Below are 288,358 nucleotides of genomic sequence, written 5' to 3'. Positions count from 1 at the left end.
CTACTTTATTGAGCATAGGATAAGCTCCCACAGCCTCATTCATAGCACGCTCCGGGAAGGATTCATCATATTTGGCAAACTGTTGACTTTGCAATAATGTGGCACTCACCAAATGTTTTGTGAAAGAAAAACGCTCTTTTGCCTGCACAATTACAATGTCACAGATCTCCTTTGCAATTCGGACCAGAGTGGTGATGTTTTTCCTGTGGTTTGAGAAAGTAGATTGCTCTGGCAGTTTGCTGTCTATATTGTCAACCCCATCTCTCACTTTGCTTATGCTTTGTACAAATATAGTAGTATATACTTGCACTTTGACAGTATCTATCTCTCGTGCTTGTAAATGATTGTATAACAGGTCGACAGCTACCATTATATCATGAAATAAAAACAGTAAGAACTGAAACTCTCTGTCTTGTAGTGTTCTAGCAAAGCCACGGGCTTCAATCTGACTTTTGTAATCAAACTCATCATTGTCTTCTATGGCTTCAAAACATTTCTGAAGGTCCTCTCTATGTTCATAGATTAGGTTGACTGTACGGATGTTAAAGTTCCAACGAGTTCAGGATCCCCTTGGAACGCTTTTGTCTACAATCTCATGAAGTGCTTCTGTTCTTTTGGGGGAACGTGAGAAGAATGCTGCCATGCCTCCTATATCCTGAAAGAAAATGCGTGTCACGGTGATCTTTGATACTGCCTGTTGCATAATAAGATTAAGTTGGTGAGCGTAACAGTGCACATAATGAGCATTAGGGTACACATCTCGAATTCTCTCCTGAACTCCACTAAGGCTTCCACTCATTACGGACGCACCATCATAGCTTTGTACAATAAGTTTTGTTTTTGAGGCAGCTCTGGAAAATAAAGCTCAGTTGACGCAGTATACCCGCAGTAATGGTTTCTGCACTAGAGTCTCTTAAATGTGTGAAACCATAGAACCTCTCCACAACTTGTCTGTCATTGTCAATGTATCGAAACACTAATACGGACTGTGTTTTAGTGGCCACATCAGTGGTGTCATCAGCCTGAATAGCCACAAAGTCTGTGTTTTGCAATTCTTGCACAATATGGCTTCTCATAATTTCGAGCATACACTCAAGAAGTTCATTTTGTATTGTTTTAGAGGTGCCCTTAAAGACTGTAGCACTTGCTAAATGTGCTTCCATATCCTTGTCTATGCTTGCTATTAAATCCACAAGGCCTTTGAATATTCCAGGATTTGGGGAACCTTCTGATTCATCATGGCCTCGCAATGCCAGTTCAAAAGCACCACAGAAACAAATGCAATCAATTATTTTGGATAGAATCTGTCTGTTCCTATCAACTGCTTCATTGTGTTTCTGTATTGCTTTGCGGTATGCATCACTTATCTCCTGCTCAATCGGTGCATCTTCCCCCAACATTCCCAGTCTAGTCAGGTTTTCCATATGCTTTCTTGTGCGTTCATGCTTCTTTATTTTTTCAGACAAATGCTTCAAGTCTGTTACTCCTTGATTTGTCCAAGAACACTCACCACCAAACAGCAAGCAGGGGAAGCAGAACAGAGAATGTCTTAAAGGGCACCCTGTAAGCCAATCAGCTTTTGTGTATCAGGCGTTTGAGAATGTACGTGTGGATATTTTTCCTCTGTCCTGGGAAGTTTGCTGTAGTTTTAGGTCAGGCCGATGAGGTCCCAATTGCTTTAAATGTATTTTCTCTTCAAGTGGCCGTGCCTGGAATGACCTTGTAATCAGCTCTTGTACTGTATTCATGATGCCGATGCTGGCCTTACCAATATATATTAAAGAAACCTGTCAATAATCAAAGTACAACATATAAGGTGCGGTGCAATAATATCAAATTTCAGTATAAATACATATATCTTGTGCAGTATCGCAATAAATCTCCAACAGCTCCCCTTTGCACAACATGACTGCTAAAAATACAGCCTTACTGCCTGCTGCCTCTGTGTGCCATAGTGGTTGCTGAAGGCACTGAAACAGACACTGCTTGAGGGCCTTGAACAAGGCAAGGGATAGATAGTGCTGTTAACAACCGTTATTGCCCAAATCACAGGGCTAAGGCTGTTAGTAAATTCCATCCACTGAGGGTACAATGTTCAGAATGTGTGCCTACCCCAACCACCATGTACAGTGACCACACACATAGCTCTAACTCCAATCTAAAAAATAAATAGCATCAGTTTCCTTACCTCTAACTCTGGTGTTTGCTGGGTCGTAGCCGGGGTGGAAGAACAGCAAAGGAGGTCTTGTTCTTCGCTGGAAATATGACCAAAAATTTGGTAATGGTTGTCAAGCTTTAGAAGGTGCTGAAAATAAAAATAGACACAATTTATTAAAATGTGTGATGGATGTGTTAAGCTTCTTCCTGGTACTTGACAATTTCTTTCTTTGAGTTACAGAGTACGTTGATGTGGGATTTAGAGCAGCGAACTGAACAGACTAAAGGAAGAAAAGCCAAGTGGCTTTAACGTGGTGGACGTGCATCTATATTTGAAACAGCAGCTACAAAAACATGAGCATTATTCCTTAAAAAATGTTTTTCAACCCACACAGTTCTTGAAATCAACAGGAATGTTAATGGAGAAAACTGCAGAAGCTTTCTGAGTTCCAACAGATAGGACAAACTCCCTCTAAATCTAAAAGACACAACTTAAAAAACCTGACAACTCCTTAAAAAACATCTATGGTACATTTGCTGTAATCACAGCCCAGCCTGTTGGCAAGTACTTGAAAATCTTGGAGTTATAAATGAATAAATGCATACGTTAATGCTAATATGAATAGATATCATCGTGGAATTTCTATTTTTTTTGGGTGTGCCATTATTTAGTAAAATAAAGTCGTTATTATGAAAGCAAACAGTCGTGGGCTTTGCTTGGGGTGTTATGGAGTTTGGCGGGGGCAGGGTGTATCGCCCCAGCTTCGTCTTATTTTGGGTGCCTTCTTTAATCTGGAAGATGATGGTTGCCTCCACTCTACGTAATAGTTTTCCAATTGAAAAAAAAAAGAGTATAATAATTTCCGGATGCCTGGCGTATGATTCAGCTTTTTTTGCTGCCTACCTTTGTTAAATAATAATTTGCTTTCATTTCGGGGCTAAAAACTGTGCAGTCAGTAGTAAGTTCTGTCAGGGATTTGTAAACTTTTCACCAAGCAGTAAAAGGTTCAAAAAGTGCCCTCCGATGGCAGTTTTTCACACCGGTACCCAATGCCGCTTATACTGCCCACTGGTGCCACTGACAGCTTCTCATCCTACCAGTGTCAGTTCCTTAGACTGCCCACTGGTGCCACTGCCAGCATCTCCCAGTGTCAGTTTTACATGGCCCACTGGTGCTATTGTCAGCCTCTCATACTGCCCTCTGGTGCTATGACAGCATCTCATACTGCCTGCCGGTGCTGTTGACAGCATCTGATACTGCCCACTGGTGCTACTTGACGGCATCTCCTACTGCCTTCTGGTGTCAGCCTCTCTTAGTGCCCTCTGGGACCATTTACAGCATCTCGTAGTGTCCACCAGTGTCCGCTTCGTGACCTGCTCGCTGGCACCAGCATTTCTTCCTTCCCACTGGCTTCAAATACTGCCTGCCACGGTCTTGCAACGCTCACAGTGCTAGCTCCTTGCACTGCCCAAAAGTGTGATGGACGTGGATGATCGCTCACCACTGTGTCCTCTGCTGCTGCCCCGTTCCATTTTCTCATGCTGTGCACAAGTGCAAGCGTATCGTGCGGCTCACATCTCCACACGTGTGTGATGCTGCATCTCACGCAAACACCTTAGATCGCCCAACCGTAGCAGCTTCACGAGTCACCTGCTTCTCACGTGGCCCACAGATTGCTATCTGTGCCGTTCATTGCCGTGAGTGTGCCCGACGTTTATCACCAGTGTCCTCATGCTGCCCATGAAGCGCTAACGTACTATGCTCACTCTGTTTAGCATCACACTTTATCAGGAAGGGGACTACAGACCCCATGCCCAGTTAATGCATGACCTCTTCGCTGCGACTGCAACAGCACTGGCAGGTAGCACATTGTGACGATAGTGGCCATAGTGAATTAACACTGTGCAGGATTACCACATATCAATATATTGAGCAAAATGTGTGGTGGGCCCACTGGTGAGATAGCTGCCACTGATGTAGTGGGTGGAATTAACAAAGGCGGGGGGCTGTGTTCCCCTTGGTGTGTGTAACTGCGGGTCTCCATACCGGCTAAGATCCCTAGCCTTAGCGGCCTTAGGGGGTAGGGAGGCCCCCGTTTGCAGGGTCCAGGCCCCTTCCGGCAGATTTGATCGAGTGCTGCAGCTGGACCACGGCACCTTCCACAGCAGCGTATAGCTGGGTGCAGTGAAGGCCAGGCAGTGTGCAGACAGGGTTGGGGTCGGGTGGTGATGTGCCTATCTATTCTGTATTTGTGTGCTGCCCGTTATGTTCTTACGGAGCCTGGTGTTGCAGAGGGCATGCAACGAGTGCGCAGGGCACCAGACGAGGATAAAAGGATGCGGAACCTTCTATGTGACATGGACAGGGAGGGGTGGGGGCGGCTAGAGGAGCGTGCGCTACTACACCCCAGTGGGGAAAGGGGCTTAAGTGGGAGCTAGGGGACAATACGAGTATGCTTATTGAGAAGGGTCAACAAAACTTGTAAACATACTTGACACCCGATTGCAAGGCGGTTCCTAAAGATCACATTGGGGAGAGTTGGGGGATGGGAGGAAAGTCTGTCTGTGGTGCAGAGACAGGTGGGTTGGACCACATGCTTGCTGTCCGTGGGGTAAGCTGGGGGAGTCTTTTAAAGGTATGAGTTAAAAAAAAATAATAAAAATAATTAAGTCGCTGACCAGTCTTGGGCGCTTTGAGCATTACATTTGTGTTATTGGAGGCACAGTGAGATGTTCGCCGGATGCTTTTTCACATCTCCCCAGATGTTCCCCTTTGGAACCTTGAACTCTTCAGTGACAAGATAGCAGTCTGTTTTACAGCGGAGCGAAGGGCAGGGGAAGCAGCTGCCTTCCTCGCTGCGTTTTACTCCAAAGATGTTCATGTACTACAGTACTCACCAATGGACAACCGTAGACCGACGTAGTCACGGGAGTCAGGGACAACACAAGAATTGCTGTGGACAACAAACACGATGGCACTGGCAGTCACGTCAGTCACCACCACACGAGTTGACGACACGAGTCACACGACGGGTCCGGGAGAGCTGACACACACCGTATGTACACCGCCGCCACGAGGTGTGTATGCAGACAGTGGCACCGTGCGTGATGACGCGACGGACTGCAGAGAGTGCGCTGCGCACCTCATGGCCAATCACTGTCACTGTGTTCAGACATAAGCTACAGTGATTGGCCATAGTTGCGCGGCACCCAATTCAGTTTCTTCGTAGGCTGCCGCACGGGGTCTGAGACTGTCTCAGGCTCTCAGCCAATCCAGAGATGCTGCATTAGCAGCGCCTGCCCTGGATTGGCTAAAGAGCACGGATAGGGCTCGCCCATACCGAGAGACGGGGCTGCTGCATGAGGCAACCCTCGGCCTCTCGGCCCCCTCCCTCTCAGTACATAGTAGTGCCTAGCTGGCTGGCAGACAGTGCGGCGAATGCGCATGCTCGTGCTTGTCGTGAGCCAAAATCGAGCATGCGCAAATAAATTGCGAGCCGCTGTCAGTCAGTGTCAGTGCATGGCAGGGTGAAACTGAAACAACTGAACAGACTGTCACTCAACCTTCATGTCCCAACTCCCGGCCGGCGGCCACTACACAGTAAGACCTACCAATAAATAAATATTCATTGCTGGATTTGCTGCAAGCACACCGCGTGCGTTAAGTGGGGCTCCGCCCCTGCGCCCCAATGGACGCACCGCCGCTGTTTATCACACAAAGGGGAGAGGTTTGGGGCATTATTGGACTCATGCCTGCCCTAGTTCACACAATATGCCACAAGACGGGTCCTTGCGGCTGGAGGAATGTGGCATCTCATATAGGAATCATGCCCCGCACTTTGAGCATACTCTGTGCTTGTCCTGCTGCACAATTAAAGGAGCCGAGAAGAAGCTGAAAGTGTGATTACAATTTGTTTAACAGGCATGGTAAAGAACACTAATAATCCATAGCCCGAACATGGATAACAAGAGAGCGTTCATTTTCAAGCATGAGACCTTCGCAACCAAACAAAGCTGGGGGTTTGTGAGGTATGTGTAAAGGACTGGTAATATAAGCCTACGATCAAGAGCAGATAAGATGCTCTCTTTTCTCAAATTGTTTTTTTTTTAACTAAACTCCGCCGTAGATGCCTTATAAGGAAACACAAATATTTAGAAACAATGCTCTTATTTGACTTTGAAAAGAACTATAGCACTGTGATCTATGGTTATTCTGCTAAACTTCAAGCAAAACATAAAGTTGTCTTTGCTGTTGTTAAGCTCCCTGGAAAAAACACATTATTTTGATGAGCAGCGCCAGACTGGCCGTAGAGGGCACCGGGCGTTTACCCAGGAGGCTGGAAGGGTGGGGGCGGTTTTGGAACAGCATGGGCCAGTTTTGGAGCAGTGGGGGCCAGTTTTGCAGCGATGCTGCAATATCGCCCCCAGTCACAAAAGCAGCAGTGCTGGAGGCAGTTTTGTTAAGCGGCAGTGCTTCACGTCTACCCTCCCACTTCCCCGCCAGGGGGTGGGGGCTGCCCGACAAAATTTCCAGGGCTGCTTTGGGTTCCCAGGCTGGTCCTGTTTATGATTAAGGCTCCCTCTTTTCCGTTTTTACTGATTTTTACAAATAAATACAGACAGAAAAACATTTATTTCCTGTCTGTATTTATTTTTAAATGTGGATAAAAACAGAATTGGGTGCTTTTTGAGTGATTCTAAATACACTTTGCCTTGACTGACAGGCCAATAACTGTATGGATTAATATGTAAGGGGTTTAAAAAAGAAATGAATTTTAGTAAAGAGGCTTAAACAGCAGTAGATATGCACAATGTTGATACTGAAATGTGCATAGTTTCATATAGGGGCATTGATTTATCTTCTGCGGGTGTTCATATCACTGAAACCTGGCAGGCATTTAAGCATGACTGCATATTTATTAGTTAAATAAATGGGGAAATATACCAGTATCAGCTTTATTATTTACACAAACCCATAATAAATATGGATAAATACAGACGGAGAGGTCAAAAAAATAAGTACCATAAAACCGGGAGCCCTATTTATGATCTAGTACCAGACAATAAGCAAAGTTGAAGAACTGTGTTCCAATATTTGCCCATTTTAAAAACAGTAAACATGTATTTTGCTCTAGGCAACCCCAAAGGTTCCTTCAACTAAGAGCAGTCCTCTACTGTGCTACGCTATTCAAAAGCATCCCTCACAGCAGTGGCGTAACTAAACCTGAGGGGGGCCGCTGCAATGTACATGGAGGGGCCCCTATCTGGACCCAGGAGCGCTCAGGGCAGGGTACTGTGCTGAGGGTGCCCCCTGGAGCTCGGGGACCCCGCACCACAGGGGCTGTGAGGGCCTTTGTTACACCACTGCCTCACAGCAGAAAATAAAGGAAAGGACGAAAGACTTTCCGAAACACTGACTAACAATATTCAGACGAAGAAGGACACGAAGACACCTTCGTTACGCTGGGATTACCTTTTAAAAGGTGCACCCAGTGTAATGAAGGAAAATGTGCAATATTATGACGAATGCGCTGCCCTAGAGGCAGCGCATTCAAGTGAAAAACAGACTGGTTGCTTTGAAGCCGCTCTGTGTTTTTACAGTACAAAAGAAGAAAGCGGTCCCAGTAGAACAACTTCTAAAAGCACAAATATGTATGTACCAACATGCATTAAATTACTTGCACTATAAACTTCTGCTCAATAATATTTATTCATATTGAACATCATTGAATGTTCAAAAACCAGCAAACACCTGGAAATTATGTACAACAGAAGTGCCCCAAATCGGAAAAAAGGGAAAAAGGGGATTGTGTGAATAAAGTGAGGGTTGAATGGGAGAGGAGAGGTGGTGACAATACATACATCAACAGTATTATTTACAAAAGAAAGGCTTTTCCAGCCTGACAGTTTAGTTCCAACAAATTATCTGCCATTGTGTGTACTAAGTAGGCACAGTGAAAAAACACTGTTGACCACACTGGCATTAAAGCATTGCAAAGTCGACGTTTCAACCTCAACAATACGTAGGTACCCTTAATCCTTACAAAGGGGTCTTCCTCAGGACTGTGTATGGGGCACCTGAAAACGAATAAAGGAAAAAACCTTAGAATCTATTGAGATATCCATTTTGACACTAAGTGTAATGAACAGACAGCTGAATTACCGTGAGCCACCATCCGCTGGGTGGTCGAAATGATAAGGGAGGGCCTGTGGGCTCCTAAGGCAGAGAACGGGCAAATGGCAACCTGAAAAACAGGGTGGACGCCATTAGTCAAAATACTAAAAGTATATTGCTAACTACTAGTCATGCCCGCGTAACATAGCGCTGTCAGTTAGACTTACTTCACAGAAAATATTTCTCCACTCAATTTCTTTTAGTATTTCTTTAAAACGAAAGGGCTGAGATATATCCCATGGTTACAAATTAATGTAAATATAAATAAGAAAAGGGGACCAATAGTATACCACCACTCAAAACATCGGAGGTTTCACTGTTAAAAAAAGCGTAACAGATAGAACTGAGACTATTTACTTTATGTGTCCCCATACACAGTCCTGTGGAAGACCCCTTTGTAAGGAATAAGGTTACCTACGTATTGTTAGGGTCGAAATGTCGACTTTGCAATGCTTTAATGCCAGTGTGGTCAACAGTGTTTTTTACTGTGCCTACTTAGTACACACAATGGCAGATCATTTGTTGGTACTCAACTGTCAGGCTGGACAAGCCTTTCCTATGTAAATAATACTGTTGATGTATGTATTGTCACTACCTCTCCTCTCCCATTCAACCCTCACTTTACGTACACAATCCCCTTTTTCCCTTTTTTGCGATTTAGGGCACTTCTGTTGTACATAATTTCCAGATGTTTGCTGGTTTTTGAACATTCAATGATGTTCACAAGAAATAAATAATATTGAGCTGAAGTTTATAGTGCAAGTAATTTAATGTATGTTGGTACATAAATATTTGTGCTTTTAGAAGTTGGTCTACTGGGACCGCTTTCTTCTTTTGTACTGTCAATCCCCCAGGTCCCAGTGGCTTATCTGGGTCATACCCTTTGCTTGTAACTACCTGAGCTTTCACACAGCAGGCAGCAACCCGCCTGCACTTTTAGAGGGGATTAGAGATTCTTGCAAGGGGATGTAAGGTGAGTCCATAGGACCCCTTTTCCCCTCCAGAGGGTCAGTACGCCTCCTGAGAGCTTTTTTGCCTCTGCTCATGCATCTGTAATACGGCGTGGGCACAGAGGCAAAGGGATCCCCTCATTTGCATGGGGGTGCCCCTATGCAAATGATGGAACATCCCCCAAAGATAGCGCTTTTATGTGCGCCTGCACTATCAGTATTACAGAAAGGGCTGCACAAGTGTCTGCGGCCCCTTCTGTAATACCAAAGTCCCCGGGGCGCCCGAAGCGGGTGTAAATGCCCGTTGCGCTCCGGGGCACTCTGTGTAATACGGCCGCAAATAGACAATCTTCTGTTGCTACATTACACAGAACAATGCTTTGCAACAGGAATCTAGATGCTAACTAGAGATAAACTAGTTCCCGAATTCTCCAAGAAAACAAGCACTTGCAAAGCCAATAGGTCTCGCCTATGCAAGATTTACTGAGTTTGTCAATGTTTTTTTAGCAATGTTGCAAAGCAGCACAGCTGCTGAGCAGCATGGATAAAAGTAAAAAAAAAACTGCTGTGACATGGACAACACGAGCCTCATTATGGTGCTTTGCTTTACTTTCAACCATGCTGCACAGCAGCCACGCGGTTGTACAACATGGCAAAGAAAACATTGATAAAGCCAAATAGATCTACTATTGGATTTTGAATTCTTTTTAAGCCATGTTTTATAGCTTTGTGGCTGCTGTGCAGCATGGTTAAAAGTTAAAAAAAACTTATGAAACGAACACCGTTGGCTGCGTTATAGCACTTTTTTTTAACACTTTTGGCTGTACTGCTAGACTCCTATAAATCATGGCAAAAAAAAGCAATTACAAAGCTCATAGATCTCACATAGGTGAGACCTATTGTCTTTCCCAATGCTTTTTAAATGTATTTTGGAAGCAGGAGGCTTCAATTTCCATATTTGGTGCTGCCCTACCGCGCTGCTAAATTCCAATCTGCTTTTTTCAGGAATTGTATATTTGTATTTGACATGTATCGAGATCGCTTGGTGATTGCTTTCTGAACTGAATTAGAAATAACTGCTGTGGTGAAGTGCTTGCTCAGTGAGCTGAGTGCCACCACCTGAATGGCTGCATGGTGCAGCTTGAACTAAGATTACAAAGTGAAAAGTATTGTAAGCAGTTTGAATGTACCATACTTTTAACGTGCTCGTGCATCTGTAATACGGCGTGGGCACAGAGGCAAAGGGATCCCCTCATTTGCATGGGGGTGCCCCCATGCAAATGATGGAACATCCCCCAAAGATAGCGCTTTTATGTGTGCCAGCACTATCAGTATTACAGAAAGGGCTGCACAAGTGTCTGCGGCCCCTTATGTAATACCAAAGTCCCCGGGGCGCCCAAAGCGGGTGTAAATGCCCGTTGCGCTCCGGGGCACTCTGTGTAATACGGCCGCAAATAGACAATCTTCTGTTGCTACATTACACAGAACAATGCTTTGCAACAGGAATCTAGATGCTAACTAGAGATAAACTAGTTCCCGAATTCTCCAAGAAAACAAGCACTTGCAAAACCAATAGGTCTCGCCTATGCGAGATTTACTGAGTTTGTCAATGTTTTTTTAGCAATGTTGCAAAGCAGCACAGCTGCTGAACATGCATGGATAAAAGTTAAAAAAAAAACTGCTGTGACATGGTCAACACGAGCCGCATTATGGGGCTTTGCTTTACTTTCAACCATGCTGCACAGCAGCCACGCGGTTGTACAACATGGCAAAGAAAACATTGATAAAGCCAAATAGATCTACTATTGGATTTTGAATTCTTTTTAAGCCATGTTTTACAGCTTTGTGGCTGCTGTGCAGCATGGTTAAAAGTAAAAAAAAACTTATGAAACGAACACCATTGGCTGCGTTATAGCACTTTTTTTTAACACTTTCGGCTGTACTGCTAGACTCCTATAAATCATGGCAAATAAAAGCAATTACAAAGCCCATAGATCTCACATAGGTGAGACCTATTGTCTTTCCCAAGGCTTGTTAAATGTATTATGGAAGCAGGAGGCTTCAATTTCCATATTTGGTGCTGCCCTACCGCGCTGCTAAATTCCAATCTGCTTTTTTCAGGAATTGTATATTTGTATTTGACATGTATCGAGATCGCTTGGTGATTGCTTTCTCTGACCTGAATTAGAAATAACTGCTGCGGTGAAGTGCTTGCTCAGTGAGCTGAGTGCCACCACCTGAATGGCTGCATGGTGCAGCTTGAACTAAGATTACAAAGTGAAAAGTATTGTAAGCAGTTTGAATGTACCATACTTTTAACGTGCTCGTGCATCTGTAATACGGCGTGGGCACAGAGGCAAAGGGATCCCCTCATTTGCATGGGGGTGTCCCCATGCAAATGAAGGAACATCCCCCAAAGATAGCGCTTTTATGTGCGCCAGCACTATCAGTATTACAGAAAGGGCTGCACAAGTGTCTGCGGCCCCTTCTGTAATACCAAAGACCCGGGGCGCCCAAAGCGGGTGTAAATGCCCGTTGCGCTCCTTTCTGACCTGAATTAGAAATAACTGCTGCGGTGAAGTGCTTGCTCAGTGAGCTGAGTGCCACCACCTGAATGGCTGCATGGTGCAGCTTGAACTAAGATTAAAAAAAGAAAAGTATTGTAAGCAGTTTGAATGTACCATACTTTTAACGCAGCCTGATTCATTTGGCAGTAAACCTACAGCTGCAGACTGGTAATCTAAACACCCCTGCCACTCTCTTCTCTAAATGGCTATTTCCAAACCAAGGTGTTACATTTGCTTCCTCATATAGCAGTCAGTCAGAGCTTTGCCAAATGCTCATTTTAACTGTCAGCACCAAGATATGAGACATTTATTAATAGAAAAAGCAAAGCTTTCTACAGCTGGGTCATTTGGTGTTTTGACAGAAATATCCGAAGTTTTATGAAATGTAATCTCTGGGAATGATTTGCTGAATCTGAAATCTATTTGCTGTGTCTCCTTCAAAGAGGGACAACATACACAGAGAGAGAAGGAGTGGGTGGGAGAGGGAAGAAGGATGTTGTGCTACACTTTGGAACTGGAGTTCGGGTGTCTGCTCAGCATAGCATCCTATGATTCTGGGCAAGTCATTTAATACCCCATGTTTAGAAAACAACAAGCATTGGCATAGCCAATAGGTCCCGCCATTGGGACCTTATAAGTGTTTAGCCATGCAACAGTTGATGTTGTTGCACCAATGATATTGTGCTGGATAGCAAAACACTTATAAGGTCCCAAAGGCCTCATAGGCAACCGTCTAACACTACAATACACCAATATTTTTTTTTTGGGGGGGGGGGGCTGCAACTGATGCTGCAGATGATGGACTGTGTCATGTGGCATATGTTGCAAATCCATAAATCTGCAAAAAACTCTGCAGCAGCAGAGTCACACAATGGCAGTGGCCCTGCCTATAGGGCTAAGCTGTCAATCACGTTTGGATGTTGAAGGGGACATCCAGTTGATGCGGACAGAAACAGTTATTTGTATCCATGTGTAAACCGCAAACATTGACCAACAGGCGCTCCCGCGTGCTTATTACTTGATGACGTCAGCGTCTGCGTTGTATTACGTAACAATATGCTACTTAAAACTGTACTCATTGAGCCCAGCTTTTATATCATTGCCCCGCTGCACGTCTCTGTATTTGACTACTTTAAGGCAGATAGAATTCACGGCTAGTCTTCTCAGCCTTTCATCCTTCTAAGGCTGATGAAAATGATTGTGCTTTAGTGAGTTTCAAACGTTCATTATTAAACAATGATTCAGGAAGGAACGAAGTGAATGTTCCCTTTATAAATACGTCCGGTATTGTACGGCTGAGACATCAGAGCAGGGTGGATGAATGAAGACAAAAACACATAAAAGGGAACAGGTGGGGGAACAAAGAAAGAATTAACAGAGGTCTTGCTTTTTAGTTACGTTTCTCATCATAAGCGTCTTAAGATATTATTCAGCTGATAGATAAAACTAAAAGGGTCAGTTTATTGGATAAAATAGAAGAAATTAACAATAAAAAGAAAAGAACAACTGAATTTGAGGAATAGGACGCCAACGCCTGCCGCAGACCGCAACGTTGTGTGAAGGTTGCTTCCTGACAGCCTCTGGCAGGCCCTGCTGGGATCCTGCAGACATGCCCTTCGCCTGCTAAATTTTTGCATAATGCTTCCCTACACGAGCAGCAATAATCCAGAAAATGAAGCACCTTTGTGGTCCTGTCACACTGGTGGAGCAATGTTGACTTCGGCCGGCATTTAACGCAGCGGAACAAATACTCCTCGCTGCATAAAAGTTGTTGTCAGGCTCTAGACGTCAGGGCAGTCAGTTGGAGAGCGAGCATGTGTGAGCGTCCATGTGCACGGGCGAGAACGCGGGCATTCTTAGGTGCGCGCGTGCCCGTTCACTTTTCAAGCACTGCACTGCACTCGTGCTTGTGGCACGCCGCTGCTCGCTCCCGCAAGGTGGATGCCGCCACAAGCACGAGTGCAGTGTTTGAAAAGTGAAGACCGATGGCTAAAGGCCCACCTAGAGCAGCGCATGCGCGCTGCCTAGACGAGACCTAAAAAGGTAATGTTAACATGTGTAATGTCGATTCGGCCATATGACACACTGCATTACGAGCCGTACAGTACTGGTCCGAGGGCTGTTATCTGGTTCATTTACTAGGGGGGCGGCGGTACGGGGAACCTGGATCCGGGACTGTGGGCTGATGGCCCCCATAACTGCCATTGGATGTTTGTATGCTTTAGAAGCGTTTGGATGGTAACTAGTTCTTCGGTACCTGTGCTGGGGAAGTGGAGTTGGGGGCTTTCTTTAAGTTGGGAGATGTTGAGGGGGACCAGGTGTGTCACAGGAGGAGCAGGGTTCCTTTGTAATGAGCGCAGGAAATCCCATAGGCAATGGGATCCTCACTAGGTTTAAAATGGATATAGTGGAACATGAGGGGGATGCACTCAATGGTACGACGTCATAAAATACACTCATACCTGGTTTGAAGAGGTGTTCAGAGCGCACTGTTTCAGGAAACCCACATTATAAGAAGGTTCGGCATTACAGCACTGTTGGAGAGGCCATGTATACTACACCACCTACTCCGCATTTGCAAGGGGGGTCCTAATCTGGGTAAGAGCGGGTGTCCCCTTCTACTGCACACAGCAGTTTATCGACCCAGAAGGCAGATATGTGATAGTCTTGGGAGGCTAGAGGGCAGGGACTTAGTGCTAGGTTGTATATACGTACCTAACTCGGACCAACCAGCCTTTTTCTCGCTTCTCTCTAGGAAACTGGTGACTGTCCTTACGGGGTCGGTATTATTGGGGGGGCTTTAACTGCACAGCGGATGTCACTCTTGATAGTTCTCATCCCCCACTCCCTGCTGCGCCTGCACACAAGCTGGCAGAAGCCGGTGCTAGCTGGCAACAGAAATGGGGCCTGATAGACTCCTGGTAGGCGCAACACCCTACGGCCCGGGATTACTCCTTTTTGGCAGCCCTACATGAGCTGCATGTTAGACTGGATGCCATATTGTGCTCCCCTGAGGTGCATGAGAGGGTTTGTAGCAGCAAATACCTCACTAGGACGCTATCCGACCACAATCCTGAACTAGTGAGCTTGCAATGGTCCCGCGCGCGCCCCAAGATCCCCACCTGGCACCTGTAACCCGAGGCTTTAGAGGATCAAGCATTTCACACGGCGATAGGAGCAGCCATTACTAACTATTTCTAAGACAATGCTCACACTGCAACATCCTCCTTGGTGGAGTGGGACGCATGCAAAGCAGTCATTAGGGGCGCTGCATATCAGAAATGATGGGTGTATGGAAGGTGCTCTTTCAGGACATAGAAAGGGATGACCAACGTTTGAGAGACCTGGAAAAAGATAGGCCTGAGAACCCGGACAAGCAGAAGGAGCTTACGGAGGCTGAGGAGGCAGTGCAAGTAGAGCACCTACGTTGCTTTGACTACAAAAGCTACATCACCCGCGATCATTCGGAGAGGGACAAGTCGGGAGCCCTTCTGGCTTGGTTAGCTAACCCGGCCAGGAGAGGCACAGGGATCTTGGAGCTTAGGGACCTGAGTGGGGAGTCGAGATACGACCAACAGGCATTAATGACTTGTTCCTGGCCTATTAAGCAGACCTCTACTGGAGTAAGCTAACTCCAGCGGAGGAAGATCTATGTGAGTTCACTTGTGACGTGGAATTACCAGCCCTAGATGCGGACAGTGCAGATACGCTGGGTCGGGAAATTGAGCTTGGAGAAGTGAGAGTGGCTATTAAGAACATAGTTCGAAATAAAACTACGGGCACGGATGGCTTGCCAATTGAATTCTATCTAGCATACATGGATCTGTTGGCACCCAGGCTAGTACACTATATAATGAAGCAAAGCAAATTGGCCATCTACCTGCAACCACTAGGGAGGCGAGTATCGTACCGTTACTCAAACCAGGGAAGCCGCGGGATAAAACTGCTTATCGCCCATTATCTATGCTTACCTTAGACTATAAAATACTAAGTAGAGTTTTGGCTACTCGCTTGCTCCCCCATATGCCTGCCCTAATACATAAGGATCAGTCCAGGTTTATCCCCACCAGAAACACGGCGCTTAATGTTTGGCGCCTTCTGCGAGTCCTAGAAGCTGACTCTTATAGCCTGGACGTGGCGACAATCTTTGCTATGGATATAGAAAAAGCGTTTGACAGCTTGGAATGGCCTTATTTGTTCCATGTGATGTGGAAATTGGGGCTGGGTGATGAATTTGTGGGCTGGATGGCTCTCCTGTATGCTGACTCCACTGCTAGAGTTAAAACTGGTGGGGTAATTTTGGACACTTGCGGCATGAGAAGGGGCACGCATCAAGGGTGCCACCTCTACTCCCTGCTGTTTGCCCTGGCGATGGAACTGCTGGCAGCCCGGGCCATAACAGGGCGGGCTTATCAGGGATTCAACGTACTTGGGCAGATTCATCACATTGCACTATACGCCGATGACCTTTTGCTGTTCCTGGCTGATTCTGGTGAGGCGCTTGTGGGAGCGAAACGCTTGCTATGGGCACTCAGCGAAGTCGCAGGGTTAAAAGTGAACTGGGCAAAATCATGCCTGTTTCCTGCAAAAGAGGGCAGAATAGGCCCACAAGAAACAGAGGGGGTGGGTTGGGAGGACAGGTGCCTGTCGTACCTGGGCACACAAATTTACCACGCCCAGGAAGATATTCTGGAGGGCAATATAGTGAAAACTATCAAGGGAGCCAAAAATAACTTCGATTTCTGGGGCTCATTACCGCTATCAGTAGCTGGCCGCGTAGCCCTGCTCAAAATGGTTACCCATCCGAGGTTATTATACTACTTCGGGACCCTACTGGTCTGGATCCCGACAAAGTACTTTGCCCAGCTCAAATTGATGATCACGGGATTTCTATGTGGTACTGGCAGACGTAGGGTGACACTTACTATTCTTATGCGACCAAGAGCAGAGGGAGGACTAGCGGTAGCTGACTTTGAGACCTACTATTTAGCGGCGCAATTTCAATGTCTCACACAATGGATAGAGAACAGTGTCAGGGGAGAAGAAGAGCAGAGGGAGGAATTTGGGTCCTTAAAACTGCTATCTCACATCATCTTAAGGCTTTCTGTCAGGGCCACAACCCTCACCACGGAGCTCGACACGGCACCAAGGTGCTGGAATAGATATCTGCAGAAGGCTAAAATCAAACACCCTTATGCACCTGAAATCCAGTTACTTATGTGCACGGCCTTGCCGCATGGGGGCAGCTGGTGGGGATTGGAGCACTGGGCGAAGCAGGGGTTGGCGAGCATAGGAGACCTATACGAGGAGCGGGCCATGATCCCGTTCAATGACTTACAAGCCTGCTATGGCTTGCCTGGGGGGGATTTCCTGCTGTATAAAGCCCTCACTGCAGCTATTCGGAAACAATGGGGAGGGGTACTTACTGAGCCAGAAACGTCATGGGGATACCAATACGTGGTTATGGCAGCAGGGACATTCAAAGCAGTGACTTGCTTGTATCTACGCCTGAGTCTGGAAATACTACTCCCCCTGGCTGCACTGAGACTCAAATGGTAAACAGATCTCGGGGAAGTTATCCCGGGGAAAACCTGGGGGGCTTTAGTAGAGAGAGCCTGGAAGAGCACCCGGAACTCCAGGTTCCAGTTGGTGCATTTTTATATAACACACAGGGCGTACCTTAAAACCGGAAAAGCTCAATAAGTATTTCCCAACCCAGATAGCGGCTTGCCCACGCTGCCATACAGAAGGTGCTAATTTTAAACATAAGTTCTGGGACTGCCCATTCCTGTGCAGCTTCTGGGGGGAGATAACGATAACGACCTTACTAACTGCTGTTACTGACAGGGAAGAAGAACAGACCCCGAAATATTCCATGTTACACTGGTTCCCTCACGCATCCAAGAATAAAGTCACTAGCAAGTTTTAAGACATGGGACTATTATTGGCCAAAAGCGATATCTCCATGCATTGGAAAGCAAAGTAGGGTCCAAACATAGCTAGATGGAAAGCAGAATTCCTTAAGTGGGCTGATTGCGAGGGTGTGATCAGGTTGCAGACAGCAAAAAGTACAGGGAGTGAGAGAGCACTGGAAGCGGCGAGAGCTTGGGAGGCGTTAGTAGTAGCGTTTAAATCCCCCTAGGAAGAAGACTCCATAGGTGATGCTCCGGCAGACAGTGACCAGGTCGCAGACAGCTGAGGGAATCTTGAAACCAGGAGACTCACTATCAGAACCAGCATTGTGATGCATAGCTGAAATATGTTCCACTATAGCGATACTTCAGTCAATACCGACACCTCAAGTGGGGTCCTGGGCTATTGCACACTGATGACCGAGATGTAAGTAACACGCCTGGAGGGAGGGGAGGGTGGGAGTAGTTGTGGGATGGGATTTCACTGTTGGGACTAAATGCAAGCAGATGTGTAGTACTGCAAGAGACTGCCGAGATAACTGAACATATTGATCTGACCCACAATCTGAAGGTTACTGGGTGTCGTACTTGTGTACCAAGTTGATTGATTATAGGGCTGCTGCATGATAGAGATATGTCATATCGACTTCATGAACCTTTTGTCAAACTCAATAAAATCTGTTAACAAAAAGAACATGTGTAATATCTATCCACGCTAGAGAGTTTTGGAGGATTCTGTAGTCACTAATGTTAAATTGCATTACGGACAGGGTCATCAAAAAATATTTAAGAGATCGTCTCAACCTTACCGTATCAAGGCATGCTTTATCATTGACATGCTCTCACACTGCGGTAGGAGCAATGCCACTCCACCAGATTCAACCAAGACAAAATGCACTGTGTGTTCCTAGAAATCTTGTTTCAGGACAAGTGTTTCAGGAGAAGTGAGTTAAAGAACGATTATGAATTCAACCCAGATCTGTGACCAGACGTGGGTCCCTTGCTCACTTTGCCACTGGATTCAAGATAACCTGGCTGATGAGGGCTGTTAGCCCGAAACCGGTCCCAGGATGCTTGTTTCCGGTCCAGGGAAGACATGGCTTGGCAGGTCGTACTGGACTGTTCCCATGAAGCACAGGGTCAAGACTGATTTGCATATAGCTATGTCTGAACTGGGGTGGCGAAGTGAGCTAAAGATCGATGATGGATTCAACCCAGATCTGTGACCAGACGTGGGTCCCTTGCTCACTTTGCCACTGGATTCAAGCTAGATTAGCTGATGAGGGCTATTATCCCGAAACCGGTCCCAGGATGCTTGCTTCTGGTCCAGGGAAGACATAGTTTGGCAGTTCGGGCTGGACTGATCCCATGAGGCACAGGTTCAAGACTGATTTGCATATAGCTATGTCTGACCTGGGGTGGTGAAGTGAGCTAAAGATCGACAATGGATTCAACCCAGATCTGTGACTGGGGTGAGGGTGTAAAGATGTTCAGCGCTACGTCCATCATCTCCTTATGTTTGCTTTGTTCGCCCTAAGTTGGCAGGGTATGCCCAGACATGGGTACCTTGCTCATTTTGCCACTGGATTCAAGCTAGCCTGGCCAATGAGGGCTGTTAGCACGAAACCGGTCTCAGGATGCTTGTTTCCGGTCCAGGGAAGACATTGCTTGGCAGTTCAGGCTGGACTGTTCCTATGAGGCACATGGTCAAGACTGATTTGCACTTAGCTATGTCTGAACTGGGGTGGCCAAGTGAGCTAAAGATCAATGATGGATTCAACCCAGATCTGTGACTGGGGTGAGTTTCTGAAAAGTTTCAGCGATCCATCCATCATTTCCTTGTGTTTGCTTTGTTCGCCCTAAGTTGGCAGGGTATGCCCAGACGTGGGTCCCTTCCTTACTTTGCCACTGGATTCAAGCTAGCCTGGCCAATGAGAGCTGTTAGCCTGAAACCGGTTTCAGGATGCTTGTTTGTGGTCCAGGGAAGACATGGCTCGGCAGTTCGGGCTGGACTGTTCCCATAAGGGACAGGGTCAAGTCTGGTTTGCATATAGCTATGTCTGAACTGGGGTGGCGAAGTGAGCTAAAGATCGATGATGGATTCAACCCAGATCTGTGACTATGGGTGAGTGTCTGAAAACTTTCTGCGATCCGTCCATCATCTTCCTGTGTTTGCTTTGTTCGCCCTAAGTTAGCAGGGTATGCCCAGACGTGTGTCTCTTGCTCACTGTGCCCCTAGATTCAAGCTAGCCTGGCTGATGAGGGCTGTTAGCCCGAAACCAGTCCCAGGATGCTTGCTTCTGGTCCAGGGAAGACATAGCTTGGCAGTTCGGGCTGGACTGTTCCCATGAGGCACAGGTTCAAGACTGATTTGCATAAAGCTATTTCTGAACTAGGGTTGCGAAGTGAACTAAAGATCGATGATGGATTCAACCCAGATCTGTGACTGGGGGTGAGTGTCTGAAAAGTTTCAGCGCTCCGTCCATCATCTTCTTGTGTTTGCTTTATTCGCCCTTAGTTGGCAGGGTATGACCAGACGTGGGTCCCTTGCTCACTTTGCCACTGGATTCAAGCTAGATTGGCTGATGAGGGCTGTTAGCCCGAAACCAGTCCCAGGATGCTTGTTTCCGGTCCAGGGAAGACATGGCTTGGCAGTTCGGTCTGGACTGTTCCCATGAGGCACAGGGTCAAGACTGATTTGCATATAGCTATGTCTGAACTGGGGTGGCGAAGTGAGCTAAAGATCGATGATGGATTCAACCCAGATCTGTGACTGGGGGTGAGTGTCTGAAAAGGTTCAGCGCTCCGTCCATCATCTCCAGGTGTTTACTTTATTTGCACTAAGTTGGCACGGTATGCCCAGACATGGGCCCCTTGCCCACTTTCCCATTGGATTCAAAATAACCTGGCTGCTGAGGGCTGTAAGCCCAAAACCGATCCCAGGATGCTTGTTTCCAATTCGGGGAAGACATGGCTTGGCAGGTCGTACTGGACTGTTCCCATGAGGCACAGGGGTCAAGACTGATTTGCATATAGCTATGTCTGAACTGGGGTGGCGAATTGAGCTAAAGATCGATGATGGATTCAACCCAGATCTGTGACTGGGGTGAGGGTGTAAAGATGTTCAGCGCTACGTCCATCATCTCCTTATGTTTGCTTTGTTCGCCCTAAGTTGGCAGGGTATGCCCAGACATGGGTACCTTGCTCATTTTGCCACTGGATTCAAGCTAGCCTGGCCGATTAGGGCTGTTAGCCCGAAACCGGTCTCAGGATGCTTGTTTCCGGTCCAGGGAAGACATTGCTTGGCAGTTCGGGCTGGACTGTTCCCATGCGGCACAGAGTCAAGACTGATTTGCACATAGCTATGTCTGAATTGGGGTGGCGAAGTAAGCTAAAGATCGATGATGGATTCAACCCAGATCTGTGACTGGGGGTGAGTTTCTGAAAAGTTTCAGCGATCCGTCCATCATCTCCTTGTGTTTGCCTTGTTTGCCCTAAGTTGGCAGGGTATGCCCAGACGTGAATGAATGAATGAATGAATGAAAGTAAATTTATAACAGCGTGAATTGCTGCCCTGAGGCTTCCAAGCGCTAAGGAACCAGATGGTAGGGTAAGTGAGGTTGTAGACCGGTAGGGAAGGCGAACTAGGTTTTATTGATTAGAGTTGAACAGGTGTGTTTTTAATTGTTTGCGGAAAGAGACGAGGTCAGGGTTGGATCTCAGGTGGGAGGGGAGGGAGTTCCAGATCCTGGTGGCGTTGAAGGCAAACGTCCTTCCACCCGATCTTGTCCTTTTAATTCTAGGGACTGTTGCCATAAAAGCCTGGCTAGATCGTAGATCTCTACCTGGACGATACTGGTTTACTAGACTACGAGTGATTGGGGGTCCCGAGTCCCAGAAGGCCTGGTGAGCAATACACATTGCCTTAAAGGTGACTCTCTTACGCACTGGGAGCCAATGCAGGCTAGTCAGTGCCGCTTTAACTGGCAGTCTGCGTGGGATCTGTAGCAGAGTACGAGCAGCACAGTTTTGTACCAGCTGTAGCCTCTTTAGGGTGTACTCTGGAGCACCCAAGTAGAGAACGTTGTTAGAGTCTAAGCGTGATTGTATCAGGCCCTGTACAGCCGTTTGCTTTGCCTCCATTGGGAGCAAAGGAAGGACTTTCTTCAGTGTCCTGAGCAAACCAAAGCAGGTGGCTGAGACGTTTGTGGCCTGGGTGTTTAATGACAGCCTTCTGTCCAGCCATACCCCTAGGCTTTTGATGTTATCCTTCGGGGCCGGGGGGGGGCCTAGACAGGTGGGCCATAGTGGGTCCCTTGCTCACTTTGCCAATGGATTCAAGCTAGCCTGGCCGATGAGAGCTGTTAGCCCGAAACCGGTCCCAGGATGCTTGTTTGTGGTCCAGGGAAGACATGGCTTGGCAGTTCGGGCTGGGCTGTTCCCATGAGGGTCAGGGTCAAGACCGATTTGCATATAGCTATGTTTGAACTGGGGTGGCTAAGTAAGCTAAAGATCGATGATGGATTCAACCCAGATCTGTGACTGGGGGTGAGTTTCTGAAAAATTTCAGCGATCCGTCCATCATCTCCTTGTGTTTGCCTTGTTTGCCCTAAGTTGGCAGGGTATGCCCAGACTTGGGCCCCTTGCTCACTTTGCCACTGGATTCAAGCTAGCCTGGCTGATGAAAGCTGCTAGCCAGAAACCGGTCCCAGGATGCTTGTTTCTGGTCCAGGGAAGACATGGCTTGGCAGTTCGGGCTGGACTGTTCCCATGAGGGACAAGGTCAAGTCTGGTTTGCATATAGCTATGTCTGAACTGGGGTGGCGAAGTGAGCTAAAGATCGATGATGGATTCCACCCAGATCTGTGACTGTGGGTGAGTGTCTGAAAACTTTCCGCGATCCATCCATCATCTTCCTGTGTTTGCTTTGTTCGCCCTAAGTTGGCAGGGTATGCCCAGACGTGGGTCTCTTGCTCACTTTGCCACTGGATTCAAGCTAGCCTGGCTGATGAGGTCTGTTAGCCCGAAACCGGTCCCAGGATGCTTGTTTCCGGCCCAGGGAAGACATGGCTTGGCAGTTTGGGCTGGACTGCTCCCATGAGGCACAGGGTCAAGACTGATTTGCATATAGCTCTGTCTGATCTGGGGTGGCGAAGTGAGGTAAAGATCGATGATGGACTCAACTCAGATCTGTGACTGGAGGTGAGTGTCTGAAAAGCTTCAGAGCTCCGTTTATCATCTCCTTGTGTTTGCCTTATTCGCCCTTCTGTGGCAGGGTATGCCAGGACGTGGGTCCCTTGCTCACTGTGCCACTGGATTCAAGCTAGCCTGGATGATGAGGTCTGTTAGCCCGAAACCGGTCCCATGATGCTTGTTTCTGGTCCAGGGAAGACATGGCTTGGCAGTTCAGGCTGGACTGTTCCCATGAGGCACAGGGTCAAGACTGATTTGCATATAGCTATGTCTGAACTGGGGTTGCGAAGTGAGCTAAAGATCGATGATGGACTCAACCCAGATCTGTAACGGGGGGTGAGTGTCTGAAAAGTTTCAGCGCTCCGTCCATCATCTCCTTGTGTTTGTTTTATTCACCCTAAGTTGGCAGGGTATACCAGGACGTGGGTCCCTTGCTCCCTTTGCCACTGGATTCAAGGTAGCCTGGCTAATGAGGGCTGTTATCCCGAAACCGGTCCCAGGATGCTTGCTTCTGGTCCAGGGAAGACATGGCTTGGCAGTTCGGGCTGGACTGTTCCCATGAGGCACAGGGTCAAGATTGATTTGCATATAGCTATGTCTGAACTAGGGTTGCGAAGTGAACTAAAGATCGATGATGGATTCAACCCAGATCTGTGACTGGGACTGAGTGCCTGAAAAGTTTCAGCGCTCCATCCATCATCTTCTTGTGTTTGCTTTATTCGCCCTAAGTTGGCAGGGTATGCCCAGACGTGGGTCCCTTGCTCACTTTGCCACTGGATTCAAACTAGCCTGGCCGATGAGAGCTGTTAGCCCGAAACCAGTCCCAGGATGCTTGTTTGTGGTCCAGGGAAGACATAGCTTGGCAGTTTGGGCTGGACTGTTTCCATGAGGGTCAGGGTCAAGACCGATTTGCAAATAGCTATGTCTGAACTGGGGTGGCTAAGTAAACTGAAGATCGATGATGGATTCAACCCAGATCTGTGACTGGGGTGAGTGTCTGAAAAGTTTCAGCGATCCGTCCATCATCTCCTTGTGTTTGCTTTGTTTGCCCTAAGTTAGCAGGGTATGCGCAGACATTGGCCCCTTGCTCACTTTGTCACTGGATTCAAGCAAGCCTGTCTGATGAGAGCTGTTAGCCAGAAATCGGTCCCAGGATGCTTGTTTCTGGGCCAGGGAAGACATGCCTTGGCAGTTCGGGCTGGACTGTTCCCATAAGGGACAGGGTCAAGTCTGGTTTGCATATACCTATGTCTGAACTGGGGTGGCGAAGTGAGCTAAAGATCGATGATGGATTCAACCCAGATCTGTGACTGGGGGTGAGTGTCTCAAAAGTTTCAGCGCTCCGTCCATCATCTCCCTGTGTTTGCTTTGTTCGCCCTAAGTTAGCAGGGTATGCCCAGACGTGGGTCTCTTGCTCACTGTGCCACTGGATTCAAGCTAGCCTGGCTGATGAGGGCTGTTAGCCCGAAACCGGTCCCAGGATGCTTGTTTCCGGTGCAGGGAAGACATGGCTTGGCAGTTCGGACTGGACTGCTTCCATGAGGCACAGGGTCAAGACTGATTTGCATATAGCTATGTCTGAACTGGGGTGGCGAAGTGAGGTAAAGATCGATGATGGACTCAACTCAGATCTGTGACTGGGGGTGAGTGTCTGAAACGTTTCAGAGCTCCATCCAATATCTCCTTGTGTTTGCTTTATTCGCCCTTAGGTGGCAGGGTATGCCCAGACGTGGGCCCCCTGCTCACTTTGCCACTGGATTCAAGCTAGTGTGGCTGATGAGAGCTGTCAGCCCGAAACTGGTCCCAGGATTCTTGTTTCCGGTCCAGGGGAACATTGCTTGACAGTTCGGGGTAGACTGTTCCCATGATGCACAGGGTCAAGACTGATTTGCATACAGCTATGTCTAAACTGGGGTGGCGAAGTGAGCAAAAGATCAATGATGGATTCAACCCAGATCTGTTCCGAAACAATTCGAGAATGCGTGGACAGGGGCGAGGAGGCCATGCTGGTCCTCCTCGACCTGTCCGCAGCTTTCGATACGGTCTCCCACCCTATCCTCCTTGACCGACTTAAGCAGATAGGCATTGGTGGCACTGCCTTCAGCTGGATCGAGTCCTTCCTCTCGACTAGAAGTCAGAGGGTATTGTTGCGTCCCTTCAAGTCTGAGAAAAAACCCCTGTCATGCGGGGTGCCACAAGGCTCTGCCCTCAGCCCCCTGTTCTTCAACGTCTATCTTGCCCCCTTGGCCGACGTTGTGGAGTCCTACGGAGTCAGGGTGGTCTCTTACGCTGACGACACACAGTTGGTGTTTTCTTTTAGGGACCACTCGGACTCCGCATTCGCCAACTTTCGCCAATGCCTCAACGACATCAGTATCTGGATGACCGCGAATCACCTCAGACTGAATGCAGACAAAACGGAGGTACTGTTTTTTAATCAGAGAGCCTCCATCCCCTCATTCTGGTGGTGGCCCACGGTGCTTGATCCCGCCCCGTCCCCTGTTCACTCGGCTCGGAACCTGGGTTTCCAGTTTGATGACTCCTTGTCTTGCAAAACTCAGGTTAATAAAGTCACCTCTGCCTGCTTCCTGAAGTTGCGCATGATCAGAAAAATTCTCCCCTATCTCCCCCTGGATTCCCGCCGTACAGTTACCCAAGCCCTCATCACGTCCCACTTGGACTATGCCAACAGCCTCTATGCTGGTGCCCCCCAGTACTTGGTAGGCCGGCTGCAGATTGTCCAGAATGCTGCAGCCAGACTGATTGGTAACATCCCGTACCGCCAATCTGTCTCTGCTTACCGGAGGGAACTCCACTGGCTTCCAGTGGCTAGCCGCATCCAGTTCAAGGTCCTCACTCTCACCTACCGAGCCGTAAACGACCGCGGACCTAACTATCTGAAAAAACGTGCCTCGATATCCCGCTCCACCAGATCCCTGAGATCCAATGACCTTCGCCTCCTGATCTCGCCCCGTTTTAGATTATCTAGAATGGGTGGCAGAGGGTTCAGTGTCATTGCTGCCAAACTATGGAACTCCCTACCAATCGAGCTGAGATTCTGTCCCTCTGAATCCATCTTCCGAGCCAAACTCAAAACCTGGCTCTTCTCCGGACTTTGAGTCACTCTACTGCTTCGCCTGCTCTTTACTCCCTACTTTCCCTTGGAGGCTCAGGATTTTAGCGCCGGGACACCCCTTCGGGGGTAGCTGCGCGCTCTATAAACTACATAAAATAAAAATAAATAAATCTGTGACTGGGGGTGAGTGTCTGAAAAGATTCAGCGCTCCGTCCATCATCTCCTTGTGTTTCCTTTGTTCGCCCTACGTTGGCAGAGTATAATCAGACGTAGGCCCTTGCTCGCTTTCCACTGGATTCAAGCTAGTCTGTCCGATGAGGGCTGTTAGCTCAAAACCGGTCCCAGGATGCTTGTTTCCGATCCAGGGGAGACATGGCTTGGCAGTTCGGGGTAGACTGTTCCCATGAGGTACAGGGTCAAGACTGATTTGCATATAGCTATGTCTAAACTGGGGTGGCGAAGTGAGCTAAAGATCAATGATGGATTCAACCCAGTCCTGTGACTGGGGGTGAGTGTCTGAAAAGATTCAGCGCTCCGTCCATCATCTCCTTGTGTTTCCTTTATGTGACCTAAGTTGGCAAACTATGCCCACACGTGGGTCCCTTGCTCATTTTGCCACTGGAATAAACCTAGCCGGGACGATGAGGTCTGTTAGCCCGAAACCCGTCCCAGGATGCTTGTTTCTGGTCCAGGAAAGACATGGCTTGGCAGTTCGGGCTGGACTGTTCCCATGAGGCACAGGGTCAAGACTGATTTGCATATAGCTAGGTCTGAACTAGTATGGCGAAGTGAGCTAAGGATCGATGATGGATTCAACCCAGATCTGTGAGTGTGTGAAAAGATTCAGCATTCCGTCCATCATCTCCTTGTGTTTGCTTTGTTCACCCCCAAATTGGCAGAGTATGCCCAGACGTGGGTTCCTTGCTCACTTTGCCACTGGATTCAAGCTAGCCTGTCCGATGAGGGCTGTTAGCCCAAAACCGGTCCCTGGATACCTGTTTCCAGTCCAGGGAAGACATGGCTTGGCAATTCGGGCTGGACTGTTCCCATGAGGCACAGGGTCAAGTCCGATTTGCATATAGCTATGTCTGAACTGGCGTGGCAAAGTGAGCTAAAGCTCGATGATGGATTAAACCACATCTGTGACTGGGTTTGAGTGTCTGAAAAGTTTCTGCGCTCCGTCCATCATCTCCCTGTGTTTGCTTTGTTCGCCCTAAGTTGGCAGTGTATGCCCAGACATGGGTCCCTTGCTCACTTTGCCACTGGATTCAAGCTAGCCTGACTGATGAGGGTTGTTAGCCAGAAACCGGTCCCATGATGCTTGTTTCCGGAACAGGGAAAACATGGCTTGGCAGTTCGGACTGGACTGTTCCCATGAAGCACAGGGTGAAGACTGATTTGCACATAGTTATGTCTGAACTTGGATGACGAAAAGAGCTAAAGATCGATGATGGATTCAACCCATATCTGTGACTGGGGGTGAGTGTATGAAAAGTTTCAGCGCTCCGTCCATCAGCTCCATTTGTCCTACGTTGTCAGGGTATGCCCAGACGTGGGCCCCTTGTTTACTTTCCACTGGATTCAAGCTAACCTGGCTGATGAGAGCTGTTGGCCAGAAACCGGTCCCAGGATGCTTGTTTCCGGTCCAGGGAAGACATGGCTTAGCAGTTTGGTATGAACTGTTCCCATGAGGGACAGGGTCAAGACTGATTTGCATATAGCTATGTCTGAACTGGAGTGGCAAAGTGACCTAAAGGTTGAAGATGGATTCAACCCAGATCTGTGACTAGGGGTGAGTGTCTGAAAATGTTCAACCCTCCGTCCATTATCTCCATGTGTTTGCTTTGTTCGCGTAAGTTGGTAGGGTATGCCCAGACGTGTGTCCCTTGCTCACTTTGCCACTGGATTCAAGGTAGGCTGGCTGATGAGGGCTGTTAGCCCGAAACTGGTTAGAGGATGCTTGTTTCCGGTACAGGGAAGACATGGCTTGGCAGTTCGGGCTGGACTGTTCCCATGAGGCACAGTGTCAAGACAGATTTGTATATAGCTATGTCTGAACTGGGGTGGCGAATTGAGCTAAAGGGTGAGGATGGATTCAACCCAGATCTGTGACTGGGGGGGTGAGTGTTTGAAAAGTTTCAGCGCTCTGTCCATCATCTCCTTGTGTTTGCTTTGTTTCCCTAAGTTGGCAGGGTATGCCCTGACGTGGATCACTTGCTCACTTTGCCACTGGATTCAAGCTAGCCTGGCCGATGAGGGCTGTTTGCCCGGAACCGGTCCTAAGATGCTTTTTCCAGTCCAGGGAAGACATGGCTTGGTAGGTCGGGCTGGAATGTTCCCATGAGGCAGGGTCAAGACCGATTTGCATATAGCTTTTTCTGAACTGGAGTGGCGAAGTGACCTAAAGGGTGAGGATGGATTCCACCCAGATCTGTGACTAGGGGTGAGTGTCTGAAAAGTTTCAGCGCTCCATCCATCATCCCCTTGTGTTTGCTCTATTCGTCCTACGTTGGCAGGGTATGCCCAGACGTGGGCCCCTTGTTTACTTTCCACTGGATTCAAGCTAACCTGGCTGATGAGAGCTGTTGGCCAGAAACCGGTCCCAGGATGCTTGTTTCCGGTCCAGGGAAGACATGGCTTGGCAGATCGGTATGGACTGTTCCCATGAGGGACAGGGTCAAGACTGATTTGCATATAGCTATGTCTGAACTGGAGTGGGAAAGTGACCTAAAGGTTGAAGATGGATTCAACCCAGATCTGTGACTAGGGGTGAGTGTCTGAAAATGTTCAGCGCTCCGTCAATCATCTCCATGTGTTTACTTTGTTCGCCGTAAGTTGGTAGGGTATGCCCAGACGTGTGTACCTTGCTCACTTTGCCACTGGATTCAAGGTAGCCTGGCTGATGAGGGCTGTTAGCCCGAAACTGGTTAGAGGATGCTTGTTTCCGGTCCAGGGAAGTCATGGCTTGGCAGTTTGGGCTGGACTGTTCCCTTGAGGCACAGGGTCAAGGCAGATTTGCATATACCTATGTCTGAAGTGGGGTGGCGAAGTGAGCTAATAATCGATGATGGATTCAACCCAGATCTGTGACTGGGGGGTGAGTGTGTGAAAAGTTTCAGCACTCCGTCCATCATCTCCTTGTGTTTGCTTTGGTTGCCCTAAATTGGCAGGGTATGCCCAGACGTGGATCACTTGCTCACTTTGCCACTGGATTCAAGCTAGCCTGGCCGATGAGGGCTGTTAGCCCGGAACCGGTCCTAAGATGCTTGTTTCTGGGCCAGGGAAGACATGGCTTGGAAGTTCGGGCTGGAATGATCCCATGAGGCACAGGGTCAAGACCGATTTGCATATAGCTTTTTCTAAACTGGAGTGGCAAAGTGACCAAAAGCTTGAGGATGGATTCAACCCAGATCTGTGACTAGGGGTGAGTGTCTGAAAAGTTTCAGCGCTCCATCCATCGTCTCCTTGTGTTTGCTTTGTTTGCCCTAAGTTTGCAGGGTATGCCCAGACGTGGGCCCCTTGTTTACTTTCCACTGGATTCAAGCTAGCCTGGCTGATGAGAGATGTTAGCCCGAAACCGGTTCCAGGATGGTTGTTTCCGTTCCAGGGAAGACATGGCTTGGCAGTTCGGGCTGGACTGTTCCCATGAGGAACAGCGTCAAGACTAATTTTCATATAGCTATGTCTGAACTGGGGTGGCGAAGTAAGCTAAAGATCGATGAGGGATCCAACCCAGATCTGTGACTGGGGGTGAGTGTCTGAGAAGTTTCAGTGCTCTGTCCATCATCTCCCTGTGTTTGCTTTGTTCGCCCTAAGTTGGCAGTGTATGCCCAGACGTGGGTCCCTTGCTCACTTTGCCACTGGATTCAAGCTAGCCTGGGTGATGAGGGCTGTTACCCCGAAACCGGTCCCAGGATGCTTGTTTCCGGTCCAGGGAAGACAGGGCTTGGCAGTTTGGGCTGGACTGTTCCCATGAGGCACAGGGTCAAGACTGATTTGCATATAGGTATCTTTGAACTGGGGTGTCGAAGTGAGCTAAAGATCGATGAAGGATTCAACCCAGATCTGTGCCAGAGGGTGAGGGTCTGAAAAGTTTCAGCGCGCCGTCCATCATCTCCCTGTGTTTGCTTTGTTCCCCTAAGTTGGCAGGGTATGTTCAGACGTGGGCCCCGTGCTCTCTTTGCCACTGGATTCAAGGTAGCCTGGCTGATGAGGACTTTTAGCTCGAAACTGGTCCCGGGATGCTTGTTTCCGGTCCAGGAAAGACATGGCATGGCAGTTCGGGCAGGACTGTTACCATGAGGCACAGGGTCAAGACTGATTTGCATATAGCTATGTCTGAACTGGGGTGGCGAAGTGAGCTAAAGATCAATGAAGGATTCAACCCAGATCTGTGACTGGGGGTGAGTGTCTGAAAAGTTTCAGTGCTCTGTCTATTATATCCTTGTGTTTGCTTTATTCACCGTAAGTTGGCAGGTTATGCCCAGACATGGGTCCCTTGCTCACTTTGCCACTGGATTCAAGCTAGCCTGACTGATGAGTGCTGTTGGCCAGAAACCCCGTCCCAGGATGCTTGTTTCCGATACAGGGAAAACATGACTTGGCAGTTCGGGCTGGACGGTTCCCATGAAGCACAGGGTGTAGACTGATTTGCACATAGTTATGTCTGAACTTGGATGGCGAAAAGAGCTAAAGATCGATGCTGGATTCAACCCATATCTGTGACTGGGGGTGAGTGTCTGAAAAGTTTCAGCGCTCCGTCCATCATCTCCTTGTGTTTGCTCTATTTGTCCTACGTTGGCAGGGTATGCCCAGATGTGAGCCCATTGTTTACTTTCCACTGGATTTAAGCTTTCCTGGCTGATGAGAGCTGTTAGCCAGAAACCGGCCCCAGGATGCTTGTTTCCGTTCCAGGGAAGACATGGCTTGGCAGATCGGTACGGACTGTTTCCATGAGGGAAAGGGTCAAGACTGATTTGCATATAGCTATGTCTGAACTGGAGTGGGAAAGTGACCTAAAGGTTGAAGATGGATTCAACCCAGATCTGTGACTAGGGTTGAGTGTCTGAAAATGTTCAGCGCTCCGTCCATCATCTCCATGTGTCTGCTTTGTTCGCCGTAAGTTGGTAGGGTATGCCCAGACGTGTGTCCCTTGCTCACTTTGCCACTGGATTCAAGGCAGCCTGGCTGATGAGGGCTGTTAGCCCGAAACTGGTTAGAGGATGCTTGTTTCCGGTCTAGGGAAGACATGGCTTGGCAGTTCTGACTGGACTGTTCCCATGAGGCACAGGGTCAAGACAGATTTGCATATAGCTATGTCTGCACTGGGGTGGCGAAGTGAGCTAAAAATCGATGATGGATTCAACCCAGATTTGTGACTGGGGGGGTGAGTGTGTGAAAAGTTTCAGTGCTCCGTCCATCATCTCCTTGTGTTTGCTTTGTTTGCCCCAAGTTGGCAGGGTATGCCCAGACGTGGATCACTTGCTCACTTTGCCACTGGATTCAAGCTAGCCTGGCCGATGAGGGCTGTTAGCCCGGAACCGGTCCTAAGATGCTTGTTTCTGGGCCAGGGAAGACATGGCTTGGAAGTTCGGGCTGGAATGATCCCATGAGGCACAGGGTCAAGACCGATTTGCATATAGCTTTTTCTGAACTGGAGTGGCAAAGTGACCTAAAGCTTGAGGATGGATTCAACCCAGATCTGTGACTAGGGGTGAGTGTCTGAAAAGTTTCAGCGCTCCATCCATCATCTCCTTGTGTTTGCTTTGTTTACCCTAAGTTTGCAGGGTATGCCCAGACGTGGGCCCCTTGTTTTCTTTCCACTGGATTCAAGCTAGCCTGGCTGACGAGAGCTGTTAGCCCGAAACCGGTTCCAGGATGGTTGTTTCCGTTCCAGGGAAGACATGGCTTGGCAGTTCGGGCTGGACTGTTCCCATGAGGAACAGCGTCAAGACTAATTTTCATATAGCTATGTCTGAACTGGGGTGGCGAAGTAAGCTAAAGATCGATGAGGGATCCAACCCAGATCTGTGACTGGGTGAGAGTGTCTGAGAAGTTTCAGTGCTCTGTCCATCATCTCCCTGTGTTTGCTTTGTTCGCCCTAAGTTGGCAGTGTATGCCCAGACGTGGGTCCCTTGCTCACTTTGCCACTGGATTCAAGCTAGCCTGGGTGATGAGGGCTGTTACCCCGAAACCGGTCCCAGGAGGCTTGTTTCCGGTCCAGGGAAGACAGGGCTTGGCAGTTTGGGCTGGACTGTTCCCATGAGGCACAGGGTCAAGACTGATTTGCATATAGGTATCTTTGAACTGAGGTGTCGAAGTGAGCTAAAGATCGATGAAGGATTCAACCCAGATCTGTGCCAGAGGGTGAGGGTCTGAAAAGTTTCAGCGCGCCGTCCATCATCTCCCTGTGTTTGCTTTGTTCCCCTAAGTTGGCAGGGTATGTTCAGACGTGGGCCCCGTGCTCTCTTTGCCACGGGATTCAAGGTAGCCTGGCTGATGAGGACTTTTAGCTCGAAACTGGTCCCGGGATGCTTGTTTCCGGTCCAGGAAAGACATGGCATGGCAGTTCGGGCTGGACTGTTACCATGAGGCACAGGGTCAAGACTGATTTGCATAGAGCTATGTCTGAACTGGGGTGGCGAAGTGAGCTAAAGATCAATGATGGATTCAACCCAGATCTGTGACTGGGGGTGAGTGTCTGAAAAGTTTCAGTGCTCTGTCTATCATCTCCTTGTGTTTGCTTTATTCACCGTAAGTTGGCAGGTTATGCCCCGACATGGGTCCCTTGCTCACTTTGCCACTGGATTCAAGCTAGCCTGACTGATGAGTGCTGTTGGCCAGAAACCCGGTCCCAGGATGCTTGTTTCCGATACAGGGAAAACATGGCTTGGCAGTTCGGGCTGGACGGTTCCCATGAAGCACAGGGTGAAGACTGATTTGCACATAGTTATGTCTGAACTTGGATGGCGAAAAGAGCTAAAGATCGATGCTGGATTCAACCCATATCTGTGACTGGGGGTGAGTGTCTGAAAAGTTTCAGCGCTCCGTCCATCATCTCCTTGTGTTTGCTCTATTTGTCCTACGTTGGCAGGGTATGCCCAGATGTGGGCCCATTGTTTACTTTCCACTGGATTCAAGCTATCCTGGCTGATGAGAGCTGTTAGCCAGAAACCGGCCCCAGGATGCTTGTTTCCGTTCCAGGGAAGACATGGCTTGGCAGATCGGTACGGACTGTTCCCATGAGGGAAAGGGTCAAGACTGATTTGCATATAGCTATGTCTGAACTGGGGTGGCAAAGTGAGCTAAAGATCAATGATGGATTCAACCCAGATCTGTGACTGGGGGTGAGTGTGTGAAAAGTTTCAGCGCTTCGTCCATCATCTCCTTTTGTTTGCTTTGTTTGCCCTAAGTTGGCAGGGTATCCCCAGAAGTGGGTCGCTTCCTCACTTTGCCACTGGATTCAAGCTCGCCTGGCTGATGAGGGCTGTTAGCCCGAAACCAGTTCCAGAAAGCTTACTTCCGGTCCAGGAAAGACATGACTTGGCAGTTCTGGCTGGACTGTTCCCATGAGGTACAGGGTCAAGACTGACTTGCATATAACTATGTCTGAACTGGGGTGACGAAGTGAGCTAAAGGTTCAACTTAGATCTGTGACTAGAGGTGAGTGTCTGAAAAGCTTCAGTGCTCTGTCCATCATCTCCTTGTGTTTGCTTTGTTTGCCCTAAGTTGGCAGGGTATGCCCAGACGTGGGCCCCGCGCTCACTTTGCCACTGGATTCAAGCTAGCCTGGCTGATGAGAGCTGTTAGCCCGAAACCGGTCCCAGGATGCTTGTTTCCGGTCCAGGGAGGAAATGGCTTGGCAGTTCGGGCTGGACTGTTCCCATGAGGGACAGGGTCAAGAATGATTTGCATATAGCTATGTCTTAACTGGGGTAGCAAAGTGAGCTAAAGATCGATGATGGATTCAGCCCAGATCTGTGACTGGGGGTGAGTGTCTGAAAAGTTTCAGCGCTCCATCGATCATCTCCTTGTGTTTGCTTTATTCGCCCTAAGTTGGCAGGGTTTGCCCAGACGTGGGTCCCTTGCTCACTTTACTACTGGATTCACGCTAGCCTGGCTGATGAGGGCTGTTAGCCTGAAACCGGTCCCAGGATGATTGTTTCCGGTCCAGGGAAGACATGGCTTGGCAGTTCGGGCTGGACTGTTCCCATGAGGCACTGGGTCAAGACTGATTTGCATATAGCTATGTCTGAACTGGGGTGGCGAAGTGAGCTAAAGATCGACGATGGATTCAACCCAGATCTGTGACTTGGGGTGAGTGTCTTAAAAATGTTGGTGCTCCGTCCATCATTTCCATGTGTTTGCCCTAAGTTGGCAGGGTATGCCCAGACATAGGTCCCTTGCTCACATTGCCACTGGATTCAAGCTAGCCTGGCTGATGAGGGCTGTTAGCCCGAAACCAGTCCCAGGATGCTTGTGTCCAGTTCAGGGAAGACATGGCTTGGCAGTTTGGGCTGGACTGTTCCCATGGGGCACAGGGTCAAGACTGGTTTACATATAGCTATGTTTGAACTGGGGTGGCGACGTGAGCTAAAGATGGGTGATAGATTCAACCCATATCTGTGAGAGGGGGTGAGTGTCTGAAAAGTTTCAGAGCGCCGCCATCATCTCCCTGTGTTTGCTTTGTTCGCCCTAAATTGGCAGTGTATGCCCAGACGTGGATCCCTTGCTCACTTTGCCACTGGATTCAAGCTAGCCTGGGTGATGAGGGCTGTTACCCCGAAACCGGTCCCAGGATGCTTGTTTCCGGTCCAGGGAAGACAAGGCTTGGCAGTTCGGGCTGGACTGTTCCCATGAGGCACAGGGTCAAGACTGATTTGCATATAGGTATGTCTGAACTGGGGTGGCGAAGTGAGCTAAAGATCGATGATGGATTCAACCCAGATCTGTGAGAGGGGGTGAGTGTCTGAAAAGTTTCAGAGCGCCGCCATCATCTCCCTGTGTTTGCTTTGTTCCCCCTAAGTTGGCAGGATATGCCCAGACGTGGATCCCTTGCTCACTTATCCACTGGATTCAAGCTAGCCTGACTGATGAGGGTTGTTAGCCAGAAACCGGTCCCAGGATGCTTGTTTCCGGTACAGGGAAAACATGGCTTGGCAGTTCGGGCTGGACTGTTCCCATGAAGCACAGGGTGAAGACTTATTTGCACATAGTTATGTCTGAACTTTGATCGCGAAAAGACCTAAAGATCGATGATGGATTCAACCCATATCTGTGACTTGGGGTGAGTGTCTGAAAAATGTCAGCGCTCCGTCCATCATCTCCTTGTGTTTGCTCTATTTGTCCAACGTTGGCAGGGTATATCCAGACGTGGGCACCTTGTTTACTTTCCACTGGATTCAAGCTAACCTGGCTGATGAGAGCAGTTAGCCCGAAACTGGTTAGAGGAGGCTTGTTTCCGGTCCAGGGAAGACAGGGCTTGGCAGTTTGGGCTGGACTGTTCCCATGAGGCACAGGGTCAAGACTGATTTGCATATAGGTATCTTTGAACTGGGGTGTCGAAGTGAGCTAAAGATCGATGAAGGATTCAACCCAGATCTGTGCCAGAGGGTGAGGGTCTGAAAAGTTTCAGCGCGCCGTCCATCATCTCCCTGTGTTTGCTTTGTTCCCCTAAGTTGGCAGGGTATGTTCAGACGTGGGCCCCGTGCTCTCTTTGCCACTGGATTCAAGGTAGCCTGGCTGATGAGGACTTTTAGCTCGAAACTGGTCCCGGGATGCTTGTTTCCGGTCCAGGAAAGACATGGCATGGCAGTTCGGGCTGGACTGTTACCATGAGGCACAGGGTCAAGACTGATTTGCATATAGCTATGTCTGAACTGGGGTGGCGAAGTGAGCTAAAGATCAATGAAGGATTCAACCCAGATCTGTGACTGGGGGTGAGTGTCTGAAAAGTTTCAGTGCTCTGTCTATTATATCCTTGTGTTTGCTTTATTCACCGTAAGTTGGCAGGTTATGCCCAGACATGGGTCCCTTGCTCACTTTGCCACTGGATTCAAGCTAGCCTGACTGATGAGTGCTGTTGGCCAGAAACCCCGTCCCAGGATGCTTGTTTCCGATACAGGGAAAACATGACTTGGCAGTTCGGGCTGGACGGTTCCCATGAAGCACAGGGTGTAGACTGATTTGCACATAGTTATGTCTGAACTTGGATGGCGAAAAGAGCTAAAGATCGATGCTGGATTCAACCCATATCTGTGACTGGGGGTGAGTGTCTGAAAAGTTTCAGCGCTCCGTCCATCATCTCCTTGTGTTTGCTCTATTTGTCCTACGTTGGCAGGGTATGCCCAGATGTGAGCCCATTGTTTACTTTCCACTGGATTCAAGCTTTCCTGGCTGATGAGAGCTGTTAGCCAGAAACCGGCCCCAGGATGCTTGTTTCCGTTCCAGGGAAGACATGGCTTGGCAGATCGGTACGGACTGTTCCCATGAGGGAAAGGGTCAAGACTGATTTGCATATAGCTATGTCTGAACTGGAGTGGGAAAGTGACCTAAAGGTTGAAGATGGATTCAACCCAGATCTGTGACTAGGGTTGAGTGTCTGAAAATGTTCAGCGCTCCGTCCATCATCTCCATGTGTCTGCTTTGTTCGCCGTAAGTTGGTAGGGTATGCCCAGACGTGTGTCCCTTGCTCACTTTGCCACTGGATTCAAGGCAGCCTGGCTGATGAGGGCTGTTAGCCCGAAACTGGTTAGAGGATGCTTGTTTCCGGTCTAGGGAAGACATGGCTTGGCAGTTCTGACTGGACTGTTCCCATGAGGCACAGGGTCAAGACAGATTTGCATATAGCTATGTCTGCACTGGGGTGGCGAAGTGAGCTAAAAATCGATGATGGATTCAACCCAGATTTGTGACTGGGGGGGTGAGTGTGTGAAAAGTTTCAGTGCTCCGTCCATCATCTCCTTGTGTTTGCTTTGTTTGCCCCAAGTTGGCAGGGTATGCCCAGACGTGGATCACTTGCTCACTTTGCCACTGGATTCAAGCTAGCCTGGCCGATGAGGGCTGTTAGCCCGGAACCGGTCCTAAGATGCTTGTTTCTGGGCCAGGGAAGACATGGCTTGGAAGTTCGGGCTGGAATGATCCCATGAGGCACAGGGTCAAGACCGATTTGCATATAGCTTTTTCTGAACTGGAGTGGCAAAGTGACCTAAAGCTTGAGGATGGATTCAACCCAGATCTGTGACTAGGGGTGAGTGTCTGAAAAGTTTCAGCGCTCCATCCATCATCTCCTTGTGTTTGCTTTGTTTACCCTAAGTTTGCAGGGTATGCCCAGACGTGGGCCCCTTGTTTTCTTTCCACTGGATTCAAGCTAGCCTGGCTGACGAGAGCTGTTAGCCCGAAACCGGTTCCAGGATGGTTGTTTCCGTTCCAGGGAAGACATGGCTTGGCAGTTCGGGCTGGACTGTTCCCATGAGGAACAGCGTCAAGACTAATTTTCATATAGCTATGTCTGAACTGGGGTGGCGAAGTAAGCTAAAGATCGATGAGGGATCCAACCCAGATCTGTGACTGGGTGAGAGTGTCTGAGAAGTTTCAGTGCTCTGTCCATCATCTCCCTGTGTTTGCTTTGTTCGCCCTAAGTTGGCAGTGTATGCCCAGACGTGGGTCCCTTGCTCACTTTGCCACTGGATTCAAGCTAGCCTGGGTGATGAGGGCTGTTACCCCGAAACCGGTCCCAGGAGGCTTGTTTCCGGTCCAGGGAAGACAGGGCTTGGCAGTTTGGGCTGGACTGTTCCCATGAGGCACAGGGTCAAGACTGATTTGCATATAGGTATCTTTGAACTGGGGTGTCGAAGTGAGCTAAAGATCGATGAAGGATTCAACCCAGATCTGTGCCAGAGGGTGAGGGTCTGAAAAGTTTCAGCGCGCCGTCCATCATCTCCCTGTGTTTGCTTTGTTCCCCTAAGTTGGCAGGGTATGTTCAGACGTGGGCCCCGTGCTCTCTTTGCCACGGGATTCAAGGTAGCCTGGCTGATGAGGACTTTTAGCTCGAAACTGGTCCCGGGATGCTTGTTTCCGGTCCAGGAAAGACATGGCATGGCAGTTCGGGCTGGACTGTTACCATGAGGCACAGGGTCAAGACTGATTTGCATAGAGCTATGTCTGAACTGGGGTGGCGAAGTGAGCTAAAGATCAATGATGGATTCAACCCAGATCTGTGACTGGGGGTGAGTGTCTGAAAAGTTTCAGTGCTCTGTCTATCATCTCCTTGTGTTTGCTTTATTCACCGTAAGTTGGCAGGTTATGCCCAGACATGGGTCCCTTGCTCACTTTGCCACTGGATTCAAGCTAGCCTGACTGATGAGTGCTGTTGGCCAGAAACCCGGTCCCAGGATGCTTGTTTCCGATACAGGGAAAACATGGCTTGGCAGTTCGGGCTGGACGGTTCCCATGAAGCACAGGGTGAAGACTGATTTGCACATAGTTATGTCTGAACTTGGATGGCGAAAAGAGCTAAAGATCGATGCTGGATTCAACCCATATCTGTGACTGGGGGTGAGTGTCTGAAAAGTTTCAGCGCTCCGTCCATCATCTCCTTGTGTTTGCTCTATTTGTCCTACGTTGGCAGGGTATGCCCAGATGTGGGCCCATTGTTTACTTTCCACTGGATTCAAGCTATCCTGGCTGATGAGAGCTGTTAGCCAGAAACCGGCCCCAGGATGCTTGTTTCCGTTCCAGGGAAGACATGGCTTGGCAGATCGGTACGGACTGTTCCCATGAGGGAAAGGGTCAAGACTGATTTGCATATAGCTATGTCTGAACTGGGGTGGCAAAGTGAGCTAAAGATCAATGATGGATTCAACCCAGATCTGTGACTGGGGGTGAGTGTGTGAAAAGTTTCAGCGCTTCGTCCATCATCTCCTTTTGTTTGCTTTGTTTGCCCTAAGTTGGCAGGGTATCCCCAGAAGTGGGTCGCTTCCTCACTTTGCCACTGGATTCAAGCTCGCCTGGCTGATGAGGGCTGTTAGCCCGAAACCAGTTCCAGAAAGCTTGCTTCCGGTCCAGGAAAGACATGACTTGGCAGTTCTGGCTGGACTGTTCCCATGAGGTACAGGGTCAAGACTGACTTGCATATAACTATGTCTGAACTGGGGTGACGAAGTGAGCTAAAGGTTCAACTTAGATCTGTGACTAGAGGTGAGTGTCTGAAAAGCTTCAGTGCTCTGTCCATCATCTCCTTGTGTTTGCTTTGTTTGCCCTAAGTTGGCAGGGTATGCCCAGACGTGGGCCCCGCGCTCACTTTGCCACTGGATTCAAGCTAGCCTGGCTGATGAGAGCTGTTAGCCCGAAACCGGTCCCAGGATGCTTGTTTCCGGTCCAGGGAGGAAATGGCTTGGCAGTTCGGGCTGGACTGTTCCCATGAGGGACAGGGTCAAGAATGATTTGCATATAGCTATGTCTTAACTGGGGTAGCAAAGTGAGCTAAAGATCGATGATGGATTCAGCCCAGATCTGTGACTGGGGGTGAGTGTCTGAAAAGTTTCAGCGCTCCATCGATCATCTCCTTGTGTTTGCTTTATTCGCCCTAAGTTGGCAGGGTTTGCCCAGACGTGGGTCCCTTGCTCACTTTACTACTGGATTCACGCTAGCCTGGCTGATGAGGGCTGTTAGCCTGAAACCGGTCCCAGGATGATTGTTTCCGGTCCAGGGAAGACATGGCTTGGCAGTTCGGGCTGGACTGTTCCCATGAGGCACTGGGTCAAGACTGATTTGCATATAGCTATGTCTGAACTGGGGTGGCGAAGTGAGCTAAAGATCGACGATGGATTCAACCCAGATCTGTGACTTGGGGTGAGTGTCTTAAAAATGTTGGTGCTCCGTCCATCATTTCCATGTGTTTGCCCTAAGTTGGCAGGGTATGCCCAGACATAGGTCCCTTGCTCACATTGCCACTGGATTCAAGCTAGCCTGGCTGATGAGGGCTGTTAGCCCGAAACCAGTCCCAGGATGCTTGTGTCCAGTTCAGGGAAGACATGGCTTGGCAGTTTGGGCTGGACTGTTCCCATGGGGCACAGGGTCAAGACTGGTTTACATATAGCTATGTTTGAACTGGGGTGGCGACGTGAGCTAAAGATGGGTGATAGATTCAACCCATATCTGTGAGAGGGGGTGAGTGTCTGAAAAGTTTCAGAGCGCCACCATCATCTCCCTGTGTTTGCTTTGTTCGCCCTAAATTGGCAGTGTATGCCCAGACGTGGATCCCTTGCTCACTTTGCCACTGGATTCAAGCTAGCCTGGGTGATGAGGGCTGTTACCCCGAAACCGGTCCCAGGATGCTTGTTTCCGGTCCAGGGAAGACAAGGCTTGGCAGTTCGGGCTGGACTGTTCCCATGAGGCACAGGGTCAAGACTGATTTGCATATAGGTATGTCTGAACTGGGGTGGCGAAGTGAGCTAAAGATCGATGATGGATTCAACCCAGATCTGTGAGAGGGGGTGAGTGTCTGAAAAGTTTCAGAGCGCCGCCATCATCTCCCTGTGTTTGCTTTGTTCCCCCTAAGTTGGCAGGATATGCCCAGACGTGGATCCCTTGCTCACTTATCCACTGGATTCAAGCTAGCCTGACTGATGAGGGTTGTTAGCCAGAAACCGGTCCCAGGATGCTTGTTTCCGGTACAGGGAAAACATGGCTTGGCAGTTCGGGCTGGACTGTTCCCATGAAGCACAGGGTGAAGACTTATTTGCACATAGTTATGTCTGAACTTTGATCGCGAAAAGACCTAAAGATCGATGATGGATTCAACCCATATCTGTGACTTGGGGTGAGTGTCTGAAAAATGTCAGCGCTCCGTCCATCATCTCCTTGTGTTTGCTCTATTTGTCCAACGTTGGCAGGGTATATCCAGACGTGGGCACCTTGTTTACTTTCCACTGGATTCAAGCTAACCTGGCTGATGAGAGCAGTTAGCCCGAAACTGGTTAGAGGATGCATGTTTCCGGTCCAGGGAACACATGGCTTGGCAGTTCGGGCTGGACTGTTCCCATGAGGCACAGGGTCAAGACAGATTTGCATATAGCTATGTCTGAACTGGGGTGGCGCAGTGAGCTAAAAATCGATGATGGATTCAACCCAGATCTGTGACTGGGGGGGGTGAGTGTGTGAAAAGTTTCAGCGCTCCGTCCATCTTCTCCTTGTGTTTGCTTTGTTTGCCCTAAGTTGGCAGGGTATGCCCAGACGTGGATCACTTGCTCACTTTGCCACTGGATTCAAGCTAGCCTGGCCGATGAGGGCTGTTAGCCCGGAACCGGTCCTAAGATGCTTGTTTCCGGTCCAGGGAAGACATGGCTTGGTAGTTCGGGCAGGAATGTTCCCATGAGGCACAGGGTCAAGACCGATTTGCATATAGCTTTTTCTGAACTGGAGTGGCGAAGTGACCTAAAGTTTCAGCGCTCCATCCATCATCTCCTTGTGTTTGCTTTGTTTGCCCTAAGTTGGCAGGGTATGCCCAGACGTGAGCCCCTTGTTTACTTTCCACTCGATTCAAGCTAGCCTAGCTCATGAAAGCTGTTAGCCCGAAGCCGGTTCCAGGATGGTTGTTTCCGTTCCAGGGAAGACATGGCTTGGCAGTTCGGGCTCGACTGTTCCCATGAGGAACAACGTCAAGACTAATTTTCATATAGCTATGTCTGAACTGTGGTGGCGAAGTGAGCTAAAGATAGATGATGGATCCAACCTAGATCTGTGACTGGGGGTGAGTGTCTTAGAAGTTTCAGTGCTCCGTCCATCATCTCCCTGTGTTTGCTTTGTTCGCCCTAAGTTGGCAGTGTATGCCCAGACGGGGGTCCCTTGCTCACTTTGCCACTGGATTCAAGCTAGCCTGGGTGATGAGGGCTGTTACCCCGAAACCGGTCCCAGGATGCTTGTTTCCAGTCCATGGAAGACAGGGCTTGGCAGTTCGGGCTAGACTGCTCCAATGAGGCACAGGGTCAAGACTGATTTGTATATAGGTATGTCTGATCTGGGGTGGCGAAGTGAGCTAAAGATCGATGATGGATTCACCTCAGATCTGTGACTGGGGTGAGTGTCTGAAAGTTGTCAGTGCTCCGTCCATCATCTCCATGTGTTTGCTTTGTTCGCCCTACGTTGGCATGGTATGCCCGACGTGGGTCCCTTCCTCACTTTGCCACTGGATTCAAGCTCCCTTGGCTGATGAGGGCTGTTAGTCCGAAACCAGTCCCAGAATGCTTGCTTCCGGTCCAGGAAAGACATGACTTGGCAGTTCTGGCTGGACTGTTCCCATAAGGTACATGGTCAAGACTGATTTGCATACAAGTATGTCTGAACTGGGGTGGCGAAGTGAGCTAAAGATCGATGATGGATTCACCCCAGATCTGTGACTGGGGGTGAATGTCTGAAAAGTTTCAATGCTCCATTCATCATCTCCTTGTTTGCTTTGTTCGCCCTAAGTTGGCAAGGTATGCCAAGACGTGGGTCCCTTGATCACTTTGCCACTGGATTTAAGCTAGCCTGGCCGATGAGGACTGTTAGCCCAAAACCAGTCCCAGGATGCTTGTTTCCGGTCCAGGGAAGACATGGCTTGGCAGTTTGGGCTGGACTGTACCCATGAGGCACAGGGTCAAGACTTATTTGCATATAGCTATGTCTGAACTGGGGTGGAGAAGCGAGCTAAAGATCAATGATGGATTCAACCCAGATCTGTGACTGGGGTTGAGTGTCTGAAAATTTTCAGCGCACTGTCCATCATCTCCTTGTGTTTGCTTTATTCACCCTAAGTTGGCAGGGTATGCCCAAACGTGGGTGTAATGAAAGAGCCACTCTTGTGGTTTGGCACCCTATGATGACCTTCGACTACCACCATTTTTATTGACTTTAGTGTTTTTTTTTACCCTAGCCTTATTGTAGGACGGTCCTCCATATGCCTGCTTCTCTTCTGTCTTGTATTCTTGCTGTCTTTTAGTGGGAGCTGTCACGGAGTAGAACAGTACTATTGGCTTTGACATGGCCTCATGTCATCTTGTTTTCTGACTTTGCCTTGCTTCTGCGTGCACAGCAGTGCTTGCAAGTTGTTTGGGTTATGAGAATTATAAGTGCTTACTGTTGGCTTTGACATGGCCTCATGTCATCCTTTTTCCATGGCTTTGTCTTGCTGCAGGTTTTCTGCATGCACAGCAGTGCTTGCAAGTTGTTTAGGTTATTCACATTTAAGGTCTTTCTGTTTTTCTAAGCGATTGCTTTTGTTTAATGTACAACTCTGCCTCGAAGTCAAAATACGGGAGCTTGGCCAGCCCCCGTCTTGGCCTTGACGCAGACTGGTACAGCCAGCTCAGTTCTTTCTCATGAGAAGGGGACAAAGTTTTCTAGAAGCTTCGTCTTACGTTTAGTAATGGTATTAAAGATGGGAGCCTTTGAGGGCCAGATGGAAGTTCACCACTGAATAGATGTATTGCTGTGGAGGTGATTGAACTTGAGTCCTGATTGAACTCCTTCCTGGGCTGTTGAAGGGCTTCCCCAGCTTGAGTTAGCAAGGATGATGCAACTTCAATCAGTGAGGTGTTCCAAACCATTTTGTATATATTTTCTACATTTTACAACTTGTAAATACTGCATTTTATTTGAATTGTTAATTTTAGTCATTTGAGATTTGGGAATCTGCATTTACTGATATATTTAGCCTACCGTTCATTAATACACTTGTGTGTGTTATTTTAAATGCACCTGAATTTGTTTTCTTGCCTCGCCTAAAGGCAGTGCTGCGTCCTTTCCTCGTCTTTAGGGGGTGCTGCTCAGAGGGGGTTTTATTTAAAGGTGACGTGGTATATTTGCCTCCAAAGTGGGAGTGCAGGGTTTGGGTGTGTCCTTTTAGTGAAAAGCACATTCATTACAAAGGGTCCCTTGCTCACTTTGCCACTGGAATCAAGGTAGCCTGGCCGATGAGGGCTGTTAACCCGAAACCGGTCCCAGGATGCTTGTTTCCAGTCCAGGGAAGACATGGCTTGGCAGTTCGGGCTGGACTGTTTCCATGAGGCACAGGGTCAAGACTGATTTGCATATAGCTATGTCTGAACTGGGGTGGCAAAGTTAGCTAAAGATCAATGATGGATTCAACCCAGATCTGTGACTGGGGGTGAGTGTGTGAAAAGTTTCAGCGCTCCGTCCATCATCTCCTTGTGTTTGCTTTGTTCGCCCTAAGTTGGCAGGGTATCCCCAGATGTGGGTCGCTTCCTCACTTTGCCACTGGATTCAAGCTCGCCTGGCTGATGAGGGCTGTTAGCCCGAAACCAGTTCCAGAAAGATTGCTTCCGGTCCAGGAAAGACATGACTTGGCAGTTCTGGCTGGACTGTTCCCATGAGGTACAGGGTCAAGACTGACTTGCATATAACTATGTCTGAACTGGGGTGGCGAAGTTAGATAAAGATTGATGACGGATTCAACCCAGATCTGTGACTGGGTGTCTGAAAATTGTCAGTGCTCCGGCCATCATCTCCTTGTGTTGGCACTGTATACATAATTCCTGTGGTGCTTCTCACGCACGTGATTGCCGCTGGTGTTTGTATGACGCACTCACTCTAGTACACCTTCTAGTACATCCTAGGGAGTAACACGTAATCATGCAACAAGCACAAATTGCGCGACACTGCAGAATGCCGTCTTGGATTTGGAAAATCTCATTGGTTGCATGAAATGCATGAAAACGAGTTGTTATACCCGCATAACTTTGTTGTACTGTCACTTTTTTTTTAATCTGTTTATGAAATAAGCAAACAAAATGCCTGGCAGTGTATCCATTGACAAATCTTTTCCATACATATTCCTCAAAGGTATTCATAATAACTTCTGTGCCACAATACAAAATGCATCAGTGAAATCACCCCTTAGTACATTCCTATGTAATACAGGGTCTTATATCCCCCTTCTCCCACCCACACATTTTCTCATGAAGTTACCTTAGAGACTCTATATCGCAGAAATATTGTCGCTTCCATCCATATACTTATAGTTATTTGTGTGTGCGGAGGTAGCACATTCCCTCTTTGTCGACGGTAAAACCCAGCTAGATAACTCCTGTGCCCCATCGAGTGGTGGTCGACTTGTAGGATATGCAAAAATCTTGGCAATGTTATCATTTTAAAAAAAGCACCCTGCCCATTTAAAGACAGTGGAAATTTCCTCCAATGCAGTACACCCCTACGCAATCTATCCAGCTGAGGGAAGTTGTCCTCTAAGAAATGACTGTCTTTGAAATTACTATGCCCAAGTACTTAAATGCATCTTTTGTCACCAAAGTTCGTGCACTGGTTGGTAAACTCGGCACCTCCCCGCCAACACATAGAGGAGGAATTTGTTCCAGGTTATCCGGTATCCAGAATAACTACCTAACAATTGGAATATGTGTAGTATTTGACCATTCCAGGATTTTGGATTAGTGGCATACAACAGGATATCGTCGGCGTGCAACGATATTTTTTCCTCCCACTCGTCTCCTCCCATAATCCCCCAGATTAGCAGGTCCATTCTGACCCATGCCGCCAATGGCTCCAGTGCCAGAACAAGGAACATGGGAAAGAGTCGGCATCCCTGTCTCGTACCCTTGTGTAGCATGACGTGCCTCCTTACCACCCAATTCACACATATCCTAGCTAGCAGATTTGTGTACAGGAGCTGAAGCCAAGCACAAAATTTAGGAACAAATCCAAATCTTTCTAGTACCGCGAACAAGTACGGCCACTCAATATTGTCAAATGACATATAGGCGTCTAGCTATAATACCACTGCGTCCTCTGCCGGTTTCGTCTCTGTAATATGCACCACTTCATATAATCGCCTCAAATTAAGTCTAGTGCTCATATGGGACATGAAGCCCGATTGGTCAGGGTGGACTATGGATGCAATAATACTACTGAGTTTGGTCGCCTAAACTTTTGCTAGAACCTTTGTTTCCATGTTTAATAAATATACGGGGCTGTATGTTTCACAGTCAGTAGGTGGTTTGCCCTGTTTCGGGAAAACCACAATATTGGCTAGTCACTGGTCTTCTGGCAAACTACCTAGGTCTTGCACTTCCCGATACATATTTAACATATGTGGGGCCACTTTTGAGGCCTCTTCTTTATATAATTCAGCCAGTATACAGTTAGGAATGTCTGCATTGCCTGATTATAAGTATCTAATGGCTTTTCCTGTGTCTTCTATTGGGAGGTCTTTGTCTAACTCCTCTCTCTCCGCTTGGGATAGTCTGGGGAGGTGTAACTCTTGGAGAAATTCAGTGCAGTCCTTCTCCGTTCTAGTGGAGGTAGACGTGTTCAGGGTTTCATAATGGTCAATGAAATCAGCTGCTATTTCATCTCCGGTCTTTCTAATCTCCCCTTGTGGGGTATGTATCTCTAGCACCCAGTTTCTCTCTTTTTAAACCAGGTCAATAATTTATTGGCCTTGTCCCCTACTTCATAAAGACTTCTCTGAGTTGCCCTGGCTTCTGCCTTGGCCGCTTCCTCTCCGATATTTTTCATCTCCCTCTGCCTAATGTGGATCTGTTGTCTAGTGTCTGCATCCGGCTCACTGGTCTCCGCAGCCCTCCTTTCAAGTCTCACAATATCTTTCTCCAGGGTGTCATACTGGATTTGTTGTTCTTTCCTCCCCCCCCCAGCTGTTTCCTGTACATATCCCAGCATGACTGTCTTATAGGCTTCCCACAGCACGCATGCTGAGTTCACAGAGCCCCAGTTATCTTGATAATATTGTTCCGTCCGTTCCCTCAGTTTATCCCTGACCTGCTTATCTCTGAAGAGGCAGGGGTCTAGTCGGGATGGCATGGTGCTCTCTCTCATGGGTCCCTGCAAATGTATTTCCACAGGAGAATGATCTGATATTCCCCTAGCCTTGTGTATTGCCCCTTTAAACCAGTGCACATTAGTTGAGTATGTCATTAAGTAGTCCAGGAGGGAGTATCCCTCATGTGACGCTGAGTAGAATGTATATTGCCGGACTCCTGGGTTATGCTCCCTTCATAGGTTAAATAGACCGAGTGTCTCCACGAAGGCTCGCAGTGGTGCTGCCCCCAGTCTCCTTTCTGAGGTTGTCATCCGATCACCAGCAGGGTCCATTACAGCATTCGCGTCTCCCCCCCATAACCAATATACCCATCGGGAGGTCCAGCAATAGCGCACTTGATGCTGGCAAGGTGTCAGCATGTACTCTTGGCGGCACATACACGGAGCATATGTTCAAGACCCTACTATCCCATCTCCCCGACATGGCCACATATCTGCCCATCTGATCATACCAGATCTTACCTGGTATAAAGGGACGTGCTTCCCAGACCAGAATCCCTACTCCTCTAGACACTGACATGAACCCTGCATGTGCTAGAAGCTTATAGCCGTATCTATCTAGCGCCTTACACGTGTTGCCCTTAAGTTGCATTTCCTGTAGCAATACTTTATCAGGGGTGTGTCTATGATGTACTTGAAGTACCACTGTGTTTTTTATTTTGTGTCCCAGGCCATTAACATTCCAAGTCATGATTTGCATATCAGCGTCTGTGTGAAGGAAGCCTTGCAGTGTATCATGCCAATCCTCTTATCGAACGTGGTTTATTGGTTGCGTGTCGGGTCTGAGCTCATTTTGTCTTGCATTGTTGGGGACTCCCAACCCCACCCATACCCCTATAGAGTGTACCATTTTCTTTCCCCCTGCCAAGCTAACAACTGGTATAAACTTAGAACCATGCCCCCCGATGGTGGCCGTTCCAACTCCAAAAACAATACTCTCCCCTCCCTGCTACCTTGCATTTTGGGCTTAGAACCACCCACCACCCCAGTTTGCAGAGAACCTGTCGCCCTATAATATCAACACCAGCCTTGGGTGGGCTTAGTCGCTGAAAAGTCCGCCGGCTGCCCCAAACACCCTTTCTGTACAAAGTGTAGGTGCTATGTCAACATGTACCAAGGCAAATGTCAATCACATGTATGTTTACCTGAACAAAAGAAAGGTAAATCTTAGCTGATTATTGATCCCAGTCCATAAGGCCATTGAATCGCCCCACTCCTGCTTCTCGGTTCCATACTGCTAGGCGACCAGCCCAGCATCTGCCCTTCCAGTAGTGCCCAGCCCAGGATAGTTATTCCCTCCAGGATGTAGATTGTTTAGTTTTGCATAAGAGTCCATCCTCACACTATGGGACTGTGCCTACTTCTGTGTCATCCAATGATATTTTGTTCTTGTTCTGGTGTCGGGATTTACATAGGTTTAGGTAGACAAAGGAAAATAGGTGGCTGAGAGAAATCATGGAAACAGTGAGGCGAAATACAACAGGGGCAAGCAGAGATTGGGGCGGGCAAAGGAAACAAGAAGGGTGAGAGCGACAAGTAGGGCAATATACATCAAGAGCAAACCAGACAAAAAAACAATCACTTAGAGGCAATAGGAGCACAGCATCAAGATCAGCGCATTGTTCATTAGAAGAGTTTGTTCAATAGTAGAGTTTTGACTTCCCTTTTGAAGGCAAGTGTAGAGGCAATCAGTCTTGTTTCCACTGGAAGGGAGTTCCAGAATCTCGGGGCAATGCCAGAGAATGTACGATTGTAAGTTTTAAGCTTATTACATTTCTTGGGCTTGAGCAGCAGTGCGCCGGTGCTCCTTGTGGACCTGGAGCCACCCGAAAGTTCCAGCTTGTTTGTCTGGTAGAGTGGGGTGTTGAAGTGTAGCGCTCTATGGGTCATACAAGCGATCTTAAGTTGTATCCTAGCTTCAAAAGGAAGCCAATTGAGCGATTTCAGGTCCGTTGAAATGTGATTGGTCTTCTTAGAGCCCGTGATGAGTCTAGTGGCAGCATTTAGAGATGCTCTGATAGGTGCTAAACTGAGATTAGGCAGACCGTAAAGAGTCGCACTGCCATATTCTAGTCTGGAAATGACAAGTGCTTGCACCGCCGATTTAAAGTCATCTTGGGGAAGGTAGGGTTTGAGTTTTCTTAGGGTGCACAGTTGGAAATTCGCTCCTTTTGTTCATGATCTGATGTGATCTTGCATGTTTAAGTTTTTGTCTAGCACAACTCCCAGTGATTTAGTGGAGTCAACGATGTGAGGTGTGCAGTTGAGGGCAGTGATGTTACAAAGAAATTCCAACACAGTGGGAGTTTGCCTAGCAGGTGCAATGAGGAGAAATTCCGTCTTGAGGGCGTTTAATTTGAGATGGCTGGAGGTTAGCCAGTTGAGGGATTTGAGAAGGGTTCCGTTGAGAGATTACCAGGCACATGCATCATCATAGGGTTTTGCGATTCCTTAATAGCGATTATTAAGGAATCGCAATTAAGGAATAGCAAAACCCTATGCATGTAGGAATCGCTAAAGAAATAGCGATTCCCACAAATTCCTTAATTGCGACTAGCAAATTGCGAGTCGCAATTAAGGAATGTCTTCCCATTCATTCCTATGGGCCTCCAGGCCCATAGGAATGAATTAGAGATTGCGGGAGCAATTTGAGAGTACCAGTAGGTACTCGCAAATTGCTCCCGCAATTTCGATGGTGCAAGGGTGTCAAAATGACACCCTATTGCACCCATGTATGTTCACTCTGCACAAATGTTGCATACACACATGCTCTAAGGGCATGTGTGTGGGCAACATGAAACTTAGAAAAATGCAAATAAGTGCATTTTTCTAAGTTTTCGCAAATTACCATGAGGTCCAGCCTTATGGTAATTTGCTCACGCTAATAGCGAAATCGCTATTTTTTAAACTGTAATGCGTTGCATTTAAGGAATCTCAATTAGGGATTCCTTAAATGCAATCGCTATTTAAGGAATCCCAATTTTGAGATTCCTTAAATAGCGATTTTTGCATTTGGGATGATGCATCCCAAATGCAAAAATACCGGTCGCAAAGGGGCAGATTCTGAGAATCTGCCCGTTTGCGACCGGTTTTATTCTTGATGCATGTGCCTGTTGATGTCTTCGGGGGAGGAGATTTTCATGTAGAGTTGGATGTCGTCCGCATACATGTGATATTGGATGTTGGAATCTTTAAGAATTACAGTCAGTGGTTCCAGGAAAAGGTTGAAAAGAGTGGGGGAGAGTGAGGAGCCTTGGGGAACACCCAGTGTGCAGGGACTCAGGTTGGAGAGAGACTGGTTGGATTTGACCCTTTGTGTTTGGTTGTTGAGGAAAGAGGCAAACCATTTAAGGACTGTGCCTGAGAGCCCCATTCTGCGTTCCAAGGGGAGGAGTAGATTGTCATGTTTGACAGTGTCAAATGCCAATGAGAGATCGAGTAGAATTAAAAGGCAGGTTTCATTTTGGTCAAGTAAAGTGAGAGCGTCGTCCACAATGTGAGTGAAGGCCGTTTCCGTGCTGTGGCCAGTGCGGAAACCCAATTGGAATAGGTCGAGAAGCTGGAATTGCTCAATGTTTTTGAGAAGTTGTTCGTGAACACATTTTTCCAGAAGTTTCGCTAGGGTCAGTATGTTTGTGATTAGGCGTTAGTTGTTCAGGTCAACAGGGTCAGCCGAGTGTTTTTTTAGAATAGGGAGCACTAGGCCTTCCTTCAAGCAGTCCAGAATCTCACCTTGAAGAAGTGAGGCGTTGATGATTTTCGACCAGAGTGGTGTTAGTGAACCTATCATTTCTTTAAAGAAGTTAGGGGGAGAGGGTCATTGAAGTGATTTGAGGGTTTAAGGGTAGAGAGAATGTTGAGCATGGTAATGTCATTGACGGGTGTGAAATGACTCCAAGAGGCATTGTTTTTGAGTGAGAGACCCTGAGGTGAGGGCAGGGGTGTGGAGACAGAGGAGTCAGGAGAGGGCAAGAGGGTTAGTGCAGCAGACCTTAGATCTGATTCGATTTTATTCGTCTTTTCGAGGAAGAATTCAGCCACCGCATCGCAGTTTGGTTGCGGGCGAGTAGTGTGCTGAGATTGGGTAGAGGTATTGTTGGATTGTGATTTAATGAGCTCAAAAAGTCGTTTCGGGTGATTTTTGGCTAAGTCAAGTTGGTGTTTGAAGAAATTGGCTTTCACCGTTTTAATGAGTTTGTTGTATCTGCTTCTTTGGGATCTTAGAGTGTTTAGAAGATCCTTGGAGGGAGATGATCTCCAGTTGCATTCAACTAGTCTAAGACTGCGTCTGTCCGCATTTCGTCTGTCATTGAACCGCGGTTTGGAGTCTTTTATGGGAATTCTTTTTAGGTGAAGAGGGGCCGTATCATTCAGGGCGGATAGCACGGTGTTGTTATAGTGGTCGGTGAGATCATGAACGTCAGTCATGTTAGAAGGCGGTGGAAGGGAGAGACTGCAGCGTTCTATGAGCTCGTTAATGCTAGTGTTATGGAGCGGTCTTTTCCAGTGTTTTAGTTTGAGTGGTTGCGCAGATTTGTGGTTCCAACTTTCAGGTATCAGGAAGTTGATAAATTGATGGTCAGAGCAGTCACAGGGGAGAATGGACTCTAAACGAATGGAGTTGGGGTTGGAGATGATGAGATCCAGTGTCGAACCTAAGTGGTGAGTGGGGCTGTCACAGAATTGAGTGAGAGATAGGTCGGTAGGGACGTTTTTGAGAGTTGTAGCAGCCTGATCGTGGGGGTCATTCCAGTTGAGATTGAAGTCACCAATCAAGATCTGGGGGGAGTGACGGCCCAGGTTGGAGGAGATGGTTTCCATAACTTGTTCGATTAGGTGGAGGTTATCACCTGGGGGTTGGTAGAAGATGTGAAAGCTGCATAAGGGTCTGTGTGTGCTGTTGATATCTATGCAAAGGTATTCACAGGAGGAGAGATTAGCTGAGGGGGACTGTTTTGCTGTGAGAGAGTTGTGGAAGATACAGGCAATGCCACCTCCTACTTTCTTAACTCGTCGAGTCTGATAATGTTGTGACTAGGACGGACTAATAAGTCAAGGATAGGGCCAGAGGAGTTATTGAGCCATGTTTCTGTGAGGATAAGGAGGTCCAGATCTTGGGCTAGGATGAGATCAGCAAGGTCTGTGGCATGTTTCACCACTGATCTACAGTTAAGTAGCATGCTTTTCAGGTGTGATTTGTGCATGGTGTCCGTGGGCGCAGGTTGAGAAGTGGGGATCTGCAGGAGGTTATTGAAGTTTATGGAATTGGTGTTGAGTCTGGGCACTCTATGGTGGTTGGGCGTGATGGTTCGGATGGGATCCGCATTATCATGGTTAGGGAGTGACAAGTTATGTGCAATTAGTGGGGCTGTTCGAGAGCATATAGCAGGGCTAGAGGTGGTCGAAGGAGGAGAGGAGTACTCAAGGAGGAGGGAGAGAATATCAGGTTCTGGATATGGATTTAAGGATCTGGCAGGTCTAGACGGGGCGTTAGGGTAGGGGGTGGTGTTCAAATTTTGGGTAGTGGGTTTCGGGGGGATCATATGTGGGATCTCAAGTGTTGGCCTGGTGGAAGAGAGATGTGGGTTCTCGAGTGTGGACATGTTGGGTTTCGGGGGGATCATATGTGAGATCTCAAGTGTTGGCCTGGTGGAAGAGAGATGGGGATCTCGAGTGTGGACATGTTGGGCGAGAGATCAAGGGCTAGCTCTTCAGTGGCCTTAATGAGTTTAAGTATGGCAGTTTTGAGAGTTAGCAGTTCATGGTTAATTTCCCTGAGTTTAGAGGCAGGATCAGAGTGTGGATTATGGGTCGCGTGGAGGGGAGGAGGAGGGTTGGTCAATGGGGAGGGCGGGGGGAGATCAGGGCAGTGAGCGGGAGGGGTGGGGGAAGACCCCTAATGGAGAGTTCCCTCTCTGAGGTACTGTCGCGCAAGGCGAGTGGGTGATGTAAGGGAGGTTAGGGGAAGGGAGTTTGATTGAGTTCCTGTTGGAAGGTGGCCAAGCCTACTGTCTAGTGAGGGAGTAATGTAGGCAAGGGCTAGTGGTAGAGGGGGTGGGGGAAGTATCGGAAAGGTGGTCGGGCAAGGAAGAACAAGTGCACCGTGATTATAGGTCAAAGTCTGATCAGGTCGTGGCACAATGGGTGCGTTAGGGGAGCCTGGTGTTGGAGGAGCTATTATCCACTGGGTATTGATCGGGGTAGGTGGAGCAGTCCTCAGACTGAGGTCCGTTAAAGAGGGATCAGGGACCTCCTGAGATGGGGTATGGGAAAGATCGTACCTGGATTGAGTAGGGGAGTCGCTAGGGACCAGGGATCTTTTAAAGAGTGCAAACCTGTCATCAAAGATGTCCAGGCTGTGATCGGTGGCCTGAAAAAGAATAGTCCCATTGTTGTAGATGGATATAGTGGCATTTGCTCTTAAAGTGGGGGACTTTGTGACCAAAAGTCGCAGACCGTGCAGAAATATTTTGGTAGAGGTGATGCTGAGTAGAGCGTGGAACGCAGATCTCCACTGAGTTCTTCTTTTAGTGTAGAAGATCAGGTCGCTAGTAATAATACCTTTTATTGGGCAGAGGTAGGGGTCAGAGATATGGGTTTCTGGATTGGCTTTGAGGAGTCTGTGTTTCAGAGTTGATTGGTGGATCAGCGGTGGGATACAAACTTGCATTTGTTTGACTACTTGGTTACCATCTGAACACACGACAGAACTCTTAAATTGCCTTTAGAATTCTGATTTTTACAAATTGGCATTTTTTCACAAACTACTAAAAGTCTTGTTAGGGCCTTGCTCAAGTCCCTTTAGAATTTTAGAAAATAAAAAGTCACTATAGTCAAGGGTAGAGGAGTTAGAACTTTTTGTTAGAATGTCTCAAAAACAGAACCTAGCTATTCGTGAAGATAACCAAGATAACATACAGGATATGGTTCAGGAGCTCGACCTCACCCCTTACCTTCACTTGTCTTTCAAGGAGTTACGGTCCTTATGTAAAATTTAAAATTACCAATGGGCCAGCATCCAACCAAACAAGGGCTCCCCGGAGCTCCTGGCTGAGTATGCACAGGCCCACCCATCTGAAAATGGTGATGACCAGTCAGATGAGGAAAGGGATGAGGAGGACAGGGCTGATAACCCACCCCTAATATTCTCTAGGGAGGAAAGGGTCTCCAGACCCTTAACTCCAAGAAACAACCCCTGGGGACCTAGAGGCCACACAGGTGGTACAGGTCCCAATGAGGACATTGAGGACAGCCTCAATGAGGAGGACAGCCTTTTAGTAAGGCTGGCCAAAAGATTGGATCTATATTCCAGACTCTTGGCTCTAGAAAAAGAAAGAAAGGAGATGGGTTTAGCACTCATCAATGGTGGCAGCAATACAAATAAAAAGGACAAAGAGCAATCTTATGATCCTAAAATCCCCAAAGGGATTGTCCCTAAATTTGAGGAAGGTGATGACGTCACCAAATGGTTCACAACTTTTGAGAGTGCTTGTGACATCAGAAAGGTGAAGAAACCTCTCTGGGGGGCACTCCTCTGGTAACTGTTCTCTGGTAACTGCAGAGACAGGCTTCTGACCCTCTCTGGGCCAGATGCTGGGTCTTATGACATCATGAAGAGAACTCTGATTGAGGGATTTGGACTCTGAGGAATATAGAATTAGATTCAGGGGGCTCACAAAACCCAGAACCAGTCCTGGATTGATTTTGTAGACTACTCAGTAAAGACACTGGGTGGTTGGTTAACTGGAAACAATGTGCATGACTTTAATGGAATTTACAACCTGTTTATGAAGGAACACATATTAAGTAACTGCATTGATGAAAAGTTGCATCAGTATCTGGTAGACCTAGGTCCACTTTCTCCCCAAGAGTTGGGAAAGAAGGCAGACCACTGAGTCAAAACAAGGGTAACTAGGATGTCCACTGGGGGTGACCAAAAGAAAGGGGTCACAAAGCCTCCCCAGAAGAAAGACAGTGAACCCCTTAAAGAAAAGAGTAAGGAGTTCCAGATAGCCCCCCAAAAACCTGTCCATGACGGTGGGCCCAAAGACACCTCACAACCTAAGGCAGGGTACCAAGGCAAAAATTTGGAACCCAACAGAGTCTGGTGTCACAACTGCCAAAAGGCAGGACACCACACTAAGGACCCTAGCTGTCCTAAAAACAAGGCCCCTAGTGCAGCCCCAGGGGTTACTACTGTGACTCCAGGGGTTGTCAGTGTAGCATTGGAGGAAGGTTCCTCAGATGAGGAGGTCCTCCTAGCCTTCAACTGGAGTATGGGCCCAAAAAGTAAGCTGGAAATTCCAGAGGGGGGTAGACTCTTCCACCACCTACTGGTGAATGGAATCCCAGCCACTGCCCTGAAAAACACCAGTGCCAGTCACACTGTGGTGCATGCCAGGTTAGTTCTCTCAAACCAGTATATCCCAGGGGAAACCAGGAGGGTAAGGACTGTCCCAGGGGGAGTCACTGTTAGGCCTGTGGCTGTAGTGCCCCTAGAAGTAGCTGGGTGCCTTAGATGGAAAAAGGTGGCAGTCAGAAGGGACCTCCCCCTTGATTGTCTCCTTGGGAATGACCACCCAGGGGTTGGTTTGAGCCAAAGAGAGGTTACTGCCCTAGTGCCAGACCTCACCCAAGAAACCTGGGGGGCTGAACCTGCAGTTAGTGCAGCCAAACCCCACAAGAAAAAGAGGAAGCAGTGTAGGAAAGGTGGGCAACTGTTAGCCACAGTTCAAGTGGGCCAAGGAGATTCTATCCCAGTAAGGGAGAACCCCAAAATTGGCACTGGTAAAGTACCCCCTAGCCAACAAAAAGACCTGACTACTCAGGCAACTGTCCTGTCTGAGTTGGTGGCTCCTCAGCTGGCAGAACACAGGGTGGAAGAAGGGTGTTCACTACCAAGTGTGGTGACCCCCCTCCCCAAAACTGCAAACAGGCACCCCCAACCCAAGAAACCTGGGGGGCTGAACCTGCAGTTAGTGCAGCCAAGCCCCACAAGAAAAATAGGAAGCAGTGTAGGAAAGGTGGGCAACTGTTAGCCACAGTTCAAGTGGGCCAAGGAGATTCTATCCCAGTAAGGGAGAACCCCAAAATTGGCACTGGTAAAGTACCCCCTAGCCAACAAAAAGACCTGACTACTCAGGCAACTGTCCTGTCTGAGTTGCTGGCTACTCAGCTGGCAGAACAAAGGGTGGAAGAAGGGTGTTCACTACCAAGTGTGGTGACCCCCCTCCCCAAAACCGCAGACAGGCCCCCCCAACCCAAGGAAGCCTGTAAGTTAGCTACTTCACCTATCAGGGAAGAGCTAAAAGGGTGCCCCCTGACCCTATTAGTCATGGTGGGGTTGCTCAAGTTGTGGGTAACCTCTGTGGGTAAGCTGGGCCTTGCTCCAGCTAAGTTAGAATTTGCAGAGGTGTGCCCCTCTGAACCCAAACTAAAAAGATGGGGTGAGGACACTAAAGAGCTAGGAGAGGAGCATTGGGGATTAGGCCATGAAACTGTTGAGGTAGGCCAGCTCCCAAAAGGTACTGACCTGGAGAAAAGGATGTAAGGCAGGGTAGGCCCTGCAACTTTCAAACCACTTCCCCTACTCTTCCTCACCTGAACGACTATGAAGACTCACCCAGCTTTGGCTGAGTCTCCTGGCCTTTGGGCTTGGGGGGGGGGCTTGTGTGAGAAAGTGGGTTACTGTTGCAGTAAACCCCCCCTTTTTTTGTTGCCAGACTACTGATGCTCTTTGACTTGATGTGCTCTGGGGCCCTGCCAATCAGGACCCCAGGGTCTGTGTTCTTTCCCCAAAACAAAACCCAATTGGCATCTCTGGCCACATGTCAGCCCCTGGTAAATGGTACCATAGGTACCCAAGGCACTGTGACCAGAGAAAGCCACTAAGGACTGCAGCACTTATTGTGCCACCCTTAGGGGCCCTGTACCCTGACACACACACTGCCTTTGCAGGCTGAGTGTCTGGATGCAGAACAAAACAAAAAGTCGACATGGCACACATCCCTGTGAGCCATGCCCACAAACCACTGCCCTGGCATACATCAGCACCCCTCTAGCTGGGTGCCCTATGCCAGTGGTGAGGGTACAGGTGCATGAGCCCTGTACCCCTACAGTGCCCAGATCCATTCCTGGGCCATGTAAGTGCACTGCTGCCATTAATAGTATATGGTGTTGGGAGGTTGTCATTACGAACTCCACAGCACCATAATGGCTACACTGAAGACTGGGAAGTTTGGTACCAAACTTCTTAGCACATTAAACCCACACTGATGCCAGTGTAGAATTTAATGCAAAATGCACCACAGAGGGCATCTTAGAGATGCCACCTGAAAAACGACCAACTACCAGTGACCTGACTGAGTGGCTGCGCAGGCTGCCACCACCAGACATGTTTCTGGACCCCTGGGTCGAGAGCCTGCTGCTCTCGGGGGCCTGAAACAATGCACATACTGGGACGAGGTGCCAAGCCTCCTCCCCCAGGATGGGCAGGGTTCACGAAGGAGAAGCTTCAAATGCCGCCTTTGTGAGCCTCTCCAAACCATTAGCTGCTTTCAGCAACTGGTCCCCACTGGTTCTACCCCCCACTTTGGGCAGGAGAAACGGTGGGAAAAACAAGTGAGGAAGAGAGGTGTGCCCACCTCTGCCAACTCCACCCCTAAGGTGGGGGAGGCGAGGTGAAGCACAACCTCTAGTCCCCGCCACCTTGAGGATGGGGGGACCCAGCCAACCAGGGACAGGCTCCTGCCCCCCACCCACTGGAGAGTAGCAGAATAGGGGGTGTACCCACCCCAGGGAAGGGACCCATTGGTCCCTGCCCTGTACCTATCTGTAACGCCCCTAAATGTAGTATTTAGTAAGGGTGGGTGACAATTTCCGTTTAGCTTGCGGAAATTGCAAAATTTCGACATTTTCGCGTTCCGCGTGGAACGCGAAAATGTCAAAACTTCCGCGATCCGCGAGGGAACGGAAATTGTCGCCCACCCTTGGCTAGGCAGGTGTGCTTTCTCCCCAAATCTACCGTCAGCAATTTGCTGTAAGGAGGTCTGTGCATCCATGAGTTTCTCGAGCGTAATCCCCGTGTAGTTCCTGAGGTTCTGTCTCCTCATCTGCTGCTCTGGTCGGTCTCTGACCCTTTATAACCAAGAGGCATGTAAACTGCATAGAAGCCCCGCCCCACACACTGACAGTGTGCAACGTCTTCCCGCCCTTTCCCCACTATGATGGACAGCTCACTCCAGGGACCCCGGCGCCCATCAGCGCGGTGGCAAAAGTTACAGACACACATGGTCGCTGGAGACAACTCTTCTGGCCCTTTACGCAGCTGCAGTGTAGGAAAAGCACTATACATTTACCCAACGAGGTAGCACTTACTGATTAGCCAGTAGAAAGTACTCCAGTTGAGTAGAGGTATTGCACAAAACGGTGGCATCTTCTTGGGTAAATATGCCGGGCAGGATTCATTCTGGCACGATGCTCCTGTCACAAAAATTAAACCGTCCTCAACAGGAAGCACTTACAGTTCAGTTCAGTAACGCCTTAATCAGCACAAAAACATTTGTGAGCACGGTCGAGGCTAGGCAGGTGTGCTGTCTCCCCATATCTATCATCAACAATTTGCTGTAATCCTTGATGGAGCTATGTGCATCCATGAGTTTCTCGAGCGCAATCCCTGTGTAGTTCCTGACACCAGGAGGTTCTGTCTCCTCATCTGCTGCTCTGATTGGTCTCTGCTCTCCGGCCCTTTATAAACAAGAGGCATGTGAAATGCATGGAAGCCCCGCCCGTTTGGCCCCGGCCCACACACCAGCGGTGTGCAACGTCTTCCCGCCCTTTCCCCCACTATGATGGACAGCTCACTCGATGGACCCAGGCACCCATCGGCGCGGTGGCAACGTTACAGACACACATGGTCGCTGTAGACAACGCTTCTGGCCATTTACGCAGCTGTAGTGTTGGAAAAGCAGTCACTATACATTTACCCAACGAGGTAGCACTTACTGATTAGCCAGTAGAAAGTACTCCAGTTGAGTAGAGGTATTGCACAAAACGGTGGCATCTTCGACCTCAACAGGAAGCACTTACTGAATTTGACCTTCAACTCGGGCACCTGCTTTATTTATATCTGTTACAGATATAATAAAGGAGGTGCCCGAGTTGAAGGTCAAATTCAGAAACGCATTAATCAGCACAAAATCTATGCGATCACGTGAAATTTCGTGTGATCGCGGAGATTTTTTGCCATTTCGCGATATTTTGCGAAAGGCACTTTAGCAAATTCCGCCCACCTTAAGTATTTAGGGGCACCCTGAATCTTCCTTCCTCAGATCCAGCAACCACAAGAAAAGAAGAAGGACGAGAAGCCATGCTGAGCTAACAAGAGGGTGACGCCCACTGACTTGGCCCCAGCCCTACAGGCCTGTCTCCCCTCGAATCTGCTCCTGCGAGAGCCCGGCATGTCCAGTGGCCAGCAACCTCAAAAACCACGTTGGACCTGCCTGCATTCCCTTTCCAAGCTGTTTCTCCCGTGAACACCGGACATGTTTAAACTGCAGCTTCTGGTGCCAGCCAGAAACCGCAAATCCAGCACACTCTGCAGCCGCCGAGCCTGGTCCGTGTTTGAGTGAACAAACACCACGAGGAGGTCCCCCCGGTGATCCTGACCCGAGATCCGGTGACCCCTGACCTGCCTCAAGCCTCCAGACGACACCTGCAGCCTCAATCCAGAGGACCCCCCCTACCGCGACCAGAGCTGGTAAGAAAATCTGACGTCCAAAGGCACCCCTGCATCCTGAAAGATCGTCGTCCCCGAGCCTGCAGTGCTTCTTTGTCCCGGAGAATCCCCATTGAAATCAACAGGGCACCCGACCTCAAAACAGCACCCTGCACCCTAGCGCTGCTGAGGGTGCCCCTTTTGTGTTAACTTGGTCCCTAACTTGCCCTGAGATTAACCCTAGGAGCTTTGCTCCCACAACCCTGTGGCCTGCTTGCCAGCCGCCACCAACCGGAGCCGCCCTATCCTCTATAGGATAACATTGGGTCTCAACACTCTGCACCCGGCCGCCCGAGTGCCGTTGAGGGTGCAACAACAGTGCATCACTGACCCTGGGAGACCCCTGAGTCTAACCCCAGAACCCTAACTCAAAAGACCGATTACTTAGCTTGAAACCAATAACTTATTTTTCCTCAAAGGATAACATTGACACTCTTTCTCCCAAAAAGTTTCTAAATGTCGACTTTTGAAAATTACAAATATTCCTTAAAAATCAGCCAAATAACCAAAACGCATTTTTTCAACTGTTTTCAGGAAATGTCCCAGTGCTGAATCTAGGATCCAGCACTGAGTAAGAAAAAGTATCGATAACATAACTTACCTGCTAAGTGAATTTCCTCCCATAGGATAACATTGGTGATTCTATGTGAAAAGTTTTGAAGTGTCAACTTTTGAAATGCAATAATATTCTTTAAAAATCGTACCTTTAACCAAAACGCATTTACTCACCTGTTTTCAGGAAATGTCACAGGGCTGAATCTAGGATCCAGTCCTGTGGTAGCAAAAGTAATCTGAAAAGTAATTAACTGCATTTTACTTAAAAAGCCCATTCAATTGAATGTACTATACCTGCAATGTGTTGCAAACTGCTTACTTAAAACTGTAACCAAAACCAGTACAAGTTACACTGCAATTTTGAACTATGTTCATACAAGTAATTTACTACTGAAAAGTATGTTTATGCTTACCTGTACCAGGCTTGCTTGGTTCTAGAAATAATCATACAAAACAATCGGCCTAGAGTTCAGTTCTTGAGTGTGTGGATTCATTTGCTGACTGAGTGTGTACATCAAATGCTTTACACTGTCTTCTGATACTGCCTTACTGCCCGACCAAGCTACCACTTTAGAGAGTAAGGTTCTATCTAACTTTAACTTTCATGTTGATTCTGTTTTCTCACCAGATACTTCTACAGTTATTACATTTTTGCAGAACATTTTGAGATTGAAGGACCGTCTAGAGAAATTGTCACTGACAATGGGACACATTTCAAATGTTGTCTCATGAAAAAATGTATTGGGTGTTCTACATTAAGCAAGTAGCCTTGCACTCACCCACTTGCAATGGTTTAATAGAGAGCATGAACAGGTGTTTGAAGGAAGGGTTTGAAACAGCCTTGTCTTCAGGTGGGGAAGAAAGTGTGGCATTATCTTGTGACCTCTCATAGTACCACTGGTGAGTAGTCATAAAGGATATTGTGCAATAGAATGCCTAGATGTGTGTTATGTCCTGATTGGGCTAAAGATCTGAACAGAAGTTCTGATACTTCAGTTTTTGGTTTTGATGTGATGGAAAAAGTTCAAAGTAAACAAGCTGCAATGAAGAAATATGTTACTAAAGATCTTGATTTAAGAGCTGGAGATTGGGTTATTATAAAAAAAAAATACAAAGTCAAAAAAGGGGAATCCAAGTTCATGTTCCCTGTCGAAGTATACAAAGTTTCCAGAGGGGCAGTACTGTTAGTAGAAAAAGGATGGTAGAGCAGACGTATTGCCAGAATTTCTCCAGAACAGGCTAAGAAAATTTGGTATGGAAAGAAAGTACAGCTCTGATGATTCTCATATTAATGGTTCTTGGTGGGTGAATGGTGATGTTGAAAGTTATATTATCTCTCCTATGGCATGTTCGTGTTGTTTGATATCTAGTCATTCTGATGCGGATACAGTCTTTACTAGCAATGATGATGATTCTGTTTCAGATGTTACATCTTATTCAGCCTCAATGGAAAATTTCTCAAGTACAAGTTCTGCTGTGCAACTGGATTCCGGTACTGATCCGATAGTGTCCGGCAGATCTAATCCCAATGTTTCTTTGCCTGCCTGGTTCAAAGACTATTATATGCAATAAGGAATATTCATTGTATGTTATGCATTTTTGATTTCTCTATTTCTTGTTTTATTTTTGATGTGTTCAAAAAATGATTACTTGTGTTTTTCTTTCATAAGGGGAAAATTATGTATGTGTAATAATCCATATCTCGTGGCAAAGTAGTTCCACAAGACACCTCTTTTTTATGTTCTATTTAGTCACTTGTTCCGCCTCTTGCGTCCTTGGTGTTCTGCGGGTACACATGGCACATGCAGTGCACCTTCCTAATAGGAAGGCCCCTTAGTGCCGCATTCTGGCATACTACCTCCCCGGTCCACTCGCCGGAACCCTCTGGGGGTGTCCTGCGTCCTTCACATCTTGTTCGCTCCCTGCATCACTTCCAGTGCCTGGAAGGCTGGAGCCAGGTCCTTATTAAAGGAAGTTGGGGCATTATCTAGTGCTGCTGGTTAGGATTCACTATGCAATACTCTCACAATACCCAAAGATGATCTTTGAATTTACCATAATAAATCCTTAGCTAAGTACTGGTAGAGGGGCAAAGAGCAGTCAGGCTTTATTAGAGGCACATGTGTTAAGCATTTCAGAGTACCAACATAGATAATAAGTAATTGGCACGACTCGAACGCAATTCAACACAATTTATAAAACTAAAGCAGATATTTATATAAATGTAGACACCAAAACAAAGTCAACTGGATAAGTGCAACCGGAGTTACGGATTTTAGAAGCAAAGTTAAATTAGTGCAAAACAATATTGCGAACCTTTAGCATTGCAGTCAATGGTAAAAAGCACTAGTGATGATAGGTTACTTTTAGGTCAAGTTGCGGGGAACCCAGAGAGATTTAAGGTGATGCGCATCCCAGGACGAAGCCACAACAGGCAGTTCGATGTTACCTGGCTCTAGAAGCCCGGGTGCAGAGCTGTCCTGAGTGTCTGTTGTGCTGAATCTGGAACCACGGTGTAGATGGATTTACCGCTTACACGGTGCTGGTGAAGAAACGGTTGCAAAACGTTGACAACAAGGCCACTGCTGGTTTCGGATGAAGGTGTTGCGCTGTTCCTGCAAGTTGCAGCGTCGAATAAGGGTGGTGGTTGCAGGATGGGGCATCAACAAGCATTGGCAGCAGTAAGGTCGGAAAGAAGGTATTTCAACATCTGGAGGTCCAGGGGAAAACTGTAGCCGCATGAAACTTGCTGGACATCTGGATTACGTTTCCCACAATACACTGGACCATCTACTTTTGGATGATCCCTCGGAGGGCCCAATGGCCAGCGATTCTTTGGTTCTGGTACTTTGTTTTTGCCTGAGGTGTGCAGGAGACTAGTGCCACTAGTCCAAAGGAGTCTGGAGTTGCCTTTGGCTCTCAAAGAGGTCCCTCTGTCTGGTGTAACTGATCTATGGTCTGGGATGAGTTGCAGTCGTGCAGTTCCAGGAAGGTTGTCACAGGTGCATAGCATCACGCATTTGGTTTGTGCAGCTCCTGTTGTCGCAGACTCAGGTCTCTCCTGTGCCCTTTGTTGCAAGTCAGATCAGAACTGAGGTTCTAGTGCCAGTGCTGCCCCTTAAATCCTAGAATAAGGGGTGTTAGGAGTGTTGGTGCAAGTGGCCAAGGGGCTACTAGCCCTAGCACCTACTCGGCCCCTGAGATGACGACATCCAGGGGGATGTGTCACCTTATCTGCCCAACATCTAAATTCTGCCACTTTTAAAAATGGCAGAAACCTTTCTTAGCTGCACAGACCAGGAAGCCCACTCTAAAGGAGTGGCGAGCCTTCTGGGGGTGTACACCTCTTGACAACATAATTTTCCTGACTGCCGGGGTAGAAATGTGCCAGGGGAGGGCTGTTTCCTCTTTGGAAGGTAGCCTGGTTGCATATCACAGGCGGAGTGATCTTTGAAGCTCACCGCCTTGATGTGCCATTTCACTAGCCATCCTGTTAGGGAGAGTGATTTCACCTCCCACCGTCCAGGCCATTGTTTCTGACTCCTGGCAGAGTTCACACCTCCTAGCAGGAGGTCATATTCCTGTCTTGGTAGTGGCAGCAGAGCCGGGCTGACAGCCAGAGCACAGGAAAGGCTGGGCCAACCAGGTGGGCTCCTCTAAGGTAGCCACCTGGGTGCATGCCATATCATCCTCGACACCGGAATTGTGTCAGGGCTGATGAGGCACGCTGTTTGATTCCAAATAAGAAATATTTCGGAAGTACCATAATGGAGCTGTCAACCTCGAGGTTCCCCGAATGCCAGTCCATGTTATCTTATGGACCACTGATCACTTATAGTACTACTTAATTGAAAAGGCTATGATGGGAACATATGAGCCTGCACTTATATGAACTCCCCTTTAATAAAATGCACCATGCCTCCTGGGCTCAGGAGGCCTTCCTTACAGGTGACGCGCATATATTAAAAATAGTGCATTCCCCTTGCCACACATGGTGAGGGCAAAGTTGTGTTCAAGCAGTTTCACTGCTCCTGCATACTGCAATGGCAGGACTGCTGTCATCTGTTTACTTGGGTCACTCAGGGTGGCACAAACAGTGTTTCAGGCCCTGGTGTCCCCTTTGACTCTCTTGCCCTGCATACCACTGAGACAATATACCAGGGAAATAGAAGGAGGTTAAAGTCCTTGCCAATTGGGGTTATCATTTCATGTGTATCAATTAAGTGATGAGCCACTAACCTATCCTTTGGTAGTTCTCATTGTCTAAGTGGAAAAACCTGGAAAGGCCATCTGCATTGGCATGGTCAGTCTCTGGTCTGTGTTCCACTGTAAAGTCCATACTCTGTAGATAAACGGGCCACCTCAACAATCTGAGGTTCTTGCCCCCCTTTCTGCATTAGCTATCTGAGAGGCCTGTTCTTGGTTTGAACCTTGAAGTGAGTAACAAACAGGTATGGTCTCAGCTTCTTCAGGGACAAAACCATAGCAAAGGCTTCCCTTTCAATGGCACTCCAACGGTGCTCTCTAGGGAGGAGTGGCCTGCTAATTTAGGCAACTGGTTGATCCTGGCTCTCATCATTTGTTTGTGACAATGCCCCAATCCCTTGTTCAAAATCATTTGTTAGGGCAATGAACTCCTTTCCCTAGTCTCTATGAGGGTGTCAAAGGCCTTTTGGCATTCTGTGGTACAGATGACCTTCTTAGGCTGCTGTTTTTTGGAGGTAAGTTCAGTGAGTGGGGTCACAATGGTCCCATGCACCTTCACAACCCTCCTATAGTACTGAGTCAAGCCAAGGAAAGCCCTCACATGGGTCTGTCTTGGGAGCCCCAGACTCCAGAGTGGTCTGGATCTTGGGTTGGAGAGGTTGCACTTGGCCTACAAGTGCACAACAGAACTGTGCCCTATCTTGCACTTACTGGCCTTTATATTTAAGCCTGCCTGCTACAGGGCCTGTAAAACTTCTCTTAGGTGAACCAGGTGATCTTCCCAGGAGGTACTAAAGACAGCTATATCATCTAAGTATGCTGCACTAAAGTTGTCCAGACCTGAAAGAACTCGATACACCAACCTTGAGAAAGTGGAATTTGCATTTTTAAGACCAAAAGGCATCACCTTAAACTGAAATGGCCTTCTGGGGTTGAAAATGTGAATCTCTCCTTTGCTCCCTGGGAGAGTCCAGTCTGCCAGTACCCTTATGTAAGATCTAGCATCTTTCTGACTGTTAGAACTGAGATTCCTGGTTGGCTGCGGTATGCACCAAGGCCAGGCAGGTACCACCACTCTAGCCATGGTAAGCTTAGAGCACACTTAAAATATAGCCTGTGCTCACCCTCTGGTAACTTAGCACAGAGGAGTCAGGCTTATCTATAGACTGGGTTTGAAAAATCCACTTGCCCACTCACATTGTGGAATAAGATTTATTCATGATGAGCTATTTTTAGAGACTACTTGCCCTTTCTGAGGAGTTGAAAATCCTCTAACATCAGGGAAGACAAACTGACTTTTGACCTCTGTCTCTGAAAGCAGAGCCAATGTGACAAGATAACAAGATTTAAAGGCATCTTTGTTGCTCACAAAGGGAAAGAGCAATAAAAATGCCATTAAATCTTGTTATTTTGTAGCATTTGCTGGATTTCAGAGACAGAGGTCAAAAGTCAGCTTATTTTATCATATTTATTTTGCTTTCTGTGACTTAAGTTAGAGGATTTTGTAAAGTGAACTGTGTGACAGCTGAACTGTTCAAAGCATGTTAAACAAAGGCAGTAAGAGGTCAGGTTTTTTTTAACACAACACTGAAATAGCTAAGTGAACTGTTCAAACCTTTCAAATATATTTCACTGTTTATGAAGACCCATTTTTAGGTCTCGCCTGACCCAGCGCATGCGCTGGTCTGGGGAGACTTTTTGTGAGGGCTTGCCTAGAGGGCAGGCCTAGAGCTACAGTGCATGTGCACGGGCGCGAGCCGCGCTTGATCGCGATCACTTTCACTTTCGCTTTGATGTTCTCCGTGTGCCAATGCTGGGGGAACTCAAACGCAGCCACATTATTTCACATCACTGCTTCCCTTCTCATTAATTAAGAGCTCCACGCCGCACGGCCGCTTTGATGTTCTCCGTGCGCCAATGCTGAGGGAACTCAAACGCAGCCACGTTATTTCAGATCACTGCTTCCCTTCTCATTAATTAAGAGCTCCACAATGAAAAATGATTTGCAATTTGTGCCCTGTATTATGAGGCATTGGCACTTTAAGGTGATTCTACATTTTTAGACCAGGAAGCAAAAACAGGGAAAGAATCCTAGAACTCAAAATTAGTAACTCTCAAATCATCACTCCTTCTATGCACGAGCCATGGTCAAACCTGCTGCTCTCTCACTTCATGGCTTTTACAGTATTTCGTTTTCTTGTCTAGGCTGCAGTCTTTTTTCTCTCTCTTCTGTAACCATTTGCCCTTTCAGCTTACAGCCCAAAATCCTCCCAGTGACTGCTCGCCAGCCTTACCCGCTCCTCTTTCACAATGTTACTAATCTTTGAAGCTCCATGAAATCAGAAATTGAGCATTTCTCTCAGAAGGTCATGTGCTACTGGATCTGTTGTACTAATGATGCCTAAGCCCCTGAGTTTTTCCAACTAAGCTCCTTAACTGTCAAAGAGCTCCGCCCACTTCCCTTCAGGTGGGGGATCACAGTGCGGCCCCCAGGTTGGGCGCAGGGCCCCGACCTGGAGTACTGTGCTTATTTGATCACTTTGCGGCTGCACTTTGCCTGGGGCGTAGGTTGGTACAATTAGCGGGGATGGGTGGGAGGTCGGGAATGTTTCTTACTGTTGTTTCATTGTTGAGAGCAGCTGTGCTCTGGGTATTCCTGTACACAAATGTGACGAGGGTCTATGCTACGTGGGCTCTAAGAGGTCCTCTGGCAAGGCGTGTAGAGCGCACAATTGTTGTAGGTGTATCCTATTGTGCCTGGTTGGCTGGCGAGTGCTATGGACATACGGTGCCTCTGAGCGAGATGAGTAGAGTGGATGTCGTGCATGGTTGGGTGGAGATGTGTGGGCGTGCGCCCTATGCCAATGCATCAGGTTTCTGTTTTGTACTTTCCCGTCTATGGGGGACACTGACCTGAACATCCTTACGTGGAACATCAGAGGCCTGGGCGACCCCCGAAAGCGTAGACAAATCCTTTCCTACTTAGATCGCCATACAATACATATCGCGTTCCTTCAAGAGACCCACTTCAAGGCGCAGTCTGCTCCTACCTTTGCTAGTCGGTGGGCGAAGTACACTGCCTTTTCTTCCTACTCTTCATACTCCCGTGGAGTGGCTATATTGGTCAAGAAAGGAACCCCCTTTATTCTTTCGGGTACAAAAGGTGACGCCCAAGGACGATACAGCCTGATGTGGGGGAGGCTAGGCCACAGGGCGGTTACCCTGGCGTGCTGTTATGGTCCCAATGTGGACGACCCTACCTTCTTTGCGGACCTGGGTGCGGACATAGTGGGTGTGGGCACGCAACACCTCATATGGGGGGGTGATTTTAATGTCGCGCTTAATCCGACGATGGACAGGTCCCACCCGGCCTCTCATCATTATACCCGATCCAGGGGGGCGCTATCGGAAATCGTAGAGGAGCATAGGCTTATAGACACATGGCGACACCTCCACGCGGAGGTCCGTGAGGGTACTCACTTCACGGCTCAGGCGCGCACCTGGGCTCGGCTCGACTATGTCTTTCTGGCCCCACAGCTACATGCGGCGCAACATCTTCCGCGCACCTTCTCGGATCACGCGCCGGTCCGCGTTAACTTGAGGGCTGCAGACCTCGGCCCCCCATTGGCGGCCTGGCGTCTGCAGCCCATGATGCTCCTCGATGCCCCCTTCCAGGAGGAGCTTCGGGAAGACTGCTTGGACTTCTTCCGGCGCAACAAAGACTCCGTGAAGGCTGTCGAGACTATCTGGGATGCGTTCAAGGTGACCCTGCGTGGTCTGTGTATTGCCAAAGGGTCGGGTGTACTGAAGAGTATTATGGCTCTCCTGCGCGCCTTGGAGACTGATCTCCGGGCGCTGGAGACGTCGTTGGCTGCAAATCCTGATGATGCCACGCTGGCAGGTATCCGGGACAAAGTCACAGAGTACACTGCTGAGGCTGCTAGGGAAACAAAATTTAGAGGCAAATACTGGGTCGCTGGGAGTTATGGTGAGGGTGAGAGGCCGGGGAAAGCCCTGGCAGCGACAATGAGGCTGGTGCGCCCGTCTAATACTATCATGGAGATCGCGGGGGCGGACGGCACGTTGTACAGAGATACTGCGCAAATTCTCAACGCATTTGTAACACACTATCAAGTGCTGTATGCGTCGACCAGAGTTGGGGAACTACAACTGCACGACTACCTGGCGGATGATTCCCTGGGATGGCTTAGTGATGCGCAGAGAGAGTTTCTAAGTTCCCCCTTTGAGCTGGACGAGGTGCGAGAGGCAATCATGCACATGAGATCAGGAAAAACCGCAGGACTGGATGGGATACCAATCGAATTCTACAAAACCTACATTGATTTTATGGCGCCGGTCTTGAGAGAGGTATATGAGGATGCGCTGGAGGTGGGCCACCTGCCCCCTTCGATGCGCATGGCCCTCATCACGTCGCTTCTTAAACCCGGGAAGGAGGCGAGTGAATGTGACTCCTACAGGCCTCTAACCTTGCTCAATTGCGATGTGAAAATCTTAGCCAAGATCATAGCCACTCGCATTAACCTGCTCCTCCCTAACCTGATACTCCCCGATCAGGCCGGGTTTGTGCCAGGGCGGGCTACATCCCATAATCTGCGCACTTTCTTCTCGATCCTTAACTCTGTGCATGATGACCTCCCCATGGTCGCCGTGTTCCTCGATGCCACGAAGGCTTTTGACTCCCTGGAATGGGACTATCTCTTCCAAGTGTTGGGGCGCATGGGGTTCCCTGGTATATTTATCTCGTGGATCAAGCTATTGTACACTGATCCCACGGCAAAAGTGCTGGGGAACGGCCAGCTCTCTACTGCATTCCCTATTACCAGAGGCACCAGACAGGGGTGCCCCCTCTCGCCCCTGCTGTTTGCCTTGGCCATGGAGCCTCTGGCGGCCAAATTGCGGCAGCACCATCGTGACAAGGCTCTGAGATGTTTCCAGCGGCAGATACTGATATCCATGTACGCTGATGACATAACCCTCTACGTCCGAGACCCTAAGGATAATCTCAACCCGATCCTTCGGGAATTCATTCGGTTTGGCATGATTTCTGGTATCCAGATCAACTGGAACAAGTCATGTCTGTTCCCCCTGAAGGCCTCCACTGAGCGATTCGGGCTGGACTTCCCCTTGGCCTGGTGCGAGGGGGATTTTAAATACCTGGGCATCCGTATAGAAAGAAACAGGGAAGAGCTTATGAGGGCTAACTATGGTACAGCGATGTCCCGCATTGCGGATTGCGTTACCCGTTGGATCGCTTTGCCCCTTTCCATGGCTGGCAGGTCTTCATTGATTAAAATGGTGATCTTACCGCAGCTTCTGTACCTCTTTCTGAATATTCCCTTTTTTCCCGGTGTTTTCTTCTTTAGACAACTTCGCTCGGAACTCATTAGGCTTGTGTGGGGCGGTAAGTCACCCCGGCTTAAGTGGGAGATACTTATTAAGCCCTACGACCAGGGTGGGTTTGGCATTCCCAACTTTGAGCTCTACTACCATGCAGCCCAGGCGCACTCCGCCTACTTCTGGATACAGCAACCTCGATATATGCCGCAGCTCGTGGCCGAACACTGGCTTGCGCACCCCATTCCTATAGAGGGCGCGGTGTACATCCCAGTGCAGGGAACAGACAAGACGCCCACGACATTGCTTAGCACGGTGACTGCGTGGAACAGGTTGGCTGCTACTCTCGGGCTTGACTTAGTCTACGCGCCGCTCTTGCCCCTTGCTTACCACCCGTATATGCCTTTGTTGCAGGAGGCGGGCTTCCGGAAATTACTGCGCGCTATCCATGTGGAGACGTGGGGAGACCTATACCATAATGGCACCTTCCGCTCTATGGAGCACCTGTACGCCGGCATACAGCCCACTCCCCTCGATGTTTTTCTATACCTTCGCCTCCGACAAGGGTTGAAGGCGATCACGCCCAGCTTCCCACAGGAACCCCCGCAAATGGCTCCACTGCAGCGCATTTTGAATGACGACACTCCAGCCAAGCTCGTTTCCAAAATATATCGATTGGTGCATTCCTCTACGCCAGCGCCGCAGCTGGCAGCCAGGGAGAGATGGGACCGAGAGTTGCCGGCACCGCTGACAGATAAGCAGTGGCAATTTTGCTTAATGCAGACGGATCGCGTTTCCTCTAGTAGCCGGCTCAGAATTATCCATTACAAATACATTCACAGACTCTATTACACGCCGGCCAGGCTGCACAGTTATCAACTCCGCGATGACGACCGATGCAAGCGGTGCCGGGCTTTCTTCACCTGGCATGGTCGTGTGCAGAAGTGCACCGCTATTGGTGCCAGGTGTTCGACGCGCTCTCAAAGATGATCGACACAGTGCTGTTGCCCTCCCCTCTCCTTGCCCTACTGGGCTATGTAGAGCCTATACAGGCGACGCACCGCAAATTCCTTGCGCTGGCTTTTTTGCTTGCTAAGAGGAGGGTGGCGTGTCGTTGGGGAAGAGTCACGTACTCTGAACTTATGCCGCCTGCATCTAAGCCCACGGATGTTTGGGCGCCGCTGCGATGCTTTCTCCTGGCTGGGGCGACTGCCACGGACGACGTGTTATCGGCTGAATGATCCCGGCCTGATGTCCTCGGACGCTGGCAGGAGTGGCTGCCCTGGGCTACTGACATGATATGCTAGCACTGTGCGCGCTGTGGATAAGGGCCGTACATCCGCCTAACATGCTGTGCTCTTGCTGTGGGGTGAGTTGTGTTGTGGTGCCCCCCCCCGGGAGTGTGTGAATCGTGCACTGATGTCTGGGGGTGATTAACTGGATGTTGTTCTGCACTGGACTATGCTGCTGGGCTAGCCAGCCGTGCCCGAAATGTTTTACCTTTTTCCTACTACACGCCGTCTATGTATCACCATTGTGGATTTTCTGTACCCTTTGTCACTCTTTTGAATACAGCTGTATGTTCTCTCAAAAGTTTCAAAAATTAAAAATTAAAAAAAAAAAAAAGGGAAAAAAAAAACAAAAAAAAAGAGCTCCGCCCACTTCACCCAAGCGCCCCTACCGTGGCAGGAGAACATGACCCTCCATATGTCATTTCTATAGCCCGCGCCACCTGTCTGGAGGATGACCCCTGAGGCTTGAGGCCCCCGAGGCCCTACCCAGCAGTAACATTGTCGCCCATTCATATCATTTGTGTAGCATAACTCACTATGTGTGCTGTGCGCAGCACTTTCAGATACTTAGTGCTACTCTGAAAGTTCTAGAATTCGGCCCAAAGATCTAATGCCGCCGAGACCGGATCAATGTCGGGCATCATTTGCCAGTCCATTAATCACACATGCTATTTGCTCATATGTAAATTGTCGACCCCGTGCTTCTTTCTCAAATGCTTCCAGCAGGTAAAATGTATTGTGAATCTTGTTGGTAAATTCTGACAGGTTTTACCTGATCTAAGGCCTGACCTGTTATCTTTCAGCTGCGCCAGAATGCTCAGTCCCCTCATATACAAGAATAATGTCACCTCCATTAAGGTAGATGGGCCATCATTTTACCTGACATTGAGGCATTGACTGACAACTCTGCACCAAAGCTCAGGCGCTTTTTCCGCCGCTACAAGCACGTTTCAATAATATAGTTGTACAGTGTAGTGTGCATGCCACAATTTCGCACGGAGCCTGAATAGCTGTGCATGGCTGGCTTAGTAACAAGCATTGGCATAGCCAATAGGTCTCGCCTGTGGGACCTTATAAGTGTTTAGTTATGTAGCACAATATCCTTGGTGCAACAACATAAACTGGTTGCATGGCTAAACACTTAGAAGGTCCCAAAGGCGAGACCTATTGGCTATGCCAATGCTTGTTGTAACTCTGTCGTGAAAAAATATTTTGATGAGATTAAAACAAATTAGAACCCTTTACTTGGTGATGTGCAACTTTTAAATATTTTTGCCGAAACCCAATTTCCCAAAATTGTTTATGCGCTATTATCAGTAAAACTAAATGTTAATGGGAAAAATGTGTGGCCAATTCAAAGGAAAATATGCTAACTGTAAATGACAATGACCTACCAAATCATGTTTTGGTAACATATTTATGAGAAGTGAGTTTTTAAAAATGAACTGGGAACTATTACTGCTCCTGCCCAGATGACAATGCTATTAGTGATCTAAGAGGCAATCCAGGAATCATGTGTACCCTATAGATGGGCTTGATTCTTGTTATACATGGAGCAAACATTTAGTCTAGCAAATAAAACTAGTTTTTTTGTACAGCAGAAAAAGTGAAATTGCATATTTGAAGCTGCTCTCTTATGTGATAATAAAGAAAAAGGCAACTCCATAACACAAAATATTTGCCTAGGATCACACAATTTCAGTCCAGTTCACGGGTCAAGTACATTTCAGTTAGGTTGAGTAGATTATTAAAGTTACTAGACCTGCAGGTCTAGTAACATTTTTGTGATTTTTTGAGCCCTGAAAGTGGCACTGCGTAAAGTATTTTTGAAACACACACACACACACAGTAACACAAAAAGATTCCTCACAGGTTTAGAATTAGATTATTATATTGTGAATAAACAAGCCAAAATTGACAAAATTCCAATGTATAGAAGTTGAGATATTGAATTTAAAAAGAATAAGCGAAAGATAGCACTTGGAAGCAAATAGCCCTTTAGGGGTTTTTTGAGCTCGCGCTGGCCTGGGGCAAAATCAAAGTTCTGGCCGACCGCGATGGAGCACCGGCCGACTACTGGACCCACGCAGACCCTGGTGAACAGAGTACCTTTCCTGGCCACAACAGCGAAATGCGCCATGAAATGCGTTGATATGGGTCCCGCAAGTCAAGAATGCATTGATTTTCTTCACGTGCTGATGGTGATGCATCAGTTCCATAGATGGGTGCCAGAGTCGAGAAGCGTTGAGCGATGCACCAAGTTTCTCCACGTAGTCTAGGGGATGAGTCGATCCCTCCAAACTGCAGCAGCGGCGGCGATATGCTGTCTGATGCGTCGATCTCAGGAGGCAAAGATCTGTTTCCAAAGCAATGAGCCAATTTTACTCCCGCAACCAGGTCGATGCGCCGGTTTCACTACATGCAGACAAGTAATGCGTTGAAGTCTTTGTTGCAATAGGGTACACTTCCAGTGAGCCAGGTACAGGAGCAGGGGTCGAGACTTTGATATCCCTGAGTTTCAAACAACAATGGCAAGCCAACACGCCCCTGGAGCACACTTGGAGTGGAGGCAACGTCCAGCTCTCTTTCAGCAAAGTCAGAGAGCAGCAGGTAGCAGGGCAACAAACAGAAAAGCAGCCTTCCAGATCAGCAGTCCTGCTGAGTCCTTTAAGCAGCTGAGCAGTTCTTCTGGCAGAGCTTCAGTTACCAGCCCAGGAGTGTTTGATTTTAGGGCATCAGAGATCCAGTACCTATACCCACAAGTGCTTTTGATGGGGATATGACTTCAAAGAAGCTCCTTGAAGTGCACAGGTCCTTCTTTCAATCCTGCCTTGTCTGCCAGGATATCTACGAGGGTTAAATGAGCCCTTTGTGTGGAGACAGGACACTACCTATTCAGTGAAGTGCTAGCCTCACCCTTCCATCCTGCCCAAGCAGTGCCATTAGGTAGATGGGTCTCAGACGCACCTATCCTTCTTCTGTTTGTGGCTGTCTAGAGGGAATGCACAAAGTGTAGCTGTCACTCACCCCAGAGCAGCAAGTGCAGAGAAATGTCCACTTTCTAAAAGTAGCATTTCTAAAACAGTTATTTTAAATCCAACTTTACCAGTAAGGAGGATTTATCCTTACCGTTCAAAAGATATAAAACATGAATTAGCGACTCCTTTATTATTAGGAATTACACTTAAAAGTGTATAAGGGAATTCCCAATTCTTACCTATGACAGGAGTAGGTCTGACAGTAGTGAAAAAGAAATGTAGCTGTTTGTCACTACCAGGACATACAAAACATAAAAGTACATGTCCTAACTTTTACTTATGTAGCCCCCTGCCCTTAGGGCTACCAAAGGTTTACCTTAAGGGTGGCTTATATGTAGTAAAAGGGGTGTTTAAGGTTTGGCATGTCGTTTTAAAATGCCAAGTCGAAGTAGGAGTAAACTGCACACCAGGCCTTGCTATGGAAAATTTGAGACAGGTTTGAAGGCGTGCTTGTGTGTGAGGAACAATCAGTGTTGCAGGCCCACTAGTAGCATTTAGCTTACAGGCCCTAGATATATGGTATACCACTTTACAAGGGATTTACAGGTAAATTTAATATGCAAATCAGGTATACACCAATTATACACATGATTAGGGAAGAAGCACAAGCACTTTAGCACTGGACAGCAGTGGTAAACTGCTCAGAGTTCTAAGGCAAACAAAATGATGTAGCAAAATGTGGAGGTCAAAAGCAAAACTGTTGGAGCAAAACCACCCTAAGGATGACAGGTCTAACACTGGCCTCAGCCTTAACGCAGACTGTAACTTGATCAGACAGTCTCTATATTTTTTGTGCCAGGGAGGCTGTCACCAGTGTCCACATCATGGGTATGCCATGTTATATGGCCAGAAGTCAAAGAACAGAGCTCAGCAAACTGGCAGAGGACTCGCCTGCAGTCAGATTGCAGTTGCACAGTAAGAGAGTCCGATAAAACAACACACTATATTGAACCATCTTGTGGGTTATTTCACAGTACATCAGGGAGGGGTTAACTTTCCTCCTCCTGGCCTCCATCAGTGGCCATGAGCATGGTCATGTCAGCTCTTTCTTGGTGTGGCTTCAAGCGATTTATATGGAGAACTCTGAGAGGACTTCTAGGGGTCCTGAGGGGCCATAGGAGCCACAGGATCCAACAACGACACCAACTGACCTGATTGGTACTCAGCCAGTTCTGACTTTTGGTCATGCCAGTGCTTGATAAGCTCCTGGCTGGCCTTCAGATGTTTGTTTGCCCTCAGCCTTGCGTGAATGCAGACGCAGCACATAGTCCGCTATGTCTTGTTTGGGCTCTTTGAGAGGTTTCTCCCAGCCTTCCCTCACCTAATTTAGAGGACCCCTTACAGTATGGCCAAACAGAAGTTCAAAAGAACTGAAGTAAACCACCTTCTGTGGTACCTCTGTGTAGGCAAACAAGAGGCACAATAATGGACATCCCATCTACTTATGAGTTTTTCAGGGAGGCCCATTGCGCATCTGAAGGTTATAGGGGGCGGTGAATTAGTTGATCATACCACATTCGTTTCATCTAGCCTTCAGGTATGCAGACATGAAATTTGTTTCTCTATCAGATATCACCTCTTTAGGAAACCTACTCCGGTAAAGATACCAGGAGGGCCTTTGCCACTTCAAGGGCAGTGACTGTCCTGAGGGGAATAGCCTCTGGGTATCTAGTGGCATGGTTCACTATCACTAAAATTATTCTGTTCCCAGATGGAGTTTGAGGGTCCTATCCTCTCAAAATGAGTCCCAACCACCAGAAGTAGAATTAAGAGAGACTTTGGTTGTTATGTCCCAGTCTTGCCACTAGCTTGACAGGTGACACAGGAGCAGCAAACCTCCTTCACTTTTTCAGACATCTGGGGCCAAATAAAAATGGGCAATCAACCATAGTTCCCTCTAAACTGCGCGGCCGAGCGGGCACTCACATTTGCATTTCTCTCCGCGCAGAGACCTACAAACACCGCGCACCACAAAGCATTCCTCTGCACTTGTAAAGTGATTCATTCGAGCCTTTGACCCCCGTAATGATTAAGCGGCGCTGCTAGATGCATTTTTAAAGACATGTTTTTGTCTTTAAAAGTGCTAATCGAGGAAGTTTAAACACCTTCAATGAAGGGCAGTCCAGAAGCAGCAGGAGTGCAATCACAGTGCATTCACTACAGCCCAAGAGTGCAATCTGAAGGATACATTGGGAAGTGTGGGAGTTCTCAAAATTAACATACTCTAGAAATTGGCACACACATTCGCTGTTCAGGTGTTAACCAGCAGTAACATTCCAGAGGCTGACGCTATTAGTTTTAAAACTCACTAGCTGAAAGAACTGAGTATTTTCATTGCTTAAACCTCCCTTGTTTTAAAGGGCGACATAGATATAAATTGTGCAGCAGGTGCAGTGGCGCCAGGTACCAAGTCTGCAATGTACCATCTGGTAGTTCCTAAGTTAATGTGTGTTTTAAACCTCCTCTGATTTTCACTGCTGCAGATTTTCATAGTTAAAAAAATAATCAGTAAAATTAATCTTCACACTCCTACTATTTAGGTAATTCTGTTTTCCGGGCCATCTATCCAATGTAATGGATAGGTTACAGAGAGGAGTACCACATTACTATTTCCTTATAGTTAGGGCCACTGGAACTGTGGTCAGGAAAGACCAAATTATGTGTTAGGGCTGACATGCGGCAATAAAAGGCAAATTATGCTGCACAACGCAGCACATTTTGTGATAGTATTCCTTCCTTATTTTGGCATTTTTGCACAGGTTAACACTGTCTTGTAAAAGGGATCTCTTTATCAGTACCAGTTCAACTCCCAAACACAGACACAGAAATAAACAACAGAAGAGGACCAGTCAACCTTTGCAAAGGGCTCTCTGCTGTGTGACAACGTGTGTCGCCGCATTTTTAGTAACTTATCTATTTGTGCTATAAACAATCTTTTTTTGCTAAACTCTGCAGATCATGCAGCAGGTGATAAAGTATGTGGCAAATGCGGAAAAATCTATAAATATGCAGAAAATGCTGCAACCGTTAAATCGCATAATTCCATTGGCCCTGCTTATAGTCTGCAAATGCTTAGGAAAACTCCAAGTACCAGAATCCTTTGCAGTGTTCTTTCTGATTTCTAATGAAATTGATTACTGTGAGAGAGAATCAAATGTTTTAATCACATTTCTAATTCTATAACTTTATGCACACTGGTTAGGAGCTTTTAAGCACTGTACAGGTTATGGTGTGAAGCCAAGGGAATTGACTATTGACCTGATTTTGTACATGTACTTTATTGTGGTTGTAAATGAGTGAATATAAGAGTTACTCAGTGATGAATGGATGCATGAGTGCAAGGACGAGTAAGAAAATGCATGTATGATAACTTATTCTGTACCTAAACTCATCAATGACTAAGAAAGCACTTTATATATAAGCCAGACCTATTGACATTGTCAGTGCTTTTCAACCTTCCAGTGGTAGCTAGTTGATTTTCCTAGTTGCCCATCTCATCACTCGGTTGCGCACGCAAGCTAGAAACGTGTGTACGCAAACATTCTGTTGCCGCACATGGGGAAGAATAATTAGAGGGAACATTGCAACCAACCTATCCCAGGTTTTGGCTTGTCCCAGATGTCCAGCTAGTTTTGGGTCCCTGACCTCAGTGTACAGATGCCCATCTTCCCAGTAGACCCTGTGGGTCCCTCTGACATCTCCCTCTTCCTGCCTAGCAGCTTGCTGTTTAAGGCCTTCCAGAGTTGAGCATGTCTTTTGCCCTTGGCATAGGTCCTCTCTGGAGGGTCCCCTGCACTTAGGAGCTCTGCCAGGTCAGGCCAGACTTCTTCAGTGCAGTTCCATTCACAGGCACTCGGGCATCTCCCTCAGAAGGACTTTCCCCCTTCCTGTGACCTCTTTAAAGCTACACGTACAGACTTCTTACCCTCTCTCTTGGGGTCTTGTAGACTGACTTCTGTCACTTCACACTGGTAAAGGGGGACTGCGAAAGGTTGGAGAGTTTTGGTATTCACTTTCTTCCCCATCTTCTTCATTCTGGGGTAGGGCATCATCCTCACCATATTCAAGGTCTTCATCTGAGGAATGGCCCTCCTCTCTAGTTTTTCTTTCTCGTAGGAGCTGGGGCCTTTTCAGGATCCTCCTTTCTAGCTGTTACTCCGTAGCTAACGCCCCTAGCTTTGCACAGCACCCTTAGATTACTGAACTTCAGGGCGGGGGTGACTGACAGGTGGAGACCCTCACCATCCTACATTGTGGCTAACCTTTTACATGAAAGTTGGAACCTTTTTAAAACTTTTAAAAAACTTTTTAATGTTCTCCTAACACAAGCTGAGGAGCCCAAAGTTGTAACACAAATGCAGGAAAGTTGAGTATTATATAGTGATGCTAGGTAGGCTTCTCTATGCAATACTCTCACAATACACCAAAGATGCTGCTTGGATTCACAATAATAAATCCATAGCTCAGTCCTGGCAGAGTGGGAAAAAACAGTCAGGCTTTACTAGAGGAACATGTGTTAAGCATTTCAGAGTACTAACATGGACAATAAGTAATTGACACGAGTCGAAAGAAATCTGACACCAATTTATAAACATAAAGCAGATTTTTATATAAATATCCACACCAAAACGAGGTCAATTGGATAAGTATAACCGGAGTTATGGATTTTAGAAGCAGAATTAAATCAGTGTAAATAATACTGTAAAACTTTAGCATTCATGTCAATGGTAAAAAGCATCACTGACCATCGATCACTTGCAGATTGAGTTGTAAGGAACCTAAGTAGGGTTAAGGTGATGCAGGTCCCAGGACCAAGCAACGACAGGCAGGATGATTTTACCTGGCTCCAGAAGCCTGGGTGCAGAGCTGTCCAGGCTGTCCGTGGTGCTGAAGCGGAAGCTGCAGAGGAGCTGGTTTAACTGCATACACAGGGTTGGTGAAGAAACAGATGCAAAAGGTCGACAACAAGGTCACTGCTGGCACCAGATGATGGTGTTGCAGTTTCACCTTGAGTTGTAGCATTGGGTAAAGGTGGTGATTGCTGGATTGGCCACCAACAAGCCTTGGCAGCAGTAAGGTCAGCAAGTAGTTTTCTTCACTTGTTAGGAGGTCCAGGGAAAAAGGTAGCAGCCTGAAACTTGCTGGTGGTCAGAACTACATTTCCCACAATGCACTAGACCATCTACATTTTGGTGATTCCCCGGAGGGCCAAATGGCCAGCGATTCTTTTGTTTAGGTACGTTGTTTGCACCTGAGGTATGTAGGAGGCTAATGCCACTAGTCCAAGGGAGTCTGGGGTTGTCTTTGGCTCTCAAAGAGGGTACCTCTGTCTGGGGGAACCGGTCTTTGGTCTGGGACAATTTGCAGTTGTGCAGTTCCAGGAAGGTTGCCACAGGTGCTGAGTATTATGCCTTTGATTTGTGCAACTCCTGTTGTCACAGACTCAGGTCTCCTCTGTGTCCTTTGCTGCAAGTCATACCAGAACTGGGTTTCTGGTACCAGGGTTGCCCTTCAAAGCCTAGATGAAGGGGCGTTAGGGGATTGGGTGAAAATGGCCAATGGGCTACTTGGCACATCGGCTAATCCGCTCATATGGGGTTACCATATCTGGGGTTGTGTGGCACCTTTTCTACCCAGATCCCTCTATTTTGCCACTTTTAAGAATGGCAGAAACCTTTCTTAGCTGTACAGACCAGATAGCCCACCATAGAGGTGTGGCTAGCCTTCTGGGGGTGTATACCTATTGACTACATAATTTTCTCACCTGCCCAGGTGTAAATGTGCCTAGGGGGATGGATGTTTCTTCTTTTGGGAGGCACCCTGGGTGCATATTACCGGTGGTGGAAGCTTTGAAGTCAATCTGTCAGGGAGGGAGATGTGACCTTCTCATCCAGGCCATTGTTTCTGACTCCTGGGAGAGATCACACCTCTTAGCAGGGGGTCAGTTTCCTGTCTTGCACAGTGAAGGCTGGGGCAACCAGGTTGACAGCCTCTAAGGTAGCTACCTGGGTGCATGCCACATTGTCCTCGACATGAGAATCATGTCAGGGGTGATTAGGCAGGTTGTTTGATACCAAACATGACATATTTTGGTAGTACCATAATAGAGCTGGGAACCTCGAGGTTGCCCAGGTGGTAGCCCATGTCATACTATGGACCGCTGATCAATTATAGTAGCCCTTAATGGAAAAGGCAACTATAGGGACATATAAGCTTGCACTTATGTGTCTTCACCTCTAATTTAATGCACCCTGGCTCCTGGGCTCAGGAGGCCTTTCGTAAGGGAGACTGTCATATACTAAAAATAGTGAATTGACCCTGCCACACACGGTGAGGCAAAGTTGAGTTCAAGCAGTTTTCAGCTCCTGTAGTCTGTAATGGCAGGACTGCTGTCATCTGCTTACTTGGGTCACTCAGGGTGGCACAAACAGTGCTTCATGCCCTGGTGACACCTTTATTTATTTATTTGAAAGATTTATAAAGAGCGCAGCTACCCAGTTTCCCGGTTTCCCGGCGCTAAGCAGGGCAAGCGATATTGCAGATAGTTGAAACAGAGGGATTAAACTTGGTTATAAAGAAAGGTTTTAAGCTTTTTACAGAAGGCTAAAAGCGACTGACAGGCCCTAAGTTCCAAAGGAATGAAATTCCACAGTTTAGGTCCAAGGTAGGAGAACGAGCAGCCTCTCATATGGGTCAACCGCACTCTAGGAACAGAAAAAAGAAAGAGGCTGGCCGATCTCAACTGGCGGGTAGGTAGGTAAGATTTGACCAGGCGTTGTATGTACGAGGGTGCCAAGTAGTGCTTAGCTCGAAACATTTAACATAGAGCCTTGAACTAAATGCGTTTGTTTACCTTAAGCCAATGAAGTTGATGGAGCAGAGGGGAGAAAGTGGCTTGTCGAGGCAACCGAAGAAGCAGGCGAGCGGCTGCGTTTTGAATGAGCTGTAAACGCCCAACGGAGGCCTTATCTCCGCCCAAGTACAATACATTGCGATAGTTAAGTCTGGAGATCACCAGTGCCTGCAATATGGTTCTTTGGGCTGCAGGTGGAATTAACCAAAGGATATTTTTTTAGCCACTTGAGAACCGCTAAGCAAGTCGCGGTGACTCCAGACACTTGGGCTCTGGGAGAGAGATTATTATCAATGGTAAAACCCAAGTTCTTAACCTTCGGCTTCGGGACCGGAGCAGGTAGAGAGAGTCAGGGCAATGGCTAGCTCCCCAGAGTTCAGGATTGTTTCCCAAAATGAGGACCTCAGTTTTAGAGCCATTCAGCATTAAAGCATTACTGGACATCCACAAAGAGATATTACACAGTCTGAGCTGGAGCAAGGACGGGTCCTGATGCTGAGCAGTTAAAAGAGAGAAAATGATCTGAGTATCTTCTGCGTAAGAGAAAATGGTCAACCCAGACTTTTCTGCAATGTCCGCCAAAGGGCGAACGTAAAGATTAAAAAGCAGAGGACCTGATGTTAGCTACTGAATTTGATTTTGTGGTATGTGAAAAGACTTGGAATGAGCGAACCTTTAAAAAAGAGATCAGCCACTGTCACTGCAAGGCCACTCCAACAATGCCTGAGGCTTCAAGACAATCCACCAGGATGGAGTGTTAGACCGTGTCCAAAGCCGCGCTCAAGTCCAATAAGATGAGCGCTGCTGTACCACCGCAGTCCAGCTGCTGCCCAAGATATTGCGTAACACCAAGCAGAGCCTATTCGGTACTATGCCCAGGAGGAAAACCCGACTGTGATGGATAAAATAACTTGTACAATGCCACATGTGAGGAGAGTTGGGAATTGATGTGTCTTTTCAAAACGTTTGAAAAGGTTGAAAGAAGAGTTAAAGGGAGGTAATTTGACCCACAGAGGGGGTCCAGGTTGGTCTTTTTCAGTAAAGGGAGTACCAGAGCGTGCTTCCAATTCTGGGGCACCTGACCTGAGGTTCAAGAGGAATTGAGGAGAGTAAGAATCAACCAAAGGCTGACTAGTCGAAAAGTTTGAACTTGCATGGGGGAAGCGGATCAAATGGAGAGCCAGACTTGATAGTTCCCAACAAACATTGAAGAGAGGTCAAGTCCAGTGGGAGCCAGGCCTTAATCTGACGAGACTCAACAGATGAGGAGGCCTGAGAGACAGTGTTGACCTAAGCAGAATAGGGAGTGTTTGGGAAGATAAAATTGTTTTGAAGGGAAGGGTCAGAGTCAAGCTGACAGTGGATAGACTCTACTTTATTGTGGAAGAACAACGCAAGTTCATTGCATTCATGTAGCAAGAGTGAAGGAGACTGCAGAAACGTGCTAGATGCAGAAAGTTCTTTCACAACTTTGAATTAAGTTTTTGACAGTTTTGGGCATTCATAATCTTGTCCGTTTAGAAGGAAGCATGAGCTGATCTGCATAGAACATGGTATTTTTTCAGTGCCGCCAAATAGGCAACATTGCCTCTGGTTCGTAGTGCTTTCTCCGCCGTCTTTCCAAGACTTTGCAGTGTTTTTTATTGATTTCAAGAGAGTCTGTAAACCAGGGGGCAGGGGGTGCACTCTAAGTTGGGGTGTGGCAGAGAGAGGAAGAGTAGAATCAATAGCCCCTGACAGTCAGTGATGCACCAAAATTTGATCCGGTTCAGGTTGAGATGTAATATTAGGGATTGTATTGAAGAGCTGCTTATTGAGCGCCTGCATATCAAGTTTATTCAGTTCCTCAATTTTGGAGTGACATGTGGTTAAAGAGGAGGGCTGGGGAGAACTGATGAAGAAAGGAACAGCAAAGTGATCAGACCAAACAAGTTAGTAGATCAGAAATAATAGGGTCCAGGAGATACCAACCTGAATGAGTAGGTAGGGCATTAATAAGCGAAAGGTTCAGGGTCTTCAGATCATCTATGAGGGTAAATGCTGATTTGTTATTAGGACCATCAAGATGAAAATTTAAATCACCTAGCACTGAAAAATGTGCCACCCGAAGAACATGGGGGGTTAGTGATTCGGCAAGGATAGATCCCCTGTTGTTGGATGGCCCAGGGGGGCTATAGATAGGAGCACCAGAAAAGGTGAATTTGGGAAAGAAAGGAAGAGAAAAAAGCAAGGCTTCGCAGTTTGGTATCATGAGTTCCTCAATTTTACAATTATGAAGTATTTTAAAAATGATGGCAATGTTGCTGCCAGTTTTCTGATTTCTGTTGATACCTAGCCGCGCAAGGTTTACAGGGAGCGGCGCAATCACATCCGGCAAGGACCCATCATGAGGCCAGGTTTCTGTTAAAAAAAAACACATCAGGATCAGTGTCAACGAGGAAGTGAAATAGATGCAGCTGATGTTTAGGGAGGGAGCGACAATTAAGGCTCAAACAGCAAAATTCCTAGGATGGACAAGCGGTGGTCCTAGTTTGTACCAGAGTTTAAGGAGCCTCCATACCAGACAGAAGGTGGGGACCAGTCCATAGGTGAGAGGTAACAATGCTATCAAACTGGCAGCTAGTACAATGCATAATGCATGTATCTGGTGCAAAGACCTGGCAGCAGGCCTTAAGTGTGGGTTTAAGTCTATGAAGGGCTTGAGAGGAATTGGTAATACGGGGTTGTAGAGAAAAATGGGCAGGGGTTCTGGCCCCTGGCCAGACGCAATCGGGCTCAGACGGGCTTGCCTTTGGCGCTCCAGCGTCCGCCATGGCATGGGTTTAAATAGTGTGGTGCCAGAAGGCGCTCAACCGTGCACCACCGGAAATGCCATAAGTGGGTAGGAGTGGCCTGACTGGTTTTTTGATGCCCTCTGCGCAAACACCACACAGCTGCGGCGGAACAGGGCAGAAACCAGGCGAAGATACCACCAACAGCATGAACAAGTGCGCGCAGCCAGCAGGCAAAAGTGAGTGACACAATCTGCAAAGTTCTATTTCACACAATAGTATTCCACAGAATGGTGCAAAAGTAGCAAGAACACAATTTTAAAAGGCACTGCGAAGCGTAAGGCTAAAAATTAATTGAGGCTGAAATAAATTAAAAACATCTAAAAGTAAGGTCAGAATTTAGGCAAGGATATCGGCAACGAACTTACTAACGCCTATACCCTGGGTACCACTGTTACTATATACCAGAGACTTATAAGGGGGTTAAAGTTCTTTCTAATTGGGGTTACCAATTCACATGTATCAGTTTTAGGGAGAGAACACTGGCACTGGGGCCTGGGAAGCATGCTCCAGTGCACTTTCAGAGTCATAACCATCAGCACTGGAGCAAAAAGTGGGGGATAGGGTGACCATACAATAAAGGGTACTTTCCTACAATGGCAAAGGTGGCACTCAAACACCCCTAATCAGGTTGAGCAAGGGATTGAAGGAGGACCTTAGGATGTGTGCGGAATTCTTGACGGATTTCAGTGGGCCATTAATATGGAGATCGCCTTGGGCAGGCAGCCCTGAATTGTTCCTTTTAACTGTTGCTTCTGGCAGGGAAGATTTTGGAGCCATGCTAGGGAGAGTGGTGCGCACAAAAATGGACCAATTCTTGGCGCTAGAGGAAGACCACTGCAAGTATCACTGTGCTGGAACTGTTTTCCATTGTTGATGCTTTTCATTTGTGGTCAGAGATATTGTCTGCTAAAAGGGTTTTGTTCTGGTTGGACAACATAGTGGTGGTGCAGGCCATAAATTCTCAATATGCTGTCTGCCCACTGGTACTCAGCCTGTTGAGGGAGTTTTTGAAGGCTTGCCTGCGCAACAATGTGGAATTTTGAGTGCAACACATTGAGGGTGTAAAGAACGTGGCTGCTGACTCTCTCTCTCGTTTTCAGTGGCTGCATTCCTGGGAGGCTTAGTCGCAAGCAAGAGCAGAGATGACACCATTCTCTCTACAACTTTGGCACCTATTCCAGTGGTTCAACGCCTCACGAGACTTGATAAGCTATCGCTCGCCCCCCCAAAAAAGAAGGCGGTACAAGAGCGGTGTTTCCACATTCTGCAAGGTGCAGGGCCTGGAGCTGCAGGGCAGCAACCCTTGAGAGTAAGTTACCACACTTTGTTTTATAGGTTAGGGATCAGAAAAAGAGCCATTCATGGGTCACGGGGCACCTAGCACCTGTCAGTCACCATGCAAAATTGGGAGGCCATTCCTTCTATATCTATCTTTGGTAAGATGGCTGCCGCGTTTTTCATCCTTAAGTAGAGATCCGTTTTCCCACTCGAGGGGTGCTGTTTGTGAGAAGGAATACGTCCTTTGCATATGGGGTGTTAGCCCGCTGGATTCGGGCTTGTTGTTAAGTCATACGGCACACACTCAATAACCGTTCTGTGGTTGGGAAACATTTTTCCAGCAAGTTCTGAATTACCTGAAACCAGGACCCAAGACTACTTTAAGATGGCCGCTGTTTTTTCCCCTGAGTATATTGATACGAGCCGGGAAACCGCGTAGTCTCGCGAGATGGGGCAAGAGCCGGTTTTGAAAACAGACACAGTCGCGCTGCAAGTTGTTCCAGTGTTGAGGTACCGCCTGGGTGTACAGTTACAGGGTAAGCTGGGTGTACATGAGCCACTGAGAAAAGGCTGTCTGCACCCTCGGATGTTGCGTGGATGTCGCGGTATGTGAAAACCAAGGTTATTTTTAAGCGTGGCACGAATAGGAGGGGTTTCGTTTTCGAAGCCAGCTCAGGTGTGTAGAAATATTTGAAAACGGGTTGTGCTGACGTGAGGCATCAGAAGTGAATGGGTGAATCGCTGAAAGGGTACATGGTTGAGCAGAACTCTCAACCTGTTAGGTGAAAGATCTATGAGAGATCAAGGAACAATAAATGTGCAGAGAAAGTGCCGTGTTAGACTAGGTCTATATGGTCTATATACTTTTTCTACAGGTGCAGGCACCAACTACGGTCGTGCTTTGCAGAGCAGGAAGGCGATAGTAAAGAGGTTAGAACGCCCCTGCGACTGATTGGTGGCTGGTATGTGGGCCCATAGCCCCAACTAGGTAATGGATTTAAGCTCATTACCATAACCATTTTTAGGATGGACAGTGAATACATCCCTCGCCGAACTGATTAAGCTGTATGTTTGTCTTCCTGTGTTTGTCAGTCCATTTTAAAGGTGTGTGTCCAGAGAAGGTGATCTTTGACCCCTTCTTGCCCTGATGAATTTGCCACAAATTTAATTGGCAATGAAACATGTTGGCCGTCATTACCAAGGTATGCAACATGCTGTGTTTTTAAGTAGTGGGATAGACTCCTAACCAGAATAAAACAATTATTTGAGAGTCTATATACCATCACTATTTGTTACTGTCTTTGTCTGCACAGTTTATGTGTTTCTCTGTTTTTTACACTACACCGTCTTGTGTTATGTGTTTTTTCACTGGACACTGCACACTTTTTTCTTGAGAGAGAGTTGCCGATGATGAAATAAACGTGGGCAAGCTGGTGAGAACCAACCAGTAGCTCCTCTGGTGGTGCGCACGTGAGGTACTCTCTCTCTCTCTACACATTTTTTCACCTCTTTATCATCGAGGGTTTCTGTAGAGTGTATCTTTTTGTGGACTGACTTCACATTCGCTTTCATTCTGACTTATTCTTACCTACTCAATTTTTAATTTTGTAGCATTCTGGATGGGTTGTCTCCATATAATATAATTTAAATGAGTGTTGGTGGTTTGTGATAAAGCACACTTCCTCCTCCTATTCCAGAACAAAAATAAATTTAAGCTACAGTGTGCCAGTACTTTTTGTGTTGAAACTATTGTTGATTGGAGGGCATTCTGGCACGTTTTCCCTCTCTAGCTCCTTTGTGATTGAAGGCCATAAAAGACACCAGTAGGGCATGTCCCATAAGTGTGATGCAATACAGCTTGGTAAGAGCGGAGGAGAAGGTACCAGATGACAGGTCACCCATGGAATTCCACGTTCTACAAGGGTTGATAGATTGTGTTCACAAGGCCACATACCCCAATCACAAGGCCACCCCGTTTGCAGCAACATTTCGCTTGGCATTCTTTGGGGCCTTCCAAGTTAGCGAGTTGGTAGCTAGCTCAAAGAAAGACGAAACCAAGGACACGCTATGCGTACAGTACCTTAGTATGGAAGGAGGCAACTTAAAAATAATGCTGCATAGGTCCAAAATCGGCCAGAAGGGGCTTCGGAAAACAATAGTGCTACATCCATTGCACATGAGAAACTACTGCCCTGTGGCATTGGTCACAGCTTACCTCGCGGTACTGCCTCCCAGGGGAGGGTTACCTGCTTGTGCTTGCTGACCACTGACCCCTCCTCATCAGAGTTTAGAGGTATCTGGGAACACAGGCAAATGTTAATCTATGCACTCCACCCGCATAGGGGCAGCTACATCAGTTTATAGGGTTGGTCTCCCCCGCCCCCCCCCCCCCCAACAGTATTAAGAAGCTGGGCCGGTGGGATTCATACTGTTACAGATGCTACATCCGACCATGACGAATCAGGTGGCACATAGGGAAGGTCATTGCAACAAAAAAAATCTATCATGTAAATATATATTATATGAAAAAATGCCTGGGGGCAAGTTTTTTCATGTGTTTCATTTCTTCTTAGTGTCAGCTGCATCAGGCGATTGTGTCTATTGTGTGATGCAAACAATTATATCTGTGTGAACAAAATGTGCATTCTTTATTTAGCTAGGGCTCAAGGTGTGGGTGATCAGCCAATCATTCATCGTTAGGGTGGCAAGATGGCCAAAGACCAGGACCTGGAAGCACGGCTTCACCATCACACGGATAGCATGGCTTGGTTTCTTTGGCATACACTGGCGCAGTTTGATCCACAAGCTGCAGCAGAGGCGAGCAGGGTGTGGTTCTCAACCTCACATTTTAGTAATTCACCTATAAGGCAATAACCACCTCTTCCTGTGGCGCTGCACGCTAATCAAGGCAATGAAGTCCATCATAGAGGAAATCAGCAATTGCGAGTTATGGTGGTCTGATATAATCCCATGCAAGGTCTGTCATGGAGCCAGGTCTGGGGATGCCATAGAACAGTCACAGAGAAGGGTAAACAGTATCATGCGTAAGTTCATTGAACAAAGGGGCTTTGGATTGCTAAGGCATGGCTTATTAAATGCAAGCACCCCGTGGTACTTCGATAAGAACAGGGTTCACCTGTCAGAGGTTGGGATGGACTTGTTCCTCTTAGACCTGCAGAAAGCACTGGCAGCCTACCATGGTGGGGGAAGCCCCGTGAGGCGTCCTCCTCAGCCAGGGAGCATGCAAAATGAGTATACCACACACAGAGCTCTGTATCACACATCTTTATTCATCAGCATACAATTACACACTGCACTCTCCCTGTGTAATAACCACACCTTAACATCTCCCAGCAACTTACGTGATTGCTCTGTTGAGTCTGCCCAGAACTGCAAGGGTCCTAGCGCACGGTCTCAATACACTACATCTCTCCCTTTGTTAAATAAAAAGTACAAACAACAGACACATTACATTTCCTCAATAAGTCGCTGAGGTGCTCGCACTAATCGGCCAGATCGAGTGGTATGAGACGACTGATGCACACTCTCATTGTGCAATGATGGCACAGAGTCTAGTGCTTGAAACTGACTTTCAGGCGGGGTCACCTCATTCATGATTGCAGGAACTGACGAATGTCGAGGTAGGTGCTTAAAGTGTGACGGGTCATGTGCTGTCACCATATTCCTGTGTATGTCACAACCCTCATAGGATTGACAGTAAACAGTTTCTGTTTTCTGCGTTCACTTCTGTTTGACCAGGATCCAGTCACCTTCATCAAAGATTGTTTTCTAAGCTCATCGAAGCCGATCAGCATATGTTTTCATCTTGCACTTCTGAGAAGTGTCTGTGATGCGAACCTTATCAGCACTGACAGATCGTTCTACTGTCCACTGTGGCAGTTTGGTTCTGATGGCTCTCTCAAATAGCAAGGTGGCAGGACTCTCACCAGTTGTGGAGTGAGGAGTTGAACAATACGCACGAAGGGCTAGACAAAGGGCTTGATTTAACTCAGTTCACTCCATCGACGCTCTTGGAATTACCCTTTTGAGGGTACCCATGAATCGTTCCACAACACCATTAGCTCGGGCAACAGATGTGTACTCTTTTGATGCTTGACATTTAGTTCGACTAGAAAGTCCTTGAATTCTTTGCTACTAAAATACGTACCATTGTCATAGTTGAGATTGGCGGGGATACCCCATGCAGCAAAGATGTCATCAAGCCACTCGATTACCTTGTCATGGGTTGTTCGGGTGAAAGGCAGTTGCAAAGATGTCACTCTTTCAGTTCCGGCTCCACTCGCTCATCTTGGTGTGGGAACCACACTCGGTCTCTTAGGGTTCTTTTGGTGGCTGCAATGACACAATATCTTTCATGGGCTAGTTAAATTACTTGCTGTCTTAGGTTCTCAGATATGACAATTCTCGAGCCTCTCAAAACAACACCTTCCTTGGTAATGGACAGTTCATCCTGTACTTGTAAAATTTTAATTCAACATCGTCTGCAAATGGTCGAGCGTTCGTCATCCATGCTTTTTCATTTTTTTTTTTTTTTTATCAATTTTTTGGCATTTTTTAGTATTACAGAACTAACAAAAACAATACTTGGTGGGCATTTCATTTACAGTACAAAAATACGATGATACAGTCCATAGAGAACAAAAAGGATGCTAGGTTTCAAGCGTGGGACACAGTACATTAGATCTGGCATCAACATGAGAGGAATACAGAATTACACAGCAGGTGATCTGGAGAGCCACCTCGCTAATCTGGGATCCAGCAGCCTCCATTTGGCAATTAGTTTGCCCGTTCGCTGCGTTGGCGTCAGTGCCACTGACTGTTTCTTTCAGCAGGTAGGATGTGAGGGGTTCCCAGATGTCCTGGGGCCGTGAGCGGGCAGGGAGTAGCTCAGCGTATATTGCGTTTTGCTCCTGGCAGTAAGTGAGGTTGGCTAACCAATCCTTGAATTTGGGCGCCCTGCCCCTACCCCCATCTGCATGCAATTTTACGCTTGGCAAGGAGGAGGCCCAGAGCCAGGAAATGATTAATGTTGCCTTTGTGCCCAGGGAGGTATCCCAGGAAGCCCATTTCGGGTGGAAGTTCAAACTGCCCCCAGTCATGTCCCCCGGAGCCGCCGCCACCCCAGTACAGAAGCATGCCACAGGTCTGCATTCACATGCAACGCGTAGGAACCCCGCCCCATCTCTCTCACAGCGGTCGCATTTATCACTATCACACAATTGAAGTTTGTGCATTTTCACAGGCGTATAATACATGCGGTAAAGGAATTTAAAATGTATGATCCTAAATCTGCTGGTAGCTGTAATGCGCTCAGTCTGCTGGCAACAGTATGCCCAGGCTTCGTCTCTAATAGCCGTTATGAAGGCTAAACTCGCAAACTGTTTATTCTATGGTCAGGAAATTATGCTGGGGAAAGATACCACCTGGTGAACAAGATTACAACAAGATTTTTTAAGCAAGGGCTGAGTCTTCCAAAAACCGCATCGCCCGCTCAGATATGACTCAAGTTTGGCCTTCAAGATCAATGAGAGGTTGGGGCCGGAGCATTTGTCAAGCTGTGTAATAAACTACGCTTGTCCAGAGAAGCAAGCCCAGAGGTGCATTTTCACAGGCGTATAATACATGCGGTAAAGGAATTTAAAATGTATGATCCTAAATCTGCTGGTAGCTATAATGCGCTCAGTCTGCTGGCAACAGTATGTCCAGGCTTCGTATGTAATTGGATGGCCTAAATCTATTTCCCATCCCTGTCGTGCTTTCACGGAACCATTCAATCCTGCCCCGATGGTTGCCCTGTAGATGCATGATACAGCGTGTGATGTCCCAGCCCGCACTGTCAGATGCAGTGGGAGCAGTGTGGGGGGCTCCTCCGGAAATGCAGGTGTAGCGGCTATGACATCCTGTCACAAGCGAATGTAGCGGAAGCGGTCCATGGTAGTGGGGGGAGTGTCGCCGAAGAATGCAGCTGCGCCTTTGAATTGCCCTTCGTGGTACATGTCTCCCCAGGTATTAATCCCAAACCTGAGGAACATGCGCTTGCAGATACCTTCTTGTGTGACGGGCAAGTTAGGCTGATCTCGGAGAGGAAGTAACGGGGAGTAAAGCATAGGTGCCTGGAACCGTTTGGCTATGGCGCACCATGCGTTGTTGGTGCATGCCACTGTGGACCGTGGTCCCCCAGCTGTTTTATTATCTACGCCTAGAAGTCCTGCGAGTGAAGCGGATGCCATAAGCCCTTGTTCAACCGCCAGGTGAGTCATGAAGGGTGGGGGTGCAAGCCAATATGCAACGTAGTGTGCCTGAGCGCTGAGATAGTAGAGTTCAGGATCGGGTGCTTCGAATCCGCCCTGTGCGAGTGGCAGCGTGAGGGTACTACATTTGATCCTAGGCTGTTTCTCTCCCCATGCCAGGCAAATAAGCTGACTCTTCAGTCTGGTAAAGAAAAGACGGGATGGGGGGGGGGATGTTTGTGAACAGGTATAGGAATTTGGGCATAATGACCATTTTCGTTAAGGCCACTCGACCCGCAAGGGAAAGTGGAAGAGCAATCCATCTGGTGATCAAGCTTTATATCTTATCGAGGACCACTCCATAGTTTGCGCTCATAAGTTCATCTTTCTCTTTGGTGACGGTGACACCGAGGTAACGGACCTCATCATCACACCACTGCAACGGGTAGGCCCCAAATTTTGGGCCAGATGTAGGTAATCCACAAATACCGAATTCTTAATACCGAAATTTACCGATTCGGTATTAAGAAATCGGTATTTCTTATGTAGGCAATGTATCTGTAAAAAATACCAATTCCTTATTACCGAATCGGTAATACCGATTCGGTAATAAGGAATACCTACCCATTAATTCCTATGGGCTTGGAGGCCCATAGGAATGAATCTAAAGCCATTCTGTATTAGCGACTCGGTATTACCGAATCGGTAATACCGGGAGGTATTTCCAGGGTGCGAGGGTGTCCAAAGGACACCCTGTTGCACCCCTGAAATGTGCCTGTGTGCACATGTGGCGCGCATACATGCTCTAAGGGCATGGTTGTGTGCCACATGGCACTAAAAAAAAATTCAAAAGTGAATTTTTAAAGGAATTCGTTAATTACCACCAACTTGAAGTTGGTGGTAATTAACGGATTCTTAAAGCACATAGAACTCTTTTATGTGCTTTCTATATTGCATTTACCGAATCGGTAAATACCGATTCGGTAAATACAGATTCAGTAAATACCGAATCATCACCTACATTAGGAATGGCTAAATACCGGTCGGTAACCCTGAAATTCACCAAATTTCGGGTTTACGACCGGTATTTAGCCACCTATATCTGGTCCTTTATTATTTCGCGGATCATGGCATTTAACCCGTTTACGGGGACACGCACATAGAGTGTTATATAATCCGCATAGAGCGAGATCAAGACGGGTCAAATAGGGTAGACTAGCGCATATTGTTTATGGTGCTGTTGCTGCATGGCAGCTAGCGGCTCCATCGCTATCGTGAACAGCAGGGGTGAAAGGGGACACCCCTGCTGCGTGCCTCTGGATATGGCAAAGGCTGGGGAGCGTTCCCCGTTCAGGAGTAGTGTGGCACTAGGAAGGCGGCAGAGCAGTTTAATCCACATGAGGAACCCGGGCGGGAATCCCATGTGTGTTAAGACGGCAAATATGTAGCTCCATTCCAGGGAGTCGAACGCTTTGGTGGCATCTAAAAAGACCGCCACCGCCTGTTCGTCCTGATCAATATCGTGCATGATAGAAAACCGGGTCCACAAATTGTGGGAGGTTGACCGGCCCAGTATAAAGCCTGCTTGGTCCGGCCTGATAAGATTATCCATCAATAGTGTGAGTCTGTTAGCCAGCACTTTGGTCAAAATCTTTGTGTCACAATTTATTAAGGACAGGGGTCGGTACGAGTCTGGGGATTCTGAGGGTTTCCAGGGTTTTAAAAGTGAGACCAGCATGGCATCCCGCATAGTGGATGGGAGCGATCCCGCTTCGGCCGCATCTTCATACTGGGCTTTTAGGAAGGGTGCCGGCGTGTCTATGTAGGTTTTATAAAATTCTACTCCGAGGCCATCAGAACCCGGTGCCTTCCCATTCCCTATGTGCATGATGGCCTCCCAAATTTCGTCCATGGTAAACTCAGACGCCAAACATTCCCTCTACCGGTCGCTGAGCCAGGCCAATTCTATCTGCTGTTGGTATTGAGGAGTCTCCTCTTGACGTGTTGTGCAGGACGTGAATAGTGTCTGATAGTGTGTGGCGGACACCCCGATGATGGCCGGTGTGTCGCGGTGGGGCATCCCCTCCCCATCACAAATCACTAACACATGGTTCGCTGTCTATATTTACGCATTGTGTGATATTTTCCACAGAAGCGACACTCCCTCTCTGCCTCGGCTTGGTACTCTGTGAGGAGTTCACGGAATTTGACTACGGCAGGGCCCTCGCATGCTTGTGGGTGCTGGATTCCAGCTGCCTGAGCTGGCGTTCCAGACTGGCTATGGTTGTGCGGATATCTTTGAGAATGCCCCCCGTTTTGGCTATGCAGTGTCCTCTAGTGGCGACCTTTAACGCTTTCCATACTGTGGTCAGGGAGGGGACCGTATCTACGTTTAGGCAAAGGAACTCCTCAAGAAGTTCCCCCAACTCCGATTGGAACACCTGATCAAGGAGCGCCATAGGTAGAAGTCTCCACAGCCTTGGCTGGGGCAGCAGGCCCGGAGGGTTCAGCAACATGAGCACAGGGGAGTGATCAGAATAGGAACGCGCAAGGTGAAGGGTGGAGAGAGCATGCACTGCCATACCCTGCGACACAACTCACATGTCCAGCCGAGACCAGTTATTGTGTACTGCCGAGTGAAATGTGCCTTACCGCTGTGTGGGGTGGTGGTGGCGCCAGACATCTACGAGCAGATTGTCTGCCAATATTTGCTGTAGTTGTCTTGGTGCTTTGGAGTAGTGATGCGGCAGTGGGTGAGAGCGATCCCATGGGGGATGCAGTGTTAGGTTAAAATTGCCCCCCCATATGAGATGAGTCGAGCCTATATTTACTATGGGCGCCCATAAGGTAATATTGTAGTCTTCATCATCTGTATTGGGCCCATAGCTGCAGACCAGTGTGACTGACTTAGATGCCAACCTGCCCCCTGTCATGCAATACCTCCCCTGTGGGTCGAGTGCAGATCCCTCTTCTGTGTAGGAAACCGTTCTTTTAATAAGGATTGCAGTGCCTCTCGTGTATGCTGAATACGAGAAGTGTCTATGAGAGGCCCATCTAGAGGCAAACTGGGGCTGCTGTGTAGGTAGCGTGCGTGTTTCCTGCAGCATGGCTATGCTGACGCAATGCCTATCCAGATAAACCAGTATATGTCGGTTTTTTCTAGGGTTGCCCAGACCCCTGACGTTCCATGTTAGGAATCCCATGTGTGCTTCTGTGCGGTCTTTTTGCCCCTCACCCACCATGACCTAAGGAACCTTGTGCTAGTGTGTAGAAAGCACGTATGCCTGTCTCAAAGTTTGTGCTGTTCATATGCATCCAGTTATCCACTGTAAACTTAAGTATGCCCAATCAAGTTCCCCCCGCTTCTCCCACATCGGCGGCCCCAACTTGCCGTGCATTATTCCCGCCCTCTGAAACCCTCTCAACACACTTGTCAACACCCCCATAGACTGTCTGTTGTCGAGTGGACGCTTGGAACTGCCCAACATAGTTCCCCAACTACCCTCCCACATCAGCAACCCTAACATGCAATGCACGGTTCCCTCCCTCTTAACCCCTCCCAAAGTATCTATAAAAAGTTAAAAACCCGCACAATCTGCGTCACCAGTGCCCCGAGTGGACAATGCGCCATTAATGCTGTAGATTTACATAGCAGCAACAACACTATAACATGCTTGTACAGTGACAAGTAGACGCTAACAATAAGAAGGGCAAATAGTGCTCGGATCCCAGGGTTGCTGGTGATGTTTTTCTGGAATTACCCTTCAACCAGACGAGATTTGTGCCAAAATCATGCACTATAACAAACCTGCTTGCTATATCTGTACTGATGGATAAAGTGGCAGCCTCAAGAACTCTAATTCATTGCTGCTTTGTTGACTTCAAGGCAGCCTTCAATCAAGTGCCCAGTGAGTAACTATAGATCAAACTGCAGAATTGGGGAATTCCACCCGCCCTCCCAAAGGCCATAATTCAGCTTCACAAAAACACAGGGATCTGTATAAAACTGGGAGATGGATCCTATATCTCAAGAAAAATACAAACGTTACACGGAGTAAAACAAGGGTACGTGTTGGCGCCCCTTCTTTTTAACCTTTTTACCTCGGATCTATCGTAGTCTCTCGAAGAGTTTAACTTCCACCTTCCAACACTTGGCGGAATCAGGGTCAGCAACTTACTGTATGCAGATAACCTTGTTCTGCTTAGCCATACAAGAGTTGGTTTGCAGAGGCTGCTTGATCAATTGCTTCTATACACAACTCAAACGACCTGGGATTAAATTGATCAAAGACAAGGACAATCATCTATGGGACAAGAAAAATCAAGGTGGTGGATGGCAGTTCAAAGGTAAAAGCATGGAAATGGCTGTCTTATACAAATACCAAGGGATCCACATGGATAGATGGTGTACCTTCTCAAAACACAGGGATGAGGTCAGAGCCACAACCCTGACCATCCAGGTAACACTTATGAAGCTCGCAAGGCAACTATCTGGACCAAGCTTGACCCCTCTAATAACCGTTATGAAGGCTAAACTTGCAAACTGTTTATCGTACGGTCAGGAAATTATGCTGGGGAAAGATACCACCTGGTGAACAAGATTACAACAAGAATTTTTAAGCAAGGGCTGAGTCTTCCAAAAACCGCATCCCCCACTCAGATACGACTCAAGTTTGGCCTTCAAGATCAATGAGCGGTTGGGGCCAAAGCATTTGTCAAGCTGTGTAATGAACTACACTTGTCACAGAAGCAAGCCTGGAGGCTATGCTGCAGCAGGAAATATCTTCCAGTCACCTAGGACGATCCCATCAACGTTACCTAGATGACTCCTTACAACTTTTGGAGTGGAAAGAAATTTGGAGTACTAATCCATCCCAGCCGGCTCTCAAAATGTACATCAAAAAGAGTGCTCGCTTTTCGTACTTCCATTCAGACAGAGCACAAATGGCACAGCGCAAGCGCGCCTGGACGATTATATCGGGGTTTAAGTCATGGATTGTTGCACCACAACTGTAGTGCACTTACGCAGTATTTTGGAAAAAAAGATTTCTAGCTCTTAGAATGGGGGAATGGCCTATCCTGCATCACCTGCCTGGCTGGCGCCGCATAAACGATAATACAACGTGCTGGGGATGAGGGAGCAGCAAGGAATCATTAGGGCATGTAATTTGCTTATGCCCTGCACTACTTGACGATTGAAGGACTTTGCTACGTGACGATTGGAACAAACTTGGTGTCTGCACCTGCCGGCAAGCTACCCTTGCATCCATGAACCCAGAGAATCTGATGCTTTATATTCGATTCACCAAGTTTGTCACAAGAGTGGTAAAAGGGTTTACACAGTGGGAGAGCCTGTGAGCTAACACACCTCAATCTGTAAAAGACTACCCCAGAAACTCCAGTGGAATTACAAGGTGTGAAACTGAACCAAATGCTCCAGCAATTTGGAGTTCTGCAATTATCCTAGGAGCAGGTCTATGAATGTCCAAGACAAAAGAGGTTTCATTTCCAGTCGTGCCAAGTAAATCACTCTACTCTTCCCACAGCTTGCAATGCCACCATTGTATGCCAAGGATTGGGTTTGCATGTTAAGTGGAATTTAACCGATAATACAAAACTATCCCAATATAGTATGCTCTTTCGACAAACTGTAGCAAGAACATCCCTGTTGCTGTCAGGGTTGCCACTTCCCCAAAGAATAACATTGGTCAACTGATTATTGTTTTTTATTAAACATGCACTGTCTGGACTGCATTAGGTCAGCTTCTAAGACTAGCTTGTGACATGTTCTTGTTTAGTGCCGTTTACAGCTCTGACGTCCTATAACTGGCCTGTGTTTTGCGTATTTTGCACATCGCTCTATAATCCATGTTAAAACAAAAAATATGTGATTGTTATTTGCACTACTCTTAAAAATACGGATCTGCTGAATCTTTCCTACCTGTACTCTGTAGATCTATTGTCTCGCAGCAGGTCTGTGTTCTGCGTATTTTGCACATTGTTATATTGGTCAGTTGGTTATTGGCTTGTTCTAAACACTCATTGTCTGGACTGTACTAAGTCAGTTTTTGAGCAAGACAAGTTTGCGACATGTTTCTGTTTAGTACTGTTATAGATCTGCCGTTTCACAACTGGCCTGCGTTTTGCATATTTTGCACACTGCTTAAAATCCATGTTAAAAACGATGCGATCTGTTACTTGCATTATCCCTTAAAATATGGATCAGCTGAATCACCCTTGCCTGTATACTGTAGATCTATCACTTTACAACAGGTTTGTGTTCTGCGTATATTTCATATCGATCAATTTATATGTGCAAATGTTTGCTCTGTTACGTGCCACGACTGCTTCCTAACCTGCTTTTTTTTAAATGGTTCAGTAGAACTCTTTCTGCCCGTATTCAGCGACGTTTGTTTTTATTATATGGTTTTATTATCGCACACTGCATATTTTTATCTTTTTTAGCCGTTTGTAAAGGTTAATTAACCCAACAATAAAAATTGAACACTATAATTAAAAGAATGCGTGACAGGTTGAATTATTCGACATATGACATCCTGAAATAATTTTGCAGCTAATGAAACTCCAAAACTCAACCTTTTGTATCTGAACAAACCAATATGAGCTGAAAAAGTAGTGATGTACCTGCAGTTTTCTTCCAACTTGAGTTGATGATATCCCTTGTTCAGATCAAGACTGGAGAAGACTTTGGAATTGTTCAGTTGCATGATCATGTCTGCTATGTGTGGACCGGGATGTCTTTCCCCCTCGATTACTTTGTTGGCTTTGCGCATTTCAACACAGTTGCGCACTGCACCTCCACTATCCTTTATCAGCACCACCACTATGGGCGAAACCCATGGCATTAGGCCAGTGGAGCGCTCAATGATGCCATGCTTCAATAGCATTTCTAGTTCTTTCTCAACGGCTTCTTGCATGTGAAAAGTGGCTCTGCAGTGTTGCTTGGCAGTAGGGTGAATGTCCTCTTTAGTGTGAAGTTTCACTTTCATTGTCTTGAGCTTTCAGGCCATGAAACAACAACAGGAATGGACTCACAATTTCAGATTGAATGTGGAGGTTGTAATTGAGAGATGTCAGTCCAATGCCAGCAGCCGTAGCAAAACTGAGTAGGCATGCGCTGGATGAAGTTCCTTGGAAAACGTGGATTGGTGTTTTCCACTGATACTGCTTTATGTTGCATTGTTGCTGTGAATGACCTTTGACTCTGCAACGGTTTAGAAGCAGCCCACTTGTATACCTTTGTGTTTGACGGGTTGCGGAGTGGCACGGCAGACAATCTATTGAACTTCTCACCTGGCATGATGTTAATTGAGTCACCACTGTCTATGATAAAGTTTATGGGGTAACCATTGATTTTATTGTAATATTGGGGCAGTGTCCAAATGAATTTAGTTGCCTGTCTTTCCTTGTTCAATATTATCATCACACATCCATTTTCTTCACTGGAGCTTGATACTAACGTTGAAGAGCCTGTGTAGAATGAACTTGACGACGATCGATCTTGTCTGGTTTCTACTTGTCGTAACTGATGTTGCATCCTGGCCTTGTGGGCCAGGCGAGAATGCTTCTAGCTCCTTCTGGCGCCCATTTTCTCTTCCCGCTGTTGTTGCTCGAATATGAATTGCAGGTCTTGGGATGGTGTTTGGAGGGGCCGTCTACAGCTTTCTGACATTTGCTTGGCACAGTGTAAAGAGTAAAAATCTGTAGAAAAAACCTGATGTACAGTTCATGGAGGATTTGAAGAGGAAGGTCTCAGCCGTACGTCAGTGAGGTGGAGCCAGGCCTTCCTTCCTTCCACCTTGAGGGCGGTAGGTGTCACAAATATTACTTGGTAGTAACCTTCAAACTTAGATTTCTTCCACTTCCTCACAAAGTTGCGGATGTAAACTTCCTGCCAGGCTGAGGTGTTTGGTAGGGTAGCTTGGTGGTAGTGTACTTGGAGCTACGGTGGTGGACCTGCTTATATAGGAACTTGGCATTTTCTGTTAATTCAGAAAGATACACATGCAGTTTATCCACTAATGCCTGAGACTCGCCTCAGCGCTCAATTTGGTCAGTTTGTTGGGGATGGGTGTTCTATTCAGCCTGCCTGTTAAAATCCGGTGTGGTGTAAGATAGTGATCGCTGCTAGGTGTGTTCTTTAGCGCAAACAAGGCTACTGGTAAATAGTGGAGCCACTTTTTGTTAAGGCTGGTGCAAATTGTGGTAATCTTATTTTTCAGCTGCCCGTTGAGTCTCTTAACGATCTGGTCGCTTTGGGGATGATAGACTGAGGCCAGTTCGTGCAAGATATATAGAAGGGCACAGATGTGGTCAAACATGGAGTTGACAAAGTGCCTGCCGTTGTCTGATCGGATGACGCCTGATACCCCCACCTTGCTATTACCTCCCCGATGAGGAATATGGTTGCTGCATTAGCGTCAAAGTGCATGCAAGGTCAGGCCTTGATCCACCTGAAGTATGAGCAGACCACTACTATCAGGTATCGTTAATTAGTGCATCAGTCTATCATATTTATGGAGTCGACATGTAGTGTTTTGAATGACCCTGTTGATCGGGGAATAGCTGAAGACACGACCATCAGTGTAGGCTTGGGTGAGTATAACTGGCAGACAGTACACTCATTCAGATACATGGTTACAGTTTCAGACAGGTTGGGGATAAACCAGTCACTTTGGAGCTCAGCTATTAGTTTATCTTTTGCCATGTGTGTGGGTAAGTACGGTTGGGGTAAAGCTAGGACTAGACTAGACTTTGAGGCATGCTGGGTTTTCCTGTGGGTACGTGACGGTATGTAAGGTCATGTGCGTTTTTTGGGCAACCCCGGGCCAGCCATAGCCCATTTTTGTCAGGCAATGCGCTCTCCTGTACTTCGCTCAAGTATAGTCCTGCTGTTTCAGTATACAGTCTATCATGTGATGGTTCGGTCACTGTAGTCTGCCGTGAACGGGAGTATGTGTGCTTCTCTGATCTTCCCGTAGGTTGCCTTGTTCACAATTTGATCGGTTAATGCGTTTGCCCGAGATACGAAGGCTCTGCCCCCTTGTTGAGTGGCATATTTTACCACGGCCACCACTTAGGTAAAGTTAGCACGTCTATCAATAATTCTAGGACGTCTCTGTGTCCGACAGGGGTGCCATCTGATTTTAGGAACCCATGTCTTCTCCATCTGCCTATGCTAGCGTGCACCCTGGTAGTGACATACGTGGAGTTGGAGTAGATGGTGACCGCCTTCCCTGAGCTTTGGGTAAGGGCTTCAATTAATTTTTTAGTTTAAGAGAAAGTTTATTGATGCAAGATAAAATGCAATACAGTATAGTGAGAAAATGTTAACATAAGAAAAATCGGTATGCAAACTGGCAAGGCAATAGAGGTGAGAAGGGAAAAAGGAACAAAAAGAGGCAAAAGTAGCCAATTGTCAGTATATCATAACTAATATATAATTTTAGTAAGATATAAAACAATAAAACGTAAAAGATATAGGGAAACTGAGCAAAATGGCTAAATAGAGGAAACAGCAGGAAATATATATACATTAAAAATTAAAAATACTACTCATGGAGGTTTAGGAACTTCTTCAATTCGAGGGTCAGGAGTTTGTGAGGCATGTGCAGATACATCAAGAAAATGGGTAATAGGTAACCATAGGAGGTCTTCTCTTAATAGCAAGGGAGATAGGGTGAACATATGCTCTGTCTAACCTATGGTTATAACACCAAGCACGATAAGAAAGGTTGGAGTTATCCTTCCATGACCTGGTAATCTGTTGGAAGGCAACTGCAAGGAGTAGATCAATTATATGGAAATTACGAGATTGTGAATTCCAGTCATCGGAAAGACTACCTAAAAGTATGTTAACAAAAGAAAAAGGGACTTGGATATGAAAAATGGTATTAATCTGTGCCCAGACTTGTTTCCAAAAGCTATGAACCTGAGGACATACGAAAAGCATATGTTTTAGGTCTGCTGGGTTTGCATTACAGGACCAACAAGAGGTGGAACGAGCAGGATTTATTTTGTGTAATGAGACGGGAGTAAATAAAATTCTGTTGTCGATGTAGAACAAAGTTTGGGTGGTATTAGCAGCTCGGGAAGATTTTCTAATTTTAATCCAAATCTTATTCCACGTAGACGTAGAAAAGGAGGATTGAAGATCAGTCTCCCAAAGCATTTCCACTTCAGTTTTATCTCTCATGGATGAAAAAGGTGATAGAGATGGGTAGAGTTGTGATGCTGATGGGGAGAGGGACAGGATGGATAAAGCATGCGGGGGTGAAGAGGAGGAATGAGTTGTGGATGTCATGTTGTGATAGGATGTTTGCATTAGAGAATGCAAGGAGGCATATTTGGAAAGATATGATGGAGGAAAGGAAAAGCGTGATTGAGCAGAAGAGAAGAACAGCCAAGTATCTTCATGACAGAGCTGATGAACCGAATGAAGACCCTTAAAATGCCAATCTTTCCAAAATAGAACTTAGTTATTTAATTTAATATCTTTATTATACCATATGGAAGATTGATGAAAGTTATCTGAAGGAGAAAGATGATTAGTAAATAAAGGTTTAAGAATTTTGCATGAATTATTGAGTATAGGGAGAGAAAAAGAAATAGGTTGTTGAGAAAAGGACACGGTTTCTTGAAAGGAAAAGGGCTGAAAAAAGGACTTTTCAACGTCAACCCATAATGGGAGAGAACGGGAATCATCATCCTCTAATAAGAATAATGAGGCCTGCTTGAGAGAGAATGCATTATGATAGATTTGGAAGTCGGGGAAGTTAACGCCTCCTAAGAATTTAGGGCGTTTAAGTTTATGCAAGGAGATGCAGGGTGTTTTGTTGTTCCATAAAAATTTAGATAATATGGAATATATGTTTTTAAAATGGGAGTTGGCAATAGTTATAGGAATATTGGAAAGATAAAAAAGAATAACAGGGACTAACATCATTTTGATTGTGTCAAGGCGTCCCCACCATGATAGAAACAAAGGATTCCATTTAGATGTAGCAGACTTCAAAAAGGACTGGAGTTCTTTAAGGGCTTCAATTAATGCTATCAGTTTTGCGATTTGTGCTGCGAGGTGGGGGAAGTAGAGTCTTCTGCGCTGTTACGTGTAGCGCCTCTGAGGCTGTGTGGCTACAAGCCGTCACTACCGCTGCCCCCATGTGTCTTACCTGTTTTTTGGACTATTTTGGAGAATCCATCAATGAATAGTGCTCCACTATCTGGGATAGGTGATCCCTTTGGGGTTTGGGTCGCACAGTTGTGGGTCTCCCCTCCATCCTTGACCTCATGCGCTAGAAAGGTGGCCTAATTTACAACATCAAAATAAAATATAAACAATGGTTCCATAGGGAAACAATTACTTTCAATCATAATAAATCAAGAATCACAGCATATATGAATCAATTGAATAATCAATATTAAACAAAATTATACAATTTTAGATATAACAATTTATTCCTTATATTTTGAGTTGAGGTAAGCAAAATCCGAAAATTGAAAAAGATAAAGCTAAGGCTGTATATACAATATTTTTAGAAAACGACGCAGTAAACAAGTGAATAAAGTGACTTAGTGCAATAAGTGACAGTGCAAATAATTACAGTATATGTACGTATTTACACAATGTAACAAAAATATATACAAGATTCCTTATTTTGAAAAAGTCCTTAGTTTCCTCATGGGTATGCGATAGACCTTGTAAAGCACGTGTCCTATCTATTTATTGTCAACAAGGAAATCAGATTAATAAGGGACTGGAGAACCGTCAACGTTTCGACCCTACATCAACCGCTAGTTGTAAGTAGTCATATCGGGTCTTCATCAGGACACAGGAATTGTATACCAGCCTAGGATATAGGTGATTGAACAGATGTGACCAATAGTGTTGCAGTTGCCACCTCTTGTAGTCAATCCAAGGGGAACAGGCTTGTAACGGATTTAATCTGCACAAAAGGCCTCTTATTCTGCCGGGTTGGCTTCTTCTGAATAACTCTCTCCTTATTCTTGCTGCTTTCGTTAACCACACTTGGGTATTTCAACTGACTTCAGGGTTGAAAAATTGCGTATACCACTTCGAAAAAGAATGCGGCCGTCAGGACACAAGTTCCACTGACGGTGCTTGATTGCTTCTATCTCTCACATAACGCTCAAATCGTGTGAATCAACCTTTTTTTTTTCTAATTTACAACATGGCACCGTACTATTTTTAGGGATGGCTTGGAGAGCATCAGCTAATAGCCTGACACCTGTTGCGTAGTCAGTGTGTTCTTGCTCTTTTGTACGACTGCAAACACTGAGTGTTCGGAATGCAGTGTTAGTGATGTCCCCATCACAATGGCGGTCCTATTATCAATGGCAAAGGTCTATGCTGCCAATGCCTGTTCGCACAGAAAATGACCCTGCATGACTGAGTCCAAGAGCCCACTGTAATATGCAAGGGGCTTGTGTCCCTGGGGGTACTGTTGCATGAGGACGGCTGTCATGAGTCGCCGATCACTATGGCTAAATAGGAAAAATTCCTTTGTGTAGTCAGGTGTCCCTTACACAGGGGAGTGCAACATCTCTGTTTTTAGTTCATTGACCTTTGATCATACATTTCAGGTGTCCATGTTAGTTCCTGATGGGCCGCTCTCGCCTCCTTCGTGGCCCTGAGTAAGTGGCAAATGAGTGTACTGTAGTCAAAGACCTACTGTCGAACATAACTGCACAGCCCTAAACACTTTTGCATACCCTTTTTCATCTTTGGTGGCGGCATAGCCCTGAGTGATCTGCCAACCGGTTGTTGAGATTAGTTGGCCCAGATAACTAACCTCCTGCTGTACATACTGCACTTTCCTCTTTTCCACTTTGTACCCTTTCGTGGCAAGTACAGTCAGGAGGGATATCGTCACTTGGCAGCTCAGGCCCTCAGAGGGACTGCATACCAAGATGTCGTCAGCATACTGTGTGAGGGTGCTGCTGGATTGAAAGTTGTTGAGGTCCTTCCTTAGTATCCTATTAAAGATACTAGTGGACTCACAGTACCCCTGAAGCAGACTCTTGTATAGCAGCTGAACCCCTTGGAAGGTGAATGCAGTCAGGTACTGACTGATGGGATGCAGCAGAATGCTAAAGTACACGTTTTTATGTCTATCACAGAAAAGTAGCGCGCGTCTGCGGGTATGCTAATTAGTATGACAGAAGGGTCTGGTACTACAGCGAACTCTGGGACCACGATGTCATTAAGGGGGCGCTGGTCCTGCACCAGGTTCCTCCCTTGCTCTTCTTGACCGCAAAGATCAGCATAATTCAGGGGGAGACCCCGACATGGAGGATCTCTTGGTCAACTAGGGCTTGGATCGTGGGTGCTATACCCTTGTCTGCCTTCTTGGAGAGCGGATATTGGGGCACCCGGGGCAGAATGGCCCTTTCTTGCAATGTGATTCTTACGGGTTCAGGGTGTTGATGAGTCCTACATCATAGGGTCCCTTGGCCCACAGCTGTGGAGGTATCGTTGAAAAATCTTGTTCCTGCCATGCTGTTAGTACTGCCATGGGCGAAGGGGCCTTATTCCGTGATTCCACCATAACTTAGATGGAATTGATGAAGACAATCTCTGAGGTCCCTGGGCACTCACCGAACAACTGGTCATCAGTTATCTCCAGTATACTGAGTCCGGGTTCGATGAAGATGACGCACGCCCACAGGTCGTGAACAGGACCCCATATCGGGTCCGTATCTCAAAGGCCACCAAGCAGAGCAGTATTTGCCCTTGGTGGCCCACCTCGTGGTAACCTTCATGAAGAAACATGAATTTATCGGGCAACTGCACCTTCCGACTTAGCAGCTCTTGCATGTTAGCATTGCTCTTGTTTGCCCAGTTGTTCAACATGGGTAGATTAATGACATGAGTCTTGTCGGGGCAATCCCGGGGGATGAGTAAGTCTTTGTCCTGTCCTCTGAGAAGTGGGTGGTCATATTTAGTTTGGCCATCAGGTCTCTACCTAGGAGATTAGTAGGAGATGAGGGGTGATATAATAGTTTGCCCTTCACATGGCTGCCACCCACATCTATCCCTAGGTGTTTCGTGAAGGGAACTCTCATGACCGCGCCTGATAAGCACTGCATGTCCATGGAATCTTTGGACAGGGGTACCATCCCTTCTTTTAGACAGGACTTCGTGGCCCCTGTGTCAATCAGGAAGCTGTATGGTGTTGTATGTGTATCAATATCGTCACAGTGGGCTCCTCATCGGATCGTCGGATCAATGATAGCACAGGACACGTGAGAACAGGGAGGTCGGTTTCACCCAATGAGCGTGGGGATGACCCGCATTGGCCATGCTGCTTGATGGGGTCTGTGATGGTAGGGAAGGATGGAACTTGGTCAAGGCTTTGAGGGTTCTCTGCACAACTTGCTACTTGCTAGATCATTCCTGAACCTCTGTGGCAGCATCTTCAGTGCTATCGCAATTACAGCTGTTCTGACCAGAATCGCCTGCCCCCTCTTCAGGGAGACCGCAGCTGCATTGTGGTCCCGATCCAACTTCTTTCTACTTACTCTTGTTTCCCTTCTCCTCTTGAGTTGCTTTCTCTCCCACCTTACGAGGCATTGCTGCATGTAGGAGAAATCTCACTTGGGATTTCCTTTCCCATATCTGATGCAATTCTCTGCCATAGCCATGTCCTCTGGCTCAAGTGATCCCCCCCCTTAGATCAGGACCAGTCGAAATTGTTTCCCCTCCTTACTCCAATCTGCTAGTAGCTCGCAGAATGGGCAAGCAAGGTCATCCTCATTGTCTCTTACTATTATCTCTCTCGGAATCAGTGAGTAATTGTCATATGCTCGAGACCGGCAGTGGCTTTCCTTGCCGCTAGGTCTTGGAGGGCTGGGATCCCTTTCTCTACTCCCACTAAGGGTGTTTCTATCCGGGGTTGCTGGTTTTTGGTGTTCTGAACATGGCAGATGGGGGTCGGGTTTGAGGGAACCTTAGAACCTAACCAGTGTGAGGCTGAAGTCTCTTGTGTTAGCCGGTCGAGCAACCTCCCAGCCCTAGATCTATTGGTTCGCTGCCCGTGGGGTGCCCTGCCACCCCCTCACCGGCAGGTTGGTTTAACCGAGTGCAGGGACGGCAAGGCCCACAAGTATTAGAGTGGGCACATCTATGCCAGTGTATGGTGGGGGAGGAGCGGATGCCTGTCTTGCAGATTCTGGGACGGAATTGTAGGTTGGAACTACCTTGAAGATGGCCCATAGTTCTAACGGTGCCTCTCTTTTAGTTTTTTTCTGCCCTACATATTTGGTCCGAATGTATGCCCTTCTGTGTTCTATTATGTTGGTGTCGAAGGTTTCTCCCTCTGGCCAGGGAACGCAGGCATCTTAGTGTGTGCATGCCGTCACGGCAGAATTTATCTAGTTTTTTAGCCTGAGCGGGAAACCTAGTTTGCATGTGGCTTAATGGCTACTCCATTATGGGTTGGGAATCTTTTAAGGGACTAGTACACTTTTAACTTATCATGGCTTTGTAGACAATCCTAAATTCTACTCTGATCATGGGGAAAATATGTTCAAGGGATTATGCCGGCAATAACTACTTTACTACGAGCTCCGCTTCAGGACAAAGATGCTTCAGACAAACTTTAACAATATATAAAACAAAGCATATGAAGGGTAACAACCTGTAAGAAAGTGCAGTGATTAGTTCAAAACATTACGAATTATACTTTTAGCAATTGATTTGCAAATATAAAAAGTGGCAATTTCTTCAAATGCATAGAAGCATTAAAGAGACATAACATTCAACATGAAACACAGTTGGCAATAATTTATCAGCACCACAACATCATAAAAAAATGCAAATGCTATTGAAAATCACAATGAAAGTAGAAGAGAAAAAAGTGATAGAGGAAAAAATTGATGACTTTGTCCAAAGTCCAAAAAGCCTTAGCCCACTCCTAGAGCATGCCGCTCTATGATGAAGGGAGGCTCTGTGCGGTACACCAAACTAAGTGAGAGCGATAGTCTGTCAAAATCGGCTTGGGGATAAAGATAGCAACAATTCACATGGAGAAGAAAGAGCAACTAGACAATTACAGGCCCTCCTTGGCCGAGCACAATCTGCGCCTTAATTTCCAAGGTCCAAATGTTTACCTAACATTCGAATCACAACCTATGTCACACCCAGGGGTCATGCGTACCGGCTGTGTCACACCCAGTGGTCCAAGCGAATAACACCTCTCACTTATTTCAGATACTACCAGTTTAAGAAACCGATAATACTAAGAAACTCCTTTAGACTAACAAAATTAAGAACAAACTCATACAGAAAAGGGCTGAAGCAATGACCTACTGCACCTACCACTATAGTGGAAAGAATTATCAAAACACTTTAAATGGTGCACAGAACCGGAAGATCAGCCCTTTACTCCTTCCGATAGAGAAAATTCTCCTTCAAAATAAATCAAAAAAAGGTTCAGCACCACAACTATTCAGTGTGTCTCACTTTTTGATCATAATAATTCAGTAGTCATAATGCAAATCAACCACATAGAGCATGTAATTTTCAAAACTCCATTAAAGTATTTTTGTGGAATGTTCTTTATTCATATTCTTCTTTTTTTAATCTCTGATTATTCTCCTTAAAACAGTAGCCAACACGTTATGTCCTCATGGACTTCTTCAGGGCTCTATTTCGTAATTCTTCTAACTAAGACGCTGTGCTGTTATTTATGTCATTCGTGGTATGTCCATTCTTTTTGCCGATGTCGTCATTTATCAATTCCTCTAAGGTTGGACACAACCATGTCAATCCGCGCAATAAACTGCAGTAAAGAAACTTCCTATTTTCTTTAATGGAAAGAGTGTTTCAGAATTTTTCAGGACTTGCTGATATAAGTGGCCTGTATCTGAGTTAGGTTCGCCAAAGTGCTGGAATTTGTCCACTGGGGTGTTCCCAAGATCTAATATCTTACATAAGCAAGTCCTGAAATATTATGAAACAATCTTTCCATTAAAGACAATTGGAAGTTACTTTACTGTAGTTTATTGCGCGGATTGACATGGTTGTGTCCAACCTTAGAGGAATTGATAAATAACAACATCGGCAAAGAGAATGGACATACCATGAATGACATAAATACCAGCAAAGCATCTTAATTATAAGAATTACGAAATAGAGCCCTGAAGAAGTCCATGAGGACATAACGTCCATGTGTCGTGTCTAGTAGTCCGAGCGACTTATACAACTCTCACCTTTCCTAGTGTGCTGACTATCAAAGAGAGGTGATCTCCTTCCCATTTTGCCATAGCCAAATGCTGGGACTAAGGATCAGATGTAGTCTATTATCCACTGACTGTGGCTTGAGGATGGACCTCTGCCCTGCGGATTCAGCATAACTTCCAATCAATTGCAGAGTCTGCTCTCCGTTCTTGCTGTGCAGGTGTGAATCCGTACGGCCGGGTTCTTTTCCTTTGGCTACAGTCTGCCTCGAAGAACCAATCTCTCCTATCTGGCTCGCCAAAATGTTGCTAGAATGGGAATTTACCTTGAAAAAATGAAAAGCAAGAGGCGCATGGCAAAACAGGAACAGTTGGTTTAATTAGATGCTGTGGCCGGGAGAGCAGGCAACAGAGTTGGGGTTTGAAGACTGTATTAAAGTACATTGGTTTTGGCCGTCATTTCATACATTTCACAAAGTGGAACAAAGCGATTTGTGTATTCTTTTTAGAACAGGAATTTGGGCCTAGTCACAGAGCCATAAATCTGGTCATTTGCTAAGAAGCGCTGGTGGGTCTTTACCCTGCATTGACACAATGCGGAGCTAGTGGGTACGTGTCCAGATGTTTGACATGGGGATCGTGTGATCACTGTGTGTAGTGTGCATGCTATGTTCTGATTGGCAGAGTGTTCCTAACTTAGTGTGGCATCTGACATTATAGTGTTTAGCGAACACGCGCCCCTCCAGGCAAAAGCGTTTTATTGTGGGCCAATCTCCTGAGACCACTGTGGTGTTGCTGCTTTTCTGTAGGTTCGATCTGGGTTTTGCTGTTTGCGCGTTTGTCTAAGGTGTTACGTGTCACCCCACCTGTGATCTGTCGATCAGTTGATTCGTGTCTAGGTACAGGGCCTGCCTGACCACGTACTTCTGACTCGAGGTTGAAGAGGAGGTCACATCCGGTGATTACAACAACGGTGATGAGAGTTCGCCATTATACATACATATATTGTGACATGCATTGGTATCGTATTTTTAATATTAACATTGAGACGCATTTGGTTTCTCTTTCACTTCACAGAGTGTTACAAAGTTATTTTCCACAGCCTTTGCATGTTTGTCCGATGGCTGGACATTTACCTTCATGGGGAAATGAAAACCCACATAAGAAACACCACTTTTTCTACTCTTTGGACGTCAACTTGCATGCATCTACTTTGTGCTTGTGCCAGCTTTTCATGATCAATGTTGATTCACCTTGTGCTAGTCCAGCTTCCAGATCACCGGCCTGTCGATCTGCACTTTCCCCTGTCCTCGCAGCTATTAGCACTTTCTCTAAACTGAGTGTTTCTCTCAACATGTGTCTTCTGAACGAGTCTGACAGACAATCGTCAACAGCTTTAAGGTGCATGGCTTTTCCATCATTAAATTCACTGAACTTGCAGCGTTTGATAAGTACGTCAAGTCCCTTGATAAGCTCATCCTTCGTTTCACCAATTTGCTGTCTCACTTGTTTGAAAATGTACTTTTAATAGTCGACATTCAGCATCGGATTGAACTTGGTTGCCAATTCTTTTTGATCCGACGGTATGATAGTGCATCAGTCTGCGAGGTTTTCTTCAGCACTTCTCTCACTCCATCACCAGCAAGGTTCTTTAAATACTTAATGATTTTCTTATCATCTACTTCTTCTGGGGCATCTACAAAGTCATTAAATGTCGCACTCCACCTGGTGCCAATATTCTGCTTCTGGCGGTGTTGAATGGTGGCGATAGATTTAGGAACACAGTGGTGTCGTATTTTGCATTTCTTATACTGCTGTCGAAAGCATATGCTGTTCAGACAACGGTTGCCATTCCGGCATACCTGGCACTTCGGCAAGCACAGGCCATGTGCTTGCCCTTGGGTCATCACACCCGATCGGAGGTTGTAAGGCATCATCTTCTTTCTTTACGATAAGTAACAATTTTGTTTCTGGCACCTGGTCGTCTCTGCCTTTAGCTTTTAGTATCAGACCTGGTTGTGGCTGCCTTTACCATTTTGCTTTGTATCGATGATTGATCAGTGTTATGGTGCAACATAACATTTCTTCTTTCAGCCTTACCAGCATATTCTGACTTGCATTTTGAATGCTTTCTTCGGTAGTGCCTTCAACTGCCGTATCTGGGCTGGAGCGGAACTTCAACACCAATTACACCAACTTCAGACTGGTTTGACAATACTTGTGGCACCCGTGGCATCTACGAGCAAATTGCTATATCGTTGAAAACTCTCAGGGAGAGCAGTCTTGTTTCTTCAGAGAACATATCCCCTACTCGTCGCCAGATGTAGCGTCCTCTCTAGCTCGGGAGCATGAAAAATTAATAAGCCACACGGAGCTCTCTACCAGACGTCTTTATTCCTCAGCATAAGATCACACACTGCACTCTCCTTACATCAGAACCATTAACAACCACACCTTAACACCTCCCAGCAAGTTACGTTATTCCTCTGTTGAGTCTGCTCAGAACCACAATGGTTCTAGCGCAGTCTCACAACACTATACCCCGGATGTGACAGCTGCCACATCCAAGAAGTTGGCGGAGTTACAGGGAGATCTGGAGTTAGTTTTGGTACATAAGAGTACCATCTCAGGGAGCACAGCACGGGGGCTTTATGCCAAAACCCAGGAGTCTTCACTGCAGGACCCTGGGATGTAAGCAATGGTGCAATGTTATAACCTAGAGCGGTTGCAAGCCTGAGCAACTGGGGGTTTGGCTGGTGATGCAGCGCCCTCAAGAGGTGTGTTTTTTTCTCCTGGACTGGTGGTCTACGGTAAGGAAAGAAAACTCCCCAAGTAACTAGAATTGAAGCATTAAGGGTTGGCCCACTGTGCTGTTTGGCTCATTAGGCGGTGGGACAGCTTAGGTTACTCATTGCTGCCTGCCCTTGGATTTCCCATTAGTTAACCCACAATTTTGGCATATTTCATTTCTGAAATAAACCTGCAGCACATTGTTTTACACTAAATATGTGCTGTCTCAATTAATGCATTCTTTGTGTGCGCTAAGTAGTCATTCTACAGTGGTTTTTTTGGGCAGATTTATATAGCGTGAACTCGACCCGAAGGTAATGGAGCGCTTTACATGAGCACCAGTTAAGTTACACAGGGTCACATTCCTTTTTTCAGTCTCGCCTACGCAGCACGCATGTGCTGCTTTGGAGACCTATAGCTGTCGTTCAGCTCTTTTTCGAAGCACATATTCGTGCTTGTGGAGGCATACACCTTGCAGGAGCGCGCAGGGGCACGCCAAAAGCACGAGTATGTGCTTCAAAAAAGAGCAGACTGCTCTCCCCAGCGCGCGCACCACTCACGGGTGCACCCCTCCGCCTCTCTCCCGCTGCAGCCTGCATGGCTTTTTTTTTTTTTTTAATTTAGCACGAGGCGCACGCACTTGTTTTTCTTACGTCCTCGCCTTGTCAACGTTTTGCCATACAGGCAGGTTTTGCCACAGAAGGGGAAGTCAGAAACGTGATGTTGAAGGAAACTCTCCTTGCGATCTCGCTGCAGAAGAACAGGAAGGATCAGAATCCCTTAAATCAGCAGATTTTTTCACAATACAAACGGGGTCAGAGGAGACTTCTTTTTCCGGTAAAGCCTGCTGTTCATCTCACTGTAGGATAACCGGGTCACTGCCTCCTTCTCGCGCAGCTTCCCGAAAACCACAGCATGTGACTGCACTGCTTAACTCACCGCAGTCAACTTTTAACCTTTACTCCACCGACCTATTTTCTGACATTAGATTGCAGTTACTTTACAAAACAGCAAAACCTGATTTTCCTCACGAAACTGTTAATATGAGCTCCACTCCTCCATTACTTTCCACCAAGGAGAGACTGACTGATCCTTCCTCGCATCAAGATTGCAAAAATGTAAGAGCAACTTATGTTATCAGTGGGACAACTTGGATGTTGAGAAGACCAGAGAACCAAGAGTGTTAAATCAGCTACTCCAAGTCCTAAATACAGAGACTGGAGGAGCGTACAATTTGCTTCAGTGTAAATGCGCAGAATTTCAGCAAAATGACTAGTAATTTGGTGAAAACTGCAATTTTTTACACGAATGGCTCATTTGCTGTAATTATTTAAAGAAAAATTGGTATACAATTACAAAATATGGAATAATAGAGTAATTACGAGAATTCTGCCTAACAGTAAGGCATAATTAGAGATTATGCTAATTACGCCAGTATAATGTATATTTCGCCCAGCTCATATCTAAATTAATAGATATTTCAACAGAGCAAGAGCATGGGGAATTCTTACTGCACATTATAAGTGCTCAGTGCTTGCTTAATGTGTGCTAGTGGTGGGCATCGACACTCATATTTGGGGTGGGGCTTATTTGTCATCCGTAGACAGTGGCCTACAGCAAGAGAGAAAGGGAAAAAGAATGCGAAAGAGAAAGGTTTAGAAAAGAAGACAGTATGTATGAACAAGCATTGGCATAGTCAATAGGTCTTGCCTTTGGGACCTTATAAGTGTTTAGCCATGCAACAGTTGATGTTGTTGCACCAAGGATTTTGTACTGCATAACTAAATACTTATAAGGTCCCAAAGGTGAGACCTATTGGCTATGCCAATGCTTCTTTTGGTAGGCACGGGGAGATAAAGTGATTTGCCCAGAATGACAGGATGAGGAGTCGACCCCGAGGCTCGAACCTTGTCTCCCAGTTCCAAGGTGGGCAGTGTAGCCGTGAGACCACATCCTCTCCCCGGTGTTGCTGGGAGGGCTGCCGATACCGCAACTATGTAACGGTTTCTTTGAGACACCGGCGAGGCAAGAGGTGCGGTCGTGGGCTCTTGCCTTTGTGACATAATAATGTCTCTTTAACTTACCTTGCTGTTCGCGCAATCTCCTCACTACAGAGAATTACAAATGCAACGCAGACTGGCGAGAGATGGTGGGCGGCTCCTAAGGAGCGAAGAGGGGCGTAGAGCCACGCCTCTTTTAACATTACTCCGACGCCCCTGTCACCGTCTTTTATCATGCAGGGAGTTGGGGCCCCGATTTCTGGCAGAGGCGTGAAGCTTCTATGGCTGCCGTGGGCGGCTTCCAGCATTCTTCAGAAACATACACACATTTACCACAGCTAATTCCATGAAAAGTGTAAAGAAATAACCGCTATTGGACATATTGTTCGTTTTGCATTATTTTTGTTCCATAAGTCACCTTAGTGCGCCAGGTAAATAGTAAGCATGTCAATAACTCAGCAAATTGTGTGTCTCCAGACCACTAGGTGTTCCAGTCCATCCCCGCGGTATCCATTCTTCCGTTATGAGGCGACCGCTATGCGTGCGGCAATCCACCCAGGCTAGACATCAGTCCTTCTTTTGTGTCTATGTAGGGGAGGGCGGGGAGTGGGCGTCGCGATAGCCCGCATGCACCTCCCTATTATCCGCCTCCGCTAAACAGCCCCGCCCTTCTGCTCCCTCCCCAGGACCTCAGTACTCCTGGAGATGTTGCTGGTCTTGTTCGCTGGCTGTTTGCTCTTCCCCGGCCTCTTCGCGGTGCTGATCCGGGTGACAAGGAGAGTGCTGCCAGGATGGAGCGAGGCCGAGTGCGCGCTCATCGGGGCCAGGTAAATGAGGCAGAATTGGGCTCAGTCACCAACCAAAATCCATCCCTACTTGCCGCTATGCTTTCACCCACGATCAGCTCCGTGACCACCAGACGGCTTAAACCCACTGTCCTATCCTTCCAAAATTCACCCATCACTGGCCACAAGCACCGTTATCCCACAGACGTCCACAAGCACCGTTATCCTACAGACGTCTACACTACCCAGTATCGATTCCCGACTGACATCCTTTCAGGCTTCATCACTACTTTCTCACCGCCGAACCTTATTTTTCCCCTCGGGTTGTGTTAACCCCATCCTAAACTCTGTCAGCAACTCCCTGTATCAACATGTATCATTTTTAGGGTTCATCACCCGGTTCTACAGGTGTCCGTCATTCTGCTTGTCCCCCCTCCCCCATTATCCTTATTCCACCAACCCGGCCCAGGTTCCATCATCCTCCGTCAGAATTCATAGCCCATTTATATTTTCTCATGGCCCCTTTAAATATCTTATCACCATAATTTTCGTGCTCCATCACTGCCACACCTACCCTTTTCAGTTTTTCTTTCCATCCCGACACTAGGCTTTGCAATTCCTCCCCCAGGCTCCCTCCCCCACACAGCAGGCCACCTCCAGGGCATTATGCTTTGGTATTGCCATTTGCGCAGTCCACGCTTTCTACTGGAGTGTGGAACTCGTTGTAGTTGGAGGGCCAATATGTTGCTTGAAATGGGCCCTTTATTTTCAGGTGGCCCACCCCTCCCCTATTTTTTAGCCCCTTAACCGCTGAGCCTCATCACCCTTCCTTGAACTCTGCCACTTTATCAGTCGCAAATACTCCCCTGATTCCACCAAAGCAATTTAAACCCTCATAATCACCTCCTTCATACCCTGTCACCCCTCTCCTGTCCCATCACAGTTATTTTCTCAGGCTACATCCCTGTTTCAGGCTCCATAATGATTCCAAACTCCTCCACCAATTGCATCATCATCCTATCCTCCCTGTCATAGGCTCCAAGTCTTCAAGTAGAACTACCTCACTCCCTTCCCTTCCCTAACTCGGAATGGCCATATGACCCTGCACCAGGTGGCTCTGTCCCCTAACACCACCCTGCTCTTTGTAACTACCCCCTACTCTCACTCCACCACTTCCTTGAGCTCCATAATCTCCAGACTACGTCACAGCGTTCATGTCCCTTGGGCTTCAAGATTTAATTTGTGTACTCTTACCTGGCACTTTACGGAATGTTGCTTTACATCTTGAATTTGAACTGTAACTGGCTCGTGTTCGGGGTAGTGGACAAGCTCCTCCTGGGGTGGTGAAAGTCTTCCTGTATTGATGACTAGAGACGCCATTTTTAGTTGGTGCTTGCTCTAGTCGTCGCGGGGGCGGATGCTTAGAAAGACACTCACTGCACGGACGCGACCTCCCATGGTGGGTTAAGCACACTGCACTTTATGTCCTGATACTGTTCTTAATTGTTTATTAATCTGCTGAAAATTGCGACCAATGTTTTAATTTATGCACTCTTACCTGGCACTTTACTGAATGTATCTTTGCATCTTGAATTTGAACTGTAACTGGCTCGTGTTTGGGGTTTTCGGGCTAGGGGCCAAGTTCCTCCTGGGGTGCTGAAAGTCTTCCTGTATTTACGACTAGAGACGTAATTTTTAGTTGGTGCGTGCTCTGGTTGTTGAGGATGCTTATAAAGACACTCACTGGGCTGGCGCGCCGAAGGGGCGCCTAAGGCAAGCCTGTCTGCACCCATTAGCGTCCCAGAAGTTGCCTGCAGCAACCATGCTGCACGTTTGGCTAAAAAAGCTGAGATGCCTAGGCTAAAATGTAGTGGAATGGAGCTCAATCAGCTCGCCCCGGCTATTAGTTGTGTAAAGGTTTGCTGGGACTTGGCTGAGGAACAATTCCCAAATTGCAGTGAATGTAATGCTCTCCATCACTGAAACTTTGCTGTCCGAGACCTCCAATCCAGTTATTGAGATGGTTATCCTTAAAGGCTTCAAAATTATCAGGGTAATCGAAAAGTGCGGCGATGTGCGGGTGTAGCAATTGTGTTAAGGGAGCAATGGGGCTATCAGTGGAATGAGCTGGCGGAACTAGCTGAAGTGTTAGGCTTCTGTATCAATATCTCTCCTCAGTATGCACTGGGGGAGTTCTGATTTATAGACCTCCTGGCCCAGCCGGCACATTCCTAAAAGCCCTGGACAATGCAATCCCTCACCTGGCCTTGAGATATTCAAATTTTATGATGCTGGGTGATTTTAATAAAGCAAAAACCAATATTTAATATTCACTTAGATAAACCCGGAAGAAAGGGAGGCTTTCGAGTTTCTGAACATCATGAATAAATTACACCTTAAACAATTTTTTTATGAAACCCACTCCCCGAGGAGGTCACATTTTAGAGATAGTATGCATAAATGAGGCATTACTAATGAATGATCCTCTTCTGGTGCTCTGGTCGAATCACTGTCTGATTAAGTTTGCTTGGCAGACAGGGAGTAAGCTGGCGCAGGCTACTAGGGATAATATGCAGAGGGGGAAAGCCCTTAATAAGATTGCCCCCTTAAATTGAAGAAGGACCTTGCTATGTTTACCCCTGAGATGTCGGGTGGAAATTGAGGAGGAGGGGTCCAGCTGTTTTAGGTGGATTAATAAAGTTGTGGAACAACTTGCCCCTGCCACTTAAGAGCTAGAAGAAATACCCCCTCTAAGCCCTGGTTTTCTGGCCCCTTGAAACTGGAAAAACAACACTGTAAGAAGTTAGAAGGCAAATGGAGGAAGAACTACAGTCTAGAGGACAAATAGGATTTTAAAAGAAAGCAAAAAAAATACTATGCTTCCGTTTTGAGAGCTAAAGGCCTCTGCTATGAGGAGCGTATTGTCTGCTTTGACTACCACTCTAAAGAGATCTTTTCGATTGTCAAGAGCCTCTTAACCCCAAAAGCCGGGTCTCATTCTAAAATGGCCTCTCAGGAGTGGTGTGAAGAATTGGCAGATTTCTTCGCTGTTACAGTCCAGACCATTCAGGCTAATCTTGGGGGTAGAGGTAAGCAGGAGCTTTAGGTTGACACTTCTCCTACAAGGAATTTGGCTTTCCTGCCCAAACTCGAGGCTTTTTAAGCCATTTCCCTTGAAGACTGTCTAGCCGCACTAAAATCACTCCAATCAGGCTCCTCTATCAATCCTTGCTCCCCCAAGCTGCTAGCGGCAGGAGCAGAGGTTATTAATCCAGTGGCCAATAGACTGTTTAATCTATCTTTAGCTTCAGCCAAGGAGCCCAGTGGCTGGAAACAGGCTATGATTATCTCCTTGCTTAAAAAAACCTCCATCAGATCCCTCTACACCTGCTAATTATAGACCCATTTCTCTATTCCCAGCCTTTGCTAAAATCCTAGAGAAGCAGGAGAACAAGCAACTGTCGAGGTTCGTTCAGCAAAATTGGCTTCTCCACCCAGCTCAATCGGGCTTTAGGTCCCTACACAGTACTGAAACTGCATTGGCTGAGGTATATGAAGCCATCAGGGGCACGCTGGATAATGGGGAAGGGCGGCACTGGTTTTACTGAATCTGTCATGCCCTGATATTAAACTGTCTGCGGGAGATTGGCGTGGACGGCTTAGCTGGGAATTTGTTTAAATCCTATCTGGAAGATAGAATCCAGCAAATTTGGATTCCTCCCTTCTCAACCGCCCCTCAAAATTTGGACTCTGGGGTTCCCCAGGGTTCAGTATTGAGCCTCTTGCTGTTTTATATTAATATGTCTCAGTTAATTCAGATATCATACAAATTCAGTGCCAAAGTCATCTCGTATGCAGATGACACACATCTGCTCTTTTTGTGGAATAATGAAGTTTTGCACTGGTTAGCTAAGGCCAAATTGAAATGCAATGAGGACAAGACAGAGATTCTTCTGATTGGGAATTCCCCTCCACAGTTCTGGCTCGCATTTTGGCCAGACAATTCTCCCCCGCTGGCGCCTCAGGGTGGACCGGTAAAAAATTTAGAGATATGGTTTGATGACAAGTTTTCCTTTGAGCCATAAATTAAAAGGCTCTCAGGAACATGCTGTGGGATTCTGAAAGCTCTTGAGAAAGTTCTAACCCTACTACCTTTACATGCTAGGAAAACAGTCATCCAAGCCTTGGTTACATCACGCATTGACTATGGCAATGCGTTATATGCCGGCTTGCCTGGATATCTCCTCAACAAACTCCAGGTGATCCAGAATGCGGCGGCCTGGTTGCTACTTAACCACCCCAAGAGGGCTAATATTAAGCTGCATCTCTGGGATCCCCACTAGTTGCTTGTGAAAGAGAGTGAAGTTGAAGACCCTGGTGCTGGTACATTTTGCCTTATACGGCAAAGAACCTGCCTACTTGAGATCTAGATTCAGCTTTTAAACTCCTTCTAGGCAACCGCAGTCCTCAAGCTGCAGGGTTCCTGGCGCCCAGTGCAGGGAACCCTGGTTCGGCTGGGTGAGACCTCACGAGGTATTCAGGTAGGGAACTTTTAGACCTTTCTCCTAAGACTTCTGGCTACGATTGCTGCCTTTTTAGTTTCGGTAGTAAATTTCCACAACAGCGTCAGGGCTGTGTTTGTGGGTTTCAACTCCCGGAAGAGCAGATGGTAAGGGCATGTCAAACCTCAAACATAAGGTTGAATGAAAACCTATTAGGAATTTCAGCTTTGGTAGACATTCATTGTTGTCTTATTACTGTCAGATCTCCGGCTAAACACAAATATGAAACAGCAGAGCTTATTTCTCATTATAATTTGGATGTGTTATTTTTAACCGAAACATGGGCTGACGCAGCGTCGGATCCGGATTTCGTGACAGCTGCACCTCCTGTCTTTTTATCATTTAGATTGGGCAGACCCCTTACAAGAGGAGGAGGGCTGGCCATCATCTGTTGAGAAAACCACAGAGCAACTTTCATCTCAGCCCCTAACCCTCACTGAGAAGCACTTCATTTCGCCCTAGAAATCAATTTGAAAAAAAACCTTCAGAGGCATTCTTCTGTACGCCCCCCAGGTTCTGGTGACCTTTCGACTCAGCTTGACATTTCTCTACCTATGTTGAGTGCAAATCTAGAGCTGGCAGCCAGAGAATACACAGAGTGGCTAAACGAGGCCTTTAATGCAACTGTTCCTATTTGTAAGGACTCATGTAATATTAAATTGTCCTCCACGCCGTGGTTCATGGAGGCATTGAGACTAGAAAAACAGAACTGCAGAAGACTAGAAAGAAGCTGGATAGCGCAATATGATGATTTAGAAAAAAGAAACTATAAATTGGCATTGTTGAAATATAAAACCATGCTAATTAGTGAAAAAGGGGCTTTCTTCTCCAAGCAGATAGAAAGAGCTAAGAACTTCTCTAAATAACTGTTTGAGGTAGCTAATAAATTAACTTCTTTGCCTCGTAAAACTGTCAAAGAAAAGTAGTCAACGCTTCTGTGACAATATTGCTAATACATTTAGGGGCAAAGTTAACAGCATCTATGATCAATTTGAGGTAATTTCTTGTCACTAGCTAATCGCGGAACCACTTAATACTAATCCAGGTCAAAACGTGTTTTCAGGTTTCTCCCAGGTATCATGCGAGCAAGTTGAAAAACTCATTAGGGATAGTAAATCTGGTTCCCCATCGGATCCCTGTCCCCCTTCAGTACTGAAAACAATAGCCAGCAAAGTATGTACTACTCTGGCTGAAATTTTTTAAGTTTTTCCTACCTATTCGAAGGACGCGTCTATTCTTCCGTTAATAAAAAAAAAAAAAAGTAAAAAATCTAGACGTATCCAATCCAAGTAATTATCGCCCTTTTGCTACGTTGCTTCTGCCGGCCAAAATAGTTGAGAAAATTACGAATCAACAGTTAGCTCAATATATACAAGAAAGTGATTCGCTTGATCCCTCTCAATTTGGTTTCCGCCCGGAACATAGCACGGAGACTGCACTAGTCAAGGCTACAGAAGAGATTAGGACAGAGGTAGAGCTAATTCTCCTAGACTTATCAGCAGCGTTCGATACAGTTGACCATAACCTGCTGCTATTATGCCTGCGAAAATTAGGTGTAAAAGATTCTGCGCTATCCCGCTATCTTTCTTTCTGACAGACAGAAGACAAACAGTTGCCTTAGACCATTTTAAATCGGCTCCTTATGTTTTGCCTTGTGGGGTCCCACGGGGCTTGTCTTTGAGTCCATCACTTTTTAACATCTATGTGTCAGAAAAAGCCCTTTTAATTCAGCAATTTGGCTTTAGTTTAACATCCTATGCTGACGACACACAGATTGTGGTGGCTTGCCCACAAAGATCAACCCTCCTCTGCATCCCGGTTTCAAAACTGCATGCTGGACATCAACAGTTGGATGAGTAAGCACTGTCTAAAGCTTAACTCTGACAAAACCGATGTAGTGATTTTTAGCAACCTCCAACCGACATGGGACGCCTCATTGTTGCCCTCGGAGTTGGGGGAATTGCCAAAACCGGTAGCAAAAGCCAAACACTTAGGAGTTGTCCTTGACAACAAGGTGTCCTATTCACATCAAACAAATGCTGTTGTTTCTGCTTCTTTTTATATAATCTAAAAACTAAAGTAAATCCTCCCTTACATTCCTACTGAACCTAGGAGGACTGTTGTGATGGCACTTGAATTATCGAAGTTGGATTACTGCAACGGTTTGTATCAGAACATGCAAAATCAACATCTAAAAAAAGTTGCAGATGATACAAAATGCAGCCGCAAAAATCCTACTGAATCTGCATAAAAATGAGTCAGTCTCTAGAGAAATTCTGAAGCTTCATTGGCTTCCGGTAGCGAGCTGCGTCAAGTCTAAGACCTTATGTCTGTCTTTTAAAGCCGTGAATAATGTAGGACCCACATTCCTAAAAAATATTTTCAGCCGGTACCATCCTTGCAGACAGTTGCGATCTAAAGATGCCAGGTTCATGTCGGTCCCTAGGATTCGTAATTCCAGTTGGGGCGGCCGAAGCCTTGGCTACGGAATGAATATGCTCCCAATGCACATTAGGTCAGCAAGTTCACTATCATTCTTTAGGAAGGGTCTGAAAACCTGGTTGTTTCAGAGTTGGGTCATGATCCATTTGGGCTTACATTTAACTTCAGCGCCAACACACCTCAGCATTTACGTGCTTAATAAGTTGAATAAACATAACATACAACTAGGATCCTCAGGCAAAGAGCTTGCGGCAGATCACTGACCCGGTTGGGTGCGGTGGCCTGGAATCAGCTCCCGATTTACTTTCAAGCTGTGAGTGAATCGGGCCTATTTAGAGAGAAGCTGAAAACATGGCTCTTTAAATAAACTGTGCCTGCTCCTGCTTAACCTTTCAGTAGGAAATGCGCCGGGACACTCCTTGGAGTAGCTCTGTGCACTATAAGTGTCGTTAATAATAATAATCAGACATTAATAAAAAAGTGATTATTTCACTCAGACCACGCCCGTAGCCTCCCTTACTTATCATTCAGTAATATCATCCCTAGGAGACTTGAGATTTAAAAAAAAGAGGAAACCGCCCTGGCTGCCTGTGCTAAATCTTGCTGAAATGTCACTTGTAACTCACTGCTTCTTGCAGAAGGGACTTGGCCCTACAATCACGTCACATGAAATATAAAAACACCTTTGAATACTTCAAAGTACATAATGTATGCTCAGCGGGTTCTCGCAAGAGTGTAGTTCACTAACCAATATATTGCAGTATACCCACGAAGTTTACGGCAGGCGGTGTGCAGTAGCTTTTTAGCAGCCCACCACAACACAGGGCACAAGTCCTAAAAAAAAAAGTGGGGGGGACTAACCAAGTTAGGCAGTATGCAAGTGACATCACAACGCGATAATACACTAGGCATGACAGGAAGTGGCATCACAACCCATGACCTCACAGGAAGTGACATCACAAGAAATTACATCAGAACTCATATGTTTAGTAGGTCTGTCATGAATACATTTGAGCGCATTACTATGTTTAACAAATGAGATTTTGCATCAGGGAAGTGCCAAAAAAGTGACACAACCCTGGCGCAAAATATGGGCCTCAACTTATATATTTATTTTTTAAATGTCTACCATAAAGAAATTGGCAACAAGGAGAAACTTGGTGTTTAATCTGTTCTGCTTAATTAGTTGCAAAGTCGGTATTCTAAATTATCATTGGGGTTAAGGCACCTGCTGCAGAGATCCTTATGTGCTCGGTAAATCTCAGGGAATAATAATAATGGTAAGATAATTATAATGGTTAATGGACTTGCTGGAGAGTTATGTGTTTTGTCTAATCCTAGTTTTGAATCAAAGTAGCATAGAAGGTTAATATGTCCCCTGCACAACACATCATGTGACACGCAGATGACAGATTAAAATTTAATGTAGATGGGTAAGTGCGTTAATGTTTTTAACACAGAGACCCTTTTGTCACTTTTAGTTTATAAATTGTAATCCTTCTAATATAGCACAGTGAGCTATGAAGGATGTAGAACTCCTTCACCTCGCACCCCTCTCTGTCTTATGTAACACATCCTGTACATTGATATACGGAATATGATTTATTGCCAATGTAAAATGTATACGTGTGAGGTAAAGCGCTCCGTCACCCTGGATTGGGATGAGTAGCTCTATAACAGAAATAAAACAAATTAGTGGTATTTAAATTGCTATGTGTTTAAATGCTGGGAGAGACCAACACATCTGACATTCTTAACAGTGCATGCACATCTCTTATATACAGGGACTGAAAAAAGTCTAAAGAAGGCTTCTCTTAAGAACCTGTGGAGTGATAACAAGCTGTGTGCCTTTGTTTCCCCTCCATTGCATTTGCATCTAGGTGTGAGGCTCTAAATAGCTCCCATATCAAAGGAGGAACAAGGGCACCCAAAGGAATTAGACAGGGACCTTGGGTAGATACGTATTGCAGGAAACAGTGGTCCCTGAAACCAAACGATAGAGCAAAAAATGAATATAGTCAAAATTGGAACTATATTATAGCCAATGTCCGGCCGGGCATGGCAACTTTAATAAGTAGAAATTCTTGACAGTAAACAAGGAAATGTAAGTAGAAATTCGGTGGGACACAAGCCTGTATCCTCTGACTTACATACCAAGTAGACAGAAAATGACAAAACACAATCAGGCAATTACAGTGATGTTTCTTTGAGAAATAATGAATAGCGAAACATCTGATATTCAGATTGCCACCTTCACACTATATTACATACAGCAATATTTAAGGTGTAGGGTGGGCAACAGAGTCGACGGCGTTTCGATCCTTATGAGAAAGATACAGGATCATCATCAGGACTAATTTAGTTAAATTGCCCTTATTTTGAATGCCTCATGTTGCCATGGAGGCAACGGAAAAGATGCCGATTCACGAAAAGGTAACGTTGAGTTAAGGTTTACGGTAGGACAATGCCTACGCACAATTCTTCCGGGAGGAAGGACACGGATAGGTCTCAATCAACTTGCAGAAATGGGTTCCGTGGCCATGCAGTGTGTACGGACGATGCCGGATCAACTGGATTGATCCGGCATCGTCCGTACACACTGCATGGCCACGGAACCCATTTCTGCAAGTTGATTGAGACCTATCCGTGTCCTTCCTCCCGGAAGAATTGTGCGTAGGCATTGTCCTACCGTAAACCTTAACTCAACGTTACCTTTTCGTGAATCGGCATCTTTTCCGTTGCCTCCATGGCAACATGAGGCATTCAAAATAAGGGCAATTTAACTAAATTAGTCCTGATGATGATCCTGTATCTTTCTCATAAGGATCGAAACGCCGTCGACTCTGTTGCCCACCCTACACCTTAAATATTGCTGTATGTAATATAGTGTGAAGGTGGCAATCTGAATATCAGATGTTTCGCTATTCATTATTTCTCAAAGAAACATCACTGTAATTGCCTGATTGTGTTTTGTCATTTTCTGTCTACTTGGTATGTAAGTCAGAGGATACAGGCTTGTGTCCCACCGAATTTCTACTTACATTTCCTTGTTTACTGTCAAGAATTTCTACTTATTAAAGTTGCCATGCCCGGCCGGACATTGGCTATAATATAGTTCCAATTTTGACTATATTCATTTTTTGCTCTATCGTTTGGTTTCAGGGACCACTGTTTCCTGCAATACCTAAATAGCTCCCAGGCAGGCTACTCCAACAAAAGAAGGCATAATGGCCCCTTAAATTCGGCCTTTGTTTTGGGCCCAGCAGAAATGTAAAATAATAAAGCCCCCTCGCATGCACTTTGCTGCTGGGAACAAAAGCCGACAACTTGCAGGCACTGCTGAGTGTGTCCAGGTGTCTGAAAATTACACCCGGACAAGTTCAGAATATTTTTGTGGGGCCCAATTTCTTGGCAGGGTCTCTGGCTGGCGTTCACCTGTTAAAGGAATGTGTAGATGCCGCCTACCCTGTGTACCCTCGACCTGTGCCCTGCCACAACGCGGTAAGAAGAATGCATCGTTAGGGCTGATGCAGATGCCAACTGCAGGTAGTTTAACTCGCTGAGCTACTTTACCAAATATCTGCAGTTCGCCACAATATTTAATGTTACAAGAGAGCATTAAAAGCCTGTATATGTTACCTTTGCAAGGCATTACCCGCCTCGCGGGGGAGGGGAGGAAGAAGAGTTCCAACTTGTTTTTGTGCAAGAATTCTTTTTGCTGGAATTTAAAGCAATAAATAGATTGACGTTGTTTCTTCCCTCCTTCTGCCCAGACTCGTGTCGTCCTTTCAAGCCGTGCTAGCCACTGCCTCCGGACTGGTCATCATAAGCTCGTGCAAAGATGTCAAGCATGACAGGTATTATATCTTTCCATATTTTCAAAGTGACCCCGCTATTCATTTTGCAGGTCTCGGAGTTAAACATTTATATTACCGTTGAATATAACTGACCCCTGGGGGAAAAGAGTACATTTCGATCAGTTTATTAGCATATTTCAATCGATCTTCTGTTCTTGCCCGCATACCGAACCTGAACAATAAATCAATTGATTAGGCCCAACTCGAAGTTAGATTTACCCCCGGTCATGTGCATGTGGGGATTTCCAGCTGCCTCCACTGTTTTTAGAGTGGCTTAAGGAAGACATGGAGTAAATAGAATGCCTTAGAGTTGTTTGATTCTCTAGCACAGTTGATCATTTTATCTATTAGAATCATGAATTCGCTTATTGAAAGATTAGACGTACTTTTAGTTTCTTTCAAATGTTTGCAATCTTAAAACTGTGACTACACTAACAGTAATGCCTTTAGTTCCAAACCTTGGTGTTACATTCCCTGTATTTCTCATCTTATATTTTAATTTCAGGGCCTTTATGTCATTTTTCTATTCAACCACTTCAGAGTGCTTTGAGACCCCAGTTGTAGTGAATGCGGAAAAAGGCAAAACCAAAGGGAATGATGGACAGTGTTGAACATTGCAAGCACTCACCCCCAGTCAACTGATCTGGGTTTAATCCATCGTCATTCTTTAGCTCGCTTCGCCACCGCAGTTCAGACATGGCCATATGCAAATCAGTCTGACCCTGTGCCTCATGGGAACAGTCCAGCCCGAACTGCCAAGCCATGTCTTCCCTCTGTCCCTCCAGTTCAGACATGGCCAGCAAAGATAGGGAGAAGAGTGAACGGAAAAGAAGGAAAGGGAGAAATATGGGGAGAACAGATACAAAAGGGATGAATGGAAGTAAAGATTAGCAAAACAGTGTCTGGAGAAAAAAATGCATGGTAGTAATGTATGGTGGAGAGGAATAAGAAGGAACACTGAAGAAAAGATGTCAGGAGAGGCACTAGTATGGTGACCTTTTGGAAATGGAAGGGAAAGAGTGTGCCAACGGTAGAGCAGGTCACATAGAGTTGTTTTCGGAGTAAATATGGGATAGTGGGAAGGAGCAGATAGCAAGAAGAAAGGCACAAGTGAAATGAAAGGTTTGTAGAGCAGGAGGAGTGCACAGGTAGAAGATATAAGTAAAGGTGATGAGATTGGACGGAGGGACTTGGGGAAGGCTAGAAGTAATGATGGCGAGAGCTGGCATATAGTTTATAAGGTGATATGTAGAAGTAAAATGCGGAGATGAGAGTGGAGTGGATAGAATGGTGGCAACAATGAGAATATGGGTAGTTGAAGCAAATTCCCTTTGAATTCTTAGATGAGGTACTTTTCATCGCATTTGATGCAGTGTTTTTCTTTTCTTGTTCAAGTTCCTTTTCAGATCCCAGATCAAAATATGTCTTTTGGCCAAGCAGTTAATACTTTCAGTCAGACTTGTTTCACTTTGCTCCTAGATCACATGAAGTTGTTTGCTGGCTCTAAGTTATAGAGACATTTGGTTGAAGAAACTCTTCCTTCATTGCCGTCTATACTATTTGTTTTGTTCTGTTTTATTATGGCAGTGGGGTTCTTGTACCTACACTACTCTTAGGACTTTGATCTTTATTCTTGGGGCAACGAAGACCTGGATCTGCTGAGGTGGCAGTTCTTTGTCCAGGAGAGGTGGCATATTGGAACTTATGGGCTGGCAGAAGGTAAGGGAGCATGTTGAGGCAGTTGATGTGTGCCAGAGATTACCAGAGTCCAGAGATGAGGTACCACTCAAATCCAAATGATTTTCTGTATATCTCAGGTGATGACATTTGTCATCACAGCTGGTGCATTAAGTAGTGCCATGGTGCAGTGAGAGCTAATTTATGGCAGCCAAGCAAAACCGCTTCTTCTGTTCCATGCAGTGACTGTGCAATCCTGAGCTGGTGAATTACTGTGGACATGGGTGGAAAGTGAAAAAGAAGCACCAACAGGTGTCCTCGGATCCCCCCTCCTTGCAGAATGACTGCAGCAGAATGTGGCACAGATCTATTGTTGGCTGTGCTCAACCAAAGAAAAATAAGAGATGGGAAAAGAGAGACTTTAGCACTGTGTGGTGATTCCAGGAGATCTGAAAGAAAGTGTCTGCCTGGATTTTGGAGATTGGGATGAGGATTTATTTTGCCAACATTACCAGCCTTACTCCCACTGTTCGTCATTCCATGCAGCTGTGACAAATTAAACCTGTGGCTTTAAGTATATGGAAGGAACATGCAAGTTGACTTCATTTTGCAAAAATAGGTAATCTTATTGGCGACCCACAGTGGGCTTAGGCAGATCATTGTGCCACCTTTGCCGTAGGTGTTTCGCTGTTGAATGTTATTACCTATTTTATAAACTAATAGAATGAAAAGTTTTTTATAGCTGCCTTATTTGGGTCTCTGTTTTTTTGACGTCAGCTATGACTATTTATCATGCACTGACATTCCTTTGTATGCCTTCGCTATCGCCGTTGTTTAGATTCCCTCAGCATAGACCTTTTTTGTCTCCAGATCTCCTCTGAGAAGTCACCAAAAACCGTGGTTGGGGTGTCCCTTCCAAGTCTCCAGTCACTCCTCAACCACAACAACATTATTTGCTGGGAGTCTAGAAGGGAGAAAAAACGTTTCTTCAACATCTGTGTGCAGTGTATTTCGGACCACTGGATGCTGTAAGCTAAGGCTAGCATATTGAATTACAGGAGATATCCCCAGCCATTGCACAAGTTATCAGTTAGATTAGGGGGTGTTTCAGGCGCAAGACTATAAAATAAATAAATAAATTGGAGGCAATTTTAGGGAGGAGACAGCAAAAAGAAAGCTTTATGTGGTTTAAAAAATCGTGAGTGACCCTGCTGAGACGGGTGTGATGGCACGGAGGGCATAGGAAGAAATAGAAGTGCATGCAAATATTGCTCAAGTGCAGAAACATTTTGGCAATGGGGCCTACATGCATATGTGTGCTATGTAGCACTGAAAGTGGGATAAAAAAGTTTGAGAGGGTACTCTAAAAAAGGCATAGACAAAGAAGTGTAACTAGGAATATTTTATTTGAGGTGCCGCCTTAGAAATACGAAACACCCTGCGTATATGATTATAATACCTTTATCAGCTTCATCCCAATTATTTACAGGGAGGTAAATGCAAGTACTCCCGAGGCCGGGCTTACATCTCCCCTGCCTTCCTAAAAAAATAACAGTGGGGAGCCACGTGCAATGGCAAATGGGTCCAGGGAGCCGCAGGTCGTAAAAGTTTGGGAAAAACTGAGTTAGGACCATTAAGAGACGTTTGTCCAGCCTTAAACTTTGCATTTCTGAACCAGTACACCGTTTTTAGGTCTCGCCTGGCGAACGCAGCGAGAAGCGCTGCCGCCAGCGAGATCTATTGTTGCTGACTTGCCTCGGAAGTGGGACAGGAGATGGGCACGCGCATGGTCTCGGCGGATTTGAGTTGGTGTACGCGCTTACAGCCACGCAGCGTGCACATCTCCTGTCCCCCTTCCCTCGCAAGCCAGCATGCAGTTTCACTTTCGTCCTCACCAGCCTCATGTAATTTTTTTTTTTTAAATGCGCACGCGCGCTCCAAGCGCGGCGCGCTTTAAATGTACAACATGCAATTTATTAATTTTTTTAAATGCACACGTGCGCGCCAAGCTCTTGTGGGGACTCCGGCTGGTCGCGTGTCTTCAGCAGCTCACTGCAGCACCACGCGGGGCTCCGTCTTGCTCACAGGAGCCCCGTCTGAAACCATGCGGCATTCACAAAGGCGGAGTGGGCTCCCGCCGGACTTCTGCTTTTGTTTTTTTGCCTTGGCTGCTTTGGCGGCCCCCTCCCTGGGCGGCACGATGCAGCACTCATTAAAGTACGGCGGCTTTTGAAGTCCAAACACGCCGCCGCCACTGGGCACGAGCCGCAGTCGCAGAACACGCAAACAATTCAGTTACAGCGCATGCGCGGGCAGCCCTTGACCTCCCACGTCTCCTCCCCAGCCCGGATATGGAGCTGCTTTCTGGCGGAAGAGGCTCTAGTAACTCCCGGGCTTGTTACTGTAGTGTCTTTAGGTGAGTGCGCGGGGGTGCCCGTGGTGGCTTTTCCCCTTCTGTTCTTGGGCCGTGCTCGCACGGCCAGTGAGTGTCCATCGGGCATCATCACACAAGAGTACAGTTTGACAACTTTGCAGACTACCACTAAATACATTTCAGGTTTACACCTAATGAGCGACGGGTTACTTGTTTACAGGGAGTTGTGGTTTCACTCCATCTGCCTTACTTTATTTGATTTGCATTTAAATGTTTGATCAACTTGTTCTTTATGGAACCGCGCAAATGTGGTGCCTGGCTATTTGGCAATGTGCAGATGGTTTGATTCACTGGGTTTAAAGCACTGGAACGCTGCCATTTAAACGAACACTGCTGAATATAAAGAAGAGTCAGAAATATGCAGATTCAAATCTGCATTCCTTTCATGCGCACATTGCACAGCTCCATGAGGCACGCGCCTTGCACTTCACCTGTCCTATTTCTAGACCACTGACGGGACTATTGGCTTTGAGCATAAATGTCAACATTGCAGTCTCCACCGCAGAGCTCGAAGACACTTAAAGTCGAACACAATGAAGGAAAAATGAACACCTTCATGTTTTCCACAACGCAGCATATCATCCAAAAGACATTTTAATTCCAGCACAACTCTCAACATGCCATTATCTGCTCCTCCACTACTGGCTGGCCCTTCTTGCTCCTTTCACAACATCAAACCTACGCCATCAAGAGAACAAAATGTCTGCCCAATTGATGCACTGCTTCTAGAACTTTCAGCCTTTCATTCTACACCATCCTCCCTCAATATACTTCATCCGTCTATCATCTACTTGTGATTAAAGCGCAGGCTGCTGCTCCCTTGGGGGAAGGATGTGGTGTTAGGGTAGCACTGCCTACTTAGGAACTGGGGGGAACGGGACTCACTTAAAGTCTTGGCGTCGGTTCAGTCAGCATCGTGTGATTCTGGGCAAGCCGCTTAATCTCTCCGTGACTCAAATAAAGACCATGGCCTTGTGTAATGTAACTGGCGTTCATGTAAAGTGCTCCAGCACCTTCACACATGTTCGCGCCATACAAAACTGCCAAAAGAAACGGTCTGCATTATTCCACTGTGACCTGTCTGCAGATGTCGGCGTAAGAGCAATATTTAGACGAATGCTACCTGTAGCCTCTTTAGCCAGACCTTTAAAGTACATTGTTTTCCATTTAGGCTTTTGACCTGAAAAGTGCATTAAATCTCATTCCAACTTTCATTTTCAATAAAAAAAAAAAAAGCATTTGCAATGCAATAGGTCTCGCTTTTGCGAGAGTTTGAGCTATTCGCATTCTAAATAACAATGCCTTTTATTTATGTTTTGAAAACTTGCAAGAGGGGCGTAAACATGCACTCTGTACTTATAGCCTTTGCTTACGAGAAGCATAGCTGGCAATAACTGCGCCAATTTTACTGCCAGCCTTGCTTCTCGTAAGCAAAGACTATCTGTACAAAGTGCGTGTTTACGCACCGCTTGCAGGTTTTCAAAACACATCAATAAAAGGCATAGGCATTTACAATGCCAATAGCTCAAACTCTTGCAAATGCGAGACCTATTGCATTGCAAATGCTTGTTGAATATAGGTGATAATAAAGGGAATGGTGGTAGCACTTCACATAGGGACTATATGTTGTCAAGAGGCCTCAGAGATGCCCAGCTTCACATTCATGATCATAAGTCACATTGACAACATTCACCTAAGGTTTCTACTTTTGAAGTCATTCAGCCTTCATCTCCGACGAGAACTCTGTATGCTCAGTAGATTTTTTGTAATTCCAAAACTCCCTGATTGACCTCAGCAGTGACCGGCGAGTGAGCTTTGATCTTAGCACTGTCAACGAACTTGTGCCATTTAATTTGGTCCTATGTTTGATTTTGAGCAGCACATTTTGCTCTTTCTGTACTTGGATAGTAGGATAGCAAATACGGTAAACTGGCAAAGGTGTAGTAAAGTGAATACTCACTGGCGATCTGTTCGCATTTCATCTTCCCTACCTCCACCCCAGTTCTTGCTTTGCTCCCATCTCTCCCTGTCAGTCTGCTTGTATCATTTTTGTGCTTTTTTTCGGCTCCAGAGTGTCCCAGGTGTAGAAAATAAAAGGCAAAACGGATAGCGTGAAGGAAGAAAAGATTAATAGTAATGGGGTTACCAGTAAGTATTAATTTCAGTAAATGCTGACATGACGGGGAGGAAATATGTTGTTTCCGAATTCCAGAAATTCAGGCAGAATGTTAATGTGCTGTTTAGTACCGAAGCTGTTAATTACAAATTGCTGCTTATTCAATAACATTGCGTTTGGTCTTTTAGTCCTGCACATCTGGAGATTTTTTTCCACACTCTGGCCATGCTGATGTAGAATAGCTGCCATTTCAGTTTTGTAAGAGATATCATCGTGTCCCTCCCTCCACAGCCTACTGTCGTGATTCGTTGTGTGTACACCGTGGAGGTGTAGGGTGCATCGCACCAACCATCCGTAATGTACATGTGCTGTTCTTGCAATTTTCTATCTGAATCGAAGTCCTGCCACTGGTGGTTTGTGTGTTGTATGTCTGGCCTGACACCCACTTGTCTGACATTGCAGTTTCCACAATACAATGCAGGATATTTGCTTTATTCCAGAACTCGCAATAGGCAATCAAGAGAGGATTAACTGTGCACTAATTTCGTTAAGGGAGTTTTCTTGTATACCACTTAGTGCCTGCTGGCAGTGTGTTCGACTATATAGGAAGCGCACTTGGTCCTGTTGAAATGTCTTGGTTTGAGACCACAGATGCCTGAAGTACAGTGCCACCTCTCACATCGCCTTATGGTGCCAGCTCCTGGCCGCCTTTGTCACGTTCTCCCAGTCCCAGAGCCCTTCGCTGCCAGCTACTCATGCTGTCCATGAGTGCTGGCTAGTACCTCTCTTCCACAGTGCACACTGGGCTCACCATTGTGCGTTTGTCATACTGCCAACAATGTGATACCACACTGCACTCTATTGTCTGCTCTTCACAACGCTGCTCAACATTGTCAGCTTCTCGCACTGCTGCTAGCATGTTTAGTACTCCTGCTCAGTGGCTAGAGGCACTGCCTTTTCAGTGGGTGTGGGGTGCGTGCACAACAGTGGTGTATGTGGAAACCTTCAAACCGGATCACCGTCCGATAGATGCTGCTTTCATTTGCAGACTGCCTACGATGGCGGCGTAGTGGGGAGACCGTCTGATAGTGAAAGCATGCGAATGACAAGACTTGAGTTCTGAATGACGGTGCATCTGAGGGTGCCTGACGTGATTTAACGTATAATGTATAATCAATATATGTGTGTGAGCATCCTTGGTTTATACGAGTGATGAAGTGGATGAGAGGGGAAGGATTCATTCATGTCCTTAGTGGACAGTTGAAGTGACATTTGCTCTGTGTAGCTGAGGGGTGAATCTGTAGACAGGGGGTGATGCTTAATTCTTAATGGTTCCAGTAAGTTCTGAGAATAGTTAATTTGCTAGCTTCATTATATTATCTTGTCTGGCTCTTCTTTGAGTCGGAGATTAACAGTTCTTTCCTGCGACTGGCTAACACCCATTTTAAGAGTTAGACTCTGAAAAGATAGGCTTCACGCTCAGTGATCTGCTGGTCAACTGGCCCTGCCTGAAAACAAGATGCTCTGACCTGGCATCCATGGTCCACAACTTCACTTGAACGAGAGTTTATTGGTCTCTCCTCACTAAGCGGCCTATAGGGATGGCGGGCGGACTTTCGTCCGCCCGCCCCCCTAGCGGTGCTGGGAACCGGCCGCCAGTGGTGCGGCGGTACCGCACCGGCAATTAGGATGCCACCGCCACGGTGGCGGTGGTATCCCCGATACACAACATTTCGGCGGGCGGTGCTCACAGCACCGCCCGCCACAATGCCGTGGATGCACCTTGTGCATTTGCATGCACAACGTGGCAGGCACCGCGCGATGCCTGCCACGTCGTGCATGCAAATGTAGGGGGGTACCTTAGGTACCCCCCCATGTGCCCCCCCAACATCCTTGGGGCCTGCAACAGGCCCCCCAACTGAGAAAACCGCATGCCTTTCCGTGAAGGCTGCTTCCCCCTGACATTGTAATATGGATGGCGGTGTCTAGCAGACACCGCCACCATATTCAACCCTTTTCCGCCCAGTTGACTCGTCGACCGGGCGGAAAAGCGGTGGACAGTCTTCCCGTCCGCCACGGTTCCCCCCGCCATCATAATATGGCAGAGGGGAAATGGGAGACGGTGGGGGATAATGTTAGGCGGATCGCCACCGCCATGCGGACGGTGGCGATCCGCCTGACAAACTAATAGACCCCTAAGTTTCGGTGAACGATTTAAGAGGGAGCGTCTAATATTGGAAAGAAAATCAAATGTGCTGTGTTTTGCTATCACGTTGTAACTTTAAACTGTCCGCACTGCTTACATTTATTTCACTGCTCTTGTATCTTGTGAAATGGGAATTTCAACACCATACTATCACGGGGACCCAGTATACCAGGGAAGTGTTACATAAAGGGTAGGAAACTCCTGCACATTGCTTCCAGAGATAATTTGATGTCTGGACAGGCAGCACATACTCCACTCCTCTTGGCCCCCTGAAAACCATACTCACAAAATGTAAAACGGAATCCTTTCTTATGAAGCCAGAAAGAAAAAGGTAACAAAATATTTCTCTGCTGAGGTCAACCAGTGATTCTTTAAAAAGACTAATAAATAAATACATTAAAACTGTAGTTATTTTCAGAAGAGCTCTTTGCTTAGTGCCAATAAAGCAGAAATGTTTTAGTGCATCTTTCAAGAAATGGAGTCCTTGGTAAGTTGCTGAATTCATTTCACGGCCTTACATTGCGGTACAAGTGTCTATTCACTGTTATGGAGGTGGATGGATACTGTGGACCCTTGAGAGGCATGTGGAGCTAGATTCCTTATTTATTGGATTATAGGCGTGTTGCTAAACCAGTTAAGCATTACATCGGAGTTCTGTGAAGTTCACCTTCTGTACTTTCTCCACTTTATTTAAACACATATTTTATAGTAGCTCCCATAAGCAGGTTCTTCTCTTGATATAGGGAAGTATGGTGGAGATGCCCAATGGCCACCAAAACCCTGTGGGAAGGATGAGGGCCTAATCAGCACACCTATCGGAAGCGCTGGCACATCTCTTTTCCTTCCCCAACCCTCCATATTCAACCCTTCTCCCGTGCACCTCTGCGCGTCTGAAGGCGAGATGAGGCTGTTTAAGCGTACGTCCCGGAAGTCCTGGCACTTGTAGTGGAGGATCTTTATTTTTCTCTTTTCCCTGAGAGGTTCCTCCCTCTCTCTGACTGGAAAGGGGGTCTAGGTGTCCGCCTTTCTCTCTTATAATATCCCTGTATTGGTTAGTCAAGAGATAGTGGACTGGACTTCAGGCCAACAAGCTCCATCCCCTTTTAAAAGCAGTCTTCTCCACTTTTCCCGGAAAACCCTGGGGGCCATGGCAGATGTTACCAGTACAGCCCAAATTCTTCCCGGCCTGTAGCGACCCCAAAATCAAAAGGACCTGAAAGTTAGTGCTTGACCAGAAGAGTCCTGTGGCTGGCCACCTACACCTTCCATTCTCGCCATTGCCCTTACTGCAGGAACCAGTAGATTTGGGTTGTGGTTCACGATATAACCACAGTACTTTTCCCAGCCTGTGTTCCTTACGGTGATGTTAGATTCTGTTCATGCAAATGAGTGTTTCTTCATTTTAGAACAGTAGTCTCTCCATTGCCTAAAACAGTGAGCTCTTTGTGCCTGGAAGTGACGTTCACTGGTGGTGTTGTTTGATAGAGCCTGCTACATAGTGCCTTAGCAATCAAGCCATGATCTGCAACGGGAGCTACTTGCAGGATCTTATTACCTGTTTGTGCCTATTTATGACACTTGCTTCTGTGTGCACCCTTCACCTGCTCCGACTCCCGGACCACCAGGACCAGACGATAATAATAATAATATCCACATTTGTAAAGCGCGAACAATCACCCGTAAGGGTCTCTAGGCGCTGGGGGCCGTCAGGAAGATTAAGCAAGCTATTGCCCAGAGTCACATGGTGCTGGGCTAATCTGCCGCCAGCGCCGGGGATTGAACCGTGATCCCCAGATTCCGGAGTCAGTCGCCCTGGCCGCGGCGCCACACCTCTTCAATGGGTATATACTCTCTCCCACTGAGCCCCGATGCATGGACAATGGTATCAGCCTGTCACTGGCCACCTCCACACTGTTCACCACCACGGCACCCTCCACTGCCCGCTGTTGCTCCTTTCCTGTTGGGTTGCTGCTAGTGCATATGTACACAAGGGCTAGGGGAGGTGGAACTAGACAGCCAGGGGAGAAATGGGAGCTATACACTGTTTTGTTTTAAGTATTGGCTGATTTGCGACCAAGGGACAGGCTGTCCATTCCTCAAAATGAATACTAAAAGCAATACATTAGGACATAGGATCACAAACAAACATATACATTATAACAATATTGAGAAATTTTAAACTAGGGTTGCAGGCAAATATTTTGTCACTAGGAAATATACAATGACTTCATCCGCGCTTGAAAATGAATGTAAAATTCAATAAAAGTTGGTCCTTATGTCCGAAGTGAAGTGGTCAATGAGTAGATGGCCATATTCCTCATTTGTCAACGTAAACCTTGTGGACATTTAACCCCTTCAGTGCCCATGACGAGCTGGACTCGTCATGGGCTGCGGTGGCGCTGTGCCCATGACGAGTCCAGCTCGTCATGAACTCCGCCCACTAATGGAAGGCGTGGCACTGGGCGGGGAAAGGGGCGGGCATGCAAGGGGTTAATCGAGAGCTATTTGGACTGGTATCTAGGTCGGAAATGTCCAAATGCCATGTATCCGTTTCAAGCACTGATGAAGTAATTTGATTTTTCTAAGTGACAAAACACATGTTGGCCAGCTAGAACATGCATTGCGAAAGAAACTAGAGAATAAAAGAAGAATTGATTTGATGGACTTTCATGATCCTCTGATATTTTTTGGGAGTGCTGCATCTGCAGTTTACATTCCGGAGATTCTTCTTTCCCTACTCCAGGAACATCAGAGTAGCTGATCCCTCACTTTGTTGAGTATCCGAAGGACTCTCATGACTTGTTGGACATTATGCTATTAATAGGATAGGAGTGCGCTGACAACACTGGCCACCATACTTTACAGTAGTGAGAAATTATTTGGAGACTCTTTTTGATTTTGCACAATGTAACCATAACTTTCAAAATGACTCTTGAATTTCCTTCCACTAGTCCCAGAAGCTGTCTTTGTTCCTGACTGGTTGATAGTTGGGGCATCTAGAATAACAGTGTTGGTGGGAGAGCACGTGGTAGTCGAGGCTCTGTAGTTTATTGACTTGGGGTGAAGTATCTTTTGAAGGAACTCCAGGTGGTTTGTGTTATTGAGTTATTTATTAAGATGGCTCTATTAGTCATAGCTGCCAAGTAGCACCATGTTTGTATGACACCTTCAGCCATTCATGGCGTTTTATATCTATAAATACTTTGCATTCTGTGACTTAAATTTTCACAAGTATTAATTTAAAAAACCCAGCTTGCAAAAACACACATTTTTCTAACATGGAGTGTTACTTGACTGCAAAGACATGTTGGCCTCACCTTGCTCAGGTTCTGCTTAAGTGGTATGTAGCCAGATCCCTTGATAGATTCTGTGTGCCCGGATGGCATATGTATGTGAATACATAGATGGCATTGTGTTTCAGTGGAATTAAACAATTCACATAATTACAAATTAATTATTATAATAATTATCAACTAATTAATAATTAATTAAAAATAAATTACTTCCTACCCCTTACCCCTATAAATCCCACCCCCACATCTAAAACAAATTGCACAATTAACATAATTATCAATGAATTACTTAATATTAATTAACAACTAATAATTAATTACAAATAAATTACTCCCCACCCTTTGCCCCTGTATCTCCACAACCCACACATAAATGTCTTTACACAATTAACATAATTATCAAATAATTAACTAATTATTAGTTAATTAAAAATAAATTACTTCTCACCCTTCACTCTGTAAACTCCACAACCTGCAAATAAAATGTACATAAAAAAATTATTAGCACTATTAACATAGTTAAATATTACATAAATAATATTAAATAATCAATAATTTATTATAATTAAATTACTTCCCACCCTATACCCCTATAAACCCACAGCTTGCTACAAAACTAAAAAACACATTTTATTACATTTAATTTAATAACTACTACAAATTTGAGAAATATTTTTAAAAACAAACAATTATTAAATGCATTTAAAATGTATACTAAAATACAAAATACTGAAATTATGTTTTAAAGAACTATATTTTTGCAAACCATATTAATAACTTAGATATTTTAAAAATCGATATTAGTTACCTTAAATGGATATTCTTTACATCATATTCTTGCTGATGATATTTCCATACCACATTTTAGCCTCGATATTTTTGTATGGCGATATTTTGTGCTCGATATTTTGTCTGAATTCCAACTCATTCCAAACCTCATTTTACTACTATTACCTCCCTAATAACCCTTTCTAAACTCTTTCCTCCTCTATCCAGCCTTTATCCTATTCAATCCAACTAAGAGACTCACAAGTCCACTGCTCAAATTAACAACTTAGATTTCCGTATACTAATCCACTTTGGGGTCCAGAATAGCATGCTAGTCGCCGAAAAGCTCTTCAGTGCCTCGACAGGGATAGTATGTGCTATATAAATACAAATACAATCATGTTTTGAGAAACCTTTCACTAGGTCTTCCCATGATGTTGTACAGCATAGTACCTTACTAAATCTAAAAGGTGTTTTTTCTTTGTCTGGGACAGAAATATCGTTTTACCCTAAGAGGTTGCAGTAAACCCCCTTTCCATCTTCCCCTTAGGCTCTCTTCGGTATGTTATATCGAATTAATAAAGAGAATGCTTAGACCAATGCGGGCAGTAGCAAACAAGAGTTTGATTGACATCTGCACATTAAACCCCACAATTTTTTTGTTTTGTTTAATTTTTTTATTAGATTTTAACATTTTAGATACAGTGAAGCATACCATTTTCCACACTTGAATTACATGTACAGATAGACTGAGACAGTTTTGGCGATTGAGTGTACAGTGGTAGGTATTGGCTTTGTTAGCTGCCCTGGACATCATTACAGTCCCGATATTACATACAAATTGAGGCTATCTACATTGATCATATGTGTCCTGTGTCCTGTAATATGTATGTAGGCCTATAGCTTGGCTGTGGAGCTACGTCTACCCATGGTACTCGTGGGAGTCATAGTATTCTGTCTAAGTCATTGGACAACATTCCCTGTCCCCTAATGACGTTATTGAAGTTGCTGACTTGTATCTCTAACTTGGAACCTGGGTGTTGAACTGGGGTACTGGAGTGTGGCAGCGGGGGGGGGGGGGGTGCGTGCAGAAGGGAGAGGGGGAGTAGGTCCTCTATGTAGATGCGTTGGCTACATAGCGCCTGACGACTTTTGATGCGGGGGGGCCCCCATTACTTCCCCTGTTTTATCCTGGGGTTGTGCTCAAAGGCAAGCACTGCTACGGGGCTTCTCCGGTATGTGTGTGCTCCGACTCGTTGCTCCTGTCATCTGGTCCTATTGGTGTGGTGGGTGCTGTCAGGGTATGGGGTGCCTCGGCCGGATTTGCTCGTGTGGTTTGCTGACCAAACTGGTATAGTAATTGTGCCCATTCCATTGATATGTGGTGTTTACGTGTTCCCTTCACTTTTTCATCTCGGATCAAGTCCTCCTCTGCTGCGCCCCACTTCCTAACTGCTCCCACCCAGGCCTCCACTGTTATGCTGTAATGTTGTATAGTTTGTTACTTGTCAGGTGATAAATAATATGTTCAAATTACACGCCAGGGCAAAACAATTCTCAAAGTAGCCCCACAGATCCATCGGGTTTCGTTTGGCTACTGTTGGTTGGCACAGCCACCGATGTATCACACTTCAGATCGTGACCATGGCTAGTTACGGTTACTGTGAGGGGCGTTCAAGGATCCTCTTCCCTCCCTCATGCAGACAGTAAAGAAAGAATGTTTCCTTTCTGACGACACTAAAAGTTGTACCTCACATTACAACATGATTATCTAACCACCTTTTCCGCTGTTTGGAGGTTGAAGGAAACTGCACGGTTGAGTCATAGCCTGCCTTGGATGCCTTCCAGTATTGGAAATATCTTCACAGTAAGAAAGACCCTGAGGCTAACTGAATCATCGGTTATGTCTACTGTAGCAGTTTACAATACGGGATGCAGTGTGTAGCACAGCCCAATCAGAACATTTTCCCGATACGCTGTAACAGCCTGAAAATTATGCAAAGAAGAACTTGCAAAAATAAAGAGCACCATGCTGATTACTGCTGCAGTCACACCGATGAAGGGCTGGGCTTGAAGCTAAAATGTGCCCCGGCATAAATGTTCAAACCAGCCCCAAACTGCAGGAGGCCATGACTAGGATTGGGTCTGGTGAGGATAGTGGTGTCATAGCAGCCAATCCAACTCTAAAAGCAGCCCCCTAGCCTTCAACCCACCAGGCAAATTCCAGAGTGGAAGCATGCACAGCCTGCTTCTTATGATGGACGTTATGAAATAATTGTGGTGATCAGTTCCAAAACCAAATTGGTGACTGTCTGCTGACTCGCTAGTTTAATGCATCCACTGCTGGAATCCATGATTGTTCTCATGGTCACAGATCCTGGTCATTCTTTCACCCTCAATAAAATGAGTACCATTGAGTTGGATAACCATAGCACCAAGAGATTCCTACAGGTGTGCCTCAGAAATACTTACTATTACACTGTTTATTCTTTCAGAGTTGCCTCTCCGTTGATCTGGTCTCCAAGCTTTGCATAGTTGCTTATACACAGGAGCATGTGTAATGTTGCAACTAGTATGTATGTTGGCATGCTGCGTGTCACAGATGTCGGTGTGCTAGGCGAGACACCAGCTAAAAGTTAATATGCGCATGAGTTGGGCTTTCCCTTACATGCTATGATGACATGTTACCTTCCAGGGTAAACATCTTTAACCACGAAAGCGAAACAACGCATGTCATTACAACACGGTCATTACAACGACCCCGATGTTAGATCGCATTACATTACAACGCAAGTCGTTACAATGACTTGCTGTAGGGGGCAGAAGGTGTTGCATTTTAAATCCAACACCTTCTCTACTGTTGCACAGACTGGAGTTGGAACAGTAAATTATACTATTCCAAACTCCAGCGCTCCCCCCCCCCTATAGCAAGTCGTAATGGTACGCATCGTAACCACGCGGTCGGTGTAATGACAACGTTGTAATGGCATGTGTTGTAAATGCCTGGGTTGTAACGTGTCATATTCCCTTCCAGTGATGTCGCAAGCAGCAGGGGTGGTCTGTGGCCAATACAGCATTGCATAAACGTTGTGATTCCTTGCTGTTAGTGCATTATTAGTCTCCATTTTACTCTTAGCCACTTCAGACCTCTTTGACACACTAAATATTCAGAAATTGTAATTGCATTTAGCACTTGCTGCCCCCTATGAAGTGTCAAAGCACTTTTCGGTGAGTAGCACGCTACTCCGGAACCCAAAAAGGATCATTGATGAATTAGTATAGGGAAATATGAAATTAATTTGAGCGGTGGACATGTGAGTTTGTTATTTGGATTGAAAAAGGATGCTGGAGGGATAGAAGAGGGAAGGGTCTCGAAAGTGTGTATTTGGAGATCATAAAGTTTGAGATGATGCGAGGAGTGGTAGAAGAGGGAAGAGTCTAGAAAGAGTCAGAGAGTGGAGATAGAAGTATTATTAAGAGAGTGATAGGGTGAGGATTAGAGTAATGCATTGGAGAGATTAGTAGAATGAGGTTTGGGATGAGTCCGAGAGCAGAGGTGAAGGAAATATTGAGAGAGGTAAAGGGTGAGATATAGGGTAGTGCAATGGAGATGCTTAATTAGGAGTAAAGCAGGGGCAGCTGGTGACATTTGAAAGTGGTGTGGCGTAAAATTATTGTCATACTGCACCGCAGCGAGCGAGAGCAGTGAGCGAGCCAGAACAACCTGTGGAGGACTCGGGGGGGGGGGGGGGGGGGCGGGGGGGAATGGTGCATTTTCAAGCAAATTTGAGAAAGCAGGAAGGTTAATAAAGCAATTGTGAAAGATCAGTCATTACATTAATAAAGAGATGTCACTAATTCCCCATATGGTAAAAAATACTAGTTCTACTATATGAGGGGGGCCTAAAGAAACCTTTATCAGCAGCAAATAGCCCACCAGAGACTCAAACAAGCAGCAGTCAGGGACACAGTGAATTCTGGTGATCTTTCATGACTTTTTTTTAGGGAAGACAGACTTAAAACTGTTTGTACTTTATCACTAGACAACACAATATTCATGTTTCATGCAGTTGTATACAAAAACCGTGCCAGGATTATCGGCACAGCAAGCCAAAATGCATTTTGTCATTGGCACCTCCCTACCAGCAAAATAGTCACATTTACAGCTCCCAGATGCAACGCAGTACCCTTTTGCTATCTGTTAGCACTGTAAGGCACCTGTCTTATCTCATCTTAAGGGACGGTCTTTAAGTAAGGCAGGGCCTGCCCTTAAGCTGCAATGGTGGCATCCCTCTCTAACACAATCTAATATATTGCTTTGCCTGCTCATTATATGACTTGAATGAATTTCAATGACTGTAAACAAATGTCAATTTCCAGATTACAACATATAAAAGGGCATTCATTGCAAAGAGTATTTTTTTGCATGCGTTTAACATGGCAGAAAATAATGCTTACTTGACAACTGCTTTTTATTCACTGCACAGTAAAAATAATTCTAGGCCTTATAGCATAAGTAGTTTCGCCTTTCTAAAAACATTCTTATCCATCAATGTTATTTATTGCTATCGACTGATTCCAAATACTTTCTCCTCTCTGGTAAGTATGGGAGGCCCAATTCTGACAGCAGGGTCATCTCTCTGCAGAGGTGACTAAAGATTGTACATTTGTAAATACAATACCTGGAACAGCTTTTTCCAACTCAGGGTCAGGAGCGCGAGGGCTGGAACTTGGTGATACTCCTTCAGAATGTGGCTTCCGAGTCTAAAATGCCTAAAGTGCAGCAGACTCCAAGTTTTAAGCAAAGGCCAGGCCCGCGAGAACCCAGGAGAGCTTTCACTACCTAGGTATTCAGCAGAGGAGCTCCGAAAGCCAAGCACCTTAAGGCAATCCGTTCTAACTAAGCAATCACTGTACAAGAGTAATATGCTGCCCAAAATAAAAATCCAACAAGCATTTACAATGCAACGGTCTCGGCATTGTTAAAGTTAGAGCTATTGGCATTGCTCATGACATTATTTTTGTTTATGTTCTTGTTTTTAAAACATGTAGAGAAACGGCATTGTTATTTACAATGTCAATAGCTTAATCAGTGTGTGTGTGTAGGTGGCTCTGGGTGTGGGTGCAAATGCAATAGGTCTCGCATTTGAGAGTGATTAAGCTATTGACATTGTAAATAACAGTGCAGTTTCTTTAAATGTTTTAAAAACAAAAACATAAACAAAAATGTCATGAGCAATGCCAATAGCTCTAACTTTACCAATGCCGAGACCATTGCATTGTAAATGCTTGTTTTTTATTGCTACCCTGCTCGCATTATAATTTATTTGTCAAATCTGTGCTTCAGCTCATGAATTTTGCCTTGGGAAGGGGACGCAGGCCCCCTCCCCACTTCTTAAAGGTGAAGGAGACTGTTATAGGACAGGGCCGCCCCGCCGGCCCTCCATTATCCTTGTAAAAGGCAACCGCTATGCAGTCAGCATAAAAAAAAAAAAAGCTGCGATAAAGACTGCCAATTAATAATTATTCTGTGGGGCTCATCAGGATTGGAAGCTTTTCAGGTCGCAGAGGACAAATGTGTGGCCCTTCTCCATCCTTCACCCTCAGGTGTGCTGCTGGCGTTTTATCCTCCTGCCAACTTTTTTTTTTTTTTATGAGGCGTCCTGAGTGTAAAAAATATGGTCTGCATTTATGGTGCTCTACCGCGAATGAAGCCATAAAATTATGAACAGTTTTTATGACGGCCATTCAAGGGATGCTGCGGTATTGATGGCGGCCTGGCTGTATCTGTCTCTGGCATTCATCCGCCCCCGCCTCCTCTGAAAATATCACGGCACACGGGAGGAAGGAGGGGGGGCACCTGTGAAACTATTTTTCATGCATTTAATATATTAATTATCCGGTAAATGCTCCCCAGGCTGTACTTGGTGCGGCGGAGACTGACAGCTCCCGAACACTACTCCAAAGGCGGCAGATCAGCCCTCGGTGTATTATGTAGTCGAGGTCAGGGTGGGGTTAATGTAATTTTTATTTGCTGATTTTTCATAGGCGGGAGCAAGGGCGGCGAAGGAATAAAAGGGACAGAGGCAGGGTAAAGAAAGAGTGAAAAGTGGGCAGGGAAACAGAGAGGGAGTGCCTTTTCTTGGCTTCGTCATTACACGGGTTGATGTATTAGGAAGAAGCAATCACTGCGGGAGAGGGGGCCTGGAAGGAGCGCGCGCATGCATCATTTCAGGAAACGCCAGATCACTCTTTTCGCCCCACCTTCTGGTGCTTTCAACCTGACAAGGAGACGCCGAAAGGGAAATACTTGTATGTCAGCGCACCGGCGCCAGAAAAGGAAGGCATTAGGAAGCCCCGACAAATGAAGCCATTGTGGTAGCTCGATGGGTTCAGCAGCAGCTGCACAGATTTTTGTATGACCCTGACAGCTTTGAATCACTGCAGGGTTTAACAAAAATAAGTACTATAACGGAACACCATCCCCGTAGCGCAAATAAAGGAACACCATCCCCGTTGCAGTGTCATAGCATTCCGCCGCTGCCTTTCTCTGAGGCGAAGCAGAAATGCCTCGGAGAAAGGCAGCGGCGGTTTCGGATTCGGGGGCGTGTTTTTCTTTTTCTCTCCTCTTGCCATTGGCTGGAGGAGATAATCAGAAAAGTAGCAAAAAACACGCTCCCGAATCCGAAAAGGACGGGGCCTGTTCGGAGAGACAAAGCCTCTTCTCCAATGGCTGGCCAGCATTTAAGAGGCCAGCCAATGGAGAAGAGGAGAGAAGAGGAGCTTCAAGCCCCTCTTCTCCAAAACATTAAATCTCCGGACTTCCGGTTCTGCCTTCGGCAGACCGGATGGTCCCGAGACCTAAAAACGCAAAATCCGGGGAACAGCTAAAACTCTAATGGAGTGAAAGATTCAGTAAAATAAGTGAAATAAAATCGGGAACTAAATCACTGCCATGGGTCACCGGGATACTTATTACATTTGTTGTTCACAAATTGTCAGTGTTTTTCACAGGGACCCGTTTCAATGTCCGTTCTAAAATGCTACCGGCCCACTCAATGCCCGGCAGTGTTACTCAGCAGAAAACTTTAAAATAGAATATGCTGAAACAAGGCACCGTGATGTGATATCGATACAGCAGTGATGGTCGGTTGTGCGAATTTTGCCATACACCGTTATTTGCATTGAAATATGAAGCATACCATGTAGTTTTATTACAATCAGCGCCACTAGAATTATGCAATTTTGTGCCCACTGCGATTTTCGCATAATAATTATCTATTTACCATAAGCACATAGAAATGTCATGTGTTACTAGTTCAAATGGTTCAAAAGTTACAAACAATACAGAAACAAACACGCGTTGCCCTCCGGGTAAGGCGCTTTGCCTGCGGCTCTGAAAGTGGCAGCATGTAAGAGAAGGGACGGTCGGCAAGCACTATGTGAGCTCACACTCACTGCCTTTAAGAGCAAGAAGCACTTCCGTGATGGAAGTGCCTCCGTAAAGGCAGCATGTGTCATCAGGGCCGAAATGTTCTGCGCCAGTTCGTAAAACACACAAATGTACATGAACTGAAAGGGTGTCCGGTTTGTTGCTGCATGTATTTAAAGTATGCACTTTAAATAAGTGCACAGTTCTTTGCTGTCTTGCCTATTTAAAGCAGGCACTTTAAATTACTGCAGCAGAAAGAAGACCCTTTGGGTTGATTTACATATGTGTTTACGAACCAGCGCAGCCGCAGACCCAGACAGAAGTGCATCCTGGAGGCCTGTGTCAGTGTGCAGTTACGGTGGCCTCAAGGTGGTCGCCACAATTCGCCCCACCACCAGTGTGGTAAACACATGCCCCGTTGCTCGGGAGAGGTCGAGCGTAGAAATACTCCGCATTCCTGCGGCAAGTCTGTTTACATGTCCGGGTCTGCGTTTACTGCCCCTGGACTGAACACAGGGGCGTGGCATCATGGTCAACGAGATTAAAGGGGGGGGGTCTGAAATATCCCAACAAGCAACAGAGCGTACCCCACAAACAGGCATAAAGGGAGGCCTTGATAATGGAGGCGGTGACACTGAGAACCACTTGTACAGATAGCAGATAAAGGGGTATTAGCGCCCGGGGCATGATACGGTGACAGAGAGTAGTGATAGGTGAGCAGGAAGAATGGCACACAGAAAGACCTTACACTTATTTCAGCTACTACTACTTCACGCCTTCTAAAGATTGCTAATCTGATAAAAGTAAACCAACCAACCTGCTGCGCGCTCGTTTGAAACCACGGCTGCAGGCGGTGCCGCCTTTCTTTTTCCAGCAACTGTGTCCCGGAAATAGGAGCTGCCAAAGTTACGTAGCCACTCCCCTAAGGTCGCCTCGGCCATACCCAATCAGGAAGCCTAATTCACGGAGGCGAAAGGAGTGCTGAAACTGTTACCACCCCCTGCACTGTGAGCCAGCTCTGCCCCTTCCCATTATCCTGAATGGCGCTCCACTGACCGCGCCCTGGGCCAATTCCTTAGCGCCCTATTTGAAATATATGCACTGCCGCTTTATGCAGCCACCAGCTGCATAAAGATGTCACCAGCCTCCTCGCTTGCCTCGAGGGCGAGGAATAGTCCTCGCCCTGCTTTGCATATGCGCACAGGAAGACTCTTCGAGATCGAGACAAGCACAAAAAAAAGATTTTACATATTAGCACTGAAACTATGTAAAATCTTTTTTTTGTTTCGGAGCACCAAGCAGTGAGCACTTCTTTTCCATGGTGTTCATTCTCTAATCTCTCCCTTTAGTTTTCCCCGATGCTGGTTGGTGTGTCAATGCCCCCTACGCCCCTTAATACCAGCCGCCACTGGAGTAAAGTATTAAATATAAAGATACACAAGTACATGGAAGCTATACATGTATAAGGAAGGTAATATATCCTGATTTAAGTTGTATTTAATAAACTCAGGCTTTCAAGTGTTGCTTTACTTTAAACTAATGTATTTGTTTTCACTATCTCTATATCTATATATATATCTATATATATATCTATATATCTATATATATATATATATATATATATATATATATACATACATATGAATACATATACATTGAGAAAGGGATTGTTAGTCCTGAAACGCGTCTGGCTGGGATTTTTCTGATGTTTGTTTCCCGCTTTGAATCCTGCCTGCAAGCAGTCAAATAAATGAATTATGAACTACTTGGTTGCCGGCGGCCTCTCTCCATTAGGTCTACCTTGTGAGATGTATGTTAGCCCGTGAGCCCAGCCGCGGAGGGAGGCCCACCGCGTGGATGCGGGCCCGTGTCAGCGCTGGAAGGTGTTGGCGCAAGGGAGGCAGTGTGTTGGAGCCAACGCGGCACTAACACGATGTTCTGTTGGCAGCTGTAAAGCGGTGCAGGTATTCTAGCAGGAACATGCACAGGCCCACAAGTGTAAAAGACTTGCTTTTATTTTTCATGTAAATAGCGGACTCACTGGAGATATTATATACCACGCACTACAAGATCCAGAAGGCCTGGAAGCAGGCCACGCCCACTGGGGGCTGGTCCTTGGAAGTGGTAAGTGCGTGGACATTGCTGCTGTTTCATTGTTGCACTACGAGCCATTGAGAAAGGGATTGTTAGTCCTGAAACGCGCCTGGCTCGGATTTTTCTGATGTTTGTTTCCCGCTTTGAATCCTGCGTGCAAGCAGTCAAATAAATGAATTATGAACTACTTGGTTGACGGCGGCCTCTCTCCATTAGGGCTACCTTGTGAGATGGATGTTCGCGGCTGAGCCCAGCCGCGGAGGGAGGCCCGCCGCGTGGAAGCAGGCCCGTGTCAGCGGTGGAAGGCGTTGGTGCAAGGGAGGCAGTGTGTTGGAGCCAATCCGGCACCAACACGATGTTCTGTTGGCCGCTGTAAAGCGGTGCAGGTATTCTAGCAGGAACATGCACAGGCCCACAAGGGTAAAAGACTTGCTTTTATTTTTCATGTAAATAGCGGATTCACTGGAGTTATTATATACCCCGAACTACAAGAGCCAGAAGGCCTGGAAGCGGGCCACACCCACTGGGGGCTGGTCCTTGGAAGTGATAAGTGCGTGGACATTGCTGCTGTTACATTGTTGCACTACGAGCCATTGAGAAAGGGATTGTTAGTCCTGAAACGCGTCTAGCTGGGATTTTTCTGATGTTTGTTTCCCTCTTTGAATCCTGCGTGCAAGCAGTCAAATAAATGAATTATGAACTACTTGGTTGCCAGCGGCCTCTCTCCATTAGGGCTACCTTGTGAGATGGATGTTAGCGGTTGAGCCCAGCCGCGAAGGGAGGCACACCGCGTGGATACGCGCCCGTGTCAGCGCTGGAAGTGTTGTGTGTCGATTTACATACCGTATATAGGTTTTCCGATTTATGTCCTTATATAGGCAGAATTCGCATTGCCCATATTTAGGCATAGAAATGCTACCCTTATTTAGGCATTATTCATGCTAACCAAATACAGGCATGGCCACCTTCATCCGTTCATCTACGTCACAACGAGTTCTTGGAAAACCAGACTCTTAAGCCTTTAGGACTTCCCCTTGCTTGGATATTGATTTCTCCATGACGTTCTTCTGCCAGACTTTTACGTCAATACTGGCATTCCTAAACACCTTCAAGATATAAATATACTTTCACTTACCATGGCAAACCACAGTTCGGCTACCTACTTGCTCGACGCGGCTCGCCTCGCCACGGCAAGTTCGGAAGGAAGTCAAGTCCCCGCCTGACGCACTGACCAGATGCTGTCATCCTCCTCGCAGAGAATCCAGCTCCAGTGTTTCTGATTCCCCTTGCGGGGTGTTAGAGTTCGAGACTCGGAAAGAGATTCCAACCTCACTCATTCTAAGGTATGGAGCGGACTAGAACCTAGAGGGACTTTTGGCAAATCTTGGCAACTATAGCTAAAGTAGACTATAGACAAACAGCACCTACTTCTTACCTCGTACAACACTTAGGTTTTTGAATGACCGTGTCCAACAAACGTCTTGCCTTGGGGTAGCCAAGATCAAAGACATGAACACACCAACCATACCTATACCTGCAAGTAATAGCACTACACGGGGGGAGGTCGACGTACATAATATTGTGCATCACAACAGATCAGATCCAGAATGGAAAAAATGGTTGCTCTGGCCCACAGACACAAACAACTGTCAAGATCGATTCCTGAACAAAACACAGGGTTTCACTATCAATAGGCCAGACCCACGCTATGTTCAAAGACAGCATCCAGGGGTAGTAGCAACATACAGTGTAGGGAAACTCTGCCTTGATTGGCTATAGAAAGCTACACTGCAGGATGTAAAACAAAACTTATCTTTACTTAAAGAAGGCGCAGACCTTAGGGAATTCTTGCTAGGACCAAGAAGACCGCGTCAAAAATGTTTCATATATGCCGGTATCTACGCTGCTTATAATGAAATATGGAAGATTACCCAAGCAGAGACTGCAGAACGAATACGAGAAATTGATCGTATTAATTTAGAGAAATCTCTCTCTGTAGTAGACAATGGGTTAACGACTCTGTCGTCCAGGATATATTCATTGGACAGCATTGTGTCTTCTGCCATAGACATCATGGAACAAGACTTGGTCATGTTGCAACATGGTCAGTCTCAATTACGTTCTATAATGCTATTAGGCTGGACGCTCCAAAACTTGTGTTCAGGCTATGTGCCTTGGCGTTTAATCAACACTACGTCACTGTTTTCAGAATTCAATCTCACTGATAAAAAGATCAGACTGGCACAAAGGGGAACAGACTATACGGTGCTGAGCATTGAAAAACTGGAGAAATTACCATTCACGGTGGCAGGATAACCAGCTACTGAGTGGATCATACATGGTAAAATTGCTCTGCCTGTTACAACTTTCCATTTTCAGTATTGCCTAAAACATATACCAGCAGGCAAATATGAAATGTTGGGTAAAGAATACATCAAGACCTCTTGGGATTTACCTTACACACATAGATGTTGGAGTGGGGGGCTTGAAGTGTTTCTTAGCGGTACAAACTGTGAAAACGCACTAAGCGGTTCTCTCCTTTGTCAGGGTATTAATTTACACGGGGCCTGCGATGGTTACACTACAAACTTATCCTGTCACCTGCAAGGCTCACCAGCTGCAGTGATTCGTTCAATTTTTGGACTACTTTCAAATGGAAGTTACCTCATGTTGAATGATCACAGCTGCTGTGGAATGTTGCCAGGTATCCCATATCTAGTAACGGTTACATCCAGGGTCACTTGCTATATGCAAGTCTTGTTTCCACAAATACAGACAGTCAGGGAGTCGCCTCAATGGCCTTCACTGAACATCTCTTCTATACGAATTGATACTCTAAGCAGAATAAAAGCCATTCTTTTACAACAAACTGTGCCACTGACCTCGGCCAAAGAAATCTATGATTTACAAGTCGCAAGGACTTCTGCCGAGATACATGCCCTTTTGAATACAAACTGCCCTATACATTGCTCAGAAATGTTGGAACGTATCTTAAACATGCCTGATACGAGCGGTATTGTACATGTATTTAAGACCGTGTGTTCAGGACTGTTAGCACCTTTTCAAGCAGTCCTTGGAATAATTCCCAACTTCGTGCACTCTGTGTTTGGCGGACTGCCACTACTTTTTGGACTCGTTGCAGGGATCTTTGCTCCTACTGCTCCGATATGGCAAGCCAAATCACCGACATCACTCCGAGCAGTATAAAGAGAGCTCTATTGGAGATAAGGTACCGTGAGCGCATCGTTCAAATTTTGGGTTTACCTCGTCTACGAGAATTAAATACCTCATGGTTTCTGTCATTCAGACCAATCTGGCAGGATTGCATCTTACCTGTTCTACGCTGCCTGCTTTGCGGTGAAGAATGCGTGCTAGACATCTGTCTAACACTCCCATCAGTCATGCCTACGGATATCGATACTCTGCTGGACCTGGTAACGGCCCATGCTGTGTGTTGTTCCCAGCGGCTACCAATCCTGATGACTGTATTCATTGAGATCTCACAGACGCAAATTGCTGCTGCTGAGGTACGAGAGGAAACAGGCACGCAGGTAACATCCGATATGAACATTGCTGATGCGACCAATGCTGAAGGCGATGCTTCTCATCTATGTGCGGTTAGTCTTCTAAACAAGGTAATCCAACTTTCGCCTACAACGGTAGACGACTTTTTGTCTACAGGATTAGACAATTTCATGTTTTCTCCACCCTCCTACACTGACTTTTAATTCGGCACACTGTGTACCGGGTTGACTCTGAAATTAGCCTTCATTTTTCAAAACAATGTCTAAACTTGGAACTTTTTCCTATAATAATTTTTTTTCACCAAATTTGAATTTTTCTTTTTTGCCACAGTAATCTGCTACTAGTAGAACTATTCATAGAGAACAGAATTCTTTGATACTCTTTCAGAGACAATGTCACCTTGTCAAACACAATTGCTTTATGTAACTTGACATGAACTGGTTTCGGTCTTTTTTCTTCTGTATTTACGAACCATTTCATAATTTGTGTGTGTGTGTGTGTGTATATATATAATATATGTTCATTCATTTAGCATTCAATGTAAATATATGCTTAGAATGAAACATTGCTTTGATATGTACAGCACCAGTGCATTTTATGCGTGGCAACTGTTTTTATGCATTTTAAAAATGTATTTTTAAACATGTTCTTAGTCATCCATATGTAGCTATGTTTTAGATATGTTTATGTTTAGCATATTTAGGATTTTGTAATGTCGTTCATACGAAAGTGGAGTGGGTGTTGTGTGTCGATTTAGATACCTTATGTAGGCACAATTCGCATTGCCCATATTTAGGCATAGAAATCCTACCCTTATTTAGGCATTATCCATGCTAACCAAATACAGGCATGGCCACCTACATCCGTTCATCTAAGTCACAACGAGTTCTTGGAAAAGCAGACTCTTAATCCTTTAGGACTTCCCCTTGCTTGAATATTGATTTCTCCAAGAACTCATTTATTATGCATGAACATCTATTCCTTAGGGTTCATTCATGATGTTCTTCTGCCCGACTTTTACGTCAATATTGGCATTCCTAAACACCTTCAAGGTATAAATATACCTTCACTTACCATGGCAAACCACGGTTCGACTACCTACTTGCACGACGCGGCGCGCCACGGCAAGTTCGGAAGGAAGTCAAGTCCCCGCCTGACGCACTGACCAGACGCTGTCATCCTCCTCGCAGAGAATCCAGCTCCAGTGTTTCTAATTCCCCTTGCGGGGTGTTAGAGATCGAGACTCGGAAAGAGATTCCAACCTCACTCATTCTAAGGTATGGAGTGGACTAGAACCTGGAGGGACTTCAGGCAAATCTTGGCAACTATAGCTAAACTAGACTATAGACAAACAGCACCTACTTCTTACCTCGTACAACACTTAGGTTAGGTACACTGGGGTAGAACTAGCTAGAAGCATCAGATGAGTATTAACATTTTAGCCTGTGTTATTTATGTATGTATTTTTATGAATATCTGTCATAGCTATAAACCATGCTATTGAAGTATTATTTTATCTTGCTGCTAACGCTGTACATATTTTACTTTGCATTCTGTCTTACGATTGTAGCAGTTCATATCTCTTGCACGGGAAATAAGACTGTTCAATAAACCCTTTTATTGAAACGCCCGTCTATCTATTTCTGTGTAACTCTATAGAAACTAAGCATGCACGATTGACTGAGTGAAACTGTTATCTATTGTTTCCACGATTCTGAGATTGTTCCGATTCTAATGGGAAACAAAGTTGTCATGTTTATGCGGTTGTCAGAAACTAATTCCGTCTTGTTTATTCGAGAAGTTTCTAGTGACCTCTGAGCTAGCTGGCACACACAAGTCATTAAGTTTAATGTACTCAATAGAGACATACTGACCTCAGTCCTATGTCAAAACTATATATTATTCCAATGCGCAGGGCCTATCAGGAATATAGGAACTACCCTACAGAAGGTGTTGGCGCAAGGGAGGCAATGTGTTGGAGCCAACGCGGCACCAACACGATGTTCTGTTGGCAGCTGTAAAGCGGTGCAGGTATTCTAGCAGGAACGTGCACAGGCCCACAAGGGTAAAAGACTTGATTTTATTTTTCATGTAAATAGCGGACTTACTGGAGATATTATATACCCAGCACAACAAGATTCAGAAGGCCTAGAAGCAGGCCACGCCCACTGGGGCCTGGTCCTTGGAAGTGATAAGTGCGTGGACATTGCTGCTGTTTCATTGTTGCACTACGAGCCATTTAGAAAGGGATTGTTAGTCCTGAAACGCGTCTGGCTGGGATTTTTCTGATGTTTGTTTCCCGTTTTGAATCCTGCATGCAAGCAGTCAAATACATGAATTATGAACTACTTGGTTGCTGGCGGCCTCTCTCCATTAGGGCTACCTTGTGAGATATTTTATATATATATATATATATATATATATATATATATATATATTTTTTTTTTTTTTTTTTATTCTATAGCGAAACAATTGTAGATAAATAGTAATGATAAAAATGTACTTATTTATGTGATGAGCTATATACATGTTAAACATAAAAAAAATAACCATAAGTAGTTTGTATATCTTTCAGCAGAACTAATGAATATCTTTATCTTTCTAGACATAGTAATTATACACATTTATACAAAGGAATACACATATCCAGGTAACATATATAATACAAATAAACGCTTGTATACACACAGGTATATGCTGTATATTTATGTTTCAATATGGCAGGTATATGTGGAAGAGACAACTCTTGAATAGTCTTCTAAAGATAAGGCAGTTATCCATGGATAATATGTTTGTGGGTAAACAGTTCCATAATTTGGCTGCTTGACCACAGACACAGAAGGATGAGCCACCTATGGTTTTCTTTTGTATGGTGGGATTTTGAGGCGAGGTGCCAATCTAGAGTGGAGGTTCCTTTGTTGAATGTAATGTCCTTCTGTCCACCCTATCTGAAAACTACTGGCCGTGGCCTGGGAGGAATTAAAGCGCTAGCGGGATTCAGGAAATATAGGCAAGGGTAGCATGTTGAGGGTGCATGTAATGTGATTTACTCCAGTTGTCTCAAGTCTCACCACTCTTTGAGTGTTGTAAGTTCTTAAAAATAGTTTCTTTCTCGTCCACCACAATTGTTGCCCATTCTTAAATCTATCATATAAAATTTGAACTTCACTGTATTGTAGTTACTTCACTGGCCTTAATACATGGAGTAACAAAGCACAAATGCATTTTATGGTGCTGTGCCACTGCAACAGATCCAGTGTATGGCATCCCGAAGAATATGTGTGCATTATATAAAGTAAGCAAAAATACCCAGCACGGAAAAAAATTGAGCACTTGAGGAATGAAAGATTGTAGTCTTAAATGATGAACAGGAGTCCGTCTCAGTACGAAAGAGTTCCCTCCACTTACTCTTGAAGTAAGTTACAAGTATTATAAGTCTTTAAATAAACTCCAGTTATACCCTACAAGGAAATGTGGTGCTAAGATGCTCAGCCCTCTTCTGTAATGACTCCAACTACTTCTTTCAGAGCACTCATACATACATACAGCAGCGACATCACCACTGAACCTTCATTAATATTCTTTGACTGTCTGAAAGTAAACACCGAATATGAGAGATTTGCAATAAAATGAGACCGCTCAGCATGCATCATCTGCGCAATACCAACACATGTACAACAACACCAAACAAAGTTCCCCACCACAGCGAGCCTCAGCAGTGTAGCCAGTGTATAATGCAAGGAAGGAATTTAGCACTCTAGCTGCTGTTTTTCATAAAAAAATATTTTTTATTTAATTCTGAGAGTACCACATGGGCGAGGGCCCGACAAAGTCCACATAAACGACATAATATTACAGGATTACCACATATGGAATTATCCGTGAGTACACTTTGTATGCGAAACAAAAAAAAACACACTAAGAGCTGTACGCGGACTACCCCACCCGCCTTGTCAACTCTAGCTGCTGTTTGAATTATAAAGTAGAGCAGTAATCCAGGTTCATTGGGCTCTCAGGCCTCGGTGCCACTGCACCTGCTGCAGCACTGGATGCTACACCCCTGGCTAGGAGACCACCGTACACAGGGGCATGACTGCACATGAGATCACTGATTAGATGAAAGCCCAACAAAAAGATTTTAACATATGCAAGCATGCTCTTTTGTTCTAGGAACTCCACAAACACTACATAACATGAAGAAAAGAAGTGAAAGACCACACAGTGTGACTCGCATATCAACAATCCCTCACGTAACCACCATAGTGGTTTGTGACAGGAGTAAGGCAGCACGTAACCAAAAACGTGACACTTGTATGTTAACATCAGAGTGGTAGATCAGCCTGAACATGAAATCTGTCTTGTTTCCTAAGAATAACCGGATCATCAGTACACACAGTCTGAAGCGGGGTGGACCATCGTTCCTGCAATAGCTGTAACGTAGCCCAGGATCATCGCAACACCTTACACTTCAAACATACCTAAGAAACACAACCAGCTATGCGAAGCAGGGTGCACTGTGCCATCCCCCTAAGTTGTGCTCTATAAGGAGGCTGTAAAAGTCCAGCGACAATAGTAAGTACACAAGCCTATGGCCATCAGGTCAGATCCTTGATGAGGTCTTTTATCAGAGCAGACACTGGTGTAACTTTAATCTGTACTTGCAAGAATCTTTTGCATAACATTCTTTAAAATATATAAATACTAATCGCTTACTTGTGATGAACGCTTCCAGATACAGTTCGTAGTTTGCAAAATAACAATAGACTAGGATGCGGTCCTGATTAATTACCAGCAGCTGGGATTCATTTAAGCATTCCAGCCATCCCTTTTTTGTATACTTTATTGTGTCACCCAGAATGAGCCGGGTATCTGGGTCCTGTGCACAATGTGTCAGTGGAACCAAAGTGTGCCTGGATTATGAACCCTAACCAGGGTGAAACCAGTTCTGGGTTGCGTGTGTTCAAGTTCAGGGAGGACCTGGCCCGGTAGTTCAGATTGGACTGTTCGCATTGGAGCAGGGTCTTTGCTGATTTTCATATGGTTGGGTCCAAACTGAAGGGGCATGGTGTGCAAAATATCGATGGATTGGGATGTGGGATGTGGTCCTGAGTAATAACCAGTGGCTGTGATCGAGTCAAGCAGTCTATCCATTAATTTTTTGTATACTTTAGTGGCTAATTCATGCGGCATCAAGGGTACTGCTACACCAACATACAGAGACGGTTCTGTCCCTATTGTAGAGACAAAGCTTCTTAATTAAGTGGGAGAAATCAAATCTGGTGCCATCTTAGGACCAATGTTACATTGGAGCATGGCCGGCTTTAGCGCTGTTCGCGCCCTGTGCGACTACCATTTTTGGTGCCCCCACTCCCCATGACCGCCCCTCGGATTCTCTCACTACCACCAGGCAAAAGTGCCCCTCATCTCTTCAATCATAATTTATTGCTAAAAACAGTGCCCCCACCTAAGATCAGCACACCCTCCATAGGTCAGCCCCCAGTGCAACAGCACTGGTCGCACCGCACTAAAGCCGGCCGGCTCTGCATTGGAGGAAGATTCCACACAGATTGCAGGTTAGTGACTCTCCCAGAAGAAATTATTGTATAGGTTCAGTCTTACATTCACAATCTTCTATCTCAATTAGCCCCAAAGGCAACTTACTGGTTACAGGGAAAACTAATAGCAACAATATTCCTAGTGCCATGGGCCAAGTCCCATCTCCAAAGGTTACTCAAGAAATGAAACATCATCCACCCTGGTGGTTGAAGTCTGAAAATCTACCGCAAGATATTTCTCTGTCTTCTCCCTCTCCTGTGGTCATCATGATGATTGCCAACCTAATAGGATGGGGTGTATGTTTAGGTCACTGCCAGGCTCAGGGGTGTTGTTCTCTCCCTAAAAGCCAGAGAACTTCCAGTTGGAGAGAAGTAGAAGCAGTCTATCAGGCTCTAAGAGCATTTTCTCTCCACAGAAAGGGGAAAGTGGTGTTAATCGGGCCGGACAATATAACATCAAAGACTTATACCAGCAAGCTGTGGGGAAACGGATGCCTTTCTCTTAAGAAGACAAGATTTTTCTGTGGGTGGAGAAAAGGATTGCCTCGATCTCTGCAACTCCCATTCAGGGGACAGCAAATACCCGCGAGGACAACTTAAGGTGGGAGATTTCTTATTCAGTGAAGTTTGGTCTCCATCCAACAACCTTTTCACAAATAATGCAGAGCTGAGGGCGTCCTGTGATAGACTTTGTATGCCTCCAAACTGAACACATTGAACAACAGGTTTTGTTCAAAGGGAGAGAGGAACACGCCTGGGCGTGGATGCTCTGTCGTGCAGGTGGCCACAGGGTTTTCTGTAGACATTTTCACCCTTTTCCCTAATTCTCAGATTTCTAGTCAGGAGAGAAAAGGATTTTGTGACCTTGATAGTGCCATCCTGGCCCCTCTCAGATTGGTTTCCTGTCCTGATAACAATGCGAATCCAACTCAAGGTGGGAGAAAGAGGTCAGGTTACACAGGACTCCGCCTCCTTTACTTAATCGAGTGGGACTCTTCTTGGTTGTTCCTCTCCTGATAGCCATGCAGGGAACAAAGGAGTGGATATTTCCTACAAACTCCTCTCCACTAGTTTTTCCAGCTTTAAGACTGGAGGTCCTAGGGACACTCAAATTAGTGAATTGGAAGTTGTGAGGTTAGGAATGAGAAATGGGGGACATGGGAAGATTTGGCCACTACCGTGCAGGCATCTAGAAGATCGTCAACTCCCAAGTCACTGCTGGCCACTGGGGCATCATTAGGACATGGTGCAGAGGTAGAAACTTAGATCCCAAATCACTGTTCTGATTCAGGTGTTCTCATTCCTTCATTACAGTTCGAATTGGGTTTTAGAGTGTCAATTTTCTTCAATTAATTAATCTTTATTCAAATATGCGTCATAGTCATAAAGATAGAGGCATTAAGATCCACATAAAAACCTTAAAAATATGAAGTCCACCTTGTTTCGTTCAAATCTCACATTCTAGACATTAGGTACAGTTTAAAAACCGCTAACCAACCTATCATTTACATCTTTATAAACTAGGCACACATGATTTTATTCCAGTATAAGTCTCCTTTTAGATAGTCGGTGACATCACCACATGATCAGGTAATAACTGTAAATGTAAAAAGACAGGTCGAAATTGGATGAAACCCTCCTCGCTTTTAAAAGTGGTAATAAATACCTCTTATGCAAAAAATCATAAAATGTACATAATAAAACCAAGTGTATTAAGGTTTGAGGCGAGCGATGATCACAGGGACAGATTAAAAGTGCATGGGTATCCTACTGACCCGGGGTAAACAGATCATTGTACGGATGGAACCCAGGCAAATTTTGTGAGCAATGATCTGTCCCTGTTAACTGCTGTCAGGTACAGTTAGATGCCAGTGACAGTTTTCAAGAGCAGGCAGGATCTGCTGGAGTGTTTTAGAGTGTCCACATTCAGTGTGCGGCAAGTACAGCCTTTATAAGTTCTTGGACGACCCTTGCTGATGATGAAGGTTTGATGTTACATCTCTACTAGGAGTTAAACTATATCGATCCAGACCCATCTTGTCAGTTTCCTAGTTGGGATCTGTTATTGGCCTTGAAGGGCTTGAATAACCCTCTATTTCATGGGTACTTTGAAACATTTTCACAGGGGCCTAAAAGTTTGGTCTGTGGTGTGATTGGGAGCCGCGTTGATGCCAGTAGGGTGGCAGTTTGGGGACGGTGGCTGGGGGAGGGGCAGGAAGGTGATGGGGAAGCGAAGCATGTACATCTAATCGCTGAATTGCACAATATGAAACCAGAAAACCTGTGATCAATCCTGGCTTCCCCACTTCACCACTTTGCGTGAGCCTAGACAATTGTTTTATTTCACTTTTCCCTTTTTTTTCTTCAATATTACATATAAGAGCACCTTCAAATACAGGAGTCCAGGATGTGCGCTGTTCATAACCTTCTCTTGTATTTGATTTAATAAACTATAATGTTGTTCATGTGTAATAACAATGTATGCCACCCAGAGGGTGCGCATGACACCCTTTTTGCCTCTTAATTCACTATTTGCATTGTTGTAAACGTGAGGGGAGGCATGAATGTTTCTAAATTCATGCTTGAATGCTATCCCATCTTTTAGAAAATACTTCTCAAGCCACTTGGGCTTCTCCCGCCACCTTGGTAAACCTCTACAGGATTGTTCAGGAGATTGAATTGAGGGACATTTTTGGGTCTGGAGTGTTATCTTCTGTTTAATAACAGGAGCAATATCTTTGAAATACCAATTATTGTTAATAAAGTGCTGTCTTTTCAGCATGTGACCTTAGTTGCCGTGGTACTGCTTTATACATCTCATTCTGTAAGTAATTCAAGCGAGCGAGAGAAGATGAGGTAACGCCTCAATTACTGACCGGTAATTGCATTACTCGGACCTACTCCCTCGCTTTCATTCGTTGCATCCCTCCCGCGCTCAGAGTCGTTCCAGGCCAACTAAGAATGGCTGTGTCTGTGCTTTTAAACCAAGAGGGGGAGGGGTTTTATTCAGTTAATTATTTGGTGATTGGTGTCTGGGGAGGCAGGGCGGCCTCATTCTGTAATTAATTAAAATGAGGGAGTGGGGCTCAGAGTAAATCAATTACTGGTAAACAATTGGGGCATGATGCCATGGTTCCAGATGAGCACGGTTTGTGGAGACCGCACGCCGGGCCGCATGACGGAGAAAAGTGGAATGTATGACAGAGGGGAGTGAATGCACTAAGCGTAGTTGTGGAGTATGCACAGAATACTGTAGGACAGGGATTAGTGCAGTGCTCTAAGGTGCACGGAATGTCTTAGTGTGGGGTCGAGGGTACTCCCTTGGGTTGAAAGATGTTGATGCAGACGGGCTGCGTTACCTATATGGCGTTGATAGTGGGAAGGGGATATCTGCAGAGTTTTTGTTGCTTTTGAAGAAGTATTTGTTTTTGGCTGGATTTTTCTTGATGTGTTGTTGGTGCTGCGTTTCCCCAGGGTGTGTTTTGAGGAGTCCGTCAATTGAATAGCAATAGGATAGATTAGCGCCTAATGGGCATTATTTGTACCAGAGGCGCAACTAGAGCCAAATTTCGGGGGGGGGCTGAGCAAAAATTTCGGGGGGGGGGGGCTGATTTGTACCATGCTGCCTGTAATAAGGAAGCTCCAGCCTACATAAGCACCGGAGTGTGCACTGCGTCACAGTCCTATTTGTATTTCATTCATATTTTTTTTTAAACACGGATTACCTAAAAGAGCAGAACAAGAGGCTTCGTGTCTTCTGTTCCAGCACGCTGCACTGCTATCTGGGCCGGAAGTAAACATGCTGCTTCCGCCGCAGTGTGCCAGGAATGGCACGGATCTTTATCTGCACAAAAGAGCCCTGGCCAAAAGTGACCGTATTTAAAATATATATATATTGCTCCGGGGGTCCGAGAGGAGGTGGACGGGGGCAGCAGGTATGAGAAAAAGACGTTCCTCTCCTCTGAGGATAAAGTGCGCTAAAGTTTGAGGTGTAGCCATGACATTTCCTTTCAGCTTTAGTACCAGATCTCCTGTGGGCATTCACATTGTTTGAGCCTTCCGGAACACATAAGCCACAGAGTCCGGCTGTTCCGGCTTGAAAGAAGGGCTTGTTAGGAGGTCACATGCAGATGAACGGTACTTTGTGTCCCTGCCCTGATGTCTTGATGCAGAAATATTTGAGAGCATAGCTGGTGGTGTGATTTACATTCAACGTGAGACACAGATAGCGTACGGTGGCGAGATCACCAGCATTACCACGTTCCTGGTCGCTTATTGTGTTTTTGTAGCTGCTGCCAATTATTGTAAAGATGCAACAATCATACTTAAGTACATACTCATCCAGGCCACATATTGTTTAATTATATGCTTGGAGCTACCTCCCTTTTAATTAACTGTATAAGTAGGAGTGACGTCCGTCCCTAAGGGTACAGTTGATCGTGCAAGACTGTAGTTTAGTATTTCTTGTAATGCTGTTTATCTAGGTTTCACTGCAGCATTGTTGATCGTGCCCATAGCAGTTTAGGAATTCTGTATGCGCTGTGTTTCTTTAACCCTAAAAGGTGATATAACTTTCTTTACCTACTTAAGTGTTTTTTGCATCCACATCCTAGCATTTATCTGCCAACACTGCAAAATTGTGTTTGTAGCCGAAAAGCCTTGATGATTCTAGTGACCAGACTATTGCCATCCAATTTGTGACACCTAGCCACTCACAATGTGACACACTCACCATGGCAGCTGCCATCTTGGAGAGATGTTTGTGATAAAGTAAAACTAAAACGATTGAAGACGGCAGCAGTGAGTTCACACTCATAGCCAACTTTCAATGAGATATGCTGTTTAGAATGCTATACGAACCTTGTATTGAATATTTCCAAATGTAAATAATAGAATTTCTGCAAGTAAGCATCTAAAATGCCTTCTTGCTCTTGTAGCTTTGCCATCGTTCAATAAATGTAGCAAAACAAACAGAAATTCAAACGCTCCTGCTTGTGCCCTCATTGGCAATGGCCACGGAGAAATTGTCTCTCCTACGGCAGAGACTCACTTGTGTAGTCTCATTGGGTATGCCAAAGATCCCTCCCATGGGCTGTGCTAATGTACAAGAAAGACTGACCTCATCCTTTGTGTAAACCTGTACAGAGTGTGCGTTCTCTTTGCTGTGCAGTATGGCATAATGCTCATTCCTTGGTTATATGCTGGCTCTCCAGTATAATTCTCAAGTGAAATCCAAATACTGGATGAAAAGGCGACAGGCTCGCAAATCTTCTTAGACGATCTGTTGCTGGGTGATGGGAAGTGTCTCGAAATGCTTGCCCCTGGCCCATACACATCCTAAAAGGACTATTTCAATCGCGGTGACGTGCAAGTTTCCCATTTCTAACATGTTTTTCCGGTTTGAAAAGGCTGAGTTTGGTATATAGGTGGCACGGGAAGTGGAGCGTGCAACAACATGCTGTATGTCCCCAAGAGACGCATACTACGGAATGTACCCAACCTCCTGGGCACACACTCAGCAGAGATGAGTGATGCAACGTCTTGTGCATCGTCCGAGCCCATGTTTATTAAATGGCAGAAAGTGCCCTGCGCTTCACTGAGCTGTGAGTAAGTGTGAAGGTGGGAGGCGCAGCTGTAGTCTGCTGGCTGCCTCACCTCGGCCTGTATGGGCACTGATACTTATCCAGTATTTGTGAACAACACGCTCTTTATTCCCGTTTCCGGTTTGTCAGTTTCTGAGTTAGCTGGAAGTGAGGACAAAACCGTAGACGAAAACCACCAGAATAGGTGTGGCACTGGCGCTGTAGACATTGGCTTGGCGCGCGAAGAGTATCCTAGGCGTGGCTCATACCAGACCTTGTTTTATTGCTGCTGATAATAGAACTGCTTGTTCAATTACTTGGTGACTATAAGTTAGGAACGATTTCAGAATGACAAAGTCGTGCATTCTTCTTTTCTTTTTTTTTCCTTTGTTGTGCTAATTTAGGCTTTCTCCTATGCCATATGTCCCGAGTAAATTAAGTTATATTAAGTTACTTAAAGGTGTTTATTAAGTAAAATTGTAATGTTGAGATTAAGTACCTCCCAACTATGTGAACTCCAAGTAATATTGGGAACGCCTACAAATGTATTTTTCTCAAGTTTCGGAGCCACTAGCTATGACTCGTAAGATCACATTTTTGTAGTCATTTATGCAGGTTAAAGTTTTAAAATTTGGCTCTTTCACCAGTTCAGCAAACTAGCAATATAGTATAACACGAAGACACCGGGCCGGCTCCAGAGCGGTGCGACCGGTGCTGCTGCACCTGGCGCTGACCTCTGGGAGCGCCGTGTATAGAAATAACACCGATTTTAAAAAGCACCTGCTAGAGAGTACTTTCTGTGTCTACAAGTTTTCAGGCAACAATAAAAATGTCAAGCTAACTGGTGATTAGTGTTCCTGCTGGAGAGAGATTGAAGTTTTATGTAGTGACAGTTTCCACTCATATGAAAGTAGCACAGAGGGTTAAGAGGCCTGCTACAAAGAACAAGTCACACTCACTCACTCACTCTCTCACTCTGCATTTTATGTGGATCGCTCCGCAGGTTACTGCTTTTGTCACAGATCCTTTTGTCACTTGCAGATTGTTAGTTAAATTCCTAATATAGCAAAGTGACCTATGAACTGTCATCAAAGAGTTTAATGCAAACTGCATGGTATAGGTTAGAAGGTTATGTTTCCCCCAGTCTTTCATTATTCTAATTGTGCTAAAAAGGGTTCATATGGGCAGAAATACATTCTTATCAGTAAAGCTATCCACTACAGTACGTTTTCAATTCCGAGTTCATGCTTTTCCAAACCAAACACACTTAAAAGATATTGCCTACCAGGGCCCAACTCGATTTAAATTTTGAGGAGGGCTAACATGGGAGACAGTGGGGCAGAGGCAGCATTATAACCATGTCCAAATTACTTCTAAGAAGCAGTCGTTAATCTTGGCCATTTGTGGAAAATTAGCTTTTAAAGCAGACTGGCCACAGAACATTATTTTTAGCATATTAAAATGTAATAACTTTTTTTAGAGGTTTTGGGGTTTGCAATCAAATACAGTTCAATTAATGGCAATTTTTTTCAATGGTTACTTGTTGGGTTGGTAGACACAACACGATTTAGAATGTTATTTTCTACTTTGTGTCAATTAATGATATGACATATTTCAAACACGCTGGACAGGTTGCATCAATTTAATAGAATTACAAACACACACTTTAAAAAAAAAAAAATATTTTATTGTTTTCTTTAACAAAGTATACAGAATCGTATAGCAGTGTGCGCAAGGTTATCTCAAACGAGTTTTTACATGGACATGTGTCCCGCGAGGGTGGTAAGCAGGTATTTGAGCATTCTTCACTAAAGGAAGATTTGGAAAATCAGTAGTAAAAAGTGCAGTTTAAGAACAGTTTTTTAGGTATATTGTCATATCTATGTGTTATTTACCACCACACATACTTTGATGTTATTTGGGGAATAAGATGTTTATATAATAAACAACTCCCTTGTTGTCTGGCAGGGGATTCCTCATGTCCGAGCTCTGAAACACATATCATTTTGACAAGGTTTTCATTGGTATTGATATAACGCCATTAAATATTCTTGGTTTTGAAATGCTTGGTAGTCATATAGCCTGACATGCAACCTATGCTGAAATAACATGCAAGAATGATTATCCATGCTAACCCCACAAGGGAGGGCGAAATAAATCTTCTATTGGCAGAATGTTCAGCAGTTGCATGAGAAAGTAACGAAGCGTGAATGCATGAGACTGGCGTCTAACAGGAGCATGAGGCTAACTCATAACAACTATGAAGAGGTTTTCAACGAACAGGAGTAATAGTAGTGTGGGTAAAAATACTGGGTTGTAGACAAAGTAGTATCTACTCTGTTGTGGTAGTCAGGAAATTGGGCACAGTAGCTAGGCCATTTAAATCTAATCCCATCCTCATTTTATTTCCAGAGGTATAGCACTGGCTTGTTTGAGCAGGAAACACTCCCTCTCCTGCTAACCTCGCCTTCTCTCCACCACCCGCTTAAAACATTGTTACAGACAACAGCCTCAGCTTCCACTTCCCACCCCATAATCACATCACCACACCCCTCAAAGAGCTCCACTGACTCTCAACCCAGAAACAAGCACTCTTCAAACTCCTCATGTACACATACACAGCCTTACACAACATTAGTCCGACATACTTGAACAACAGTATAAGCTTCCACAAACCTACCAGATGGCTCACCTCAACCAGACTCCTATTCTCACCCTCCCCCAACATATGCAGAACCAGACGGGGGGGGGGGGGTCATGCTTTCGCCTATCTCGCTCCTAAGCCATAGAATGACATGTACCTGCAAATCAGAGTCTACTCCTCAGTTATTGAAATCCAGAAGGAACTGAAGACCTAGCTCTTCATCTAACCTCCACCATGGCTCGGCCCTTACAGCTCTTGCTTCATCACTAGGATACCATCCCGGGCGAGTCCTGCGGTAAAGAAATGCACATAACGTAATAACATCTTCAACCCTGTTGGCCACTTCTCATATCAGCCAATTTCTCCCTCCCAACTTTCCCTTCTGGTCCCTCGTCAGCTAAATGTAACGATTACATGGATGCTCATGAAAGGTCTACCTTCAGATGCTCTTGGCCTGATTTAGAGTTTAGCAGTCAGGTTACTTTGTCACAGACATGATGGATATCCTGTCCGCCGTATTTCAAGTTCCAGCAGATATAATGGAATCGTAATACGGTGGGCGGGATATCTGCCATGTTTGAGACGAGGTAACCTCGTCCACAAAGCTCTAAATCAGGACCTATGTCCGTTCCTGCTTCCCAGATGCTCTTTGGCTTGACCGCTATCTCTGCCCTTATTTCTAATTCTCTCTACCATCCCCAATCTTCTCACTATCAGCCTTCACCCCAAAATCTATCTTTCCCTCTCCTGTCCTGTTCTACCCTCTTCATCTATAATTTTTCCTTTGTTCTGTACCTTTTGGCAAGATATCTGGGGCTGGATACAGGTTGCTGTGACTAGGGTAACGCCAATGTCTAGGATAAGACTTGCTTTATCCTTAAAGCTCATTTCTCCTCCCCTCCTAGATGGTACATATTAGCATATCTCACTCCTCTTGGCTTTGATTCAAGCTTAAGTGCATGTGCAAAATTGCTGCAAATTGATATGAGCACCTCTCTATTCATCACGCCCCACATCAAAATGTCTTCCCTTAGGTCACACTATAAACCCACACTCTAACAACCTAGCACAAGAGTGGTGCGTACAAGTGTTAGTAACTACATTTTTCAGATATCTTCACCTCACTCCACACTTAAGTGCACCTACTTATATGCTGTTTCATGACGAGAGCAGTCAAGGAGTGCTAACAACAATGCTGTTTTCATCCAGGTTACCCTATAAACCATAACTCTTCCAACCAAGAACAACCATGGGAGAACTAGCGAAGTACCCATCCACCGAAAAGTGCTTCAAGGCCACATCAGAAGTAGGACACCATATAATAAAGCAAACACAACACAATGCATTCTATTTGTTACATGTCAAACGGAGTCTAATCAGATGTGCATTTGCTCTAATTAGTGTTATTTCAGAACAAGAGATGCATTATAATAAATGAACATTTGTACAAAGTAGTTCTAAACCTATGAATGTACAATTGCACAAAATAATATACACATAGATCAGTGAATGTACATTCACAGAATAAAATGCATTCTTACAATACTCACACAACATCACATGTACATCCGCTAACTAAATGTGTTTGAAGTAAACAGACCATCAAAAAGCCATTGTGATTCAGGAAAAATAATATTGCAAATACATATCCTCTTCGAAACAAGCATGCAAAGGGACACATATTCAGACTACATAACTCTACTTAGGTTACGATTATGAATACCCAGAGGCGACTGTCTCCTCCCACCTGACACATCGGGGATCTAAATTTATCAGATGTGAAAAATAGCACCAATTGTGAGTTTTATCCAATAATAGTAGCATTAAATGCTGACTTTGGTGCTTTACACACCAAATCCGCATTTTTCCCAAATAAATTTCAACAATTTTTGCTGCTGAAATTTACCTTTGGAAAACTGAGGGATTGTGGTTATTGCCGCAAAAATTGTAATTTCGATATGTGGCATAACAAGATTTACAACACATATCTGAATTAACTGGGCCAATTGTAATCAGGGTCTTAGCCACTGAAAGTGACTTATTGCAGTTTTACCCCACTCTGATGTGACCTACAACACTTAATTTATTCATATTATAAAGATTTTGAAGTGCATCAATTATGGCGCTTTAAAAAAAAAAAAACCAGAACCTTTATCTAATTCTGAATGGCCGTCATTACTTTGCAGCACATGACATAACTATCCATTAGTTAGGAAGAGTTAAAGTACTTGTAAAGGACTTTGATTTTCAAAAGCCAGGAACTGATGCCTTTTAATACTTTTAATTTATAGATGTTGAAGTATACAGCCTTAACTTTTCTAGAAACCACTTTTTTATTTTACAAATTATACAGTTTTGCAGGACTGTAAACGTTCTGTAGTTTTACCCAGTGTATCAGTCCTTGAAGGATGAAGAGCAGTGATGGCTCTGCTGAAATGTAAGCTTGAGTTTTAGATTCCTGTAGAAGGCACAGATGCCATACAGGTGCATATTTTTATGTTTTACGACTACATTTATATAGAGCTTCAAATTCCTTAAGTAATGACGCAATATTTATTTTTCCACTTATGTAGTAAACAAACTGCTTCTGATATTGGTGTTTTAATGGCATGCACTGGTTCTGAGTTCAATCCTTTCTACTTTGAAATCCTAAATCCGCCAGGCATACCGCTGTGTTAGCCCTGTGATGGGACTTAATGTCTTGGTTTTGTTGCTTCAGGAGGTATAGTGTCCTCCCCAGCACGGGAGCATGTAACAGACCACACCGCACATGCACGTCATTCTTCAGCATGAACTGTTAACTGAACACACTGCTTCACAAACGTTATTAACCACACCCAGCCACACCCATCAGATTACGTAATGCTTGTAAGGAGTCTACCGAGGACCACCAGAGCATTATGCAGCAGGAGTGTTACAGAGGACTCCTGCTTTCCATTTGTGGGTGAGGTGAGAACTGAGGACCGCAGCTTTTTTTCACACCTGTATAATGGCCACATACTCCACAAAAGAGGTACCAATAGGTGGAGGCAATGGTAAAGAACACCTTGCGTGCAGAAAACAAAAAAGCAAGCTGTTCTGCTGCAAAGGTGCTTAGGAGGCGGGCAGAACCCTTTGCAGTGTCTGACTTGGCCCAGCCAAGCTGGCAGCTCCAGCCCGGATGCAACAGCCCAGCTACGGCAGCTGACAGGAGGGGTGAAAGCCAGCTGCAGCTGGCGACTTTGCAAAGTGTTGGGGCACGTAAAACTGTTTTTACGTGCTGACGCCGTGGGGCTGGTGGATGTTTGGAGGTGGTCGCATCCCCGAGAGACGTTCTATTCTTTCCAGTCCGGGGTTCATGGTAGTCAGTCACAGCTGGACTACCTATTCACCCAGGCACAACACATCCAACACTTTACTGAGTCAGGGTATTTAGCGCGGGGCATATCCGACCACTCCCCGGTAACGGCTACATATGGAGCCCAGGGGGCAAGGCAGCCGGGCCCCATTAGGATCCAACCATGGTTATTGAAGATCCCTCATATAAGGGATTCCTTGAGGCAGGATACTGACAATTATTTTGCAGAAAACACTGGGTCGGTGGCGTCGGCGATCACACTTTGGGGCGCTTACGGGGCAGTAATTAAGGGACGGGCGCTCTCCGCGATGGTGGGCCACAGGGCTGAACGCAGGCGTAGAGTTGGTGAGCTCGAGACTGACATACTTCGCCTTGAGCACGAAGTTTCGCAGAACATGTCCCCTGAGACTCGACACACGCTAAATGTCAAGCGGCTAGACTATAGGCAGCTGCTCCTCAAAGACGCTACTCAGCGCGCCCTTGCTACCAGACATAGAATTTATGAGTTAGGGGAACGTACTAGGAAACTGTTGGCATGGCTGGAGCGCAAGGAGGCGGCGGCGAGGTGGGTCGGTGCGATTAAGGGGCCGGACGGTGTACTGATCACTGCTCCTCGAAACATCGCCGAGACCTTTGCTGCGTATTATGAACAGATCTACGCTCCGCCGCAGCACTCGCAAGCAAGGTGGGCACCAGACCTCCTGGCTACTATTGAAGTCCAGGGTGTCTCGCAGCAAGATAGGGAGGTGTTGGAGGCGGAACTCTCGATTGAGGAGATCCAAAAAGCCATACGCGACACCCGGTCCGGAAAGGCAATGGGCCCTAATGGTCTTCCGATAGAACTCCTGAAATCTATGGCCGTGAGGGTGCCACCTCATTTATTGAACTTGTATAATGAGTGTTACGAGACTGGCACCCTCCCAACAGATATTCGTACCGCCACAATAGTGGTTATCCGTAAGCCGGGTAAACCAGCGGATGAGTGCGCGTCGTACCGGCCTATCTTCTTAATTACCGTGGAGGCCAAGGTATTGGCCAAAGTGCTGCCTAATCGTTTGCTTCCGTATCTGCCTGCCTTGATCCACCCAGATCAATCGGGATTCATGCCTGGCCGTAACACGGCACGAAATCTTCGTCGGGTGCATGGAGCACTGGGACGGGCCGCCACTCTTCAGGAAGAGGCGCTTCTACTAGCGCTCGACGCTAAGATGGCATTCGATGCTGTGGCTTGGGAGTATCCCTTCGTGGTCCTGGCCCGGATTGGATTGGGGCCCCGGTTGATCGGCTGGATCAGACTCTTATATCGGCTACCGTTGGCCCATGTCTCTGTTAACAATCACCGATCGGGCTCATTTTCCCTATACCGTGGCACGAGACAGGGTTGTCCGCTCTCGCTGCTTCTCTTTGCTTTGGCCTTGGAGCCCCTCGCGGTCTGGATCAGGGGTGATCCAGAAATTAGAGGCTTAAAGTGGACGCCGGAACACAAAGATCGTATATCCTTATACGCAGATGATATCTTGCTGTATTTGGCCTCCCCGGCCCGCTCTATTCGTCGGGTTCTCCACATCTTCCATATCTTTGGGGCCCACTCCGGTTACCAGATTAAGTGGTCCAAATCCCAGATGTACCTGCTATGGGGCGACCCTCCCAATAGTCCCAGAGGATACACCATACCGGTGGCGCCGCAGGGTTTCCTATACCTCGGTATCCATATAACATTAGACCCCACATTGTTCTATGATCGCAATCTACTGGGCCCGCTCCTGAGATTCAAAGCGGATGTGGTCCACTGGAAAACGCTGCCCCTCACGCTATTGGGCCGGGCATCGCTATTTAAGATGCTGGCCCTTCCACGCTTTCTCTATGCATTACAAAATGCGCCTCACCCGATTCCAGAGTCGTATTTTTTACAGATCGACGCTGCCATTAGAGACTTGTTGTGGGATGGGGGACAGCCTCGGATCGCCACGCAAAAATTGACTATGGGGTGGTATGATGGCGGAATAGGATTGCCGGACCTGCGACTCTACTACCAGGCATCGCAATTGGTAGCAATTAACCAGTGGGTGTTCGGGTCCCATGATGATCCCAATTTCCGCACCGATCGATGGCTCCTGGGGAGGGGGGGATACAATAGGCTTTGTATTCCAACTATAAAAAACTCAATCTCACTGGTCCAACTGCCCGGACGGTGGAGATATGGCACAGACTGCAGCGACGCATGGGGTGGTATGGGCGGTTGACTAAGGCTACCCCCCTCTGGGAACCTGATTGTCTGGGAAGGTTGAGTACCTGCGCAGGGTTTGACAAGTGGGACTTAATCGGTATCGCGACTGTGGGAGATATGTGGATCAAGGGTAGGAAGGCGACATTTACGGAGCTCCAACTCAAGTACCAACTTGCCCCGTCGGAGTACTTTCGCTACCTTCAAATAAGTCACGCTATTGACGGCGCCCTTCCTGATGACGCCCCTCTCCCGGCTTATTCTCCTTTAGAGGACCGACTGATGTTGGACCCAATGGACCGCAAGGCTATCTCCCTGACATACAAAAAGTTGATCAATAATAGGACCGACCCGTTGCAGAAAGTCAAGGCTCGCTGGGAGACGGACCTGGGGGACTTTGCGGACGAGGACTGGACGGAGGCGTTGGCTTCCCCTAGGGAGGTGGCTATGCCAATGCGACTCCGCCTGGTGCAGATTAAAATCTTACACCGTGTATATTTTGACGCTGAATTGCTTTGTAAACTAGGAAAGAGAGAGGATGCGCTCTGCTTGCGGCAATGTCACCAGATAGGGATATTTCTACATGTTCTATGGGCATGCCCCCACGTCCAGCACTATTGGGCTGACGTCACCCGTCAGATGGCGCAGGCCATTGACAAGCCCCTGACCCCCTCTCCCCAGCTCTGCCTCCTCAACATCTGGGACACCACAGACCTGACTCAGGCAGAGCAGGAATGGTCGGCCATGGGGTGGGCCATCGCAAAGAGGAACATTGCCCAGAAGTGGGGGGTGGACACGGTGCCGCAGCTGCGAACCTGGGCCACGGATATGGATCAGGCCATGGTGGCGGAGAAAACAGTATATAAGAGTCGAGGGTGCCCCAGGAAATGGGATCATAAGTGGGGACGCTGGAACAAATATCGGGGGGACATTTGTATTTCTCCCACTGTTGAACTGAGGAGGGAAAGACTGGCGGCATTGAACGCAGCTGGGGCAACCGAGGTGACCTGAGGCCCCTGAGTCACACGGTATATGCTGTAGAGTAGGGGTTCCCCGATCCCTGTGTATGCATGAGTCCATCTATGGGTTGCTGTGCTAGTGGATTTGACAGGAGGTGGACGGCCCTGCATGCGGGGTCTGTACTCCCCAGTGTCCGTTTGTATACTCTGCCGGGGATAGGATTACCTAATGTGACATTATTATTGCTCTGCTGTGAGTTTGGTTTTCTTTCAATAAAAATTGTTTTCAAAACAAATGCAAAACAGGTCACCTCGGGGGAAAAAAAAAAAGAACTGTTTTACGAACGACGGTATGCTTACATTTGTATTGCAGAGGTAATCGGGGCACATTCTATTTAAAGTTACATTCAATTCAAATAAAATGTGCCCTAATCACCTCTGCAATACAAATGTAATATTGCAGCATATTGAAAACACTGCTGTAAAGTAAATAAACATAATAATAAACGTATCCTTACCTTCACTATACGTGATCCTCCTGCCTTGCGCTGCCTGTCAAAAATGTCCATGCTGGGAAATGGCATTTCAGTCAATCCAAGCACTGCTGTCATGCTGCTTTTAATACCAAACAGCATAAAAGAAATGCCAGGATTGGCTGGGTCAGGGAAGCACAACGCTCCATCGGAGACTGAAGGGGCTGTGTCTCTGCCCTTCCAGCTTCCACGTAGTGTTCATTAAGGAAGCCTAAACTGCGAATATCAGGCCGGTCATATGAAAAACGCCGGCCAATCTGACATGCACCGTTCAGTTAACACAGCCTCCCGTTCAATTAGCGCCTGGAGAGAGAGAGAGCTCCTAAATCCCGTTCCCACCCTAAAGGAACTAACAAATGGATGCAAGAAGTCTGTCTGGGGTGTAGTGGCTCGCAGTAGGGGGGTCAACGCCTCCATGCTCTAATGGATAAGTCACCCCTGGCTAAAGCCCTTTCAGCCCAATGGGCGTTTTGCGCACCTGCTGTCTACCAGGATCAGTGGCATTGACTCCTACACCTTGTAATCCTCATTATCTTATGTAACATGTATTTGCTATAGACTGATTTACATACGCATGAAACATTGGCTCTGTATACTGTGTGTGATGTAAAGTGCTCTGACACCCCACATTGGTATGAGAAGCGCTATCAAACAATTGAAATGCAATTGAGAGAGGGCCTGTGGAGAGATGAGGGGCACTTGTGGAGCGTGGTAGTGAGTGAATTTCATCGAGAAGGAGCTTTTTTGGGAGGGGGGGTGGGGTGATGGCGTCAACTATTGTCGCACTGGACGCCACAGGCGCTAAAGTCGGCCCTGCCATGAGACCTTCGGGTGCTAGACATTTTATACAGAACACCCCACAAATACAGCATTGAGGATGGAGCAATGCTCAGAGATACTGAATTCTCGATTTCTCAACTTAGCTGTTGGACTACCACAGAAAATACCAGTGCTGTTAAAAATTTTAAGTGCTAAAGATGATGCTGGAACCATATATCAGCCTGGGGAACAAGTCAACATGGAAGCGATTTTAGGTATTCTTCTGTTTAAGGCTTTATTTAGCTGCCCGCGTACAAGACTGGCATATTTTGTGTTTTTGCCGAAAAGTGCTCCGGCTTACACAGGTAGGGCACTTTTGGTGAAACCGTCAATGCCGGCTGAGCCATCTTATCATGGCAGCCTCGTCCACATTTGTTTATTTTGCAAAACAAACTTCAATAGCAGTGGTTTATTCATGCAAAATAATAATAAAAAAAAAAAAATCCATGACACCCCTAGAATTTTCTCCAAGTGCATTGGTGATATTATACCGGTTTGCGATCTACTCGTCTTTCATTGTAATTGCGAAGAGGAAAAACAAGCATTTTTGGCAAAGCCTGTAGGGCTCGCCCTATTAGATTTGCCAGTGCTTTTAAGCCATGTTGTGCAGGATTCCCCATACTCTGCCGCATGGCGAAAGAATAAAAAACAGAAGCCTTTGATGCTGCTGCCCACGTCATTTTGCAGGCGGGTGCCTACAAAATGACATGAGCGCTGTTTTCTGTTTCGTTACTGATCACAGTTGGATTGGTAAATAAAAATAAAAAAGCACGCCAAAAATTTTATTCTTAAGTGGGTGTGGTGGGAAGCAACATGAGGGACAGTAGCAACACTGAGGGTGGAACAACTGGGAAAAGTAACAATGGTCTAGTAGACAAGGGGGAGAGTATTAGGGTGGGAAGGTGAAGCAATGGGTGAGAAGTGTGGATGGGTGTGGTACGCGGCACAGGTCGTGGTGGGGAGGAGAAACAACGGGTGACACTAGCGTGATACTGGTGAGGAAGAAGCCCATGGGCAAGAAAGCAGTGGTAAGGGCATAAGAGCTATCGTAACATGGAGGCAGCGAGCCAAACCAGACTAATGAGAGAGAGAGAGCAACACGAAGTGCAAGGGAGGAGAAGTACACAACTGAGACTGCTGGAAATAAACATACACATTTATGGAGTGCTTAATGAAACAAACAAACAAACAAGTTGGCATAAAAGCCAGCCAATCAAAAGTGATGGTAAATAGACAATGCTCCGTGGGAGGGACAAACACAAGATTAACTAGTTGGGACAGGAATAAGAAGCAGGCACATGAGTGACAGAGAAGCCAACTAATGGTGAGCAATGAAATGGCTCCAAGCCCCTGTATGTTCCAGTAAGCCCACAATATGTCTCGCAACAAACAGTTCATGCACTGTCTTCAGCGGGGTGGTGAGGCGGGCGGGGGAGAGGCAGGATGGGGGTAGTGGACTCGGACATACGACGGAACGGAGTAAAGTAAGTAAATAAAACTATTTACCTTGCGCTGGATGCATCGCCAACTCAGCGATGCAGCGAGCACATGGTAAATAGTTTTATTTATCTATTTATTTACTTACTTTACTCCGTTCCGTCGTATGTCCGAGTCCACTACAATCCCACCCTGCCCCTCCCCCGACCCACCGCCTGCAGCACTCCCTCTGCGAGCTGCCACTGGCTGTCTTGTAGGTGAGGCCTAAACAGCTTTGGAAGGCCCTTTTTAAATGGAATGGGCTGTCTGATAATATTAAACCGGTGTGCATGTGGCAAATACCCCACCGAAGAACTGAGACCGAAGAACTGAAAGATGTGTAGAAGGCATGTTCATGTCTTGTGACGGAAAGTCCCTGTATCGCGATCCTTTAAGTCAGGCCCTAATCGTGATGCCCTTCTTGGAAGACTGTTTCACAAGCATTGGAACTACATGCACGAACACTATCAGCTCGGACAGATATTGCAATTTATTTGAAAAATGTAACAAATCCCGTTTGGTGCAATGGTCTGGTACAAGGTATAAAAAAACAGGTCACTGGCATACGTTTGTAATCTATAATCTAAGATTTTCAATCAAGACAAACCATTAGCAGTTCTGTCCATTTCCACATCATGTATCCCTTAAATCACAATTACCATGGGTTACAAAACTTCTGCCTTTCAAAAAGCCAACAAACATATGTTCCCCATTTACATATCGCATGATCCCTTTGCTACCCTACAGGAATAGTAGGTCTCTTGAGTATTTCAGCTTTTACTTATAAACAGAATACTGCCAACTTCATTAGGTCTGGCTTAAATGCATTTGTCAGCTTAACCTATTGTTACCGGTCCTTTAAAATATAAATAGAGTAAGTGGGTGTTGGCTCCACCTAGAAGAGTCTTTCTCTATCATCCTATGTGAATTGCTGTTTGGTGTATCATTCCTCCCTCTGAAATTATTTAATTGTAATACATGAGGACTATTTTTACATCTGAAAAGTGCCCTGAACCATCACACTGCATCTCACATTCAGTTCTTTATCTCCTATTTGCTTTCTATACAGACTTTTCCCCTGGCATTCTCAAAGCCACAAGGTCTGTATTTAATGTACTAAACAGCCTTTGTGCATGCAACATTTGCAAAAGCCATTTGTGGATGCCTGTGTTTGCATGTGTTGGCATTTAAAGCCAGACCTAGTGGCTTTGTCAGTGCTTGTTTATTTATGAGGTCTACCAGAGCCAGGACCCTGGTGGTAGCCTCCTTCAAAGTGTTCTTGGTTTTGACAGCCAGGATACCAGAGGTAGCTATGGATAAAGTAATTTAGCCCAACTCACACAGTTTAATCAATAGGGATAGATTACAGTCCTCCACAGTTAACAACCGGCATGTTTTGGAATACAGCACATCTCCCGGATGTTAAACATTCATTGAGAGTTTATAAGGTAGTTCCATTTGGTGTTTTTTTACTGGCACAGTAAAACACAGATGCTTTGTTAAAGACTACATTTGTGACTGCAGTCTCTTGCCTCGAGCGAAGAGGTTTTACCCTATATTAAATGATGAGCAGCCTGACTGCCAAAACCCTGAACTTGCTACTGCTTACATGACTAAAGCCAAGCTAGTTGAAAAATGATCCATGAAACCAGATCTGCCATGACATTCTGGCATGGTGGACCTGAAGTCTGTTATGTTATGACTAAAGATAGTCTAGCAAAATGGGTGTTCAGTGCGGGAAGCAGGTGCAGTCTGCACATGATCCTAAGGAGCGTGGAGAGGGTCAGTTCTCTATCGGAGCTACATCTTCAAACTCTGGTGGCCACAACACATCCAAATCAAGGTCCTCAGCCTGAAAACGGCATCATTCTCAGCCGACGTTGAAACGAGATACGGCACTGACCTGTTCGCCATCAGGAGCTGGTTCGGCGTCATCAAAGAACTTTCTCGAAGGTCATGGCAGTCGTAGCTGCCCATCTCAGGAAACACCGGGTCTTCGTCTATCCCTATCTAAACGATTGGCTCATAAAGGCGTCAACTTGCCACGAAGCGCAGCTCCATTTCAGCTGGTCATGCAACCTGCTATTACGCTTGGCACTTCAGATCAATCGCAGCAAATCTCAACCAATCCCTGTTCAGACCTTGCATTATCTGGGAGCCTCCATTACACCGTCCAAGCAAAAGTGGGTTCTTCAGAAGAGAGGCGCTTATTGATCCTTTAGAAATGTCGCTTTCTTATGACGGCATCTCATCCCAAGGTGAGGACGGTTTTATCTTGCTTCGGTTCGATGGCCTCCTGCATCTTTCTCAATCTGAATGCCCGTCTCCACATGCAACTTCTCCAAGAATGCTGAGAAGACCAGTGGGATCAGCTAACGAGCAGTTGGAACTACAGGATCCAGTTGTCCCCCCCCCATGCGAAACATCCCCTCAAATGGTGGAGCTTCCCGACCAATCTGCTTCAAGGAGTGCCTTTTCATCAACAGGTTCCTTCTCAGATCATAGTGACAGATGCATAACTTCAAGGCTGTGGAGCCCACATGGATCATATACAAATCCAAGGCATGTGGTCCCCAAAAGCGATGTCATATCATATCAACCTCCTCGAACTTTCAGAAGTCCATCTACCTCTCAGTGCCTTCCATCCATCATTCAAGTCACTGTCTCGCTTTTCTCTCCAAAGCACATGGGCAAGACTTCAAAAGACCAGGACACAATGTGAACATTCTTCAGAATAGGACTCTACACACTTTAGAATACCAAAATACAAAGTGAATAAAGCACAACACTCATTTGCCAAGAAAAGGGGGATATTCATTGCAGCAAGTACTCATATGTCAAATGGCAATAATACACAAGAATAAATGCATAGAAAAGTAACTGTATGTATACGGATATAAGTAATTAGGACTTTAAATACTTCACCCGCTGTCTGTTTAGCATCATCCTTGCCAGCCCAACTGGGGAACCTTTTGACAGTCTCAGGCAGGAGGTCTGAACCGGGCGCAAAAGTCCTGGGCAGTGCGTTCGCCCCCAGGAAAGTTTCTGTCAGTGCAAAAAGGTCTCTGTCTCTATACTTTTTACTAACAAGGAGAGAGATTTCTAGAAGCTCCCACTCCTTTCATCTGTGCTGTAGGTGCTAGCTACACTAGCTGCGTCGCGGTCCCTCAACAGAGCTGGCCAGGCTCCGATGATAGCTGAGGCAGAATTCTTAAGGTTATCATCCTTGGACACGGTACACATACCACACTGTCTGTTCTAGCAGCTTATCTCTCACGCTCGGTGAAGTGAGAAACATAAACGATCTTTGTGCAAGTCACCTGGGCCTGCCTGCGTTTGCAGCTGAAAGGCAGGGTCAAACAGACACGAGATGAAACCGCGCTCATAAAATGTAGTTAGAGTAAAATGGAGTCAATGGTCAATACACGATCTCACAAAGTATAACTGCCGGGAGCATTACAGTCACAGACCCTGCTTGTTCAAATGGACAATACCATCACAATGTACTACCTCAACAATCTGGAAGATGAGGCCCAGACCATTGTGGCTGGAAGCCCAGTCCATATAGAGTTGGTTGATCACTTGAAACCTGCGGATCACAGTGACTTACCTTCCAGGCGAGTGGAAAGCACAGGTGTATGCCTTCAGCAGACGTCTGCAAGAAAACCACGAAGGGGTCTTGTTCAACAATGTCGTTCACTACATGTTCGAGCTCTGGGCCACGCCCATCATAAATGTGTTCGCCGCCCCACAAAACTTTGCCTTGAGATTCTACCAACCAGGGACACTGGTAAAAATAAAGGGGAGGGTCCCAAAACGCTTTTCCCCCAATCAACTTATATAGGGAAAATTATGCAACAGTACAGAAAAAGAACGTCTGAACAGAACTATGCCAAATTTAGCAGAAAGCTGGATATTTCCCAGGAAAGCATGCGTTTTGTGATTTGGTGCTTAACTGTTCAGCCGCTTTGAGAAATTAAGGTTAGAAAATAGGGATATTTAATGACGCCAGACTCCTGTAGTAGTCCAGCTGGAAAATTAAGCATTCTGATTGACTGGTTCTGTGGGACTCCTGCTGGACTAAATGATGTAATTGGCTGGCTGCAACTTGAAGAAAAATGTTGCCGCCACCATTACAGGGCACGGGGACTCTGTCTCCGTGTCCTGCATTTTAATGTAAAATAACATGCAGGTGGGTAGGGTTGGGATACCCTGACCCCTTTCTATTATGAGGGAGGGTCTCATTAGGTGGCCAAGCCCCTACTATGCATATCCTTTGCATTGAACAGAAGTCTTCACAAAGAGCTAAATCCCTCCAGACACCCAAGCCCTATTAGATGACCAAGCCCCTACAACGCACATCATTTACATTGCACAAAATGCATCACAGTGAGCCCACTCCTTCCAGACAACCACACCGCATTGGGTAGCTAAGACCCTATGACGCAAACCCTTCACCTTGTACAGTAGTCTTCATAGAGAGCACACTCCCTTCAAACACCCAAGCCCTATTAGGTGTCCAAGCCCCTACTTCACATATTCTTCACCATGTACATACGTTTTCACAAAGAGTCCACTTCCTCCAGACACACAAGCACCATTAGGTGGCCTAGGCCCTACTACGTGCACCCTTTTGTCTCCAGATACCCAAGCACCAGCAAGAGGCCCAGCCCCTACTAGATACCCAAGCCCTCTGTGAGGCCATGCTGCTACTATGCACACCGTTCACTTTGTACAGGGGTCTTTACAGAGAGCTTAGGCCTTCCAGTCAGCCACACCCTATTGCCTAGCCATGTTCCTACTACACATATCCTTCGCCTTGCACAGAAGCCTTCACATTGAGCCCATTACCTCCAGACAACCAAGCCCCATTAGGTAGCCAAGCACCTACTATGCACACTCTTCACCTCCATACACCCTAGCCCCATTATGTGGTCCAGACCTTATTACGTACGCCTTTCGCCATGTACAGAAGTGTTTATGGAGAGCAACACTCCCAGCAGACACCCTAGCCCCATTAGGCCCTACTACACACATCCTTTGGTTTGTAGAGAAGTATTCCGGGAGACTCTCACTTCCTCCAGAACCCCAAACCCATTTAAGTGGCCCAATCCTAGTACACACACCTTTTGCCTTCTACAGAAGTCTTCTAGAGATCCAACTTCCTCTACTCAGCAAAGTCTCATTAGGTAGCCAAGCCTCTACTATTCACTCCTTTAATCTAGGCCAAACACCTTCTATGCATACCCTTTGCCTTGTATAGAAGTCTTCATTGAGAGCCCACTTCCTCCTAAGAACCTAGCCCCATTAGTTAACCAAGCCCCTATTGCACACACACTAACCTGAAGGAGGCGCAGGATTTTGGTTCGAATCTATGTCTACAGTTGATTGTAAGTGTAGAATTGCATCAAAATCCATGGGTGGATGCATGGCAAACAATACCCATAGAACATCCTCTTGAAAAGTAATGCAAGGCAGTGATTTGCGCAGCATTGCAAAACTATTGATTAAAAACCAACAGAAAAGGTATTTTCTGTTGATTATAGAGAGAAATTGGAATTATATATCGGGTTTGCATTATAGAAGTAATAACAACCTGATCGAAACATTTTCAAAATGTAAGATATATCTATTGTTGAAAGGGCTTGAGGTTTATTTCAACAATTAACAATAGAGTTGTGGAAAACGTGTAATATTTTACTTGTCATAAGCGACAGCCATTTTTGGCTGTGGTGTCCATTTAAGTTTCCTTCGTAATCCTTTCGTCTTTTCACTCTGCCTGTGCTATCTATTTTAGTTGACTTCCTGACTCAGCTAAAAGCAATATACGCGCTGAGGGTTTGTAGCTGCCAGAGCATCTGGTCTTAGATGTTAACTGTCAACTATTTACTGCTGCCATAAGCACTCCTGCTCCCCCTCCCACTTTGCTGACCAAGTGGTTATTCATCTGCCCTTGTTTGCTGAAAACTATTTCTAAAACTCGTTCTCCCTATTTCTGTTCACATGCTTACAGTGCAGAAAACCTATATAAAAGCCCTGTGTTCTGTGACTTCAGTGTACTACCTCAGGCAGCACTTGAGAGTGCTGTGTGGATGTGGTCCCACTCATGAGTGATTAATAAACTTGTTATTTATTCCCAACTCCAGTGCTGATCTCTATTTTGTTGGTCTTTGAACCCGTGGACAGAAGGGTGACCCTGCACCAGTGTACCGCTAAAAAGGTACATTTCCAGAGTTACCTTTTTATTTGTATTGTTTTATGTTGATTTTTCCAAATAAAAATGATTTATAAAAAAAAACAATAGTTACCTTTTATTAATAGTAAACTACTGTAGCAGACTATTAGGATATACAAACGTTAAGAAACATACATGAGAAAGAATATTGCATTGTTATGTTTTTAAACCAGTCAAGGTGAAAATAATCATTTGCTTTTTTTGTGTTTCTTAACAGTCTTACAATTTTTTTTTTTACCTTTTCAAATTATGGGGGGTTTAGCTTAAACAAAATAAAGGCATCTGAACTTGGGCATTGAACAAAATAAACTTCTTCTGCTGCTGGCACTTGTGTTCCTGCACCAGCTTTTACGTGCAGATACACTACCTTGATGCAACGGCTAAAGTATGTAATCATGTGCTGGTACTCTGGCAATGTATCCCTTTGTTGATGCAGGACTTGAGATGGGGCATTATCGCAGGGGCCACCTGATGGTCCAGCGCCGGATGTTAGTGCCTCTTCTTCCTCCTCCTGTTGTTGACGTCGGTGCTCTGCATTACGATGTGCCTGGTGATGCATCGCCCACGTATTCTTCCTCATCCCCAATGTATCAAACTAATATTGATTGGCATTCCCCCGTCTAAACTGCTTCTCCACAGGTGGAATTGAGAAGAATTCACAGTCCACTGACTCCCTTGGTGTCCTTCGAGTCTCCTCTTCTTTCCTCCAACTTTTCAGGTCTGTCTTGACCAGATGCCATAGTTTGGCCTAGTTAAAATTCCCCCAAAACTTTGAAAGAATCAAAAAAAGAAGCAGGGCTCAGCACATGAAGTGGTCACACTCAATTGCTACTCCCAAACGAGTATTAAATTGAACTTCCAGTAAATGGAGCAAGACACTGATTTCAACCAATTAGATATCTTTCATGCATGTGTTATTAGTTCTGTTGTACTCTCGTTGTACTCCTGCGGGACCGAGAATAGGATATAGAAGGCAATTTAAAACAAATAACAACTAAAACGACCCTCATAAATTGATTCAATTAGAAAACATTTTCATACCGAACACAACCTTTTTTTAGTTTTCACGGGGCACGCGTTACTCCAGCGTGATATGGAACAGGAAGTAAAACTCACATGCAACTCCCGTGGAGGCCTATTGTTGAATGCAGTGGTCTCGCTGGAGTACCGTAAGGCCTGTGGAAATTTTTGAACAAAGTAACAATTGCATTTTTACATTACTGTATTGGCCTAATTCCTTTAAAAGATAGATTTTTCTTAGGCAGCCCAAAGATCTAGATTAAAGCTGTTGATTTTGACCCGCTCATCTCCAGTCTTGGCTGTCCCTATTATGTACCTGCCCTTTGTTTCGATAAACTAGAGTTCGATTTCTGAAACCAATGTTTAATCGCCTAAACATTACATCTTGTCGCCACGCAATAATAACCTGCCTGAAAGGATCTTACATCCAGATTCGCTGCAGATACACAAAGACCTTAATTGCAGTAGACAAAAAAGCAACTCATATCACTAAGTCTTCTTAGATCCTTGACAGGGGTTGCTCCCTATTGTCACATAGTGACCCGATTAATTGGGACTTAATACTGACATACACCACCGTAAAATCATCATTAACAAAAAGTATTAAGGGAAATTAGGTACTAAAGCTTGGTATCTTTTAGTTATGGACATTTGGCTGCCAAATGGTTTTACCGCTTATAACTTTGTATGTATATATACTGAAATGTTAATGTATTGTAATAATTTTAAGTCATTTTACAATAAACTTTTTGTACCTTGTTTGTACCATGTGGAAATCTCCCTGGGGCCTACTGTTGGCTGCAGCGAGTTCCGCTGGAGTTCTGCAGGAGTACCACAGGACATGTGGACAGACAAAAAGAAAAATAGAATTAATAACTGGTATTAAGTTGAAAAATTAAATCGCAATACTTTAAATTCAAAGGAAAACAGAAGATAATATTCATGTTATACTTAACTGTCCTAATATATAATGAGTATGTATGTCATTAGTGATGTCATTTGAGATGTTATGAGTGATGTCATCAATTATGTCATTGAACATCTTGTGAGTGATGTAATATGTGAGGTCATAAGCAGTGCATGGCAGGTCGTAAGTTGTAGGTTGCTCAGTAAACTATAACTGGTGAATTTCAGTGGTTTTGTGAGAATAAAATGGTAGTTTTAATCTGACATTTTCACTTACCTATAAAATCACTTTAAACTTTGTTTTTTTTTCAGTGCAATTCCAAGTTTTTTTTAACATGAAGTAAGATCTTAATAGTAGACCGCTTTGTCAAGGAGTGACCACATCATTATACAAGACAAGCCTATTTTCTTTGTCAGAGGGTGACCAGATCAATGTACAAGGCAAACCTATTGGATCAGTCAAGGGGTGACAACATCATTATATGAAAACATAAAGTCAAGCCTATTGAGTTTGTCAAGGGCTGACCAGCTTAATATCCAAAACAAGCATATTGACTTTGTCAAGGCGTCAGCACATCATTTATTTGAAGATCTGCCTTTTGGCTTTGTCAAGTGGTGACCACATAATTATAGAAGATAAGTCTATTGGTTTTATCAAGGAGTTAATAAATCCATATATAAAAATGAGCCGATTGGTTTTGTCAACAATATGAAACACTGTTAAGAGTTTTTCTTTTATTCTCTGCAGATCATACAATGTAGCCATACGACCAACCACAAGGGAACCCTGCAATCTATAGCTGAAGAGCAAAAGCTCCAGCTCTGGAAATGCTTAAAAATACAATCAACTTTCCCTGGGGTAACGTTGTATGCATCACAGAAAACATAGTGTTACTTCGACAAATGATTTCTGGGAGACTGCTGTTCAACTTGGAACCCCCCCCCCCCCCCCAATACTTTTGGAACACGTGGTTGTATCTCTGCCCCAAATGGGGCACAACAAATCAGGAACAGATATGCAGATTAACCCATGAAGGCCATTATGAGTAATTCTTGGCTGAGAACAGTGAATAATAAATGAAAAGAAATTGGAAATAGGGTGTCCCTCTAGGACCCCCTCCCTACCGTCACATTGGCTATGAGATCAGGGTATCCTTACCCTGCCCCTGTATGTCATTTAAAAAACATTTTCAGGACAGAGGACCAAGTCCCTCAATTCTGCAGTAGCTGCCACAGCATTCCTATTCATGTTGAAGCCAGCCAATCAGATCACTCGATGTGAAAAAAATCCCCTTAGCCAATGAGACGGCTTGAATTTTTTTATTTCAGCCCAATGTTCCAGATATTTATTAGGTTTGAACCTTAATTTTGCTCTGTAATAATTGAACGGAATTATTCTACATCACAAAAATCATGCTTTCTTGATAAAAATCAAGATTTCTGACAAATTTGGTGAAATTCTGTTCAGCCATTTGGCCTGTAGTGCTATCCAAACTTCCCTATGGAAATTGCATAGGGAAATTGCATTTTGGGACACTCCTTTTGTTTCTTGCCTCCTGCTTGATGGATCACCCCAAACGTTTTTAGGAATGAGCTAAATTGTGATCGGAGGCATAATGCACTAAAACGATCAAATTTGATAATATCCGGTTAGCCCAACAGATAAATGTGTTCGCGTTGCGCACATAATTGTAAAACATGTTATTACAAATTTAAAACCTATTATTGCTGAGTTTACAAAACAGCGAGAACCATCTCAAAATAAACATAGCGTTATAGAGGTGCTGTGTCACCTGGAGCATTAGGAGGACTGAAAAGAATATATAGGGAGGGGGAAGACCTCTCCTTAAATACAGCAGTTCTACAAGGAGGAGCAGGCTTAAGCGGCATGAAATCAAAGTCTAAGATTTATCCGCAATTGGCATCGGGGAATAAAATAGACTTGTTTCAGGAAGCGGTCATTCAAGATTTATACAAACTAAAAGGCCCGGAGTTCAAAGATAACTTGGAAAAACAAGAGAGGGAACCATTGGTGAATTTAACAACTGATGACCAGATCGAAATCAAAATAGCAGACAAGGGGGGAAACATAGTGATTTTAGAAAAAGGAGCGTAGGTCTTGGAAGCACATCGACAGCTTTGGAACACCAAATACTATGAGAGATTGAAAAAGAACCCATCCTTGGAAATAAACGAAATTGTTGATGACAAGCTTCAGTAATGGGCAGGACATGAACTAATAAATGAGGATGAACGAAAGTATCTAACAGTAACTCAGCCCATAACAGCCACAATTTATTTCCTGCCTAAACTTCATAAGGATCAGACAAAAAACTACCAGGCAGATCAATTTTGTTAGCAAAAGGATCCTTGTTGGAACCCATGGAAAACTTCATTGACCATTTTCTGAATCCTTACGTGACTCAACTTAGCTCCTACATACAAGATACAACGGACTTACTAAGATTACTGCAGAATACACCCTGGCAAGAAACCTATCAATTGGTAACGATGGATATCATATCCCTTTATACAAACATAGGGAATGACATGGGCTTGGAAGCATGTCATTTCTTTTAACAAGAGCGTAACATCAAATACAGTGAGCACAACAAAATGCTCCTGGAAACGATATCAATATGCCTCAACAAAAGCATCTTTGTTTTCGGAGATGAAGTGCATCGCCAAAGGAATGGGACTGCAATGGGGTTTTCTTTCAGCGCCAGCTACGTCTGTTGAGCTATGCGGTACTGGGAAAAGGAAGTAGCATGGAGTCCAAGTAATGACAGAATATTGAATAAGATCGTCAGTTGGAGACGATTTATTGACGACTTATTCATTATATGGGACGGCACAACAGTGGAATTCCAAGAATACTTTGAAGTACTAAACGACAGTAAAACAAACTTAAAATTTACTTATGAAATAAGTAATGAAAAAGTAGTGTTCTTGGATACAGAAATCTATATAAAAGGCCAGATCCAGACAAGGTTGCATAGAAAAAGCACAGCAACAAATGCTACCCTGGAAGCCAGAAGCTTCCACCAAAAGCCCCTAATCTCAAGTATCCCTTATGGGGAGTTCTTGAGGATCCGGCGAATTTGCAGCAAAGAGGATGAATGGCGAAAACATGGGAAGAATACAGCTGAAAGATTCAAGAGAAGAAAATACAATACCAACATTGTTAAAAAATGCTGGGAGAGAACTAACAGTAAGGTATGAGAAGAGTGCCTATCTCGGAAACAAAAAGAGAAGATGTCAGAGCAGGAGACAATCCGGCTGATAACGGATTACTCACTGGAAAGCAAACAAATAATGGGTATCCTAAGAAAGAATTGGAAAATTCTACAGTTGGATGCCACTGTAAAAGAAATAGTGGGGAAATACCCAAAAGTGACTTACAGGAAAGCTAAAAACTTAAAAGTTCATCTAATTCACAGCCACTACAAAGGAAAAAGTAAAGAAGGTACATGGCTTAACACAAAGGGCTTTGTAAAATGTCATATGTGCAAAGCCTGTCAAATTGCCAAGCAAACCAAGGAAGTGAAAATGACCAACTACAAAATGTGGGAAATTCGTCCGTTGATTACATGCAAGAAAGACCCAGTACACAGTTTATATATTGGAATGCCCATGGCCACTGAGGTATGTAGGGAGCAAGTTCTTTGAATTGAAAAAAAGAATACTGGAACATATAAGAGTGACCGCACATAAGGACAGATCCAATACTGTAGCAAAACATATGGAGCAATACCACCAAGGGGATTGGAAACAATTGAAATTCTTTGGAATTGAAACAATCCCAAGGAAGGAAAGAGGTGGAGATCGTGAAAAACAATTGCGTCAGAAAGAGTCACGCTACATATTGAAATTACGAACACTTCAACCGCACGGCCTGAATCGATCAGAAGAACTTTACATTGATTTAGAACTAACAATGGCTTCTCAAAAAAAGAAAAAAATGTTGACTGAAATAAGGAACAAAAAGAAGGGAAGAAATCAGTAAATCCTACTGTAAAGTGGACGCACAAACAAAAAGGAGAATTTTTGGAGTATAAATAAGACAATAATTGAAAACGAAAAGTAAGAAATTTTTAAAAGGAAAGAAAGGAAGAGGAAATATAAGAACTGAAAAATCAAGGGTATATCATGATGATAATGTCACTCCCCACCAGAGGGGTAAAAACAATGGAATAATAAATAAGGAAAAGATCAATGAATGGAATGAAGAAAACAAACTTTCCTTTATTTAAATACATTTAATCTTTTCCCAGATCTCCATTACGAAAAAAAAACATTCGGTTTGTTTTGTGACTTCCGCGTATAATTGTTAATATATGGAACTCAAACTACATCCTCCATAATGCAAAGGGGCGCTTAGGTTGCCGCCAGGAAATGATGTAATAGCTAATGAAATATTTGTAGGGGCGGTGCTAAGCGAACAGTTCATCGTGAGCAAGGTATCTGGGTATACCGAAACGCATAGATCTGTTCGTGCCTGTATCCCGTTAATGAAGGATTTAAAAAATATATTAAAAGGTGCAAAAGGTTGCAGGGAGTGTGCCCCATTTGTCTTTCCAGCCGGAGGGATTGTGTGTGGATTTGAAGCGGCGTGGTTCTGCCGCAGGGACAAGCACCCACGAGGAGCGCTGTAGACACCCGGTAAAATAAATATATATATATATATATATATATATTATGAGGCTCGTGTGCGACGGCCGCCTAACACTGACGAAGGCGTACAGCTGAAACGCGTTTGTATTCCCAGTTTTTGTGCCATTAAATCCGGATCAGGATTAACCTCTCGTGAGTGCTGGTATTTATTTGCTGTAGCGTTGTTAATATACGCGATCTTGCCGTTGCGTTTCCAGCACCCGCTACAGAGTGCACGAGCAACCAGCAAGAACCTGGAGCGTTGAGATACATAAATAGATATATATATATATATATATATATATATATATATATATATATATATATCTATGTATAAACAACGAAGATTTCCCTGCACCTCCACAGAAATGGCGAACAGAGACAGCAGACCCAATCGAATGAGGTTAGATGGCGTTGATTGTTCTCTCAACCTCGAACCTTATATCTATGTATCTATATATCCAAAGACACTGCTCCTACCGACTGCAGGGGACCCAAGGGAAGTGGCGCACACACCAGCCACGGGGGTTCCACACCGAATTCTGTGCATTTAAGACACGTAGATTGTGTTTGACAGTGGGGGTTTCGATGCTCATAATATTTGTTCTAATTAGCTGCAAATCTGCTAATATGTTATGAAATATATGGAATTGTATGTATCAGGGACATACGAACCGTGTTACACCATACTTCGGACCATTATAAGATGTCCGCCACAGTCAAAGTATGTCCCACAACGATACGAGTTAGCACGTCAGTCCTGTGTCTATGTCTATTTTGATGCTTTATCAGTCGTTTTTGAATGCACATACTTTCACGTGAACAAGGCTTCGCAGTAAGCCGAAACACGTTGTGAATAAACACTCTTGGAACTTCCATTGCCGTTGAATCTGTACATGCTGAGAGCGCACTGTATTGGAACTTTTCATGGATATGTGTGTGTGTGTGTGTGTGTGTGTGTGTATATATATATATATATATATATATATATATATATATATATATATACACACACTCTGCGCCAAAGGTTGTCCACCTGGTGAGTAGCACTCGATTAGCAGCTTCATTTATGATGATCGGTAGGGACGAGGATCCACTTGTGGAAGCAGCACCATAATGGAATTGCCTGACGCGTTTCGAAGCTCCATATGCTTCTCTTCAGAGGCTTGAACGGAGACGGTGTGTGCAAACGCTGAACCCACTTCGTCATTTTCATATTGCACACCTACCAATGGGAAGCTCGAATGAGACTGTGCATTGTGGGAAATGTGGTCCAGATAGCACACAAATCTTGTCCTGTATGGACCCTGCAAGTGGGCTCGTCCTCAATCCTGTTTGCCGCTGCTGGCCAACATTGCTGACATGATAGTTACCATGTCGGGTGGCCCCCATAACACTACGGGGTGGTGCACACTCCGGGGCAGGACAGCAGCGTATTACATTCTGCGCCAAAGGTTGTCCACCTGGTGAATAGTACTCGATCAGCAGCTTTATTTATGATAGGCAGGGACGAGGATCCGCTTGTAGTAGCCGCTCCGTAAAGGAATTGCCTGACGCATTTCGAAGCACCATATGCTTCTCTTCAGAAGGTTGAACAGAGACGGTGTGTGCAAACGCTGAACCCACTTCACCATTTTCATATTGCACACCCACCAATGGGAAGCTCAAATGAGACTGTGCATTGTGGGAAATGTGGTCCGGATAGCACACAAATCTTGTCCTGTATGGACCCTGCAAGTGGACTCGTCCTCAATTCTGTTTGCCGCTGCTGGCCCACATTTAGCAATTCAGTGTGCGTTTTACTTCTGAATCTTGTCTCCCTCTTATACTTTGGTTTCTTGAGTCTTTGTACATTCTGAAGAATTCGAACCTCATAATTAGACTACACAATGCACGTCTCTCTTCACTGCTTCATTACCCCAAATCAAATTAACTTAAAGAACATCTAGCCACAGATTCCTGACCTTTGAACTTCCAGGTGTCAGGCTGGATCCGGAAGATTTTTGATAGCAGTACCCCTGTGCACCAATAGGTGGCATCGGTCGACTCTGCGAGACGTCGTAGGCTTCCGGTTTGTCATCGTTGTGATGTCAGCGTTGTCTATATATGTGCCAACCTGGCGTGCTGTCAGTTCTTTTCCTTCTGCACCAGCCAGCGCAGATCCATCGAAAAGAGCTACTCCCTGTCAGTTTTGATAGACTTTTTTTCCGACTCCTTATTTTGGGCTAGGTATGTCTGGGTTCAAGCCGTGCAGCACCTGTCACCTCACCATGTCGGTCACGTACCCCCATTTGGTGTGTCTCTGGTGCCTGGAGCGTGACCACGACACAGTCATGCTCCTATTACCGGGCGATGGCGCGAAGGCTTTGAGTGAGCGGTCCCTAAAGCTGATCGCGGCCCGACACCACGGAGGTCGCCTCATTGACCTTGCTCCCGGTTGAGAGAAAGGTCCAAGCACTGCTTTGGGGGCCGAAGTCTTCTTCCTCGAAGTCATCGCTGACAGGTAAGAAGCACCATAAAAAGCACAAGAAATTGAAGCGTGCTTCAACTTCGCCCCGTCTTTCGTGCGACGAAACAGAGGGGCATTGGTGTTCGAGGCCCTGCTCCGCGGAGCAGGTGCCTGGGTCGACTCTGCGTTTCCCTTCCTTTCCGTTTCCCTTCCTTTCCGGGACCGGTAGTGACACCCATCCAATTAAAAGAATTTTATGATACCATGTGTGCCATATTTGGGTGGCCTGATCCTGCCGGCATGGCTTTGGGTCCTGCAGGTTCAGCTGAAGGAGATCCTATGGGTTCCGCGCCGTCGTCTCCGGCCCCAGTGCCACGACTTTCTCTTGGATCCGAACCTGGATCCAAACTGGCACCAGTCGTACCGATGCGACCCTCCCTAGCGCTGTGCCCTACATCGAGGCCCTCGGCATCGGTGGCGCCTCCCCCATCGTCATTCCAGACAACACAGAGCCAGTCGAGCATCCGCCGACTCCAAGACCAGTGCCAAAGGAGTCGTACAGCTCCATGTCGTTCAACCTGCCCTATTCTCAAGGGTTAGGCATGGATGATGCCTTCCCTTAGAAATCCCACAACCCAATCAAGACCTGGACTGCTATGAGGACCTGGATGATGCCATTTGCCTGGACACCTCCCCAGATTCTGGCATGCTGTCTCCCCTAACTTGGCTACGTAGAAGGGAGCACCATTCGCAATGGTGGTGTGTAAGGCTGCGGAGGTCTTGGACCTGCAGCTTCCTACTGTGGCAGTCAAGACTAACGTCCTGACATAGGTCCTGCAGCCTGGTGTCTCATCTTCGGAACCCTTGCTGCCTTTCAACATGGCTTTGACAGATGTTCTACTGGGCACCTGGTCAAAGCCCAGCACAGGGGCTCCTGTGAATAGAACCATTGCCTGTGCCACCTCGCTGCACTGGGCGACCCAGCTTTCCTCTCTACTCACCCCACCCTACAGATCTTGGTGGTCCAAGCCTACAATTCCCATGGTGCGTTCCCTTCCACACCTCAGGATAGGGAATCCAAAAGGCTGGATCACTTCGGTCCACCAGCCTAGCATTTCGGTCAGTAAACACTGCATGCCTCTTGGGCCGTTACTCCCATTTACTATGGGATATAGTTGCACAAGTGCTGCCCAGATTCTCGGAGGAGGACCGGGCTCGCCACTCCCAAGCTATTACAGACAGGAGATATGCAGCAAAGTTTGCTATACGATGTGGCTTAGACACAATTGACTTGCTAGGCAGAGTGATTTCTTCAACGGTGGCCGTTAGGCACCACTCTTGGCTGAGGACGTCTGGCTTTTCGGGCGATGTCCATGCTAACCTCATGGACATCCTCTTTGATGGTTCCTGTCTCTTCAGGGACAGGGCTGATGCTGCGCTCGAGCGCTTCAAGAACTCGCAGGCTATGGCCAAGACCTTAGGCCTCTCCACCTCATCCCGGCCTCTGTCTACCTTTCGCCCCTTTCGTTGCTATGGGGCCTCCAACCGCGCCAACCCTATTCCAGCCAGAGGATCCCACAAGTCCAACAACCTCTGTGGGCCGTGAATGTGGTTCACCCGACCTGGTGAGTCAGGTCGCCAGAAGTCCGGTCAAGCCACAATCCAACTCCCCCACCTCAAAACCTTCCTAGTCCAATCCTTCTGGATCATAGACGCCCAGTTGGTGGCAGGATACACCATCACCTCCACCACTGGCGAGATATCACCTCGGACAGGTGGGTGCTGCAAATAGTGCGAAGGGGCTACACCCTCTACTTCAAGACTACCCCTACCTCCATGCCCCCAACTTATGATCGGCTGACTGAGGATCACCTTGCCTTACTCCATGAGGAAGTCAAGACTCTCTTGGACAAGGGAGCTATAGAGAGAGTTCCTTGGCCAGAAATAGGCTGTGGATGATATTCTCGCTATTTTCTGGTTCCAAAGAAGGACAGAGGCCTTTGTCCTTTCCTAGACCTCAGTGCCCTCAACTACTTCCCCGTAAAGGAGAAGTTCAAGATTCTCACCCTTCCTCACGTCTTGTCTGCCCTAGACCAAGGAGACTGGATGGTAGCATTGGATTTGCAGGACACCTATTCCCACATACCCTTTCTGCCAGCCCATCGTCGCTATCTGTGGTTTACAGTGGCCAACGAGCACTTTCAGTTTACCATGCTCCCCTTTGGCCTCACCAGTGCTCCTTGGGTGTTCACCAAAGTGATGGCGGTGGTCGCAGCCTATCTGTGGAGATCAGGGGTTCCAGTCTTCCCCTATCTTGATGACTGGTTGTTCAAGGCGGTCTCGTCCCAAGCCGTCGTCTCCCACCTCCAGACTACAGTGAACCTTCTGCATTCGCAAGGGTTCACTATCAACGTGCAGAAGTCACACCTGACTCCCTCTCAGACGCTCCCTTTCATTGGAGCAGTTCTGGACATGGTGCAGTTTCGGGTTATCCTCCAGAGTGGTGAGCCCAGGATATTCAGGCTATGATACCGATGTTTCAGCCTCTATCCTGGATTTTGGTGAGAATGACTGAGGCTGTTGGGCCTCATGGCCTCCTACATCCTGCTATTGGACCATGCCAGATGGCACATGCGAGTGCTGCAGTGGGACCTTAAGTTCCAATGAGCACTTCATCGGGGAAATCCCACCAAACTAGTTCAGATATCGGTGGGAATCGCAAATGACATGCAGTGGTGGCTGACAAACCGTGACTGGGTCAGAGGCAGGCCCCCCTCTCTTCCTCAACCAGATCTCACAGTAGTGACGGATGCGTCCCTTCTGGGGTGGGATGGGATGGGATGGGGCGGCCATCTGGGAGAGGTGGAGATCAGAGGACTCTGGTCTGTGGCGGAAGACAAGCTCCATATCAACCTGTTGGAGCTTCGTGCGATCCGGTTTATACTGAAAGCGTTTTTTACCACCCCTCAAAGGAAGGCTAGCTCAGGTGTTCATGGACAACACTACCGCCATGTAGTACTGCAACAAACAGGGCAGAGTGGGGTCACGGACCCTTTGTCAAGAGGCCCTGCATCTCTGGACATGGATGGAACAGAGCATTTTCCTGGTGGTTCAAAATCTGGCTGGTTCCCTGAACGCCGGAGCAGATTAACTCAGCTGTCAGTGCTTTGCAGATCACTAGTGACATCTCCATCCAGAGGTGGTGCAAGGTCTCTTTCAACAGCAGGGAGAGCCTTGATTATATCTATTCGCCTCCGAAGAGAACGCGCAATGTCAGCAGTTTTGCATACTGGAGTTTCCAAGGCAACTCTCGCTCGTCAACTCTTTTCGACGTGAGTGGAGCACAGGCCTCCTATACGCCTTTTTGCCCATACCACTCCTGCCCAGAGTGCTCAAGAACATCAGGAGCAACTGGGCCTAAGTCATCCTTGTGGCTCTGGCCTGGGCACGGAGAGTCTGGTATCCCGTGCTTCTGCAAATAAACATCGATCCTCCGGTCATGCTGCCTCTTCAGGAGGATCTTCTGTCGCAGCAGCAGGGGCGGGTCCTCCACCCGAACCTGTCCACTCTCCACCTCCCTGCGTGGATATTGAGCGACGACAGTTGGCAGCTTTTGATCTTCCTCCACGAAGTTGGAATACGCCTGCCGATGGCACACATTTTGTAAATACTGTACATTGACCCTTTGTCTGCTTCCCTGTCAGATGTTGTTCTTTTTTTTTTCTCTCCTTGGCCCAGCAAGGCTTTGCTCTGGGAACACTGAAGGGCTACCTTTTGGCCCTGTCTGCTTTTCTTCGGCTGCCGGATGAGCCACCTCTCTTCAAATCATTTCTTGTACAGAGATTTTTTTTAAGGGGCTTACCCATATGTTTCCCCCTTTGCCTTTTATTATGCTCCAATGGTACCTTAATTTAGTCCTTGCTTACCTCTGACTGCTCACTATCAAAACAGCCTTTTTAGTGGTAATAACCTCTGCTAGGAGGGTGAGTGAACTACAGGCACTGTCATCTCAGCCTCCTTAACTGACCGTCTTTCCGGACAAAGTAGTGCTCCGCACTAGGGCATCTTTTCTTCCTAAGGCAGTAACACCTTTGCATCTGGCTCAATCGGCTACTCTGTCCACTTTCTTTGCATCTCCACATTCTTCCAAAGAAGAAGAGCATCTCCACGATCTGGACCCAAAAAGAGCGCGATCGTTCACCCTTGATTGTATTAAAGAGTTCCGGGTGGACGACCAACTCTTTGTAGGGTACGTTGGAGCAAAGAAGGGGTGAGCAGTTCAGAAGAGGACTATTTCAAGCTGGGTCATCCTCTGCATAAAAATATGTTGCGCCTTGGCAAAGAAACAACCTCCTGAAGGCCTTAGGGCCCATTCTACCAGTGCGAAAGCAGCCACTACGGCTCTTCAGCATGGTGTTCCGGTTTCTGACATCTGCCAAGCGGCCACGTGGGCATCTCTGCACTCGTTTGCCAAATGCTACTGCCTGGATTCCCAGGTCCGCACAGAGGGCCTCTTTGGCCGCTCTTTCTTGGTCTAAAACTTTTCCTCAGTCCCTCCTCTGGAGATGGTATTGCTTGGGCATCTGTTCAAATGTGAGGAATCTGCGGCTAGATGTGTCTATCAGATGGACTAGTTACTTACCTGCAGTAATGCCTTCTTTAATAGAGACATGATCTAGCTGCAGATTCCTTACCAACCCATCCAACCTCCACACACTGCAGATTGGTGTCGGCGCTGTTTACCCTTTATGGCCCTGTATAGACAAAGCAGACTTCAGGTCGACAACGAACCAGACTCCTATGACATCACGCGGAGTCGACCAACGCCACCTATCGGCGCGCAGGAGTACTGCTATCAAACATCTTCGGGTTCCAGCCTGACGCCTGCAAGTTCAAAGGTAAGGAATCTGCGGCTAGATCATGTCTCTATCAGATCAATTGTTACCATGTATATCTACCTGTCAATCCTAATATGACCATTTCACTATTTGAATTCTCCAATATCTGTCCAAGTTGTCCGTTCTGCCATTCTCTGCTGTACCTATATATGTCAACACCATACAAAAATTCTTATCACTACACTCTATACACATCCATTGTCCCCACACTTCAAACTCCATACATATATCTCTCTTAAACGTCCTTCAAACCCCATTATATGGGCTTTGGTAATAAATACTCCCCAGATCCTGCTGTTGCTCTTGCACCCAATCATTCTAATAAAATAAAATTACTCCTCAATCCGCATGCACTTGCTTCCAGTGGGATCGAACCCTGCTTATCTCATACATGAATCTCACTCTCTCTAATCCACTAAACTGTTGCATTATTGACATTTCCAAGTCCACATCACTCTAACTATATCTCTTAAAGCATACCTCTGTATGACAAATAAATTCCTCCTGGGAACTCCACATCAAATCCAATACACCTCTTTTTAACCAAATTGCAAATCATACCCTCTTTGTAACCAAATTCCAAATCTTAGCCATTACATAAAATAATATTAAAATTCAACCATCTCTGCATCATGTTACAACATCAAGGATCAAACCCTGTATATCCATTGTCCATATATCTCACTTATTCCAGTCCATTACACTATTGTGTATTGAACCTAACCAACATCCTATATATTGGATTATATCTCTTAGATTGGAATGTCCCAAATCTTCCAGCATAGTACAAATCTTTCTCATGTCTCACACTGCTCTGTGGCCCAATTTCATAAAAAAATCACTGAACTTTGACTGCACACACTCCAATACTGACACTACCCAATTATGAATAACATATTTACATTTTCTAAATATTCCAATAAACAAGTCCAAATCTTCTACCTACTATTAACTCAGTACCTCACTACTTAACATTCACTTCCCTCCACCTCAACTTCCATCATATGGGATCGTACCCCACACGCTACATGTATGTTATTCTATCTCTTTACCACTTCACTAATGTATCTAGAGCACTTTGACTTCTACATCAATCCCATATTATACTTCACATACATCATACTAGTATCACAGTCCTCCTGATATACACATGTTCCATACCTCCTACTCATATACCCAAATAGTAGACTTCACAGACTTTCTAACCCTTACCAATTCTGGTCATTAAGGCCTCGGGTTCTTCTTATATATACAGTTGTGCCTTTGAAGTGGGGGAGAATCTTCTAGAGCAGGGGTCTTCAAACTGGGGGGCCTCATGTAATCCCAGGGAGTGCGCCAGGCTATAGCCAAAAAAGCATTATGCTGAAAACAGTGTTTTGTGTTCCATGGGGAAAGAATGAGCGGGAGTAATGTGCCATCACTAACATCTTTTGTTATTTATACCCTGGCTGGGAGGAGGTGTCAAAAGGGAAGTGACTTCAAATAGTTTCTAAACCCCCACCCCTATTTCTAATAATCACACTGTGGATACTTTTACAGGTGTGTAAGGCCTGCCTGACCAAAATAGTATGTTTGGCAATCATGTATTTGATTGCATTTTTCAATCGGTAACAGAATTCACCTGCAATGTTTAAATAAGTCTACACATATTTAAACATTGCTAGTTTAATAGAAAACATTTTGAAAAATTATGAGGGGGGCCCGATGAATCTTATTTTACCATGGGGGGTGTGGCATTAAAAAGTCTGAAGACCACTGTTCTCGAGGCATGCCTTTGAAGTGCACAGCCCTGGCTCCAGACCAACTGCAGGGGGTATACAGCCCTTTGTGTGGAGAAAGGACACATCCTATTCAAGTCTAAGTAGGACTGTGCCCAGCTCCTCTCACCCATCCTGCCAACGATGGCCCATCCATTCACACATAAGCTTCCGTTGTGTAGCTGTCCAGGAGGAATACACAAAGTCCAACTACACCCAGTCATGTGACCAGAGACAGGCTGCAGGCACCAAATGACTAAGGCAAGAAAATGCCAACTTTCTAAGAATGTATTATTTCTTTACTTGATAGTTTTATATAGCGCGAACTAGACCCGAAGGTATCAGAGCACATTACAGAGTAAGCACAAACAAAAATAACATACTGTACACATATAATAATGGTAAGAGTAAGCACAACAATAATAACTTAAGGTAAATAAAGGGTACATAAAAATAAATATAATAATGGTAAAAAATACAAATGGTATACAACGGCATAAGGAGTACAATAGCAGCACACACCGGGATTACATAAGGCACCACTCAAAATACACAGGAATAATTGTATAAAAGAGGAGCCCGAAGGACAGTATGATACTTGAGCGCAGAAAGTCCAGAGGTAGATATGAAAGGGAATTGCCCTGGTAGGGAGAGTTGATGTACAGATTCGCCCAAGGGAGTGAAAGTACAAGACATCTTAGGACTAATATTCCGGGCAACTTGGCACTATACAAAGTAGAAACTATATCAGTAACACAAGGTACATAGAGAGAAAAATAAAAAATATATAATATATATCACACCAGGAATAGTGAGATATATAAGCAGAATAGAAGCAGTGCCTGAGTTACATAAAAGTGTAAACAGTTGTGCAGATAGACCGTAAAACAAAGAGTTCGAACAACAGAGGACATATGAGTACTGAGGTAGTTAAGGAGGGAGGATGCCGTGTGGGGGGGACTAGTGGCATAGTTATCGCCAAGGTAGCGATTCTTAGAATAACAGGGGGTGAAGTGAAACATAAGTCCAAGACTCTGGTAAGTTACAGGGTGAGGGAAGGTAGTGGACCGAATGGAGGGCAAGGTCAAACAGGGAGCGGGGTGAGGCCAAGATTTCAGTGAGATAGGAATTTGTTGGATAGGAATTTATTTACTTTCTTGAAGAGAGATAAGGATGGGTTACATCTGATCTCAGTGGGGAGAGAGTTTCAGATGGGAAACATCATTTACCTCGCATGCGAAACAACGCGGTCATTACAATGACCGCTTTGTTACATCGCATGCCATTACAACAACTTGCTGTAGGGGCAGAAGGTGTTAGATTTTAAATCCAACACCTTCCCTACTGTTGCACAGACTGGAGTTGGAATAGCAAATTATACTATTCCAACATCCAGCGCCCCCTTACAGCAAGTCGTTGTAATGACTTGCGTTGTAATGTGTTGCGATGTAACAACGAGTTCGTTGTAATGACCACGTTGTAATGGCATGCATTCTAAATGCATGCGTTATAACGTGGCCTATTTGTTCCAGATATTTGGGGTCATTCCAGAGAAGGAATGATGGTGTGTTTCCCTCTTCTTTAATTTTTGTGGTTTGAGTAGTAAGGAGCTCGTACAACTGGAGGATTTGTTCCCGCCTGACAGGGTTAGTTTCTGGGTCAGGTAGGAAGGGGTGTTGTGGTGCAGCGCTTTATAGGTCATGAAGGCAATTTTTAGATGCATTCTGGCCTCAAATGGCAGCCAATTCAGAGCATGTAGGTCAGTGGTGATATGATCACCTTTTTTAGATCCCATGATGAGCCTTGCTGCTAAATTAAAAGTTTTCAGGAGGCCACAAGGGTAGCGCTACCTTAGTCAAGTTTCGGAAGCACCAGTGCCCGAGTCCCAGTTATGATGTCTGTTTCAGCGAGGAAAGGTTTTAGTTTTCCAAGGATATGCAACTGATGGTTGGCTCCTCTGGTGATGGCGCTGATGTGTTTATGCATGGAAAGTTCTTTGCCTAGTATGATACCAATGGAGTCAATGATGTGTGTGGAGCAATTGTAGGCAGAGAGAAGGGGTATCCATTCTTTGATGTTAGAGGTGGAGGTGGATGGAGTGATCAGTAAGAATTTAACTTTGAAGGCACTGAGTGTAAGGTGTTTGGGAGGCGGCCGTTGTTGTGTTATCTTAGAGTGTTATTGAGGGTGATGGAGGTTATTCTCATGAAGAGTTGGGTGTCGTCGTCATACATATAGTAGTAGATGTAGGAGTATTTATGGATATCGGTTAGAGGATCCTTGTAGAGGCTGAAAAGAGTCGGGGGAGAGGATAGAGCCCTGGGGGACACCCAGCAATAGTGGGCACTGCTTGGATAAGGTGTGATTAATTAAGAAGCGCTGCGACCTGTTGTGTAGAAAGGGGAACCAGTTTAGCACATTGCCAGAGAGGTCCACCCTCTGTTCTGGAATGTCGAGCAGGGTAGCATGATTAATGGTTTCAAAGGCTGCTGACAGATCCAAAAGGAGGCAGGATTCTGGTCAAGCGAGCATGGGGCATCATCGACAATATGGACCATGGTCGTTTAGGTGCTGTGAACTGATCAGAAGCCAGATTGTCACTGTAATTGTAATTTAAAATCCGACTTCACCATAGGTTAGGATTTTAAATTAGGATTCCAGTGACACCAAACATGAACTGGTTATCTCTTCCCATTTGGAAATTACACTTGTCCAGTTTCATCCTATAGGAGAGATAGACTTTGTAGTAATGAAAAACGAATGTAAGAGTTTTTCAATACCAGCACATGTAAAACCTAAAAGTACATGTGCTACTTTTTACATACATTGCACCCTTCCCTCTGGGCTTTCTAGGGCCTACCTAAGGAGTGACTTGTATGTATTTGAAAGGAAGGTTTCGTCCTGGCTAAAGGACATTTTAAAGTGCTACGTAAGTGGGTGTGCCAGGCAGTGCTGCAAGCCCACTGGTAGCATTTAATGTACAGGCCCTGGGCACCTGTAGTTCCACTTTACTACTCAATTACAAGTAAAGTGAATATGCCAGTTGGGTATGAGCCAATGTTACTATGTTTTAGGGAAAGAGCACAAGCACTTTAGCACTGGTTAAATTGTGCAGAGACCTAAGGCCAGCAAAAACGCAGAGTGCCCCCTACCAATCATAAATCAACTGTGCGGGTATTGAAGAGTGACCCGTGGAACATAAATGGTGCAGCCTTTGAAAATCTGCATCACTGCTTGTAGCAATTCCAGGTCAATTAGGCTCTTAAATCCTGGTAACAAAGAAACTGAGGCTGACCACAATGATTGGACATGGATAGCAGTGGGCTGGCAACTAAATGTGGAAATTATGCTAGAGGCAACGCTTATTGAGTATGGAAGAGCCTGTCCCCCGAGTCTGCAACTTTGTGTCCTACTGGGCAATCCAGGGCCAGTATTACCAACAAGTTTAGTAATGACTATTTGTACGTACTATCATGGAACAAAGCAGGCTTGGGTAGCAAAATAGAGGATGAGGACTACTTGGAGTTTGTTGCGCCATATGACATATGCTGCTTCCAAAAACATTAGTGCATTAGGAATTAGTGCCAATGGATTTTTAGATAGAAGCAGTCAGGCTATCCGCCCTCGGAGGGCTCACTGTTTGGGTGTTGTGTAAGCTGAAATGTAGGATAGAGAAACTTGGGGCAGTTAAACTGTCCTCTAATGTTCAACATTTGAGAATTTGGCTTACGGGCCCAGGTTTAGGTGATCTGGAGGAATTTTGTAACTTTCGTCATAATATTAGGGGGAATGATGTAATTCGCAAGTTAATTAGGGAGGGTAAAGGGGCAAAGTATGTGTTGTTGATTTGTGGGATTTTAACACACAGCCATTGGATGCTATCATCAACGATGAAGTCATGTTGGAAGACCGTAGTTTAGGTATTCCTGAGTCAGCTATGAGCAATTTTAAATCCAACAAGAAGGGAGGCATATTCCCTGAGCTTCTGATAAACTACCATCTGTTCTTTATGAATGGCCATACACCATCAGACAGCACTGCTAGGGCAGCTTTTAATAATGGGAGAAGTTACCCCGCCTCTGCCATTAGAGGTCGATATTGCTTCGTCCCCCTAGCCACGCATTCTGCGGGAGGGTGTGAGGTGTGTTCCATGCTTTGTTTTCCCGTTGCCCCCCTCTACCGCTTCCGGACAAGAACTGCTTTGGACACGGTATGTTATTCCCCGTCCTGGGAAGAGCACGCTGCTATCTCGGACTCTCATTGCCTTGAGTGTGTTTTATATTTAACAAAAAATGAAACTGTTTTATATTGCTCCTGGCCTACGGCCACGGCCTGTTATATGTGCTTACGAACTGCCGGGCGCTTTGCCTCTGGTTCATTTGAATGTGTGGCGTTACACTGCGGGCCCTCGGGCTCTATAGCGGCCGGCCCTGGTGGTTGTAGGCCCTTGTCTGTCTTTTATTGTGTGCTAACGGTTTCTAATAAAAAAATAAATAAATAATGGGAGAAGTTAATAAATAATTGACTATCGTAATTAATCTAGAGGGTTAAGAATGTGTGCGATATTTCACTTGACAGGAGAGTGGAGAGGGATGATGATCCTGTGATACTTTGCTTGGAATTATGCCTAAGGCAGAGAGCTGATGAAAATAGCTCGGTGGAGAGGAATTACAGACACTTGATTGTTGCATCTAGTAGTAGATAGAGGATAAGGTGGAGCAGGAAGAAATATTTACAAGAACTCCCATTGCTAGAGAGTATATTGATTAAGTATGGGTCTGCAATTTTGAACTCCCCCTACGGTGACAAAGGTGCAATCGTAGCAGCCTATAATGGGATGGCAAAGCAGCTGAAGGCCTTGTGGTCTAACCCATTGGCCCAGCAGCCACCTTGTTGGATGGTGGGAAGAGGAACATATGGGTTACTTGGTACAATGAGGAATGTCACAGAATGAAGGGAGTTGTTTCATCCGCCTTAGCGCAATGCAACCATAGCCCACAAAGAGAATTGTTATTCCGAAAGTATAGGGCTGATTACAAACGCCTTCTGAGAACCAAGAAACTGCTGGACCAATTGACTCTTTGGGAGGAATTGAAGGAGGCCACACAGAAAGAAAACTCCAAAATATTCTGGGAATTGGTATCACGAGTGGAGAAGGGGCCAGTAAAGACTATAGAAACTCATATCGGGCCACCTGTCTGGATTAGCCACTTTAGTCATTTATACAGTACTACAGTACTAACCCCACAGTCCCCCTGCCCAAGAGAACATCTGCTCTGGGCCCTGTGTAATTGATATCTTAGTATCAGAGGTGGTGAGAGTCTTGACAGATGCAAAGAAACATAAAGCCCCAGGCTCTGAAATGGTGCCTATTGACATATATCAGGAAGAGCTACATCTACGGGCCAGCATTCTCACTAGAGTGTTTAATTCGGTGCTTGCTGGTAATGCTGTAACCCCTTCATGTCACTCAGCTATTATTGTGCCGATCCATATGAAAGGTGATCGATCTAGCCCATTCAATTATCGTCCGATCTACCTCCTGGATGGCGCTGGGAAAGTCCTGCGGAAAGTCCTGCTTAAACCACTTCCAGGGGTGGATCAATGCTCACAATATTATAACGGAAGTGCAAGCTGGATTTAGGCCCTACATTGGGAACATTGACCAGGCTCTCCAGTTATATATGATCTCCTATAAGTTTGCGGTGGTGAGGATGTCATCGTTGTACCTAATATCTGTGGACCTGAAAGCAGCTTTTGATTTAGTTGACAGAGAGAAGCTGTGGAGATCCCTGGTAGACCTGGGAGCTGACCCCTCGTTAGTAATGGCCTTACATACTCGCAACATTGCCTAAGTACAGTATGGGCTGGGCAGGAGTGCACTGTACCCTTCCCGTTTGAAAAAGGTGTCCGGCACGGGTGTGTGCTGGCTCCCTTGCTATTTATTCAAAAACAATTTCTCTTGGATGACTTAGATCATTGATTATATCACACACTCATTCCCTCGTGATCTTCGAATATCCTTAATGCACTATTGAGACAAGACCCAAAAATCAATTATAAAAAATTTATGTAAATAGTAACATGCATTTATTAAAAAACAAGTATAATCATATAAAACGCAATTCATAAACACAATAGTATTCAAAAGTTAAAAACAATCCAAAAGTTGATATCAAATTCATGAAAAAGCGATCCAACAACCATTAAAACGAGAGACAATCAGTGACAAACATCTGTCATCATAAACATGTTAATTCGATTGAATAAATATTGTCCGAGTCTGTAAATTCTGGTGTATCTAGACTCCACCGTTCCTCGAATTTCACAGAAAAAGAGCAGCATTGACGCGTTCCGGTGGACAAAGTATTGGTAAACCACCTTCTTCAGGACTCACAATTTTTTATGTCCCTCTTTGGAACAAAACTTTTTCTCAGCACCCACAACATAACTGAAGGTATCTATTGGCCCGAACAGGAAGCATTGGAATCCCTGAAATGCATGTAAGCACAACATAGATGGGGAAGGTATTGGTGTAACGATTGGAGAGCTTATCAGTCCCCATCGCCATATTTCAAGAATAGAGGATGTAAAACCCTGTTGGGAACACTATATATTGGTCTCCTAATTGCATGGAGAAGAATTGGAGCAGATTGCCCAAATATTTGGAGTAAGATTGGAACACGGTGCCTAAGTGTTATGGTGGGAGAAAGAGTTATATACAACTGATATCCCATAACCAGCAGGAATATTTTTAAGGCATATATTACATATTGTTGTTCTCGAGAGGGACATAAAAAATTGCATATATTATATATTGTTGTTCTCGTGAGGGACATAAACAAATTTGAGTCCTGAAGAAGGTGGTTTACCAATATTTTGTCCACCGAAACGTGTTGATGCTTCTCTTTTTCTGTTCAATTCGAGGAACGGTGGAGTCTAGATACACCAGAATTTACAGACTGACAATATTGATTCAATCAAATTAACATGTTTATGATGACAGATGTTTGTCACTGATTGTCTCTCGTTTTAATGGTTGTTGGATCGCTTTTTCATGAATTTGATATCCACTTTTGGATTGTTTTTAACTTTTGAATACTATTGTGTTTTATATGATTATACTTGTTTTTTAATAAATGCATGTCGATATTTACATAAATTCTTTATAATTGATTTTTGGGTCCTGTCTCAATAGTGCAATAAGGATATTCGAAGAACGCATGAGGGAATGAGTGTGTGATCTAATAAGTGATCTAGTCATCCAAGAGAACTGGCTAAACGGGCCATAGCTATGAAATGGCGAGACCCCGAGGGGCCAACCGGAGAGGCATGGGCGGGGGCGGTGAGGAAATGGGCGGCGGCGGAGGAGGAAGCAATCAGCGAGGAGGAGGCGCGGGGACGGAGAAAGTACCCACTAGCAATGGAATGGACCCAACTCCTCTTTCAGTTCACCCAAGCCTAGCCCCCCACAGGAACGCACGTGGCGCCACGGTTGCCGCCCGGGGACACCACCCCCCCCCCCCCCCATCCACCCCCTCCAACCCGGTTTTGGAAGGTAATGGCTCCCACGAACTCTGATACTCTGACCACAACACCCAATGGATCACATTTATCCTTTCGCACTGGCCGGGTGCGCCCCCTAGCGCTGAGGCGGAGAGTAAACCCACCAGGTTAGACACAACATGATTGCACAAGCAACGACGTCCCCGCCCCGCCCCCAGTCTTCATCCCCACGACATATACTAACACGACCTATCTTGGCGCACGTACCCTGGCGCACACTTCAAGGTTTGTGGTTTCCCCTTCCCTAGTTCTGTCTCTGTTATATGTTTGTTTCAGAAGAAAACCTAATAAAACCGAGATCTGAGTCACCCCGTGTCGTTGCCGCTGCCCCCCCTGACGCGGCCGGCCCCATATGGGGTTGTAGGCGGCTTGCTGTGTATTTTGCCCCGCCCCCCCACATGCCACCTAGCACTGTTTCTTTGGCCCTGCCGGCCCGAAGGGATGTAGGCAGTGGTTGAGCTGTATGACCAACGATACCAATAAAGATCTTGTTTGTTCAAGTTAGTCATCCAAGAGAAATTGTTTTTAAATACATTTACTGTATATGGTACCCTGGCTCTTGGAGTGTGGGGCCACTCTCTCTTCTTTTGGAGCAGTCCCTTGCTATTTAGCCTTTTTCTAAATGATGCAGCAGATTATTTGATGGAAGAACCCATAGATATCCCCACTGTAGCCAGGAAGCGGGTGTCAATATTATTATACGCTGATGACGCAGTAATAGTGGCACAAACAGATTATGTATGTATGTATGTATGTATGTGTGTTCTTATATAGCGCTCGACTTACCCTTGGGCATCTCGGCGCTTGCACTGGGAACCCATCCTGGTTTTTCCCTGTGAGATAACCCGTACTGGGCATCCCCCAAGGTGAAAGCCAGGCATCCCGCCGCGGGGGGGGGGGGGCGTAGTGGAGATTAAGCAAGCTATTGCCCATCATAGTTGCAGAGTGTGAACCCATGATTCGAGTAGGCACCGAAGTGAGAATTATCTAGTCCGTGGACACTTGGGCTCAGACCCTGCCGCGTCGGGAATTGAACCCTGGTCCCGGGTCTGACCTCTACTTCAGGGTATGCCTGCTCTAACCAGTGAGCCACACTTCTCCACATGCTTCTCTAATGCTATTTATAGGCCACTAACACTCTTTGTGGAGTATTGCAATAAGAAGTCATTGACCATTAATGGTAGGAAAACAAAAAGTATGGTATTGAATCCCTCTCCCTGTTTTAAGTGAAAGCAGTCGGTTGGAGGAAATACCCCTGGAAATTGTTAAGTAGTTGGACTATTTGGGAATTTGCCTCTCGCAGAATTTGCGATGGGGCAGTCAAATTCAGAAGGCTACGCTAGTTTTGAGACAATTGGCTGGAGCAGTTCTAAAGTTTAGTATAAGGCTGGTGCCAGAGGTATCCGTGTTATTTTGCAAATATATAAGCAAAGGGCAGTGATGACTGCACTGTATGGCGCGGCCATTTATGGGGGAATGGGAACGTTCGCTCACTCCAAGTAGCTGAGAATAATTTCCTCTGAACTTTGTTGGGGCTTGGGCCAGGTACCTCTCTAGCGGTGTTGTATGTGGAGCTCAATTTTACCCTGATATCAGAAATCATCGCCCTCAGGCCAGTTTTCTACTGGGTCAGACTGGTAAGAAATCCTAAAGCCACAGTTTACTTAAAAACCCCAGAAGACGTTACAGCCAAGCGCACTTGCCAGCGCCATACATGGTCATCCCATGCCCAACATTTTTTAAAGGAGATACAGAGGGTATCCTTGTGGTAAGCTCCTGGTAGAATTAGACCGGATACTGCATATTTGATTAAAGAACAGTATCATAAATAGACGCAGATGAAAAAGCGCCGGGAGTTAAAGCCAGGGTCTATCATGAGCAATTATTTCTGTAACCTCTATTATATCTGGACATGCTATACCCTGAATTGGAGTGAACATTGTACTTAAAATTCCAGTTGGGTAACCTCCCGACCTGGTATTTTCTTATACATATACATTTACTCAATGGTAGATACGACCGCTGTGATTGTAGCTTTGGTGGTCTGGACAGTCTAACCCATTTTATTCTGTTTTGCACAAAATATGTAGCCACATGGCAGAGGTGGCTCCTCCCCCTATATTAATACTATGGGGTTAGATGTGTTAATACAGCAATGGAGTTGTGTATTAAACCAGATAATATGTACGTAGTCACCTCTGCAGCATCATATTTATGGGTTACGTGGCCTTGCCTTAGAGAGTTGCCTTATACTCAAGGTATATGTTTAAGTAGATAAGCTCCGTGAACCTGGTTGTCTCTCATAATGTAACATTTTGCATAAATTGCAATGATCTCTGCAGCTTATGCCATGGTAGACCATGGTCTGCTGATGAAACGCCTGCGAGAAATCGGTGTCACCGGTCGTGCCTGGGATCTATTGAAATCATTTTTGACGAACAGAGAACAGTACGTCAGGCTGGATGATTCCACCTCTCATACTTTCTCTTTTCCATACTTGGTGCCTCAGGGGTCTCCTCTCAGCCCAGGATGAGTGACATTGCCTCAAACTGAACGTAGGGAAAACGGAAGTGATGCTGTTTGGAGAACAAACTTCCTTCTGGTCTCCGTCAATGCTGGCCAGCAGAGATGGGACCTCTCCCAACCCCTGTCAACAAGACCCGGAACTTGGGAATCTTGATTGACAATAAACTATGCAATTCTAATTACGTCCGTGCCAATAAACTATGCTATTCTAATCACGTCAGTGCCCTAGCTTCCTCCACGTTTTTCACCTCGAAAATGCTAAAAAAAAAAAAAGATTCTTCCGTTCATTCCAGTCCATCTTCAAAGAACTCTTATAGCTACTCTTATAGTGACCATACTGGACTATTGTAGTAGTCTACTACTTACTGCACATCAATACATTCGCAACAGATTGCACATTTTACAAAACACTGCGGTAAGACTGCTTCTAAAAATTCCTAGACATCACTCTGTAGCCTCCAGCATTAGGAACCTTCATTGGCTCCCTATCAGACAGCGCATCACTTTCAAGGCACTCTGCATTGCTTACAAGGCATTGCACGGCTTGGGGCCGGACTTTTTCCATTAGAACTTCAAGTGGTACACCCCTAGACGAACCCTACATTCCACCTCGGCCAAACGTCATGTTGTCATTCCCAAACTTAAACGCTCCACCTGGAGAGGCAGGAGCTTCTTTTTGGGAACAATAACTACCTGGAACACCATGCCACTCCACATTAAAACCTGATCTTATTACCTTTAGGACGCTCTTGAAAACCAGTTTTTTTAATACATGCTAATGCCCGTAGTTCTTACCGTACGCCTCTTGTGCTGTATCAAAGCTAGCGCCAAGACACCCTAGGGTGTTCGATCGCTTTAGAAATATTTTAACATAACATAAATTGCACCAATCTGTACCATTTTTATGCACTGCACTTCTCCCCAGGTGGGTTGGCACATTGTTTACACCAGGATAGAAAATAACTCCCAAATGTTCTTGTGTGTTTTAACTGACAGTGAACGCATATGTTTTTCTCTCATTTAGATTGCTTCCTCTGATGGTAATGTGCACTTTTTGTTTCACTGCACTTGTACTTCATTGTACCCGAAGAATTTATATATGTTTTTTGAGGTTGTATGCCTTTGATGGAAATGCGTATTTTTAGCATCTCACTGTATTTGTATTTTAGTTTTTCCGATGAATTTGTTAATAGATTGCTATGCAAAGGCTTTTATTGAGTTTTTTTAATATCGCATGTTCTTAAAATATTGTACGGCTTTTAGCTGAAACAATAAATGAATGGAAAAAACAAAGCAGAAACAGACGTTCTGAAGGCAAAACGTTAGAGGGAAACGACGCCAAGGATGGCAGGTCTAACAATGACAAACTACTATAAACAAAGATTGGCAATGCCAATCGGTCTCATTTGTGGGTATAGCTAAGCAAGACTGATTGGCATGCTTGTCCTCTGTTATGTAACTGTTTTAAACTTTTTTTGCTTTATTCTTATTCCTAAAAACGTTTGCAGAAAACTGAAAGTAGAAATAAATTTCGCTTCTAATGTTTAAATGTAGGTGTTTCCGAGATTTATCTGGCTATGAGCTATTCTAAGGTCATGAATCTACCAGAGACTCCATGAATGGAGAGCTGGTGTTAGTAGTTAGTGACCTTAAGTTTAAACGTGTTACTGCTGTTGCAGGAAATAAGACACCACCACTTCGAGAGAAGTCTGGAGGGCTATTCTTTCCCTCTAAAAGTGACAAGCATATGGTTTTATTACACAAACACTTTAATTGCATGTCAAGACATAACAATATGTAATTGAATTTGGAAGATGGATTTATGGGTTGCCGTGTGATTGCTCGTGTACGGGCAGCCCTCGGTGACTCGGACACAACGCCTCAAAAGTAATAAAGTATGCCATCTCAGGGCTTCCATTCTTGTGACTTGGCATGCCTCACTAAGCTGTAACCTGGGCATAGTGGTAGAATTGTAATTTGTGTTTGCTTTCTTGCAGACATTGGCTGGCCACGGCGTACGTCTGGTTGTTGATCCCTTACATGGTCTACGATATCTATGCCATGTATCTCTGCCACTGGTACAAATGCAAAGTGAAAGGTGACTTGGATGCCAAGAGGCATTTTGTAATCGCAATGAACAGTTTCCTGCAAAAAGACTTTCTCATGTGCGTGCATCACGTCGCAATTCTAACAATCCTGGTCCCTATTTCTCTGGTGAGTATTTTGCATTGATTCGAGCTTTGCATTGGATGAGCAGTGTGCTCTGCACCAGGTAGGCCTTCTGAAGCGGCCATACAAGTGAAAACATCCATTCTACAGGAAAGTTTCCCGTGTTCAGTTTTAATCACGAATAGGTCACTGTTCATTGATCTGTCTCTCCTTAACGCTCTTGGCAAACGCAAACGAGATGTTGGTACTCTGGTGATTCTTAAGGGGGGCATACTGCTGGGCTGATTTCCTTGCATTGCCCATTTGTGGTTCAGCATCCCACAGTGCCATAAAGAAATGCTTCAAACCTGTAGCCTTTGAGAACGTGTTGTTTTCAAGTTGCTGTGTGTGGGCATTTTAATGCAGCACCTTCCAGAGAACTGCTTTCTGGAGACATCACCTTGGCAGTTACGTTCTGTAAATTCCTGTATAAGAATGTGCTTCCCTGAAAAAGACGGAGCACTTTGGAAATGTAACACTGTAAGCTTAGTGCTCGCACTGTTCCTGAAAAGGAATTTGCATTTCCAAAATGCTTCTCTTTACAGCAAATCATTTTTAGGTCTCGCTTAGCGATGCAGTGCGAACGCACTGCCTTCGCTTTGCGAGGCATGCAGTATACACTATAGTGTTGAAGCTTCTGGGAAGCTCCGCCCATTCTCCGGCCCATCTTCTTCATTGGCTTAGGTTATAAATGCTGCCTTCCGATTGGGTTTTAAGCTTGTTAGTCCCTCCCCATGACAGCCATGTCAGTCATTTGTATCCTTCCATGGCTATTGGCCTCTTTACTGCATACTACTTTATTCCCATCCCTTCCTAACCCCTCTCCTGCAGTCACTGACTTCTCAGCCCCCCTCAAGCCCCCCCACTCCCACTCGTGTCTTCCCACCTGCCCTCCTGTTTCAGTGCAATAGGTCTCGCGCATTGGAAATGCTTGTTTAAAAAGTTGAGTCTCCTGGAGTATTGCCCCCGGGAACGAGTGGCCACGCACATGCAATCCGATCCCTGCATTTTTATTCCCGGCGCAGCGCGTGTTTTCGGCATTGCTGTGTTGTACATTGCACTTTACAGTGCCCCGGGGGCACAAGCAGGGACCCACTACAGTGCTGCTGTAGAAGCACGTAGTCTACGGTCCCCCGGGGCACAAGCAGGAATCCACTCTGGTGTGCTTTTCTTGTTGAAATTGAATGCGAAAAAAGTGACGTTGGCAGACGTGGACACCAGTAAGCATACATGCCAACATTTCAGAAGGGCAAAGTGGGAGATTTTTTAGAAAAAATCGGGAGAGTGGACCCTTGAATCGGGTTACTGTCATGTATGGGCTTTGGAAGTGTGCTGCTGCAGGATCGGACATTTGAAACGCAAATGCACGTTTTTTTTCTTCATGGAGCGCAATGGCATAGAGAGGGTGATACAAGTGTTGTGCACTGGCCTGGTAGGTTGCTGGCAGTTCATACACCAACACTGCCCCCTCCCCCACCCTCCCCGCAGCCCGGGCTGAAACAGTTTCCCGGGCACACACACAGTGCCCCCGAGTACATCACCGGTCTTTTAAAGACCATTCTCTTGTTAACGAGTCTTTGTTGGTTTTTCACCCCTTCCAGAGCCCCTGCATCGCCACTCTGACAATTGCTGGAAGAATTAGCACGTTACACAATACCAAGCCCTGTCAGCTGAAACCCCGAGGAATCGGGTTGCTGGATGCTTGAATCGGGAAGCGGGAGACTAACCTTGAAATTGGTAGTCTCCCGCCGGAATCGGGAGGGTTGGCATGTCTGCCAGTAAGGTTTACTAGAACGGGATAAGCATTCCATTTGAGCGCTTGTGTTTACAGATATTTGCCTCATGAACTTCTCTCATCTCCGCTGTGTTTAGCTCTGCCGCCTTTGTGCTTCTTCTGTCCCCCTCCATGTTGCCCTCTGCCTCGTGTGTTCCCCTTGTTGCATTCTCCCGCCTGCTCCACATTACAGTTTTCTGGTTTGCTCTCCTCCATGTACTTCACTTTGTGCGTTCTCGCTCTGTTGTCTGCTTCCCCCACCTGCGAACCAGTGTTGCTGTTGCCTCTTGCTTCCCCCTCATCAGTTAAAAAAAATCCTTTGCGTTTCATTCCCGTTTATACATATTGGCATGGCATTACAAAAGTGTCTGTGCAGTTTTATGCTTATTGAAAGAAACATTCAGCAGTTGAGTTTTTGAAGATCCGCTTTCTTGTTTTTATTTCTTGAAGGTTCCATCACCTGTTTGAGTTTGTGGAAAGTCCCATCTGATCTCTTGTTTGTTGAAGGCATCATTGCCTGATTACTACTTTCTGTGTGTGCTTTGACTCCTTGAGCAGCTCAACCTGTCAGCAGCCTCTGGTCAGATTTCGGCTCCTCCTCGCGGTGGCTGTAATGTAATGAATGATTTAAGGAGCTTTCATAGGTTGTGTGATAGGTTATTGATTGTTTTGCATCAACATTTTTTATATAATGATAATGTATTTCTCCTGGAGAACTTGGAACTAACTGAAGTTGAGCTACGGAGGTTACTCATCTGTTGTTTATCTGTCTGATCATCTTCTTTCTGTATCTTTTCTGTTAGAGCATCCCTTGTGTGGCATACTCACACAGTTACCATTGATAAATCGGTGATGTTTACCTAGCTACATTATTAAGTGAAGCAGGCATAGTATGCTTCGCTCTGTTTGCATTATCCTTCCAAGCAGCTGCAATTTCTACAACCTCATACGTACGAGCCACTTACTGAACCATACTGCACATTTAACCTAAATGTATGTGACAGTAAAAATATCCATGCGAGCATATACAGATGTCTGTGCCATGGCGGCGAAAATAAGTGTGGCCCAATAGAATGTCATGCAGAAAAACTGTACTCCTAAATAAACACCCATTCACACATTTATTAATACAGTGCAAGGTCAGACTCGACATTATTACCAGAACAGATGTGACATAAAAAACACTGTATGTGACGCACAGATTGCATATTTCAGTTGTTTTACATGTGGAAACAACTTTCATTATGGCTAGGAGGCCTCATGTGTCTTCAATTTACTGCACAAATGTAACCTCTAGCACTTCTATCGTGGCAGCGTACCTTAGAGTGTGCCCGGTTCCAGCTGGCATTTAGAGTGTTTTGCAGCGTTTGTGTCAGGTGGCGCTAGGCACACTAGCTCAGTGGTACTTTTCTTCTTAAAGATGGACCATGAGAAGGCTGATTAGGACTTTCTGGGCTTCTAACCATTCCTCGCCAGTCTATTAGGCAGTGGATGCTCAACCCACTGAGCTGTTTTATTGGCCCTGGCAGTTGTACTCTGTTTTGTTAAACACCCATAGGCAAAATGTTAGACTCCTTGCCAGTGTCTGACCTGGTTGATTTTAGTTGTGTACACAAAATGAAACGCGCATTGACAAAGCCAATAGCCAAGTCTTGCATTTTGAGGCCTGCTGAAGTGAAAAAACAAGCATCTGCAATGCAATAGTTCTCGCGAGTTTGAGCTATTGACATTGCAGATGACAATGCCTTTTAATTTTTGTTTTTCATTTTTAAACATAAATAAAAGGCATTGTCATTTTTTTAATACGAAACGGCACAAGCGTGGCATGGTACTTCTTTTATGTCTGCAGCTTCATACTCCGTGCCCGATTCCCAGGGGCTCATTGTTCGTCGTGCCTGTAGCCATGCCTTCGAGTATCCTGGGATATAGCAGGGCTGCTGATGTCATGTGATTCGCTTTGGAAGTGGTGGTGTGCAGTAACGGGCAGCCAGTTATACATGTACTGCTTGTGGAACCGAACATGTTTTTTTCTCCATGATCTGGATTCATACAAACTACCCCGACCCTAAACCATCTATAGCTCAATAATTCAGAGCAGTTACTTTGCTTATCTGCTACTAGTTTTTGCTAACCCACTAGGCACCACGTGGGTTGTGGCAGACTGCCCCACATGCTGTTTTCCCCCTGGCTGTACCTGCTCTCATCTTCCCTTATTTTGTCGGACTCTGGCTGACCACGTTTCTTTGGATTTGATTTAAGTCATCAGTGGGATATGCTTTTGCCCCTTCTCTCTCTCTCTAAGACTACCTTGGAAATAACAGTGCCAGGGCTATGGCTTGGCTCTAATAACTAATGCACAAGCCAAGCCGTAAAAATATGTAAGCAAAGTAAGTCATGAAACAAATCTCATGAAAAACATTTCTTAGTGTCGTATTTTTTTTAAATATGTGAATACCCCCAAGGCTGATGTCATTGCCACTAGTTATCCAAAATGTGTCATGCTTTCTGTTTTAAAATAGCTTATATTGTCATTAAATGCGAAACACAAATATATTAACTGTGTAAAAATGGGAACTTGTACTGAATTACTTCGAGGTGCTCTCAGACTGTATTTTTAAAAAAAGGAAAATGCTACATAGTGAAGTAAAGCAATGACCACACATCACAGTTTGGTCAAGTGGGGAAGCTGTGATTTGAGCCCAGAATTCCTGGTTGCACATTGTGCATTTCAGGCAGAGACTGTGTTCTCACACCCCTCTCTTCTTTTGAACACAAAAGGTCAGAGGTATTCATGTATTTAATTAGTGATCGTATACGAAGTCCAATAAATACATTTATCACTCCTTAAATCAAACTTGCACTATACACATATATGCATGTGCATTCTCATGAGATGTGAAGCTGTGCGTTTGTTTTTAATGTTTACAGAGACTCTGGAAATCAAAGAGAACAACATGCCTGTTTGAAACCATGCAGCACTTCTCCAAGTGCTTCCTGGAAGAATAGACTCTGCAGGGCCTCTGAGCCCTCTCTGTTATTGCTGATTATTTAACTGCTGTCATTGGGGCTTAAGCCTTTCATAACATGGTTTCTTTTGCTCAGTCAGTTAACATAAACCAGCCTCGCCCGCCTTGCGTTACTCTGCTGGCTTGACTGGGGGATTTTAGGAGAGGTTCCACACTCCAGTGGCCACAATTAAATAATCAATAAAACAACAAGAACACAGACTGCCTCCCTGTTCCTCACAACAGAGTTTGCTCCACCAATCGCACTGCTTCAAGGAGGCATGTGATCTGTAGCAGGACTTCAGAGAAACCTGTTGCGACTGCCCCTGTTTAATCTGCAGTTTTCACTTTAAGATATTGGGGGGGGCAGAGAGGAGGGGTGATTTTATCCCTCCGATTTAAAAAAAAAAAAAAAATGTGGGGTGGTAATCCCCCGCCTTGAAGCTCGCTTCCTCTCCCCCAGTTCTTACCCCCATGCTAATGACGTTACACACATTTGTGGCAGTGAACCAGAGCGTTGTAGGAATGCTGAAGTCCCATTTTCATTAACTTTACATCGCCAGAGAAGCTGTTTTTGGTCGATCCTAGACAGCGCAGCTGTCATTTGATCCATTGTATGTACTTTGTGGGGTCTAACCCATTCCACCGCTTTGGATTGGCTTATGTCTGGGTCGTTCCAAAATCATAGCCTGCAAATGGCTAATAGTTTGTGCATGCCCCACATTTTTTTTACAAGTTAGCTCCCATTGAGAATTGCCTCAGAAATGAGCAGTGACATGCAAGCTGCTTGCATGTTTTTTTAACCACACCTTTTGACCCTGCCCCCTCACGCACTGACCCTGCCCCATTGCACACAATATCAAAGATCCCTTTACAACTTTTTTAATGCAATTCGACCACTGCCCTAAATCACCAAGTCGTCTTGTATAATCTCTGATTGACTATTATTTTTAGGCTTATTTGGAATTATTGTTGCTGTACCCACAATAATTTGCTTCATAGCTAAATACTTATAAGGTCCCAAAGGCGAGACCGATTGCATTGCAAATGCTTTTTCTGTGCAGCGAGCCCTGTTCTACCCAAGACACACATCTATTCTCCAGACCATTGCAGTATTGAAGTCTTTCTTACCTTCCCCAGAAAGTTAAAGACTGCTCTTCAGAAAAAGCATTGGCAAAGCCAATAGGTCTCGCCCATACCCCTTAACTGCAGGGTCTTCAATCCCCCCGCTTCTCCCCACAAAGCTGTGCCCTTTTTTGACTATTTGGGGTAGTTCACCGTCGATCGTTTGAGAAAATAAATAGGCAAAATATAGCAACAATTTGATCTTCCCAACTTTCCGGAACATACAGAGCTGAATAAAAAAAAAAATCACAGTTTTGGCATTCTTCAAAGAAATAGCCAATGTTTCCTATTATTTTTGCCCTCAACCTACTTTCAGTTTGTGGTGGAAAGATGTGAGACACCCGTGGGTAATCCAGGAAAGCTATAGATTTCCGAAAATTAGACTGCATTTCAAATTCAGCAAGGGGTGTCATATGTGTAGATCCCTCAAGGTTTTCCCAAAGAAACTAAGGGGCTTATTACAATGTCTGTCGTAGTTTCCTCCAACCTACACCGTCGCGGAAACTGGACCGTTAGACCTCTGGTCAGCGGTCCCGACTGCCTAATTATGATTCAACAGCATGTGTTAAAGCTGTAAACCGGCCGTAGAACAAGCTCTCATAGGGAAATGAGAGGTTGTGTTAATCCCTGCACCTCATGGCCAGGCACCTCAAGGTGCTTAACACAAGGTGAAGGGATTAACAGGGGGGCACCATAGGTGCCCCAACAGCCCCCAACTGGAGGCCGCAAGGAAAAGGGGGCCCTGCTAGGGGCCCCCAAACTCACTTTCCGACATGCTTTCCATGTCGGAAAGCCCATCATGGAAACCCTGTCGTAAACCGAGCATTGTAATCCCGAAGGTGTAAACGCCTTCCTATGGGATTACGGGACTGTCGGAAGCCAGCAGGAATGACCGGCCTGTTTAAATTCCAACTGGCTGTATTGTAATCAGCGGGTCGGAATTGAAACCGACAAACTCGGTCGTAAAGCCTCTGACCTAAGGTCGGAGGCTTTACGACCAAGATCGTAATAGGCCCCGAAGTGTTGAAATAAAGAAATATTGAAAATGAGTAAGAAAAACATCCATTTATGACAACGTTGTCATCTGTAACTTTTTGTCACAATGGCTGATTTACAAAAGCAATATAACATTACATCATCTTGACCCTTCTGTTTGCTGGGATATATATAGGGTTTGTAGATTCTACAAGAACCCAAGGTGGCCAGGGCCAACAACTGAGCTGCACGTACAGTGTTTTTTGTTAGTGTTCCGAATATAGACAAATTCATATAGCGAAATACGTAGAGTGAAAAATGAGTATCCAGGAAACCTATGTAATTCTGAAATGGGCACAAGATATGGAGTTTAAGCGCAGAGTATTTGTACATCTCTGAATTTGTTTGTACGCACAATAGCATATTATTTAGAGGGTATTTTTCAAAATATCTTCTTTCATACACACTGACTTAAATTTGAAATGCACAAATGAAGCGACATCCAATTGGTAATAATAAATGTTCTACTATTCTACGCTTCCAAATCTCTTCCAACAAAAATGGTTATTCACCTGTGTGGATAGGCATTGTGGCTGCAACAGGAAATGGCCCAAAACGCATATGGACACAGCACATTTTTACACTGAAAACTGACCCTTTTCTTAGGTTTCCTCTGCGCAGCGCTGTGCTCATGAAATCTCTTGTATTTAATATACCTTAAAATGAGACTCTTATCAGTTCCCACTGCCAAATTACTTTGTTCATTAGCTCTTGTGTGGAGCATTTTTTGTTAACTTTCACTGACTGAAGGCGTTTACTATACTTCTACTAAAGCTGTTCATACTGGGGGCGTGGCTTGCACGCCGCTGCGAGATGGCGGTTTGTGCTTGAGCTCTGCGCTGGAGCGAGAGCCGACGGAGGTTTGCTGTCGCCTCGGATTGCCCCGGTCATTTCTGAAGATGCTCTCCTGGATATGAAGCTGCCAAGCATGTAATGAGAGACGTTTCCTGATATTTGAGGCTGCCGGTGACCATATTTCGGGCGTTTTTAGGTGGCGCTCGGTATTTTCGCGAGCGGCCGCCATTTTGTCTCTCTCAAGAGTGGGATGTTTTCTCTCCTCAGCACGACGACGTCACTGTCACGGATTTGCCAGGAATAAGGACTGACAAGAACTGGTGAAGTTGCTCACTTTTCATACATTTATATTATTTTTTTATTATTTCCTCCTGCTGCTTTGCTGCCTGTTATGACCATACTGTTTGGTTTCCTACTGTCATATTTCTAGTCAGCGCACCGCCATCGCCCTCTTAGGAGGTCTCGTTGACTGATATTTCCATACTTCGTGGCTGTTTCTGGTTGTTGGAAGGTGCCGTTTTTGATATCTGTAGGGCATGATATTTTTGTGAGGTGGCTCCTTTCTCTGCCCTGATAGACGCCATTATTATCGCTCTCTTGATGTGAGCGCGCTCTCTATTTTTGCTTGGTACCTTTTTTGCTCCTGCTGAGCTGGTGTGCTCTATGGCTGCGAATATGGGCCCGTCACCAAATGCTAAGGACGCAAAAGACTCTAAAGCGTCTCTTAAAAGGTCCAAACAGTTATCCCCTACACCTGAATCTGCGCAAAAGGACCCTAGCGCCACTCTTGAGTCTATCCTGACGCGCCTCAATGAGGTCTATGAAATTGCGCAATCTACCAAGACTAACACAGATTTACTGCAAGTAGAGGTGCTAGCCATCAGGAATGACTTCAGGGCCCTCTCTCTTCGTGTTTCGGACACAGAAGCACGTATTAGTGGCGCAGAGGACTCCATGCAAAAGCAATCTAGATCTCTCTCACAGTTAGAGCGTTCAATGGCAGCATTGCGGAAAGACCTTACTGAGCAAGAAGATCGTAACCGCAGGTCTAATCTGCGCATTTTTGGTCTTCCGGAGGATGTTGAGAAAGATGCATCTTCTATGATTGATTTCCTTTATCAATGGATTCCTTCCACACTGCAAATTTCTTTCCAAAGGGATTTTGAACTGGAACGTGCACACCGTGTTCCTACATTTCGTCCTAAGTCTGCTACGCAACCTAGAGCAATAATTTTCAAGCCACTGCGCCATCAACACACTGAGCAAATTCTGGCTCATATGCGGAAGGTTAGAGTTGTCTCTTGGAATGGCCATCGCATTTCAATTTCTCAAGACTTTGCCAGAGACACGGTCATTAGGAGAAAGGGTTTTCTTAATCTCCGGAAGCGTTTAGCCGAGATGAATGTTCCCTTCTCTTTTGCTGGCCCCTCAAAATTCCGTATTACTTTCAAAGGGCGCTCCAGAATCTTTGATGAACCTGCTGATCTGGCCTCGTTTCTGGATAATCAGTTGGAATCGCAGATGGAACTTCAAATGGGGGCCTCGCTGGTTCCTGGCTCCTCTGGCACCTGATATGACTATACATAATGCAATGAGTTTTTTTTGTCTTTGCCAGGTCTATTAGGTTTACCCTCTTTTAGATCTGCGTGGTGGTCCTAATGTCCAATCTTCTGGACGTGCTGTTGTTGTCTTATGTTTTTCATTCCTATCGTTATAGTGTAGTGGCCTTTTATTGTCGTCAGTCCTACTGTATGATCTGTCCAATTTTTCGTGGTAGTGTTTCTTGATGGTTCTATTTTCACTTATGTTCACTTGTCGTCCTTAGCTGCTTTTAGATCTGCGCAGTGGTCTTTATGTCCATTGGTCTTGACGTATTTTTGTCGTCTCTTGGTGCTCCTTTAGTATCGTTATGGTGTATTGGTCTTTAGTGTTGTTAGTCTTATTGTATAAACCTTTTAATTTTTTGTGGTAACTTCTTTTGTTGGCGTGACTTCACTTTTGTCCGCGTAGCGTCCTGTCATTCATTGCCTCCCCAGTTTGTCTTTCGACGTATTAGGTCATGGTCCTTTTCCTTTTCAGTGGTATGTCTTCGGTATGTGCGTCGATTTTTGTGGTGAATCTGGTTTATCTTATTCTTTTGTGGTCGGTTCTTTTGCTTCATGTTTGTTTTTTGTTATTTCATATTTTTTGGAGTAGGTCATTGTTTGTCCCTTTGCTAGTTATACCTAGTTCACTGTTTTTTTTCCATTGAGTGATTTGTTTACATTGTGTTATTTGTTTTTTTCAAGTAGGCTAGTTTGTTATAGATGCTTTGTACTTGGCAGACTTATGCCTCTCTTACGTACATGTTCACTTTGTTAGGCATGCATATTTATCTTGCCAGTTTGTGTGTATATGGCTTTATTTATTCATGGCCAGCTATCTTTAAGTTTGTATATAGTTTTTACATATTTATATATAGTATTGGGTCTCTTATCTAGCTGCTATAAGGGATTCTCTGACTTTTATATTGACAAGATGCTACGTACCGTTTTTTATTATGTTTCACCTATTTTTCCCATATTGTATCATTTAGATACCTACTTTATTGATTTTTTCATTGCGTGATTTGATTACATTGTGTCATTAATTATCTTTTTCGAGTAGGTTAGTTTTTTTTAGAGATGCTTTGTTCTTGATACATTTATGCCCCTCTTTTTTTTTTTTTTTTTTTTGAAACCGTTTATTGCAGTTTATAGAAGTTACAGGTATGGGCCTACAACCACACGGCCGGCCGCTAGAGCATCAAAAGCATATTACATACATACAGCAAAAAAATTTTCTCAGCGGTAGGAAGACAGGAGTGATCAATGGTGCAGGCCTCACAGCTCCATGCCCACAGTACGGTTCCATTTTCTTGATGCAAAACAACATAAACAAACCACAACCGCAAGGCAACCCTCGATCCGAGTGACAACACGTGCTCCATAAGTGGGGGATCCAAACCAGCAGCAAAATTCTGAAGAGGGGGACGGGAGTAGATCAGGGACTGGGGGACCGCGCGCCCGCGGCCAAGGGAGGGGCGCCATCTAGGGAGACGGAGCCGGCGAGGCCGCCGGTAGCAGCGGCGGCTCACAAATACCCCCGCGGTAGGCGTTCCAGGGGCCCCAGAGTTTCATCCACGCCCCAGGCTTACCCCTCGCCACATACACCACCTTTTCACGAAACATACACCAATCCATATGCTCTTTCCAGGCCGACACCGCAGGGGGCCTCTGGGATCCCCACAATTGGGCAATATCACGCTTGGCTATCATGTATCCCAGAGTCACCCACCGCGCCTGCGGGACCGAGTAGTCATTTGGTTCCCAGACATTCAGCAAGCATCTCCTCGCTTCAGGCAGCAGCGCGACACGCGTAACCATTCGTAGAACCTCATGCACACCACGCCAGAATCGCTCCACCTTCGGGCACTCCCACAGTATATGCATGAAAGTCGCCAACGCACCACAGCCACGTTTACACATTCCATCACCGGCAAAACCCATACGTAAAAGCCTTGGCCCCGTCACATAGACCCGGTGAAGGATCTTGAGCTGGACGAAACGAAGGCGAGCCGGGATGGCCACCTCTTTCGGAGAGGCCACCGCGGAAATCCAATCCTCGTCGTCCAGCTCCAGCCCGTCGGCAACCCAAGCCTCGCGGAGACTAGTCAGCAGACACGATCTATCGTTAATCAATTTTTTGTATATGAGGGAGATCGTGCTGTCCGGGACATGGCCATCTAGCACTCTGTCCTCCAGGGGGGAAGACTCCGGAATGGATGCAACATCCGGGAAGACGGAGCCCAGCGCATGGCGGACCTGTAGGTACCGAAAGTACTCACTGCCCTGCAGCTGAAACTCCGCCTGCAGCGTCTCAAAAGTTTTGAATCCCCCCCTCGTCCAGAGATCTCCCACCGTGCTGATTCCGATCGTGTCCCACTTCTCGAAGCCCTTCGACGTCCACAGGGAGCCCAACCTCTCAGATGCATACAGCGGAGACGCTCGGGTCAAACGGTCCTTCCACCCCATAGCTGCATTAGCCGCGTGCCAGACACGCACCATGACACGCGTCGGTCCCGTCAAACGGGAGTCGGGCGCGCCAGAGTAGAGCGCTCGATTATAATCGCCACCGGGCAGAAGCGTCCTGTCCATCTCAAATGCCGGGTTCAAGGCGGGCCCGTAAAGGCCATGGTTAAGTGCAGCTAGTTGGGAGGCCCAGTAATACCGTTTGATGTCCGGGAGGGCGACCCCTCCATCGTACCACGGGAGCGTCAATTTAGCCAGAGCAATACGCGGCCTCCCGTCCCAGAACAGGCGCCGCTGGAGGCCCTCCACCTCGCGAAAGTAGCGTGCCGGGGCCAAGTCCATGGTATTCTGGAGGGCGTAGAGGAAGCGCGGCAGGGACATCATTTTAAATAAGGCCGCTCGGCCAAGCGGCGAGAGCGGCAGACGCCGCCAGCGCACCACGTCCTCCCTCAGACGCTGGAGGGGGGGCAACAAGTTCCGCTCATAGCGGGCCTCCGGGTCAAGAGTGATATATATACCCAGGTACCGGAAACCCTGGGAGGCAATCTGGATCGGACAGTCCCGTGGCAGGACCGGGGCCTCCCCGGAGAGCACATAGACACAGGATTTCGCCCAGTTGATGACCAGGCCTGAGTTGCGACCGAAGGAGCGCAAAACATCAACCAGGACGATCAGTGACTTGCGCGGGGAGGCGAGATACAAAAGGATATCGTCAGCATAGAGGGACACGCGGTCCTCATGCTCGGGGGTCCAGCGGAGACCACGGATAGAAGGGTGCCACCGCAGCCACTCCGCCAGGGGCTCCATGGCCAGGGCGAACAGGAGAGGCGACAGGGGACAACCCTGTCGCGTGCCCCGCCCCAGCGCAAATGGGGCAGATACTCGCCCATTCACCACCACCTGCGCCAACGGGCCCGAATATAGCAATTTGACCCAGCTGACGAAACCCGGGCCGAACCCAAACTTCGCCAGCATCGCCCAAATATATGGCCATTCGAGCGTATCAAACGCCATGGTGGCATCCAAGGACGCCAAGATGGCCGGCTCCCGCACAAACGGGACACGTGCGAGCACCCCGTGTAAGCGCCGCAGATTAAGCGCCGTGTTGCGATGTGGTATAAAGCCCGATTGGTCTTGGTGGACCAAATCGCCCACCACGCCAACCAACCGGTTGGCCAACACCTTGGCGAGGATTTTGGGCTCCGCGTTCAGAAGCGAAATCGGCCTATAGGATGTGACCCGCTCACGGGGCTTCCCCTCCTTATGGATCACCACAATTGTAGCCAGACGCTGGTCCGGCGGGAGGGAGCCCTGCGAGTGGGCCGCAAGGAACATCGCGCGCAGGTGGGGCGCCAACACATCCGGGCGTAGCTTGTATAGCTCAATGGGAATACCATTGGGGCCCATGGCCTTGCCGGATGCAACCGAGCGAATAGCCGAGGCAATTTCGTCCGAGGTGGGCGGGGCATCCAGCGAATCCCTGTCCTCCACCGTAAGGGAGGGCAGTGCGATGTCCCGAAGCAAGGCATGGGAATCTTCCTCCGAGCAGGGAGAAACCGGGGAGTAGACTTCGCGGAAATAATCCGCGAAGCAGGAGACAATGGCTTCCGGCTCAGTGACGCACACACCATCCACGCTCTCAATCAAAGGCACCACGCGGCTCGCTCTTTCCCTCTTGTCCAACCACGCAATCAATTTGCCAGCCTTGTCACCCACATCATACAATCGCCCCTGCTGCTCTCTACTGAGGCCCCTGGCCGCCTCCGTGACGAGGGCCCGATAGGCCGCCTGCTTTAAGTGCAAAACATGCAACTTAGCGTCTGTTACCCCGCTCCCCAGGTCACCCTCCAGTTCTGCAATCTCGGCCTCAACCCGGGTCACCTCCTCCCGCTCGCGCCGCCGGGCATTGGAAATAAAGGAGAGGGCCTCCCCTCATTTATGCCCCTCTTATCTACATGTTCACTTTTTAGGCAAGCATATTTATTCTGCCAGTTTGCGTGTATATGGCTTTATTTATTCATGCCAAGTTATCTATAAGTTTGTATATAGATTTTACATATTTATATATAGTATTAGGTCTCTTATTTAGCTGCCATAGGGATTCACTGACTGTTATATCAATAAGATGTTATATACCGTTTTTCATTATATTTCACGTATCTTTCCCATATTGTATCATATAGGATGCTTTAGATTGTATTTCTTTTTTTTTCTCTTCATTATGGTCCTTTTTCTCTTGATGGAGTCCGCTTTGGTCTGGTTCTACCTATTAGTAATGGTTTCTCTTAGTTCACTTTCCACCAGCTCTTAATGACTGATCGTGCTTTCTTTTTCTCTCTTTTCTGCTCTTACCGTTCTCTATGATTTATTTTAGTTGTTATCTATACATTAATTTGGTCAAACGTGTTGCCTTTACAGTTTCTCATTTCGCTTTGTCTTCTAATAAGTGATAATTATTTCCGGTTCTTGGCTTTTAGATAGTGTTCTCTTTTAAAATGTATAATCGGCTATGCACTGCTTTGGGGCTTTTTATGCTGTTGTTGTTATTTCTCCTGTTGGCCCCTCGCTCTTTTTTCCATGTCCCCCCTTGTATGAATTTGGTCTTTTTCAGACCTGCCGGATGGGCCCTTCTCTCTCTCTTTCTTTGTATTCTCCTGCTTTCTTTTTCCTCTTCTTTCCTTTCTTCTTTCCCTTCTTTCCTTTCTTCTTTTCGGATTTCCTCTTTGGTCTCACCCTGTTTTGTGTTGGCTGTTGATGTCTGCTGGTTAGCTCTCTTGGTTGTTGCGCTTAATTTGTCACATATGGAATATCTTTTTCTCCTGATATTGGTTCTATGTCTGGACTAAATATACTTTCCCTTAATGTTAAAGGGTTAAATCATCCAGTCAAAAGGTCGAAGATTTTGGACTACTGTAAATCTCTTTCTTCGGATCTCGTCCTTTTTCAGGAGACAAAGCTCTCTGCCAAGGAGGCGTTGTTTCTGAAGAAAGAGTGGGTCTTTGATGTTGCTTGTTCAGATGCTTGTGGTAAAAGGAATGGAGTAATTACCTTAGTTTCTAGACACTCTGGCTTATCTATCGTTTCCTCTGAACAGGATACGGAGGGGCGTTGGTTACTATCTAAGTTGTCCGATGGTAATGCTGACTTATTTGTCATGAATATTTATGCCCCCAACAAGGATGACCCGGCCTTTTGGAATGCGATTACCAAAAAGCTCGAGGATACTCCTCACTCTGGTAATCTTATTGTAGGTGGTGACTTTAACTTGCCAATGGACCCGATCTTGGATAGGAATTCTGCCTTTAACTTTCGTCCCCCTAAAGCACACAAACAAATGATTAATATGTGCTCTCTTACCCATCTTCAGGATGTGTGGCGTCTTCACAATCCCACTGGTAGTGACTTCTCCTTTTTTTCTTCCCCTCATTCGTCCTTTTCGCGCATTGATTATCTTTTGGTTCACTCTTCTCTGGTTCAATTTTCTTCTTCTCCGCTTATTCACCCTATTTTAGTTTCTGACCATGCCGCAGTCACATTTACTCTTACTTCCTTTGTCCCTAGGGCACGAGCTCGTTCGTGGAGACTAAACACAGAAATTTTACATGATGAGTCCTTGGTGCGAGAGTTTTCCAATGACATTGAGACTTTTTTTATTGAAAATGTTGGGTCAGTCAGTTCCCCGGTTGTTCTCTGGGACTCTTTTAAATGTACTTTCCGTGGTCAGATCATTAAATGTATGTCAAGGAGAAACGCAGCCATTAAAAAGGAACTCACGGACTTAGCAGACGAGATCAAACGTCAGGAATCCCTTTTTCGACATTCTCAGGATAAGACCTGCCTCCAGTCTATTAAAAATCTAAAGTATTCATACAATACTATAGTTACTAAGAGAGCTCATATTGGCCTGCAGGCTCAGAAATCTAAGAGACTGCTGTTAAAAAATCGTGCGGGCAAGATTCTTGCTGCCACTTTAAAGTTCCAGGAATCTTCTTGTAACACTTTTCAAATTCCTTCTATTACTGACCAGCTTGGTAGGAAAAAATTTCAAACTGCAGAAATCCTTGAGGTGTTCCGCGATTTTTATAACAATTTATATACCCCGTCAGCTCAAGCTTCTTTTGAACAATGTCAGGAGTTCTTGAATTCGGTTCCTTTGAAAGTTGTTTCGGAGGTAGACAATCAGCCATTAAATTGCCCGATTACTTCTGATGAAATCATTTCCGCGATTAAAGCTACTCGGTCTGGTAAAGCTCCTGGTCCTGATGGATATCCTATTGCGTTTTATAAGACCTTTATTCCCGTGATTGTCCCGAAACTCCAATCCGTTTTTGATGCTTTTATTAAGGATGGTTCGGTGTCTGGTTCTGCGGCGGATGCTACTATTGTAGTTATCCCCAAAGAAGGGAAGGATCACGCAGATCCCAAAAATTTTCGTCCCATATCCCTCCTTAACATGGAAGCCAAGATCTTTGCTAAAATTTTAGCTAAACGATTAGAGTCCTTTATTCCTCATTTGGTTCATCCCTCCCAAACAGGTTTTGTAAAGGGGCGTCTTGCACGGGATAATATTCGTACTTTTTGTCATATTCTCGGTGCCGCTAAACGATCTAATCTTCCGGCGGCAGCCTTGGCCCTTGACGCTGAAAAGGCCTTTGATAAGGTCTCTTGGCCTTTTCTACGAGCGGTTCTATGTGCACATAATCTTGGAGATTCCTTTATTCGTATGGTTATGTCTCTTTACTCCCGACCTAGAGCTAATATACGGGTGAACGGTGCTACGTCTTCCTTTTTTAACCTGTGTCAGGGCACTAGACAAGGTTGTCCTTTGTCCCCTCTCCTATTTTTGTTGTCCATTGATCCTCTCCTCAGAATGATTGACTCGCATCCAGATATTAAAGGGTTCTCTTTTGGGTCTCATCAGATAAAAACAGCGGCATATGCAGATGATGTTCTCATTTTCTCTGATGATATTGCATTGGCCATCCCTGCTATCTCGGATACGATTGCTCTTTTTTCAAAAGTTTCAGGATACACTCTGAACAAAGATAAGACAGAGATGTTTCCTTTAAATGCTTACTGCTTCTCCTCTCATATGGGTTCGGCGGGCTTTAAATGGCAATCCAAACACCTAAAGTATCTGGGTATCTATTTTTGTACCACCCTATATGCTACGGCTTCTTATAATGAATCCCAAACTATTCTTAAGGTGAGACGTCTTTTAGAAAATTGGTCTCCGAAGCATATTTCTTGGTGGGGCCGTATGCAGACTCTAAAAATGATGATCACTCCTATTATTAATTTTGTTTCCTCTATGCTTCCAGTAAGGCTTTCTGATTCCTTCTTCCATGAACTTGATCTGCTCACTTCTAAATTTTTATGGAATGATAGAAGGGCTAGGATTGCTTATAAATTTTTACGGAAATCTTATGATATGGGGGGCTGTAATTTTCCTGATTGGGGGAAATATCAAACTGCTTTTATGGCGTCCCAGGGTGCCCTTTGGTTTTCTTCCCCATCTATTCATGCTCCAGCTTGGTTGACAATAGAACAGGAACTGGCCTCCCCTCTACCGACTGCATCTTTTTTAACCACAAACACCCTTTCTATTCCATTCTCTCGCTCTATTATTTTAGACACTATTGCAGCGGTTCGTAAGGTTGATAAGATGGTAGCAGTTCCATTACATAAAACTAGATGGTCGTCTATTTGGCGCAATTCTAAAATCAAAATTAATATTGACCCTGAGTTGATGTCTTACTGGGCTGGGAAAGGTGTTTCACTTGTTAAACATCTCTATGATTCCAACAATGATCCTTCCCCTTTTTCATCCCTTGCTCAACATTTTTCTTTATCTAATTTAGATTTTTATACTTTTCTTAAGATTAAGGTTGCACTTGCTAAAGTACACCTTCATCCTTCTTCCCCGTTGATTACGCTTTTTCAGCTTTGGATCAGGACTGGCCATGTTGCGTCTCGGATTTATAAATTTTTATCGTCCTCTACACTCCCTTCCCATACTGTCACACAACAAAAATGGTTACATCATTTTGATCATAGTGTTACTGCTCATATCTCTTCTGATACCTGGCAAGATATTGGTAAATTTTCTCTTCGTAACAAAATTGCCCCCTCTCTAACGCAGTCTAAGTTTTTCTCTATTAATCTTCTTCATTGGACTCCCATTCGTCTGTATTCACTTAATCTCAAAGAAGACAATTTATGTTGGAGCTGTGGGCTTCTACCAGGAGATTTTCAACATATGTTCCTTGATTGTTCCCTTCTCCAACCCTTTTGGGATTCAGTTCACAAACAACTTATGCTCATCTTTAACATCAAATTTCAACTGTCTTTTCCATTAATTCTTTTGGGTCCGTTGGCGGCCCCAGTCCCTCTGCCTTTACATCCCATGGAGCTCCAGTTGTTGGACCTCTTGTTAACTATTGCAGTCAAAGTAATTCTCATGGAGTGGAAATCCTTTTCGTCTGTCTCTTACCATACTTGGTGGGCCTGGGTTTCCTTTCTACGAAGTGCTCATACGTCAGTGGACCATGCTCATCTTTCTCCTTCTATTTCCTCTGGTGTATGGGAAGCCCTAGATTCATACATGAAGTTGGCCGCTGAAGGGTTGGTGGAGCAATATCCCTTTGATTTGTCTGGTTAGTGTTGTCTTGTATGTTGGGTGATTCCTCTGGAAATCCTCTCCTCTTCCTTTCCTTCTCTCTGTCTCTCTTTTTCTTTCCTCTTCTCTTTCCTATTCTTTCCGTCTTTTCTTTCTTCCTTTCTTCTCTTTCCTCTTCTCCCTAATTTGCCATCTGTGGGTGATACTTTTGATATATATCTTTGCCAGACATCATTTTGGGTCTTCCCTCCTTAAGTATTTATTTATCTGATGTCTGCAGATTAATGAATGACAATGAATTGCTCTCCTACCAATTAATTTTATATTAATGTATTTATTATCTTATTGCCTGATATCAATTGTATCACTTTGGTTTATATCCTATGTGTCATATTTGCGCGTTTAAAACAATAAATTCTTTTGAAATAAAAAAGCTGTTCATACTGTTTAGGCCCCATTCACTGTCAAGATAAGATCTCTTCCCTCAGATAGGGCAGACAGCTTCTAACAGTATGCTGGAATGCTTGCATTTTATTACTTCGTTGTGTACAGCAGATGCTTTAGCCTTAAAGCCTTTGTAGCATTTCCTGTTCATGCCTCAATACCTTGCTTTGCACTTTGTAGGCATTATCAGATCGATTTTTTTTCAACGTAATCTATTTGGTCATTTTGATCAAATTCTGAATGTTGTAATAAACATTGCATGTTAAAAATTAAATTAATATACAAGAGCTATGCTATATTTTACTAAGAAACAGGCAGCCACAGTTGCCTTGTAGACAACAGAGTCCTGATTTGAATGGTGCAGCAGGTGCAGTAGCACTGGGCCAAAGGTTGTCAGAACTCCTCTTAACACATAATATTGCTATATTTGACTACTAAGCAGGCAGTCACATTTGCATGTATCTTGCAGTTTAAAGGGAGTTGATTTGAGTGGAGCAGTAGGTGCAGTGGCACCGGGGCCAAAAGCTCTAGAGACCCCTCTAAACCCAGATTATTGCAAATTTTTACTGCTAAACAAGACGCTCTTAAGTGCATTTATCTAGCTAGTAATAGGGTCATGATTTGTATGGTGCAGCGGTTGCAGAGGCATCAGGGCCAAAAGCTCTAGGGACCCAATAAACACCAAATATTGCTATATTTAACTACTAAATATGCTGTCGCAGGTACAGTTACCTTGCAGGCACAAGGGTAATGATTTCAATAGTGCAGCAGGTGCAGTGACCGGGGCCCAACGCTCTAGCAACTCCTCTGAACACCAAATATTCCTATATTTTACTACTAACAGGCAGTCACAAATGCAGTTATCTTGCAGGCACTAGGGGCATGATTTGAATGATGCAGCAGGTGCAGTGGCACTGGGCCCAAAAGTTGTCAGAACTCTTCCAAACACATAATATTGCTATTACATCAATTAATTCTATTATTTCCCTCTCATTACAATTTACAAAATGTTGCTATTACATACCTGCACTATACCACTAGGAACAGTACAATATATTGCCTTTTTTGTACATAAACAAGTCATAACACTTTAAGAGACTTTCTGTACGTTAATTTGTACAACTACTCAGCAAGCTACAACTTGCAACAAAAATCAGTTTATCATTAATCAGATAGGTGAAACCTAATGCATTTACCAATGCTTGTTCTATTGTGGGCAGTTGTGTATTTTGGGCCCTAGCTAATCCAGCAGTTGGGGAACCCGAGCAAACTTGCACATTTTTTTTAAAAACTAGTCAACAGGGTGTGTCCAGGGGTGTGTGACCTGCGTGGCTCTCACTAGGAAATTTTACCCAGAAGCCTTGCAAATGTCAAACTTTGGTCAAAGAGCACACATTCTTCTCACAGTTCTGTGACAAAGTTCTGTAATCAGTGGGAAGCCACACATTTTCTACAACCTTGAGTTCCCACATGCCCCCCTATAAGAATAGAACCCCACTTACACTTGGTTCGCTTCCAATTTCATAGAGTTAGACATGAATTGAGTGAGCTGCTCGGCTCAGAGATGCTGGAACCTCTGGAGTTAAAAACCCTTTCCCACCTTTTACGCTGTAAGACCCCTCATAAATTGGTCTCTATAATTTACTCTAACACAAGACAATAGACGGCACCATTACTCTAAAGCCAGAAGAGAATGGCAAACTGATTTGGGAGTCGCGCTAGATAAGATGTAGAGCTACTGTTGTGAGGTTACTAAACATGTGTCATTAAATGGTAGACATCGGCTAATTCATTTTAAATTCCTCCAAAGAGTCTACTATACTCCTGAGCGGCTATTCAGATATGGATTACGGGACTCTGCTGCTTGCGAGAGATGTGGGATGGACTCTGCTGGGTGTATGCATCATACCTGGGCGTGCCCATGTATAGCTAGTTATTGGGAACAAATCCTCAAATTACTGAGTGAAATCTGTGGCCTGGAACTCTCACTGAACCCCTTGATGGCTCTATTCGGGTACACATTGAAGTTTCCCATGGATGTTCGTAGATTAATTGACATGGGACTATTGCTCGCCAAACATAGAATCGCTATTAGGTGGGCACGAGGCCCGATCCCTACAATGTCTGATTGGTCCAGAGACATGATATATTGCAATACCGAATCTGAACTGTATAGCGAGCTGCTTCCACCACTGAATCGCCCGAAGAACATCTGGGGCTTGTTCAAGCAATACTTAATGGGAAAGGAAACAGGGGAAGCAGAGGAGACACGGGTCCAAGAAAAGGACTTGAACTTGCCTGTTTAAATGATGTGGTTACGTCAGATAAGATTTGCTCAGCTGGAAATGTGATTACAATCCCTCGGTCGTAGATGGAAAATATTGTTAAATTGAAAGAGGACCTAGTGCTCGTGATAGAAACAGGTCAACCCATGGTCAATGTGAGTCTCCTCACAAGGGCTCCCTTTGACCTTGGCTGGCCCCAGTTCACCCTCGAAGTGAGCACAAAGACTGTGCCGTTTTAAGGGTAGGGGCAAGGCCATGCCATGGTGGGAAGCCCCCACCCGTATATTAAAAAATAAAATAAAAAAAAGACATTCTCAGATGTTTAGTGGGCTTCGTGAACCCCCCCCCCCCCCCCCCCATGGGGGAGACAGATTGGCGGCAGCCATCTCCCCTGCCATTTGGATGGAGAGAGGGCAGAGAGACTGTCTGCCCTCTTGTTGGGGTTGGGGGCATGGTCATCCCCATAGTGAGCAGCTCCCCTTATATTTCAGTTTAAAAAAGGATATTCTCTGGTGTCTAAAGGGCTATCTGCTCCCCCAACACAGGGGAACAGTTTGGGAGCAATCACACCCATCTGCCTAGGGAGGGGGGAGCCAGAAAGACTGCTGCCTTATTTTTTTAGGTGTGGTGGCATGGCCATGCCCAAAGTGGTCAGCCCCCAACCCTATATTTATTTTTTAACTAACCCTGGTGTCTAGTCAGCTTTCCGCCCCCAGAGACCCAGATTGGGGTCATCACCCCATCTTCCCTCTAGGGGCCGGGGCAGAAAAACTTGCCTTCTTTTTTTTAGGGGTGGGGGCATGGCGATGGCCATAGTGGGAAGCTCTAAGCCCCATTTTAATTTTTTTAATTAACCTTGATGTCTAATGGGCTTTCTTCCTCCACGGGGAGCAGATTGTGGGTAACTACCTTCATCTGTTTCCCATTGGGGGCAGAAAGACTGACATTTTAAATTCTCTCCAGGGGCAGCACAAGCCCTTACCTAATAGACCGCTCCCCCACCCTTGGTGCCTAGTGGGTGGATCTCTGCTTGCGGATCACTCTCTTGTGGCGATCTCCAAGCAGGGATCCACTGGGCAGAGGTACCATTAAAAGGGGGAGATTCGCTTGTTTCAAACCATACCTCCCTCAAGAGAAGCAGTGCTCTGGGGCTGAGATATGCCCCTGAACACTGATTCAGTGAAAGTAATCATCAGCTTGTTTTACTTTCACTTTTACTGCAATGACATCAACGAGCCCTGCGCTCCAATCATCCTACAGTAAAAAAAAAACAAAAAAAAAAACTTGGTGTGCTCAGGACGTACTCCTAATGACGTACTCCTTCTGGTGCAGAGGAGCCTTTATATATTTCACTAGTGTCGACCAGTGGTTGACAGACGCACTGTCGAGGTAGTCCATGTGGCTATTGGCCGACACCCACACTCAAAGGGTTAATGCTTGTTGGCCATGTTGTACAACAGCGTGGCTGCTGTTCAAAATGTCTGAATGTAACGAAAATCAAGCTGTATGACGTGGCCAGCATATCGCTTTCATTTTCCTTACTTGCAACCATGTTGTACAGCAACCACACTGCTGTGCAACACGGCTAAAAATAATTGACAAAACCAAAAAGTTCTCCAAATGTTGGCAGATGGAGAAAGACAAGAAACCTGGTTCAAATGCGAATAAGTGGAAATAATGGACAAGCAACTCGGTTCAAATGCAATCTAGTGAAAAAATGGCATTGGGATTCTAAAATGGCTCGGAAATATTTGTGGGTATGTATAAATGAAATAGCTAAACACACACTTTTGTCATGCTGTATCTGTGCTTTTTGTTTACATCCCTCCCATTTGCTTACTCCTTGAAAGCTGCTGTAACTTGATACATACATTGTTTTTATTGCTTTCAAACTGCTTCTCCTGCTTTAGGCTGCTGCTGACTCAAACACTGTCCCTTAATACTTATGTATTAAAGGGTAGCAAAGGAGCAAGCTATTTTATTGGGTAGGAGGTTGTAGGGGGTCAAGGAAATGCTACATTAACTAGAATTCTTCACCCTAAAAGAGCCCTCCTAAGGGCAGGGCCTGTGTGAATGAGAAACTCCTGGCACCAAACAGAGGTTTGGTTTCTGACCTTTGTGTTTACAGCAGAATAAAACGCTTGTTTTTTTATGTGGGATGGGCAAGTAAGGACGGAGGAAGGTTTTTGGGGGACCGACAAGCAACGACAACAGGGTAGAGGGGTGTGGGATGCAAGCAACACAGTGAAGGGGTGAGTGGGGGGAAGAGGCACCATGGTTAAAAAATAAATAGTACCTCAATCACAGCGTGAGCAACAGACTAATCTCGAGGAATCGATCTGTGCTTGATCTATGCTCCAGAGAGCAATCAGGAAGTGATGTCAGGCACACGTTGGACAATTCCAAGACAGCAAAGAAGAGTGAAAATGACGAAAACAATGGTAACCAATAGGCAGGCTCTCTAGTGTAAACAATACCCCTGAGTGCATTTGCGCCATCACCAGGCGAGACCTAAAAATACCTCTGCCAGAATAAACACACTCTGAGCTGTGCCTCAGTGCTCCCCTTACCTGTCTCCACCTATCCTCTAGGCTAGCAGTACTCAAATTCTCCAAGAGAATTTTCACAGAATTTAGGAACACTGAACACCTCCACCTGTGAGTGGAATTGTGGTATTAGCAAGTTATTGTTTAACTTGTTTATGTTTTCATGTAAGTACTTTGCTTTTAACATATTCTGTGTATCTGACCTGTGTAAGGTTTACTTTCAGTTGTTTAATGTTCCATGCATTCCTTTTGTAACTGTGGACATTCGAGTGACGGTCTGGCTCTAGAGCGAACAAACAGGCAAGTCAGTTGCCTGCTGCCCTGGGGGTGGATGGGAGCTAGTTTGGTCATGGGTCCACATGAAACTAACTACAGGATCTTTCACTTACTACGCTTGCTCACCTTCTTTGTGAGTCTTATCCAAAGTGGAGCCCTTCTCTACATTTTGGTACCAGGAGTGAGGTAGTATTTCGTCTCCCGGACCCACCGACCGCCGCTAAATAAATGTTTTTTATCGGATTGAGCACTTTTTGGTTTCTTAAAGGCTTAAAAGAAGGATCCACCCTGAAGAGTACCTTTTTGGATCTGCCGGCGCGTGCTGTTGTGTGTGCCACAGCATAACCGCTGCCTGCACAGCTCAAGACCGAGGATCAAGTCAGCGCGTGTGCGTATCGAGCCGATACGTGTGCCCACAGACTGAAGTCTACACTATGAGGAATTGTACGTCACTGGGAGTTGTCGGCAGCGTCATAGCACAACTTCATTTCAGGCATTGTTGGCAGCCAACCAAGCCTCGCTGCTGATTCTATTGGGCACGCATGCTGGGTGATGTCATCTCGTCATGCGAGCTTGCGGCCATTTTGCATTGGCAAGATCGCTGCTTCATTGCATTTCACCGTCCAGTGAAGAAGCTTCTTGCTACATTTACATATGCCTCCTGGGCAGAAATCTAGGTAATTTACTTTATTTGGCATTACATCTCTGCTCATCTCCTAATTCCTGTCACTCTGTATGCTTATCTTTAGAGTAACTTTGACTGTGTTGCTGCATGTTATTAGAGTAACCATGTTGAAAAGTAACAACCTAGGCAATTCTCATGAATAGTAACATATGCTAATTATGTGTCTAGTAGTCAGAACAACTCAAACAATGAAACAAATATGGAAAATATTGTTGTTTTTTAATTATTATTGGTTTGTACATTCATAGATAAAACACAATTGTATTATGCATAAACATGTGATAAAATCATTGCAATCATTAAAATAAATTTTCATATAAAAAAAGATGAGAAGTAAACAATGCTGTGGCACGACTGTATACTTCTCGACACACGTTTCGGCGTAAATTAGGCCATCGTCAGGAAAAAAGCCACAATTCCTGTAATTTAAAAGAGAGGTCTAAACAACACTTCAAGGATATATATTTTTTTATATACAACATATTTGTCATTGTTGAGGCTGACATATCATAAATCTGACTAACATATATTATTAGACTGGTATAAGGTATGCCTTCATTATATTCCTAGAAATATTAGTATCCTTTTTTAAAAAAAACATTTTGCTGAATATGTAGGAAAAGAGGAAAAACAACAAATGCATATACATGTATAAACATTTAGTAGAAAAAACATATTTATTATTTTATCTATTCAAAATTTGGGTGAAAGAGTGGAAAAAAAGAAGTGAAATAGAAGATATCTAGTTTCCCAAGATGATTTTAAGTATTTCCTTAGTGATAGATGGTGGTCTAAAGTCTATTCTTTAAGTATATATATACCTGTATTCCAAGAAGCAATTGCCGGAGTTTCAGAAGATTAAAATGTTTCAAATTGATGAATACCTAACAATACAGAACACATGATTATATAATTGAAGATTTAAAACGATGATTCATAATTATATTATTTGGACAATTATGATTTGTACCTTATTATATATTGATCCAACTAATAATAATGGGTCAATCAAGGAGTAGATAGCATTTCCTATATGTGTTGCATGGAAGAAAGTCCATGGAGGTGATTAAATCTAAAATTAAAAACATTACTGTTATCTATTATTTAATAGTAGATCCAAGTGTGCTTTCCCTACTCAATTACTCATTAATGTGGGCTGGTATTACCTCAAATTGATAGTGGACATTGATATACGTGATCAATTTGTTTTCTTTTGCTTTTCTAAGAAAGTACAAGAACGGTTGCTTACTTTTCGTAATCCTTTACTAGCAGAATCTATTGATATAGAAAAGAGCATTGAGAGATCAATTGTTACTTCTAAAGTGCTGTCAAATCACACCTTGCAGCCTCAAACTATAGTTAACTCTATTGTTGGTGAGAAGGTTGTTTGTGCAGTCAGCAGCAAACAGCTGAATGAGAGAAAATCTCAGAGAAGTCAGAAGGAACGTGGGTAACATGTTTGTTAGCGGTGTGGTTCCAAGAATCACATAGGAAATGATCCATCTTGTCCTGCGATTGATAGAAAATGCAATTGCTGTTGCAAATTAGATCATTTTCAAGGTGTATGCAGAGGAGTGGCTAGAGTGGGCGGCAATCTTAACAGAGTTAAGATTAGCAATATAAGCATAGATGATTCCAAGAGTGACGTGTGTGAGTGTAGCAACAAGTTTTCTAATGCCAGAAGTTCCTTGCACTATTTAAAAAAATAAATCAAGGGGCCCATTGTTGATGCTGTTATCGGTGACAAAGAGATTCCAGTAATGGCAGACTATGGGGTTCCTGTCACCATTCTAGCAGATTGTACTTTTTGCAATATGTGGCTGGCAGGGACAATCCTGACCACTCCAGATATCAACCCCAAGGCGTTTGGGGAACTGGATATATATCTTCTCTGATTTTTCTGGTCTATAGTTGTTTGTTTAACTAGATCCATTACTATGAAGGTATATGTGGGAGAGATATAGGGAGTTGGAAAGGTCTCGCTAGTCTGGGCATCACTTTTGTGCCCAGGGCAAGATCTTCCCATTGTACTGGGAGTACCACAGAATGATTTGTTAGCATTGATGTTGAAAAATGACAATGTGGACAGGATGATAGCGTCATACCATGGTGTGTTTAGAGATACTATGGGACAGTACAGGGCTTTGAGCACAGCATAAAACTGGAAAAAATAGCTTGTAGGTTGTGCACAAAGTGAGACCCGTGCCTCTCGGCTTTAGGCAAGATCTTAAAGTGCTTTTAAAGAATTTAAAACCTGAAGGGATTATTGCACCCATTGAAGCTTCTGAATGGGTCTCTCTAGTTGTTCTAACTAAGAAGAGGACTGGAGATCTCAGGTTGTGTGTGGAGTTGAGGTCACTCAACCCATCTTGGATCTCTTCCACACATTCAGGAAATAATTGTCAACATTGGGAGTTCTAAGTATTTTTCAATCATTGACTAACATTCAGCTTACCACCAGATTCATCTTTTGGAAGAGTCAGTCACTCACCACGTTTGAGACTCCATTTGGTGCATTCAAATATTGGAGAGTACCTTTTGGTCTTGCATCCACGGCAAGGGGCTGTTTGAGGATATGCCACATGTGCAGGCTTTTCAAAACGATATCTTGCTTTTTTCAGAAAGTAAAGAAGAACATATACAGGTACTGCACAAAGCTTTGAGCATACTACAAACTAGAGGAATGCCTGTAAAGCCCAACAAGAGCAAGTTTCTTGTACAAGAAGTTGAATATTTAGGACACCTTATTTCAGATAAAGGAATTAAACCTAGGTTTTTTTTAATGTAGAGGCAGTTAAGAATGCCCCATCTCTTCTGACAAGCATGGGTTCCGCTCATTTCTAGGCCTCTGTGAGTATTATGCCAAGGTGTGTGCCAGGTTATGCACTTACTGTGCAGCCTCTGAGGTCGCTGCTCAAAAAAGGTGCAACATTTGATTGGACTGATTCAGTCAACACTGTTTTTGAAGAAATCAAACTATTGGTTGTGAATGCTCCCACTTTGCAACCATTTGTGTCTACTGGCAAATCATTCATCACGGTTGACACTAGTCTCTAGGGTCCTTGAGCAATCTTTGGTTAGTGAGTTGACGGACAAGAAAACTCTATTTTGTTTGCTTCTAAAGCCATGTCAGCTGCTGAAAGCAATTATAGTACTATAGAAAGAGAAACCTTGGCTACCTTGGCTATTGTATGGGCGGAGCAAAAATTCAAAACATATATTTAGGGAAATTCCGGTGAAATCTTCATTGACCACAAGCCTTTGGTGTTTCTATTATCTGGGAATGGCTTGGGTAAGGCATCTGCACGTTTGGTTCATTTGTTGTCCATGCTACAGGAGTATGATCTGGTTGTGAAGTACATTCAAGGGGAGAAGAGCATTCGTGCAGACTGTTAGTGATTGCCTTGATGATCCTGACAGGGAATGTGTTGTGAGTCTCATAGATGCTGTATCTGCTTGTCAAGGGATTGTAACTCAAGAAGAGTGGTGTGCAGCTATGGCTGAAGATGTTTTGAGTAAAGTGGAGTATTATGTCAAAAATAAGTAGCTATCTGGGAAAATTCTCACTGGAGAAATGAGGTGTTTTGCTCAGATTGCTGAGGAATTGTCATTTGAAAATGGAATTTGCCTCAGAAATGGCTTATTAGTTTCTCCAAAACAGCTTAGAGAGAGAATTATTTGCATGGACATGAGGGACATATTGGAATCTCAGCAACCTGCAAGAAGATGAAACACATTTACTGGTGGGCAGGCTTAGTAAAACAGTTGACTAGTTATGTTGATCTGTGTCCTCAGTGTGTCTTTTCAGACAAGCATTGGAAGTTGTCCAAGAAACCGTTATATCCAGTTCCCTTTCCAGAAAAGGCAAGGGAAAAGATTGCTTTAGATTTCTCTGGGCCTTTTAACCTGCTTTCCTCTGATAAGGGGTATCTGTCAGTGGCCATTGATTACTTCTCGAAGTGGTTGTATTACTCCTTCGTACAGGTAGCCAACTCATCGACAGGGATCACCTTTCTTGAAAACATATTTAAAGTGGAAGGCTCACCCTGCTGCATAGTTACTGACAATGGCATGCATTTTGTCTCTAGACAAATGGGGTATTCATGAAGAAGGTTGATGTCAAGCACTCTCAGGTAGTATTGTATAGTCCATGCTCTAATGGATTAGTTGAGAGAGCTAATCATTTTTTAAAAGAAGAGATACAAACAGCTCTTGCAGCTAACATTAATGTTGCAGAAAGTTTGCAGAAAAAGTTTTGGGCATATCTCAATTCTCCTCACGCTACTACTGGGATTACTCCTTTCAAAGCACTCAGAGGTGGGGAATCCAGATCAAAACTTATGCGAAAGTGGTTTCTTAGTTTCTCTGCTGGATTTGATCTAGTCAAGGGGAGGAGTGAGGGAGAGATGCCCAACTTATTAGAGACAGCGTGGCCGTTAAACAGCTTGTGCAGAAGATTCAATATGATGGCAGGTCTGGAGTCAAAGATGTGCAATTAGCTGTCAATGATTGGGTTCTTATCTAGAAACTTTATAGAGTCCGCAAAAGTCAATCCAAGTTTTCTCTACCAGTACAGGTCACTAGGGTCAGTAGAACTTCAGTCTTCCTTGATGGAAGGGGATGATGGAATAAGGACAGTGTAGTCCGCTTAACAGACTATGCTTAAGCGCATCTATGCTGACAGAGCTAGTGATGATAACTCCGTTCTTAGTCATGATGTAGACTATGGGGTCATGTCTGCTCCTGTCCACACCTTAGGTCATTGCAAGTAGTAGTGAGTTCAGGGTTAGGGCTGCAAAGTTTAGTAATGGGGCAACTGCCTCCAATCTTTCAGCGTCAGTTGTTCAGAGCAAATCATCTCGGGAGCTTTCATTCTCTCGCCGCCAGCGCACAATCAAATTGCCTTCCAAACTTCATGATTATATTCTCTATTGATTTTGTTTTTATATTTTATGAAAGTGGGGTGATATGGAATTAGTGAGTTATTGTTGAACTTGTTTTTGTCTTCATGTAATCATTACTTTGCTTTTAACACATTCTGTGTATCTTCCCTGTGTAAAGTTTACTTTCAATTGTTGTTTAATGTTCCATGCATTCCTTTTAGAACTGTGGTCTTTTGAGTAACGTCTGGTTCTAGAGCGGACAGGCGAATCAGTTCTCTGCTTCCATGGAGCTGGATGGGAGCTCGTTTGGTTGTGGGTCCACATGAAATAAACTACCGGATCTTTCACTTATTACGCCTGCTCTCCTGCTTTGTGAGTCTTATCCAAAGCGGAGCCAATCGCTACAGGAATCACAGAGGACTTTGCAGTAGATTTAAAAAAAATTCTATGCATACACTTGGGCAGTAGTCAAACACAGGAAGCTGTGATTATTAAATCCTTGTACCCTTGTCACTCTGAAAATTAGAGCTACTTGGGGATCAGTTCAAATCTTTGTCAGGCAAAAACACCTAGAGCCAGATGTAGGTGGCTAAATACCGGTTGGTAACCCCGAAATACGGTAAATTTTAGGGTTACCGACCGGTATTTAGCCATTCCTAATGTAGATGATGATTCGGTAAATACCGAATCTGTATTTACGGAACCGGTATTTACCGATTCGGTAAATGCAATGTAGAAAGCACATAAGAGTGCTTATGTGCTTAAAGAATTAGTTAATCACCACCAACTTTAAGTTGGTGGTAATTAACGAATTCCTTTAAAAATTCACTTTTCAATTTTCTTTTAAGTGCCATGTGGCACACATCCATGCCCTTAGGGCATGTATGTGCTCCACATGTGCACACAGGCACATTTCAGGGGTGCAACTCCTTGAAATACCTCCCGGTATTACCGATTCGGTAATACCGAATCGCTAATACAGAATGGCTTTAGATTCATTCCTATGGGCCTCCAACCCCATAGGATTGAATGGGTAGGTATTCCTTATTACCGAAATATTAAGGAATCGGTATTTTTTACCGATTCATTACCTACATAAGAAATACCGATTTCTTAATACCGAATCGGTAAAATTCGGTATTAAGAATTCGGTATTTGTGTATTACCTACATCTGGCCCCTAGACTCTTAACTCAGGAACAGATGCCCATTTAGGTCCAGCATCTCTGCATAAGATTTAAGGTTACTTTTAAGAATGTTTCTGTCCACGTCTACTTCTCTCTCTATTTATTCCTTTTCTCCCTTTAGAGGATGAAAGTGAGCTTGCAATTCAATTCAGTGTTCATGAATATCCCATGATTCCTTACTAGTTGCTAAATGGACTGTGTTATCTAGAACTTTGTAGCATGTCTAATCCTATGTATTATGCCTACTTCTTCTGTTTCCTCACACTTTAAAGAACTAGAAGAAGAAGAACAAGAAACAAGCCTTCCATCTTCAAGCCTTACGCACAGTGCTTAAAACTGTTTGAAACCAGGGCCTGATTTACTTGAGAATGAAATTTAGGCCCTACGTTCTGGCCCACTCATTACACTGCACCTCTGCCAAACTAGTAAAGATCTCTTGGATCAAAAAGACACATATCGGCAGTTGTACATTTTCTTTCTGTGCCTCCAAACCTCGGAACGTGCTTCCCATAACTCTATTTGTGTCCACTTACCTTTAGAAAAAACTGAAAACTCGTCTTTTAATCTGCCACGCTAGTCTGTTCTTGCCTACCACTGTGACATTCTTTTCGGTTGCGCCCCCCGCACCTAATTAGACCCCTTCAGCACCAAGACTCCCTTTATGTCACACTCAGCCAAACACATAACATAGACAACATTTTTTACTTTAAAATGGAAGAAAGGTTATGAAACCAGATGTACTCCATCAGATGTGAGCCCAAGCAGCATTTCTGTGCAAGTAACACCCTCCTCCAGTGTGATGGATCAAGGAACTCCAGGCCTAACAGTCGAGGAACCCAGGGATGCCCCTTTTCCGGACTCCGCATCATAAAATCCTTGTGCAAGAGCATTCCCTCCGTATGGCATACAACCACCGGGAGTGCCTGAACTAACACCCCAAGGTTCCTCCGCTCCCATCTTTAGAGACACCACCCATGTAGCAATGCAATTTGCCTTCATCGACCTCTTTCCAGACCCTGAGTGTCTAGCCCCACTAACCATGCGCATCTGTTGGAGGTGTTCTGGGCTATCCCTGCACTTTTCATGATATCATCACAGGATATAAAACTAGTAAATTCGGATAGCTGGAACCCCGCAATGTTCGAGGCGGTGGGAGAGGGTGCGTAGAGCAAAGTCGAGTTTTACGCACTAGTCACCCCTAATGTTGATCAGCGATAATATAGATGGCCTCCGTTAGATGGGCCTGGATATGTTCCTGAAAGAAGAAGACCAAAGCTAGCTTCTATAGTACACGATCATCAAAGGAAATCGTGAGTGATACCAAGTGGGCAGCAAGAGCTACAACCACAGAGTCCTCCAAAAAGGCCCGAAGGCCGTTATAGGCTCCTACTTGGCACGTTAGGTAATGCAAAAACCTTAACAGTGACCAAGTAGAAATCTACTGCCGTTAGCACAGTTGCCATTAGACAGGATAAAAGGCCCACTCTCTGAATAGAGGAAGTCAACTTGCAATGGTTGCCAACAGCTCTTATCGGCTCCGAGACAACCTGGTTGAGAGCCTGCACAACTTTGCCTACACACCTTTAACGGAAGCCCTGTCTCCTGGTTACATCGGCAAGCCCATGGCGGTGATAATGCCGAAGGTGGGACAAATGGGATTACTATCCTGTCATGGAATGTAGTGAAGAAAATGCACTCCCTATTTTGATATCTGTTAGGGTGTGCATCTGAGATGTGTCCTCATTAGGCCTGGGCGGTAAATTCCGTTCCGCTCGCGGAATTTGGGTAATTTCGCATTGCGCTGACAACGCGGAAATGCCCAAAAGTCTGCGTTCCGGGCTATGCGGAATTTCTTGCTTGTTCGCGTTCTCAAAATGCGTGTTCGCAAGATATTTCCCCCCGAGCACGCAAACAGCGTTCGCGAACAGGAAAAAAGCATAGCGAACAAGCAATTCCGCGTGTTTGCGGGATTTTGCGTGCTTGTGGATTTTTTACCGATTCGCGGAGCTTTGCGTAGCGCAACTACGCAAATCCCGCCCACCCCTAGTCCTCATCCCCTATTGCTCTCCTTGTTCTTAAACGAGTGCAAATATTTTTTTCTTAATGGGGACACACATGTGTCGAAGCTAAGCAACAAAATTGTTATCCTCCTGTTTGCAGATGAGGCAGTAATACTATCCTGCACCTAGAACGAGCTGCACTGTAGGTTGTGCAGTTTTGAAAGCTACTGCGGCCAAAAATACCTTATTAACACACAAAAGAAATGCTGCTGGGATTATCTACAACCACCAAGAATTGCTGGCAAGGTACCCGTAATTGTTAAGGTCTATGACTATTTGGAGAACTCCTTTAACAACAAGTTGTCCTGGCGTGCCCATGTTGACAAGGCAGCTGTTACTTTACAGCGGTCTGGCAATGCAATCCTGAGGCTGCCGCTCATTGAGCGTCGTTCTCCATGTATACAAGCAAAAAGCAGTGGCAGCAGCAAGTTATGGTGCAGAATTATGGGGGTATAGCAACAGCAAATGGCTTCAAAAGATGGAAAACTCTTTCTTGAGATCGCTGTTACATCTGAGCCCTGCCACACCGCTTCTTTCCCTGTATCTGGAATCGGGTTTGGTCCCTATTTCGGAACCCACAGCTCTGTTCCCATGAGGCACAGGGTCAAGACTGATTTGCATATGGCTGGGTTCAAACTGGAACGGCATGGTGAGCAAAAAAATGATGGATTTAGGGCCAGATCTCTGTACTGGGGTGAATGTATGACATTGTTCTGCATTCTGTCCATCAATTGTTGTTTTTGCATTTGGAACCCACAGCTCTAGCCACGGTCCTGTATTTGTAACGCTTAAACCGCAGTCTCTACGTAGAGTCCTATCTGAGAGCAATGCTTTAAGTGTCCCCTGTAGGGAAAATCCACCATAAACCTTGGCCTTGATCATCTTTTGCTGGATCCAGACCACATTACTAGACCCACTGCTGCCAAGGTCAAAAGAAGCATTTTTACATAAAAAAAGCCTCAAGGCTCGTATTGCTATACCATGCACGTTCATTAGGTCTCGCCTAGCGAACGCAGCGCATGCGCTGCTTTCGCCATGGCGAGACTATTGTTGTCGGTTTGGTTCGGAAGGGAGACAAACCATGTGCGCGCACGGACAGGCGATGTGCACGTGCATGGCGTCTCCTCTCTCACACGCTCCCACCGTGCGCTCACACGCTCCCACCCGCATGCTTGTTTTTACAGAGAGGCAGCAGGGAGCTTACTTTGCCTGACATGGGAAAGGCTTTGAAGGGGGGGTGCATACGGAAAACGATAGATCCAACAAAGGAACGACCACAGCTTTGTGTAGGCAGCAGGGCCCCCAGCCCTGCCAAGGACCACGGATCAGAGGTTAGTGTGACGCATTCGGGATAAATCGCCAAGTCATTGCAGGGCCCAACATTAGTCACACAAATGAGCTGAGTTCAGCTAATAGCGTGTTCTTGAAATCAAAAGCCTTAATTAAAGACTGTTTCCATAACGTGATAACTCTGCTCTGCCTCCTGGATTCCTAGGGGAAATATTGCAGCCAGCTCAGTCACGTGGCAGAATACACAACGCCAGTGGCGCGCGTGCAGTCTGTTGACTGCGGTGCTTGTTGTGGTACTGGCACAGAAGGGTGCACAGGGAGCAGAAGCAGTCTTGTGCTCTCTGTCCTCAATGCCAGGAGCATGGGCGGCAGTCAAGCCTTCAGTTGCCTCTGCGCTCTTCCTGAGTTTATAACTCAAAAGTCCTCAACACCCATCATTCTCCCTTTCACACATGCACACACCTCCCGGCTCTGAATGGGGAAGTAAGGGTGCGCTGAGGCCTCGCAACTAATTGTGCACAAGCTATGTAAGGACAGTGGCAAGTTCGGCTGAGACAGGCAGGGAAGAGTCCTGTTAGAGTTTCACTCCTGACAACGGGCTCCCGTGTCTGTGGAAGCAGACAGCGCATGCATGTGGGACGCTGCAGCAGGGTAGCAAAGCGCTAGCCTGTTGATATTCCCATGGGCTCATTACTTGTTTAAGTTACCATGCATTGATTAGTGATGCTATACTGCTTCTGAGCAGAGTTAATTTTACACCTCACGTGAGCATGACGGTAGTGTGGCAGCTGTGCTTTCTAGACCACTAAAGTTAATTTCGAAACACGGACATCATAAGTGCTTTCCTCCGCTCATGATAATGTGGCCACCAAAGTGTCACATTTGAGGTACTGAAATGCCACACATAAACACACTGTAGCCATGGAAATGCCACACATAAGCACACTGCAGCCATGGAAATGTCACACATAAGCACACTGCAGCCATGGAAATGTCACACATAAGCACACTGCAGCCATGGAAATGCCACACATGTTCAGACTGAAAACTCGGCAGCTACGGCCTCCCCACCACGAAAGAGTCAGATCTACAGAAACCAATGCTGCTGGATCTCCGTGCTATATTCTGTGCTGCTGAAAGGCTACTAAGTAGGAAAACCTGGGGAGGAGTTCATCATTCACAGGGCAGGGATCAGTGAAAAGGACGAGAAAGTGTAATTGGAAAAAGTGCTTTGTGGGGCGTCGGTTCAGTGGGTTTGGGTGGGGGCAGGGGTGCTTTTGACAAGTGTCTAAGAAACTAAGGGGGGCTTCAGGGGCGTCTTTGCTGTCTCCTGGTTGGAACTAACGGGTTTAAACTGTAATCCCGTCTCAGCCCCTGATTCACTGTGTGGGAATGTCACATGCTTGTTTTTTGGGAGGGCTGGGCCTTGAGTGGGACCTTTTTTTTACCAGTTTTTTTTTACTTCTGGTAAATGAATCAGTAAAAACAAACCTCCCACCCAGAGCTCCTCTTGTCCGCATTTCTTTTCCCACCTGTCAGCCCTTTTTCTGACTTTAGTGAGTTCTGGCACCAGCGGTTGTGAGGCAGAACGAGTGCAACGCACAACGCTTGTGCATGGTGGGTGGGTGGCCAATTCTTATCGAAATATCCACCCCAGCTGAGTGGCCACCAGTGGCTGAAACAGGAAAACGGAATCGTGTTTGGGTCGTCGTAAGGACATAGCAGCCGGGCCGGGGGTGGGAGAGGGAGGTAAAAAGATTTGGTGTCATTTTATACATTTCAGGGATCCGCGCAAAATGTTTTTTTTTTTAAAAACCACTTTGCTTAATACAATACCACAATGGCAAAGCCCATAGGCCTGGTATGGCACGCTGGATTGCTGGTCAACTTTTTTGTTTTTTTAACTTTAAGAATAAAAAATAAATAGAACATGCCACTGCCTAAACGTAGCACCATATGCTTGTTTTATTAGCTTTCGTCCAGGAGGGATGCTTTTGGGCACCTATCTTATGCAACAAAACTGGGCCTGGTAAGTTTTAACTTATGCTGCCAGCGTGAATCATGTCTATAACATCCCACATTTAGACCGAATTCCCTTTATAAGGAAACTTCGAAATGAAGAGTAATGGCCTCATCATTAACTAAAGACAAGTGAATGAATGACAGGCGTGGGAGCTCCTTGTAATACTGTGCAGTCTCGTTGGTAGATGTCGGCTTAAGGAAATAAACTGTTGGCGTACCCCGCATAAAAACATTGACAGGAGATATCCATTTATTAACGATGAACTTCAGCCAATTCTATCGAAAGCGTCACAAACCTAACCTGCCACATAAAATGCACATCTCACGCCCATGGGCACAGTCTTATTCCAGGACAGTCTCGGTGGTCTGTAGTGATTTCTGTGACTTTCAGATATAGACCTTCCTCTTCACACATTAGCTTTTGGGTCCACAGCTGACAAATGTCACACATGTGGCTCTTGGACCTCGAGATCTTCGTGACAGTGAATAGAAGCTTCTGCTCTAAGTCGGCCAGGACCTGCCTAATATGTGCAGTAGAAAAGAAACAGCTATTTGCAATGCAATAGCTGTAGCATTTGCGACAGTTTGGGCTGTTGGCATTGTACATGACAATGCTTTTTATTTATGTTTTAAAAACCTGCAAGCAGTGCATAAACACGAACTTTGTACTTGCAGTCATTGCTTATGAGAAGCAAGGCTGGCAGTAACTGCGCCTCTTTTACTGCCAGTCTTGCTTCTCATAAGCAAGGACTATAGGTACAAAGTGCGTGTATATGCACCGCTTGCCGGTTTTCAAAACACAAATAAAAGGCATTGTCATTTACAACGCCAATAGCTCAAGCTCTGGTAAATGCGAGACCTATTGCATTGCAAATGCTTGTTTTAACTTGCAGCTATTTGCACACAAAGCACACCCTGGACATGGAACAATAACTGAATGACATTAGCCCCGATACTCATTGCACTTTATACCTAAATAAATGTATGCTGTCAAATTCTCTAAAGTTTCATCAAGTCTGAACCTTGTGATTGTAAGGTGGGTGGCAAGGAGTCAATAATGCACTTTATACTATTTTGTACCAAAACTAAGCATGTGCGTACTTAATGGCTTACCCCACTATATAAAGAATTTTCAATCTCATCTTGCTTAGAAGCACTAGCACTTTGCGCCAAATCAGAATTACAAATCATCTACAAGCCTGTGTCCACTTATATTATGGGAGCTTAGCACACCACAAAAAGAGCACAGAGATCCCTTATTAAGGCTACTGATCAATTAAAGTCTTAATAAATTAGGACTGTTTTTCTTGGGTTTTAATCACTATGGGCCAGACGTACAAACCTAAATTGCATGTGCAAATGAGTTAGCGACCCGTTTGCGCATGCAAAAACGAATAGGGCCATGTACAATTCCTAATTAGCGAGTTGAAATTTATTTGCAAATCGCTAAATAGTAATTGCGACTCGCTATTAGGTAGGGGCGTTTCAAGGGCGTCCCTTCCTAATAGAGACTCTCTACCCCATGTTTGAATGTTTTCTGACCGCAATTGCAGTCGCAAAACACTCTCAAGAGGGTGGTAATGCACTCGCAAATGGAAAGGGGACCCTTTTTTAGGGGCAGGCAGTGGTTCCAGGGACCTCTACCTGCCCTTAAAAAAAAATAAACAAAAACATTTAATTTTCTTTTTTTTTTAATGCGGCCTGTTTTTCCACCATCCCTGGGAGGGCCAGCCATTCCCAATGGGGTTGTACATTGCAAGTGCCTCATGAATATTCATGAGGCATGCAATTTGCGACCCCATTCGGAATTGCAAACAGTGTCTCAGACACTGTTGTACATGGCATTTTGCGACTCGCAAATTGCGACTCGCAATCGAACGCAATTTGCTACTCGCAAATTGTCATAGTCGTACTTCTGGCCCTATATCTTGTGTAACTGGAAAGGTTAGTGTTATTTAAATGTTACTTTTCGTATCTTATGGCATAAATCTGCTAATAACCAGTCATGATGATGATGATAATGGTGTTTACTTGTAAGTGTAGGTCTCCATTGTCAGAATCTTTGCTTAATTCATAAACAACCCACTCCCCACCACTTGAAACTGGAAGGGCTGCTGGTGGAGAATCTGATATTAGACTTGAGATGTCTCCAGCAAGTTCCAAATTGAACTGTCAGTGCACTTCCAATGCTGTGTCCTCTGAGAAAACAGGGTCAGAGCAATTCTTCGGACTACATAACACAAAATTTCCCATTGCCATTTCCCTTTCATTTTTCTTTGTAAACAGATCTTATTGGTTTTCGCATATCGACATATGATGATCCACAAAAGATATAATGAGTATGATCAACATATTTCCATCCAACATTGTGAGATTATCTGCATCAACAAATAATTTCTCCCCCGAAATACCCACCCATCTCTCGTTTATCAACCAGCTGTGTGTCACTTAGAATCAGCCCTTTACAATTATAAAGGTGGTTTACAATCTAAGTTTGTAGTTTCATGTCAGTCCCGCATCAAATCAACAATGGTGATAAGATGCACATGTATCTTGTTCATTTCAGACTGGGACCGCCTAATGGGATTACCTGGGGACCGTGCTAATGACAAGGGATCTGAATCTTTCATACGGTCTACTAATATTTGCCAGGCACAAGCCATTTCTAATGAACCACGTCCCTGTTGAGCTTCCCAGAGCAGCACAGAACTCTCTTACCCTGCCCATCTCTCAAGCTCTCTACGCATGCTTCCACGCGGGGCCCTGCAGTGGCCTTCCATTTTACTGGTGATCTCCCTTTTTGTCAGGAATAAGGCCAAGTCTTAGAATCTGCTTATGTCCTTGGTCTTAGCGGTATGCGGGAACAAGCCTAACAGGCAGTACCCCAGTGTACAGGGGACCTCTATTGATGTAATGTCTGTAACAGTGTTCACGATTCTTCCCCAATACTCTGTGAGCAATGGACAACTTCACATCATTTGTAGGAACTCCTCCCCACTTCCCCACATCTTGGGCATGCTGCCCCCACTGTGTGAAAGTATCTATTGATTCTTCCTGGGGCGAGGTATGGCCTTTGTAATACATAGAAGTTAATTAATTTGATATGAGCATTGCGTGAAACTTTTGTGATCCTTTCCAGTATAGCCGTCCAGTCTCTTTTGGGTATAGGGACTCCCAGGTCTTCTTCCCAGTGGGTGCGTAAGATGCTAAGGGATAGAGTATGCCTCCCCTTATCGCTCTGTATAAGCAGGTAACCGCATAGTAAATTCCGAGGCTGTAGCTATATATTGACAAATCCTATGGTGATGTGGTTCAGTGAGGTCTGCCCCCCAGTGTCTACGTATCGCAGCCGTCACCTCACCATGTAGTAAGACGTGACCCCGAGGTAGATCAAAGGAGAGTTATTACTCCTCAAATGGAAGGAGCGCCCCCTCTTGAAACAGGTCTCTCACCCCGGAGGCTCCCGCTTCTGTCCAATCCGTGAGGCCTCACCTATACTTCCCATGTGGCAAGGCCTCCAACATATTCAAAGGTATGTCAGACGAGTATGGCCTTTTCACCCGAGTTCTTTGCAAACATCTAACCCAGTTGCACTGTAATACTTGAAATTCAGTGGTACCCTTCCCATGGAGATGCCTCCGTCTCAGCAGTACTTTCATAAGTTTGGGAGATCAGGTGCAGAATTTGTCATCTCTCGTCTTGGGGATTGTCAACCGGCCACCTATTGCATTAGCCATTGGAGCTGTGCAGCGAGGTAATAAGATTCAAAATTGGGGACAGCCAGTCCTCCCTCCTCTTCAGATCTCTGCAACGTGGTCAAGGCTAAACGTCTGCAGTCAGTCTGACCACCAGATAAAAGCAATAAGGAGCGAATCTTTGAGTAATGCTCGGGAAATCCACATTGGAAGTGATAGAAAGATATAGAGAAACCGGGGAAGTGCTACCATTTTAATCAATTCCATCTCCCACCCGCCACAGAAAGGCGAGTGTCTTCCAAAAGTGCTCTGATCGCTTTCCCTATATTCCTGACTAGCAAGTCAGCTGGTGCATGGTATATGCTTACTCCCAATTATGATAGGAATCTAGGTTCTTATTGTAGTAATTCCAGCCCCTCTGGGGTACCCCAATTTGCATTCATTGGGAACAGTCACAACTTCTGCTAATTGACCTTTAGCCCGGATAGGGAACCAAACCTCTCCACCAATCTCCGTGCACCTCCCTGATCCGTCAACGTATTCTTTAGGAATATAAGAGGTCGTCCGCGTATAGGGCAATGTGATGGATTTGCCCCAAGACCTCTATTCACTGGTAGCTGTCCCTCATCCTGGCCTTTCCGAGTCCCATGGCTCACCCTATAACTCTCTTGAGACATAACAGTCAGTTCGAACTCTGACTGAGTGGTCTGTGTATAGTAATCGAGTCCAGGCTATGAAACCATGTCTCAATCATAAGCGCTCCATTACGCCCTAGAGAAAGCTCCACTCCAAGCTGTCAAAAGCCTTCTATATGTCTACTGCAAACATCACTGCTTTAGCACGATCGGAAGTATCGGCCTCCAGGAGCATCGGGAGACAAATAATATTGATCAGAATGGATCAGTTTGGTCATATGATGGAGCAGTCTAGTGGAGAGAATGCGGCTAAGAATTTCATATTTGATGTTGACCATCAATAATGGCCAATAGGCTTTCATATCGTGTGCCTATCTTCCCAATTTCAACAGTGATACAGCTAGTGCCTCTCTATTGGAGTTCAGCAAAAGGCCTGCATCTTCAGCCACTTTTTACAACTCCACCAATCCAGGGACCAACTCAGCCATATTTGTGGCAATAAGCTCTGTAGAAACTGTAATATCATTATCTGCTTGCTCAGAGCAGGTCGTGTATAGGGTTGAGTAGTAAGCACAAAAGTGTTAGTTAATTTCCGCCAGCCTATACAAGCGTGTGCCCTGGGCAGTTTCGAGTTCCACTGTAACCGATTGCCGCTTTGCAGGATTAGCAAGCCAGGCCAATAGGGAACCAGTGCGGTCACACGCTGCATGTATGGCCTGTAGAAACAAAAGTCATAGGGAAATTAATTCAGAAGCTGTAATTACATTAGTGTAATTAGCTATCTTTTCATAAAAGAAAAAGATCTACATATATGAAAAAAAATTATTTTTTAAAATAGTCTGGTAGCCTATTGCAAGTAAAACTATTCAGGTTTCTTGAAATTACTGTACCTTCTCATGATGAAGAATTAGGATTACAAGCAAGTATTATTTCCATCAGGAACTCTGGTATTCCTATCAAGTGTGGTGCACTACAACAAACTATGTAATTGAAGTAAAACTTTTTGATTCATACAAGAGTATATATTGAAGATAGTTCAAGCATGGCGTTATGGTGCATTAGTCCATAGGACATTTAGTATAACCACTTAGTATAACCATTATCCTTCAAGTTACACTAGTGTGCCACAGAAATGTAAAAATATATCACATCGATCTCAGATCAGGTGAAGTTAGCTCAGGTTTGAGTTGATGATTATGTGTTTATCAAAACTATCGGTCATTGCCATGAAGCTTTCAACATTGATAAAGTTAAGATGACTTGTTGGCTGTGTGCTGTATACCACATATCAACTCTTCACCGTCCATGTTTCCCATTCCTCTTTCTGGCACTCCTGAGCAATCATTCTTGCTTCCACAGTAGTTGTTTTCTGATCATATTAGACCCAGACATTTATCTTATATTTCATAACCGATGGTGCAATAGCATTGCGCTCTCCAGCTCCTTATTTTAGCATTTCTGACTGACTCAGTAGATTTACCTGTTTTGCAAAATCCTGTCATGAGTACTCTGGCATATGCCAGCCTGATGAAGATGGAGTTCACCCTGCCCCATGGTGGCACCTGATTCATCGTCGTAGATTGATAGCCATCTGAACATTTTGTTTTACCACCACACTAGGTTGGAAACACTGCCTTCTGGCTCTCCCTGGTAAATCTGTGCAGTCTGTCATGACTGGGAGCCCTCGCCTACATACTGAACAGTATGGGATAGGTGTGTTTAGCATGTTGTAATGTACGTTAGGCTAGGAGTTTCCAGGAATATGTGTAGCCCGAAGAAGGTAGATACCATTCGTTAGCTGGTATAGCTCCTACTGGCTGCTGCCTCATTGGCCCCTAAATCTTCCTGTCCCAGGAAGGCTCCTTCCTTTCCCTTACCATGGGACCCTTCACATACCACAATATATGGATGAATGTAGCATGTTGTGGGCTCCGTAAAGCTCGATGCACCCCACAAACGGAGTTACCATAGTAGATAAAAAAGGCCTTCTTGACTGTTGTCTTCCCTGTCCTACTGCTGCTATGACTCCCCTCCCTGTAAACATGATTATAGCTAGGTTGCTGTTTATGCATTACGACAGGAAAGTTTTTAGTGAAGTAGAGAATAGGCTGTTTCCCTTCACCTACACTTGATTGACTAAGTTTGGGCAGTCCTGCCTGTAGCTTGAAAGTTGCATTTCCTAGACAAAGACTGTCACCAAGGACATGGCCACTGCTGTCACTTACACAAAAGGGATGTGCTGCACAACTCACACATTTTTTGCTTGGCAAAGAAGATCTGAAGCCCAGCTATAACCCTTGATTGGCTAAAGGATTATCTAGCAGAGATACACATTCTCTTAAGGCATTAACATGGAGTCAGAGACACTTTAAGCATTGTGGTATTAGGGACAAGACGGCAGCCACGCGAATGACCGCAGCACTCTTCGTTCCTCCTAATGTAGCTCATGGTGTCCGTGGACACCAGCTCCCGATAAGTAGCTTCATTATTGTGCCAAAGTAGACCGATTTGGCCCAAACCTCGCCCAGCCAGCAGTCAAGCGCAGCCAAGAGCATGGAGCTCACAGCTTTCCCCTCCACCGTTGGGAAACGTGGCACATCAATGCGTAGTAATCCTGGTGAAGCTGGTGATCACACATCAAAGGTTGCAAAGGTCCTAATTGCCAGATATTTTGCTGGATCTCCAGGTACAAAAAGAAGGGGGCTCGGCTGGGACAAAGAGTAATAAGCTCAACAATACTAGTTAAGGGGATGCAAGACTTATTTTAGAGGAGCTCCTCACTGTTATAATCGAACTGTGTCAGACAGAAGCATCTTACATTTTCGTAACTTTTATTTCTGTGAACCCAGATGGTGTTGGGACTACTTTAATCCCCAACCAAGAGGAAATCATTCTAATGATCCTACACAACATGGGGTCACATCTGTGATAGTTTTAAAACTGAACAGATGCAGCAGATTGCGGCCCCAGCCTGCAGAAAGGCAATACCGAGACAATAGCATAGGTTAGCAACTCAGTTCTGGAGGTAGCAGCTCGAATAGCAGTTTTCATGTTATGCAAAATCTCAGCAGTCTGCCTTCTAGGAACATAAACACAAACAATCAAGGGATTGCTACAGGGAACCACGAGAAATGAAAACCGCTTTAAGGCATGGTACTAAAGACGTTGACTGTGCAATTATGGTCTCGGAAGGGAGGACTACAGGATCTAATAAAGCCCTGAAACCGAAATCAATGCTTTATAAGGACTCATCTGAGCAGGGTGCTGGTGAGCAATCTTTTCCACTTTCTGAAGTTTCAACAGAGCTGTTGGATAGCAGCGAAGACTCCGACAGTAGCAACTCCACGAACTTTGATAAAGACTACGTGGCTTGGCATAATAGTGAGAAAGGGCTTCATGAGCAATCTGGGAATGCCTGCAACAGAGCTGCTTTATGTAGCGCATTGAAATGGGACTATTCCACTACATAGGTCTTGTTGTTTGCAAGGAGGGGTTGAGAGAGGCGATGGGCAACTCAGGAGTGTGTATGTATCAAGGGATTAGGAGCGACAGGGAGGAGACAATAGGAAGGCATAGACCGCAACATAAAAGATGCAATGGGCAGTCGAAAAATCTCAAAAACTTGTTCAGGAATTACGAAACGTATATCGCAAGTAGAAGAGCTAACTGCAGCTATCGAATTAGATGTTGCTGCCATGAAAGAGCAATCAAATAGCCATAATTCTAAGATAACTGATATCCAGTGGAAGAAAGAAGAATTTGAACATTGCCAGTCGCACAACAACTTGAATATACTGGCTTTATCAGTGAAGGCTCTGAGGGAGCTTAGGGCTTAGAGGCTTTGTCATTCAGCATTTTAAGTCTGCATTCCCAGAGCTTTCTGACAAGAATTGGAGTCTGAAATACAAGGAGCACACAGACTTGTGTTAATGCAAAAACAGTCTGCTCAATGAGATGGAAGAGATTTGGATCCAAATTTTAATTCTAGACCAAGAGCCTTTCATGTATTTGATGGAGGCTTCCTTTTAAGGCAGAAAAACTCTGAGAAGGTTCGGCTGGAATCAAAAAGAGAATCCAGAGGTCATGTCTTTTCATTAAACCCAACTTTTGTCATGCAACAGTAGAGAAAAGATGGGGACTGAAACAAATGATAACACCGTTTCAAGTTAAGGGGTGCTAAGGCCCGAGTGTTGATTAGCCTTGCTAGACTTAGATGTTTCTACTCTTTTGAACTCATTTTCTTCTCTTCTCTTTCCCTTTATTGCTATATTTTTTGGTATAACCTTTAGGTTTTGATGTTGAGGTGAGGGGGCATATGGCGCTATCATATATTGATTCTTCATTGGAGGTTCACTATGTAGGAATATGGAGTATTATGTGGTGATGCAGGTAATGCTTCACCATGCAATACTATCACAAACCCCAAAGATGGTCCTTGGATTCGCACTTGTAAATCATCAGCTCAGTCCTGGTAGTGTTGCAAAGAGCAATCAGGCTTCACTAGAGAAACATGTGTAAGCATTTCAGAGTACCAACAGGGACGATAAGTAATTGACACGACTCAAATAAAATCCGACTCCAATTTAAAATAACAAAGCAGATTTTTATCTTAATTTTGACATAAAAAAATGGAATAGCATACATATAAAGAGAACTATACATTTTTGAAGCATTATAAATCAGTGCAAATGAATACGGTAAAACGTTATCATTGTGGTCAATGGGAAAAACCACTAGTGACAATTGGTTACTTGCAGGTTGAGTTGAGTGGATCCTTTCAGGGTAAAGGAGATACTAGCTCTAAGACCAAGCCACAACAGTCAGTTCAGTTTTATCTGGCCTGTGGAGCCCTGGTGCAGAGTTGTCCTGGCTGTTCGTGGTGCTGAATGGGAGCCACGAGAGAGCTGCTTTTACCTGCTAAAATGGTGCTGCAGGGAAATTAATGCAAAAACACAACAATCCTGCCGCTGCTGATGGCAGATGAATGTCAGGTGGAGTTCCCTCTAGGTGCAGCATGGAATGCAGGCGTTGGTTGCCGGACTGGTGACCAAGAAGCCTTTGAAGCAGTAAGTGAAGCAGATAGTTACTTCGACCTCCAGTGGTCCCGGGAAACTCGGTAGATGCCTGTAAATTCATGGAAGGCAGGACTACAGTTCCCATAATGCACTGAACCATATGGAATTGGGCAATTCCTCGGATGGTCATATGGCTGGCGATTCTTTGGACTTTGAGCGTAGTTTTACCTGACATTTGCAGGGGACTAGCACCACTAGCTATGGGGAGCTTGAGGGTGCTTCAGGCTTTCACAGGGGTCCCACTGTCTATGGGAACTGAGAGATAATCTAGGACAAGTCTTGATCAGGCAGTTCCAGGAGTATTGCCATAGAGACAGAGTATCCCACTTTTGCTTTGGTGCAAGTCCTGTTGTCGCAGACACGGGTCTCTTTTTTGTCCTCTTCGATGCAGGATGTTTAGAATTGAGGTTCTGGTGTTTGGCGTACCTCTTAAATCTTAGATTAAGGGATATTGGGGGTGTGGATGCAAGTGGCAGCGACTAATCTGCCCCTGAAGTGACCATATCCGGGGGAGTAGGTCACCTTTTCTGCCCAGAACCCACTATTTCTACCTCTTTTAAAAATGTCATAAGTCTTCCTCGGCTGTTCAGACAAGGTAACCCTACCCTAGAGGTGTGGCTAGCCTTCTGGGGGGTACACCTCCCGACTATCTAATTTTCTCTCCTGCTGGGTGCAAATGTGCCTGGGGGAAGGGTGATGCCTGTTCCTTCCTTTCAGAGGCAGCCTGTATGCATATCGGAGACGGTGTAGCCTTTGAAGCTTACCGCCCTGATGTGCCACTTCACTAGCAAGCCGGAGGGTGGAGGTGTGTCATCCTTCCTGCTGAGGTTTTTGTTCCTGACTCCTGGGAGTGTTTACACTGCCTGCAGGAAGTCAGAATCCTGTGTTGGCGACAGCAAGCGGAGGCTATCAGCCAGAGCACAGAAAAGCTGGAGCAGCCAGGTGGAGAATCTCTAAGGTAACCACTTGGGTGCATGCCCCATCACTCTTGGCACAAGATGAGGGTCAGGGGAGAGGAGGCACGTTGTTTGATACCAAACATGACATATTTAGGTGGTACCATAATGGAGCTGCCAACCTCAGGTTTGTCCGGGTGCCAGCTCATGTTATCTTATCGATAGTCTATCACTTATACTGTCCTTTAATGGTAAAGGGCACTAGGCAGTCATATAAGTTTGCACTTACATGTCCACACCTTTAATATTATGCTCCCTGCCTCCTGGGCTTTAGGAGGCCTTCCTTAGGAGATACTGGCATATGTCAAAGATAGTGCATTGACTTCGCCACACATGGTGATGGCAAAGTCGAGTTCAAGCAGTTTGCACTATTTCTGAAGTCTGCAATAGCAGGCTGGCTGTCAGTAGTTTTTTTGGGTCACACAGAGTGGCACAATTTGTACTGCAAGCCCTGGGGACCCCTTTACCAACCATGCTGTGGGTACCACTGGTACCATATAATAGGGACTTATAAGGTGGAGGGCAAACTCCTTGGCCATTGGGATTACCAATTTACACAACTGTTTTAGGGAGAGAGCGATTTGTGGTTCTAAGGATGCAAATGTCGGGTATCGGGCTAGTTATTCAGACATGGGGAGCGGCCCTAAGGAAATAAGAAATGTGTTAGACAAAGAAGTTGGGGAAAATCACTTCTCTTTTCTTACTTCTCCTGAGTACATATGCATAGGATATGAATAGTGTCTATGAACATACACTGCTTAATAATAGGAGAAAAGATCCATTGTGGGTGAAGACTATAGATCATTTCAGCTGGATTTTAGTTGTCTTCAAGAAACGCATGTTCTATGTGATAAAAAACACAAGGGCTTGATAGTATGGGATATTATATGAAGGCCTGCACCACACAAGGGTTCTTAGGAAATGGAATTGCCATTGTATCAAAGGCAAATGTGTGTCAGATTAGGAGAAGAGCCTTTCATAAAATAGAGAGGGAGTGGTTATTGAATGGCATCTTTCAAATGTGAGGCTTATGATTTTCTCTATGTATGGCTCCAATGTAGATAATGCTATAGTCTTTGAGCTTTTGGCCGTGAAACTGGCACAATGTCTGACACCAGTGGTAGTATATAGAGATTTTAATTGTCATGGTGATATAGATGAATTGCTCCTTATTTGGGTTGAAGCCAAAGGTGCATAAAGCACTGTGTGAACTATTGAAGATACATGGCCTTGTAGTTGCTGGGGTGCTATTGAATAGCTCAGAACCTAGTTTTATGCAATTTTCACAGGCTTTCTACGTGGTGCCCGATTGGAAAGATATCGAGGGCATCATCAGACCAGGACCCCTTAGTGCTGGAATTTGATATTGAAAAACTGATTATTATTAAGCAGACCTAGGTCTAAGTGGATGTTTGCAGGAGCCATGCTTTTAATTCCTGAGTACACAAAACATGAACCGGTGGAGTGAAAGGTTTTTGGATTGGAACCTTGATCGTGCACCTAAAGTCATACAGGATACATTAAAGGCTGGCATTAGACGGTAGACATGGAGCTATACTCTGAAGGGAGAGAAACAACGAGTTTGCTTTGGATTTTATGAGGAAATAATTTAGAATGGGAACATATATCATTATAGTATCATAATTGTAAAAAGATTACATCACAATTCAACAACAGATCTCCGCAGTTAAGGCCAACATTGATAGTTTTTATGGGGACATGTCTGCTCGCAATTACTAGGCACAGAAGATGAATAATTATGAATATAGTGATAGCATTGGGAAATATATTGGCTTTAAAGAGGTCAGAAAAAAGGGAAAAATTCGATTGAAATAAACATGGCCACCTGGTGCATGGCCAAGAAGGCATTACACAGGTCTTTGAAGACGTTTACCAGGTCCTCTGTCCGAAAGATAATGACCTCTGCAGAATCTAGACAGGATATGTCTAGAGTCATTATTTGTTGAGAATAGACACTCGCCAAGAACAACTTCCACAACGGGGTGAAGACTTTCACCACCAGGATGAAGGACAGCTGCCTCAAGCTAAACTCCGAGAACACCAAAGTCCTCATCCTGGGCTCCACCTCTTCTGCCTGTGACGACTCCTGGTCGCCCGCAGATCTTGGACCCACCCCCCATACCCACAGACCACGCATTAACTCTCGGCATCATCTTGGACTCCTCGCTCACCATGAACCGCCAGATCAATGCCGTCTCGTCATCCTGCTTCCACACGCTACGCCAGTTCCAAAAGATGTTCAAGTGGATTCCCACCGAGTCCAGAAAGATGGTCACCCACGCACTCATCCGCAGCAGACTCAACTACAGCAACGCACTCTATACCGGCATCACCCAGAAACACCTCCGGAAACTGCAAAGCATCCAGAATGCCTCTGCCAGACTCATCCTTAATATCCCCCACCGCTACCACATCACCAGCCACCTCAGAGACCTCCACGGGCTCCCAGTCCACAAAAGATTCACCTTCAAGCTTCTCACACACTCCTACAAAGCCCCACACAACACGAGACCTGCATACCTAAATCACCACCTCGCATTCCACACACCCACCAGAAACCTCCACTCCACCCATCTGACCCTGGCTGCTATTCCACGTATCCACCAGACCACGGCCAAGGGAAGATCCTTCTCCTACCTCACAGAAAAGACCTGGAACACCCTGCCTTCCCATCACTGCCACTGCCCCAGTTAAGGAAGGACCTCAAGACCTGGCTCTTCACTGAACAGTAGTGCCTGTGACAGATCAGCTGTCCCCCCCCCACCTTCCAGGGCCAGACTGGGACCCCAAACCAGCCCTGGCACAGTGTTTGTCCAGCCCCCAAGGGGTTTGAGGGTGCAGCCGAGCTGTTTACCAGGGCCGGTTGTTGCCGATTTCGTTGCAGCAGCCGATATTGCAGCTATGCTGCAAAAATAGCCTGGTAACAAAATTGGCCCCCAGGGGCCCAAAACCGGCCCCCAACCATGGCGGCCCACCGGGGAAATGCCCAGTGCCCACTATGGCGAGTCCAGCAGTGCCAACTCCCCCCCGCACCCACCTCCAGCGCCTTGAGACCCTTACGGGTGAGTAGTCGCGCCATACAAGTCTCTTGATTAATTGAATGCTTGAGTTAGCACGATAAACTAATAAAATTCTCAGTTGAAAAAACAGTAGATTACGAAAAGATCCATTTGGCGTTTCTCTCATTTTAAAATAATCTCCTCAGTCTTGGTCAACCTCAAACATAACAATCTTCGTTAAAAACGCAAATGCCCAACAAATACAGGGTCATACAGGCCCATTTCCTTAATAAATAATGATGTCAAAATATGGTTACAAACCTGACCAAGATCATTGCCAAGCTGGTTAACCCATGACAACATGGATTTTACCTAGTAGATGAACTATATATCATATAAGCCGTGCAATTTTTAATACCGCAGATATTCGAGGTACCCCTTTGACAGTGGTCCTCCTAGATGTGGAAAAGCATTTGATAGTTTCTTGGACATATTTATGGGGGCCAAGTTCAGGATGGGAGTTGGCTCATTCTTTTTAAAAACCAATACAAATCTGGTTTAGAAACCCCATAGCTTGATTCCATCTAATGGGATTAGACTCTTACGTCATTGCAATATCCTGTGGCAAACAGCTGCCATGTCCCTGCTGTGTTCTATATATTGTAACATTTTTACAGAGAATATTACAGAATAACAAAATAAAGGTGCCCGTGTTTGCTGATTATGAAACTAAGCTGTTAGCATATGCAGGTGATGTGGCAATGAAGACTACTAACCCAGACACGGCTATAAACGAGCTTGAAAGTGAAGCGGCGCAGTTTAGCATAGTTTTGGGCTATCGACTCAATAGTAATAAAACAGAGATAATTAGCCATGGAATAACTTGAAATTAATTGATAATAAAAAGGGCAAATCAACTATGTGCCTTGGAAAAGAATCTCCGCATCAGTCGGGCACATTGTTCCGTTAAACTATGATCCATCATTAAGCAAGATCCTGACTGACTTGAGACGTAGGAATAATTGCATTTAACGATCACTGGCCATTGTAACACTATAAAAATGTCCATTCTGCCTGGACTATTATATTTGTTTTCGTGAAATGGTTTCCGAAGTTAAATTCTGCTTGTAGCTGTTTTGTGTGGGAACATCGAAGAGCAAGGAGAGCTGTCAAGGTTCTGAGTCTTCCACTTGAAAGAGCCGATTGGGCTCTCCCTAATTTTAGATATTTTTATGAAGCAATGATGCAACATTTTAGATATCTAATTAGAGGGGAGAAGGCAAAAATAATCTTGCCCCAAAAGTATCCCATTGATATATGAATATAGTCTAGGTTAAAGACGCCCCCGTTTTTTAATGAAAACTTACGGAGCAAATCTATTTTTAAAAAAAGTAAAATTTAAGAAAATAATAGCTGCCATAAGAGTATGAACAAAAGTAGCTACTTTGATGGGGATCACAAAATACAACTTCTATAACCTCTTATGGTACTCCGCAATATTTCCTGCAGTATTCCATGACATTTATTGTCTAGTGTGGGAACAAGCTGCAGTATGCAGAGTGAGTGATATTTTCATAGATTGCCAACTATGTGCTTTTCCGTTATTGCATGACATGTCAGGAAAAAATACCTTCAGATAGGACATTTCTTTCAGAAAATTGATTTGAGCCTGATTTTCTGCACTCAAATACCAATAATGCCGTCACTATTAATCAGGGGCCTGCGATTACAACTCTTTAACGTTATTTCTCCAACTTAGACTATAGTGCTATTAATGTTCAATGTATTGCTCTTTTGTTTGTTTTTTGTAAACCTCCTCGTAGAGAACACTAATTAAAATGAATTGGACATTGGCATCGCTCTGCACAATTCATGTGTGCCTTGTATGCAAGTTTCTAGACCTACAAAACTATCATCCCCCTCTAAAATAGTTATGCGATGCTACCCCTAAAAGTCAATCCAAAAAGTAGTTAGCTGATTTCCATGTGCTGGTAGTAGTATCTTGTTTGTTAGATTCCAGGGACAACAGGCAATACTTATTACAAGGATCAGCCAGTTGTTCTCAAGTTCCCTAGACCAGCGATTCTTAACGTTTTCACTTCTGTGGATCCCCATCGAATGACTATTGTAAGAAGCCGCCCCCACCTAAGCAATTTCTACAATTCGACCCTCAAAACACACTGAAATACATGTATGCATCAAATATACAAATTAGAAGATATTTAGTTTATTTCACCAGCCTAAGTATCAAAAATTGAAAGTTGAATTATATTGGGAAAGTTGGAGCTTTTCAAAATGTGGTTTCATTTCTAAAGGGTAAAGCAATATGGTAACATTCCTGTGAGAACAGTATTTTTTGTTGTCTGTCAAGTTGTTGCTCGGGAGTAATGTGTCCAACCAACCCCAGAGTTGTGTATCTCGTTGCCGATAGGCCCCCATGTGGGAACCTGATGCATCCTTATCAGAGTTTGGGGATGGGATTAAAGTCCCCACCAATTATGATTGTGCCATGGGAAAGCGATAGAGCTGTAGATTCTATCACCTTGATCTTGGAGGAGGCCATCTGTGGCAGAACGTAAACACTAAGGAAGTTAAACTATTTCCCATCTAGCAGTCCCTCTGTGCACACAAAACAGCCCTGGGCATCTGTAGTGCATGTGGTTACCTTCAGGAAAAAAGACTTGTCAAGGAGTATGGCTAACACCATGGAGCTCCCAGTGTGTCCAGAGTAGTAAATTCTGTCGTAGCCAAACCTGTGGAGAAAAGGACAGGTGGAGCCTGGCATGTGTGTTTCTTGCAGCATGAGGATCCAGGTTGGGTACATTTGGCGTATCTCAGTACTGCAATCCGTGTAATGCTGTCAAGGAATTAGTTGATGTTCAACACAACGGGGAGAAGGACATTCTAACCGGGATGATGTTGTTAGGAGGCCTGGAAAGCCCTGTGTGTGGCCCCTATGTGGGCGGGCAAAAAGTGTAGGGAGTTTGGTGGCAAGCTCCCAGAGGATGTGAGGTGTGTTTTGCAAGTCAGTGTTAAAAGGCTGGCTGAAAAAAAAAAGAAGAAAGAACAGTAGTTAACTGAAGGGAACACCTTCAACAAATCAACCCTCCCCAACAACTCCTCCACCCCAACCTTCCACACCTGAAGAATCTGTCACCCCAAATGTTTTATCAAACTTACCCTATCTATCTTGAAACAAGAAAGAGCAGCATAAGAAATGGACCTCCTCCTGTAGAACGATCAAATGACCAGTCAGCCACTAAAACCAAATCAGATTACTGTATGCAGTTCGTTCAGCGGTCAGCCTATGGGGTCAGTGTTAGTGACATCTCTGGGAAGTGGAGGTCCTGGGTAGGGCTGTCTCCACCGGGCAGGGTCGTCCATGGGAGCCCCTTTGCGGCTGGGATGTCCATTCTCATGGAATCTCGTAGACCGAACGTGGCCTTCTTCCCCAGCCTGTTCCTGCCTTTGGAGTTACGGGTCTTGGAAACATGGGGCCACAGGGCTGCCCAGTCAATGGTCTCTCAGACCTGGGTTCATGGGCCCCGGAAGTCTTTTGTTTGAGCCATCATTCTCCATCTATTTCAGGGTTGTCAAAGAAGTAGGAACATTCCTGAAAGAGTACCTTAAGGTGGGCTGGGAATATTAGCATGTAGCGAAGTTTAATGGCCTGGATCTTTTGCTTGACCTAAGATGACTTCCATTGGAATGGACAGCTTAGGGCTAGTCCCAGGATACCATGTTATGGGAGGACTCATATCAGACCTCCCCAGCCTCCCGCGCTGCCTGCAGAATTGCATCCCGGTGGTTAAGTATCATTTTATCAATGGACACGATATGGCCCCGGGCAGTGGCCGCTGCGCCAGGGAGCAGTGTGCTCATTCGATCACAAACCATTTTGAAAGCTGGTTTAGTGAGTTCCTACATAGGCCCATTGTAGTTCTCTTATTTTAGTCTACCTACACGTTTTCGGCCACATTTGCTTTGCACAGCCTAACGTAACACGTTTATTTTTGTGCCACAATATCATTGTAGAAAAAGGCTGCACAAATTATTATTGTTGTTCGGCGCTTTCTTTCTGGGATTCAGTCTGAGAATTTCGTACAAGGTCGAACAACATCATGCCCTATAATGCAGTATCTCCTAACATTTAGACACAACAGAAGCGGTGCTGCTAATTTTCAACATGGCACTTCTTATCATATAAAGCAAGACATGCTCTTTGAAAAACAGAGAGGAGGATTTATGTGTAGGAAGCTGGCTCTGTATATACTATACCAAAGTGAGGTATAGTGTGCACAGAGTCTAATGGAACCCCAAAGGTAAGCAGAGGTAAAGTTAGATAGCACCTCACTCTCTATTTGTGGTAGTGTGGTCGAGCAGTAAGGCAGTATCAGAGGACAGTGTTAAGCATTTGTTGTACACACTCAGTCAGCAAATGAATTCACACTCTCAAAGACTGAACTTCAGATCAATTGTTTTTGTATCAAAAATATTCTTTTAGGTATTTTATGTTTGAGGCATATGAGCTGCAGATTACACACTTTTGCATAGATCGCCATCTGGTGTTGGGCCCGGAAGTTTGCAGTTTGTTTTTCCTCTTGGAAAGTATTTGGAAGTCACGAGGTCGGTGACTTCTCCTTTGGATGGTATTGCGGGTATTGCGCATGGGCTTCGGCTCCATCCTCAGATTGTTTTTTTCCGACATCGGGCTCGGATGTAATCTTCGCGCTCCGGTTCCGAACAGCTTCCAGTTCGACGATCGACGCGCAATCCTCACCCCAAATCGCGGTATTGTTTCGATCGCGATCTCTTCAATCAACGCGCATTCTCATCGGCACAAACCTTCGGTTCCAGTCGTCGTCGACGGCGGCCTTCGGGCCTACCCAAGCTCCGGTCCCAGCTCATGGAAAGAACTCCATTTAAAAAGTGCCCTCGATGTGGGTCCAAATTTCCCCACAACGATCTTCATGAGGTATGCAACCTCTGCCTCTCTCCTGAACACGAGGCTCGAGACTGTCCGGCCTGTAAGTCTTTCCGATCCAAAAAGACTATTCGGGACCGAAGAGCCAGAAGGAACATGACACACTCCTCGACGTCCATTCCAGTCGACATCTTCGGAGACGACATCGACGATCTGGAACAGCATCGCACCAAAGAGGACCTCGTCAGCGCTTCCGAGGCCGACGAGTCAGATGTGTAAGACATCACTCCGGCGCAGAGGGTCGTGAGTACCAATCTACCCACCCCCACACCCACGCCGACACCCAAAAAGGCTTTGGTCACGCCTTCGCCTCCGGGCCTAAGCAAAACCAGAGACACTGCTTCACATACCCCACCTTCGGGCCCGGTGAAGAAGCCAAGTAAGCCTTCCGGCGGCTCGGGCTCGAGCCAGCCTACCAGCGGTGCCGAGAAACACACTTCGGCACCGAAAAAGAAACCGGCCTCCACCTCGACACCGAGCTCCGCACCGAAGCCCTTGGGGTCGAAACCCAGCTCTTCGGTACCGACGCCATCTTCGGTACTGACCAAACCACACAAGGCCACCGGCACCGACACTTCCAAGCCGAAGCCCATCTCGGCACCGACCAAGAGACCGGAGGTTCCCAAGCCGGGTTCTAAGCAACAAACCGGCACAGAAAAACCTAAAAAGACATCGGCCCCTACGCCTTCGGCGCCAACGGACCAAATAACCTCACCAGAACTATTTACACTGGATCCCTTGCAAAAAACTCTCACCAAGGATCCAAAAACTGGACATTTGACACTCTCTACCAAAAAGAGACATTTGGATAAGCCTGCTCCGCCTCCACCGCCAAAGAGGAAGGACTCTGCTACCTCTCCGTTCAGAATACCTTCCCCTCCCCCTCCACCTCCACCTCCACCTCCTCCTCCTCCCCCACCTCCACCCCCTCCGCCCCCACCTCATCGTTCTCCGACCCCGTCTCCAGACGATGATGATCAGGGGGACCCATATCATGATATAGGGGATGTGCCACAGGACCCCACCCCTACAGGATCCCGAGACCCATGGGACGATTACAATATTCCAGATATCCCCAACGTCCCACAAGACGATCTTTACCCTTCTAGGCCATCTCCACCAGAAGATTCAGTAGGGTTCAACCATCTTCTGCAAAGGGCGGCACATTATCACGGGGAGGACTTGCATACCGACCCCGTGGAGAAATATTTCCTCCTAGACACATTTGATACCGCACATAGGTCCACCTCCATACTGCCCATGACAGACACAACAAATCCACGAGTGGGAACTTCACCCACAGGTTCTTCATCCGTTCTTTCAAATGTGGGGGTATCCACAGATAGACCTCTTTGCCACCCACGAAAACACAAAATGCCCAAGCTTCGCCGCCAGATACCCACACCCATTGTCCAAAGGAAATGCGATATGGATGAACTGGTCAGGCAAATTTGTGTACGCTTGAAAGACGCATACTTCCACATTCCAGTGCACCATGCTCACAGAAAGTACCTCAGATTTGTAGTGGACGGACAACACTACCAATTCAACGTGCTCCCGTTCGGAGTCACAACAGCACCATGGGTATTCACCAAGTGCCTGGCAGTGGTGGTGGCACACTTGAGAAGACAGCACATTCACGTCTTCCCATACCTAGACGATTGGCTGATAAAAGCCACTTCATACAATCAGTGTGTACAACACACCTCCACCACAATCAAACTACTTCACCAACTAGGCTTCACGGTGAACCACCAAAAGTCTCAGCTTCAACCATCCCACATAAAACAATACCTAGGTGCCACCATAGACACCTCAAAAGCGATAGCCTACCCCAATCCGGCCAGGATTGCAAGCATTCAGGCTTTACGACAAAAATTCATACCTTAACACTCCCTTCCAGCACGAGTGTTCATGCAACTAATAGGGATGATGGCCTCTTGCATTTTCATAGTGCCCCACGCAAGACTCCAGATACGTCCCCTCCAAGAGTGCTTAGCGCACCAGTGGAACCAGGCCCAAGGTCAACTGACAGATCTGGTGTTGGTAGACGGTCGCACCCATCGCTCTCTGCAGTGGTGGAACACCACAAACCTTTCCAAAGGTTGACTGTTCCTGGACCCGGTTCCCCAGATAATACTAACAACGGACGCATCGCTCTCCGGCTGGGGAGCTCACCTATTACATCTCACCGTGCAGGGCACATGGACACCTCAACAAAAGTTACTCCATATCAACCATCTGGAGTTACTAGCAATCTTTTTAGCCCTAAAATCTTTTCAAACACAGATTTCAGGCAAGGCAGTCCTCATTCGCACAGACAACATGACGGCCATGTATTATATACAAAAACAAGGCGGCACACATTCTCCACAGCTCTCTCAATTAGCACAGAGCATATGGAGATGGGCAATTCCCCACAAAATCTTTCTCCTAGTTCAACATGTCCCAGGAGTCCAAAACACCGTGGCAGATCTGCTCAGCAGACAGACACAACAAATCCACGAGTGGGAACTTCACCCACAGGTTCTTCATCCGTTCTTTCAAATGTGGGGGTATCCACAGATAGACCTCTTTGCCACCCACGAAAACACAAAATGCCCAAGCTTCGCCGCCAGATACCCACACCCATTTTCCAAAGGAAATGCGATATGGATGAACTGGTCAGGCAAATTTGTGTACGCTTTTCCGCCTCTCCCACTCATTCCATTAGTGGTGCGCAAACTATAACAACACTCCCTCACACTAATCCTAGTAGCTCCAACGTGGGCCAGACAACCGTGGTACACCACGCTGCTGGAACTCTGTAGTACCACACTAAAAACTACACCTCTCACCATGCCTCCTAACCCAGAACCATGGAGAGATCAGACACCCGGACCCAGCTCAGCTCAACCATGCGATCTGGCTCCTGAAATCCTAAAATTTGGGTACCTAAATCTTCCCCCGACTGTATGAACGTCATCAGAGAAGCTAGACGACCTACCACTAGAGCGTGCTACGCTGCCAAGTGGAAACGATTTGTTGTTTATTGCCATAACAACACCATCAATCCCCTGGACGTGTCCATTCAACACATCATAGGCTACTTACTCCATCTACAAAGGTGTAATCTAGCCTATACGTCCATTCGACTACACCTCGCAGCAATTGCAGCTTACTTACAAAACAGGCAACATCTATCACTCTTTAGAGTTCCTGCCATTATAGCCTTCATGGAAGGCCTAAAAAGAATAATTCCCCCCAGAGTACCACCCTCACCTGTGTGGAACTTAAATATCGTTCTCACAAGGCTAATGGGGCCTCCCTTCGAACCTTTATACAAATGCGAACTACAATTCCTAACATGGAAAACAGCTTTCCTTGTAGCCATCACTTCCCTTAGAAGGGTCAGTGAGAAACAAGCACTTACCATACAAGAACCTTTTCTTCAAATGCACCATAACAAGGTTGTTCTCCGTACCAACCCAAAATTCCTACCTAAAGTCATTTCCCCTTTTCACCTAAACCAATCTGTAGAACTACCAGTATTTTTCTCGCAACCACAGACTGTTGCAGAAAGGGCTCTGCACACGCTAGATGTCAAACGAGCCTTACTCTACTACATCGAGAGAACACCACCTTTCCGCAAGACCAAACAACTGTTTGTCTCTTTCTCTCCACCACACAAGGGCAACCCCATCTCAAAATCAGGGATAGCTAGGTGGATTGCAAAATGCATTCAGATTTGCTACCACTAAGCAAAACGAACGCTATCCGTTCCCCCTAAAGCCCATTCTACACGAAAGATAGGGGCTTCCATGGCATTTTTAGGGAACATCCCATTAGATGATATCTGCAAAGCAGCTACATGGTCAACACCGCACACTTTCACTAAACACTATTGTGTAGATGTGCAAACTAAGCAACAAACTAGTGTGGGCCAGGCTGTACTCAAAACATTATTTCAAACCACTGCAACAGATACCGGTGGTCGCCGCTAAGGCTGGGAACTGCTATATAGTCTATGCAAAAGTGTGTAATCTGCAGCTCATATGCCTCAACGGAATATGCTACTTACCAGTATGCATCTGTTCTTGGCTTGTAGAGCTGCAGATCTACACACGCCCACCTGCCTCCCCGGCTACCGGTATCTGTTCCAGTTTATCTTATTTAGATACACACATGGGTTTCTTCACTGTTATTACTACGCTCCATCTTTCCGTGCTTGCGAAAAACAATCTGAGGATGGAGCCGAAGCCCATGCGCAATACCATCCAAAGGAGGAGTCACCGACCTCGTGACTTCCAAAGACTTTCCAAGAGGAAAAACAAACTGCAAACATCCGGGCCCAACACCAGCTGGCGATCTATGCAAAAGTGTGTAGATCTGCAGCTCTACATGCCAAGAACAGATGCATACTGGTAAGTAGCATATTCCTTCCTAGAACCAAGCAAGCTTGGCACAGGTAAGGGATAAGTACTTTGCAGTAAATATACAGATTGTAACACAGTTTGGATTGCAATTATCAATGTACTTTGATTTGATTACAGTAGTGTTACTGATAATGCAATGCTTTTCAGAATACAGTATATATACTTTGAATGGGATTTTCAGTAAGATTACAGGTAAGTTACTTTTGGATTACTTTTCTTACTCAGAGTAGTATATCTGGATACTACTCTGGGACATTTCCTGTAAACAGGTAAGTACAATTGTTTTTGTTAAACAGTACAATTTTAAAGAATTTCTTTAGGTTTGCAAACTCCACACTTAAAAACGTTTACCAGAAAAACAGTCAATGCTATCCTATGGAGGAAAATAGTGTTATCGGTTTTGAGGTAAGTATTTGGTAGTGGGAGTTGAGATTTTGGGGCTAGACTCAGGGGTCCCCCAGGGTCAAGGATGCACTCTATCCAGAAATATTCGGAGAGGGTCACATCGGCAATGTTCTCAACCTGTCACAAAACAATGGAGGTCTCGCCTGCTGGTGCCTCCTCAATATATGGGAGCCAGCCGACGTATCACAAGCTGAGAGAGTGTGGGTTTCCCTTGGTTGTATGGTGGCGAAACGCAACATAGCAAGAACATGGAAGGGGGTTACTAGGCCCAAACTCAGTGAGTGGAAGCCTGATATGGATTGGGGCATGCAAGCGGAGAGAATGATATGAGGGAAGAGGGTGCCCACAAAAATGGTCCAGGATCTGGGGTGTGTGGAATGTAAATAGAGGGATGATATGTACCCCAATCAACGACGCTTTCCCGTCGACAACAGACCACATTAAAGAGTAAAGTTTAGATCGGAAAGGATTTACTGAGATACGGGGTCTCGTTATGGGCCCTAGATATCGTACTGATCGATATTGTACCAATGCACTGTGACTGTCCGAAATTATTGATGACTGCACTGTATTTTGCTTTCTTTTCCGTTTTTGTTTTGGATTATTCAATAAAGAAATCTTTAATAAAAAAAAAAAAAGGATGCACTCTAGTTACATCCTCAACGGCAATAGGGCGGCTGGGTGCAGAGTGCTGAGTCCCAATGTTATTCAGTGGGGGATAGAGGGCCTCCGGTTGGTGGCTGCTGGCAAGCACGCCACTTGGTTGTGGGAGCAAAGCTCCTGGACTTTAGCTCAGGGCACATGGGGAAACAAAGTAGCACCAAAGGCAGCACTAGGGCGGCCGGGTGCTGTTTCGACATGTCGCCCTGTTGATTTCAATGGGGAACCTCCGGTTTGCAAAGGCACTGCAGGCTTGGGGACGAAGGTCTTCTGGGTGGGACCACCACTTCGAGAGGTAAGTTGGGAAGTTAGGGGTTGGTTAGGCACCATCGGTTTGGCCACCCAAGGCCGTGGGGCGTCGGGTGCAGGGGCGCCTTTTGGGGTCGGATCTTCAGTTCCTGGTCCTGGTCCTGGTCGTGGTCGTGGGGGACCATCCGGATTTAGGCTGCAGGCATCAGCTGGAGGCTTGAGGCAGGTCAGGAGTCGCCGGATCTCGGTTCAGGATCGCCAGGGGGACCTCATCTTGGTGTTTGCCCACTCGAGCTCGGGACGGCGGGTGCAGAGTGGGGCTTATTTGCGGTGTCCAGCCGGAGCCAGAGGTTGCAGATGAACAAATCCGGTGTTCACGGGAGACAGAGTCTTTGTAGTTGAAGGCAGGTAGGTCCTCCAGGGTTTTCAAGGCACCACACCGGGATTTCGCAGGAGGAGGTTCGAGGGGGGGACAGGCCGGTAGGGCTGGGGCCATGTCAGTGGGCGTCTTCCTCTTGTTAGCTGCTGCTGCACGGCTGTTCGGTCCTTCTTCTTGTAGTTTCTTCTTGTCTGAGGAAGCGAGGTTCAGTGGTGCCCCTAAATACTAGACTTAGGGGCGTTACAGGTAGGTAAAAGGTAGGGACCAATGGACCCCTTCCCTGGGGTGGGTACACCCTCTATTATGCCACCCTCCAGTGGGAGGGGGACATGAGCCTGTCTCTAGCTGGCTGAGTCCCCCATCTGCAAGATGGGGGGGACTGAGAGTTTTGCTTCACCTGGCCTCCCCCACCTGAGGGGTAGAGTTGGCAGAGGTGGGTACACCTCTCTTCCTCACTTGGTTTTCCCTCTGGTTCTCCCACCCAAAGTGGGGGTCAGAACCAGTGGGGACCTGTTGCTGAAAGCAGCAAGTGGCCTGGGGAAGCTTCCAAAGGCGGCAAGCCTTTGAAGCTTCCACTTCGTGAACCCTGCCCATCCTGAGGGAGGAGGTTTGGCATCTCGTCCCAGGTTGTGCATTGTTTTAGGCCCCAGAGAGCAGGCTCTTGACCCAGGGGTCCAGAAACATGTCTGGAGGTGGCAGCTGAAATACGCCACTCAGCCTGGACACTAGTGATGGGTTAGTTTTCAGGGGGCATCTATAAGATGCCCTCTGTGTGCATTTTTTAATAAATCCCACACTGGCATCAGTGTAGGTTTAATGTGCTGTGTCGTTTGATACAAAACTTCTCAGTTTTCAGTGTGGCCATTATGGTGCTGTGGAGTTCCTAATGACAAACTCCCAGCACCATATACTCTTAATAGCAGCACTGCACTTACAATGTCTAAGAATGAACTTAGACACTGTAGGGGTACAGGGCTCATGCACCTGTACCCTCACCACTGGTATAGTGCCCCCAGCTAGAGGGGTGACTGATCTATGCCAGGGCAGTGGGTTGTAGGCATGGCACACAGGGATGTGCCATGTTGACTCTTCACATTGTTCTGCACCAAAACACGCAGCCTGCAAAGGGGGGGGGGGGGGGGGGGGGGGGGGGGGGGGGGGGGGTGTGTGTGTGTGTGTGTGTGTGTGTGTGTGTGTGTGTGTGTGTGTGTGTGTGTGTGTGTGTGTGTGTGTGTGTGTGTGTGTGTGTGTGTGTGTGTGTGTGTGTGTGTGTGTGTGTGTGTGTGTGTGTGTGTAAGTGTGTAAGTGTGTAAGTGTGTAAGTGTGTAAGTGTGTGTGTGTGTGTGTAAAGGTAAAGGGCCTCTAAGGGTGGCACAATAAGTGCTGCAGCCCTTAGAGGTCTTCCCTAGTCACAGTGCCCTGGGTACCTGTGGTACCATTTACCATGGGCTGACCTGTGGCCAGAGATGGCAATTTCGTTAGTTTTGGGGAAAGAACACAGGCCCTGGGAACCTGATTGGCAGGGTCCCAGGGCACAGCAAGTAAAAAGTGCATCAGTAGTCTGGCAAAAAGTGGGGGGGTTACTGCAACAGAAACCCAACTTCTCACATCATGTAGAGGGAAAAGGTCTGGGAACGGGTGCACCAGCCTTGCATAAACTGAGCTTACACCTAACTACAAGATACCAGGTTTAAGGTCCGGGGCTAATCCCAGAGATCACCAATATTGTTCTGTGCTCACATAGTGAGGGTAGGCTTAGACAGACCTATCAGTTACCATGATAGGGCTTTTCTTGTATATAGTTTGCTCGTAATGCTGATTGCTTTGCTTAGTTGTATATGTTTTCTAATTGCAGAACACCTGCTTCCTAATAGACAACTGTACTTTCAATAACTATTGTAAACTTTTCACAGTGTCTTTCTCTTCCTTGTTATGGACATGTATGAGTGAGAGAACAAAAGGAGATGAACTGTTTCCATGGTTCCCCTGGGGACTAGAGTGTTGTGTTCTAAGTTGCCAATTCACTAGTTACTCTGGTAAGGTTAGGAGTGAGAGTATGGGGCTATAAGCTAGTCAAATTTGGTCCCATCCATCCATTCTGATCTGGGACAGAGACACAGTCCCTACATTCTGATGTCCTGGGTCCCAGGCACAGTTCTGTTTCCAAACAAAATCATTGCAACGCTGGTCCATCAGCAGCCAAGACTGCAACCATTCCACCAGAAAGGCCTCAGGGTTTTTGGATTCCATATCTTCTGGGAAGCTCATGAAGCGAAGATTATTCCAACGTGATCTTCTCTTGGCATCTTCTGCCCAGGCTTCGAGGATATTAGCATTAGAAAAGAGCTTAGTTACCATTGATTTCAACGATGCTACCTCATCCTTTAGAGTCTAAATGCTATATTCTGCTTCCATCAACTTTGCCGCCACAATGTGGAGGTCCTGGCGTAGAAGTGAAACGTCCACTTTCACCTCGAATATCTTGGAATCAATCGCAGTCTGGAAGGCCAGGTCTCTGGACTCCGTTGGGTGTTGCAAAGGTGAGGTGTCCTTGGGCAGACCCAATGAATTAGTGGCTGAGAACGTTTATTTATCAATTTTAACTTGCGTGGTGGCGCTTTCATCTTTCCTTATGATGGCGGGCTAGAATACCTCAGCACGGAGGTTCTGCCACCCCCTGGTGTCCACCTCCCAGTACAATCGTAAAATGCTTCAATTTGGTGGGCCCAGGCGCGTGGCCAAAAAGGCCACAATGCGAATCTCAGGGCTGCGGTCCAAGCGGAGAATCAAGGGGCAATCAGCCCCAGGGAGGCCCTCCACGCCCTAAAAGTAAAGTCCTGGGCAACCCGCCCTGCCTTGTCCCCCCGAATGTGTTGTTGCCAGCCAGCTTGTCACCCATTGGATGTTGCATGGAGGACAGCGCGTGTAGCCAGGTTTCCCTCGCCAGTGTGTCTGAGGCATGTCATGGGGAGTCTCCCCACCCAAGTTGTGGAACCAGAAACTGGAGCGCTGTAGGTCCAGCTGAGCAGGAAAAAGAGAAGGGAAGTGGCATTACCACACAGACATTGGTGTCGGCTCACTTGCCCTCGCAGTTTGTCGGAGGTGCGAGCACGATCAGCCAGATGTCTCCAACTGGTCGCTGAGAAGCATCGCCCACCCAGGCATAGAGCAGACAGCTGAAGCGTGGCAGGTCCCTCGATGCGGGTGGAAAAGAGGAATGGGCGTCGACCCATCTGGGCTGGGTCCCACAGCCCCCCTTGCAGGCCAAAACGAGGTCATGGCTTGGTTTACGTAGTGTCTGGCGCTTGGGTAAATTGTCAGACCAGCCCGCAAGAGACAGTCCCCACAATCACTACTCTCATTTCTGGCTTGTGCCCTCAGCTGCAGTTAGGCCTGGTGGTGTCTGGGAGGGTCTATTTTTGGTCAGCAGCCTGTAATGTTAGTAAACTGTCAGTAGTGTTAAATCCCACTGTTCACATAGGGTGTGAGCACAAAGATGTTGAGATATGATTTTCATTTCACAACTGTTGTTTTTTTAATAAAATTTTTAACCACAGTGTTATGTTAGCAATGTTTTGTCAGCACAAATATAAACCAAAAGTAATTGTAGTAACCATTGTTTTCCCATTTTTTTTATTTGCAGTATTTCCGACGAGATCTTGGAGATTTTTATGTAGGATGTCTCTTTGTAGCAGAATTAAGTACTCCATTTGTGTCACTTGGTAAAGTTCTTAACCAGGTAAGCTATGAAATACATAAAGTTGATTCCCAACCTCCTTGCTGTCCAAGGTTGTCAAACTTTGGTACACAATAACTTAAAATTCCTACTAGCTGAGCTGAATTTACTTATTTATTCTTTAGGTGAGTATTTCCCCAACTGTGGCGCCAACTTTTGGTGGGTTGAGAAAGTCCAAGCATTAAATAAAAATGCTTTTGAATTCTATATATATCTGGTCATGTGATCTGTGTTTTAAAGTCGGGGATCATATGTCAGAGTGTCGTCTGAGAAATTGTTGCTTATGTGTTTTAAACATGGGGTTTGGTGTTTGCAAACTATTCTCACTTTACAGTCATAGAAAGTAAAGTGAATTTTGTGACAATATTGCTGGGATACAGAGAGTGTGAAAGGAAAGACTATAGCATGGGTTTAGTATGGGCTTGGGTGGGGCAGGGGTCTCGGTACTCACGATCCGCTGAGCTGTGGTGACTCCGTCTTCGGAGTCATCTGTGGAAACTGAGACTGGTTCCTCCTGTTCTTGTTCTGGTAGGCTGTCGGGCCTGGATGGAAGATGTCCGGAATGGAGCCGCTTCCTTGGGACATCCTGTGGCGTCGAGCCTGACAATCACAAATGGTCTTTATAGACTTGAAAGATAGACAAGCCTCACAGGTATCCTCTCGATGTTCGGGAGAGAGGCAGAGATTACACACTGGGTGTACGTCCGAGTGTGGGAATTTAGCACCACACTGGGGACATTTCTTAAAGGGAGTCCGTTCCATCGACTTCCGCGGGATCGGCGCAGGTGGGTCCGACGGCCCGCGTCTAAGTTTTGTCGAAGTTTTTTCGAGTGTCGAAGATGCGTGTCGAGAAAGGAGAGCGCGATTGAGACAATACCGTTGAGTGGTAGGTGACTGTGCATCGAAGGGGGTTTCAGTAACGACACCGACCCGGAGCGCAGCAAGTCACATCCGAAACCAGATGGCGGAAAAAAACAATCTGGAGATGGAGTCGATGCCCATGCGCACTGTCACTACAAGGAGGAGTCACCTATCTCGTGACTAACAAAGACTTCTTCGACAAAAAGAAACTGCAAACATCCGGCTCCAACACCAGATGGCAATCTATGCTAAAGTGTACAATCTACAGCTCATAGGCCTCGAACATATAGTTCTCACTTTCCGCATGTGTTCGCCTTTTGAGCCCTTACATAGCTGCCCTCTGTGACTGCTTACCATAAAAACCATTGTCCTGCCAGAAGGGTTAGAGAATCACCGGCGCTTGCGGTTTACCCTTCCCATACACAACCTTTTCCCCAGGTAAGTTGGTTCTTAGGAACTATGTCTCCTTACTAAAGGTTATTAAACCCTTTAACGTCAGGCAGAGCATCACACTGCCTACTTTATACGCACCACCTCATCCTACCAAAGGAGAAGAGAGACTCCAGGACCTAGCCCCAAAAAGAATGTTATCTTTCTACATCGATCGTACTAAATACTTCCGGGTTGACTAACAGCTCTTTGTGGGTTTTCTGGGAGTGAAGAAACAACCCCGTGAAGGCTTGAGAGCTCATTCCACCAGAGCTAAAACTGCAGCCACAGCGTTATCCTTAGGTGTTCCAGTTCTGGATATCTGTCAGGCAGCTATGTGGGTATCACTGCAATTGTCTGCCAATCACTATTGCCTAGACACTCAAGTCTTGTGTGATGGGCATTACGCCCGTTTGGTAGTCCAGGACTTGTTAGTTCACAGATCCTCCTCCAGGAAAAGATTCCTTTGAGATGTATTCCAAGGTAATGAATCTGCCTCTAGGACTCCATCAGATTAACAAGTTATTTATCTTTGGCAACATTTTATTTGGTAGAGACTATCAAGCTGCAGATTCCTGACTAACCCTCCCTTCCTGTTCTGCAAACTATATGCATGCATACGGAGTTTTATATAGCGCAAACTTGACCCGAAGGTATCAGGTATCACAGCGCTTTGCATAGCACCAGTTGCGTTACACGAGGACACATTCATTGTTGTTAGGCACAGGGAGATTACGTGATTTGCCCAGAATCACAGGATGTTCAGCGTCATTGCCGAGACTCGAACCCGGTTCCCCATATTTGAGGTCGACCGCCCTAGCCGTTAGGCCAACTCCTCTCCCCTATATATATCCTGACACCATAGATTCTTCAGGAACTCACCTTGGCACACTGGTCATTTCACCTCAGTTTGGCTCCGTGCTTGTGGTGTGGAGAAACAGTCATGAACTGAGGTCAGGGCGCTGGAGTTGCACCTATAAAGGCACGCACACATCACTTCCAGCGTGGACAACGCCACGCAGAGCCAAATGAAGCCAACCTACCGGTGTACATGGTGACTGCTCAAACATTTCTGTATCCAGTCTGACGCCTGGGGAATATTCTAAGATAAGGTATCTGTAGCTAGATGAAGTCTCTACGAGATAAGGGTGTTACCGAAGGTAAGTAATCTGTTCTTCAGCACCACCTGTGGATGAGATCCATGGGTTTCGTGGGTGACTTTCAAGTGTTGCTAATGTATATGCCATTTGATGGCACCCATCTCTTTGAAGATACGGCAGACTTGGCACTGGAGTGCTTCAAAGAAAGCAGAGCCACAGCGCACTCCCTATGCCTCTTAGCACCCATACAGCAGTATCCCTAACAATGTCAACCCTTTGGAGGCTTCGGAAGGGGCTCAGTGCAAAGACAGCATTGAGGCCCTCCATCACAGCAACAGACCCCACGTCCTTTTGAGGCCAGGTTAGGGGATGTAACTGACAACATCCAGGCCAGCAGGGTTAGAGTTCTACCCAATACCCTGCCCACCTGCTTAAGCTGCCAAGCCACTTGAATTTGCTCTCAGTGGCACTTTGCACCCTGTAGGAGTTCAGATAAAGTTATTACCTTCGAGGGTGGCAGAGCATCAAATCTGACAAATGGTTACTTTAAATCTTTTAACAAGGATATGCTCTGCCATTCCTGTCAGTCCCATCCACATCAGAGCTACTTTCGGAAGACCATTTGTCCAGTTTGTGACAGGAAGTACAGGCTCTTTGGACAAAGGAGCCATAGAGAAGGTGCTGGCACCAAAAATAAGGACTGGATGTTACTCTTGCTATTTCCTGATGCTGAAGGACCGAGGTCTTCATCCTATTTTAGATCTTCCCCTTAATTTCTTCCTGAAAAATTACAAATTCAAAATGTTTATATTGGCCCAGGTTCTATCTGCCCTGGACCCACATGTCTAGATGGTAGTGCTGGACCTGCAGGACACTGATTTTTCATATCCTCATCCTGCAGTCCCATAGGCATTTCCTGCTATTCAAGTTGGGCCAAGAGCATTTTCAGTGCTCCCCTTTGGTCTCTCCAGTGCCCCTTGGGTGTTCATAAAACTGATGGCGGTGGTTGCAGCAAATCTTCAAGGGGGTGGGTATACCAGCGGTGTGCTACCTCGATGGCTTGCTCATAAAGGCTGGTTTCCACAGCCAGTCGTAAACCATCCCCAGACAATGGCAGACTATTTAAACTCTTTGGGGTACTCTATCAATGTGCTGAAATCGCACTGACTCCTTTGCAGAGTCTCCTATTCATTGGGGTCATTCTGGATACAGTGCAGTTTCGAACCTTACCTCTGGTTCAATAATCCTAATGTTTCAGCTTCTGTCCTGGGTCTCAGTAAAAGTGGCTCTGAGGCTTCTTGGTCTTAGTCAGCCTGCTCATGAACTATGCCAGATGGCACATGTGGGATCTGGAGTCTCAGTGGGCTCAGCACCAGGGGAACATGGTGGATTCCATCCAGCATTTAGAGGAGACGACAAATGACCTGCAATGGTGGCTACTTGACCGTCATTGGACTTGTGGCAGACCTCTCCCCCATGCCATCCAGAGCTGAGGGGGGTGACAGATGTGCTGCTGCTGGATTGGGGAGGCAACCTGGAAGGGTTGAAGATCAGAGGACTCTGGTCTCTGATGAAAACCTGCCTCCACATCAGTCAGAGTTGTGAGTTATTATGGTGCTGAAGGTCTTCCTGATGATTATCAAAGGAAGGCTGGTTCAAGTTCTCGCGGACAACACCACTGCTGTGCGGTACTGCAACAAACATGGCAGGGTGTGTCTTGGGTCCTGTGCCAGGAGGTTCTGAGCCTCTGGACCTGGCTAAGCGGTCTAGGCATTTCTCTGGTCGTGAGCCACTTTGTGCGATCTTTAAACGCCAAGGTTGACAAACTTAGTTGCCGACTCTTTTAACAGCTCACGAATGACAGTTACAGACAGAGGTGGTGCAGGCCATTTCCCAGCAACGGGAAGAACCCTGGCTCAATCTCATTGCGACCACAGAGAAACTGCAATGTTAACACCTTTGATTGTAGGAGTTCCGAAGAAGGCTCTCATTCGGAGAGACATTCCACCCAGAGTGAACCACAGAACTCTTGTATGCCTTCCTACCTTTACCTCTCCTACCCAGAGTTCTGAAGATCAGGAACAAGTGTTCCTAGTGGCTGCTGATGGGGCCAAGAGAGTGTTGTACATGGAACTTCAGCGCATGAGCATCTGTACTCCAATCAGGCTGGCTGGCACATTGGAAGAAACTTCTGTTGCAGCAGTAGGGCAGGTGTTAACACCCGGGCTTGTGCAATCTACATCTCCATGCATGGAGATTGAATGGCAACAAGGTGAGCAATTGCAGCTAAAAAAGTGTGTGTGTGTGTGTGTGTCTGTGTCTGTGTCTGTGTCTGTGTCTGTGTCTGTGTCTGTGTCTGTGTCTGTGTCTGTGTCTGTGTCTGTGTCTGTGTCTGTGTCTGTGTCTGTGTCTGTGTCTGTGTCTGTGTCTGTGTCTGTGTCTGTGTCTGTGTCTGTGTCTGTGTCTGTGTCTGTGTCTGTGTCTGTGTCTGTGTCTGTGTCTGTGTCTGTGTCTGTGTCTGTGTCTGTGTCAGTGTCAGTGTCTGTGTCAGTGTCAGTGTCTGTGTCTGTGTCTGTGTCTGTGTCTGTGTCTGTGTCTGTGTCTGTGTCTGTGTCTGTGTCTGTGTCTGTGTCTGTGTCTGTGTCTGTGTCTGTGTCTGTGTCTGTGTCTGTGTCTGTGTCTGTGTCTGTGTCTGTGTCTGTGTCTGTGTCTGTGTCTGTGTCTGTGTCTGTGTCTGTGTCTGTGTCTGTGTCTGTGTCTGTGTCTGTGTCTGTGTCTGTGTCTGTGTCTGTGTCTGTGTCTGTGTCTGTGTCTGTGTCTGTGTCTGTGTCTGTGTCTGTGTCTGTGTCTGTGTCTGTGTCTGTGTCTGTGTCTGTGTCTGTGTCTGTGTCTGTGTCTGTGTCTGTGTCTGTGTCTGTGTCTGTGTCTGTGTCTGTGTCTGTGTCTGTGTCTGTGTCTGTGTCTGTGTCTGTGTCTGTGTCTGTGTCTGTGTCTGTGTCTGTGTCTGTGTCTGTGTCTGTGTCTGTGTCTGTGTCTGTGTCTGTGTCTGTGTCTGTGTCTGTGTCTGTGTCTGTGTCTGTGTCTGTGTCTGTGTCTGTGTCTGTGTCTGTGTCTGTGTCTGTGTCAGTGTCAGTGTCAGTGTCAGTGTCAGTGTCAGTGTCAGTGTCAGTGTCTGTGTCTGTGTCTGTGTCTGTGTCTGTGTCTGTGTCTGTGTCTGTGTCTGTGTCTGTGTCTGTGTCTGTGTCAGTGTCAGAAAAACAGATCAGTTACTTTCCATAACACACTTTCTGGTGAATACTCTATCCAATTACAGATTCCTCGCTGCCCTCCCACTGGCCCATTCTGTGAAATGGTCTCATTTTCTATTTATAAAATGGTCTCAATTTAGACTTCTGCACACTGTCACATCTATTCTCCTACTGGGCTCTGTGTTCGATGGCGCAGACAGTCAAGAGAGAAACTGACATCCGTGTGCAGGGGTAGTGCTTAAATGGGGCTCTGGTGTCTCTTTGGGGAAGGATGAAACTGTTGTAGAGCTCACATCGCCACCTGACGGTGAACAGGAACAATGCTGAGACAAATCTCCAGATCCAGACAGGCATCCGATGGTACTGACAAGTTGAGGAATGTGTAGTTAAAGTATCCACCAGAAAGGCAGTTACCAAATATAAGTAACTTGTTCTATAAGGGATCTAGAGGAACATTAGAAAGTGTCTGCAAATGTTTTCCAGCAGAAGAAATAGAGACGAAATTAATAAGTATTTGAAAAGGCCCAGGGGTGCCAGCTGGGAACAGTAGAATTGAATAATCTTGTAAGAGCTGTGAGTGCTGTGCAGTCAAGAAATACCCATTGTTATTTTGCATTGTTATTATCTCCCCATACATTTTGTTTCTGTGCTTTTTAACCCCTTGCGTGCCCCGCAACCGCGCTCCATGACGAGACTATCTCGTCATGGGCATAGAAGGGGTTAAGCTTTATGGTTTGCATACAGATCAATATGTTTGGACACTCCTCTTGGGTATTACTTGTGCATTACCAGTCTTTTTTTGTTTTCTACAGGTGAAGAAGCAGGACACACTTCTCTACAAGGTTAACGGAGTTGTTGTTCTTTTGACATTTTTCTTGTGCCGAATTCTCCTTTTCCCATTTATGTACTATGCCTATGGGAAACAGTATGGGATTCCGGTCTATAAAGTTCCATTCAACATTCCGCTGCACTGCAATGTTGCCAATGCCTCCATGTTGGCTCCACAAATCTACTGGTTTTGCCTCATATGCAGGAAAGCAATTCGTCTTTTTTGTGGCTCACAGTCCAGCAAGAACAGATAAGCATGACCTTCTGTGGAACAATACCTCTACTGTATGGAATTCCCTACCTCCAAGCAGCACAACTGAATGAAGGTGGTACACATGCCATCTGGAGTATAATCATTGATAAAGTGACCGGATCATCTTGCTAAGAGTTCCTATTTTGGGTGGAATGGGAAGTCTTTCCGCTCTTCAAATGGGGATGAAAGGAATATAGGATCAGCGCTTAACTCACTGTCTTAGTACCTACTGCCATATCAGACCTCCATCCTTTGCAGCTTTTCAGAGCTGTCTTGTTAAGGAGACCCTCAAGATGCCAAGATCATCACACTAATAACATATCATTTGTGGCCACAAGAAATTGTAGGCAAACCATGAAGTAGCATTTCAGTTTCATCTGGTATAAGCAGCACACTGGGTTGGAGGGCACTGTGATTATTACTGCCAGTTAAGAACATGCTTCATCAAAATGTACAATAGTATGCAGTCCTGATTCCCAGTTGGTATTGTGCCTCTAAAACTGCAACACATGGGGATGTTAATGTTCTCAGTGTGGTAGTTCTTTGAGAAGACGTGTATGTTACTTTTGTGTGAACTACTTCTCCAATCATACTTTAGTTTTATGTACACACCGGACGTGTGGATGGCGACGCTGGGGGTACTCTGGGATCACTAATGACCACTTTCAAAACCCCTTCTTCACAGAACACACGGAAATTTAAGTGTGTATTAAAACATTTTTTGTTGTTTTAACTGGGGTGTATAAAATAAGTGTTTTTAACCACCTCGATGTACAAATATGGGTTAGTTCATCAGCCCCACCTAATGCAGCCGGTGTAGGGAATTTTTCATCCTTTACAAAGTGACGTTATGCAACATACTCCTGTAACACTTTTAGAGGGTTTCAGTACCCTGATGCCTAATGCTAGTGGCGCCGTAAGCCTCCTAATCTTACCTTAATATTGCAGTCTCGAGTAATTCTATGAAAACACTGTCCTTATTTAACTGCCACACATTTCATTAAATTTATAAATATAGAACACAAGTTTTAGTATTTTACAAATATAAGCATTGTTGCACACAACTCAAATCTCACACTCCAGACAGAGAAGATGAATAATGTTTCTTCCACACCTAACAGTGCATCTTCAGGAAGTGGGAAGTGCTGTAAAAAATAATCTTGATCAAATGCTTGTAAGGCAATGACACTGGTGTACTAAATCCAGTTTAAAAAGAGGGACTTTGCCTGATCTGGCCCAATGTTTGATTAGTATATTGCAACAGTGCCAGCAAACGAGAAACTGATCTCTGTGAAATAAATATATAAATATCATAGCAGTTGAGTTGTCTGATGTGCTGTGTCACAGTCTGAAGAGACAATGGGCAGTTCTCATCTTTGCTTGCTTCCCATTGATTTCTTCTGTATTCTCTGCAGAGTTACTATGCGAACAAGTGGATATACCGCAGTCGTTGAATTACATGGCAAAACAAAACAAAAAAGCTGTTGATACAAAAGAAAATTGACTTTCTCACTCATAAATCACTAGTAATGTTATTACAATGTTCAGTTTTTTTATATTTGTTCCATGGTTGCCATGAATGTATCTTTCCATCCTGTCACACATGTGCCTTGTGTAAAACAATTACGGTCTCACGTTAGTACTTGTGTATCACAATGTACACTCCCTGTGTAAAATAATAAATATCTGTCTTCAAGAACACTGCATTACATATTGTGTCCTCTAAAGGTTTCGAAATCCGTAGCAACGTTTGCATTTCTATTCTAATCAAGTGGCAATCTCTTTTAGTATTCAAGGGAACATTTTCTTTTACTGATAAGCCTATGACCCAATTGTTACGGTTTAATCTCTAATGCTGCAATCAGGAATGGAGGAAAGAATGTGTAAGGAACCAGGCCTGCCTCGGAGATCTTAGCAGAGAATTGATTAGGAAGGTCATGTTCTCAAGGTCAGTATGTAAACAGCTAGAGCATGGGTACTCACAAACTGTCTCTCGAGGGCCAAATTTACAGTGTGGTTTGTGGCCAAGGGCTGCACCGGTGGGGGCAGGGTGGGGTGGTGCAAGAGCAACAAAAAAAAACTGTGACCATGAGGTTGAATACAGGCTCCTGCAGCAGACGCATTAGTCCACTGAGCCACCAGCCCAGGCGTACACACATCTATCTATCTCTCTCTTTATCTAACTCTCTCTATTGCTATGAAAGGAAGTACAATCTTGGCATAGGTAAGTACTCTGTTTATTATGTCCCGTAAGGGCAACTCCCAGGCAGCAACTGCAGAGGCAGAACATTCCATGTTCCAAGCAAGGAACCGTGCCACGAGAGCATTCTGTGAGGGAGGACATGCAATATACAATACAGATCCCAACACACCTCCCTTCCTACACAATCAAAGGAAAAGAAGAGGAGTGAAATAGATAACAATATAATAGGATAAATAAAAGGAGCAAGAATTAAACAACTAAAGAAACAATGTTCGAGGCATATGAGCTGCAGATCACACACTTAGGATAGTAGATCGCCATCGGGTGTTGGGCTTGGATGCCTGCAGGTTGTTGTTGTCTTCGGAAGAAGTCTTTGGTCACGAGATAGGTGACTCCTCCCTTGGACGACAGTGCGCATGGGCATCAACTCCATCGGTAGATTGGTTTTTTCCGCCATTGGGTTTGGATGCAACTTTTCCGCTCCGGTTGGAAATATCAATTCCAAGCTTTTCGAAGCGCAAAACTTCACACAAAACATCGAAGCACCTTCATTCTCAACATCGCTCTCATCGGCTCGATTCCGGATGTCGACGCGGGCCGCTGGGCCTATCCACGCCGTGAGGCCTACGGCTCATGGAAAGGACGCCTTTCAAAAAATGCCCCCAGTGTGGAGCAAAATTTCTGCACAGTGACCACCACAAAGTCTGCAACCTATACCTATCACCTAAACACGATGAGTCCAGCTGTCCAGATCGAAGGGCTCGAAGACACATCATAGCACAGAGAACAGCTTCGGAACCAGAGGACATCTTTGATGAGGTCCCCGATGTCCCAGAAGAAGATTCCGGAGATCTACAAATAATTTCCGAAGCAGACGACTCAGACGACCCCATCACTCCTGGGCAACGTGTGAGTACTACTGCCGACGACTCAGACGACCTCATCACTCCTGGGCAATGTGTGAGTACTACTGCCCCAACCCCACCAAAACCAAAGGCATTGGTCAAGACTTCGCCTGCTGGCCCCAGTCGAGACCGAAAACATCCTTCAGAAGTCCCGCCTCGGCTCCGAAGAAACATAAGCCTTCCGGTAGCTCGGGACCGAGCAAACCGCATGTCATTGTCCAACCGGCACCCTCGGCACCGAAGACAAAAGACCACTCGGCACCGAAATCGGCTCCAACACCGTCGGCCCCGAAAACACCAAGGCCAATAGATAAACCGGCACCGAAGGTTCCCAAGCCTACAGATACAACTTCGGCTCCGAAACAGACCTCGGCACCAAAACAATCATCGGTACCGAAACCAACGGCTATGGACTCTCATACGCCTCCTAAAGCCAAACAATCCATCGATCAACCAAAACCTCGATCGGAACCGAAAAAATCGACACCAAAGACTGTTCCTGAAGAACAAGAACGTTTTCATCCAGATCCCATCGACCCAAGGCAGAAAAAGATTTATATCAACCCCAAGACTGGACATGTCACCGCGGTGCCATCTAAAAAACGGAAACTGGACACACCACCTGTTCCAGTTCCTGTAAACAGGAAGGAATCTGCAACATCGCCTATGCCTCCTTCCTCTCCTATACTACCTCCTAACCCACCCCTCTGCCTACACCACCCTTACCTATACCCTCCCCATCACATACACCACCTCCACAGGATGATGATGATGACCTAGGGGGTGGGATCCAGACACCTCACCACTGGATGATTGGGCGTTCCCTCTACCAGACATGCCTGACCCTCAGCCATATCCCTCCAAACCATCGCCTCCAGACGATCACCTGGGGTTTGGCCAATTATTAAATAGAGCGGCACTTTACCACGGCGTCACAATGCACTCAGACGCACCAGAGGAAGACTTCCTATTAGACACTTTCGAACAATCTCAAAAGTCTGTAAGAATTCTGCCCATGATTAAAGGAGTCATAAAACACGCCCCGAAGTATTTAAAGACCCCGACCGTGCCAGGGTTCTCAACCCAAGGATAGGAAAGAAATATAGGCTGCCCCTGAAGATCCTAATTCCATCAAAGGGCTACTCCCATTGGATTCTTTGGTCGTTTCCAATGCTAGGAAACGCACCAACTCCCAAACCACAGGAGATACACCACCCCCAGACAAAGAATCCAAACTGTTAGAAGCCTCTGGCAAAAGAGTAGCAGCACAATCCGCTAATCATCGGCGTATTGCCAACACCCAAGCCCTACTAGCACACTATGACAGGGTCCACTACGACCAATTAGAGACTCTCTTACAACATCTGCCAGACCAATATAAAACCCAGGCAAATGACCTTGTCCAGGAGGGAAAACTTATTTCAAATGCAGCAATTAAATGTGTGCTTGACGCCGCAGACACCGCCTCTAGAGCAATTAACACAAGTGTGCTTCTTCGACGACATGCCTGGCTACGCATTTCAGGCTTTAAGCCAGAGGTACAAACTACCATACTTAGACAGCCATTCAATCAGGAATAGCTCTTTGGGCCAGCAGTAGACACTGCCCTTGAAAAAATGAAGAAGGACACAGAGACGGCTAAGTCCATGGGAGCATTACAGTCTCCCCAACCACGTGGCTCCTTTCAGCGCTCCTTCTATAGAGGAGCCTCCAAAAATATGGGAGCGGACACCTCCTCCACATTCAAAACCGCTACACAAACATCCCCCAGTAGAGGATATTTTAGAGGCAGATACAGAGGAAACAAAAAGGGTCGAGGTAATAACAACACTCGTACCTCCCCTGCCACAAAACAGTGGCTTTCCTCCACTCCCCCCAGACCATTCCACTCCAGTCGGGAGAAGACTAAAACAGTTCCTTCCTGTCTGGAACTCCATTACAACAGACAAGTGGGTAAGACAAATTATCCAGTATAGTTACTGCCTGGAACTCACAACTAACCCCCCCCCCACACACACATACCGCCCAAACAGCGTTCCATGTCACCAGACCATCTTACGCTCCTCAAACAAGGGGTTCTCTCATTGCTTCAAAAACACGCAATAGAACCAGTTCCCTTAGAACATCATGGTACAGGGGTATACTCACTCTACTTCCTAATCCCCAAAAAGGACGGGACTCTAAGACCAATACTCGACCTCAGACCCCTAAATCTGTATAGCAACTCATATCATTTCCATATGATCACTCTTCAACAAGTGCTCCCACTACTGCAACAAGGCAATTTCCTTGCCACACTAGATCTCAAGGATGCCTACTTCCACATTCCCATACATCCTGCCCACAGGAAGTATCTAAGGTTTGTGGTGGACGGACAACACTATCAGCTTACAGTCCTTCCATTCGGGGTAACAACCGCACCCAGAGTATTCACCAAATGCCTGGCAGTAGTAGCAGCACATCTCAGAAGGCAACAAATGCATGTCTTCCCGTATCTAGACGACTGGCTAATAAAAGCCAAGTCATTCAACAAATGTCTTCTACACACTCACCAAACCATCCAAATCTTACACAACTTGGGATTCACAATAAACTATCCCAAATCTCATCTCCAACCCTCTCACATACATCAGTATCTAGGAGCCACCATAAACACCTCCACAGCCCTAGCATATCCCAGCTCAGCCAGGATAGCCAATATACAAGCTCTTATCACAACATTCCAAATCCAACACACACTTCCAGCAAGAGTGTTCATGCAACTCATAGGCATGATGGCATCATGCATCTTCATTGTGCCTTATGCAAGACTTCAAATGCGTCCCTTGCATGAATGTCTAGCACGTCAGTGGAACCAGGCTCACGGACAACTTACAGATCTGGTGTTGGTGGACAGCCGCACACATCGCTCTCTGAAATGGTGGAACATAACAAACCTGTCCAAAGGGCGGCCGTTCCTAGAGCCTCTTCCACAGATAGTGCTGACAACGGACGCATCGCTCACAGGATGGGGAGCCCATCTCCTTGGCCACACCACTCAGGGCAAATGGACCACTCAACAGAAAGTGCTCCATATCAATTACCTGGAACTGCCAGCAGTATTCCTAGCGTCTAAAATCATTCCAACTACATCTCCAGAACAGAACTGTCCTCATCCGGACAGACAACATGACAGCCATGTATTACATACAAAAACAAGGAGGCACATATTCTCTCCAGCTGTCCCAGCTCGCACAGAACATTTGGAGATGGGCCATTCCCCAGAAAATATACCTACTTGCAGAACACCTTCCAGGGGTTCACAATCAAATTGCCGATCTGTTGAGTCGACAAACTCAACAGATCCACGAATGGGAACTACATCCCCAAGTCCTACTGCCCGTTTTCCAACAATGGGGCCAACCAGACATAGATCTGTTCGCCACACACGAAAACATAAAAAATGCCCAACCTTCGCCGCCAGGTTTCCCTACCCGGTGTCTAAGGGCAATGCAATATGGATGAACTGGTCAGGCAGATTTGCGTACGCTTTTTCGCCTCTCCCACTCATTCCATTAGTGGTACGCAAGCTCAGGCAAAAGTCTATCAAACTGATCCTAGTAGCTCCCACATGGGCACGCTAGCTGTGGTTCCCAACACTACTGGAACTCTCGCTAGTTCCACACCACAAACTGCATCTCTCCCAGTCCTTTTTAACCCAGAACCATGGAGAAATCAGACACCCAGATCCAGGTCAACTGAATCTGGCGATCTGGCTCCTGAAGTCCTAGAGTTTGGTTACCTCAACCTGCAACCAGACTGCATGATTATAAGAGAAGCCAGAAGACCTACCACTAGAGCCTGCTATGCTGCAAAATGGAAAAGATTTGCCATTTACTGCACTAACAATCATATAAACCCACTGGATGCATCCATCCAGGACATCATTTGCTACTTCCTGCACTTGCAAAGATGTAATTTGGCATACTCCTCCATACGTCCCCACCTAGCAGCATTAGCAGCCTACTTACAAAATAGACAACACGTGTCACTCTTTAAAGTACCTGCGATCAAAGCCTTCATAGACGGACTGAAAAGGATTATTCCTCCCAGATTACCACCCTCTCCAGTGTGGAATCTAAACATTGTTCTTACAAGACTCATGGGACCCCCATTTGAACCTCCGCATAAATGCGAACTACAGTTCCTCACATGGAAAGTGGCTTTCCTTATAGCGATCACATCCCTCAGAAGGGTAAGTGAGATCCAGGCTTTAACCATACAAGAACCATTCTTACAATTACACCGTAACAAAGTGGTTCTTAGAACAAATCCAAAATTCCTTCCAAAAGTCATATCTCCGTTCCATCTTAACCAATCAGTAGAGTTACCAGTGTTCTTCCCAAATCCAGACTCGGTAGCTGAAAGAGCTCTTCATACCTTAGACGTTAAAAGAGCCCTTCTTTACTACATTGACAGAACCAAATCATTCCGCAAAACAATTGTTTGTTGCTTTCTCTCCACCACATAAAGGCAACCCCATTTCCAAGTCTGGGATAGCTAGGTGGATAGTCAAATGTATCCAAATATGCGACCACAAGGCTAAACGCACACTAACGGTTCCCCCTAGAGCGCATTCCAAACGCAAAATAGGGGCTTCCATGGCATTCTTAGGAAACATTCCCTTAGAAGATATTTGTAAAGCAGCCACATGGTCTACAACACACACTTTCACTAAACACTATTGTGTTGATGTGCAAGCAAAGCAACAAGCTTCTGTGGGTCAGGCGGTCCTTAAAACTTTTATTTCGAACTGCTGCAACCGATACAGGTAACCACCGCTAGGGGAGATACTGCTATATAGTCTATCCTAAGTGTGTGATCTGCAGCTCCTATGCCTTGAACGGAATATGCTACTTACCAGTATGCATCTGTTCTTGGCATGTAGAGCTGCAGAGCCACACACACCCACCCACCTCCCCGGGACCTGTATCTGTTCCAGCATTGTCTTACTTAGACATCACACACGGACATCTCTCTCTTTTCTACAAACGCCATCATTTCCCATCATAGCGAAAAACAATCTAACGATGGAATTGATGCCCATGCGCACTGTCGTCCAAGGGAGGAGTCACCTATCTTGTGACCAAAGACTTCTTCCGAAGACAACAACAACCTGCAAGCATCCGAGCCCAACACCAGATGGCGATCTACTATCCTAAGTGTGTGGCTCTGCAGCTCTACATGCCAAGAACAGATGCATACTGGTAGTAGCATTTTCCATCATCAATGTATAACATAGTCTTGAAACATAACCGAGGTAGATCTCATCCTGGAAGGAAACCTTTTGAAAGAAGAGCAGTCCGAACAAACATTCCTATTGCAAGGAACTGCATTAGAAGAAGAGCAACCTGGAAGAACATGAGTTGCATTAGCGGGATCAAAATGAACACCCATCTTCCCACTAACGTACACCATTTTAGATTGGGGAACAACAGAAATGGCACACTTGTTCCAGATCTTCCCATTCTCCAACACCACCACACGGTCTTTTACCTCTCTCACCTTAGCCGGGGCTGAGAACCGAGAAGTCCCCTTGCGAATGAAGCCAGGATTCTTGATTCTTACCCAATCTCCAACACACACGGGAGAAACTCTTTCAGAAACAGTGGTGTACTCTGATTGAACTGCTGTTCTCACATCCGTTACCTTGCCTAGTCTAGCTTGATCGACTTCTTTCCTGGACATCCAATCTTTATTCAACTTTGAACCGGCAAACCTTCCCCTAAGCAGAGTGAAAGGAGACATCCCGGTACTAATATGAGTAGTAGTTCTGATTGCCCACAACATGTCTGCAATGGCCATTCCCCAGGCGTTCGACCAACCCGTTGCTGCTAGGATGATAAAGTGAGGTTAAAACATGTTTGATGCCATGTCTCTAAGGAAATTTTGCATTTCCAAGGACACCAGCTGGGTCCCGTTATCAGTCACTAATTCCTCAGTAAACCCCTCCCGAAGAAACAGTTTGAAAAAAATGAATGCCAGACAAGGAATTCACACACTCCACAAACTTGACCTCCGGCCACTTGGACATATAGTCCACTAAGACCAGAGCATACAAAGGAGAACCCCCAGTGATATCAAAAGGACCAGCAACATCGAAAGCTAATTTGCACCAGGGTAGATTCTTAACGACAACTTTATCAATGGGAGATGGATGAGCTACCCGAGTCTTATCGCTCAGAACACATGCACAACGGTCCATGACATAATGCTCGATGGACCTGTCCACCCCAGGCCACCAAAAGTCCTCTCTGGTTCTGCGTTTCATAGCGTGAATACCAAAGTGACCCTCGTGAGCCAGATCTAAAACATTTTTTGCATGCATGTCGGAACGAC

The 288,358-nt window shown here is 45.7% G+C and overlaps 1 protein-coding gene and 1 long non-coding RNA gene across 2 annotated transcripts; one reads left to right on the top strand and one right to left on the bottom strand.

The window, feature by feature from the left end:
• Positions 1–88,339: 88,339 nt before the first annotated feature.
• Positions 88,340–113,877, bottom strand: LOC146858437 (uncharacterized). Its single transcript, XR_014980023.1, has 3 exons — positions 113,746–113,877; positions 102,510–102,645; positions 88,340–89,419 (listed from the first exon to the last, which is right to left on the bottom strand). It is a non-coding gene; the product is annotated as an uncharacterized LOC146858437 (long non-coding RNA).
• TLCD3A (TLC domain containing 3A) lies at positions 113,853–280,571 on the top strand. The gene is made up of 5 exons (XM_085649357.1): positions 113,853–114,154; positions 124,890–124,973; positions 207,655–207,871; positions 272,061–272,156; positions 278,604–280,571. The coding sequence occupies exons 1-5, from the start codon at positions 114,033–114,035 to the stop codon at positions 278,871–278,873; spliced, it is 789 nt and encodes a 262-aa protein (XP_085505483.1). The 5' UTR covers positions 113,853–114,032; the 3' UTR covers positions 278,874–280,571.
• The last annotated feature ends 7,787 nt before the right edge of the window (positions 280,572–288,358 follow it).

Source organism: Triturus cristatus, chromosome 3_2 (genome assembly GCF_964204655.1).
Source record: "Triturus cristatus chromosome 3_2, aTriCri1.1, whole genome shotgun sequence".
In the NCBI taxonomy this organism is placed as follows: Eukaryota; Metazoa; Chordata; class Amphibia; order Caudata; family Salamandridae; genus Triturus; species Triturus cristatus.
This window is presented reverse-complemented; position numbering and strand designations above follow the sequence as displayed.

Bases quoted from the DNA above. Each gene is read 5' to 3' on its own strand.
- TLCD3A (XM_085649357.1), top strand. From the start codon at position 114,033: ATGTTGCTGGTCTTGTTCGCTGGCTGTTTGCTCTTCCCCGGCCTCTTC. The intron at 114,155-124,889 runs GTAAATGAGGCA...CCTTCTGCCCAG, and splicing joins TGCGCGCTCATCGGGGCCAG to ACTCGTGTCGTCCTTTCAAG. The intron at 207,872-272,060 runs GTGAGTATTTTG...TTTTATTTGCAG, and splicing joins TCCTGGTCCCTATTTCTCTG to TATTTCCGACGAGATCTTGG.